The 259,529-nt window shown below is 46.5% G+C and overlaps 1 protein-coding gene across 1 annotated transcript; it reads left to right on the top strand.

The window, feature by feature from the left end:
- Positions 1-15,944: 15,944 nt before the first annotated feature.
- On the top strand, positions 15,945-246,559 carry Abcc4 (ATP binding cassette subfamily C member 4 (PEL blood group)). The gene is made up of 31 exons (XM_006978748.4): positions 15,945-16,191; positions 55,232-55,342; positions 55,813-55,933; positions 66,004-66,228; positions 85,400-85,489; positions 86,537-86,700; positions 88,125-88,250; positions 90,746-90,995; positions 98,773-98,874; positions 103,792-103,881; positions 105,497-105,688; positions 110,030-110,124; positions 110,334-110,420; positions 117,121-117,217; positions 121,997-122,206; positions 123,266-123,406; positions 123,715-123,752; positions 124,493-124,587; positions 126,402-126,548; positions 168,274-168,353; positions 192,253-192,403; positions 198,029-198,148; positions 199,261-199,371; positions 200,269-200,369; positions 201,608-201,799; positions 210,745-210,900; positions 219,931-220,020; positions 226,737-226,909; positions 227,522-227,627; positions 236,934-237,068; positions 244,776-246,559. The coding sequence occupies exons 1-31, from the start codon at positions 16,118-16,120 to the stop codon at positions 244,881-244,883; spliced, it is 3,978 nt and encodes a 1,325-aa protein (XP_006978810.1). The 5' UTR covers positions 15,945-16,117; the 3' UTR covers positions 244,884-246,559.
- Positions 246,560-259,529: the final 12,970 nt, after the last annotated feature.

Genomic DNA, 259,529 nt, shown 5'->3' with positions numbered 1-259,529 from the left:
AACAAGGGTAATAAAAATCATGTTTTGGCAAATGATTATTGTGTATGACATACATAAATAACATTTGGCTTGAAACACGATTCTAACCTGAATTTACTTCTTTGATAACTTGATTTTTTTTTCATGTCTCCTGTGAATACTGGTACTTCACTTTCTATGTATTGCTGGGATAACTAACTTTAGTGATGGTTTAAGCAATTTTGTGTTTTGAAGATAGACTTCCGAGATTCACAGTTTTAAGATACTGTCTCATGAAGCCCAGAACAGCATAGGTCAGCTGAGGATCACTGTAAACTTCTGCCTGTCCTGAGTGATGGGACTACAGTATGTCTACCATGCTGGGTTTATATGGTGCTGAGGATAAATTGTAGGGCTTCATTCATGCTCAGTAAGCACTCTTCCAACCGAGCCATATCCTCAGCCTGCTTCTTGTTCATTTCTATATTACAATAATACAATACTTTCTTTAAAAACTTACTTTTTGGGCTGGGCGGTGGTGGAACACGCCTTTAATCCCAGCACTTGGGAGGCAGAGGCAGGCGGATCTCTGTGAGTTCCAGGCCAGCTTGGTCTCCAAAGCGAGTTCCAGGAAAGGCGCAAAGCTACACAGAGAAACCCTGTCTCGAGAAACAAAACAAAACAAAACAAAAAACAAACAAACAAACAAAAACAAAAACAAAAACAAAAAACCTTACTTTTTGCTGAGCAGAGGTGGTTCATGCCTTTAATTCCAGCACTCAGGAGGCAGAGGCAGGTGGATCTCTGTGGGTTCCAGGACAGCCTGGTCTACAGAACAAGTTCCAGGACAGCCAGGACTACACAGAGAAACCCTGTCTCAAAAAAACAAAAAGCAAATCAAACCAAACCAAGCCAAACCAAGACTTATCTTTTTTCTTGGAAGGTCAGTTTGGAAAACTTGGAAGGATTTACATTAGCTTTGAGTTTTAATTGTCTATAACCTCAGGGTGTTCTATTAAAGTTCTGGAGCATTTGTCCCACTTTAGTTTTATGCACTCTGGGACATAATTGGCTTAATGGCTTCACTTCACTATATGGATATTTTTCTATCTCTATGGTTTAGTACTGGAAACCAAACCTAAAGACAAGACTCTGAATGCTAAGATGGGCATGTGGGCTATACCTGTAGACCCAGCTGCTGGGAGGCTGGGCCAGGAGGGTGGCTTGAGATTGGGAGTTCTAGGTCAGCCTTGGCAGGACAGTGAGGCTCCTGTCACAAAAACAAGCAGGCAGAGCAGCTGTGGACCAGCGGAAAAGCCCAAGGGCCTTGGTTCAGTCCTCAGCACTGGGGTGGGCCTGGGGGGTTGATTATAATTTACCCAGAAGGGGATCCCCGAGACACAGGGAAGAGGAGGTGTGGACCTGGTACGCTTGCTGTCTTTCCATCCTGCTGCACTCTTCTCTGGCTTCCTTTTCCTCCTCGCCCTTTGTGCTGGAAGCCCTCTGCTCCACACTGGCTCCAGTCCCACCTCTGAGCAGCCTTCTCTAGGTGCTCACAAACGGTGATTATCGTGTATGACTTTTCACCTTGATATCATTAAAATTCCTAAAGTGAAAGATTGGCTCAAAGGATGAGGCCTCTAGTAAATTCTACCAAACTGTTTACAGAAAAGACACTTGGGCTAATTTTCTAGTCAGTGTGAAAGTAGTGGGTTTCACGGTGACACTGAAAAGTCTATTTTACTATTTTCTCAAAGACTTATTTTTATTTTGGGGGTGTGTTTTGCTCAAATAGGTAAATGGGTACAATGTGAATTCTTGGTAGAGGCAGAGGTCAGAGGGGGCTGTTGGACCCCCTGGAACTGGAGATTCAGACGGTTGTAAGGCGTGTGGGTGCTGGGAATCGACACTGGAAACTGGAGTTTCAGACGGTTATAGGGCGTGTGGGTGCTGGGAATCAACACTGGAACTGGAGTTTCAGATGGTTGTAAGGCGTGTGGGTGCTGGGAATCAACGCTGTGTCCTCTGGAAGAGCAGCCAGTACTTTAACCACAGAGCCATCGCGTCAGCTCCTGGAAAGCCCATTTGAATTAGTGCGTTTTGGGCAGAGCATTACAGTATTCCTATACTTGGCCTCCACTGGCATCATATACTTAAAAACCAGCTTTGTTGATTGGATAGCTAGGTGCACTTACACATTTGTAATTCCTTTATTACTTATATTATTTCGCTCCGATTTCCTGTTTACTCATTTGCCCCCACCAGACTGAGCCTTCCAAAAGCAGGGACTGCATCTGTTCATGTTTATCCTCGTCCGAGGACACCTTCATTACTTATTAGCAGTAATGTAAATATTATCATTCCAATATTGTCATATTTTAAGGGTAATCAAATAACTGGACCAAATGATGTTTTGGGAGTGCTTCTGTTCCATGCACTAAGCCAGTGTTTCTGAGCAGGATTTAGTAGGCCTGTGTAGCAGCGACTTGATATGGATGACACTGTTTTGAAATCTAAGGATGATTTCACATGAGTTGAAGAGCATTCAAGGGTGTTTGCATTGTCACAGGACCTTCGTTCGCTCTTCTGGAGTGTGAAATGAGTGGTGTCAGAGGTCATCCACGGGTCTATTAAAATATAAAATGAGCCAAGCCTCAGCTGGAGAGATGACTTAGTGGTTAAGAGCATCGGTTGCTCTTCCAAAGGACCAGGGTTCAACTCCCAGCACCCACCTGGTGGTTCACAACCATCTGTAACTCAAGCTCCAGTGGATCTGATGCCTTCTTCTGCCCTCCATGGGCACTGCATGCATGTGGTGCACACATATACTTGCAGATAAAATGATCCAAACCTGTAATTTCAAATTTTGGTAAGATATTAAAAAAAAATAAATGTGTGTAAATATTGTCATTTAAGCCTATAGTCAGTGTAAAAAAATCATTAGTGAGACATTAAAATCATTCTCTACTGGGGCCCTCTGCATATATGTGACAGTTGTGTAGCTTTGTCTGTCTATGAGAGTCCTTGCAAGGGGACCAGGGGCCATCTCTGGTGCTTTGGCTGCTCTTGAGTACCTATTCCTCATGTGGAGTTACCTTGCCAAGCCTGAATAAGGGAGAGGTGCTTGGTCTTAAGGCAGCTTGATAAGCCATGCTTTGCTGATGCCCATGGGAGGCCTGCCCCTTTCTGAGCAGATACAGAGGAGGAGTGGATTTGGGGGGAGAGGAGCTGTGGTTGGGATATAAAATAAATAAAATTTTAGAAAACAAAGATTTGCTTGGCATTATGTATGTTATCTTACATACACTAGAAATTAAAATTGTCTATACAAACTATAGAATCTTTTAAGTAAGTTATGATCTATTTACAGTGAAACTTTTAGATAACACTTAAAATACTTTTGAAAATTAATAGTTTTTTGCAGTTATAATGGTGGGATAAATTGAGCACAGTCTGAACAAAACAGCAAAACATCACATTGAAAAATATATTTATATATGCATAAAATTATTAAAAATAAATTCATCAAAAATTCTTTATTGGTTTAAAATCATCTCATATTTAATACTTACAGTACATCTATGTTGGGACAAGCTATATTTCATGTCTTTAAAATCCTTATGTGGGGTGGGGGAAATAGATGAGCAGGTAAAGGCGGTTGCCTCCAAGTCTGATGATCAGAGTGTAATTCTGGAGACCCACATTGTCTTAGGGTTTCTATTGCTGTGAAGAGACACCATGACCATGGCAACTCTTATAAAGGAAAACATTTAATTTTGTGGCTTACAGTTTCAGAGGCTTAGTCCATTATCATCATGGTGGGACATGGCAGCATGCAGGCAGATATGGTGCTGGAGCTGAGAGTCCTACATCTTTATCAGCAGGCAACAGGAAGTGAACTGAGGTACTAGGCATGGCTTGAGCATATATGAGACCTCAAAGCCTGTCTCTACAGTGACACACTTCCTCCAATAAAACCACACCTCCCAACAGTGCCACTCCCTTTGGGGGCCATTTTGCTTCTAACCACCACGCACACGATGGAAGGAGAAACACAAGCTGTCCTCTGGCCTATATCTGTGCTGTTGATGCATGCATGTACTTGCATTATGAGTACATGTGCACACACACACATGCACAAGAAATTAACTTCATAAAATACTTTAAGTCCTATGTGGATAGTGCTGCCATATTGAACAGCCCAGGGGTTTATGGTATCAGGATTTTAATAGATGTATGTAGAGAATGTATGTTCTAGAAATTAGAAGGATGTTTTCAGCAGTTATCTTAGTTTGACTTTCCATGATAGCAGACCCTGAGACAAAGATTGAAATACAAGTAGTTACTTTGGAGGTGATCCTGTTATTGACAGTGGGCAATAGTCCAACAAAAGTTTCACACTGTAGTCTGTAGCATCCTGTGTTGTTGACTGCATCATGAAAAATAATTTCTGCATGAGTCAGTTTGCAGCAGAGTTGGAATTTATTAAGAAAAGATGGATTTCACCATGGGTCTTATGAAAGAAAAGTGCACAGGGAAAGGTGTATACACCAAGAGCGTGGGTGTGGGCTTCTCACAGAGTCAAGCCTAAGTGTCTTTGTAGAGCAGCCACATCTATGCTTTTGGTGGCTTCTGAAGTTACATCTCAAAGGCTTGCTAGAGGCATTCTGCATACACACGCTTTTTTTTTTTTTTTTTGGAAAAACGAGATCATCAGATGGTTCTTGACATGCATACAATGGATTATAGTTGATAAGGAAAAACTGTAGGTCATGAGGGCCACACAAGGGATTAGGACACTTTTTTAAAAACTGTGAATAAAGTTCAACCTTTTGATATTGTGACACTGCCTTGACAGGATAAAAAATAAATAATAAATGAAAGGGAGAGCGGTCACATGGGTCCCTTTTATTTATTTTATTATCCTGGCATGATCAGACACCAGATGACCTGGGAATTGAACCGGATGGCGCCAGATAATGGGATTAATCCACGGAGTCTATTTAATGATCAAAAGAATTTATTTGGGGGTAAACTCACAACCATGGGAGATTTATCATAGGGTCCGGGAAAGCTGAACGGCTTGGTCCAAGATCTCAGCATCCAAAACCACAAGGTATCTGAGAGAGAGAGAAAAAGAGAGAGAGAGAGAGAGAGAGAGAGAGAGAGAGAGAGAGAGAGAGACAGAGAGAGAGACAGAGAGACAGAGACAGAGAGACAGAGAGATAGAGAGCACATATGTGCATCCCAAGTCTTACGGCCCCTGGTGGCCACGCCCCCGGGGCCAGTACCTCAGGGTCACAGGCAGGTGTAACAGCCACAGCTGCCTCACTAAGGGCGGTACTTCAGGGCGTGGTTCAGACAGCCACCCACTACACAGCCCTGTCATCTACAGAGCTTACTCTTGAGAATCAGTCAAGTTACCAAAAAAACAAACAAACAAAAAACTGGAAGAAAAAGAAAACTTAAGGTGCTTTAAGAAAGTTTACTAATTTGCACTAGGTCGTGTATTAGTTATTTTCTTGTGACTGTGACAACATACCTGTGAAAGCAACTTGAAGAGAGGGAGAGTTGATCTTGGCTCACAGTTCCGTCGTGGCAGGGGAGCCGTGGTGGCAGCAAGCCCAGATGGCCAGCCACTTGGTGTCCACCGTCAGGAAGCAGAGAGCGATGAGGGCACGGAACGGTCCCAACCACAGAGAGGGTGGGCTTTCCCACCTCGGTTAACGCGGTCTAGCACGTCTCTCACCAAATGCGCAGTGTTCATTTCCAGTTGTTCTCAATGCTGTGAAGCTGTAGACAGCTGAGCTTATCCATCACAGGCTGCGCTCACAGGTATCGTCGCACAGATTGGACATGATCGTTACAGTCTTGCTTGATAGACTCCTGGAAAATGGGAACTTTCCAGCTAGAAAGGTGCAAGGTGATTGTCTTCGTCAGTGTTCTCTTGCTGTGAAGAGACATCATGACCACGACAACTCTTTTAAAGAAAGACCATTTAATTGGAGTGACATATTTTCAGAGGTTTAGTCCATTAGCAACGTGGTACAACATGGAAGTGTGCAGGCAGACATGGAGCTGGAGAAGGTCCTTACAGCTTGACCCAAAGGCAACAGGAAGTGGTCTGGGAGACTGTGTGTGGCTTGAGTACATATGAGACCTTAGAGCCCGCCTCCACGGTGACACACTTCCTCCAAGGCCATACCTACTCCAACAAAACCACACCTCCTAATGATGCCACTCCTTATGAGCTTATGGGGGCCAATTACATTCAAACTATCACAGTGACTCTTATAAAGGAAAGTATTTGATTGGGGCTTTCTTACTGTTTCAGAGGCTTATTCCATTATCCTCTTGATGGGGAGCATGGCAGCACACAGGCAGTTATGGCAAGCTGAGAATTCTCCATCTGCTTCCGCAGGCAGCAGGAACAGAAAGACGCTGGGACTGGCTTGCCCACTCCCAGTGACACACTTCCTCTAACAAGGCCACACCTCCTCATCCTTCAAATAGTCCCTGGTGACCAACCATTCAAATCTATGAGCCTTTCGGGGTCATTGTTTTTCAAACCACCACAGCCATATTTGAAGGTATATACATTTAAGTCATAGGCATAGTTCATTGCTATTTTAACATTCTTATTTGCAACATCTCTACACATAAGACATATGCCTTGGGGGCTGGAGAGATGGCTCATCAGTTAAGAACATGGCCACTCTTCCAGAGACCAGAGTTCAATTCCCAGCACCCACATGACAGCTCACAACTGTCTGAAACTCCAGTTCCAGGGCCTCTGACACCCTCACACAGGCATACATGCAGGCAGAACACTGTATACATAATAAATAAATAAATCTTAAAAAAAAAAGTCTTGATACAGGCAACTTCCACAGCAAGCTTTATTAATTGCGGTGTAACACTTGAGTGTCCACTGTTGAGAGGCTCTTTCCCTTTCCATGTCCCTTAACTTTCCCTTTCTTTTTATGTGGCCTTAATCCCATGAAATACCAGGAGGGAGCAGGGAAGTGAGACAGAGAAAGGACAAACCCAGCAAAGGGGTGGGGGCAGTGGTGAGCAGCAGGGTAACAGGAACACTGGCCGACAGAATATTCCAAAGGAGAGGCAGAGAATCTGGGGTATTCACGTAGACCTTTCCAGTCCATACTAGCCACAGGCTGAGGTGTTTTGACTGACATGTGGGCCCACAGCCAGGAAAGGACCTGAAGCAAAGAGGCACGAGTGGGCAATGCCCTGCTTCAGCTGCTGACCAGTGTAGAGACAAAACGGTTTGAAGTGACGCTTTCTGCTACAGCAGGTCACATGACCTGTGAAGAGTGCCCATTACTTTCTAAGACCCCAGAGCCCCGATGTGGCCAAGTCTCCTCCATGCCACTCATCTTACATGTTTATCTGCCCTATCATGACGGGAGTGTTTTAACAGCGGAGTACTATGCCACTGTGTGAATGTGCCATATTTTCACTGTCCACTTATCTGTTGATGGACATCCATGTTTTTTTTTCCCATTTCTGGCTAATATGAATAAAGCAGCAATAATCATGGATGAGCAAGTGTCTGCAGTACGATGTAGAGTCCTTTGGTATATGCCCAAGAGTGGTGTGGTGGTTTGAAAGAAAATGGCCCCCAAAGGGCATGGCACTATCAGGAGGTGTGGCCTTGTTGAAGTAGCTGTTGGAGGAAGTGTGTCACTGTGGGGGCGGGCTTTGAGGTCTCTTTTGCTCAAGCTTCATTCAGTGTAACACTCAGTCTACTTCCTCTTGCCTGCAAGATGTGGAACTCTCAGCTACTTCTCCAGGACCGTGTCTGCCTGCACATTGCTATGTTCCACCATGATGATAATGGACTGAACCCCTGAACTAACTGTAAGACACCCCAATTAAATGTTTTCCTTTGTAAGAGTTTCCACGGTCATGTTGTCTCTTCACAGCAATAGAAACCCTAAATAAGACAAGTGGTATAGCTGGATCTTGAGGTAGATCTATTCTCTGCCTCCTGAGGAACCTCCACACTGATTTCCATAGTCGCTCTACAAGTTTGTACACCCACTAGCAACTGATGAGTGTTCCCCTTGCTCTAGATCCTCGCCAGCATGAGCTGTCGAATGTTTTATTGATATTGGCCTTCTGACTGAAGATGAAATCTCAAAGCAGTTTAAATGTGCATTTCCCTGATCCCTCTGCCTTAATTCTTACATAAGCAAGGTTAACCCTAAGTCATCTGATAGCAGCTTGCCAATGATTTCCCATTGCTCCCATTCCCATAAAGAAAGTAACTGAAAGGGCCATCCATTTTTGCTGCTGTTGTTCCCTTTCTCTTTCTTTCTATCCTTCTCTGTCTATAAAACCAAACTTTCTGCTGAGACCATGGGAACACTGACTCAATTTTGTGGAAAAACAAAGCCACAGATCTCTAAGTTGTGATTTTGGCTTTTAACACTAGTAATTTATAATTTGTCAAGGCACACATTTGCATCAGGAGTCTTAAGTCTGCTTGAAAGTAAGTCATTAGTACAAGATGGAAGCTTTCCCTTCATAGCTCTTTGTATTACAAAGGCCTGATCATTGGTGGGCCACTCACTCCCTATGGTTCAGGTTTCTGAGTGGGACATTTGGCCGAGGGACACTCTTGATTATTCTTCTTTCCTTTCACGCTCCATCCACCTGAGGAGTGTAGAAGGAGAAATCAGGGATCTCTATTCCTCTTTTCTCAATGTCTGCAGAGGCTCACCCTAGGCTATACTCTGCCCATTCTTTCTTTTGGGAGGCCTTTGCTGGTGGCCAGATGGTTGCAGTTTATTTTAGGAATCAAATGCCACTAAGATCCCTGTCCTGAGGACAGATCAGGAGTGAGCTAGCTGAGCTTTATGTCTCCCTCCCAGATGGTTCTGCATTCAGGCAGGAGGAAGAGATGTTTGTTGTTGACATTTCTAAACATCCCGTCAAGGTAAGCTCACTATCAGTGCAGGTCACAGCAAGTAGAGGGCTGTATAACAACGAGAGCTGTTAAACAGGAAGTAGAAATTTGAAGGAGACCTTCATGTTTTCCACTATCATTTATTATGTGGTATGGTGATAACTGTACTTTAGAGCAGTATTCACGACTTTGAATCTCAAACATCTGCATAAATAATCACAAGTGCTAGAGCATGATAGCATCTGTGTTTTGTTTCTAAAATTTTGATTTCCTGAAGCTATCCAGATCTATCAATTAATGTGCCTTGCTAGGTGTTTACTCCTTCTTGGATGACACCATGTATTTCCGGTTACAGAAAGCAGGGGCTTCGGAATCACCATGGATACCTCCTTCTTCTTGCTCTGCTTTTCAAAACACTTGTTTATCAGGTATTTAATGAGCACCTACTAACTGCTAATGACCCAGTCCTGCGATGCCCAGAAGTGACCCTTGTTGACTGTCCTCCTGCTGACCCCAGCCCAGCCTCTTACTGTGCTTTTCCCATCTGTTGCCTCTTTACACCACCATTCTCTTTCTCTTAAATCCGTATTTCACACCTATGTCAATTTTCTCTTTCAAAAGTATGGAAACTTTTCATGGTTACTTTCACTGAAAGAATACAGCGGGAGAATCAGATGTTCAAAGTCATCTTTGGTTACGTATGAAGTTCTGCTCCATAGTGAGGCTGGCCAGGACGATGTGAGACCTATCTCAACACCCCCCCTAAGAAAACAGAAACCCCGAATAAAGGACTTTTCCTTGGGGCTGGGGATGGAGTTCAGTGGGTGGAGTTCCTGTCGACCACGCAGGAAGCTATGAGCTTGATCCCCGCGCTGCCTAAGACCAGACGTGGGAGTGCACACCTGTAGTTCCAGCAACTGGAAGACAGAGACAGGTGCATCAGACGTTCAAAGCCATCTTCAGATACATAACGAGGTCAAGGATGGCCTGGGATATGTGAAACCTTGTCACAAATTAAATTTTTTAAAAAGAGAATGAAGCCAGTCAGAGTTGCCCACGGAGCCCCGTAAGCCAACACCATAACTGGCTTTCAAGCACCCGTCCCTCACAGACAGGGCAGGGGCTCCTGGGACATCTTCAGTCTTGTTTGTCAGGCTTTCTCTGGCCCCTGGCACCATGAGCATCTGGTGACATTCTGACTTTTCAAGCTCTTTACTGATTCTTCCCTACCACTCCCATTCCCATCTTTATTAGTGTTCTCCAGCATTTATCATCATCATCATCATCATCATCATCATCATCATCATCGTTATTATTATTTGGTGCTTGGAATGGAAGCCATGGCCCTCTACCTCCCAGGCAATAGCTCTGCCACCGAGCTGTGCCCAGGCCCGACGTTCCTTCAGTGCACACCTCCTGTGATGACTGTTGGGCACACAGAACTCTTGACCCGTCAACTCTGACTGCATATTAGGGTTGCCTGGAGTACTTACTAAAAAAACTTCCTGGGCTGTCGAGATGCTCAGTGGGTAAATATATCTGTTGCCAAGATTGACACCCCGATTGAGCCCTGGTGGAAGGAGAGAACCGACTCTGTTAAGTAGCTGTCTGGCTCCCACTTATGCACGGTGGTACATGTACAACTAACACACACACACACACACACACACATGCATGTGACAGACACATGCACAATAAATAAAAATGCCAATTAAAAACAAACAAACAAAAATGAATGCACAGAATCTACCCTGAAATGAGTCAGAATTTCTACACCCTGACCAACTCAAAGGCAGAAATGTGTTTGCTAACCTATGTTTTCAGAGGACATGTGTTAAGTGCAAAATATATATGTAACCATAAGTTACTCTGGTCCTGCCTGGCCCTGCAATCCTGCAGCTGCTTATAAAATAACTACACAAAGCCTTAATATTAATTGCAAATTATATAGCCTATGGCTCAGGCTTCTTGCTAGCTAGCTCTTATAACTTAACGCAACCCATTTCTATTAATCGATGTATCGCTACGGGTTCCATGGCTTTACTTGTGTCCCATTACATGTTCCTCCTTGAACAGGTTGGCGTCTCCCCCACTCTCCTTTCTTCTCTCTCTATCTCTCTTGGATTTTCCCACCTGGCTCCATCCTGCCCTGCCATAGGCCAATGCAGCTTTATTTATTAGCCAATGGGAGCAACACATGTTCACAGCATACAGAAAGACACCCCACAGCATATATACCTGTAATTTACTGAACCTTGAACTGTAAGGGATATAATTCATGAATTATATGATCTTCAGTTTACTTTTTGTGGTCTGGGAGGTCAAACTTTGAGCCCTGTACATGCTTGACATGCTTTCCCAATTAGTTTTATTTCCAGTCACTTTCACTTTTATTTTGAGGCAGGGTCTGGCCTAGTTGCCCAGGCTAGACTTGGACTGACTGTGTAGCTCAAGCAGGCCTGAACATGGGACTCTCCTGCCTCAGCTGCTTGGGTAGTTGGGATCACCTTGCCACCAGGCTCTTATTTGGATCTGCACCCCCCCCCAAAGCCCCTCATGTTAATTAGCACCACCCGACTGGGAGAGAAGCTGGTTATTTGCCTTTGAAGGGATACTGGGACACCCCCTTCCCACTTTGCCTCCAGGGGGATGAGTCGATAGTCTTCCATAACCTCTCACTGGGACCATCATGATGTTCTGTGACATCACACTGTGAAGTAACTGGGACAAGTGACCCTGGACTTAAATGTCAGACTTTTCAAGCTGATGTTCTCAGCCCCCCAGCCCCTAAACACACACGGCAATGGGCATCTTATTATGCTTTTCCCCCCCTTTGTTCATGCATTGCACAGTGTTTTGAGCAACTCTGTAAAATTTATATTTTATTGATTGTGTTTCTGTAGTGGGACATGCATGTGTGGCAGTGTGCATGTGTGGCAGTGTGCATGTGTGGCAGTGTGCATGTGTGGAAGTCAGAAGAGAACTTGTGGGGGTCAGTTCTCTCCTTCCACCATGTGGGGCTAGGGATTAAATTCAGGTTGTCAGGCTTGGTGCCAAGTGCCTTTACCCTCTAAGCCATCTTGGTAGCCCAAGCTTGGTGTATGTGTGTGTGACACACACACACACACACACACACACACTAAAAATATATATGTATTTTAAAAATGTATACTTTCTGCATACGACTGTTTTGCCTGTATGTATGTATATTTGTACACCATGTGCAAGCTTGGTGCCAGCAGAGATCGAAAGAGTGTTGGGTTCCCCTGGAACTGGAGTTAAGGATGTTTGTGAGCCAACATGTGGGTTCTGGGATTGAACCCTAGTCCTCTAACTAGCACTGAACCACTGAACCATCTCTCCAGCCCTCCAAGCACGATGCTTCTAACATGTTCACTCATGCCGTTAACACCCATAAATGATCTCTTCTTTGTTTAAGAAGTGCCAAGTAATACTTCCTTCTACGGCTGCGCCACACTGGCTTTGCCCTCCACGGGCATGTGCCTTCTTTCCTCTTTTCTGAATAACGCTGTTCGGCTGCTCCGGAGCAGCTCTCACGTGGACACGCACTTTCTCTGCTCTCGGCTGTGTCCCTGGCAGGGAAGCTGCTGAGTCACACATGATGCTTTGACTTCCAGAAGAACTGCCCGCCCGCCTGCTGCACTCCACCAGGGCGTTCCAATTCCCTGTCAGTGACGCTGGGTGCTCCAGTGTCCTCCTCTCTGACACTTGCTATTGTTTGTCTTTTCAGTCACAATACTGGATTCTTTCAAGCAAGTAAAGAACTGCACACAGAGGCCTTCCACCTTGCACGCCAGCGTTTGGTCTAATTGTAAAGTACAAAGAAAGCATTCACTAAACGAAAACACACACACTCTCTCTACACACCCACCTCCCCCACCCCTGCCCACCCCACACATATTATATACACATACATGTCGTGTGTGTGTGTGTGTGTGTGTGTGTGTGTGTGTGTGTGTGTGTGACTGAGGATTCAAGCCAGGGCCTCCTGCTAAGCAAGCATTGTACCAAGAACTACACCCACCCCCAGTATTTGCAGAACAAACGAAAACAGTTCCTTTAACTTGTGTATTGTCTTCAGAATGCACTGAGGAGGTGAGACTCACAGAAACCTGAGGAAGAAAGAGCGGGGATCCCAGACTCATTAAAGACCTGAGGAGAGTAATCAGGAGCAAAGCTTGCTGTTAAGGAAGAGCTGAAAACCGTGTTCTCCTAAGCCCCCCTCTTTACTCTGTGATACTGGTTCTCAGTATTTCTTCTAAGCGCCACATGAGTGAGTGTTCAGAAAAGAATGTTAAGAAGTTTCGGAATCGCTTAGTTGAGAAAACGAACAGCCAGCAATTGAGTGGAAGCTGACGGGACTACGGGCTTTGGCAGTTTGGAGTCTGCTAGCTGCAGTCGGGAGTCACCAGTCACAGGGGACGGAGCAGGCGCAGGGCGAGTCACTGGGCTTCTAACTTTAGCAAACACACTCTCTGGCTTTGAAGTAGAACTGGCAGATGAACAAACACACCGGGCTAGAAAACGTAGGGCGTTTCAAAGAGCATCAGAAATGAGGCGAGCCCTGTCGACTTTGGCTTAGACACACCGCCTCACCTGAGACACCATGGGACAGGAGGCCGTGGGCCGGGAGGCCAGTGAAGGGTCGGCTCTGCATTCCGACTGAAATACTTCCCTTTTTTGCAATGGGAAGCCGGAAAACACGCATGGAATGCCCAACATACTATATAATAAACTTCACACAGTTAGAAACGATCAACATTTTGCTGCTTTATATATCTGACTTTTATTCTTTTTTTTTTTTTTCAAAGACAGATATAGAACTGATGTTCAGGTTGGTCCTGAAGTCCTTAGTTCAGGATATCCGTCCTTCCCGAGTAGCTGAGACATTATCTATCCATCCATCCATCCATCCATCCATCCATCCGTTTGTGTGCGCACATCTGTGTACAAGCTTGTTGTTACTCAAATGCCATCTTCTTTCTATTTTTTTCTTTGAAACAGGGTCTCTAACTGCACTGGAACTTAGGAAAAGGGTAGGCTGGGTGCCTCAGGGACCCACTTGTCTTTGCCTCGCCTGTGCTAGGAAATGTATGCCACCATGCCTAGCTTTGGGTGAGTGGGAAGAAGTTGGTACTTGTGCTTGTAAGACAAGCATTTTACAAACTGGGATGTCTTCCCAGTCTCAAAAACTCATTTATAACTAGGCACGATGGACATGTCTGTGAGTCGAGCACTTGGAAGGTGAATGAAGGAAGATGAGGAGTTCAAGGTCATCCCGGTTATAAACAGTTAGAAGGCTAACATAGGATACATGTTATGTATCAATTCTTATGTCTCTCAAACAGTCTCTCCACGTATCCAATCAGATCAAGAGCGGCCTCGATATCCCATTGATCTTGAACTTCAACTCCCCTTGCCTCAGACTCCTGAGGGTCGCTGCCTGGCTTATTACTTTTGTCTTTATTTACTTATTTTTGTTTTTTTGAGACAGGGCCTCTCATGTAGGCCAGGCTGGCCAGGAACTCTCTAGTCCGTCAAAGATGACCTTTAGTTGTTTTTCCTTTCTCTGCCTTCAAAGTGATGGATTTAAAGGCGTGGACCACCACAGATGGCTTGACTTCTAAATAAATGCTTATTTATACGAAGACTGCAAAAAACTGTTAATAAGGCCATTTAAATAAGCACATATGGGACATGACCAGAGAAAGTTGAGTTGGTTACTTCTCAACTGGACACAACCTAGAGTCACCAGGAAAGCGGGAAACTTCAGCAGAACTGCCCGGCCACTGTGAGAGACATCTTATTCCGCATGGGAAGGCCCGGCCCACTGCGGGCCTGAGTCAGCACACAGCAGTTCTTCAGGGTTGCCAGGAGCTGGAGCCACGTGGGACTGTTACCTGCCAGTGTGAGCCCGATATAAACCCTTTCCTCCCTAAGCTGTGTCTGGCTAGAGTGTTTTGTCACAGCAAACGGAAGGGTGAAGTCACGAATTCATAACTGCTCATCTTTCTTTATCCCGTGCTGAGGTGAGCGGAATGGTGGAGGCAGTTACCAAGGCCCCGGGCAGAACCCAGGGCTGGCGAACAGGAGTCCAAGGGCTGGGGACCAGGTCTTACTCTCTGCTTACTGATCCTCCCTGAACCAGTCCGCCTTCACAGGGCAATCTGAGTACAGATTAGATTTCATCATCACCAACCTTAAGATCTCAGAGGAGTTGGATCTTTTGAGTCTGGCTTTACTCCGTAAAATAGGAATAACCGTCTCAAAAGGGCACTACACAAATTAAAGGTGGAGTAGGTACACAGAAAGGCACACCAAGGTGTCCTGTGATAGCCGGTCCCTTCGCCTCGGTTCCTCTGCGAGCCTCTCAGGGCTTGGTGACAGACTCGCGGACAGGGGGTGTATTATCTGATCTCTCTTACCCAATCTAAGAGGGTAGCCAACTGCTCAGAGATCCGCCATGCCAAGAAATACAGCAAAGGACAAGAAGCCGGCCCGAAATGGCAACATTGATTCATCTCTTCAGATCCTAGCGTTCTAATCCCGTGTGGCCCGGCTGTCTCCACCGCTTTCAGGTCTGCAAAGGGAATCTGTGAAACCTTGCTGTTGTTCCGGGTCAGACTCTTGGCCTGCAGGTCGGAGAACCTCCCACAGCGCCCTATTCGGTCCTGATGGAGGCAACATGCCAGGGGAGGGCAGCCAAAGCCGGGCAGCTTTCACCAGATCTCCAAAAAGCCCTTCGCCCGGGGGCGTTTCTGAGCGCGGGGGCGGGCACAGCCGGCCCCGCCCCCGCCCCCATCAGGGTGGTGCTCGGGCGCTGATCTCAAAACTTCGGCAAAGTTTGCTGCGGGTCCCGAGCACGTGCGGCTTCCTCGCGTTCCCCCGGCCGCCGCCCGTCACCTGCGCGTACTCTCCGCCGCTCCCGACCCGCCTTCCCCCTGCGCTCGCACGCGACGCGCAGCTCCCGGGCTCCAGGAGGCGGCGGCGGCGGCGGCGAGGCGTAGCGGGCGCCCCGAGGATCCCCGGGAGGCGGGGTCAGGGCGGGCCGGCGCTCGGTTCCCGGAAGCTGCTGCCTGCGAGGCTCCCGCCGAGCGGACCGGCGCGCCGGCCCGAGCTCCAGCATCCTCACCCGGGAGCGCCTCCCGGAGCCGCGCACACCGCCACCACCGCCGTCCCCGCCAGGCCGCGCGTACCCGGGGCAAGATGCTGCCCGTGCACACCGAGGTGAAACCCAACCCGCTGCAGGACGCCAACTTCTGCTCGCGCCTGTTCTTTTGGTGAGTGGTGCCCCGCCTGGGCCCGCCTCGCTGTCCGTGAGATGCTCCGCGCCGGTCCGAGGCGGCCGGAGGATGCGTTCCCTGCACGGCCGCGCACTCCGGGCTCCCCGTCGCGCGTGCGCCGCGCCGCCTGCCGTCCCCGCCGGCTCCCCACGCCTGCGCCGCTCCACGCCCGAGGAGCACGCGGGGGCCCGGTGGCAGGCACAGGTGGCTCCCATCCGCAAGCGCGGGGATCGGTGGGAGGTGCAGAGTCGCCGCCCTGCCTTGGAAGGCAGACCCCGCATGCCTCCCACCTTCCCGGGTCCAGCTGCCAGGCGCGCCCAAACTGCACCTTTTTCTTTCTCTTTAAACTAAGCGGCTGGGAACAGCTGGTCTTATCTAATCGCCACTGAAGCTGGAGTGCTGGAGCAGCGCCACGCTCTAGTGTCCCCACCGCCTTCTGAAGCACCTCCCCAGACATCTTTCTTTCAGCTCCATCAATTGCCACTGTGGGTGCTCGTGTGTGTCGTTTGCAAGGAAGTTCGATAACCGATAGAACCGTATCTCTCTTTCTGGCCCTCAGTGTGTGTCCTGGTACCTAAGTACAGCTGATCTCGTGTGGGTGGAATATCAATTTATTATCATGTCTTCTTTACTTATGAATGGGGACACTGCTCCTGAACAAGGTCTGCAGGACGTTTCCCTCTTGACTGACACGCAGCCATAGTGGAGTATGTGATGCCCTGTTAGAGGGACTTTTCACTTCTGCCTTCCTTAAAAAACTCCTCCAAGAGAGATGATGACTGCATCTCTCTTGGAGGAGTTTTTTAAGCCTGTGTGTGTGTGTGGGGGGGCGGGGCGGGGACGGGGACGGACGGACGGACGGACGGCGTCTTACCAAGATCTCGAGTCTTTAGAGACAGGATCCATTGAGCGATGCCTAAAACCACTGATGGGTTCCCTGATCTGGCCCCAGCCTCTCCCCTCTTATTATAGCGAAAAGGCGTAGGTAAGTGACATTCCTAAGTAGTTTTCCATCTCGCAGCCTGGGCTGGCTAGTACTCACGCTTGGCTAACTAGTGTAGTTTTCGTTTCTTGACCTCTGCCATTTCATCTTTCTCACATTCTAATGTTACCTTTTTAAAATGGGGAAACCTAGGGAATTTCAAATTGCTTACTATTAATTAAATTTCAAGTTTAATTTCAAATTAAATTTTAAAAAATTTACTATTGTTTTAATTTTGTATCTAGTGTGTGCAGGATCTGATATTGGACATTTGGTAGAGAGGAGCAGGCAGGAAGAAGGAATATGGTTGGGGTTAATATAAAAAACAACAACCTCAAAGCAGGTGGACTGTCTTGGTCTCCTGAGCTTTTGTCAGGACACAGAACTCTTTTTGTTTTTGTTTTTCAAGACAGGGTTTCTCCATGTAGCCTTGGCTGTCCTGGAGCTAGCTCTGAAGACCAGGCTGGCCTCATCTCTAGAGCCAGAGATCTGCCTGCCTCTGCCTCCCGAGTGCTGGGATTAAAGGCGTGCGCCACCACCTCCCGGCTAGGACATGGAAGCCTTGATGACCTTTCAGTGTGTGGACTTTCAAAATGTAGGTGAAGGGAGAGCTGGGTGTGAGTGGCACATGCCTGTGGGAGGCTACATGAGCCTGAGGAGTTGACACCAGCTTAGACGATGTGGCCGTCTTTTGTTGTTTGCTTGTTTGAGACAGTCTCTCTCATGGCCCAGGCTGGTCTTGAAGTCTGAACTCACAGCAGCCCTCCTTACTGCCTCAGTCCCCCGAGTGCTGGGAATATAGGTGTGAGCCACGTGTCTGTCAAAAGAATGTAAGTGATAGCTGAGTGTGGTGTCACACACCTTTAAACCTTTAATCCCAGCACTCAGTGGGCAGAGGCAGGTGGAGTTCCAGGACAGGAACGATCTCCCATTGCTGGCTTGGGTGGGCACTCCTCTCCATTTTCTAGTGGGGGAGAAATGAGCTGTCAGCTCTAGTTTACACCCATGAAGACACTCCACTGAGATATTTTAATTAACCTATCCAGGAAGACACAGTGATCAGCAGGACGCAGATTTGGGCAGTCTGGCTCCTGGGAGCTGCTGTCCTGTGCTGCTTTTCCTGGGGGTTGGTTCCCCCTGGCATGGAGGAGGAGGTTTCATTTGCTCCTGTTCTTACAGGTGGGGTTTCTCAAGGGATATTCTCATAGTTCCTGTCGTGGAAGATGATGCATGTGGAGCATCTACCGTCTTGTTATACGGCACCTGCTCTCAAAGTTAGGCAGTCAGAAGGGCAGCATCAACACCACCTGAGAGCTTATTAGAAAGATGCAGGGTCTCCAGTATCCCTACAGACTGGCTCAGAAAAAATCCGCAGCAGTGGGGGTACATGCTACGTTCATGTGTCTTGCACAAGGGGTCCAGGTGGTGCTGATGAAGGCTGCAGATGGCCCCCTGCAAAGGCTCTCCTCCTGCTGGCTTTCCCATCCCATGTGATGCTCTGCAGGAGGGCCATGGCTTGGTGAAGTCTCCCGTGGACAGTGATGGCATCTTGTGTGCCTACTTACCGAGGGCATCCTTTCTCAGTCTCTAGGTTCGTGGTTCCCTTCTGCAGCTGCCTTGCCGCAGGTGGGAAAATCAGGAGGTGGCTCCTGCAGCTGCCCACCTTGTAGAGCAGACCTGGTGTTCCACCCTCGGTGGACTGTCTGCCCTTCCTCCCACACTTCGTCTGCTTCCTAAGCTCCGGAGTGGGTAGCTGCCCAGCCAGATGATAACAGCCACAGCCGGTACAATATGCTTTCCTAGGATGTTGGCGATCTGTAACACAGTTTGGTTTTGTGCCATATACTGTTGTGACTGTTGAAAATTGTTGTGGATTTCAAGAGATGATTGTTTTCTACTGAGGAAACTGAAGACAGTGGAAACACTGGGGTGGAAAAAGGGTGGTAATTTCCATCAGTCTGACACACCTGCTGATATTTTAGTGTGTCTTGCACACATTTGTTTCAAGGCACACATTTGCACGACCACATCCACACTAAGTAAAGCTGTAAACCCTGCTATAGATCCTTTAGTTTTTATGGTGGACTTCAAGGCGTGGTATTTTCTGACTGTAATTTATAGTTTTTCACTGCTGTTGAGCACAGTGTATCCAGTGATTGATTATGCTGCATGTGTCCGTGGCTGTATATTTTGGTGACCCCACTTCCCCTTTCCCAGGCTACTGGTGCTGGGGTTGGGGGCAGGCATTATGCAGGTTAAACACACACTCACCACGGACCACACCTCCAGCCCCATCAGAAGGTCTTTTTGCATCCCAGGCTTACCTGGATTGCCTGTGCATGGTTCTTAGCCGGTGCGTAGTTTCGTTTCTGACAACAAAGGCAGCCAAATTTTCTTCATGCAGTTGATGTAACAGAGGCGCCAGTTTTTTCAAAACAGCGCATTTTCCCATCACCATTTATTGAGTAGTGTGTCCTGCCTGTCATTGGAAATCAGTGGTAGAGCTTATGAAACGCTGTGTCCCTCAGGGTGTGGGATGGTCCAGACTCCGCCAGGATTGCCCTGCCTCCCTGCTGCCCCCTGGTGTTGTCACCGGCATCCAGCAAGGCCCGTGGGTGGACTCTGTATTCCTAGGCCAGGGCTCCTATCCAGGTCTTGGGTTGCAGCCACAGACTCAAGGTGAACAGTGGAGGCGCTTTCCCAGGGTGCCATTGTTGAGGGACTCCAGGGGACAGATGCATTTGGCCCCAGAGAGTAGTTATGTCCTCCTCCTCCTGTGGCTAATTGTGTCTCTGTTGATGAGATGTCGTCTTGCAAAGCCCATGCTGTTGTAGAAAACTGCTGTGGGTGATGGGACAGACTTTCTGGGGACTCGGCTTAGAAAAAGCTCACGACGTGAGAGGGGTAGAAATGCATGTGGCCTAGAGAGGCTGGCTGTGTGCTGCCCCCACCCCGCCATCAGTGGGCAGCAACTCCGAGTATTTATTTATTCATTTCATTTCGAGAGACTGGGTGTCACTTTTTAGCCCAAGCTACTGGTAGGGAATGCTTATACCTTCCTGCCCTGAGTGCTGGGATTATAGGTGTGAACCATGCCCAGCTTAGCAGTGTTTAATTTTAAACTGTGGCATTTGGTATCCTTTTTTGAGTACTTTTAAAATATATAATACATACACACACACATACACATACACACACACACACACACACACACACACACACACACACACACACACGAACACCCCCCCATGAACACATACACACACACATGAACATCCCCCCCACACATACATGAACACCTCCCTACACCCACATGAACTCACACACACAAACACATACACACACCTGCCACAGCAAGTGTGTGCAGGTCAGAAGACAGCTCTTTACCGTGTGGGTCTTGGGGATGAGCCTCACTCAGGTCGTAGGCTTGGTGGCCAGTGCCTGTCCCTGCTGAGCCGTCTCTGGCCTTGCTGGCAGTAGGCAGAGTGCCCGGTTTGTAGTGGGAACCGAGGAGAACTCCTGCCCTCCAGAGCAGGAAGGAAAGTTCCAGGCTTATTTAAAGATTAATCCTTCAAGAAACCTCCCTAAGTTGTAAAATCCGATGAGTGTGGAAAGCAGAAGTCAGCAGGGCCGTGGCTGGACATGCAGATGGTAAAAGTCACATTCACCTGCTCAGTAATGGCCTCCGACATGCCTTTAAAAGTAGAGGTTATGGGTCTCTTACGAGGAACTCTGGCCCTAGTGAGTTGGTAGCCTAGTGCCTGTCCCTGCTGAACCCAAGCCTAGTGGGTGGGCTTTGGGGAACCTGTTTTTTTTTTTTTTTTTTTTTGATTTTTCGAGACAGGGTTTCTCTGTGTTGCTTTGCGCCTTTCCTGGGACTCACTTGGTAGCCCAGGCTGGCCTCGAACTCACAGAGATCCGCCTGGCTCTGCCTCCCGAGTGCTGGGATTAAAGGCGTGCGCCACCACCGCCCGGCTGGGGAACCTGTTTTGAGGGCTGCTAGTTCCAGTATCCTCAGGCCACCCTGAGAGGCGTGGGTCAGAGAGGTCCACTGACCTTTCTCATGAGTGATCACTAACACCTGTACATTGTGTTCCATTTCACATGTTACCTCAAGAAATGCAATCCTCAATCTCTGAGGCAGACAGTATCACAGTTCTCTAGGGGAGACGTTGAGGTCCAAAGGGGTTGGGCAGCTTCTCAGGAGTCTCGTAGCTTGGAAGTCGCTGTGTCGCAGCCGAGATGCTATCTGGATCATCAGAATGTGTTGTGGGTGTGCCCATCAAGCCAGAAGTGCTCGGCATCTGTCTGCCTGCTGACCTTATCATTATTGTTAGTGAGTGGATATGGTTTTTACATGTGTGTGCACCTACGGTATGTTTCCTCCTGTGCTGGCTAGTTTTCTGTTAACTGGACACATGCCGAAGTCATCTGAGAGGAGGGAACCCCCATTAAGAAAATGCCTGTATAAGATCAAGCTGCAGACAAGTCTGTAGGGTGTTTTCTCAATGTGTGATCAATGGGGGAGGGCCCAGCCCATGGTGGGTGGTGCCATCCCTGGGCTGGTGGTCCTGGGTTCTATAAGAAAGCAGGCTGAGCAAGCCATGGGGAGCAAGCCAGTCAGCAGCACCCCTCTGTGGCTTCTGCATCAGCTCCTGCCTGCAGGATCCTGCCCTGCTTGAGTTCTTGTCCTGACTTCCATGATGATGGACAGTGATGTGGAAGTGTAAGCTGAACAAACCCTCTCCTTCCCACGTTGCTTTGGTCGTGGTGTTTCGTCACAGCGATGGTGACCCTAACTGGGACACCTCCCTTCCATTTGCTGGATTGACTTGTCACTTGGTTGTCAACGTCGTTATCTACCCAGTTGTTATGACGTAAACTCTCCACTCATCCTTTCCAAACCTTATACCCTGGCATCAGATTCTAGTGTTTGACTTTAAAATGCCTGTGGAATCATTCATTCATTTGTTCACCCACTCACCAGATGCCCACCGCATGCAGGTGTTTGGGAGCCTCAGGGAAACTGGATGTTTCCTCAAGCCTGGCTGTGGCTTTTTCCTTTTTCCTTCCAGGGGAAGGAAATTTACCCTCAAACAAATCGGGGCCATCCTGCTCTTCTGTCTCCCGTTACTCTCAAGAGCAGACTAGGCTAGAATTCACACCCAGTTCTGTGACTCCAGACGGGGTTGTGACCCAAGTTAAGCTGTGGCTTAGAGCAGGCGCTTCCAGACACTTTCTGAAAGGGGGTAGACGGGTCCTCTTCAGGCGTGGCTGCCACGCAGTCCCCTTTGCAGTGATGGACTCACATCATTTTACAGCTCATGGTCTTATTTGATCATTGAGCCGGGAGGTCTGGGGTCAGATATATTGCAGGACCCGACAGGAAGAGGTTCCAGGGTGTCTCTAAGGGTTTGGCTTAAGCAAAAGACACAATGGAGCCACGATTCAGTGAGGTGGGGAAGCCTGCAGAGGAACCATCAGGGCGGCGTTAGCAGGTAAGTCCGCTGGCCTCTCAGTCTGTGGGGTTTGTCCTCATGTAACCTGTCTCTATTTTCGTTCATGCTATCCATATCAGAGTTGAGCAGGTCTTGGCTGCCATTCAGTTTTTAGTTTGAGCACTAGAAAGGAATAGGTCTTGAGAACATCCTCCATGGTGTGGCTGAGACACTTGCCTACACTGCATGGGAGATTACGTTTTCCACAAGTGTCTGGGAGAGATCACATCACCTGTCCCAGAGGAGTCCGGAGGCATTGGTCTCCTGGGTGGTCATTCCCAGGAGGAGAGCGGCTAGTGTGTTGGCAGGACTTACTTTATACAAGTGAAGGCTGGCTGTTGGTGCTGGATTTCATGAATATGTTCTTAAATTGCCTCCTTCAGTTGCCTACTTATGGAAATTATTTCTTCTTATTTAGGTTTTTGAGACAGGCTGGCCTCAAACTTGCCATGTAGCCAAGGCTTGCCTTGAGCATCTGAGCCTTCTGCCTCTACCTCCCAAGTTCTGGGATTACAGATGTCTACCTCTGTGCCCAGCAGATGGAAGTTATTTCTCCGAAGCTTACCAGCCTGTTTTGATTAAGTTTCCTTTTCTCTTTTGATGGCGATGGGATTAAGTGAAGGGTTTCACACATGCTAAACACACACTTTGTCACAGACCTCCAGCTCCAGTCCTGGTTAACTTCTTTGTAGTTGACACTCCAAAGCAACTTCTCAGGCTTCCTTGTGGCTGAACTACCTGAGTGGCCAGCATCAACAGACAAAAGAAAACTGAATAAAAGCCCAGTGCCGGCCCATCCCTAGGGCAGTTTGAATCCCAGTTTTAGGAAGTATCATCTGGGCATAAATAACTTTAAAAGGTCCTCAAGCGCCACTGATTGCAACTTCCCCAAAGTCTACGCACTTCCCTGGCCCACCCTCATGTGCCTTCCCTTCCAGGTCTCTCTCAAGGTCTTGCTGACCCCAAAGTGTGAGGACTGTGGCTGCCATGGATCTTAGTCAGCTCTGTGGTGCTCAGCAGGTGTCACTGGGGGCAGGGCCCATGTGCCGGGGGATCTTGGGTATAGTGGGTTATTTGATCCTTGTAGGAACAGCTCTGCCCTCACAGTGAGGGAACAGGCTGGAGACACCAGGGAGCACTCTTTTTCAGGTGGGCATGGTGAAGCTGGGGGTTGAGTCAGGTACTCCTGACCCTAGATGCGTTTGATTCTGTGTCCGCGATCATTCCCTCTTCCTGCACAGCTGTTTCTGTAGGATGCCTTCAGTACGTGGAGCCAGAGACTCTGGGAGGACCTCAGTGGAGAGGAAATGTAACATTGTAGGTAAAATGAGTATAACATTGCTCATCTAATACATTGCTTTAGTCTGTAGGTCTTTATTGATGTGTCTTGTTGGTCAGGACATGACCGAGACCCGGCTGACCATTTCTATTAGCGTCGCCTCTTAAAGGCCCCTTGGCCAGCCACGCAGCATGCACCGCCCTCTCAAGAGAGCATACAATGCATTCTTCCTATTTTATATTCATTTTTTAGAGATTTGTTTTTATTACTTTTGATTTTGTGTATTTACATGTTTCTATGAATGGCTGTGTGCATGTGAGTGCTGTGTAGGTGAACTTCTCTGTCCCACCAGCCACTCCCCCAAGTAACCACACAGAGACTTAATATTAATTATAAATGCTCACCCAACAGCTTAGGCTTGTTTTTAGCCAGCTCTTATAACTTAAATTAACCCATTTCTATTATGGTTCTAGCATGGTTCTAGCATGGTTTCTACGTGCTGCCCTGAGGCTCCTTTATGTCATGTATGCACTTCCCATCCTGCTCGATCTGCGTCTCTTGCATCTCCAGACTTCACCCTTCTTTTTCCCAGCATCCTCCTAGTCTTACTCTTCCGCCCAGTCTCTTCCTGCCCAGCTATAGGCCAGTCAGATCTTTACTAACAAATGAGAGTAATGCATATTTACAGTGTACGAAGATTGTTCCACAGCAGGGCTGGTGGCTGGGAGGCCTGAGATGTGGATTCCCCCAGTGCCACTCAGCTGGATGCTTGGACTGCTCGCCTCTGCAGGACGCAGGCCCCTGACTGCTGAGCCGCTTCTCCAGCCCTGTTTATCTTGTTGTTTTTTTTTTCGCTCTTCTAAAATGGGTGTATCAGAATTTATTAAGTGAGATTGATTGATTTTTTTTTTGAGATTGGGTCTCTAAGTGTAGCCCTGGATGTCCTGGAACTCATTGGCTGTGTAGATCAGGCTGACCTTGAATTCGGAGACCTGCCTGCCTTTGCCTGTGGAGTGGTAGAACGAAAGTTGGCACCGCCACGCCCAGTGCTTTGTCTTGTTTTAAATAACAGAAGGGAGATGATTGACAGCTTAAACTGGAAGGCTGGGCCTCAGGGGGTCTCATTGCAGGTCCCAAATGTGGTATTTACAGGAGATCTGTTCCTCATTCAACAATACAGTTCGTTCAACTGTAAAATAGACTCTGTCATTTTAGTAGGTGTTAGCCTGGTAGAGTATATAGGGGTGCCTAGTATGTATGACCCTTAGGAAACGGAGACAGTAAGGATTGCTGCAAAATTAACCTTTTTGTGTTTGTTTTGGGGTGGTGGTGGTGCTGCTGTGAATTGAACACATACTAGACGAGCATTCCACCACTGAGCTATATCCTCAGTCTCCCATGATGTCTTTTCGATTGCCCTAAGTGACTAAATCTTTTGGAAATCTGTGTGACCCAAAGAGAAAATATCTGAATTGTTAGTTTTCTGGCTTTGGAAGCTAGTGTGTCCTCACTGTTTTCTCTCAGTATGTGGTTGAGCCATTTGCACTTCCTGTGTTTTATCATTGATTACACGAGATTATTTTAGTCTTAATCTGGCCTGCTTCCGTTTGGAGTTGCTAATATCTTACCTTAGATAGAAGCAAGTGAGAAGCTGGGTAGCATAGTGTCAAACTTGAACTAGAAATCCCGAGTTCTAGTCCACGATCTTACACTTAATACCTGTGTGATCCCAGACAAGATGGATGACCACGCCAGGCTTTGCTATCCTGTTAGTTGGTAGAATTAAACTGTCTCCTGGCTTAGACTCACTGTGATGGTTAATTTTCATTGTCAAGTTGACTAGATTTAAAATGATCGGAAGATAGGTGAGATATCCATGGTGGTATCTTGGGGGGTATTTCCAGAGGTGTGAAAAAGGTCACCTTGCGTTAGAATTCCTGGCCACTCCCCCAACTACATGACTACAAGAACTGTCCAGTAGCCAGGCAAGGTCATCCCATGTAATCCCTGTGCTGTGTGGTCGCGCAATCTATTCGCACAGGTGGCGTAGCTACGTAAGCCTATATGTGCGCGTGCGCATATGTGTGTGTGTGTGTGTGTGTACCTATTAACACAGTTCCACCTATTCCTCTTCTCTCTTCTTGCACCATCATTCCATAGGCCTGTGTCCACCTCCACTATTCCCTTCCCTTAATCAAACTCTTATAGTGGGCTTTGCCGTGCCTCATGGCTTCTCTCTCATGGTAAACAATGCCGCTTAATAAATAACGTTGTGCTGCTTAATAAGTCACACCTTGCGTATGGGTAGCACCATCCCATGAGCTGAGGGCTTGGGTGTGATAACATGGGGTAAGGGGGAAGCCGGTCAGCCCAGCCCGTCCGTTGTCCCTGCCTGGCCATTCGGTGGACAGGTCTCCACCACCTGACGTCTGCCATCCAGCTTCCTCCTCCTCCCAGCAGCTCTGCACCTGACAGCCATGCCTCCTGGTTGTGTGAATGCAGGGAGGGTCTGGTTTGTGACAGGCGGCTTGATCCATTGCCACTCTGGACTGGAGCTGTCCTGGGACCCGGTGTTCCAGCTCACACTGAACGCCTCAGGCCTTATCTTTAGAGAGTCCGGCAGTGCTGCTACCACCGCCGCTGGCCTTGACACCGTCTTCTTTGACATTTGATGCCCTCTGTGGTGTGAGCCCCACTTAGCGTTCCTCTGTTGATCCCTGTAGTGCCTGGTGTGAGGCTCCCCGACCACACGCATCCTTTCCATCCATTCCCTCAGTGCACATGCTCCTTGTCCAGGGCACCTGCCTCTTCCTCCGCTGCTGAACTCCTGCAGGAAAAATGCCCCGACCAGCCAGCGTTCAGTGTGCCCCTCTGCAGTGTGGACGTGCTGTGTCGGGGGCTGGGTGTTAGGGGAGGCGGTTGTTCTCCTGGTGCGGTGCTTCCTATTGGCAGGAGCTGCTTAATTTACTTTTTAGTTTTAGTCATCCTACTTTGGCCATTTTTTTTGTTGAGTTTCTGTTTCTATTTTTTCGAACCAACGTAGAAAATAACAGGGTTTCATTATGTCACATTTATCCATACATACCTCTCCCAGATTCCCAAGTTCTCTGCCTTGTCTCCTTCTGTTCCTAGCCGTTCCATTTCCACATCATGTCACACGCATTCTGGTACCCTCCCCAGACCGTTATGTGAAGGCTTTCCCCTCCTTAATTCCAAACATGTGCACGTAAATGTAAAGCGGGGATCTGCTTATGAGGGAGACCGTACACCGTAGTTAGCATCAGTTGTCAGCCTGACCCTCCCGGGAAGAGGGAACCTCAGCTGAGGAATTGCCTTCACTGGATCAGCCAGGCGGCCTGTCTGGGAGGCACTTTCTTTACTGTTAGTGGATAGGCAGGACCCAGCCCAGTGTAGGCCCTGCCATCCCTGGGCAGGGGGCCTGGGTTGTAGAAGAAAGGTCCTGAGCAAACCGGAGTGAGAAACCAGGAAAGAGTGTTTGTCATGCTTCTGCCTTGACTTCCCTCCATGGTGGACGGACCGTACTTATAAGCCGAATAAATCTTTCCTCCCCCAAGTTGCTTTTGGTCATGGTGTTTAATCAGAGTAACAGAAGCAAACTAAAACAAGGTGGTATTTTTCTTTCTGGGTAAGGCTACCTCAATAAATACAGCCCAGGCCCACCCATTTTCCTGAAAACTTCACAGTTTATTTCTTCTTCTTATTTTTTCTTTATTCCATTGTGCAGGTGAACCACTCTCAACACTGATGTGTTGTGTAGACTCCCACCACCACCCTTTGGTGCGGTGGGTACTGTTGTTTTCCAAGGCGAAGCAGCCTGTGAGCAGGAGTCAGCTGGGGCCCAGCGCTCTCTGCTGAAGTGCGACATGGCGTCTGCCGGCGTGGAAGATGAGCGTGCAGTGAGCTCAGCCCATGCTAAGGGTGTTTCCCAGGGGGAGACAAAACAGAACACTCTGGAGGAACACACTTGGGTGCAGTATCCTGGGGTGTCTGATGGAGAGGCAGGTGAGCTGGGCGGCTGTTGGTCTCTTAGCTCCGTGGAGACTGTGCTCCTGCCCTGTGCTCACCACTGCTCAGGCCAGGTCATCGTGATTGCACCTTCCTCTGTGCCTCCAGGGGGGGGGGGGGCGGGGGGTGCGCTCAGTGCAAGGACGAAAGAAAACTATGATTGTTGGAAGTTCGGTCCCTGGACAGCAGACATCTTTCTGAAGATCCGGCCTGGGCACGGATGGTAGTAGCTCTCTCCTTCCCTCTCAGGCCAGCACAGACTGGTATTGGGAATGTGGAAGTGGGCTGCTGGCCCTGTGCGAAGGCAGCCTGGGGTGCCTCAGGCTGACATCACTGGGCAGCCATGGCCAACCCCTGTGCAGCCTCCGTGGTGTGCTCCAGGCATGGCAACTAGTTCAGCCCTCTGCCAGGGCTGCCGAGATGGTACCTTAAACCCCGCCCCCAGCACCTGTAACCCCTGGGTCATATCGAGTTGCGGCAGAGTCAGTGTGCCACCTGTGCAGCCAGCCTGGGTCTGACTCGGCTCTTTCCCCCTGGGAAATAAGTGTCCATTACACGGAAGATGAATCGTGGGTTAATGTTTACAACTTTAGAAATGTTAAGACCTTAGTCCAGGGTCACAGTTGAGCTGTAGCAGAGCAAGACCCAAGTTCTCCGGACCCAGAGATCTCGAGGCTTAATCTCGTCTACTACTGGTGTCTACTACTGGTCAGGGGGAGATGCGGGGCAGACACTTGACACTTGCTGGTGTAATGGAGGAAAGCAGGAGGACAGCACTGAAGGGAAAGAGTGGAAAGCTTGCACTTGGTGGGAGACAGCCGAGGAAGGGTGACCGGGAACAGCCGGTGGGTTCTCCTGAGGCCCCGCCTAGAAAGAGCCCCCCCGCCTCTGCAGAGGATGTAGCCTCGTAAGGGGCCTGTGAAGACCTGGCTGGCGCCATTGCTGATGAGACGCCCCTTGTCCACAGGGAGAGGGGGTCAGAGTCTCTTTCAGAGTTGGCGTCCCACGGCCGTCTGTGCTGTGGTCCCATGTCACTAGGGTTGTTGTTGGACTGGGAGGTGTAGGCTCAGGAGCAGTGCTTCTCAGAGGGCTTCAGGCAGGCCCCAGAAGGTCAGCTGTCTGTCGGTTGGTCTAGCAGCCCTGTGGGTGAGCTCTGGGAATGGGCCCCAGTCTCCCTGTGGTCTTCCAGGTGAGTGCTGTGGACCTGGAATTTGAGAAGCCACAGAAGGCTGTTTTTAGAGCTCTAATCCCATTCTAGAAATTTCACAGAAGCAGGTGTGGCACATGCTTGTGATCCCAGCACTCGGAAGGTGCAGTGATCAGGAATTCCAGCTATCCTGGGCTGTGGAAGAGTTTGTCTCAAAACAAAATAATACCCAAACCAAACCAAAACACCAAAACTAAACCAAACCAAACCAAAAAATCCCCAAACCTTCCCAGTACCCACAAGGTGGGGAGAGATAACTGACTCCTGAAGGCTGTCTTCTGACCTCCATCCCCCACCACATAAATGAATACATGTTTAAAAAGCCAGCTTTCCTTCATCCCCTGCCTTTCCCTCAGGGCCTGAGTCTTCAGCCTCCTTCTCTCGCTTCCCCTGCGTGGTGGCGTTGAGGAAGGACATCTCTGCTTTTTGGTCCAGCTGAATCACGACCTGCTGCAACCACCTCACAGACACTCATTAAATAAACGTTTGGTAGACACACACACACACACACACACACACAGTTTTTAAAGTTTTATATAATGAGCCAAACGTCTGCATTCTCTTTCCCCCTCCTGCACAGACCTGTGGACGTGTATGGCAAGGGTTTGGTGTGCACACATGTGCACAGGTGAAGGACAGGATTTCCTTTAACAGTGCCGACACCCCGACACCCCGACACCCTCTCCTCTATTCATTAAGCCACCACAGAACCACCAGTGCTGGTCACACCAGCTGATTTAGGGATGGTGGTAAACCACAGCCCCACTCCTGAGCACACCCAGAAGACCACTCCGCTGTGAGAAGACAGCTGTGAGGACCCCTGCCCTCCCGCCCTCCCTGAGCCTTTCCCAATTCTCAGTCTCAGATCTTGGATCCCTAGAGTCTGTTGTGCCCCTACCCCCACCCCAAAACCTGGCCCTGCCTCTCCTGCTGCTTGTTATTCTATGAAACTGGAGACTTCCAATTCCATATGTTGAAACCTGGTCCCTAGTATTGTAGACTGTGATGGTACTTAGAGCGAAGGTCTCTAAATGGGTACTTAAGAGTGAGTTAGCTGATTGGGATAAACTTTAACTCAGTGAGACTGATGTCCAGCTTCGTCCTTGCATGTGACACTATGTACAAGGTGGGCGTCAAGACACAGGGAGAAAACCAGCATCCAAGGGAAGCAGAGGCCTCAGAAGCAGCCACCTCTGTCCTGCTCTTCCAGCATCTGCATCTGGGAGGGAGTAATGTTTTCTTTGTTTGCAGCCACTCAGGCTGTTGTTCTTGGTAGCCTGGTCAGATGAATGGGACCCACACGCCTGCCTGGAGCCACGGCTAAAAACCTGTTGTTAGATCTGCTGTTCTGTCCTGCCCTGTTAGCCTGAGCTTGCCTGGGATCGTCACCCAGCTGCAGCTCCTCACACAGCTTCCCCTCACTTTTCCTTCGGAGTTAGTGAGAGTTCACTTGAATTCCGAAATGTCTTCAGATGTGGAACCCGTTCCCATAAACCCTTCAGACTGTCTGTTGTGGATTAACGTGAAGCAGGAAAGCATGTTCTGTCCCTGGATGCGCAGTCTTTGTGTTCTGAGTAAATTATAGCTCTTGAAGTCCTGGCACTGTTGTTGGTGGTGTCCCCCAGCACTGGGTGGGGTGTGTCTCTGGCATAAAGCTGTCCCGAGTAAGCCTTTGTGTTCTTCCAGGCTGTGAAACCACACCGGCTCATCCTCTGAACTTTCTCTCTGACTGCAGCTGTCCCAGGCTGTTTTACTTTGGGAAAACTTCAGACCAGTCCTTGGGGTATCTGTATTAGAAGTGATGAAGGAGCTGGTTCCCTTGTTCCCTTCCACAGACTCCGGGGCCTCTCTCCTCCTGCAAATGTAACACAGTACTTGTTTTTCCTTAAAGTGTTTGTAAAAGGAAGGCTCGTCCCTTGGGTTAAGTCAGACCAGGATCCCTCTTCTTCCCTCTTGGGTGGATTTTGAAAGGAAGTTCCGCGAAGCTACCTCCTCCTCAGGGCTCCTTCCGACAGCTTCTCCTTGAGAGGAGGAGGCACATTTTCTAAGAGTCCCTTCCAGGAAGGATAAGGTGCAGCCGGAAGGGATCCCACAGAGCAACCAGCTTAGGGACATTGGAGAGGGAATTAATGGCCTTTGATTTCTGGGAACTGGCTTTTTTTTTTTTTTTAAGGGCAAAACAAAGTGAGTGAGTGGCAATTACTATGGAATGCTATCAGGCCTTGGGAAGGCTGCCTTGAGGGTTTTTGATAGTCCCACTGAACTCTGACCCACAAGCTCCAGACGGCCCTGAAGCCATTTTGATCCCCTGTAGACTGGTGCCCGGGTGTAGCTCCTCTAGGGTGTCACAGAGAAACACTCCTGTGCTCTTTCTTCTTCCATCTCTGGGCTTTAGATCCATTTCTTGGTGAGCATTTCAAGGACAGAGGGGTGAACTTGAACATGCATTTCTAAGGACCCCAGTAGCAAGTATGGTGACCCTCCTAGGGAGTAATGCAGAGACTTGGGGAAGCAGCAGCCTGGTCCCGTGTGTCTGCAGCTTCCCGGTGGCCAGCGGTGGCAGCTGTCAAGTGTAAGCCCGACTTCCTCCCTGGGTTACTTCCCTAGGCCGCCTCTGCCACAGGCTTCCCCTGGCTCTGTTCTCACACTGTTTCCCTCCCCCAGGCTCAGCAAGTTGGCCCCGTTTACCAGTGTCCACAAAAACCCATGTCCAGTGAGAGTGTCTGGACTTTGATTATCGGGGTCATCTTTTCTCTGTAGTCAGAGGCTTGGGACCCCTCCCTTAGTCTGTAACATGAGTTTTTTCTTGGCCTCCAGCTTACCAGTAATGATGTGGAGACTTAGTAATTATGAGAGCTTGGCCTATGGCTTAAGCTTGTTCCTAACTTGCTCTTATAACTTAAATTAACCCACTTATATTCATCTATGTTCTATCACGTGACATTACCTCTCTTCTATTTGCGGCTCCTGTTTCCTCTCAGTGTCTCCTGCCATTTCCTGCTCCTCGATTCCTCCTCCTCTTCCTCTCTCTCCCTGGAAATCCTGCCTCTGCCTCCTGCCCAGCTGTTGGCCGGTGAGCTCCCAATCACAGCAGTATATCTTCACACCGTGTACAAATGTCCCCCATCACTAGTCTCAGCCATTCTGACCGCCCGCCCCCAGGAGTGGCTTCTGAGACCTGGATGGATTCCCAGCCTTGTAGGCAGCCTTCCTAAGACAAGCGAGCATGCATGCCATCCCCAGCTGGTTAGCAGTTTGCCACAAGCAGCCGAATTCTGCCTCCGTCTGAGGACACTGGGGTGCAGAGGGGTTAAGTTCCCAAAAGCATCAGGCAGCGTGAATAAAAGGAAGAGGCGGGGCTGCCTGGTTCCCACCTTCAGAGGCAAGAAGGACATGGTCCAGAGTGGGCTTGGTGCGTGGTCTACACCATCAGGGAGAAGCTTTCTGGGGTGTGTGGTGTTTTGCTGTGTTCAAATGTGATTTCCTGCCCTAAATCCCTGCAAAGTACAGCTCCTGAAGCGTCCATACCACACTGCACCGGGTTTAACAGTCCGCTGTTCAAGTTCAGGCCGAACTCAATTTCTCAGGTGTTGTCTGTTCCTTCTGTTTTGATGGTAGGGAAAAGGGCCAGTGCTTCTGTACTGAGTCTGCTATTGGTCTGTGTTCCCATGTGGTGGTCATGCAACCTCGTGTGTGTGTGTGTGTGTGTGTGTGTGTGTGTGTGTGTGTGTGTGTGTGTGTGTGTGTGTGTGCCCATGTGCACACGTGTGCGGTACTAGGGATTAAACCTACGGCTTTGGCATGCTGGACAAGACGAGTACTCCACCACTGAATCACACCCCAAACCCTTACTCATCCTTTTATTTTAGAAGGAAATGCTCCCTGTGACAGCTTCTCTCTCTGTGCTCCTTGCCCACAAAAGAGGAAGATAATCCTCCCCTGGTGAAGTCAGAGTAACACAGGAATTTCTGGTTATCTGAGATTAGAGCTGACCTCTGCTCCCCGCTCCCTTTGTCTCCCCCTCCTCACTGGGTCTCCCCGGCAGGCCATGAGGATGAGCCTGGCTTTGAACTGATCTTCCTGCCTTCACCTCCAGATGTGGGGTTAAGGGTGTGTACCACCGTGGCCAGCTTTCACTTCACTCTTTTTAAAATGCTGCTTTTCCCTACTCCCGGGTGGCCCGGGTGTGTCAGGGTGTGTCCTTGTCACACTCCTCCCCTTGCCTTTTGGGGCTTTACATACTCACCTGTGGACCGGATCCTGTAAATATTTGACAAGCTTTACCCAGATTAACAGTTAGTGGCACCCTACCACTCTTTACATTTGAGCGGGCGTCCTCAGACATGAACTATAACCTTTGCTTTCTGTGGAGATGATGGCTGCGGCTGCTGCGAAGGAAGGAGCGTGTCCTTTTCCTGCTGTCCTTGAGTCGCCCATAGCTTGTCCTTGGAGTGGGCCAGACTTTCAAACTCCAGCAGCTGACCAGTTCTGGTAGATGTCTAAATTAGTCAGTCCTGAGGGTCAGTGGAGTGGCGGGGTAGGACTGGGCTGTTGACAGGTCCTTCCATCTTGGTCAAGCTCTCATTCGAACTAGTATCTTTTTTGGTTGGTGTTTTTAAGTGTGTATGGGTATTTTGTCTGCATGTATGTCTGTGCGCCACATGTGACATGCGCATTGTCTGTAGAGGCCGGAAGAAGGCATCAGATCCCCTGGAACTGGGGTAGCAGCCCTGTGTGAGCTGCCAAGTGGGTGCTGGGACTTGAACTTGAGCAGCCAGTGCTCTTCACGGCTGAGCTGTCCTCTCTGTCCCTACCCTGAAGTAGTGTCTTTAACTCTCAATTGAATATGCAGCCTGCAGTGTGGACGGAAGAGGAGGGAAGTTGTGTTTGATGTTTTCCTGCAGGGCCCGGTTCCCTCTGCATCTCCCAGCTCCTCACTCTCTTCCTTGCTGCAGGATAATGACCTCTACCCAACCCCGGCGGGCGTGGATTGGTAAAGGACTTCCTGAGAGTGCAGAGTGATGCCCTGCGCTGTCTAAGCCAGCTGGCGCCCCTCCTGTGGCCCCCTGGTGGTTTACTTGTGGCTGTTAACAGTGATTCAGAACCTCTCTTGTGAGCATGGCTGTCTTCGCTGTCCTGGAATGGGAGTCACACAGAGACCTTATCAGTGGTCTAGAACCTTTGGAAAGAGCCTTTTGCACAGTGAATGCCAAAGCTGTCAATTTGAACGACTTGTTGTGATTCCAGCTTCCTGTGGCCCTGTCTTCAGATTCCTGGTAAAGAAACTGAGTTGCGGAGCTGCTTGTTTGTTAATAATGATGTTACCACTTGCTGTGGCTGTGAGACAGCGAGGGCCCTCCCACAGGGGTCAGGAAGTAGAGCCCATCTGACTTTGGCCTGCCTGAAGGGACTCCGAGGAGGTGGGGCTGTGGGGTTAGGGAGGGAGCCGCTTCCATGGTTACTGTCCAGAAGGTTTGCATCTCTGGGGTTTTCCTCTTCCTCATCTTTTCTTCCCAGTGAGACACAGGTGCCCATGGGCCAGAAAACCTGGCTAGAGTTCCCTCTGGATTAGCCTGGAAGATGGCATTCGAAAACCAGGGGTTGGTGATTGGTTGGTGGGGACCAGACAAGCCGGCCTGGGGACGACAGGACGCCCACGAGTCAGGGTTCTCTTCCACCAGGTCATCTCAGTGGGTCACAGACCCTGCTGGTGTCCTTTTCCGTTGCTTTAGCTGTCCACCTCTGTGAGCGGTTGTGGTCCCATGGAACATCGTTCAGTGACAGTGGAGCAGATATCGCCGTTATTATTATCCTAATGAAAGCCATTTCAGAAAGTGCCCCGAATTCATCGTGGAGTTTTCCTTCTCTTCTTTATTTCCCACCAAGCCGGCCCTTGAACAGACTGCTGAGGGAGACTTCTCAAAGGATGGTTTTGTCCTCTGCATCTGCAGCTCTTCCGGCGGCCGAGGGCTGGTATGTTTGTGACTGCCCCAGAGCTTCCGAGCGTGAACTGGTTCAGCTGGAATTTTCCTCCATTCTGCCTCCCTGGCAACAGTGCTGCCCCCCTAGAGAAGCCTGTGGTCGGACAGCTGGAAACATTAGCAGGCTGTAAACGGGTGTCACTGTTTGGGATTGCTCTTGTCACATGGTTCTCTGTGTTGTGCACACAGTCAGGTGTCCTGAGCCCCTATTTTGAGTAGAATGGTGTCTGGATGTCAGAGAACTGCCAGCAGAGTTCACTCCGGGGCTGGAGTCAGCACCACGGTTCTGCACGTGCCTAGGCTGGAGAGGTAGTGTGCACGATTGCAGGAAAGTGCAACTAATTTGCGTGGAAAACTGGTTTCGCGTCCTAAGCTCACATGGGGACTGTGAAAGGTTGGGTCAAAGCCTTCAGACTGTTGCAGAGCTGGAGAGGGTTGGTGAATTCTGCCGGTCGAGCTTAGGCAATCTCAGCTCTCACCGCATAGGTAGTTACCAGAATTCAAACTCAGATCTTCGCTTACTTAAATAGGTAAATAAATAGCCCTTTGTCTTTCCTCTTAAGAGTGCAGGGAGGTAACATTGTAAAAATTAGATGAAAACTTAGGATCACTACATTAACAGCAATTTTTCTTACTTAGAGAAACCACAGCGTACAGAACCAAGTACGTGTCTTCTCTGGGCTTCATACCATTTGCCAAGAAATAATTTTGAATTATATGGTGGCTTAGGTTGGGGGCCAGAGTCTCTGAGTCAAACACACTCTTATGGGCCCTTAAACATCAGAAGGGAAGCCTGCCAGAACTCAGAGAGGGGATGCTTGTCTCGCACATGCACGGCTCTGGGCTGACTTCCCAGCACCGTGCGCAAAGCACATTGCTCTGTGCTCTTTGATGGACTAACACTAAAGTCAGCCCTCTCAGCGGCTTTCCCACGGCTGTGGAAGACCAAAAGCGACCAAAGCATCTTACAGGGGTTTATGTGGGGCTCCTTCAGAGGGCTGGAGCTCAAGACCGCCGTGGTGGGGAGGATGGTGGCAGGCCAGCAGGCAGACAGGTGTGGTACCGTGACCCTAGCTGAGAGCTCACATCTTGATCCACCAGCAGGAGGCAGAGAGAGCGAACTGGGAATGGCGGGATGGCGGGGGCTTTTGAAACCTGGAAGCTCACTCCTAGTGACACACTTTCTCCAAGAAGTCAACACCTCTCATCCTTCTCTAAGAGTTCCATCACCTGAAGACCAAGTATTCAAACACAGGATGGGGGCCATTCTCATTCAGACCACCATGTGAGTCCCTAAGAGGAGACCAAGGAGAGGTCCAGCAGGTGAGGTCACCACTCTCAGGGGTTTAGAGGCACCAGCCAAGCACACAGTGCGGTGCCACCTGGGCAGCACCAGGTTGGTCAGGAGGCAGAGAGGGAGGGGCCATGGGAGTGCCTAGACTTCTGGGGCATGATAGAATGGGAAGGTGAGCCGTTTAGGATTGGCTAGTTGTATTGTTCTTGTAAACTATTGGGAGAGCCCCCATTGGTCTAGTAGCTGGCTCTGGGGTAATAATTCACACAGAGGGATACTGCTTCCTGGGGTGCCGTGTGGAAGTGGTCCGGCTCTGCGTCTTTGGAGGTTGTCCATATCAAAGGCATGCTTCCATTGGACCTCCACTACCTCCAGGAGTTGGCTAGCTCTGCTGCAGTTAGCCTCTCCCCAGCGAAAGGATGTAAGGTATTGGAACATTGTCCTGTACAGAAAACAGAAATAGTAAAAAAAGTCTGTGCAGAGTCACCTTGCTGCACAGTGACTGAGAGGGAGCCTGATGCCCAGGCAGAGGAGAAAGCTGCTTGGGCAGAAGTAGGGAGCTGGAGCTGGTTTCTCGAGATTCACCTGGAACCAGGAGGAAGAGGTAGGAGAGTGCATGGTGTTCAGTGAGTTCTCAGCACTGACTCCCATGCAATTGAAGAAAATGCACCACATGGCTGCCTCGGGGGGTTTGTGCTTTTCATCTCTGTAGGGCTTTGACGGCACAACCTGAGTCTGTTGGGAGAGCCTGAAGTCATAAGCAGATGGAAGCCGGAGTCAGGGATGCCGTTTGGAGCTCTGTCCTGATTCGACCTAACAGCCGCGAACCGGGCAGTTTGGACACGCACCCTTAAGTTCACCCCAGTGCCCTTGTGGGAAGCCTGTGATGCCGCACCAGAAGAAGGTGTCATAGGGAAGGCCCAGATTTATTGTATGGATGGTCAGTTTAGAGACTTTGATAAAGATTCGGCTGGTTTTCATAGAGATTCCAAGTAAACTAGGGACCTGGCTTTGCCTAAGTTACTTTTTGAATTTGGAGGAGAAAAGTCAATTGCCGTAGATAAGTGATAATTTCAGTACTCATATAGGTAAACGTATTTCCCCACTGTGTTTTGGGAGGACATTAATTTAGTGGGATTTCAAGGTGTGTGAGCACTGTGTGTGTGTGTGTGTGTGTGTGTGTGTGTGTGTTGGTTTTTACTTTAAGTACCAAGAAAGTAAGAATTTAGGTTGGCTAGTGTGGTAGTTTGAATGTAACTGGCCCCCATAAGCTCATGGGGAGTGGCACTATTAGGAGGCGTGGCCTTGTTGGAGTGGGTGTGGCTTTGTTGGAGGAAGTGTGTCACTGTGGGGGCGGGCTTTGAGGTTTCCGATGCTCAGGTCCCACCCAGTGTGTCAGTAGACTTCCTGTTGCCTCCAAGATGTAGGACTCTCAGCTACTCCTTCAGCACCACATCTGCATGCACACCCACCGCTGGGCTCCCCATCATGATGATAATGGACCGAACCTCTGAACCTGTAAGCCAGCCACCCCAATTAATAAGAGTTGCCATCACCATGATGCCTCTCTGCAGAAGTAAAAACCCCGAGACAGCTAGACACACGCTTCCTGTATGCTAGAAGCTTTGGAAAAACCAAATCTGTCAAAAACGCCTAGTCTCCTCATGCAGCTTGTCCTCCACAAAAAGTAGAGAGGACTGGGTAAGCTTTTGTGTTGACTTGAAACTTGTGGTCACTTAAACGCAGAGTGTGCTTGAAAGTGCTCTCCCACCTCAGTCCTGCGAAAGCTGTTCTTAAGATGTCCGAGCAGAATAAATAACGTTACCTGGGAATGTTGTGAATGTATTTTACCCTTAACAATCGACTATTGTAAATGCATTGTACCCAATGCAGTTGACTGTTCAGCAAATGGCCTGGAACAGCCAATGGCCTGGAACAGCGTTTCCTCCAAGGACTTATCTCAGGTACTTGAGACGTGCTTGTGTAGATTGGCTAATTTAGATTTTTAATGAATTCGGCCAACTTCTCTTGAAGTTGGTAGGTAGAGGCATTCCAACAGCATTCTGTGGTTTGAGGATCAGCCTGCTCTTCAAACTGGCAGTGGATTGGAGGACAGGCAAACGCACGCAAACCCTGCTTCCAGCTTTGTGCGATGTCATGTCACACAGTGTCCCCTGCTTCTGTTAGGACCAATGCCTGTTACATAAATAGGAACAAGCTGAGTAATCTAGAAGGTTCCAATTCAAAACAGAGCTTCTCAGGGCACCTATTTGAGCTATTACAAGTTCTCATCTGCTTACTGATAAATTTGGACAAACAGGGTAATATTAACAAACACCGACTGTTCATGTGCTGAGGGCTAAAGTGATTCAAATATTTGTTGAGGATTTGTAGACTAATAATCTCTTAATCAGAGCTGTGGCCTGAAGGGATAAACAACCTCTGTATAGATTTCTGCTGTGAAACTGCCTGGCTAGTGTGTGGGAGGTGGCGTGGAGGGGATGCTGTAGATGGGCCAAAGGTCCTCGCGCGCGCGGGTATCATCTTGTCCCCTGCTTCCTAGGTCAGGGTCTGCAGTGCCGTGGCCGTGGTGGCCTTTCGTGATCTGTTTACAGCCCCGTGTCTGACTCAGCCAGTCCTATCAGATTGCATGTTAGCGTGACCTGTCTGCAGCTGTCTCCACATTCATTTGCTTGCTGCTCTTGAAGACGTGAGTCAAGCCCAGACCCAAGTTAAACTCATTGTGGATCAAGAGGGGAAAAAAAAGGCAACTGGCCCTTTCTGGTTGAGTCTCCCCACTGACCGACCGACCCCTTGTATTTTTCTGTTTATTCTCCGAAGAAACAGGCACCGAGAAGCTTTGCTGGTGGATCTGCCTCAAGCAGAGCTCTCTGTGTAAAACGTGGTTCATAGACCACCAGAATGGCTGTTCCTGGGTTTCGTGAGAAATGTGGAGTCTTCAGCTCCATCTACCATGCACCGACCCAGAATCATCAGTGAGGCCTCCTAGGCACCCCAACCAGACCTCCGTTTTGTCTACCTGGCTAAAGGTGGTTGCTGAGGACAGGCGAGGGAAGGGTAGAGATGTGCCATGTTTCTAACCCTTCCTTGCCTTGAGATCTCACCTATCCTAAGGCTCCTCAGAAAAGGTCGGGTTGTGAGGCAGGGAATAAGGGGATGGAAGAGCCAGTTTGAAGGGAGCTTAGCTGAGTGCTGTCAAGGCTGTGGTCTTCTTCACACTTCCGTTTCTGCTCTCCTATTTTTTTGTCTACCTTAGAGCACAATACTAACTAAGAGATGGAAGAAGAATGGCCACTGTGGATGAGGGACATCTAGTCAATAGATTTGTTGTCACAGATGGAACCAGGTTACTGCCCTCATTGACAGCTCAAGGCTTATTGCACACCTAATGTGGAGACCACACAAGCGTGGGTTTTCTCACAATCCTCCTCCCTCCTTCCTTTCTTCTTTTGGTGATGGAAAATGACAAGTCTGTACACAGGTAAAGCGACCCGTGTAACAGAGTCCCAAGTAGCCACCTCTGAGTGTCACACCAGCTCCCAGCCAGTTTTGTCTGCATTCTACCCCACTCTCTTCCGCGCGAGACCTGTGTGTACCTTATTGCAAGTATGGGGAGTGAAAAGCGGTGTCTCACTGCTTCTGACGTGCGAAGGAAGGCTCTGGAATGTTGATGTGTTAGGTCACTGAATATTTGTCATGCAAGTTTCACAAGAATTCTAGAGAATGCTTAATTATGGTATACACGTACTGTCAAATTAACCATTGACACCGCCCTGTCTGTCTTCACACTTTCTGTGTGTCTATATGCGTTTGTGTGTGCACATCTGTGTGTGAGTGCTTGTGCAGGCCAGGGGTTGACATTAGTTGTCTACTACAAATGCTGTACACCTTAGTTGTTGAGATAGGATCTCTCCCAGAACTTGGAACCACCAATTCAGCTAGACAGTAAACTCAGTTTCTTCTGTCTGCCTCCCCAGTGCTGGGCTCTTAGGTACATAATGCTGTGTCTGGATGTTGTGTGTGTGCATGAGTGTGCGTGTTCACACGTGGGTAAGTTGAGCACAGGTATTCATTCTTGGACAGCAAACACTTTACAAACTGATCTACCCTGTCCCTCTCTCACATTTTTATACTTTTATATTGTTCAAGAACAAACATATAACTTTGAGAATTGTTTTCAGGTTACACCGTGAGAACAACCACAGGGGTCAGGAACTAGGGTCCCTGAGTTCCCCATTTCCCTCCCTCTGTCCCCCAAATCACTAAAGATGAACATCAGACTCTTGGTGGTCCATATCCTTACCTGTTCGTCAAAGTCCGTGCAGCACGTTGGTTTCTCATCACCGTGGTCTCTGCCTGCTGATGGGGGTTGGGGTTTTGATAGTTTTCATCACTGGGAGGGTGGAGCCGTCTCCCGACCCTGTACTGCTCCATAGAAATGCTGCCTTCAGCGACGATCGGGGCACCTTTTATGCTGGCCGGGGCAATGGAGACAGCAGGCCAGTCGTGGCTTTTCTGTGGAGTTTAGAGTTTATTTTGTGGAATAATTTTCTAAAAGCTAGACTGGTCTTTGGCAAGAGGACATATACTAGCTTTGGAGATGTTAGTAAGTAGTCTCAATTGTTTCAAAATTAATTGGATTAGTTTGAAATATCACAACCTGGGAGATCAGACTTTATTAACTCACACCTCAGCCAGTATATGTGTGTGTGTGTGTGTGTGTGTGTGTGTGTGTGTGTTTATTTATGAGACAGAGCCTCTCTACAGAGGCCTGGCTGTGCTGGATCTCATCATGTAGGTCAGGCTGGCCTTAAACTTGCAGAGATCCACCTGCCTCTCCCTCCTGAGTGCTGGGATTAAAGGTGTGCACCACTATACCCCACTGCTTAGCCAATATTGGAGTAAAAAAAATATGAATAGTAAAAAATTAACTTAAACTTAATTATGAGTCAAATTTAAGTGTCTGTAAAAATTTGACTCCTGTCAGCATTCTGCCAAATTTATGCTGATTTGATGAGTTTTCTGAGCATATGGACCATGTATGTGCTCTGGCTCTTGACCAGGTCCCGCTGTCTGGGTGTTCTGGACTTGCAAATCCAACCTTCTTATCCACGCGGGTCCACTGGTGCTCGCATGTCTCCGTCATGTCCTCGATGGCCCTTCTTCAGCCTTGTCCCTGCAGGGTCCGTCACTTCCCTCAGTGCCCAGTGGTGGCCCTGGCAGCACCTGAGGGGACATCGGAAGCTGAGGCCCGTGCATCTTCGTTCAGACCCTGGGCTTGTTGAGATAACGTCCTTCCAAACTTCATCTTGGATGCCTACCACAGCTAGGAGGGGAGGTTACCTTTCACTGGTTTTTTCATGTTTCCTTAGCCTGGCCCAGGAGCCTTGAGGCTTGGGTTTTGGTTAAAATTTAGTCATTTAACTGAACATGAGTGAGATCTCTAGGGAAATTTTTCCATGGGGCTCAGGGGCACTTGGCTATGGTTTTTGAAGGTTATCTTTAGCTTAGATTCTATATTTCTATTTATTTATTTGTTTGTTTATTTATTTATTTATTTATTTATTTATTTGTGTGTGTGTGTGTGTGTATGTGTGTGTGTGTGTGTGTGTGTGTGTTTGCTTAGAGGATGGATTGGAGGAGTTGTGTCTCCTTCCACCACATGGTGGGTCCCAGGGATTGAACTCAGGTTGTCAGGCTCGGTGGCAGGTGCCCTCACTTGCCGAGCCCTCTTGCTGGCCCAGGCCGGACGTCTGGGATTAACCCACCACCTCGGTGTGACTTTCTCCTGGACTAGAAGCCCAACAACAGGAGGGATCCGGGTTTATAGCTCATGAGCATCACAGATGTTTTCTTGCAGATTGAGATTTGAGATCCCCATCTGAGTGTAAGGGAGTGTGGCCACAGGGTAGGAGAAGGAAGATTACAAAACATGCCATTTCAGGCAGGTGGTGGCGCACACCTTTAATCCCAGCACTTGGGAGGCAGAGGCAGGCGGATCTCTGTGAGTTCGAGGCCAGCCTGGTCTACAAAGCATTCTAAGACAGCCAGAGGTGTTACATAGAGAAACCCTGTCTTGAAAAACCAAAAAAACAAAAAAAGAAAAACAAGAACAAGAACAACAAACCCCACACCTAGAACGTGCCTTTTCCTCATTGTGCTGGCAGGAGTGCTCACAGGGACAGCGAGGGGCAGCTAGGTACCCTGTTGAGGCCTGCGGTTCACACTTAGCTGAGGCGCATGCAGAGAAGTCATGAGGAGAAGAGGCAGTCAGAACAGAGGAGACTGGAGGTGAGCTGACATTTCGGCCAGCAAAAGCCGAGGGAGGCAATGGGTGTTTTGAGAAGTGACACAGAACTTGATGTGATCATGTGCCTGGAGCCGGTCTTCCCTTCAGAATTCCTTTGTAAGATTGGGGCCCCCAAACCTCCACACTTCTGATTCATAGACTATAAATTCAAGACCTCCTGCGACCCGTTCAGGTTCAACAAGAATGTCTTACAGGACTCAGGGAAGTGCTATACACAGAACTATGATTTTTCTACAGCAAGTGCATACCACTGGAATCAGTCAGCAGGAGAATCCCAGAGGGCAGGGTCTGGGAAGATCCCGGATACAAAGCTTCCTGGTCCTATCCCATGGGGTTGGGACATGCCACTTTCTGGACATGCTAATTACCGGCACATTGGCATGTAATGAGAGTCAGAGTGTTGCCAACCGAGAAAGCTCATAAAAGCTTCACTGTCTTGGGGTTTCACTCTGCAGGCATGATTGATGTGCGTGTGGGTCCCGAGATCCATCTCAGTCTTTAGGCCTTCTCAGACCCAGCGGCCGGGCTGACAGCATTTGGCAAAGCCCATGCCTGTCATTACATGATTGGTCTTTCCGGGACAGTCTCCTGCAGTCACTGTAGTATAAACTTTCCAGGGGACCCACTGTGAGTCACCTTGTTAGCATAAACCACGAGGCCCTATGACCTGGGAAACTCCCAAGCCTTGGAGAAACCAGGGTTAAAGGCCAGCCAAAGTCGTATTACATAACTTCCTCCCCCTGACTGAATCTCTGCTTCAAGCTCCAGCTCCTCCAGGACCCCTGTGACCTCTGACCTTGCTCTTCAGCCAACCCCTCCATCCCTGGATGCATGGGGAACTTGGTAGCAGTCACAAAAATACCAGGCACAGCAAAGATGTCAGCGTGGATGGGGAGGGCCTCAGATGCATCCATACATAGGAGCGAGGGCAGCGTGGACATTTCTCCATTACTTCTCTAGCCCCTTTGATTTGACCTCACAAACCTTCTCCACTCACTCGGAGAATGTCCAAGAGGCAGGCTGGAGAAGCTAGGAGCACAGCTTGGAAAAGCCAGAGTCCAGGAGGCGAATGCTGCCTCAGAGCCCCTGCCCACAGGGTTACTGCTCCATCTGGTGGAGGAGGGGGCCCCCTGGCTGGACCCTCAGGACTTCTAGCTCGACCCCCACTGTTCAGATTAGAATCTGCAGTGCATCGCATGTGAGCTGTCTGGCCCTGGGCAAGCCCCTTCTTCTTCTGTGTGCCACTTTCCACCCTCACGGAATGTAAATAGTGGTGTTCTGTCACGTTTCCTGAGGCTGTCATCTCAAGTGAACACACACTTGACGGTTTAAAACCACAGAGATTCTCCATCCTTCTGGAATTTACCGTGTGGGTATAGGCAGGCCTTGCTCCCTCTACAGACCCCAAGGGAGCATTTTCCTGACGAGTCCTGGCAGCTCCTGGCACTGGTGATCGCTGGCTTGTGGCTGCATCACTTCGGTCTCTGGGCTCCATGTCCACGCTGCCCTCACTCCTATGTATGGATGCATCTGAGCCCCTCCCCATCCACGCTGACATCTTTGCCGTGCCTGGTATTTTTGTGACTGCTACCTAGGTTCCCCATGCATCCAGGGATGGAGGGGTTGGCTGAAGAGCAAGGCCAGAGGTCACAGGGGTCCTGGAGGAGCTGGAGCTTGAAGCCGGGATTCAGGCAGGTGTAAAGGGAGCTGTATATACTCACATTCATTGCTGGTGGACATGCAAAACCACTGCTTTGCAAGATAGTCTGGCACTTTCTTGAAAAAGGGAGTGTATTTTATCTGAATGAGTCTAAAACCTTGCATATAGACATTTATAGCAGTTCTATTCATGAATGCCAAACTCAGAAGCAACCAGGATGCTTAGCCGGTGAATGGATATATAAACTGCTAGATTCAGAGTAGTATCCAATGATAAAGAGAGAAATGCTCAAGACAAAAGACCCAGAGCTACGTGTTTTAAATATGTAGCTTTTCCAAAGCCATTTGGAAAAGGCTACATCTTACAGGAGTCTGACTCTGACATTTTGGGTACAGTAAAAAGGTGAGTGATCGCTTAGGGTAGGGCGTAAAGGAGAGATGGGAAGTCCACACAAAGGACTTTGGGGTTGTGGAAATAATGTGACATTACAGTGGTAGATACACGTGAGTACACATCTGTCCAAGCTTAGAGAATGTACAGCATTCTGAAGTCAGCCATGGAGGCTGCGAGACATGGACCTGCCGATGCTGGTCGTCTGTGGTGACTGCTGTGGAGATGTTGGATGTGGGCTGTGTCTGTATGGGGCCAGGAGTGAGTGTGAGCAGGGCTGTGTCTGTATGGGGCCAGAGGTGAGCGTGGGCAGAACTGTGTCTGTATGGGGCCAGGAGTGAGTGTGAGCAGGGCTGTGTCTGTATGGGGCCAGGAGTGAGGAGTGTGAGCAGGGCTGTGTCTGTATGGGGCCAGGAGTGAGTGTGAGCAAGGCTGTGTCTGTATGGGGCCAGAGGTGAGTGTGAGCAGGGCTGTGTCTGTATGGGGCCAGAGGTGAGTGTGAGCAAGGCTGTGTCTGTATGGGGCCAGAGGTAAGTGTGAGCAAGGCTGTGTCTGTATGGGGCCAGAGGTGAGTGTGAGCAGGGCTGTGTCTGTATGGTGGCTCTAATTTTTCTCAGTTCTGCTGTGAACCACAAAGCACTCTAAAACATAAACTGTCACCAAAATTTTAACCATAGACCAAAGAAAGGGTGGAAGCGTGGTGGGTGGGGATATCAAGAGGCAGGCGTATCAAGGCTTGTTATTGGCACAGGTTGGCACCCAGATTGGCTGTGAGGCCGGGATCTTGCTGTGACTAGAAAAGCCGGTTGGGAATACTGCAAATACACGTTGCCTCAGTTAACCTGAATGTAAAGATGTTTATTTCCCACGGAGTGGTATACTTGGGGTGATGTTGAGCACAGCTGTAGTAGGGATCTTTTTAATTAGACAGATGTGCGGTACATGTTTGCATGCTTGTGATCGACCCCCATAATAAGGCACGTTCCTCTCTGGGCTTCTTGGTGCACAAATCCCAATGAATGGCATCAGATGCTCATGTTGTTGAGCAGATTCCTCCCTCCCTCCCTCCCCCTCCCTCCCTCCCTCCTCCCTCCCTCCCCTCCCCCTCCCTCCCCCTCCCTCTCCTTCCCTCCCCCCTCCCCCTCCCCTCCCCTCCCTCTCTATCCCTCTCAGCTCTTTGAGCTTGGGAGCAGGACCCATGGCACACCTTAGGGGGATCAGGTTTGAACATTTGGAAGAAACTGTTAGCAGGCAGTGCTAGCCAGTGCCTCGGGGGGTGGGATCTCGCGACAGTTCAGCCCTACACTGCCGCATCGGTTGGCCTCAGGTGCGCTAATGAGAGTAGAGCGTCCCCCGCTTCTCCCAAGGTCCTGTCTGGTAGTTTGAAGGTACCTTGCTCTCTTGTCCAGTCCCAGTCATGTGACTCACACAGCCAGACTGGGGTCACGTGATTCTTCATTTTACTTTGTGAAGTGCTTTTTTGAAGAAGATGGGGACATTTGTCTGTTTGTCCCTTCACGGTGCAGGTTCTTGGAGTTGGTTATTTTTGGTGATGATAAGATGGGGGGGCGGCTGTGAAGCCCTGAGCAGCGCGGAATCATTCTTGGGAGGAAGCAGAAGCTAGGAGACTCAGATGAACCAGGAAGGCCCTGAAGCCCCTGGGTAGGACACATGTTTTCACTCCTTTCCTGGCCACCTTGAAGCGAGCATCTTTGGGTACCACATGCTCCTGCTGTGATGTACTGCCCCATCACAGGCCAAAATCAACCGAGACAACCAACCGTGTACTAAAACCTCTGGAGAGCATGTGAGGATCCTGGGAGTGGGGGTGTAGAGGGGTACAGGGCTGGGGACATCAGGTGGGAGGGAAATGGAGCTCATTTATTTCAACACACACCAGGAGGAAGCCTCCTAGAAACGGGAGAATATTGGGATTTGTTTTATTTGTTTGCTTTGAGACAGGGTAGCTCAGGCTGGACTTGAACTAGCTACGTCCAAGATGACCTTGAATTTCAGATCCTTCTGCCACCGTCTCCCGCATGCTGGGACTATCGGCATGCTCTCCCACAACCCTCAACAGCTGAGTTTTGAGAAGGGTTTGGGAAGATGTCAGCTTGGTAGACATCTCATGTGTGTGTTTAATGTGGTTTGGGCATGGACACAGTCCACGGAGGCTGAGCGGTGACCCACTCTGAGATAGCACAGCCACACCCACTGTCCCCTCCACACACTGGAAGATTCCACTGATGTCTGTGCTGAGTGAGGGAGGGCCACGCTACAGTGGGTGCCTGAAGAGTGAGGAGAGCCAGAAGGCATCAGGGGTGCTGGGCTCTCCTGGTCAGGCCACCTGGAACTTGGTGATGAGGGAGGCCCTGGCTAACTTGGGGGATTTTGTTTGGTTAGTGTGTTGCTTACTGGTGGGCAGATGAGGTCAGAGCCAACTAACCGGCGTGCCAGAGGAGAAGCCGGTGTTAGTGGTCTGCCTCAGCTCTTCCCTGACAGCATCTGGTCACTGACCAGCTAGAAAACAAACATCTGCATGTGAGTTCCTCATTTCACACCTCTTCCCGAATGTACCTCCTGCACGTTCCAGGCTGGGAACCACCTTGCGGGGAAAACTACTGTTCAGCCTCCGACACGATTGTTCTACTCCATACCACAGACGGATAAGGGGGTTTGACGTTGAAATCAATAAAAACTAAGGACTTGCGGAGAGTTCATTCACGTGTTGGCAAATCTGTGTCTTCTGTGTGCCCGGAGTGCGCTGCGTGTAGGACGGGACTAAATGCAAGGTCTGACCTTCTGGCACTTACCCGTATTGGAGAAAACCGCTGTTTAAAGTGGTGAACTATGGTGGCCTCTCCAGTGTTTTCCCGGAGTAAGAAGCTTAAGTGTGGGTTACGGGAAGGATGTGCCTCCCAGGGGGTCGGCGTGGCTGTTTTGTGGGTCAAAGTGACAGGTTTGCAGATGACGTGGACATGGGATTTTAGAGACAGCTGGGATGACTCTGAGGGGTTTCCAAAACCTGGGCAACTGGAAACACGTGACATCTGTTTACCAAGAGGGAGGAGCGGAGAAGAGGCCATGTGAAGGGCAGGGTTTCAAAGGAGAGAAAGCGACTGTGTGGGGCATTTTAAAATTCGAGCTCCTTGTCAAATGCACAGGAGTAGGAATGTGGAATAAGCAGTCGGTTGTGTGAGTCAGGTGTCTTTTTTTAAAAAAATAAATTATGTCCATTACAGGAAATTACATGTAAACGTGTTGAACGTTTTTAAGCTGAACTTAAAATAACTTCTCAGCATACTGTGTTTTCCTCAGTAGTTTAGAGGAAGAGGTGGTATGCTGAGAAGTTCTGTTTTCAGTGCATGAGAGGTAAAACATGATTGAGTTCTGTTAACAAAACCTCGTTCCTCCCCAGTGACATGAGTGTGTTGCCCACACTGGAAGGACCTTAGCTGTTCCTTGGTTATGCTTTTGTGAGACTGGAACCCGAACCTCAAATGGCACCTTTTCTTCACTGGAGCCATTTTGGAGAAGAGCTCAAAGGGAATGGCAGGCACATACTAATCCCACTCGTGGGGTGTGGAGAGCAATGGAGGCCTCCTCAGACATTTCCCCAGAAACACAGGAGCCAAGGAATCCAATGAGGAGCAAAAGGCTTCAGGGTTGCGTTAGGATTTAAGGGAGCCAAGGTCGGGAGTTAGGGTTTGGGGCTGTGTAAGTTTCTGTTACTGGAACAAATGACTGGAGGTAACCGGCGTGCAAAGAGAAGGGGCTTAATTCAGATCACAGTTTGGAGGTTTCATTCGGCGGCTGATTGGTGCCCATGCTCTGGGTCTGTGATGGCTCAGTCCATGCTGTTAGCAGAGAAGAGAGAGGAGACCCATTGATTCACGGCTGGAGTGGGAGATGGAGACCAAGGGGTTAGACTTCTGATGACCCCTACAAGAGCACACTACCAGTGATCCAACTTCCTCCCCTCACAGTTTCTGCTCCTCCCCCTGGCTCCTCCCCCCACCCGGGTGCTACACCTGGGGACTGGGTTCTTAAGGTATTTAGATCCAAATGATAGCTGCAGATAGTTTTCAGAGATGTGATGCATGGTTATTCTGAACCTCGCTTCCTTTCTGCTTCGTTGTTTCCAGGTGGATAAGGTTTGGGCTGGGGGTATGAGGTCTCTGTCGTCCATTGTTCAGTGTGTCAGCTGTCTCTCCGCCCATCATAGGGTATGTGTGTGTGTCAGTGTGTGTGAGAGTGTGTGTGTCAGTGTGTGTGAATGTGTCTGTGTGTGTGTGAGAGAGTGTGTCAGTGTGTGTGTGAGAGTGTGTGTGTGAGAATGTGTGTGTGTGTGAGAGAGAGAGTGTCAGTGTGTGTGAGAGAGTGTGTGTATGCACACGCGCACACACATGTGTCACAGCGTGTGTGTCGAGGACAGCTTTGTGACATCAGTTCTTCCCACCTTTTGTGGGTTCTGGGGATGAAATGTAGTTGTTAGACTTCAAGTGCTTTATCCTCTGAGCCATCTCTTTGGCCCAGAAATATCTTTTCATTTTTATTTTTGAGCATGCTTCCCTGTAGCCCAAATTTAGCCTCATATTTATTGAATTCCATACCTCTTGCCTCTCCCTCCCAAGTGCTGGGATTAGAGGCATGTGCCCTCACCATCACCCTTCGCCCCTCTAATCTATGAAACTAATTTTAGGAGACTCAGACATGTGCCTTTAAGTGCGCTGCAGTGCAAGTGTGGTGTCCTAGGTGTCTTCATCCCTCTTTCCTGTGCAAATTCTTACCTAGCTTGTGGCTCCGATCACTCCTCACCTTTACAGGTGTGAACACGGATGCCGCATCGCCAGGTTCAGTAACATAGTCCATCTCCGCTACCAGATCTGCTTTTTCAAATGTTTATTTCCAGGGAGGAGAACCTTTCTTTTTAGTAGATTGTAACTGTTGGGTTTACTAGGCTTAGCTTCTGAAGGAAGTAAGAAGTATCCAGCTGATTCACCAGAGAGAGAACAGTATTGATTCAACAGCTATCAAGTGTCTATAGCCGTCCAATCCTAAAGCAGCGGTCCACGCATCAGTCGCTGTCCGGTAATGAAATAATGTTTTAGTTCCATCACAGTTAGATGCAGGACAGGAAGGGGAAGGAAAGAAATGGAGACGGCCCTCGGGGCATGAAGGAGGAAAAAGAGAGTGGAAAAGAGAGAATTATTTACCAGCTCTCGGAGGTCCGCGTTTGTTTCTTCCGCCTGTATGAACGGTAAATGTGACGTTCGTGGACACTGAGTGCTTGAGTCCAGGTGAGGAGATACAGAAGGCCAAACAACACTAAATAAAGCGTCCACACCCTTCGGTAAACACCTTTATTGCAGAGACCCTCCTGCCCTCTGGAAGCGATGCTGAGGGCTGTGGGGATGGAGGGGAGACTCACCCAGACGGCTCCTATCTATCTCGGAGCTAATGGCTTCCTGTGTTTGGACTTCAGCATGCTGTGTTAGATTGACTTTCCCGTGAGTCACACTTTGGGCCATTGCGTGAGATGATCTGACCATCTGTCTCCTACAAGGTTTCATCCTGTTCAGTAGCTGTTGATTGTGTGCCCCCCGCCCCTCCACCGGCAGTGTGTTATCAGCAGGGGTTGTGAGCACTGAGGAGTTATAGTCCGAGTCAGACAAGGATGAAGGGAGGCTGTGCTAACAGCTGTGGGCACAGGAGGGAGGGACCCTTGGGAGCACAGAAGTCAGGAATGGCTCATTTGACAGTGGCCCGGGATTGCTGACTAGATTCCCGCAGGGATAAATTAGGGAGAAGGCACCAGTTGACCTGGATCTCCATGTCTAATCGTCCATTGCTTAACCACAGAGACGTGTTCTGAGAAGTTGTCACCAAGCGGTTTTGTCACTTGGCTAACCTTGTGTGTGCCTACGCAAGTTAAGATGGCTAGCGATGTCACTTGGCCTAATAGTGTCTTGGGGATTACCATAGTAGAATCGGTTATCGTTTATCAGAATGTCATTGTGTGACATGTGACCATATATAATTTATTACACAGATGACCCAAGATAGTTTCATATCACAGTGTGCTTGCCCGACAGCAAATTTAACCATGTGTCTCAGCCTGGGTTTTTGAGATTTGGGTAGTTCGAGATCCTGGGAGAAACAATTTGTGGCATCTTCTAAACGAAACTTTGAGTCTTTTGAGTTCACGTTTCTTAATTTAACAGTACATCCTGCAAATAGAGGCTTTTCTCTGTCCCTTCCCATCCTGCACCTGTTTCCAAATAATCACTCAGAGGCTTATATTAATTATAAACGTTTGGCTGATAGCTCAGGCTTATTACTAACTAGCTCTTATAACTTAACCCATTTCTGTTAATCTGTGTATTGCCACATGGCCCTAGCATTACCAATCTGCTGGCATCTTGCTCCTTGGGCAGCTGGCTCCCGTCTTCTTGACTCCACCCTTCTTTCTCCCTGTATTCAGTTTGGCTTTCCCACCTAGCTGTATTCTGCCCTGCCATAGGCCAAAGCAGCTTTATTCATCAACCAATAAAAGCAACATGTATTCGCAGTGTACAGAAGGACACCCCACATCGACATCCCTCTTTATAATGTTCCTACTTATGATACAAGTGCAGTTCACTGCTCGGTCTCATCAAACACTTTTTTGTTTGTCTAGTTGTTTTGGTTTTTCGAGACAGGGTTTCTCTGTGTAGCTTTGGTGCCTGTCCTGGAGCTCACTCTGTAGTCCAGGCTGGCCTCGAACTCACAGAGATCCGCCTGGCTCTGCCTCCCGAGTGCTGGGACTAAAGGCGTGTGCCACCACTGCCCGGGTCATCAAACACTGTTGTCAATGCTGCTTTCCTGCTTCCGTCCTTGTTCTCCGAGGGGCTGGTTCTGGGTTTGAACTCGGGGCCTGTACATGCTGAGCAGTTATTTGACCACTTCTCTATACCCCTCCACCCTTCCTTAACTATTCCGTTTCTTCTCCAGTCTTCTTTTACCTGCTGATTCGAAACAAAATAAAACAAAACCCACCACAAACCGTGACGAGTCTTTTTAAGCCTGAAAAAAAAATGCTAATGAATTCCACTTAGAAGTAATAACAGGAAAATACCGGATGTTCTCCTGGAAGGAAGGGGTCAGGCGTGTGGGCGGCATTTCAGACATGTCTAGGAAGCCCACCTACATCGAGCCAGGGCAGGCAAGCTGACAAGTGTTCTGAAAACTAACTGGGGAGGGTGTGAGAAAGAGGTGAGCTGATTGGTTCTCCTTCTCAGTGTGTCATTCAGGATCGCTGGGGTGGACAAGGCAGGGCATTGGAGCTTTCTAGAACCCCAGGTTTATCTCTGGGAGCCCTTGGAGTGTATGCCACAGTCTTGGGGAGCTCCCAGTCAAAGGTCTGTGCCTTTGGAGTGTCCTGAGCCAGTTGTGTGGAAGTTGACTTCACACCTTGCTCCCCGGAGCTGCTGAGGACTTACTCATTACTGCAGAAACCCTGAGCAGCGGCTTCTCAAGGGGAGGGCTTCCCAGAGTACACAGTCCCCTCCAAAACAGGCCCACTCAAGAGGCCATGTGGCCAGAGAGCCAAGATGAAAGATGTTTTCCTGATTCAATAATTCCATTTATCAAAGCTTTCTAGAAGGACCCACATTTAATTGCCCAAGAGGGACAGGTACATATATCCTCCGCCTCCTAATGCTTTCCCACAAAGCTGGCAGATTGTTCCTGTGGGTGGGGGGCCGTGGAGGACTGAAACAGTCGTGATGTGGAAGCTACTGTGCCTAGCTCCCCCAGATGCATGGGTAGATCACAATAGTGGCAGACACTTGTCTTTTGGAACTTTGTATTGTTCATAGCCACCCCACACCCCAGTGGATCCGCTCAGCATCTCCAGGGGTCCTTTCTTTTGTCCAAGACTGAGGGGGAAGGGGAGAAGAGAGAGGAGAGACAGACAGGGGAGAACCCGAGAGCACAGGCTGGTTAGCAGTCATACAGCCAGGAACAGCCATGTCGAGACGCTAAGGCTGGAGGGTTTTCAGCTGAAGCACATTCAGGCTTCTCACTAGAGAGTGCTTCCCAGGGCGCTGCCGCCAGCCAGCTCTAGTGCCAGGAATTGAGTTTAGAATATAAACTATAGAAGTTTTACAGCTATAGAATAAAGGGCCAAGCAGGTTTCCATATCTGTGAGTGGTGAATCTCACTGATTGGTATATATGTTAGGGAAGATGATTGAGACCTAGAGGTATAATAATGATAGGTCATGGAGGAACTGAGCTCCTAGAAGTAGAGGGGCCTGACAGAGGCCAGGGGAGGGGCCTGACAGAGGCCAGGGGAGGGGCCTGACAGAGGCCAGGGGAGGGGCCTGACAGAGGCCAGGGGAGGGGCTGACAGAGGCCAGGGGAGGGGCCTGACAGAGGCCAGGGGAGGGGCCTGACAGAGGCCAGGGGAGGGGCCTGACAGAGGCCAGGGGAGGGGCCTGACAGAGGCCAGGGGAGGGGCCTGACAGAGGCCAGGGGAGGGGCCTGACAGAGGCCAGGGGAGGGGCCTGAGTCCCCAGTACTGGCGCTGGACAAGACTCTTATCTCCTAGCTTCTAGAGTGAGATTCCTTGGAGGAACCAAGCGACCCCAGTTGGCAAAGCTTAGTGCTCAGTCTCTATGATTGCATGCCTGCAGACCTGTAGAGTCAAAAATATTCTTGGAGCGTCGCCTACCCCCCAACTTTTTTGCCTAAACTATTCTAGAGTGATCAATCAATCAATAAGAGGAGCATGCTCTCTCCGTCAGGAGGTTGTTGTCTGGCCTTGGAAATGTCTTTATCCTGCACCATCAAAAGAATCATGTGCACCCTTGAGTTATCTCTGCATGTTATTATTTAAATGATTCTTACTGGGTGGATACTACTTTGATTTTATTAGTAAAAAGAATAAAAATATTTAAATGAGTTTTTGTTGGAGGCGGGGAGTCCTGCTTAGTTACTTCTCCTTAAAAAAAGTTACTTTGTAGAAAGATAATTAGAAGTTATATTAATACCCCGTGTTCTAGTTTTCTTTCTGTGGCTGTGATAAAATGCTCTGGGGAAAAAAAGGAAAGACAACTTAGAGGAGGAAAGGGTTATTTGTCTTACACTTGCAGGTCACCATGGCGCCTCGCTGAGGGGAGTCAGGGCAGGACTCAGGAGGAGTGTGCAGGTGAAACCGTGGAGGAATGCAGCTTGCTCACAGGCTCGCGTTTAGCCAGCTTCTTATACAGCCCTGACCACCCATTCAAGGACGGCACTTCCCACGGTGGGCTGGACCCCCCTACATGAATCATCAGTCAGGATAGTCCGCTCTGCTCACAGACGCGCTCACGGTCCAGTCTGCTTTGGGCCATCCTTCATCTGAGGCTCCCTTCTCAACGTCCCTACAGCGTGACAAGCTGGCAGTTCAAGCTAACTAGGATGCCCCATTTCCCGTTGTGTTTTCATGCATTAGTTCTTAGCGCCTCCTGGTAATTTTCTTCTCCTTTTGTGGGGACCAGGGTGTTCTGAGGATTTCGGGCCCAGTGCATGCTAGGCAAGCGTTCTACTACTGAACTACGCCCCCACCACTGGTGATTTTCCACTGTATTGTATTGTCTGTGCAAGAGCTTCCCTCTTACATCTGAGCAAGGACCCTGGATTCTTCCATTGCTCGGTGGTTATAATTCACTACCAGTCTTACGGATTTGGATTCCCAAGCCCTCCCAGATTTGTCCAGTGGGGCTCCTCTGTCTAGCTTTTCTGTCCTTTGACTTATCTTCATGATTCCTTGAGCGTCTCCTTATTTTGCAGTACAAGAAGATGCTCACAGTCGTCTATTACCTTTTCTGTCCCTTGTAATCAGCTGTTTTTTTTTTAAGGAGCTATTGTTCTTTCTAAGGGAGAATGCTACTAAGAAATAAAGATCTCTGTCTGGATGTCTGAATGCTCTCCTTGACTGGGGTGTCACTGCCTTCAGGGCCTCCCAGTGTGTAGGAGCAGAGGTGCAAGCATGTGTGTGTGTGTGTGTGTGTGTGTGTGTGCATGTCTGTGCTTTGTGTGTGGGCATGTGCATGTGTGTGCATGTGTGTGTGCATGTGTGTGCATGTGTGTGCTTTGTGTGTGGGCATGTGCATGTGTGTGCATGTGTGTGTGCATGTGTGTGCATGTGTGTGCTTTGTGTGTGTGCGTGTGCATGTGTGTGCATGTCTGTGTGTGTGTGTGTGTGTGTGTGTGTGTGTGTGTGTGTTGCAAATAAGTACAGATTTAACTTTTCTCTGCCTTTGTCTATTTAAAATCTGGAGGTTGACAAAATGCACAGAGGTGGGAATCGACTTAAACACAATCGTGCAGTTCTGAGTGTGTCCTCTCTTTCAATCTTCAACAGTTGGCTCAACCCCTTGTTTAAAACTGGTCACAAGCGGAGACTGGAGGAAGATGACATGTTCTCAGTGCTTCCCGAAGATCGCTCAAAGCACCTTGGAGAGGAGCTGCAAGGGTAAGCGGAAGCAGTGAGAGAAGGTGCGGAGAGGGCTTGGCCTCCCTGGGTCCCAGCAGGCCTTGCTGGGGTGCCGTTCTCCCCACATTGCACACTTGCCCTCAGGTTGTCCTGGCCTGGCCTGACTTAGTTATCTGGGGAAAGAAGCCTGCTCCACAGGCCCTCCATGCCTGAGATCTGCCCCTGGGGGAGGTTTCCCCAGCACGGTGCCTGCCTTCTCTGGCTGCCAAGGTTGCCCTAATCCAGCAAAGCGCGGCAGAGCCTGAGATGCTCCCCCACGAGGCCCATTTTTTTCTGGTGCAGCAAAGTCTGCCTCACGCGTCTTCCTGGGTCCCTCGGGACAGTTAGCCAGTGTTTGTGTGCAGAGTCCTCCGAATAACCCTGTCGTAAACATGCATCTGCCCTGCCCCCACCCTGCCTCATGTAACGGCCCTGCATGCTGTTTTGACTCAGCTCTTGTCTCCTTGTAGGTATTGGGATAAAGAAGTTTTGAGAGCCAAGAAGGATGCACGGAAGCCTTCCTTAACCAAGGCGATCATAAAGTGTTACTGGAAATCTTACCTGCTTTTGGGGATTTTTACGTTAATTGAGGTAAATGTTTGTTCTATCCCGGCAACTGTTTGAGTGGGTGGGTGTATGAGGAGGAGACATGCTGACTGTTGATCATTGTTGAGATGAGTGGGAACCAGCAGGGAGAAGAGGCCAGATGAGCTTTGAAAGTGTGTTGAGCTCAGGGAAGAAGCATGGCCAAGTTCATTAGCCATGTGTCTTTGCAGTGGGTGATGCTTAAGTGCTGGAAGCCGATGGACATTGCTGTTTCTTCTAAGTAATTAAAATCCAGTGCTGCGACTCAGCAGTGAAGAGCACTTACTGTTCTTGCAGAGATCTGGGATTCAGTTCCCAGCACTCACATGGTAGCTCACAACCATTTCTAAGTCCAGTTCAAAGGGATCTACGCCGTCTTCTCACTTCCATGGGCTCCAGCATATCTACAGTGCACATACATTATACTTAGGTACACACACATACATACAAAATAAATACATTTTTAAAAATGTCTAAAATCCAGTGTCATAGGAAGCTGGCAATGTTCTCCTATAGCACACTGTGAATGCTGGTACTTAGTCAATGTGGTAAATGCACAGTGATCTTTGATCACTCCTGAGGAGACATGTCCTGTGGTTTGGAGGAAGTGCATTTGGATCAGAGCCCAGAATAACCAGTGCCTAACGAGTAATTGTTAACTTCACCGTGCCAAATCCGATAAATGCTTTCCTGGGAAGGTATTGTCAACTTTCCCCTCCCAGGTAAATAAGACCTGGTGCCATGTGCCTGGGCTAGCTGTGGTGCCCCAGAGGCCAGGACTCACTGGAGCCCAGGAGTTACTCACCCTGTTCCCAGTGGCTGGACACTGAGAGCTATACCCGCTCTGGGCTGTGGTCCAGCTTGAACTCTGGTGACCTCCTGTGCCGCTCACCCTGGGCTTCTCTTCTTGCTGTGGAATAGGTTGCTGGTCTACAGTTGAGTTCTGGTAGCCTGGGATTGCAGAGTGCATACAAGTGGTGTTCACTGACTGACCAAAGATGGAAAGCCGTGAGACCCTTCAGGGTTGTCCAGTAGATCGTCTTCTCCTGGGGACAATGCCTATGCTTGCCAGTGGCTTGCTGCAGGGGATCCTGGAAATTTGACAGTGTGGCTCGTCCCTTTGGTGGTGTGTTTAAGAGAAAAGCATTATTTGTATTTTTATTTATGTATATGTGTGTTTATGCCACAAGTGTTGGGATGTCGGACGAGGCCAGGAGAAGAGGTCTGATCCCTTAGAGCTGGAGTTACAAGGCCCTTATGAGCCTCCTGACCTGGATCCTGGCAGTTCAGTAATAAAAGAAAGTTCTTGAACAATGCTGCCTACCGGGAACCATGTATGAGTCCTTTAGACATGATGTTAATTTTATTCCTTTTAGGACTTTGTTGAAGGGGGAGGTATTCTTATTATCAGCAAGCCCCCCAAGTTCTGAGTTGTCAGTATGTGTGCCCAGGGACACCCCAAAACATAAATGGCAGAGCTGAGTTTCTGTTTCAGGTGCTCTGAGATGAGCCCAGACCCCTAGGCTGGGGCTGGTCAAAGGTCATGAACTTTGTCCTTAGCATCCCATGTGTCTGTTGGTTGACCTCAGCCAGGGCATGATGGTGCCAAGACGGCCTTGGAGCAGGGGTGGCACATGAGTGCGTCAGTTAGGATGCGGTCCAAGTTATAGGATCTCCTGGGGCCAGAAAGTCACATGCAGTACTAGAAAGTGGCTGTCACTGGCTGGTCGGCGTGTCCCAGTGTGTCCAGATGTACCTGCAGTCGTGTGTCTGAGGTTGGGCTGCCTCGCACACCCACGCTCTGGATCCTCTGTTAGGGCACCGCTTTCCCTGTTAGAACTCTTACACTGCACTGTGTTTAGGTCACTGCTTTGGTTTATGGTCTAATACTGGATGTGACTGCTTAATTCCCTTGATGGACACAGTGACCAGTGTTGAAGGCTCACATTGATTTTGTATCTCTGCTATGAAATCTGGGGAGCTATGCGTCATTTGTGTTCGGTTATGAAAACTTTGGGGATTCATTACCCCCCACCCCCCACCCACCACCCCCCACCCCCGGTCAGCCAAAAGAAGCATGCATTCCAATACAAATACTTTTGTTCCACAGATTGGCTCATTGATGCTGATGAAAAAGTCAGAAATAATTTCTTATGGGGAAGCGAGTAAGGATCCCGCTACGCTTCAAAATTCCTGTCCCGGTGGGTGTGGTGCACATGCCTGTGACTCTAATAGGTGGGAGCTTGAGCAATGAGAGAGAGTTGAGGTCAGCCTGGACTAGTGAAACCCGGTCTCAAAAACCAAGAAGAAAGAGCCTTCAAATGATGTTTATGATTTTATTTGCGCTCCTTTACTCATGGCCGCGATCCAGTACCTGACAAGAGGTAGTGCTTGCTGCGGCTTGCAGTTTGAGGGAGCACGCAGCCCATCACGGTGGGAGAGTGTGTGGGCTGGAACGGGGCGGTTGGCCACACTGCATCCACTCAGGAAGCAGAGTGATGTGTGCCAGTGTTCCGCCCTTCTCCTTACTCAGCCCATGGACCCTAGTCCATGGATTGTTGTCACCCACGTTCGGGGCGGGTCTTCCCACCGCAGTTGACCAAGGCTAGGAATCCCTCACAAGCATGCCGAGAAGTTCATGTCCTGGGTAATTCTGTGTCCTGTAGGGCTGACAGTTACTGTTAACCATCGCGGGTTTCCACCCTTGCGGCTAGCTCCCGAGCCAGATGGGGTGAATGTTCATTTAATAGTTGATTTTACGAATGGATTTCTCACTTTGTGATGTCTGCTCTGTGTTGGTCATTGGTCTCTGAGTTTCATACAGTAGAAGGATGAACTCGGTGTGGCATTTTGTACAAAACAGATGTATTTCTTTGGTGACTCAGAAGCACGTGGAACTCCTCTAGGAACACAACACCTGGGTCGACCCCTAACCTGTGCGACCCACCCACACCAGCAGGGCCTCCCCTCACTGTTAATGGGGGCGCCAGCAGGGGAGAGGCAGCACTGATGCTGGTTGCAGGAAGAGCCTCGTGTTATGATTTCTAAGTAGTGCCCCACCTTGTCTTGTGAGGACTGAGGACTGATTGTAAGGTCTGGAGAAACAAGTATGACAGCGACTGTGAAAACACACTCCTGCAGACCAGTGAAAGCCAGCTCAAAGCAGACAATGGGTTCCCAGCATGTCTGCCCCCCGTGTGCACCCCTAGGGAAATGCCATGGGGATAGAAAGGCGTTTCCACCCATCCGGAGCCTTCACAGTGAAGAACATTGTGGGGGGGTCTGCACAGGCCCCCCCCTTGTACCGTTCCAAGCCTGGGTTTTGAGGTATGAGGTTTCTTTCTTGTCTGTGGGAGACTGAAGCTGGGAACATCAAGGGATCCCCAGTGTTCTCTCCTAGTGTGCTGCCTGCCATGGGCAAGGCCTGGCGGGGTCGGCGAAGTCTTGTTCTCTTGACCTTGGGGAGGAAGGGCCACTATGGCATGCTGGCCTCACCTGCTGACTTGGCCTGTGGCCAAGACGTTTTTTTTCTAAGGTTTACTTTTACTTTTTGTGTGAGTATTTGGTGTGTGTGTGTGTGTGTGTGTGTGTGTGTGTGTGTGTGTACATACCCATTTATGTGCACCACATGCATGTAGTGCCCACAGAGGCCAGAAGAGGGCATTGGGTCCTCTGGAGATGGTGATGAGGACTGTTGTGAATGTGGTCAAGGCTTTTGCTTGATTGTCTGTGGTACAGGTGGAGGCTGCCGTCTGAGGTAACCCAAGGCCAGACAGAGGTCAGCAGTCAGTTCCATGGTGACACCTTCTGTGCCTTTACTCAGGGCTGATCCCTGGGAGGTGCCCTGGCCCTTTGCATTTCCCAGCTCTCTCCTAAGTGCTCCTCAGCTTCAGCTCATCCTGGGAGGCCGAGGAGCAGATGGGGAAGATGACCCAGGCAGGGACAGGAAGAGCAAGCCTTGAATAAAGCAGGTGTGGTCGGCTGTGTGTGTCCTGTGGGTTCCTGGGCAGTCTGCATTAGCTTATCTGTGTTGACAGTGATGACCCTCAGTGAGAGACAAGGGAAAATGCTTTTAAATATTTTCTTTAAAAAGTCAGAGGATCAGTTGCTTCTCTGGAAAAGGATTGTATTCGTAACAGTAGGAAACAAAGATCAGCAACTAAAACACTGTCCTCAAATGGGGTTCTTCACGCAACTTCCAGGGAAGCTCGGCTTTCCTAAAGAACTCTGGTCAAGACTCTTACTCCCCAGTGGTCGTCTGGAAGCCGTGGGGTTTCGAAGGCCGTTTGTGAAAGCTGATGTCTTAGCCACTGATCATCGTGTTTGCTCATGCCTTTTAATTTAACTTGAATTTTTAACGTTTTGTGCCGAGGATGGAACCTCAGAGCTTTGAGCGTGCCTGGCTCTTCCTCTAGCACTCAGCCCTGAGAGCTGAGGAAAGCGATCACAACTGACACCTACTGTGGGTGGTCATCTCCAGGACACTCTGAGGTGGATAGGGCAGGCTACCTCAGCTGCAGACGGGGGCTCAGAAGAGGTCGTAATCACGACACACAGGGGACTTGTAAGTGGCAGACCTGGCTTTTAAAGCAAAATGTGTGGTTTTCAGGTGTTGCCCCCCCACATTCCCCTGTGCAGACTCCTTGGAGGGACAAGAGGAGGAAGAAAGTTTGTATGTCCCCGCTCTGTGGTACTTCTTGCTCAGCTGTTTGCCACCAGGGCCAAGTTTGGGGGGGGGACATTTTCTTTCATGGAGTTTTAAGAACATTCTAGAAACACAAAAATAGGCCAGAATCAGAAGCCCCTGTTGGCCTCTAAGCCATACTTCAGTGATTTATCAACTCACGGCGACACTTGGGTCATCCGTAACCCTGCCCTGCTCACTCCATTTTGAAGCTGTTCCCACGTATCACATCATTAATCTGAGAATGCCTCGATTGGTACCTTTGGGAGTTGGGTTTCCTCTGTAGAGTTGTAGTACGGTTGTTCCGAGGACACGTTAATAAAGCTTTAATCTTATCACTGCATCTCGTTTCCCTCTGTTTTTTTGACCTACATTTTATGGGTTGATTTGAGTACTGTATTGCCCATTAGGTCTTTTGGGCTCAAGTGTTCTCCCAGCCTCAGCGTCTTAGGTAGTTGGGATTTTCAGTACAGGTACCAGTGTACCTGGCATGCGTGCATGCATGCATTCACTCATTCATTCAACAGATCATTTCTGGTAATTATGTGCAATGTGTATGTGTGAGTGTGAGTGTGTACACACAAGTACAGTGCCAACAGACATCAGGAGAGGGCATAGGAGTTAGAGGTGGCTGTGAGTCTTCCAGCTTGGGTGCCGGAGCTTGAACTCAGGCCTTCTGCAAAGGCCGTCTATGCTCTTCACGGGCAGCCTGCTTCTGCAGCACTGTTTTTCTTGGTTGTCCACTGAGGTGCGTCTCGTTGATGTCGGTGGCTTTGGATTTTGTCTGTCTGTCTGTCCGTCACTTTGTCGTTGAAAACACCGAGCTGCTTGTCCCAGAGGGTCCCAGTCTGGGTTGGCCCGATGGCATTCCCTGCCTGAGCCACTGAACATGTCTCCAGCACCAGGCGGTAGAGGTGGAAGTGAGCCCGAGTCCTCCCCACTCTGCGTTGCGACTCGACTCCATCCACGTTGCTGTGCCGTCACTGCCAGAGACCTGGGCTTGCTGTTTCCCGGGTGTGATGGTAGGAGATGCTCGTGGCTAAGGGGGTGTCTGCCACATGTGAGGAGATGCTCGTGGCTAAGGGGGTGTCCGCCACATGTTAGGAGATGCTCGTGGCTAAGGAGGTGTCTGCCACATGTGAGGAGATGCTCGTGGCTAAGGGGGTGTCCGCCACATGTGAGGAGATGCTCGTGGCTAAGGGGGTGTCTGCCACATGTGAGGAGATGCTCGTGGCTAAGGGGGTGTCTGCCACATGTGAGGAGATGCTCGTGGCTAAGGGGGTGTCCGCCACATGTTAGGAGATGCTCGTGGCTAAGGGGGTGTCTGCCACATGTGAGGAGATGCTCGTGGCTAAGGGGGTGTCTGCCACATGTTAGGAGATGCTCGTGGCTAAGGAGGTGTCCGCCACATGTGAGGAGATGCTCGTGGCTAAGGGGGTGTCTGCCACATGGTGATGTGGCGGTTACTTGCCCGCTTCAGTTTGCTAGCTGTGATCTTGTTCCACAGTGGCTTCGTCTGCTCTGGGGTAGTATGCATGGAGAAACCAGGACAATTTCGTACTTCTTTTCTTCAAAAATTAGTTTTTAAGCTGTGAGTGCTCCTTTAACATTCCCCACTGGGGCTGATGAGCTTTTCGTTGGCTCGGAAAAGAGATCATCTTTAAAGAAGGCTGCTGCTCTTGTCCTCTCCACTGTTTTCCCACTCTCCTTTAAGAGGTGATTGTATTTTAGTTAAGTCCTTTTAAGTATTTATCAGTGTGTGTGTGCGCATGCGTGCATGAGTGTGTGTGTGCGCGTGTGTGTGTAGGTGTAGGTCAAAGGACAATTCTGGGGAGTCAGTTCTCTCCTTTCACCGTGGGTTCCAGGATCAAACTCAGGTCAGCATGCTTGCGTGGCCAGCACTGTTACCCAGTGAGCCGTCTCCATGGCTGGAGGTCACTTTAAAAGTCAGTTATGAATCATCTTTTCCTTTGGTGAACACACTGACTTTCCCTGCTGTGTTGAGCTGGAGTGCTTTTGTTTTGTGGTCTTGAAACGTCTAGGTTCTGGGTTCTTGTGTTCTCTTGTTCTGATGCACGATGTATGGAAGCATTCCGGATCGAAACCAACTAAGTAAGGGCTGGCAATTTCCACACAGCATCTCCAACATGCCCTACGACTCAGACACAGGGATGGGGCAGGGCAAACAATAGTGATGTTCACGTGGGCCTGGTTTCTGCCTTCAGGAGTCTCTTTGCTAGGGGAGCTCAGGCCCCACACACTTGGTCCGTGCAGTCTGGGTCTGGGCATCAGTGGATTATGCACATCCATAAGTGCTTGCACCTCCCTTGTGGTCTCAGGGTGTAGTCAGGGTGGAAGATCCCAATCCATGCATCTCTGAGATCTGGGTAGTGATGCAGTCCTCAGATCCGCATGTTCCACATCATCTTGGTCTCTCTCCACACAGCGCTTGCCTCCTGTTCCTCCCTTCTCAAGTCCATTGCCCGCTGTTTCCCCGCAGCTCATCCATGGCGGCTTGTGGGTTTCACTCCAGCATGGTTTTCTTTCTCAGCTTTCTATGCCTTGTCTCCATCACTCAGATCAGGGACTGTGAAATCCGACAGGCGGTGTCTCGGGTCCTAAGGGACCATGAAAGAGGCTCCAGGCCCAGTGAGGACAAAGTCCCATCAAGCTCTGTAGTAAGTGACTCTGCAAAACAAAGTGGTGTGCCCAAGTGCCAGAATTGTGGGCCCAGTACCAAATCTCCAGGGAGAAACAGCTGCCTCCGGGCTCAGAGCTCGGGCACAGGGGTGTCCAGCTCTGGGCCTAGTACCACTGCGCCTCAGAGCCACACTTGAGCCCCAACACAGGATTGTAAACTTACTTAAACATTCGATTTTTGTATGTTTTTTTTTCTTTTTTTTACTGGGGGTGGGAGGACTGAGAAACTCTAACTGAACTTTGTAAATGACAGTCTGGATCAAGCCAAAAGGTTGGACGCCATCCGGCAGAACTTGGGGTGTTGGGCCTTGAGGGGCCGTCTTGCACTCTAATAGTCCATGAGATTTGGGTTGAGAATTTTGGAAGGAACAGAGGCAGGGAGCTTCTTTGGTAGGGCACAGGATGGATGGAAGAAGAAGGTAGGACTTTTTTTTTTTTTAGACAGAATCTTCTGTGAAGTTCAGGCCAGCTCTGAACTCCTCTTCTCCTTCCTCCGAATTCTGGGATCATGGGTGCGTTGTCAATACACACCCGGCTACCTTTTCACCTTTCCCTCCCCAGTTCCCAGAAAGCTTAATTCTGTTCAGCTAAAAATTTGGTAAGTATTTTTGTAGTCGTTCCATTGTTTCTTCCTAGGAGAGGGTTGGGCTAAGGAGGCCAGGTTCATGGGAGGAGGGAAGTATTGACCACAGACTGTGTGACTCACTAAGAGCCGCGTACTGAAAGGAACTGCTGGGTGTAAGGCCCAGCTGGAGCACACAGCCGCTCCGCAGTGGAGCCCTGCCTTCCCTTGCATACCCCTTCTGTTGTGTGTGCCAAGTCTTCCATTATTTTCTCTGTCACACTCACTCTCTGTGAGCCACAGCCTGTCAGGAGAACCGCGAGGAGGCGACAGTAACTCCGTGACTTCACTCAGAGCGTCAGGGATGGTGGAATTTCCCCCCTGGGCTCCTGATGTTGACCCAGCTGCCCTGGCTTATCCTAGGCCTGGGTTCCCCATGTGGACAGCATGGCCTCCTCGATTCCCAGGATAAGCCCCTAGGTTTCATCTTAGGAAATGCTGCATAGCCGTTGTGGTCATGGTGTCAGGTGCTCTTGAGTTAATTCTCGGAGCTTCTTGAAAAGATGTGTTTGGGGATGGAAGAGACAGGGAGCCTCGGAGTCCCTGGAGTCTGATGACCTGGATTGTAATGCTTTGGTTGGGTAGCTCATCCTTCTGTGTAACGTACAGAATGTCCGTGACCTTGTGGAAGGCAATATGATTGTGTGTGTGTGTGTGTGTGTGTGTGTGTGTGTGTGTGTCTGTGTGTGTGTGGTGTTCAGAGCCTGAGATTTGGTATCATGGCTCATTTGAGGGACGGAGGCATCTCCTGTTGGTTGGGGAGATGTTTTAGCTTTCTGTTTCTATCACACTCCTTCCCCCCACCCCCACATGTGTATGGGTTAGGGTCCTCACTTCACGTGGGTAGAAAGTCATCATCAAACTGTCAGCTGGCTGTGTGTCTCTGTTGTTTGAAAGGAGAGCTGTTCAAAGTAAGATTTCCACCCTGTCTTTTCGTCCTTGTGGAGGAGGAAACGGCATGGGCCTGTGTGTTTACTTTTGGTGACTTGGATTTGCAGTGAGTGTTTGGTTTTCTTTCCCGGGGGAGCGGTCTGTGAAGATTTGCAGGGAGGAAGTGGGCTCAGGGGAGTGAGTGGCCCACGAGTCAGGAAACTGCCTTGTGTACTGAGGGTTCAAGTTCTTCCACGCTGGACAGAGAATGACTTTCCCCAGAGCCTCTTACCTCGTTGGTACAGAGTTTTGATTTTTGTCTTAGAGCATGGATGGTTATTAGTCTTGGTTTATAATCCATGCTGAGTGCTGTAAGTGGGAGAAAACCACTCATGGTTAGCTTTGAGCCTACCATTTGTGTCCTGTTTAATTTTTGTCTCCAGGCTACCTCAGTGAATGTCGCAGGAACCCTGGGCACACCTCAGCGTCTAGGGGATAGTGACAGATTACACCTGTCTCCCTGGGGACCTTGCAAGCCCTAAACCTTTTCAATAAGCCCAGCAGGAGGTCTGGGATGCACTGACATGCAGAGCCTGAGCTGAGGAAGGTTGGAGCGTTCTTTTTTTTTTTCCCCTTTGTCCTGTGTTTTCACAAATGTCGTAGCTGATAAGGCTGGAACAGGAGGAGGAGGAGGAGGAGGAGGAGGAGGAGGAGGAGGAGGAGGAGGAGGAGGAGGAGGAGGAGGAGGAGGAGGAGGAGGAGGTGGCGTGAGTGTGCCTCTTGTGAATGGACCATACCTTCACTTCCTGTTAGGCTGGGTGGGATGTTGAGAGGTCATGGGAAGCAGGGTGGAGCAAGAGCTGGCATGTCTGTATTTAAGCAAATTACTAGCTCTTTTCCTCTTTGGCCATTCTTTTCTTTTCCTTATTCATTTTCAGCCAGGATTTATGTGGCAGCCTGCCAGATGTTTCTTAAAGCTGATTCTAGCATCCACCTGGACCCGTCACAGTGCACTAACGTGTTACTGTCTTTAGCTTGTGATTTTGAGTTCAGGTTAGCATACGCATTTGCTGTAATAATGGTGAAAGCGTTTTTCTCTCCCTCAGGTCAGGGTGAGGGGCATACAGAAGTAAAGCTTGTGTGGAGAGAAATTGGTGTGGTTTGTACTTCTAATGAATGCTTTTTTTCCTCTTCTTTTAGGAAAGCATCAGAGTAGTTCAGCCCATATTTTTAGGGAAGATTATTGAGTACTTTGAGAAGTACGACCCCGACGACTCCGTGGCTCTGCACACAGCTTATGGCTACGCCGCGGTGCTCTCCGTGTGCACGCTCTTCCTGGCCATACTGCATCACTTGTACTTCTACCACGTGCAGTGTGCCGGGATGAGGCTGAGAGTGGCCATGTGCCACATGATTTACCAGAAGGTAAGTGACGCTGACTTACCGCAAGGAACACGGGCTTCGCCTGAAGCCTCAGAAAGCGTTTTGGGAAAGTTCCCTGCACACTAGAATTCTGTAAATAAACTGGTGATGTGCCACATGCCTGTACTCTCAGTGCCGAGGAAGCCCAAGCGGGACGGTCACAAGTTCAAGGCCCTCTCACACTGTCTGACCAAACCCGGTCATAAAAACAAATGATTTAAGCCGCACTAGAGAAGCTTGCTGTTTGGATTGGGCTATACAAGTTGTTATTATTATTATTATTTATTCTACAAACTTTGCCAATAGAGCATGGAAGTTTCCTCTTGCTCTCAGGTGGTGGCCACTTAGAATACCGGGCAACCTGTTGGATTTATAGTGACTCCAGGTAAAAAATAAATGCAGAATTGATTTTCAGTGTTTTCATAGCTAAATCTCATAGCTATATTTATGAAATCTTTTTTTTTTCCACTAACATCTTCACTGACATCAGAGTTGTCAGGGAATCAGGGTTTTCAGCATTGAATCTAGGAGAAAGTCCCTGAGAAAGGAAGTGATAGACTGTTTAATCACAGTCTAGTTTTGTCAAGGGAAAGGGAAATAGAAGTCAGACCAATACTAAACACAGGGCACATTATAGTTGTGTGTCTTGGTATAACACATTTATTTTAAACTTTAAAGAAGTGATTTTGGAGAAACTTCAGTTCCCATGTTGCTGGTTGTTGTGATTTTTTTAAATGTGTTTTGGATAAGACCGGGTGTGATATGCTAGATGCTTTTGTGTTGAGGAATGCCGCCTCATTCCTGGTCTACCCTGATTATAACAGTTATTAAGGATGTCCTTAGGAAGCAGCGGCCACCAGAAGGGCGGGTGTCAGGGTCTGGAGAACTCTCAACACCACGCGCCATCTACCATGCTCTCTTGCTCTCCTGTTTTTGCTTTTTTAAAAAAAGATTTATTTTATGTGTTTTCCCTGCATGTATACACACACGCACACACACACACACACACACACACACACCATATGCATGGTTCCTGATGCCTAAAGACCCAGACCCTCAGCAGGAGCAGCAAGTGTTCTTATTCGCCGACCCATTTCTCCAGCCACCCTCCTTGTTTGTTTTTTTGGTTGAGTTGCCATTTGGAGATAGCATCAAATGATTGAAATTGCACCGTCATTTACCTTTTTTTTTTTTGGTTTATTAGAGCTTCCATGGATTTTTTTTCCAGTGAATACAAAGTATCCCCCGCATGTCTTCCTTAGAGCAATTTTATTGATCTTGGAGTCATGTGGTTTGTGGAGGCCTGGCCTCTTAGGATCTATTTTAGACTCTAGCAAATACAGTGGTTTCTTTGTCTGTGATGTGGAAATGGTAGTAATATCTGTGGGGTCTGATCAAGGGGTCGTCGTCGTCGTCATCATCATCATCATCATCATGTCCGTGGCATACTCTTCTATTACACAGGAGAATATTGAAATTTCTCTATAAATTGTCTAGATTTTAATCTTCCTAGAGGCTGCTTAGTTCCCTAAGTACTTAGGAATTTTCATTACCACTGTACTGTGGACAACATAATCACACGAGTCAGGTGTGAGGTGCCAGCTCAGGTAATCAGAGCTCTCGCTCAGGTGAGTTCACCTGTTTTTCTTCCTATTTCCTCTGTCAACACTTTGGAGCTGGCCTTTGGGAAATCAGATCCAGCTTGGTAGATCTGCTTACCTGACTGTAAGTAAACATCTCCCAAAGGTGCTAATTTGTTGGTATGGTTATTCCGGAAGTATCTCTATGAAGTCCAGAGTTGCTGGGATCAAACCAAAGACTTAGCCTGAAACTCTAGGAATGTGGGAAAGATGAATTTCCTCTTGCCTGCCTTGTGCAGGGAGCAAGCTGAGGTGAAGCCGTAAGATGCTGTACTCGTGAGGACCGCTTCTGTGGGGCTAAAGCTAGTCTGTGGTGTGGATCTGGAAAGCCATGTCCAGGCCTCACTGCCCAACCCTTGGTCCTAGGAGAAGTCAGTTTGGGTGGTGTAAATGGAGTGGCCATTGTGCTCATCGCTGTAGTGTGGTCCTGAATGACCTCGTGGGGTGGAGCTTACATAAAAATGGCTTGGTGGATAAAGTACTTTATGCAAGCCTGAGGATCAGAATTTAGATCCCAATACCCCAGATCAAGGCCAGGTGGTGTGGCAGCCTGGCCTGTCTGTAACCTTAGCACTAAGGAGATGGAGGCAGGAGACCTCTGGGCAAGTTTCCTAGTTAGACTAATCAAATTGGTAACCTTGGATTTACTGAAAGACCCTGCCTTAGTAAATAAAGTGGAGAACAATTCATGATGAACCTGGAGTCACCTTCTCTGGTCTCCACGTGTGTGTGTACATGCACTGCACACATATACACATGTAATGAGATGACTTGTCATTTATTTACTTTCACGGCTTTGATGAAGTTATACTAGTGTTGGAACACTCCACTCACTCACTCTGGAAAGTTATCCTGAGTTGCTAGCCACATTCCCAGGGGAGTTGCTGTCACCTCTATCAAGAGACCAATGTCCTTTCTTTACGAGTTGGCTGGGGTGCAGAAAAAGGTGACTTACCCAGCTTCAGGTCTCATGGATTTGTTCTTTGGCTTCAGTGTGAGAGAGGGCCGTGTTGGATGAAGATGTCTGCTCTAGTCAAGGTGAGAATCAGCTGAAGACAGCTGGGCCCTCCATCTACCGGGCCTTCTGTTTCTAAGATCTTGGCTCAGGGTCTTTATAGGATTTCCCACTGTGGACACTCAGGTGTCAACACTGAGGAGGGCCTTGCGTTTCTCCCCTCACATTTCTGGCCTCAGCTACAGTGGCTTTCCTGACTTGGTGTCCACTTTAAAGAACCAGGGCCAGTTCCCTCTTGGGGCTGGTTTGCTCTGAATGCCAAGCCTCGCTCAGGCGGTTGTGGAGTGTGTTGATGTTAGCATCTCTTGCTCTAGACTTCTTCGCAGAGTCTGCTCTGGATAGCACTGCCAGTCTGCACTGACTTTAGAGTTCCAGGAAAGGAAAGTTGGTGGGAGGGGACCTGTGACCTGTTCTCTGTTGTAGCTTCTGAGGTGTTAGCTCTGCAGACCTTCAGCGTCCCTTTGTAGATCATCATAGCCCTGTCTAAGGTGTTAGCTCTGTGGACACTAAAGCTTCCAGAATGTAGTTAACGAAGCTTGTGCAGATTGAAAACCTGGTAGTGGGCTTGGTCAGTGGACTGGGGAAAGGCGATTGGCTGAGGTAGTGGGCCTGCTCAGGGGATTGGGGAAAGGCGATTGGCTGAGGTAGTGGGCCGGCTCAGGGGATTGGGGAAAGGTGATTGGCTCAGGGGATTGGAGAAAGGTGATTGGCTGAGGTAGTGGGCCTGCTCAGGGGGTTGGGGAAAGGTGATTGGCTGAGGTAGTGGGCCTGCTCAGGGGATTGGGGAAAGGTGATTGGCTGAGGTAGTGGGCCTGCTCAGGGGATTGGGGAAAGGCGATTGGCTGAGGTAGTGGGCCTGCTCAGGGGATTGGTGAAAGGTGATTGGCTGAGGTAGTGGGCCTGCTCAAGGGATTGGTGAAAGGTGATTGGCTGAGGTAGTGGGCCTGCTCAGGGGACTGGGGAAAGGTGATTGGCTGAGGTAGTGGGCATGCTCAGGGGATTGGGGAAAGGCGATTGGCTGAGGTAGTGGGCCTGCTCAGGGGATTGGTGAAAGGCGATTGGCTGAGGTAGTGGCCGGCTCAGGGGATTGGGGAAAGGCGATTGGCTGAGGTAGTGAGCCGGCTCAGGGGATTGGGGAATGGCAATTGGTTGAATGTTTGGCAGTGTCTGTCTGTTATAGTCATGATTCTCAGATCCAAGTTGATTCTGCTTTTATTCTAAACTGATTGTAGCTCAGTGTGTACTGTGCTGTCTTATATTTAGACGACAATATGGAACCACCAGTCTTCAAGCTCGGAGTGTCATGAGACCCGGCCTGATATTTTGTCTGTTGGTCTGCACTTAGGGCTTCTTTCTGAAGTTGTGTAGGGAGGATCCTGAGGGTACTGTCAAAATGAAACTGGGTGGTTTTTATAGAAAGTGATACTTTGGCAAGACTTTCTGTCCTCATGGTATTATCTTAACATTTGACAGTTAGAACGAACTAGTAGTACTTTGAACACAGTTGTGCTAGTTTCATATTTTTCTTCTAAATCATTTATTATTTTATTTCTAACATGAACTTTCATCTGACCTGGGAGTTTTATGGGATCTTAATCCCATCAAAGGGCAAACTGTCAGTCTTCTCACTTATTAAGAAGGAGCTAATTTCTGTAGTTGGAAATACAAGTTAGCAAGGTGAGGAGTCCTTTTCATCATCCTGGAAGGAGTGTCTCAGATGGGCTGGTTCTCCCGGGGAGGAGAGGAGCGTCTAGGATTGGATCAGGTACCTGGGCACCAATCAGAGACACTGTGGCAGGTCAGATGGGATGGAGATTGTAATCCTGGGGCTTTAAGAGCTATCAGACTGTATTGCAGTCTCAGTTTTGCCCTTTTCCAAGCTGCAAAATTTTAGATAGGGAAGTATGTTAATTTCTCACAGCCTCCATTTCCTGATCTTTAAACTGGCATAAAAGAGACCTGCTTCGTGGGGGTGTCCTGTCCCTAGAATAAAGTAACTCTGGTAAAGCTCTTGGTGTAGAATAACCACATTATCGCCAGGCTCTGTGTGGGACTCGCAGACACACATCGGAGGCTCTGTTTGGAGAGCGGGTATATGAAGCTCAGTTGTCCACTCCCTAGTTGTTTTCCTCAGGCTCTGAGCCTTGGTGTCCCCATTAGCAAAACAAAAGTGGTATTAGTTCCCACCTTCTGTGTCTGTGGTGAGGGTCTGGAGTCTGTCTGTGTAGGGCAGTCAGTATGGAGTGTGACATGCAGGTGGAGTTCCCACGTTCCTGGGAACACCTTTGTACTTGGCACTCAGTCATGGGAGGTTTGAAGATGAATAATTAGGGAGACATTGGCAAAGGTGCAAAGTGGCGTGCAAGCGGGTAGACTATGGCTTATGGAATAATCCTGATGTTGGTGGGAGTGAGTATCAGGATCTGGGTAGAGCATATTCTGAACACTGTTAAGATGGAAGGACAGAGAAGAAATGTAAAGACAGCATCACATCAGGTCCGGTTGATGGAGAACCCTGATAATAAGCTTAAAGCAGGGGTTGGTGGCAAGGGGAGTGGGGTGCATGGGTAGGGGTAGTGTTGGTGAGGTAGGGAGTTCAGGATGTGCGTTTAGTTGACAAATGGCAGCCATTGCCCTGTTGAGTAAGGAACTAAATGATCAGGATACGGCTTCATCTGTTGATAGCTTTCTGCCTATGGTGTTGGGTCCATGTGGAGATAATGATCTTGAGAATTAGAAGAATTCAAATAGGAGTTGCATCCGGAGTCTTGTAAGGGCCCTTCATTGAGTCAGTCACATTCACCATGGTACTCATTTGATGAGGCATCTAGTTCTCAGGAACAGCTCTTGATGTCCTTAGAGAGGAACATTGTGGATTGCCGTGAGAAAACATCTTATTTCATCTAATGCAGGTAGCCTGATGTAGTAGCATGCAGACTAACTGTATAATAAGCTAACAAATGGAGGGCTGGGAGGATGGCCCCCATTGTTTGCATTTTTGCTCCACAATCATGAGCACCCGGATTTGGATTCCTAGGACCATGGTACAATCCAGGCATAGTGGCATGAGGTAGGAAACCCTAGGGCTGTGGGGATCAGAGAGAGGAGGGTCCCTGGAGCTTGTTGAATCAGTGAGCTTCAGGTTCACCGAGAGACTCCGTCTCAAAAAATAAGGTGAAGAGCGGTAGAGGAAGACAGTCAGCGTGGCCTGATTGCTGCCCTCCATGTGCAAGTGCACATATGTGCACAGATGCACACAGGGGCACAGACTCGTGTCGGTCATTGCTGCAACCTTGGACTTCCTCCAGCACTGCTGTCTTCATATTATCGTACTTCCAGAAAGTTGTGAAGAAACGCCCAACTCTGTCATCTTAAAAATAATTATTTGTACAGTTCTCTTCCCGTCTCTGTCCATCCACATACATTTTATACAGTTACTAAATTACTCTCCTTATTGCCCATATATACCTTTGCCACTATATTTACCGTCTCACTGGCTCCATGATAGTCCGTCAGAGGATTACATGCGCATTCTAGACACAGGGTGAAAGACCCCTGTTATCATGGTCTAACTTTCACTGACAGGATGTGTAGGCAGAGTTTTTGTCGGCTGGCCAGCTCCAAAATAAATGCACAGAGACTTAATATTGATTATATAAATGCTCAGCCAATAGCTCAGGCTTGTTACTAGCTAACTTTTTTTTTTTTTTTTGGTTTTTCGAGACAGGGTTTCTCTGTGTAGCTTTGTGCCTTTTCTGGAACTCACTTGGTGGCTCAGGCTGGCCTCGAACTTACAGAGATCCGCCTGGCTCTGCCTCCCAATGCTGAGATTAAAGGCATGCACCACCACTGCCTGGCACTAGCTAACTCTTATAACTTAAATTAACTCATTTATATTAATCTACATTCTGCTATGTGGCGTTACCTCTCTTTCATCTTGCACGTCATGTTTGCTCTCCATGTCTGTCTGGCAACTTCTCTGACTCCACCCTTCTTCTTCCCAGTGTCCTTAGTCTGGTTTCCTACCTAACCTTATCCTGTCCAGCTATTGTCCAGTCAGCTTCTTTATGAAACCAGTCACAGTGACATATATTCACACAGTATAAAAGGAATATTCCAAAAGGGCGTGCCTCCTGTTTTGAGGTATATACACCAAAACTTATCTTCAGCTGGATTTGGGGCTTATCATTTGATGTGTTGACTTTAAATGATCTGTTGACTGTTGACTATAGCAGTGGGCTGAACCACTTCTTGGGTGCTGACCTCATAGTGACAATGGGTTGTAGCACCCCTGAAGGTAGACTATATTAATATTTTACTAATTGTCAGCTTCAAAGGAAATGTTAATGATTTTTTGCCAAAAATTTCCATAAAAAGTATTGTACATTTTCACCAAAATTTGGTATACTCCCCAAAAATGTTCCTAAGTCTTGGAAATATGAAATACCACTTAATATTGAAAGTCTTCTGTTTTCCTATGAATGAAGTTCTTTTTCATTTGACTACTTTAGAGTCAAGTGACGAGTAAGGACTGCTTATATAAGATTGTATGTATCTCAGGTGTCTGAGTTTTGACATTTACATAAATGCTACTTCCTGTCATCCAGGTGTTGATAACTTCTCTTGCTTAGAATGTCCTTTCTGTCTCTTTCCTGTCAGCCTTGCCTTCTCATCCAGCTCAAGATCACCATTGATCAAATTTGATCAGATTTCTGTCATCTTAGATTCATTTGCCTCTGCTGCCGTGGAGTAGATGGATTCATGCTGTGGACCTTTGGACTCTCCGCTCTGCAGAATGCTTTTGAGGTGTTTTTTTTTCCCCCAAGAAGTTGTGTATGTTTATTGTTATTGATTTATTGATTTATTTTGTGAGAAAAGATCTTACTTTGTAGCCCATGATAGCCTCTACCCTAAGGTGACCCTCCTGTCTCTGACTTCTAAGTGCTAAGGTTACAGGCATGAGACACCATACCCAGTTGGTGGATTGTTTTCCCCTGCTGATTGTATGATTCTATCATCTGAAAACACCATAGTTTATTTATGCAGATGCTGCTGGACTTCCTGCCTCCTTCCAGGCTTTGGCTGTTAGAAATAAAGCTGCTTCTCAGTGGTGGTGGTGGTGTATGACTTTAATCCCAGTACTCAGGAGGCAGAGGCAGGCAAATCTCTGAGTTCGAGGCCAGCCTGGTCTGCAGACTGTGAGTTCCAGGACAGCCAGGGTTACACAGAGAAACCTTGTTTTGAAAAAACAAGAACAAAAAGCAAAACAATACAAAGAAGTAAAGCTGCCATCAATGGTCTGGTAGATATCATTTCTTTTAGACTGACACCTCAGAGTGGAATAGTAGTGTGCTTTGCTTTAGAAGAAATTACCAAATGATTTTGTGGTATTTAGTCTATATTCAGCGGTAAAACTAAGGTAGAATCTCAGGTGTAAATTTTTATTTTAGCAATGACTGGCAGTATTGAAGATTTCTTGGAGCTTCTTGGGTGTTCGCATCTCCGCTGAGTGAATGAACAAATAAAAAAGCCCACAGTTTTTCACTTACCCACTTAAAAGCAGTTTTCAGCATTCCTGTTCCTGCTTGTAGCATCAAGCCTTCATTAGTGTACTCCATTTCCCGCAGGAAGGCTTCCTTCCATGGCTCCTGCTATGGAAGTCCGCCAGTGATCTCTTCTCAGTCTTTGGGCGGGGTGGGCTGTCTGTGTGTTGGGCAGTCTGTGGTCCCACCTCTGTGCTTAGGGAATGCTCTTTTCGCCGGCCGGACCCCTGGCTTCTGATGGCCATTGTGACCGGTCATTGTATGTGTCTCTATAGCCAGTGTTCCTGGTTGCTCTGGCTGGGATTGTAACAAGCCTTTTCCGGCTGATTTTCTTTCAGAGACTGGTAACAATTCTCTCTCTCTCTCTCTCTCTCTCTCTCTCTCTCTCTGTGTGTGTGTGTGTGTGTGTGTGATAACCTTCTTGGATCTTTCACTTATAGAAATCAGAAAATATTTGACTGGTGGTTAGTTGTTTTAATATTCTAGGTTCTTGAAAAATCAATTTTTGCTTAGTATATGAAGTAGTGGATTTCATGATGATATTTTCATGTGTGTATATCATTGTACTGTACCTCCCTTTGTCCCTGACGACTGTTTCTTTAAATTGTTCTTTTTTGACTCATTCGTAACGCTCTTCTTCCTCAGACTCCTAGTTGACAGTTGGACCACATGACATTGTGTCCTTCATATCCCATCCATCTTACTGTTTCTTTTACTTCAAAATTTCTGCCAAGAACACCCAGAAATTTTCAAAAATCACCTTGACATTCTTTTCTAGAGTGCCCACGGGGCTGTTTCTTTCCTTTGTACTTTGTTGAAAATTTCTGTCTACAGTTATACTTCCCTTTAAAACTCTTTGGACATGTTTTTCTTCAATCCTTACAACACATGTATACTGATTTCTTTAAATACTTTAAGATTCAGTGTTTGACCAACTTGGATTTGCTTAATTGGGGGGTGGCACTGATTTTTGTTATAGAGACCACTCTCTTGCTATTAATTTCCTCTTCTTATTTCCCGTGTGTTTGAGACTTTGAAATCAACTGTGTCATACACCGTGGCCCTGCATCTCTACCCTCCCTTCTGAAGAGCATTGCACCCTCGCCCTGGTGTGTGTGTGGGGGGCGCCTTCCTTGCAGGCGGAGCGCTTTGAACTCAGTCTCCGTTCTGGGCTCCCCTGTGGCAGAGCTTTGGAAATCCCATGGTGAGCTATCAGCATCTTTAACTCGAGAGGACTCTGCTCTCCAGTCCTGTGTCCTCAAGGGTCTTGATAGGCTTGACTTTGTTTTCCTGGGACAAGGTTGGTTTGTTTCAGGGAGAGTTCCTTTACCTCAGCACCGTCTGCTTGAGCTTTGCCGCTGTTCTGTCGGATGACTGACTGGCAGGAGCAGGTTGAAGCAGGGACAGTAGTGGTGGAGTTGTGTGATAGAGCAGAGCTGTGCACGGAATGATAGGTAGGAAGTAGATAGAGGGGAGGAGGGCCCTGGGGACAAGATGACCCCCTAACCCCCCCTGCCCCGTTACCTCTCCTGCTGACCTTCTTCCTTGAGCTAGGCAACTTCTGCAGTTTGCAGAACCCCCAGAGAAGTGCCACTTGCTGGAGTCCACACACTCAACACGTCAGTCTCTAATCTTAGTTCATGTTCTTTGCTGGGGCGGCGCGGCTGTCCTGTGCATTGTGGGATACTGAACACGAGTCCTTTATCTCAGGGATCGGCCCTGCACACTGCCTGTTTTCTGTTATCTGAAAATATTGGCCTCATAACTGTCCTGCTTTGTTGCTGTTTATGGCGGAGCCGGAGCGGTGGCTGGCACAGTATGTGTTTGATAGCCTGGATGTTTATAAGCTGCTGGGCTGGAAGTGCTGTGTGCACAGTGCAGGGTGTGGCGGCCTGACCTGTCAGGCATGTTCTTACCTTCCTGGTGAGCAGGCAGAGGGTGACGGCGTGTTAGGAGAGGGCCCACAGGTTGTGTCTTGAGTCACATGTATGCTTAGTAAAACAGCTCCTGGGGCCATCTCTGTCCTCCTAATAGTCCAAGGAGAAGTCTCATAAATCTGTATAGTGAACTCGTGTCCCAGGGAACATTCGGGGCATCTTGTCATAGAGGATGATGGCTGCCACAATAGTTGAGGGTGGTGTGGGGACAGGTGTGGCCTTTTTAAAGGGGACAGCACAACTCTGCATTTTTTTATCTGTGCACATGCTGAAGTCACAGTGAATGATGTTAGAAATCTCTTGATAGTAAAATTGCCTCACTGATCTGAAATGAATTTCCACTTCTCTCTCAGGTTTTTGAGATCCCTTTCTAGGTTTAGGGTTGATGGTGAGTGGTGGTTTCCTCTTAGGGCTTCATAGGTAATTGGTTTGTTTGCAGAGCATTTGAACTACAGAATTTAAAAGTCAGGGTACAGTACACGAAGCGTGAAATGTATCATTTTAAACACAGTCGCCTGTACCACTTACACTCACTCCCCTTACTCCGTAGCCATCACTGCCACAGTCTGGCATCTCGTTCGTCCTGCAAAACCAAATCTCTGTAGCCATTAAATACCAACCGTCCGTCATTTCCATTCCCTCCCCACAGCAACCACCGTCCTATCATTTCCATTCCCTCCCAGTCACCGTCCTATCATTTCCATTCCCTCCTGGTCCCCACCAACCACCGTCCTATCATTTCCATTCCTTCCTGGTCACCGTCCTATCATTTCCATTCCCTCCCGGTCACCGTCCTATCATTTCCATTCCCTCCTGGTCTACAGCAACCACCGTCCTATCATTTCCATTCCCTCCCGGTCCCCACCAACCACCGTCCTATCATTTCCATTCCCTCCTGGTCCCTAGCAACCACCACCCTATCATTTCCATTCCCTTGGGGTCCCTAGCAACCACCATCCTATCATTTCCATTCCCTTGGGGTCCCTAGCAACCACCATCCTATCATTTCCGTTCCCTCCTGGTCCCCACCAACCACCGTCCTAATTTCTAGCTCTATGAACTAGACCACTGTGAACACCTCATTTAAGTGGACTCCTGCAGTGTTTGTTTGGCCTTTTACAGTTGGTTTGCATCACTTCAGACGACAAGGTCGCGACTCTAGCTCTCGGTTCCAGTGAAGGAAACGGCAGTGTAGCCGGATCATCACTGTGATAATGTCGCTTCAGCTCTTTTCAGAGCAGAGGGAAGGGTTTCAGAGATTCTCTGTCTGTGCCCAGCTCTGAGCAAGCGCCGTCTTGGCTGTTTTTACGGCCTCATCTCCTGTGCACTCCCTCAGGGACCCATTAGTAATGAACAGAGCCATTTGCTGTGACCCATCTCCTGGAGGGTGCAGATGGTGACCTACAGCTGTTCCTGGGTACGCTTATCTCTCCACCCAAATGAGTAGGGAGATACAGGGCTTGGGAGTAGGAACTTGACAATGACCATGTCCCCCGCAGTGGAGAACTGCTGCTGCCCCCTTCTCCTCACGCCCTTGTTCTTTCTCATGGAAAAGTTAAGAATTGTGCTTCTGGGATGTTTGGTACATGGTACAATGCCCATCACTTCAACTACATGACCTTAAGTACATTTCCCCCTTTCGTGGCAGGAGGGCTACCTAAGGATTTATTACTCGCGGGTCTCTTCAGAGCTTCAAAAGCAGCATTTGGAGGAAAGGAATGCGTGAGGAACTAATTTTACAATATTAAAACGTTTGTAGTGTTGTTATGGTTGGTGACCATCCACCTGCTTAGGGGCGATACTTTGGTAAACATGTAAGTGTAGAACAAACAGTAAAATTGCATTTGTAAAATACACACACACACACACACACACACACACACACACACACACACACGTCACACAGACACGCGCGCGCACGCACACACATGTCACACACATCACACACGTGCCACACATGTCACACACATGCCACACATGTCACACACGTCACACACACACACATACACACACACACACACACACACACACACACACACTCACACACACGTCATGTTTGGAGGTTAGAGGACAAGATTTGGGAGCCCATGCTCTTCCTCTGTCTTTGGATTCCAGGGATTGAACTCAGGTTGTCAGGCTTGGAAACATCCACTCTTCCCACAAACCATCTCTCAGGCCCAGTATTTTCCTTTTGATTAATTTTCAATAAAATTATATGCCATGGTACGTCTGGAGATGTTATAGTGCTCTTCCGTTTGCTCTTCTGGTCTGAAAGAAGGCACACGATGAAAAAAGTAATGGAGAACTTTGTAGTCAAAAGTGACTGTACATAAATACAGTTATTATAAAGGATGTTGGCTTTGGGTTCACATGTAAATTTTTATTATTAAACACAGCATTTTCCAGAAGAGAAGCTATAAACACATTGTTTTTTGGAGTTTTGTATTTTAGTGACAAATCCGGGAAATATAAAAGGAGTTTTAAGAAGATTTGAGAAGTTTGTCTTTTTGTCCCTCCCCTGAGGGATGCTGCATTTATGTTCTGTTTGGGTTTTTCACACTGTTTTCTATGGCCCAGTTTCACTCCCCTGCTGTGGTCCTTCCTCCTCTCTTCCCATGCAGTGGGGCTTCTCTTCAAACCAAGGAGTTGGTGGCAGACAGAGGCGAGTGTCACATCAGCTCCTGAGGGGGAGGGGATGTGGAGGCTTCTGATGAATTTGACTAGCTTGGATTTTTGTGGGGGCCTGACTTGAAGCGTGACCTCAGAACAGGGTCCTCCTGCTTGGATATGCCATGCTTGGATAGTAACATATCCACAGGCCAGACCCGGCTAGTCGGCCCTGTGCATGTCTGATAATATATGAGAGATAAAGGGGAGCGAAAGGAAAGCTGCTAGTGCCTGGAGCGGGCGAACATTGTGCCCTTCAGAGGCAGGTTTGTTAGCAATGGACATGTTTTATTTTTATCCAAAAAGAAACAAGACAGAAGAGAGACCCTCAAGGCAGCTGGGCTGTCAGGTTACGGAGAGTGGCAGGCTGTTGGCTTTGTTTGTGTTTTTCATTTCCTTGAATCAGTTTCCCTCTCCAGAATGAGAGGGAGCAAGACTGACGTGTGCATCAGTTCCCCTGTTATGTCCATACTGCGGGAGGATATTGGGCAGTTCCCAGATCCCCCCTTTGAAAACCAGCATGGCCGTCTTTAGAAAGTGCAGTCATGAGGAGGGCATGACGACATTACTAAGCATCTCGGCCAGTGGTATTGGAAAAGTACTGGTAGCGGTGTGCTTGAGTGAGATAAGCATGTCCATCGCAGTTGCCGATCGCGGTAATGCCCCATTTGCCAGAAAGCCACATTATCTGGCCAACTCGGGTAGGGTCACTGAACGGTGACAGTCCCTTAGGTGTTTACACCGAGTACTCCACTCTGCCTTGACCTGCTGTCTCAAAAGAGTAGTCAGCAGCGGGAGACGAGTGTGATGACCATCTGATAACAAGGGGCCAGAGAGAAGAATGGACTGTGCCCTTTGGGAGGAGCCTCACTGAGGGCCACCGACACTGGCAAGAGAGCATCGGTGAGGGCTCTGCAGCGTGACCACGAGCTGTTCACACACCTGTTTCAGCAGGACTACTAGACAAGGGTTTCCAGGAGGTTTCTGTGGAGGCCGTTCTTCGTTACTTACTTGCCTTGGGCTGCGGCAAAACTCCTGACTGGACAGCGTAGGAAGGAAAGTTTATGGCAGCTCACAGTTAGAGTCCACGGTGACAGGAAGGCAGGGCGACAGGAGCATGAGGCGTGTGGTCCCAAACACCTCGTGCAGTCAGGACCACAGACCATGGGATGGAGCCACTCACATGGAGAGTGGCCCACATCAGTTACCCTAAAATAGAAAATCTAGCACACACAAGCTCAGTTGTCTGTTTCCACAAATAATCCTATCAATCAGGGTGAGTCCTCCCAGATTCCCAAAGGGAGAGCTCATTCCTCTAGTCCAGTCACTTCTGTGGACATATTGATGGGTGGTGGTCCCCATTCTACCCATATTGATAGGTGGTGGTCCCCATTCTACCCATATTGATAGGTGGTGGTGTTTATAGATGCATGCTTAGGTTTTATGTTTCCTACTTACTGATGAAAGTGATCCTGTTAAGAAAAGCAGTTCATCAAATGAATGGGAGATACTGTTCACTTTGTAATTTTTAAAAAATTTATTTTTATTTATGCGTATGGCTGTGTGCCTACTTGTCTGTGTGGTACCTCATGCACACAAGTGCCCTCAGGGCCTAAAGAGGGCATTGCCTCTCCTGGAACTGGCACCCCAGGACCAGAACCTTGGTGCTCTGCAAGAGCAGCTCTGTGGAGCAGATTGCTGCGATTGTGTAACGAAAGCCACTGAGCCACTTTTTATCAGGATGGCCATGGAGTGTCTGAGCTTAGTCTGTCCACTTTTGTTCTTGATTTTCCCTAAGATTCTTGCATATGCAGAGTAACATCTCCTCACAAATTGGGGATTCTAGTCCTTCTTTTCCCTTCCTCTCTCCCTCCCTCCATCCTCCCTTCCTTCCCAGTGCTGAGATCAAATCCAAGACCCGACCGTGACAGGAAAGTGCTGCTTCATGGAGCCACGGCCTGGCTCCTCCCTGTTATTCTTCCTGCAGATGGAGGCTTTATTTTCTTTTAAACCTGTTCTTCAGGATTCTGACTAGACTGCATGGTCGTCTCCCACAGCCCTCTACAGGTTGTCTTACCTTTCACTCTCGTTCCCCTCGCCCGGCTCCTTGTTTGTTATTCGTATTGTACATCACAGAAATAAGAACACAGTCTTATAATATCAGGTACTTGGGAAGCCAAAGCGGTGGTCATAAGTTCAAGGCCCGACTGGGCAACTAAGTGAGCTCTTGTCTCAAAATAAAGAGGGAAATGAAGGTTTAGGAATACAGGTCAACAACAGAGAGCTTGCCCAGCATGTGGAGGCTCTAGATTGGAGCCCCAGTGGCTCCCCCACATGAGTTACTCTGGAAATGGACCAGTTGAAACAATCTACTGTTAATGGTAATTAGTCATTTTTTTTAAAAAAAATAATTTCAGATGTTGCACATTTTCAGGCCTAGAATTCTGCTTTTTCTTTTTGATGGTATCCATTTCTCTCCTAAAATTATCTATTTATTGTTCTTTATTGTTTTGCTAATTCCATGAGCTGGATGTGTGTCTCTTTCTGTGGACATGCCCCTTCTGTGACTATGGGTCACTTTTTTTGGCCTGTGTAGTAATTGATCTACCATGTTGAGTTGGGAGTGACGTAGTGTAAGAAGTCTGGATTACACAGTGTTGGTTTCTGTTTCTGAGGCTGGTCCTACCAGCGTGACTTTGTCTGCCTCTGTATATCTCGGCTGTAGGGCAGCGGTTTCCATACTGAACTCAGTCCAAGGGCCTGGCTGACTCTCTAGACAGATCTTTATCACCAGTGCATGGCCTTCCTGGCATCGTTATTGAATGGCTGTGGCAGTCAGGAAGAGCCTTTGCTGTGTCTGGGCAGAACTCTGGCGTCGCCTTGCCATGCTGACCTCAGACTCCACTCTGGCACTCAGCCTGCCCCAGGACAGCGAAGGCTTTGGCAAAGTCCCTTGCTAAATCCCCACAGAAAATCCTGGGCCTGTCCTCTGTGGCTGTGACCATAAATTCCAGTGCCTCTCCCGTTCAGAGTGGACATCTTTTTCCCTTGGGTGGGGGAGATGTCCTTCTACTCGGGCAGAAATGGCTCCGGGCAGAAATAAGCCTGGTGAGTCCTGAGCGGCTGCTGAGTTTCCTCCCCTCAGGGCTCACAGTCCCGCAGCGCCTGCGGTCAGCATGGAGGGGAGTGGGGGTCAGGGGGGGGGGTGGGAAGCTGCTTCCTGTGCCGTCCATCTGACGGCCGTACAGTGGAGGGCAAGGCCAGTGGGCCGGCACCCGTTAATTACTCTTTCAGGACAGAGGCCAGGAGTCTGTCAGTTGTGTTTGTGAACTGCCTTCCTCTCTGATAATGTTAAAGGCATATCACTGTTTTTTTCTTTTTCTGATCCAGCCATAGTATGACAGAGTTTCAAAAACAAAACACCAATTTTAGGATTGATGGCACAGTTATGGTTGACTCCTGGTAACTTCTGCTATAGCGCACGTGTGTGAACTTCCACGGCTCAGGCTTTTGTTCCCTGGGTTACAGATATGGTTGGTGACAGGTAACCCTGCACACTGGCGGGTCTTGTGTTTTACACAGATGGACGCTGGTGTCTCCAGCTGTCGGTGCTCTTGCGACAGTGAGTCAAGTTGCATGCAGCTGTTCTGACTCTTGTTTTCTCTTTGTTGTTTATGATCAGTTTAGGATTAGAGTATGGCATATGTCTTCTCATTTTATCCATCCATCCATCCATCCATCCATCCATCCATCCATCCATCCATCCATCCATCCATTCACTCAGGGTGTGTGTGTGTGTGTGTGTGTGTGTGTATATGTGTGTGTGTGTGTATTTGTGTGTGTGTCTGTGTGTGTGTTTGTGTGTCTGTGTGTGTGTGTATGTGTGTGTGTATGTGTGTATGTGTGTGTGTGTATGTGTGTATGTGTGTGTGTGTGTGTGTGTGTGTCTGTGTGTGTGTGTGTGTGTGTGTCTTTCTTTCAGAAATGGGAAGGAAGAAGGGGCTTGGAGGCCGTGTTTTAGCCTCAGGGTGGGAGAGAGCATTCAGCAGAAAATGGTACAATATGTTTTTTTTTTTTTAAATTAAATTTTCTTTTCTTGAAAATAGATTTTTCCCTCATATAACATATCCTCATTACGGTTTCCTCCCTCCGCACCTCCCAGTCCCGCCCGCTTGTGTCTGCCCGCTTTCTGTCCCTCCTGAGAAGACAAACAGGCTCATAAGGGGAAATAATCAACTAATAGCAAAAACGAACACATTGGAATAGGTCAGTATAAATCAACAGAAAGAGCTCAAGAAAAGGCATGAGGAACAGACAGAGACACAGAGACCCTGGGCGTGCGCCTGCTCCCAAGAGCGGTTTGCTGCCCGGTGAGACGCCCTTGGAGAAAAGTAACTTTCATTTGCCAGTGGTTATCAGTGGGAGATGGCTTCTGGGTTAGGGGTGGGGCATGTGTCCACGTCTCCTTTCAGTTCTGGGACTCCGTCTGCTGCAGACCCATGCAGGTCCTGGACTCCCATGTATTTTAAATGTAACATTTTTATTGCTTTTTTGAGAGTGTCATGCATGCACACAACATATTTCCATCATATGGACCCCCTTTCCCACTACCTCCTCCCAGGTCCTCCATTCTCTTTGTTCTTGTTTTCATGGCCCACTGGTGCCAACTTGTGTTGACCATGTTCTCATGGGTATGGTGCCACGCCTGGGGTATATTTTTTCTCTTTTCTTGCCTTGGTGGTCTGTACCTTGTTCTGTAGCCCAGGCTGGCCCTGAACTTTCTATGATCATCCTGTCTCTGTCTCCCAACTGTTGGAATTACAGCAGGTGTCACTCTGCTGGGCTCTTTTATGACTGGAAACGTGTATTTGCATGGAGTTCCTTGTGTTCTCGTGGGCTTCCTTGTGCCTGGCTCTCTTTTGCATAACCACTGGCCAGTTACCCGGAGCTTCGACTGCCACCCCGTCTCTTCATTTTCTCCTCGTCTGGGAATGAGATAACTTAAAACAAAGACAAGACAGACAAACCGCCTCCACCGTCCCAGGTTCCTTTTCGGACGTTAGCGCCATCCGTCTACCCTCCAAGTCTTTTCCACGTAGCTGCCCCACCTTTCCCTTCTCTGACTGCCCACGAGCTGCCCACTGGCCCGTGGCAGCCTTCCTCTGCCCCTCAGAGCTGCTCCTTGCCCTCCGTGGTCTCTCCTGCCCGCCATGCTGGAGAAGGAGGCCTCCCGCCCTGTCTGTCTGCTACACTGCGGCGTGCTCCCGCGTGCTGAACCACACCTGCTTCTGCACAAGCTCGGCATTGCCTCTGGAGACAAAGAGCTGTGTCTCACACTCGTGGATCTTCCTGGGCCTCGGGGTCCTCTCACTGGCAGACACTCAGTCAAGGGGGGGCGTTTCTCTTTCGTTTGTGACTCTCTGAGATGAGTGAGGGCCCGTTTCCGTATAATGAGGAGAAAGCCAAGGCTGTGTGTATTTAAGTGATGTCTCGCAGAGAATTAATTGTGGATTCGGTATTAATAATCCAAATCGTGTCATTTGCCTCTCCTTTCACCATCTCCCTAATGAACTGGTGCAAAATTACTTTGGTAGGCTCTGAAGTGCATGTGGTCATTCATTTAAACAATGAGCTGGGAACTGAGGGAAACAGATGCAGACCCACAGCCAAGCATTAGGCCAAGCTCAGGGAATCCTGCTAAAGAGAGGGGGGAAGGATTGTAGGAGTCAGAGGGGTCAAGGGCATGACAAGAAAACCCACAGAATCAACTATCCTGGGCTCATAGGGGTCACAGAGACTGAACCAACAACCAAGGAGCCTGCAAGGGACTGACCTAGGCCCTCTGAATATGTATGGACAGTTGTGTAGCTTGGTCTTCTTGTGGGACCCCAACAGTGGGAGCAGGGACTGCTTCTGACTTTTACTGCCTTTGGGAACCCTGTTCCTCCATACAGGGTCACCTTGCCCGGTCTTACTACAAGGGGAGGTGCTTAGTCTTCCTGCAACTTGATATGCGGTGTTTTGTTGATACTCACAGGAGACCTGCCCTTTTCTGAAGAGAAATGGAGGAGGAGTGGATGGGGGAAGGGGCAGAGCAGAGGTGGGGGAGGGAAGAAAGGAGGATCGAGATGTAAAATAAATATTTAAATAAAGAATGTAAAGATTAAAAAACTGAGCTGGGCCTTGGCGCCTTCACCTCTGTGTGGCTGTCCTCGGAGGACGCAGCTGCCAGCGCCTGCCATTGGGACTCCCACCGTGCATCACCTTGGCCTTCACATCAGATGAGACCCCCGAAAACACATCTCTCTGTTTTCTGTGCTGAAGAGAGGATCATTCTGGGATGCAACTCTTCACTTTGTTCCTTTATTCCAGGCCCTTCGTTTAAGTAACACGGCCATGGGGAAGACAACCACGGGCCAGATAGTCAACCTGCTGTCCAACGACGTCAACAAATTCGATCAAGTAGGTTCCAGCTCTGTCTGTTCCTGCCCTGCTTCCCCCCTTTAACCTTCTGGAATATGAAGGATTTGGTGTAGACCAGGATTCTGTGGAAGAGGTCACAGGAACTTTTAATCCCCCCTCACTTCTGTGTGCAGCATAGATGTAGTCAGATGTGTTTATATTGTGGAGTCCTGTTTTGTTTTTGTGATGTCGTCTGCCCGCGACACCCCGATAATCAGAGGGCAGCATTCCTCCCCAGCTTGGTTGATTTGATAATAGTCCTGAGTGGCCGCCCTCCCCTGCCCCACCCCGTAACCTTTAGCAGATGGCAGTGGAGCAGCCAGCTAATTGTCTTTCTCCTTCTAGAGGACCAAGTCTTGGGGGGCTGGGGTGTCCAGTACGGCCCTCTCCATGTGGTACTTGGTACATAGGAACACTTTGATAAGTCATGCCACATGGGTGATTCCTAACTAGACATTGCAACCCTCTCGCCCCACACCAATTTTTCTATACCCAGCTTGTAGATTGATCACAAGGTCTAGAACATTCTTGTGTGATCTGTATTGAACTACAATCATTCCCTTTTCAGATTTTCATTAATCAAACATAAACTTCACTTAGAGTTGGGGATAAACAAGATACTGTCCTAAGAACTCAGTCCTCCTGTTCAGAGGTTCACCACATAAGCAATGGCTGCAGAATGTGGTAGGCACCATAGCACAGGCTTTTCTGCGGTGTCGGGGAGATCCAGAGGAGATGGAGTTCAATTATGTGGCAGAGAGCATTCTGGGGATTGCTGCTCTCACACATGAAGGGGAAAAATGGGGTCATCCCTGGGATGGTGCAGTCCAAGCCATCCTATATCAGGGCCCAGAGTCTACTGTTTATTGCACCAGCATGGTTTCTTCTGCAGAAGATACTTGTAATTCTGCCTCAGCAGATTTAAACCCACTGTGACTGCTTCTGTTTGGATTCTCATTTTTTTTGGAGCATAAAGTTTCTGGCATGCATTCTTACTCATCTTGTTTTAGTTACAGTCCTAAGAATGTGTTGGCTTTGTACCCTCAGGTGACAATCTTCTTGCACTTTCTGTGGGCGGGGCCGCTGCAGGCCATTGCAGTGACCATCCTTCTCTGGATGGAAATAGGCATCTCCTGCCTAGCTGGCATGGCTGTTCTGGTTATTCTTCTACCTCTGCAAAGCTGTATTGGAAAGCTGTTCTCGTCACTGCGGTAAGAGGAATGCCAGACCAAAAATATGTCCTGTTTGGTAATGCATCTGCCTGAGACTGCTACCCAGATACAAAATAAACACTTCTTAGCTTTTCTGCTCTGCATATACTGCGAGCCCTTCAGGCTTAGCTGGGGAGTACTCAAGCCATAAGCCAAAGGCTGGTCTTGAAAGGGGAAAGGGGAAGGTATGGGCTGGCTGCTACCAACTGGCTTTTCAGTGTAGCCTTTAAAGAGCTTCTTACTATAAGTTACGTGTGTGATGTTAGTTAAATGTTAAGTAATAGTAAATCTAATCTTATTTTTGTATATCTTGTTACATCTATCTATCTATCTATCTATCATCTGTTATCATCTATCTTTCTAACTATCATCCATCCATCCATCCTCCACCCACCCACCTGTCCACCCACCCAACCACCCATCCATCCATCCACCCACCCATCCATCCATCCATCCATCCATCCATCCATCCATCCACCCATCCAGTCTATTGTGTGTCTCTGGGGAGGGTATACATGTGCAGATGAGAAGGTCAGAGGACAATTTGCAGAAGAGTTTCTTTTCTTCTACTATGTCAGTCCCAGGAGTGGAACTCAGATCCTCATGCTTGGCATCAAGGGATTTTACCGGCTGAGCCGTCTCACAGTCCCAATCCAGATGTTACAGAGCTCTTCTCACATATGCGTATATGTGCACTGTTGTACTTCAGCATTTCCACTGACTTACAAGCTCTCATGGAGCGGGGCCAATTTCACTGGGGCCCTTCCGAAGCCCCGCTGTCCTGGCAGTGTGTGTGCGCGTGTCAGACACATGGCTGCTCACAAAAGCCCAAACGATGATACAGTGACCTTGACCTGAAGCAGGCACCGAGAATCGGAGCAAGTCTCCGTCAAGGTCTCGGGATTTGGGACTGGACGGGGTGGGGGTGGGGTGCCGTGTTGTCTGACGGTGTTGGGCTCTTTTCTTCTGAGTCTGTGTAGTTTCCTCTGCAGTGAACGTTCTCTCCCTTCCTGGCTATGGAGAAGGGGACCCAGCTCTGTGCTCCTGCCGCTCTGAAGCCTTTCTTTCGCTCACTCTTTTCCTGATGGACAGACAAGCGCCTGTGTCCCTGCCCTGCAGCCTTTGTTCCTGTCTCATTCCCCCTGTGTCCGTGTCAGACCTGACGCTTCGTAGCCCTCGCCTCCCGGCGGGGCCCCTCCAGGAGGTGAAGTGGTTGTCTCAGACTGGCTTTTGGTTTTCCTCAGCAAACATTGAAAATGCTCCATAATACTCACAGAGCTGGCAGAAACGGGACCCACCTGTTCTGTGGGAACACAGGGGTTTCGGGACCGCCTCTGACCCTGGGTCCCTCTCTGTGCCTGTGATTGATATGCAGAGGTTGGCTGCCTCCCCTGTGGCTCATCTGTCCCATCTGTCCCCCTCAGGGGTAAGACTGCGGCGTTGACGGATGCCAGGATCAGGACCATGAATGAAGTCATCACAGGCATGAGGATAATCAAGATGTACGCGTGGGAGAAGTCGTTTGCTGACCTCATTGCCAGTCTGAGGAAGTAAGTCTTGGTGTAGATTGTAGCATAAATCTTAAATCTTATTAATAAAAACAAACCTGGAGCCAGGTATTGGGGTGAATGCTGGAAGATCAGAGAAGCAGAACAAGCCACAGCTGCCTCACCTTGCCAATTCCTCAGCTGATCCTGTTTCCTCAGACTGGAAGCCTCTGAGTCCTCATCCGAATGGATCTCAGCTGAACTGCTGCTCAAAAGCCTAAAAACTTAACCCGCCTAGTTCCTGGTCCTCATGCCTTATATACCTTTCTGCTTTCTGCCCTCACTTCCTGGGATTAAAAACGTGAGTCACCAAGCCGGGCGGTGGTGGCGCACGCCTTTAATCACAGGACTCGGGAGGCAGAGCCAGGCGGATCTCTGTGAGTTCGAGGCCAGCCTGGTCTACCAAGTGAGTTCCAGGAGAGGCGCAAAGCTACACAAGAGAAACCGTCTCGAAAAACAAAAAACGTGAGTCACCATGCCTGGCTGTTTCCAGTGTGGCTTTGAATTCACAGAGATCTGGATGGATCTCTGCCTCCAGATTAAAGATTAAAGGTGTGAATGCCACCATTTTCTGGCCTCTATGTCTGTCTAGTGGCTGTTCTGTTCTCTGACCCCAGATAAGTTTATTAGGGTGCACAATATTTTGGGGAACACAATATCACCACAGTAGATTGTACTGTATTGTGCACTTTTCTATTTCCTAATTTTACTGAATGAATTAGAGCTCTCGGTTTGTTCCCTTGGTAACTCAACCCAGACATGATATGTGCCATCTTGCATGTGGCAGTAATGTAAAGTATGGCGATCCGGACATCATTTTAACCTGGGCTTCCATGGACCATTATTTTCAGGCATAAGTTACCTCTCTCTCTCTCTCTCTCTCTCTCTCTCTCTGTCTCTCTCTCTCTCTCTGTCTCTGTCTCTCTCTCTCTGTCTCTCTCTCTCTCTCTCTCCCCGTGTCTTTCTTGGTCTTTCTCTCCCATTTTGTTTTTGATGGTGCTGGGGATCAAATCCAGGGCTTTGCATGTTCTAGGCAAGCATTATACCATATACTACTAAGCTGTGTGGCCAGCCTTCAAATGCACATCTTCTGTGCTTCTTACTGATAATAAAATGTAATTCCAAGTGTTTCTGAATGCTTCAAATTCTCTGAAAAATAATGATTCCAAGACACAAGAACTGAGAAATTTCTATTTAAAATAAAGCTCTACTTGGTATCAGTGCAGTGGGAGGGCGCTGGAGACCGAGTACCCTGTGCCAAGCCAGACTCGAAGAAGGGGCATCATTCCTTCCAGTGAGTGTTATGGAAATACCACTCCTTTCGTTTTGTTTCAAACGTTTGTTTATTTTTGCGCTCTGGCACAGGGACTTCCTAATCTCTTGTAGCTCTGGACACCTGAGATTTTCATATCTGAAATACCCCCCTGTGTAGAGAATCTTTTGTCGCTTGTCTGTGGGTTCTGCCAAGCCTGCCTCGCCCTACCACACTCCTCTCCTCCGTGCCCCGTGAGCCTCTGTGCCAGCTATTTTTGTCTATAGTTTGGGACAAAGTCTTAGTTTTAGGGGTACAGTTCTCTCCTGAGCTCATGGAGGGAAGGGCTGTGTCTCATCCATCCTGTGGTCACCTGTAAGGAACCTGACCCGGGACTTAACCTTGAGGTCTGCTAGTTGAATGCGTCTGTTTGAGTCCTTGATAAAATCAACTCAGGGGCCCCAGACTGTTATCCTGCCCCTCGAGCAGTGCTGGTTGGATGTGTAAAGTGGGTTAGTGTCCTGTGTGGTTTACCTGAAGCTTCCCCAGAGAATGTGCTCACCACTGTTTCTGTACTGTCTCAGGCCATATAAAAATTAATATTACATGTGTGCATGTTTTCATGTGTGTAGGTTTACATGTGTGCACATGTGTTTACATGCACGTGCAGGCCAGAGGTCCCCTCAGGTACTGTTCCTGAGGAGCCCACCACCTTATTTTTTTGAGATAGGGTTTCTCACTGGGAACTGGGGTCCAGTGACTCAGCGAGGCTGGTCACCAGTGAGCGGCAAGGACCAGTCTTTGTCTCCCCAGTGCTAGAGATGCAGAATGACATTCGGGTCACTTGGAGTAGATTTTATAAAACACTCAACTTCATTCCTACTCATATACCTGAAGGTAATTCCTGGACTAGGCACCTTACGGGTGACCGACGAGTGAGTGAGATACAGCCTGTCCCCTCTGAGCTCAGCAATTCGCTAGAGGAGAGAATAGCTCCCCTAAAACTATTGATTGCCCCTTAGGCAGAAATAGCTGGCCCAGAGCTTCATGGGGCACAGGGCGGCATAGACTCATGTATGTGGATGCTGTGCTCAGGCTTGGGTTCTCATGCTAGCATGGGTTTGAGACATCTCTCCTGCCTCCACGGTTTATCTTAACATGTGTGCACTGCCTAACAAGGGGCCTCGTGTGTGTGGCATCAGTGTTGGCATTTCTATGTGAAAATCTGTATATGTCTCTCTTCTAGGAAGGAAATTTCCAAGATTCTGGGCAGCTCCTACCTCAGAGGGATGAACATGGCCTCCTTCTTCATCGCCAACAAACTCATCCTGTTTGTGACCTTCACCACCTACGTGTTGCTTGGCAATAAGATTACAGCCAGCCACGTGTTTGTGGCGATGGCTCTGTATGGCGCGGTGCGGTTGACGGTCACGCTCTTCTTCCCCTCAGCCATTGAGAAAGTGTCGGAGGCAGTGATCAGCATCCGGAGGATCAAGGTTCGTGCAAAGTGCAGGTTGTTGGTTTGTTTGTTGGTTGGTTGGTTTTTTTGTTTTTTGTTTTTCGAGACAGGGTTTCTCTGTGTAGTTTTGGTGCCTGTCCTGGATCTTCCTCTGTAGCCCAGGCTGGCCTCGAACTCACAGAGATCTGCCTGGCTCTGCCTCCCGAGGGCTGGGATTAAAAGCGTGCGCCACCGCCGCCGCCAGCGGCATAAAGTACAGTTTTAACATTGGAGGAATCTCCTGCATCACATGGTTTCTTTTGCTTAGTGTCACTTTGTCTCCGGTGAAATTTAGCCCTGCGAATGCCAAACTGTTAGTCGATCCAAAATGATGTATAATGGCCTGTTTGTAGGGCCAGTGTAAAAGTCAGAGGAATTCCTGGTCGTTCATGGGCACAGTATAAATAGCAACAGCACAGGGCTCTTGATGGATGAGTGGTGGCTGCAGGAACAAGGGAAGTGTGTCCAAGTAGGAAAAACATGCAGATTTCATCTTCTAGACCAGTGGTTCCCAACCTTCCCAACGCTGCCACCCCTTAATACAGTTCCTGATATTGTGGTGACCCCCAACCATCAAATAACTTTGTTGCTACTTCATAGCTGTAATTTTGCTACCGTTATGAATTGCAGTGTAATAATTTGATATGCAGATGGTCTTAGGTGACCCCTGTGAAAGGGTCATAGGACTCCAGAGGGGTCATGACCCACAGGTTGAGAACTGCCATTTTAGACTCACTGGACAACTTAGGTGGGGCCCGAGTCCAGGCCCGAGTAGAGGCAATGCTTTTTCAGGCTGGAAAGCCTTTGCTCCTTAGAGAGGCAGAGGCCTGAAGCAAACAAGCCCCTGGTGAAGAATGGTTCTCTTCTTCTTAGCTGTTTGGCTTGTTCCTCTCTGACTCTGCCTTTCCCCTGCGGTCTGCTTTTCACTCTCGCTTCCTGTTTGAAGTGCCCTCCTCTGGCTGGCATTTCCCTCGCCCAGTCTGCCGATTTCCACCACACTTACCTCTGCTTTTCCTAAGTAGCTACTCCTAAACTGCTCGGGACAGATCGTGTAACCTTGATACTCGTCTGGAACGTAGGCGCTAAGTGTTGGTGTGATGGTGAACGTGTCTGGGATGACGGAGAGGCTCTGTGAGAAGCCTGGGGGGACTTTGTTTGGTTTCAGGTTCTCAGTGGCAATGCTTCTCCAGCAGCAGATCAACTTAGTCATCTTGGGGCCGTAGGGAAGGGGGGCAGGCTTGCCATAAAAGCCAGGATTTTTTTTTCTTTGCTCTGAAGTTTTTGATTTATTTCCCAAAGTATTGCCTGGAGTCCTTGGGCCTGAATTGTGCAACCCTGTCACTCCCCCAGAGTTCAAGGGATGCTGAGAGGAGAAGGGGGCAGATAGAATGTAAGAACCAGTGAATGGGGAGATTGTGTCTGGAGTTTTCCTGTGTCCACCCAGCTCCTGCAGCCACTCAGACCCAAATAACCACACAGAGACTTATATTTCTTATAAACTGTATGGCTGTGGCAGGCTCCTTGCTATCTAGTTCTTACATCTTAAATTAACTCATTTCTATTCATCTATACCTTGCCACGTGGCTTGTGGCTTACCGGTACTTTTACATCTTGCTTCTCATGGTGGCGGCTGGCAGCGTCTCCTGACCCAGCCGTCCACTTCCCATCATTTTCCTCTCTGCTTATCCTGCTTATACTATACTTCCTGCCGGGCTCCTGGCCAATCAGCACTTTATTTATCCATCAATCAGAGCAACCCATTCACAGCACACAGAAAGACACCCCCAGCAGGAGATGTGTAACAAAAAGTTGCCTTCTGGACTCGACACAGCTGTTGTGCTCAAACTCACTGCGGATACGTGTATCTGCGCAAGACCGAGCCTGTCAATAACATTTCATCCTGGACGGGAGAGCGACCCGGGAAGCCCAGCCTTCCCTGAAGAACTGCTGATGGTTAACAGTGGTTGGTGGAAGATGTGTCGTTTTCCTCAGCAATGTGGCCAGCGACATTTTGCCCTTGTTCCAGCGAATAATTTCTCACCCACATTCGGCCAAGAAACTCCAAGTGGGTCGCACAAAAGGAAGCCATGGAACTAGCAGGGGCTCATGGAGAACATGGGTTCCAGCGGGGGCGGGGCGGGGGTAAGATGACCACGCTTTATTATGTACGTGTGAAACTGTCAAACATGACATACAGTTACTGCCCATGGAAGGGCCCAGTTACGCAGGGTTAGTTCTGTGCAAACAAGTGTTTCATTCCTCCTGACAGGGGCCAAGCAGCGTTGTTGAGGTGGTCCATGCCACTCGATTGCAGTTTTCTTTTCTTTTTTTAAACTTGCAAATCTGGGGAGAAAATATGTGGGGGTGCATTTTGGCCCTAGCTCATTCTAAGTGTATAATGGCGAACTTTGGCTGCTGTGGCTTCACACTGTGTTCATCTGTTGTAATTCTGCTGTGGCTATACTTGCTTCCCCAAAACTTCAGAGCTGTTGTATGGGTAGCACAAGCCAGGTCGTCTCTTCATCCTTTGCACACAACAGCAGTCCCTGAGTGTCGGCATCCACTGTCCCTGCTGTACCGAGACAGTACCTCTCGGAGGGTGGCTGGTGCCCGGCACACAGCTTGTATGTGACAGAACCTGGGTCCCCCTGAGACCTCTGGCCCCTTAGCCACTGTTGTATTGGCTACGCTGCTTAGGACTTTTGAGGATGCAGAATATTTTAGTCATCTAGCCTGGTAAGAGATCTCTCTGCTTCCTGTAGATGTGATATTTGAACTCTGGGTTTGTGGCTCTCCTGCCCACACTTGGTTTCTCACACATGGCCCTGCTCTCTTTTACATCCCACATCCATCTCCAGCATTGGGCCTTTGCCCCATGAATGCCTTCTGCCCGGAATTCTGCCGTTCCTGATGGATGGACTCTCTGGTCAGCTTTTACAGTTCTCTCAGTGCTTAGTTTCCCGCTGTGTATGACTGGTGCACACAGCCCTCATAGTAGATGCTGGGTCAACACCATTGGTAGAGATGGCAGTTACAGGATGTGCCAGTTGTTACTGTGATGATAATATACCTGGGGTCCTTGTGTGAAAGAGGGGGGGGGGCTGGAGGGTCACTAGGAGGTTAAGTGTGGCGTGTGTTGGGAGAGGTGTCTGAAGAAGGTGCTTAGTGGTGTCATGATGGTTGTGGTGTTGAGGAGGACTGTCGGAGGGGACAGACACCACGGAAGGTGGCGTTCTAGAAGTCAAGGGTTTTTTAAGTTTTAGAATGGAAAATGACATGGGTGTTGTTTCCTCTAGAGTTCTGTTGGGTTGCCTGCTTTGGTTCCCTCCTTGTTAGTGACATTTGCCTGTGGCTTCAGAGCACCGCAGTATACAGCCCTTTCACAGAGAGTTTATTGTTCTCATGCAAAGCTACTTGGGAGGTTTCCTGTGGAAGCAAAAGATCCCTGCTTGTCAGTGTGAACTCCAGGTCTCAACAGAGCCACGCTGGTTCAGAAGCCAGAGGGGACAGTCTTCCTCTCCTGACTCAGCAGCCAAGGTCTGCTGGGTGCCATTCCAGTCTCTGCCCCCAAGGCCACATCACATGGCTGTTTTGTACCCGTGTGTCTGTATGTCTCATCTCATCAAAGAAGCCGGCTGCGTTGGCTTTAGGGCCCACACATGGCCTTGTCTTTGTTATATCTGAAAAGATCCTATTTCCAAATAAAGACAAATTCCAAGGTTCTGGGTGTAGTAAGGACCCCAAGACATGTTTCTAGAGGGGTGTCTCAATCTGTTTGTATTCCCATAACTAAACTCCAGAATTGATGAAGAACAGAAATTTGTTCTTCATGGTTCTGGGAGGTGTAAGGTCACGGTTCAGGCAGGTTTGGCTCTCTGTTTTCTGTTTCCGGGGTGATACCTCACTGCCTTGCTCTGGAGGGCCGGGGCATTGTGTCCTCTTCCGGTAGAAGACCTGGATGCTGTGTGAAGCCTCTCTCATAAGAGCCCTCATCCCATCCACAAAAGCTGAGGCTGTATTGTGGTTTAGTCACCTCTTTAAAAGACTGCCTCTTAAAAATTGGTTTTTGCCTGTGGATTAGGATGTGAAGCTCTCAGCTTCTCTGTTCTGCACGCCGCCATGCTCCCCACCATGATGACAATGGACACACCCCCTGAAGCCGTAAGCAAGCCCCCAATTAAATCCTTTCTTTTATAAGAGTTGCCTTGGTCATGGTGTCTCTTCACAACAATAGGACAGTAATCTAAGACAAGGTACATTTAAATATAAAAATAAAACCTGCTGAGTCCATATAGTGTTGCTCATGTGTGTATGTTTTTAGGGCTGAGCACTTCGTATTAGATAACCAATTAGTGGCCTCATTCTAGGGGGAAAACCGATTGGCCCTCTCTCAGCAGTCATGAACTCAATGTTATCATGTTGGCCATTAAGTTTCGAAACACTAGAACCATAATGGGGAGGACACAGTTCACTTTATTATGAATTCCAAGCTAGTGGGATGTTCTGTAGTATTAGGAACCCGGAATCTTCCTCATCTCTCTGGCATGTGTGGCCTTATGGGAAATGGGTAGAACTGGAGATGACCCTCCTAAGTAAAGTATCATCTTCTGAGCTGTAGGTGGGCTTGAAGGAGGTAACCATTATAGTCGTCATCTCCAGGCCTCAGCTTGGGTCACATCGCGGCGCCTGGACACCTAGAGGTTGTTCTGGACTGCCAGGTACCAGCCAGATACTGGGGGTTTTGTTCTCACAGGTGACCGAGGTCAGGTTTTGAGGACAACTAGCAGGATGTGCCACCTAGTCACTGCTGCAGGGAGGCTTGCTCTAGGCTGTTTAGTTTCTGTGGCACCTTGGTTGTTCATTTTTGCATTTAAGCTTCATTTATTCTATGATACATTGTGGTGTGAGCCTATTCTCTTATTAATATCGTTTGCTTTTTTCTTTTGTTAATCTTTTATTTGCTCCCTTGGAATAAGATTTTCACATTGCATTCTCTCTCTCTCTCTCTCTCTGTCTCTCTCTCTGTCTCTCTCTCTGTCTCTCTCTCTGTCTCTCTCTGTCTCTCTCTCTCTCTCTCTCTCTCTCTCTCTCTGTGTGTCTCTGTGTGTGTGTATGTGTGTGTAAAATCTAGGTTCCCTATATGAATGAAGACGTGATATTTGTCTTATTTTTCTGAGTTTATTTTGCTTTGTAGGATCATGTCTAGTTCCATCGATTTTTCTGAAAATGACATAGTTTAGTTCTTTTTTATAGCCAAACAAAGCTCCATTATGTCTGTACGCCACATTTTCTTTTGCCATTCATCTGCTGATGGGTCCCACGTGGCGGAAGATGTTGATGGGTCACTTGGCTGTTGTGACTTGTGATAAAGGGTGCATGTGAAGGTTCCGGTATGGCTTAGACACTTTCAGATATGTTCCAGCAGTGACAAGCGTAGATCCCATGGCTGTTTTATTTTTAGGTTTTCCTTTCTGAGGAGCCTCCTTATTGCCAACTAATCTATATTCCCACTAGCAGTGTTTAAGGGTCACACCTGCCCCCCATCCTTGCTAACATTTATTGTCGTGTGTTTTCTCAGTGATAGAGATTTTGACTGAGTTGGGATTTCCCTGATGGTTAAGAATGTTGAATGGTGTTCAGTGTTTGTTGCTCATTTGTATTTTGTCTTTTTTTTTTTCTTTAAATTCTTTTAATATTGCATGCCTCGGTGTTTTGCCTGTGTGTCTGTGTACCATGACCATGCCTGGTACTCACAGCTTCGAGAAGAGGGCATTGTGTCCTCTGGAACTGAAGTTCCTGATGGTTCCAGGTAGCCACTGTGTGGATGCTCGGAATCAAGTCCAGCTCCTCTGGAGAGAAGTCAGTGCTCTTAACCACTGGGCTGGTTAATGTTTTTGTCCATTTGACACAAGCTAGGGTCATCTAGGAAGAGGGAGCCTCGACTGAGAAAACGCCTCCATCAGATCCTGCTGTAAGACATTTTAATGAGTGGCTGATGGAATAGAGCCCAGTCCAGTGTGGGTGGTGCCGTCCCTGGACTGGTGGTCCTGGGTTCTGTAAGAAAGCAGGCTGAGCAAGCTATGGAGAGCAAGCCAGTCAGCAGCTCCGCTCTACGGTCTCTGCATCAGCTCCTGCCTCCGGGATCTTGCTTTTGGTCATGGTGTTTATCACAGCAACCGGAAGCTGTGGTAGACAGCCACTGGTGCCTTTTCTTCAGCCTCCTCTATGTCGTCTTCTGAGAACTGCCTGCTGCCCACATATTGATGGGATTACTTGAGGCTTTCGGTACTTAATTTTTTTAGTCCTTTAGATATTCTGGATATTAATCCCCTGTCAGATGACTGGCTGGGAAAATTTTTCTCCCAATCTTCAATTATCTTTTAACTGTTGTTTTCTTTGCCATGTAGAAGCTTTTCCAACCCATTTGCCATTTCACATCATTAATTTTCATAAAGTCCTTTTCAGAACGTCTTTGCCTGTGCTTGTAATTTCAAGTGTTTTCTGTTTTCTCTAGCACAATGGTTCTCAACCTGTTCTCAAATTTATAATTCATAACAGTTGCAAAATTAGAGTTATTAAGTAGCAACGGAAGTAATTTCGCGTTGGGGGTCACCACAGCATGAGGAACTATATTAAAGGGTCACAGCATTAAGAAGGTTGAGAATCGCCGAGTCTAGCAGTTTCAGAGTTACAGGTCTGGCCTTGGGGGTCTTGGATCCTTTTGAGTAGATTTTGCTGCAGTTATTCTGACTGAGGAGCATGAGGGCCTTTTGTTACCATTAGATATGACAGTCGGCGGGGATCTGTCCCTTCAGTCACATCGTAATGAGCAGCTGCTGACTGGTGGAACGCAGTGGGGAGGGGGGAGGGGCCGTTCCTGCTGTCCGGGTGGCTGTGAGAAGATGCTTTCAAGATGTAGTTCAGGAAGTGGAAATGACTTGGGAGAGTGGTGACTCTGAGGCCACTCAGCGGCAAGCTGTCTGTCATTCCTTGATGTGACTTTCCTAAGGGGTGGCGGGCATCGGGAAGATGGGTAGAGGGCCCTTTCTCCAGTCTCTGCCACGGGCTCCATCTTCTGCCTGCAGTTCCAGCCTGACTAGATTCTTGAAGACCCGGGAACAGCCTTGTCTTTCTTCTTCTGGCTTTGGCATCATGTTTGGCACGTGATGAGCATCTAGTAAATAGTTATCAAGTCATGTCCTGTCATCTCTTGTGTTTACTGTTAAAAAATCAAACCAAACCAAAATGATAGCAATGTCCAGTTCTATATGTGTTCCATTTCTTTTCAATATTTTCATTTTAGGAAGGACCTGGTGTACTTGTTCAGAATACTGGAAAGACTTTGCTCATGTATCTGAAATTTATGTGTATGAAAACACATGGATGTGTGTGTGTGTGTGTGTGTGTGTGTATGTGTGTGTGTGATATAATCTGTTAGTGCATGGCATGTTCTGATGTGACTTGACACTATGTTTTAAAGTATTTTTACTATATATTCATTTATTATGTGTGAGGTGACACGTATGTCAAGGCGTGTATGTGGAGGTCAGAGGACAGCTTGTCTCTCCTTGTGAGTCCTAGGATTGAATTCAGATTGGCGGACACTCTCACCTGCTAAGACATCTCCCTGGCCTCATGACTTGACACTTTAAATACAGTTGGTAGAATAATCTTTAGGCTGTAAGAAGTTTTATTTTGCACTTCCATGGAAACACTGTTGTGCTTATATTTTTATTTCTGTGGTTAAAATAGTCCGTGTTTTTCCTCTTCTCTAGAACTTTCTGTTACTTGATGAACTACCACAGCGCAAAGCCCAGGAACCATGTGATGGGAAAGCCCTAGTGCATGTGCAGGACTTCACTGCTTTCTGGGACAAGGTAACAGATCCTGCGATTTCCTGGACATAGTGGGTGACGCTGATGAAACAGAATTTTGACAATTTTACAAAGTCTATGAAAGGCTACCGCTCATACTGAAAATTTTATAAAAATTCTCAAAATCCAAAAAAAAAAAAAAACAAAACTGTGATCCTAAAGAATTTGAAAGTTGTTCTTTAAAAAAATTATTATTTTATTTTATGTGTGCATGTGGGTCTGAGTCCATGCTTATGTGCAGTTACCCACAGAGGTCAGAAGACAGCATCAGATCCTCTGGGACTGGAGGTACAGATGGTTGCCAGCCACCCTGTGGGTTCTGGGAACGAAACCTAAATTTTCTGGCAGAGCAGCCAGTGCTTGTAATTGCTGAGCCATTTCTCCAGATCTTCAAAGTTGTCGTTTATCTCGTTTTCACAAAAATGGTCATCATTGCCTTGTTCTGAACTGAATATCCCTAAGTTTTGACATTGGCAATGTACAGGACTGGGTAGATCAGGGGTCCATATGGGATGAATTAACTGTGTACATTCTACTTTGTCGTAGATTTTTACCTTGTTTTCATATCGTCTTAGAGCATATTCTGTGATTTGTACTTTTTCTGGGGGTTAGAGTGGGGACCCCAGTACTCTCTGCCTCTGGTTACCTGAGTGGCAACCTGCAGGGAGGAGGCAGCAGGCCAGCACAGTAAGCTGCCTGGGGGTCTAGGTGTAGGGTTTCACACATGCTGAGTAAAACAGGCGAGGCCAGGAGGATTTCCCACATTGGATTCCATGGGACATACAGGCAAATAGGAAGAATAGCAGGGACCACCGTGAGGAAGTGCCCAGTCTTGTAGACTTAGTGCGCCCCTCTGCCCAGTGCTTTAGGGCCTGCAACGTGCCAACATTGGCTCTGCTGTACAGAACTCCTCTCAGCCTGAGAAACAGAGTTCACTGCATGGAGCATGTGTGTCTTTCCGTAGATAGATGATGGCAACGAGGAGGCCATGGCGCTGCCTGGAGACTGGCAAGGAATGTGCTCCACCTCAGAGTGAAAGGAAACGCCACTCACAGGGAGTACAGCTGCCACCAGAAGCTGGGATTGCAGGGTGTGAGAGGTGGCGCAGATCCAACCAGCCTCAGATCAGTCTTTTCCTTAGCTGAGGTTGGATTGGCCGGAGGGCCTAGGAAGTGTCGTTTACTTGAGTTAAGAATTGAGCTGAAAGCCAGCTGGAAGCTGAGCAGTACTCCTGCCCAGCTCTGCTTTGCCGCCCCTGCCTTGTGGTACGCATGTCCAACCACAGACTCCTGCTCTCTTTGTATGGCTGCCCATGTTTAAGTACCGTGTGGCCTGCATCACATCTCCCTAACTCTGCTGTAATGCTGGCAGCTCTCCCCACAAACCAACAGTGTGTTTCCAGATATGGAAAACCACATCCCTGCATTCTTTACACATGGGAATGCCTGCAAGGTGCTTTATCTGGCCTGCAAATTTGTCTTTAGTTTCTTGGCATATCCCAGCACAGTACATTTAAAGGGTTGCTAGGAACCGAGGCCAAAATGCCACTGTAAGCACCCTAGGTGAACACAGCTGGATGAGACACAGCACTGTAGCACCCTAGGTAAACACAGCTGGATGAGACACAGCACTGTAGCACCCTAGGTGAACACAGCTGGATGAGACACAGCACTGTAAGCACCCTAGGTGAACACAGCTGGATGAGACACAGCTCTGTAAGCACCCTGGGTGAACACAGCTGGATGAGACACAGCACTGTAGCACCCTAGGTGAACACAGCTGGATGAGACACAGCACTGTAGCACCCTGGGTGAACACAGCTGGATGAGACACAGCACTGTAGCACCCTGGGTGAACACAGCTGGATGAGACACAGCACTGTAGCACCCTGGGTGAACACAGCTGGAGACACAGCACTGTAAGCACCCTGGGTGAACACAGCTGGATGAGACACAGCACTGTAGCACCCTGGGTGAACACAGCTGGATGAGACACAGCTCTGTAAACACCCTAGGTGAACACAGCTGGATGAGACACAGCACTGTAGCATCCTGGGTGAACACAGCTGGATGAGACACAGCACTGTAAGCACCCTGGGTGAACACAGCTGGATGAGACACAGCACTGTAAGCACCTTAGGTGAACACAGCTGGATGAGACACAGCACTGTAAGCACCCTGGGTGAACACAGCTGGATTAGACACAGCACTCTAGCACACTGGGTGAACACAGCTGGATGAGACACAGCACTGTAGCACCCTAGGTGAACACAGCTGGATGAGACACAGCACTGTAGCACCCTGGGTGAACACAGCTGGATGAGACACAGCTCTGTAAGCACCTTAGGTGAACACAGCTGGATGAGACACAGCTCTGTAAGCACCCTGGGTGAACACAGCTGGATGAGACACAGCACTGTAGCACCCTGGGTGAACACAGCTGGATGAGACACAGCACTGTAAGCACCCTGGGTGAACACAGCTGGATGAGACACAGCACTGTAGCACCCTGGGTGAACACAGCTGGATGAGACACAGCACTTCAGATCTTTCCGCAAGTCTTTTTTCTCTCCTACTCTGCAGCACTGAGAAGTGGGCTGTTTTATTCTTCCAGATGTTCTCAGCTTGCACTTCCATACAGAATTGACCATCTGTCCCCTCGGCTCTGTCTGTAGGGATGATTATGACCTTCAGTCAGGTCCAGATAGGCCACTAGGTGGGGGAGGGGTTTTCCGGGAGAAGCCGAGGTAGAATGAAGAGCACGCTAGGCTGGGCTTTAAGACTGTGGCTTCTGTCACAGCCTTCTGGAAGGTCCGGTGAGTACTACAGAAAGCTCTTCTCATTAACCCAGTTCCCATTTACAAACTCAGTCTCTAAGCTCACAGTTTTTGGTCCCGAGGGCCTGGGTACCAGGGCTTTCTGCTTTGTTCTGTGCGGCGTCCCCCGGGGTGTGGCTCATGCAGCTCATCAACACTGGCATCCCTCTGGGAGGGGTCTGCACCCTGAGAGTGAAGGGTCAAAGCCTCTTGAGCTGTGGTGCTGTCCTCTGCTGCTCACAACATAGCGGTACTCAGGCCTGAGCCTGGGCAGGAGCCTCTTTGTCCTAACAGGGAACCCGTGACAGGTGGATTTTGTCCTCCCTTGTGCAAGGCGGTTCTGCCCTTCAGAAATTCACTTTCTGGAGTCCAGATGACTGTGCAGCCTTTGGTTTATTCTTGTTTTTCTGGGATACAGAGGACCATTTCCCTCAGTGTGTTGTACAGAACACCGGTCCTTCAAGAGAGCATCTTACAAAAGGCTTGGGGTTCAGATCAGTTTTTTGTGGTACACACTGATGTACCCCGTGGGCAATGCAGATGGATCACATCTGGGACTAGACCCCCTCCGACCAACCCAGAGACAGCAGCGTTTCCAACTGCACTCTTCAGTTACCATCAGTTGAGTGTATTATGCTGTCGGAATGCCCTGATGTTGGATTTAGACAAAAGTTCCTCTGGTGATCAATACTGTGAAGGTCTGTACTCACAATGTAGACCCTTTTTCTCCTTTCCATACACACCGCTGAAGACTGGTCAGTCCAACGTGCTGACGGTCGTAGGCCCAGGAAAGGAAGCCTTGTTCTGGTCCAAGGTCCTCTATTAAGATCCTGTAGAACACACTTCTTTCAACTGAATTTGCAGCATATGGAAGTTGTATATAGATGTGGATTTGATTTGGCTCCTTGAAGAAATTTAACCAAGAAACTATAAAACAACTTAAAAATTGTCGATGATCTCTTTTCTTGAAATTTAGTACAGGTTGAGTACTTTATATCTGAAATGTTTGAATAGGGTGTTCCCGATTTTTGGATATTTTGAGATTTTTGATATTCCCATGTACATAGTGGGAAACTTTGAAGATGAGACCCCAGTATAAACATGTGACTCATTTGAGCTTCATATCTACCTTATCCACATAGCTTTACTGGGATTTTAGCCAATGAATCTACACACGGAGTTTCACACTACTGCTGTCAACAAATTTCAATTCAAAGAACTTACAATGTTAAGTTTTTGAATTTGGAATACTAATATAAACCATACGCAGAGTCCTATACTTCTTTATGTTAAAATGTATAGGTTGCCCAGGAACGTGATTTTTCATAGTGTCACGTGCTTTATCCTCCTCCCCGACCCCACTGTGAGTAGCCAGTCTCTCCATGGTTTCCATGGTAGCAGGGTTGTGCTGACTCTGTTCAGTAAGACAGGCCGTGGATATCACAGGTGTAAGGAGACCGCAGCCCCGACCCACTAGCCTACGCTGAGCTTAATTTCTTGATTTTTGTTGTTAAACTCTCTCTCTTGTTACAGTACTGATGGTATTTGTAGGACTTTTTTTCTGTGATGGATTTTATGCTATCAAATGTCGTCCTGAGTCCTGAGTCTTCTGTTGAAATTCATTGTCAGGACACAGTTAAGGATGGTGTCAAATTGCTCATTAGGCGCCAGGCATGCTGTATTCTATGCTGCCACCTTGTGGGAGCTAATGACATAGATGATTAAAACCTAAGGTCCCCGTGAACATTGAGGAATGATTAAAATCCTCCTACGTGGGATATTCTATTAGAAAACTTGTGTTAGTGCCTTAGTATGAGCCAAGAATCTCTCATCAAGAGAAGACAGTATTGTCCTTTCTACTGCTTAAATTCTGAATTCATATGGAAATCTGGACTCAAGTTTATTTATATAAACAGCATTTATTTGTTTAAATAAGCTTATTTAAATAAACAGCATGAAAAGGCTGTGAAGACATAACATCTTAAGTGAGGAAGAAATGTGGGCTGCGTCTGTGTGGCAGCGGCTGAAGGTTTATTCCTTCTACTTTTCAAAGTGCATTATGTTACTTCCTTAAACTAAGGCATTTTGTAAACTTTACCTCATAGGCATTAGACACTCCAACCCTGCAAGGCCTTTCCTTCACTGCCAGACCTGGTGAATTGTTAGCTGTGGTCGGCCCAGTGGGAGCAGGCAAGGTAAGTTTTTTATTTTGTTCTGTCTTCAGGTGGGCTTCTTGGGAATTACTATGTGACTACCACTCAGGACAGAAGGACTGAGAAAGAGGGAGACTTCTTTCCTCCAGTGTGGCCCCTAAATGCTGCATGGCCTTGGGTGGCTGTCCAGCTGAAACAGTTCCTCTTAGAACTACCCAAGTCATGTCAGTGCATATTTAGCTCAAGCACAGCTATGGTTCCTGCTGTGCCTGGACCAAAAGATGCACAGAGAAGCCCAGACCCAGGTCCCTCTGCCTTTCAGGAAGATTGAGATCCGGTCAGGTAGACAATCTTAAGATCTCTGATTGCAGTCGGCACCCACATGATACACTGGAGGGGCATTCCTTCTGTGTGTGATGAAGGTTTGCTCCTCAGAGCACCACACCTTACATACGATCTTCCTGGTACATTGGATGCGTCATTGGTGCATGGCCTTTCTGGAACAAGCATGTAAGTGAAGGCAGCTTGGATGGTCTGGATGCAGCCACAGCTTCATTCAGTATTGGAAATGTAAAACTTCTGTTATGCTAGGCCCCCGTGCCGCTACCAACATTCTTTTCTGTTAATTTTCATCTATCATCTATCTATCTTCCATCTATTTATTTATCTGTCATCTATCATCTATCAATCATCTATCTATCATGTATTTATCTGTCATCTATCATCTATTATCTGTCTATCATCTGTCTGTCTATCATCTATTTATCATCCATCTATCTGTTTATCTGTCATCTATCTATCGTCTGTCTATCATCTATCTATCTATCTATCTATCTATCTATCTATCTATCTATCTATCTATCTATCTATCTATCTATCTAACTATATCTACCTACCTACCTACCTACCTACCTACCTACCTACCTACCTATCTACTGTCTATCAAGACTGGGTCTCAAAATGCCCACAATGGCCTCAGACTTGGTATGCAGCCAAGTATGAATTTGATCCTCCAGTCTCTGTCTCCCCAGTGCTGAGATTATAGGCCTGCACCACAATCCAGCAAAGATTGTTAATTACGCGTAGTATTTCATATAGCATTCTTAATTGCATATAGCCAGCCATTCTGTATACCATTGCATTTGGAGGAAGGTCATTTGGGAGGGTCAGTTGTCACAATCTATTTTGTGTGCCTTTTTGTTGTTGTTGTTTGTATTTCTATAAAATACAGTGGTGTTATTTCTGTTTTGTTTTTTTTTGCTTTTAGCTGCAACTTCTCTTTCTTTCTCTCTCTCTCTCTCTCTCTCTCTCTCTCTCTCTCTCTCTCTCTCTCTCTCTCTCTCTCTCTCTCTCTCTCTCTCTCTCTGGGATTCTCTGTGTAGCTTTGCACCTTTCCTGGATCTCACTCTGTAGCCCAGGCTGGGCTTGAACTCACAGAGATTTGCCTGCCTCTGCCTCCCGAGTGCTGGGATTAAAGGCGTGTGCCACCACCGCCCGGCTTTTAGATGCAACTTCTAATGTCGTTGTTTTTTTTTTTTTTTCATTTTGTTTTGTTTTTAAGCTGGTGCTTGGCAAACTGGCAGGGCTGGGCAGTGCCTGGAACACAGTTTATTCTGTGCTGACATTAACAGCATGTGTGTTTTGTAAACTCTTTCAGTCATCACTGTTGAGCGCAGTGCTGGGTGAACTGCCTCCGACCAGTGGGCTTGTCAGCGTGCATGGGAGAATCGCCTACGTTTCTCAGCAGCCCTGGGTCTTCTCGGGAACTGTGAGGAGCAATATTTTATTTGGGAAGAAATACGAGAAGGAACGATATGAGAAAGTGATCAAGGCCTGTGCTTTGAAAAAGGTGATGATTTTTGAGTTTCTTACACTCTGTTTCTAGTGATGTGATTGTTACTTTAAACTCCTGGCTTTGGAAGTTTTATAAGTTATTACAATTCTTAAGCTAAGCTTTTGGAAGCCTGCCTATCTCCACTCATTACTGTTTGGTTTTGTTTACTAAGTCCTGTTCACTTTTTAACTGTTTTTGTGACCTTATGTGCTGATCATCACATCACGTCCATGGCCTTGCTCACACGAGTGGAGTATCCCCACGTTCCAAACCTGTTTAAGTAATCTTTAACTTAAAAACATGTTTATTTTTATCTTATGTGGATGGGTGTTTTGCCTCATGTATGCCTGTATATTGTATGCACATCTGGTGCTTGCAGAGGTCAGAAGAGGGTGTCGGATCCCTTGGAACCGAAGTTACAGCTGGTTGTGAGCCACCATGTGGGTACTGGGGATCGAACCTGGCTCCTGGAAGAGCAGTCAGTGCCTCTAAATGGTGAGCCATCTTTCCAGCACCTGGTTTCTTAACTTTATAAAACATTGAACAATGCAGAAGTGGGGAGGTTAGTGTGCTGAGCCCTCCTGTTCCCATCACATGACTTTAACCACAGTCGCCTGGTGGCCAGTCTTCAGTCATTTCTTTCTGAACTTTTGCAGCCACACCCCCACCCCATGTTGTTTTCTAGGGAATCCTGGACCTTTGTGTTTCGTCTGGAAAATTTTTCAGTATTTGTGCTTAAAAGAAGTCCCTTTTGGGCGGGTAACATTAAAGAAATAACACAATTGCTTGGATAACCCACATTCTGGTCAGTGTGTGGGTGCCAAGTTCTAATCGTCAGCCTGCACAACCGAGAATAAGCTGGGAAGAGAGTGTACAGCCCCAGCCTGGCTTGTGTTTATTTATTTTAAAGGAGACAAAATGTTTCAGCAACTTATAAAAAATAAAAAAAATACTGCAACGCTTCTCCAGGAGAGAGAAGGTTTTCAGAAATGACACTGGGCTTGCCAGAAAGTAACAAGATGAAATTTTTTGTTACACATGGTGATTTTAATAAAACTGGTAGATGATCAACAGAAAACCAAACCTACCTGACGGGAGAATAGAAGTTAGCAGGTGGACAAACAGCAGATGCCTACAGACACTGCTTTGGCTGTAAAAACTGGTCAATAGGAGCTTGAAAGGGCTCACCACAGGATCTGTTTGGAGCATCCTGGACACCCGACTGCTCTTTTATGTGTGGAAAAGGCCAGACAGTCTCTCAGAGCTGTGGTGTTGAAGGCTTAGTCAGCTCTCTGAGGAAAGTGTAATTTCATTTGAACTATAGCTGGAATGTCATAGATTGTCTTGGTCAGTGGTGTTTTATAATGATGTGGAAAGAAAATAATTTCATGTTTTCGTGAGACTTCCTGCCTTCTAGGTTACAGTTAGTGGGAGAGCATGTGTTTTTATAAATGACATCAAGTCACAGTGACAAACTAGACTTGTTTTAAGTGGTATACATATATATATATATATATATATATATATATATATGTATGTATGTATATATATATATATATTATAAATATTACTGCATAAGAAAGGAAGGAGAGCTAACTGCAGAATAATAGATCGCTTGTATTCAAAGTCTTATGTGTCCATCTCTCTCATTCACTGTCTACATACCTGTTTTATCTGTTTTTCTCTCTCTCTGTCTACCTGTGGTTCTCTCACTGACTCTTGCATACACACACACACACACACACACACACACACACACACACACATACACATACACACACGCAGGCACACATACACACACATGTGCGTGAAAAGGTACATGAATCTGGAATCTTTTACCATTAATTCCCTAGTGTCTCTGACGTTACTCTTCCCACTTAGTCAAACGGGGTCTGGAGAGAGAAAACAAGTCACTGAACACTCCTAGATCAGCTGTAACCTTTCAGGTGACTCCCGACTCCATTTTCCTGTGCCCAGCTACCTTTTCATTGAGGCTTTGTAAATAGGGTGTATTTGAACTTTGGGGTGATAGATGGAGGTGAATGTGGCAGAGACAGATGTGAAGCTTTCCTCCTTTACTAAAACCACATTCAGCTCCTGATGCCCACCAGCCCCTGTGTTCCCGGGGTAGCCCAGCCTGGGGTGGTTGGATTGACTGTAAAGACAATGGGATATCCATGTGAAACGTGGCAGGATTTTATAACGCTTTTTTCCTAAAACAATGAAACCAGTAGCTCAGACCAGTCAAATAAAGGCTTTTTTTCTGTAGGCTCTTATGACACCTATCCCCTAAAAGTAGTATAGTGAAAAATAAAAAACAAAACAAAACAGATTTCTCATATTAGATACGTTGATAGCAACTAGATTTAATATATTAGAAGTAATTGAAATAAGTTTATAATTTAAAATCATGTCTGGGATGAAATCATGTTAAATAATAGTGAACATTTATCAACATCCCTCCCATTTGGTGACCTGTCCACATTGACATTGGTGAGTTACAGAAGAGTCTCAGCAGACATCCTAGGAATCGAGTCCCTTGGGGCAGTGAGTGAAATCCAAGGCCCTGGGTCAGGAGCTCTGAGTTCAAGTCTTTGTTCCTCCTTGCTGAGTGTTTCTGGCTGATCGTTAGGACCTTATATGATGTTTTCCAGAAAAAGCCTATGATTGCTCTGCCTCATATACTCTATATGACTTTTTAAAAAAGCTTAAAAGCAAAGCATAGTGAATAGTATACATTACAGAAAACAATGTCAGTGAGACAGAGACCCTCAAGTGTTTCCTCCTCTCCCCCCTCTCCCCTCCCCTCTCCCCCTCCACTCCTCCCCTTGCTCTGTGCGTACATGCCCACGATTGCTGGACATGTCTTAAAATGGCTCATAGTTTTCCATTAAACCAGGGCTCTTGTCATAAAGTTATTACATGTGCAGCATGTCTATGCTAGGCCCTGCCAGTGATAATTGCAAGCAAGTCATCAGGAAATATTTCTCATATGTGGGGTATTTTAGACATGATCCTTATCCTGTTATATGCCATTTCTCTCCAAGATTCTGTGCTTTGTCAGTTTAATTTTTAACATAAAAATACAGATTTGTAGATTTGGGTACATTCCTAGATCCTCAAATGAAAGTTCAGTTTCCTCCCTCCGCTCCCTCCCTCCCTCCCTCCCCCCTCTTCCTCCCTTCAAGTTGCATGTCATGAAATCCACTTGGTCCACCAGATCTGTACCTCATGTAGATTTTGTTCATCTCCCTGCCATGTTTGTGAAGCATGGCTGAAGTGGAGAGCTGAGGCAGGGGTGAGTGGAACAGTTGGCGAGGGCCCACTTTGATGACGTGAACCTGTGGCCTATGTTCCCATTGGTCTTCTGTCTATTCTTTAGTGAAGGCATTCAGGTCTACCTGCCTGGGAGCAGTGGGCATCTCCGTTTGTCTGTCCCTGGCCTCCTGACTTGCCCTCCAAGTCCGTATCCACCACCTCCTCCAGCTTGGTCATTTATGACCCGTTCCTCTGTGCCCAAAGCATCATGGTCCTCCCTAAGGAAGCCCTAAGTGCCGTAGCTGGGGACTTTGTCTGGTATGTGCCGCTTCTGTGCCTGTCCCCTGTACCACGGGGAACTTCACTCAGAGTCCTCGCTTAGCATGCTACAGCAGCTCCTTCTGTGGACCCGCTTGCCCCTGTGAGTGATTCCTCCCCCTGCATGAGGAGGCAGATCATGCCATCCCTGGATTTCCTAGGAGTGAAGCTGCGGCCCCTCCCTCCTCACCAGCATCATCTCCTAACACTGCCCCAGCTCCATTGCCTCAAGGTTGCTGTCCTCGGAACACACCACCGTACATCAGCTCACAGGAGCTGCACATACATCAGCTCACAGGAGCTGCACGTTATTCCTTTTTGTATTTGATGCAGTCTTTTTGGCCCAGATTTGGTGGGTCCACTCCACCTAAACTCTATCTGAGTCCTGGCTGGTCTTCCAATGGGAAACAGCTCTTCCCTCTCCAGTCCCTCCAACAACTAGCTTTCTTATGTCTTGGCACTTGTTTTATATATACATCCTTATTAACTATGTTTCATAATGTCAGTCTCCATTATGGATGCTGTGGGGACTTTGTTTCCTTCACTGCCAAAGTCGCTGTGTCCAAAACAGTGCCGAATCTCTGGTCATTGCTTGGTACCTCCATTTTAAAATAGTTAAGTACCCCGGAAATAGTTAAATCTTCAGAAATGGTATAACATGGAAATTCCCTGAGTCCTTTGTTTCAGCTAAATGCACCTGGGTGTTCTCCCCACCCCGCCCCTAAGATGAGACTGTGGAAGAGCAGCTGTGAGTCTTTCCTCCTCTGTCTCTCCCTGCAGGACTTACAGCTTTTGGAGGATGGGGATCTGACCGTGATAGGAGACCGGGGAGCCACGCTGAGCGGAGGGCAGAAAGCGCGGGTCAACCTGGCACGGTAACTTGTCTCCCGGCAGCCACTGGGACTGGCTGAAGCTTCAGGCGGTGGGGTGCGTGGTGTCTGCTCACCATGCCCGTGCCGTGGGAAGCACCGTTTTGAGCAATTCCACAGACACTTTGAAGGACCATCCAGTTGCCGAGTGCTGAGATCCCTGAGACAGTGGCCAGGAAGGTCTCTTCAGCTGGATTTCCCTCTTTGCCTTTCAGGGCAGTCTACCAAGATGCTGACATCTACCTCCTTGACGATCCCCTCAGCGCTGTGGACGCGGAAGTGGGGAAACACCTGTTCCAGCTGTGAGTTTGTTCTGTCTTGTGTCAGCTCCGTGTTCAGGAACCCTTTCAATTGGGCCCCATGAAGGGGATCTGTAATTTCTACAGCGTCATCTCGGCTCACATTTATGTCCCTCTTCTCCTCTGTTGCCCTCCATATGATGCATTTTACAGGTATAAGATCAAGGCAGGAAACAGGGAAGGTGCTGTCAGTGTGGCGAAGCGCACAGAGCCCGCGCTTTAGAGTTTCAAAACCGAAGGCACATTCTATATGTCTTTCCTCTCGTTCCTTGAACTTCATAGCCAAGAGACAGGCAGACCCGGCCCCCAGGAAGAAGAAAATATGCACCTTAAAACTGAAGGAAAGGGCTTGGCAGCTTGGTAGTGTGGAGTCGACTCCTTTCCTCCATAATTTAAAAAATAAGATTTATTTTATTTCGATGTGTGTGTATCTATATGTGTCTGGTCAGTGAATGCCACGTGTGTGTCACTGACAGAGGAGGCCAGGGAGGGGACCAGATTCCTTTGGAGCTGGAGTTCGAGGTGGCTATGGGCCACCTGACCTGAGTGCTGGGTGCCCAACTCTAGTCCCCTGCATGCGCTTTTAACAACACGCCATCTCTCCAGCCCCTCCACAGGTTTACTTTGTATGAGCAATGAGGTTTCGTTGGTAGCGTAGGCCTCCGTGGAAAGGCCTCGTTGGTTTATGGTGAACTGTAAGCTGGGAGGTTTGGGGACGCTGAGAATGGGATTTCATTCCTTCTGATAAAACGAACGGCAGACACAGGTGTAAAGGTGTGAACGAGCAGGGCACCAGTGGAGGGCAGCAGGTGGAGCATCCTCCTCAAGGGGCAGTGGGGGTTTACAGCGGATCCAGAGCCCCAGAAACACTAACGTGCGGTTCCTGTCTTCTTTAGCTATGGGTACCAAAACAAAATGCCGCAGATTGTGTGACTTGTACAGCAGAACTTGTGTCTTTCTGAGCCGTGGAGGGGGGAAGTCTGAGGTTAGGGTATGTTGTCGGCTCGGCGACCACCTTTCGCCTTTTCCTCCTTAGGCATCTTTCCCCAGGTTTCCTCTTCTCCAAAAGACACCAGTCAGGTCGCTTGAGAACCAGAGCCACTCTTAACTTCCTCTCTGGAGGCTCTGTCTTTAAATCGTTAGGTGCTGAGTTTCAGTACATGAATTTGGGGGAGTGGGGTTCAGTTTCTAACAGATACTCACGCAGAGTGGAAAGGACACGTCCGGGCTCTGGATTCTAGGACTGGAACACAAGACCATCTACTGAGCCATGGCCTTCCGGGCTTGGCAGATGGTGGGGGTGACTCCTCCCACGCCAGCGTCGCATACAAATGTGTCTTGTGTTGTGGTTATGAAAGTGTGCTGGCTGTGGACGGTAGCGGTGGTGGTTGGACAGCAGTGTGAATGCACTTTATGCTCTGAATATAAGTCACTTAAAGCGGCTAAAGTCGCGACTTCTGTGGCGTGTGCATTTTACCACAGCAAAAGTCAAAATGCATGCGTGGTAGTTAATGTTGAGTGTTTGTGAATGCAGAAGGCAAGAGCAGCCGGCACTTGGCTGTGGCCCAGCTCTTTGATCTGACTCCTGTGGGCTCTTGATGGTGACTTGATGGATTTTGCTCTGGGCAGAACCGGCCCTTTGCCACTTGGGTGAGCCTTGAGTGGATCCACTCAAGTTCCCCATCACTCAGAGACTAGTTTTTGGTGGGTTGCTGTAGTGGAGTCTCTTGGGAGGAGAGCGGGAGGCATGTTAATTGCTAGGTATCAGTATGCAGATCACAAGGGTGTCCCCAAGTTCCCCTTTGAGCATGGATGTTTATAAAGTCTTCCTGCACCCTTAATGTTTAATGGCTTTGGATAGACACTCGATAGAAGCAAACTTGTTAAAATTGTTGCTTGCTAATCAGAACCACGTTCTTTGGGGAAACTTGGAGCAGGGAGCACGAATGCAATTTAGGAAATCACTCAGCAGCAGCTGGAGAATGCTCTCAACGAGTTAGAAAATTGGATCGAACAATATGCTATGAAAGATGGCGGCCGTGTTGAAGCTTAGAAATGCGAAGTGTTTTGTATTAAACGTGAATGAATTATTCTTCTGTTTGCCATTAACAGTTCCATTTCAATCATGAATATACATCCAAGGTTATTAAGGTTTGTGAGTTTTACAACTATATGGTGCAAACATAGAAAATGGAAGGCTCGGGACTCCAGACTGATGCCAATCTGAGTTAGCTGTGGATTCTGCATTTTAGAGAGTCTCAACCTTACAGATGCCTGTCCCTTTCGTGATCTGTTCGGGGCTGTTCTAATTAGATCTCCCACGCTGCTGCCCACCTCAATGTCTTAGTGTATGTGGGCTGCTGTGACAAAATGCCACAGCTGGGTGGCTTGTAAACAGCAGAAATGTATCTCTCATAGCTCTGGAGGCTGGAAGCCTGAGACGAAGTGCTAGCAGATTTGATCTCTCACGAGGACTTGCTGATTCACAGAACCATGTCTTCTTGCTTTGCCTTAACTGACGGAGGTGGTACCGTCCACCCATCGGTTCTCTTTTATGAGGAACAACCCCAATCCTGCCCATGGTGGCAGAGTCCCACGAAAAAGCCCCACCTCTTCCTACCATCACCCTGGTGATTAAGTTTCGGCGGATGAACGTGTGGAGGGACCAAGGCCCTTAGCATCCTGCAGTGACTCACCATCTCGGCTTCAGTTGTTCACACATTCTCACCACTGGGATGCAGTTCCAGGTGCTGGAGCAGAGGACGTTGTTCTCTGCCCTCTGCCCCACTGCCGTTCTCCACGTAAACTAGAGTTCCAGCGATCTAACCCGCCAGCCTACCCCACATGTTGGGGGATGTGCGCCTTTTGTATACCTGCCTACGTTAGTGCCATCCTTCCCAGCCTGGCGACTGTCCGTCAGGAAGGAGGAAGGAGACAGGCCACCATGCCTGCCTTTCTCTCTTGCACCTCCGGGAAGCGCTGTGGGTTTTTCTAATTGTGTCTGGTAGCTAAATGCTCATAGTCCGTGACCCATAGCACTTAATGTGGGGTTCTGTGTTAATTGTTCCTGAAGTCCACACTGGACCGAGTACATGGAAGTACCCCAGAGCCACGGCACCCTGCCGAAGCCATGGCACCCTGCTGTGTCACCACTGTCACCTCCTGGCAGAGAGGCCTTCTCCTCCCACACCGTCTAAAATAGCAACTTTCCCCTTGCTTTTTCCTGTAGCTCACATCATGACCCCCACGGTGCATTTTCCATATTTATGGTGTCTCCTCTGCATAAGCCAGGGTGTTGATGCTTTACTTGGCCAGTGGGTATCTTCTCAGCACCCAGTGCCTGGCACTCTGCATATCAACTGAGTGAACCCAAGTTCTTACTGGCTCTGTCCCTGAAGCCTCCACTGTGGTGTGTGGGGCTGCCGTGGTTTGGTGAGCTCTTTGTGGCTCTTGTATGAGACCAGAATTAAACGGTGAATCCGTCAACATCAATGTGACACAGGAAGGCCTAGAGGTGTGTGTGTGTCTGCATAGTTTTAATAGCTCGAGAGGTGGAGGCAGGAGAATTGAGTTTAGTATTTTGGGGCCTATCTGGGCAATATGCCAAAGGCCATGTCTCTCATTATTCATATATATACTGACTTAGAAAGTTTTACTTTTTAAAAATTTAATGACTATTTCCCTAGACATTTTGGGGAAAAAAAAACTACCTAATTTAGGGAAAACATAACACCATCAATTAGAAAATTATTCTTATATTTTTGGTTGTGAGCCTAGCCTTTAACGGCTGAGCCATCTCTCCAGCTCTAGAAAATTATTCTAAGTTTTTAGTTATCTTGTTTGTGATGGAAGTTGTTGGGAAGGAAGCAGTTGAGGCCTCTGGCTCGGGCCCTGTGGGTGTAATAGCCCCAGGACTGGATGTAGACCTCTCCCGGAAGCGGTCGTATAAAGGGGTAAAGGCTCTGACTGAAGGAACAGTTCAGCCGAAGGCTTGAGCGCTGCGCCCGAGGAAGGGTTTGGCACGTTGAAAGATGTAGGTAAGAACCAAGCCACATTAAGACATGCCCAAGGGGGAAATGAACCTTCGTTGAAAACATGAAGGGATAGTTTCTACATGTAGAGTTGGGGGTCTTGGTTCTGATAAATAGGCCAGTTCTAAAAGCACCCTTAGTTTTTGGTCCCAAGTGGAAGCGAATGGCTAGGGAAGGGTGGAGGGTGGAGCTGACGTTTTCTGAGCATCTGTGGCTCTGTTCTGGACCTTTCCCCATCTCTGTCTCTGTCTTTCAGATAAATAGCTTGAACCTCTTCATTATGTATAATTTTTGATGTTTTAAAAATTAAAATATAATGTCTTTTCTCCCTTCCCTTTCTTCCCTCCAACTCCCTTGTGTCCCTGTCCCTCTTCAAATCATGGCTTTTTTCTTTCATTGTCGTTGTAACACCACACACACACACACACACACACTCACACGCCTAAGTATATAAACACAACCTGCTCACTCTGTATAATGTTGCACAAGTGATTGTGAGGTACCCATAAGCCTTAGTTGAAACATTTACACCACAACTTCTGCATCTACAAGTTCAGGGAACATCACTGAAAAGTGGGAGGAAAAACTGTCAGAACCAGAGGAGCTGAAGTTTGCTGTGAGATCACATCTAGAAAGGTCAGAAGCTACACCCGCTAATTCTCACTCACATTGTACAAGGATGACAGCAGTAGACGTTCTACTGTGCACGTCTACTACGTGGACGTCGTACTTCGGAATGCTGAGAGCTTCAGCAGTCGTCCTCCCCAGGGAAGAGCACAGCAGTTGGTGATCCAGTTCCAAAGGGGCAGCCCTGAAAGCACACGTACAAGTGACATTAAACAGACTGAGCAGGTCATGTTTATATATTTAGGTATCTGTGTGTGTATCCAAGATTTCTGACTTCACTACCCCTGGGTAGCTAGTTGACTAGGGTTCCAGTACTAAGCTCCTTCAGTTCAATTAGAGAGCTGTTGGTTACTGCTATAGTAGTTTAGTGCTTCTGTTACACCCTTAGGTTGTCATTCCACGCTGGTCATGGTTGTGTTGTTGGGGTAGTAGCTGGTAAGGACCACTGCTCCCCTTCTTTGGAAGTTTGCGTAGCACCTTCTGATACTACGAAAGCTAGTCCTCGGGGAGAAGTAGCCTTATTTTTGAGATCAGGAAACTAAGGCTCCATGAGGTTTAGTAAGTAGCTAAGTAAGGGTAGACAGGGATTTGAAGAGCTTGAGTCCATGTCTTCCCATGACAACCTCATTCTGACAGCCTGGCTCTGCCAGCTTGTGACCTACAGTCCTGCCAGTTGCTCTGTGTGAGGACTTGGGAACCCAGAGTGTATGCAGAGCTCCATGTGTGACGGCCCCTAGCCAGCCCCCCCTTATCTAAGTATACACTAAGGCTGAGTTCTCCTGGGTCTGCTATGAGAATGTGGGTGTACCGGGAAGGGAGCCGTCTAAACCTCAAAGGTTGTATGAGGTCATTGACTTCTTCCCTTTTAAGTTTTGGAAATGTTTAGTTCTAAAAGAACAATATTTCCTGGAATCACAGGGGTGTAGGATTGCTGTGGGGACCGGTTGTGGCCTCCTAATTCACTTTTCTACCCATTGTTATTTAGGAGAAGAGATTGGGAAGTGTATGTTGGTAAAGGTGACTGAGGTTCTAAGGCTGTTCATTTACTTGGTTTTTATTCTTATTATTCAGTTTTGTTGTTGTTTTGAGACAGGGTCTCCTATAGCCCAGGCTGGACTCAAACTTGCTATATAGTCGAGGATATCCTTGAACTAAGCCTCCTGTCCCCCCCTCCTTAGGACAAGGATTATAGGCAAACACCATCTCTGGTTCAGGGCTTTGAACACGCTCTGCCCTGCTCCACCAACTGAGTTCTAGCCCCTCAGAGTTTTATTAATGAATGCATATATCAGAAGTCATCACCTAAGCAGACGTCTAAGAAAAAGACCCACCTTCTTATGTCATATAAGTCTGTTTCCTTAGGACTTCTATATCACAATAAGGTAATTAGAATTTTAATCAAGTCATGCTTTGGAATATTAGTACAGTTCAGCTGCTTTTATTACGTATCACACACGTTTCATTTTTTTGTCATATAATATGTAAGTATGCATAATTGTTAAACTAAGTTTTAGAAGAAAAATTAGCAGCCACAGCCTTTTTACTGGTGACTTTTCAAAGTTCGCTATAGCAAGGCTCAGGTGCTGCTAGTGGATTTGAATGCTTGGTCCGTATTATTAATTTATATTTGTATTTAATTTTTAAGATTCATTTTTATTATTTCCAGTTATGTCTGTGTGCGTGCATGCGTGCGTGCGTGCGTGCGTGCGTGCGTGCGTGCGTGTGTGTGTGTGTGTGTGTGTGTGTGTGTGTGTGCGCGCGCGCACATAAGTCCAGAAGAGGACCTTGGATCCCCTGGAGTTGGAGTTACCAGCTGTCGTGAGCTCCACAAAGCGAGCACTGAGAACCAAACTTGGTTTCTCTGCGAGGGCAGTGCCCACCCTTACCTGCTGACCCTCCTGTCCAGCTGTATTTAATTTGTATTTCTGCCTCTTTTACAGACCATCATCACTGTGTTGTCCTTGTCTTGTCATGGCTAGGACTCTCATTTTGCAGCCGGAGAACCCGCTAACGGGGTTCTCTCCTCTGGTGTTTTCCATCTGCAGGTGCATCTGTCAGACCCTGCACGAGAAGGTCACCATTTTAGTGACTCACCAGCTGCAGTACCTGAAAGCTGCAAGCCACATCCTGATACTAAAAGATGTAAGTTGTTTCCCTTTTAAAAGCAGAGTTGGAGTTTTTAGAGATTTTAATACAGATTTTAGGTGGCGGCGGTGGGGTTCAGAGAAAGAAGATGCTTGAGAAGAAAGTGAGGTGCACTCAAGAGCAAGGTTATGGGCTTCTCGGGCAGGTTGAGAGTGTGAGCAGCTTAAGTGTCCACTGAACCAGCTAGAACCTCAGGTTGAAAGTGGGGGTTCCCATCAGGCTGCTCTCCGTGGACTTCTTGGGGAGCTGCCTTCCCTCCGCTGGTTTCACAACCATTTCCTAGAGTTGAGATTCACATCTTAGGGGACATCCCAAGGAATTTTAGAAGTATCACTGCTAGGGCGGGGATGTGGCTCCATTGGTCCAGCATATGCCTGGCATGCACAGAGCCTGTGTCCTGTCCCACAGCACTCCATAGACTGGATGCGCTGGTGCACACCTGTAGTCTTGAGAGACAGAGGCAGGAGGATCAGAAGTTCAAGGTCATCTTACTGAGAGAGCTCAGGGCCAGATTGGAATACATGAGACCCGCAAGCAAGCGATAGCATCAGAAAACCCACCGGAACACAGAAATGTCACTTACGTTCTAAGCCATAGTCCTCGTACAGAATATAAAATTGCTCCCTCACATTTACAAGCTGCTCTAGTGAGATTAATCATGAAAACGATGCTATTTTCTTAGACATTTTTGTTTCATCTTTTTCATGACCTATGGCACAGTAGATAGTTTGGAAATTACAGATATTAAGACCTCCTTCTGCCTATCCTTGGATTGTTATCTTTTTGCCTAGAGAGCGTCTTTCATTAACAAAAACAGTGAACGGCTGAGCATCCTCTGCTCAGAGCTGCCGGCCACTGAGACCACTTGATGGTACCCCTGCACAAGTGCTTTGGAGTGAGGCTTCACAACACAGTGACACGCAAGGTGGTCCTTACCATTGTACGGCCTCTGTTCTACCCAGAGTAGGTGTGACGGGGCCCGTGGGACAGTGACATGATGGCCATGGTTTACCTGGAGGAGCGACATCTGAGGCATGTCCTAGAGAAAGAAATCCATTGTTTTCCATTAATTACAGTGGCTGCCTCTTAAGCAACCTAATCAGCAACCTCAAATCCGCTGCTGGAAAGGCTGCAGCTGGCAGGAATTCTGTTCCCTCAGGCACTGGCTCTCTCAAGGCCTGTAAGGCAAACTTTATCTAGATCTCTACCCCTCAATGGAATTCAAGATTCAAAGGTTGAGGTGGAAGAGAGGCTGAATAGCAAGTAGCTAACTTCCTGTCCTTGCTCCTGTTTCCCAAGAGACCAGCACCCTTCTGCTCAGCCCCCACTTCAGAACCCTTGCTACGCATGGTTCCTCCCTACCACTTCCTGTCAGCTAGTTGCTGACTCAGCCTCCTGACTGCAGGTTAATTTTATTTAGTCAAACAAATGTAACACGTCTTTGCGTCATTAAACAAATATTTCACAGCATAAACTCATGTAGCACATCTTAAAATAATACTCTACAACAGAAATCACCTGTGTGTGATGTGTGGAGGAACAGCATGGAGTCTACCTGGTTGTGCTGAGTGAGCTGGGGACTCGGAGGGAGATGGCATCAGAACACAGGACACTGGCCTTGGACTGAGAGGGCCACTGTTGTTCATGGAAGGGAGGGAATAGTCTCATCTGTGAATTTTATACCCCCGCCCCCATGCCGCCACCATTGGGATAATCTGGGGCTGTAGCAGAGGCAATTAGAACTCAGTCGTCTAGTTCAGCAGGCAGAGGGATGTGTTTGGGTCAGTGAGCCGGTTTTCTAGGGCTCAGTACTGGGAGCTAGGATATGCTAGGAAGTTGCTGTGTGTTTGGGCCGGGGGCCGCTGCTCTGTTACGCCCCGGGGGGACTGAGCTGTCTCGGGAAGCTCTGGGTGTCAACCCTTGCTTGACTCTTTTGGGCTCTGGCCTCCGGCAGCCCTTGGCCGTCCTTGGCTCGAAGCTGCAGTGTTCCGGAGTCTGTCTGTGCTGACAGGTGTGGCCAGCGTTTGTCTGGCTTTTTTCTCTTGGCTCCATCCTGCTCTGGTGTGACCTCGTTTGATGATGTCTGCAAAGATCCTGTTTCTCAATAAAGTCCCGTTCATTACCAAATTTCGGAACTAGAGCGTCTTGAGACACCGCTTAACCTGTGACAAGCTGTGACAGACCTTATCATCTTATTGAGGTCAAACCTTATTAACCTTATTGAGATCGAAATTAGCAAGCGATTTTCAGGGCTCCTGGTGGATCCCCCTTGGTGTGTTTGCAGAGGTCACTTGGTGCTGATCTTTTGCAGTGGGGAGCTCTGAGTCAAATTCTTCGTCATAGACAGAAAACAACCCCTGAGCACCTCCGTGTGTTCTTCACTTCCATCTGCTTTATTCAGAGTTGAGTTGACCACAGTGAAACCCCTAAGACGGGTTACTTGATTTTTTTTCTGTTTTATAAAAAATAGATTTTTTTCCTTGTACAGTATATCCTTATTACAGTTTCTCCTCCTTTTGTGCCTCCCAGTTCCTCATTACCTCCTCTCCCATCTGGATCCACTCCCTTTTTGTCTCTCCTTAGAAAACAACAGGCTTCTAAGAGATACCATCCAAACATAACACAATACAATATAATAAGATGAGACAAAACCCATCATATCCAAGTTGGACAAGGCAAATCAAGAGGAGGAAAAGAGCTTAAGAGTAGACACAGGATCAGAGGCCCACTCGGTCTCATACTCAGGAGTCCCATGAAAACACCAAACTGCAAGCTGTAATCTGTGCGCGGAGGACCTGGTGCAGACCCGTGCAGGCCTGTGCCCGCTGCTTCGTCTCTGAGCTCATCTGCGCCCTGCCTAGTTGATTCAGAGCTTGTCCCCCTTGGTGTCCCCTCCCTCCCCTCTGGCTCCTGCACCCTTCCCATCTCCTCTTCTGCAGGGTTCCCTGGGCTCTAAGGGGAGGGATCTGATGGAGAAGACAGGGCACTTTGTAAGGAGAGAGGGTCCAGGACAGTGTCTGCACAGGCTCCCTCCTGAAAGGCCCTTCCGGCTGCAGCTCTCGGGGAAGGGCACAAGGAGGAGCTCACGCACTGAGAAACACAGCACCAGAGAGGCTGTGGCCGCACAGGCCCTTCTGGGCTTAGGGCTTCCTACCAGGCCCCACCTCCCAGAGGTTCCAGAACCTCCCAGTAGTACCACCCCAAGGACCAAGCCTTTCGTCACAGAGTGGGAAACACAAATAATAAAGCCGTGTCCAAATCGTAGGATCCTTCTGCAATCTCTTGGCCAACGATGGAAATGGCAAATGAATGTTAGCTAGAGTTCTTAATATTTATGTGCAATTATTCTCAGAGAGATAGATTACATATTATTATGATGATAGTAGAGTGCCTGCAAACATCCTCTAGTGCCTCCTTGATACTTACTGTGGCTACCAAAGAGAGGCGAGGGAGCTGTCAATCAAAGTTCCATGGAATAAATTCTCACCACAAAGAAGATTATACTAGGCAGGGTGACTATTCCCTTAGCAACAACTTCGTGTGTCAGCTCTCTCCTGTGCCCCTGGGAATAGGAGCTCAGATCCCTCAAGCTGGAAAACAATTAATTTCCTGTGCAGGGAGCTGAATGTTCTGCCTGCAGAGTCAGTAGGTATAGAATAGTTTTGCCACCTGTCTCCACGTGGCGACTGCTTTTGCGAGCCTGCCTCCTGCATATTGTGAGTTTTATTTTTAGTACAGAGTTCATTCGCCCACTGGCGGGGACCCTGGAGAAACTGAGACCTGCTCTTAGTATTAGTCTGACATTCTCTGAGAGCAGAGAGGGTGGCTGCCCCTGTGGGCCCCTCTCTGAATTCTTAAAGCTTGTCTTCTTAGGAAACGCCCCCTGTCGGCAGAGGAAGGGTGTGATTGCATTTAGCAAGTGTGGAAATCAAATCTTAGCTCCTAAGTGCAACAAGACACAGTGTTTCTGGAATAACTTTCTAATCCTTACGTTACCGGGCTATGAAAAGCCCAAAGGTACTGAGATTTTCCTCAGTGGACCATCTTGATTGGGGTACGGGGTGGGGAGGACAGGGGTAGGTGGGGTCCAGGCCATTTCCTCTAACCTGACCGGTCCTCACTTAAGAGCTACTTCCCTTGGATTCAGTGCCCCAGGACTTTGCCCAATATAATTGTGGTTTTAGATAAATAATTTGGTGTCACTTCATAGGGTAAAAACATTGTGAAGATATTTGTACATCATTTCCTTTAACTTTGGGCGGCAAGAAAACATATGATTATAGATGTCTTGTGGAATGTTGAGTCTTCAGTAAGGATCTTAAGTTTGAGGGGAAGTTTTAGTCTAAGACTCTGAAGTTCACACATGTCTTGCCCCAGAGCGGGCAGGTAGCCAGTTAAGGCTGGTGAGTGTGTCCTATCTTGGTGGAAATGGTCATATCTCCCTGTCAATCAAATTTCCCACTGCGTGAGTCACCTCTGTTTCTATGTTCTCATGAAAGACCCTTTGGACTCTCCCATCATCTACGCTTTTTGCTTCCTTCAATGCCCATGGATTTGGGTCGTAAGGCACAATGACATGTTGGATTTATATTGCCAAGCACCTAGAAACTGGCAGAAAACAGGATTCTCACTTAGGAGGCAAGCTGAGTTACTTCATATTTGTCAACCAGGATTCCAGACCCACGAGCAACTGTAACTCAAGGCCAGTTGACTGCGGTTTAGTTAGATTTAGTTATTAACTGTAAATGTCTCTCTCTGAAATTCCTTTTGTTTTAGGGTCAAATGGTGCAGAAGGGGACGTACACCGAGTTTCTGAAATCTGGCGTAGATTTTGGTTCCCTTTTAAAGAAGGAGAATGAGGAGGCAGAACATTCCTCAGCGGCAGGAACTCCAACACTCAGGAAACGAACCTTCTCCGAGTCCTCAATTTGGTCCCAGCAATCGTCCAGACCCTCTTTGAAAGATGGGGCTCCAGAGGGCCAAGACGTGAGTTGTCTTGTATTGTGTGTTCTTTTGCTCTTACAGACATTGTGACTCTTTGAGTCACTCTGTTGGTGGCAGTTCCATTTGTCTTAACGTTGAGCCTGTTCTAAGGTGTAATGCGATGCTGTTGGCAGGGTTAAAATAGAGTTAAGCAGAGAACCCTGGCTGTGGCTCTCTCCTGGGTGTGGCTGGAGAACCTCACAGACATCCCTAGTGGCTCTGCTCCTAGAAGTTCCAAAGGTCTGTGTGTCTCACGGATGCCTGAAGTCTAGAATGTACCATATGTGCAAATAGCCTATGTACTTCTGTATATTTTAAGCCATCTCTAGATTACTTGTAATTCCCAGTACAATATAAATGCTGTATAAACACTTGATATATGGTATTACTAGGGAATAGTGAGGGGGAAAAAGTGTCCATACATGTTCAGTACAGATGACGATTTTCCCCTCTGAATGTTTCCAGTTTGCAATTGTGGGACTCGAGCATGCTAGGGCTGACTATAGTCTTTGCTGTCCAAACCCTCACTCCCCAAATCTAGGAGCCTGGACAATTCTGATGTAAATGGAGATGCTCTCCTCCCTCCCGTGTGGAGGTATCTGCTCAGTTACTGTCTCTGGCTAGCAGCAGCGTGAGCCATCTGGTTATTCTTCTTGGTCTTTTTTGTGCTGCAGTTGAATTCGGAGCCTTGCATGTGCTAAGCATGCCCCCTTCACAGACCTGCGCTTCCACCTCTGCTGTGTCCTTTCCCATTGATGAGTGATACTTTAGTTCTCATCATTCTGTGATTGCTTTGCATTTGGGTGTTAGGCATGTGCTGGACATCATGCCGCTGTGTTCCATGCAAAGCCCCACCACCATGAGCAAATGTTCCCAGAAGTGAGGGGACTGGGTCCAGGGTAGATACGCTGATGGACTGGATAGATATTTGCAAGGAAGAATTACCATTTCTGATTCCTACCAGCAACCAATCATTTACCTGTTTTCCTGGAGTTTTGTCAACCATCAGTTTCTGAACTTCTTGTGTCACTGTTTTGCTTACCAACACCTTCCCCTCCACAGACAGAAAATGCCCAGGCAGCGCAGCCAGAGGAGAGCCGTTCCGAAGGGAAGGTGGGCTTCAAGGCCTACAAGAACTACTTCACTGCTGGTGCCTCTTGGTTTTTCATCATATTCCTTATTCTGCTCAACATGGCAGCTCAGGTACATGATGACGTCTGTGCCCTCCATGTGACCTTTACACACATACACTTTTGCATGATTGATGCATTGTGCCATTCACTCAGGATTGGCACTGAGGTGTGCCGTCTGGTGGGGAGCAACGTAAGTGACGACTGGGGTTGAAAATGTAGAGCGGGGTTACCTTAACCATGACATCTTGTCTGGGAAGCGGGGTTTGGCATAGACGCAAGCCGGCCGGGACCACGTAGTGCTCTAAGTATTACATCTTAGTAATTTTGAGTTTCAGACTCAGAAGTCAAGCCAACGTTGCATTTCACTTCCCTCTGCAGGTGTTCTATGTTCTTCAGGACTGGTGGCTTTCCTACTGGTGAGTTGTTCTGGTCTGAATTAAAGGCCATAAGATCCATAGGTGGCTTCGTTTTCCTATAGGTTTTAGAGAGAGGTGGGTTTCTTGGGTCTTCCATTCCAACCTTAGTCGCCTGAAGAGAAAGAGTGCAGTCTTGCTGGTGAAGTGTGACCTATAGTGGTCTTTACCCACCTCTGGTCATCAGCTGTATGGTGAGAACTCAATATCAAGATTCAAACTGGTTTGTTTTTGTTTTTTTTGTTTTTTGGCTTTTCAAGACAGGGTTTTTCTATGTTGTCCTGGCTATCCTGGAACTCACTCTGTAGATCAGGCTGACCTCAAACTCACAGAGATCTGCCTGCCTCGGCCTCTTGAGTGCGGGGATTAAAGGCGTGCACCACCACTGCCTGGCATTGAATTTTATTTTATGTATATGAGTGTTTTGCTTGCATATATATCCATGTACCATGTGTGAGCCTGGTGGCTACAGAGGCCAGAAGAGGGCATAAGGTCCCTGGAACCAGAATTATGAACAATTGTGATCTGCCATATGGGTGCTGAGAATTGAATCCAGATCCTCTGGCAGAACAACCAGTGCTCTTAACCACTGACCAATCTCTCCAGCCCAGTTCAAACTGAATTTTAAAAGGCAGATACACAAAGGATTGTGTGAGCTGAGAATCATTTTCTAGCACAAGGCATTTCTCTCAAACTGAGGTTCCTTTTGTTTTATGTTTACCTAATACTTTTTCCTTCCATAGGGCCAACAAGCAAGGTGCTCTGAACAACACGAAAAATGGGGATGGAAATGTCACCGAGACCCTAGATCTTAACTGGTACTTAGGAATTTACGCAGGTAAAGTTTACTCATTGGGTCTATTATGTGAGAGCCTGAGGTGCTTACAATGAGCCTGTGTGAGCTACCAGAGCTCCTAGGAGTAATTCAGTAGCGTCTTAACAGATTAGGAGACTGAGTCGCATTTACTCTGTGAATTAATTAGAATAATTATTTTTTTTAATCTACTAGAAGAAAGAGGTTGAATGAAGACTCTTAATTTGCTCTATACTGGATTTTGAAAGTTAAACTAGGATTGAGCATTCAGAAAACCAGCCAGTGGAACTAGGTGGCTATTGTCTCTTCTAATAGGTTGCTTTAGTTAACTCTTATATCATTATATGGATGGGCAGGGGATTAGAAACGGATCCCCACCCTGTGCTTTGAATTGTTCCAATTCTCTATGAATAAGCCCAGGCCTTTATTGAGCTTGGATGGAATTCTCTGGCAGCAAGGTCCCCACATAGAAGCATTATCCCCTCACAGGTATGCAGAGTTCTCTTCAGCACACTGCTCATCTCCTGGGCTTCACTGATCACTGAAGAGGGAGGCTAAGCGGGAGAAACCCAGTGTCTAGGAATTAGGACTCCTTCTCTTTCCTACCTTGAGATCAACAATGTTATCATGTCTCCAACTGTGTGATTAATTTAACATTTGGTTTGCCAGACTAATAGTAACACCACACTCTGTTTTCACAAGACTGCCTGGAATATGTGTAGAATTACATACTTTAAAAAAGAAAATCCTCATCTAAAATTTCAAGTATTCCCACAGGAAATACTCATGCTTTCCTTGGATAGAATGCATTATCTGTTAGAACCCACTCACCAAGATTTGGTACTTATTTTGTTGATCTCTTGCTAAGAAACCTTAGTCCATTGACTGGTGGTCTTTGCAAGACCCAGAGGGAAACAGGTCCATTATCTATTCAGGTAGGCTGGGAGACTAAGAAATAATAATACCTGTGTCTAGAGTTTTAGAATTTAAGCCGCTTTCAGAGGTTAGATAATAACACTGTGTTGTTACAAGGCAAAATGTTTACCATATCAGTTCTTCCTGGTCTGGGTAGCAGTGTGAGCTAAAAGCTACTAGAAACAAGGGGAACAGTGGTTAGGGATGTAGCTCAGTGGGAGAATGCTTGCCTCATGTATGTAGAGATGTTCCATCCCCACAACACACCGCACACCCTCGCCACACACATACCTGTGCAGAGCGGTTAGCCAAGCAGGCCTTAGTCAAACATACAGTTTAAATGGTGCTCATTTAAAATCATTATGCTTATAAAAGACACATGGTGATTAGTTGCCTATTTAACTATCTTATGTTAAAACGTGATTTATATTTTCTCACAATTCAACCACTTAAGTTTTTCCATGTACAACTTAATGTGGTATTTTCAAATTCTGTAAAGCTACTTGGGCATTGACTACAAGGAAAAGGTAAATCTTTTCCCTGTTAGAGTCACATGTTGTTATCAAAACCCACTGCAGTGTCAGGTTATGGGACTTATAAGTAATCGTTGGGATATGGAGACAGAAAGGACACCTTTCCTATGATTGTCTTTCTTCAGAGTTCTTACTAGAACATGCAATTTATTTATGAAAGCCTGCTGTTTATACTTTATCCACCCTCTGCCCACATGTATATTTTCCATTCAGTGAGAAAAAAATTTTAATTTTTGTCAGTCTATCTTATAAATACATCCTACTTATGTAGGACCTAGATGTTTATGTAATAAAATAAATAATATCTTTATAGACTCTCTAACCTACTGTGGCATTATTGAAGAAAATGTAAAGATACTGTTTTCTCTGGATGATTTTTCTTTATTTCAGGTTTAACTGCCATTACAGTCCTTTTTGGCATAGCAAGATCCCTATTGGTTTTCTATGTTCTTGTGAATGCTTCCCAAACTTTGCACAACAGGATGTTTGAATCAATCCTGAAAGCTCCAGTATTGTTCTTCGATAGAAATCCAATCGGTGAGTCAGATGCGGAGTTCCCCAGTACGTGTGTCCTGTTAATGCATTGAAGAGCTGATGACATCTCTTTCTTTGAAAGGGGAGGTGATACTGAGAGAAAATCACTCTGCAAATGTTTGTTTTCTACAGTAAGCTTCCCCGATATTTCCCTCCCACAGTAGGAAATCTAAAATATCAGTTACATAGAGTTATCTCAGTGTGTATAGGTGTGTAATGACACATCTACACTCAGTTACATAGTGATCTCAGTGTGTATAGGATAGGTGTGTAACAACACATCTACACTCAGTTACATAGTGATCTCAGTGTGTATAGGTGTGTAACATCACATCTACACTCAGTTACATAGTGATCTCAGTGTGTATAGGTGTGTAACAACACATCTACACTCAGATGGCAGAGATTGTTGTCACGTGGCTCCCAGAGTTCCCTGCACACCTTGCAGGCAGGTAGAATGTAGTTGCGCAGTTGGTCAGACACCTCCTTGTTCACAGTGCTGGCCCGTACCACCTTCTGAAGGGTCTCATTAGGAGGAACCCTCTCTGAGCAGGAAATGAGGGGTTGTGCAATTGCTTCTTTTCTTGGGAGGATCATTCATTTCTTGAAGTCTGAGGACTTGACTGTGAGGTTGACCTGACTGGTATCAAAGATGTATCTAAAGCCCCCCAAATGTGATCACCCACAGTATTCTATCTCACTTATTATAATATAATATAAATATATTATTTATTTAGTATTTTGAGATAGTGTCTTGCTACTGTAGCCCAGGCTGGACTGGAAGTCACTGTGTAGAGTAGGCTAACCCTGAACTGGTGATGATAGCTCTCTTGCCTCTTCTCACAAGTGCTGAGATTCTGCACCATTACATCCCATTTAACTCTGTTTTTAAAACAAACAAAAACAACCACAAAAACCCCAGTTTCCTTCTTTGTCATTTGTTGTGACCCTCTTAACTCTGTGGACTTTGGTTGTATGACAGTCTTTGTGCTGAAGAGAGAGATCCCTGTACTCAGTGCCTTTGCGTGAATGGATGGAGGCCCCACACAGTGGTGCTCTGACCCACTTTGCTTCTGCTGGTACCTCCTTGGGCTGAATTCCTAGGAAGTGTTAGTCATCACCACAGACTGGTCATCTGGGGGTCAGTGGTGAGGCCTGGGGCACCTTTGTTTATGTAGGTGATAATTAATGGGACCTATTGTGGAGGAATGTGACCTGGGGGGAGCACAGAGGACCGGCTGGCCATTAAATACCTGGTGGACCTAGAGCAAAGCATTTAGATAGTATCAGATGAACAATTTTTAAAGTAGGATGTGTTGGTTAAAAGTGTGGACCCTGGCACCAGTGGCCATCTCGACACTAGCTCCGTGTGAGAATCCTGGTTATAGCTGTGATGATGTTCGTACGCCAGTTACTTAATCTCTCTGTGCCTTGACATTCATATGTGTGAAATGGGGACAATATCCATACCCATCTTATTAGAAACTGAGATTTAAGCAGGTGAATGATTTTCAGTGCTCGGAGTGGTACCTTAGCCTCCCATCAGTTCCCAAAAAGAAGACGAGTGACAGGGACAGGAGCCCTGGAGTTCAGTTCAGTCCTGCAGGATGGAAATACCAATTCTGAACTTCTCTGTTCCACATGATTGGCGTGAGGGTTAAACAATACCGTTCTGGAAGGCGTCGCATATGCATTAACCCCACAGATGCTCTCTAGTCTGGGCAGGAGGTGGAGCCCAAAGAACGATGAGCCACACATGCCCATGCGGTCAGGCTGGAGCTGCGCTCAGAAGGGAGCTGGCGGATTTGGCGCTCTGAGCATCGTAGCTGCTCAGCTGGTCAAGTGCATGGACACCTGGGACATTTGCAGGCTGTGTTCCGCTCCCAGGCTCTGCTCCCTGTCCTGCTCACCAGGCTCTTCATGTTCCAGACCATAGGCTGTTCCTGGTATTGTCTATTGAGGGACTTAGGGCCCGGTTGGTCTGAATCTTGGGTAACCACTTCCATCAAGCCAGAGACATCGCTTTCTTCTCCCTGCCTCATCTATTAGCAGGACTTCCTCCCTCCAGGGAAAACAGAGCCCAAATAAACCCCCAGAGATAGACCTCACTGCCATAAATGTAAACACGAGTTATTGACCTTTTTAGTGGAGTACTTAAAACAGAGAAAATTCAAAAACTTTTTAAGATTTCAGTTCTCATTTGAACAATATTTTGCGCATTTTTCAGTGGTGAAGAGATACATCCAAGTTATGAATTATGCTGTATATAGCCTATAGCATTAGTTATTTATGTCCTGAAGTGGTTATTTTGCACATAATGTGTACGGAAGCAGCCCTGTTATGTCACGCCTCCTCAGTTACACAGCATGTTTGCTGAGCAATGTAAAGACACAAGAAAAATCTCTTTAAATAATGTTTCCTCAGAGAGCCTTCAGGAGCCCCTGGAGGTCAGCAGGAGTTTCCTGCCATCTCTGCGTCCCGGTACCCTCCCGGATTTTATAAAGCTTCAGGGACTGGAAGGATTTCTGCCAGCATATGGTAGTATCCAGTAAGCTAGACACAGGAGCAGAGTGGTGCAGAGACTTGAGCTGGAGCCCCACAGCTCTGCCGCCCCCTGTGGAGTCCCCTCACCATTGTCCGATGTGTCTCGAGCCCAGCTTGGACCTGAGATCTGACCCCTCCATCCCTTCTCTGGTCGCCGCTTGTGTCAGAATCCCAGAGAACACATCCAATCCTGGAAGTTAAAAGTGTCTTGTTCCTTCTGCATGGGTTTGCCTTGCCCTCCACCCAGGAGTGGTACTTCCTGGCCTCTCCCTGGTACTGATCAGTGGGTGACCTTGGCACTTGTCCAGAAACCCAGGCCTCCCATGGAGGCTGCAACACTGGCCACAGAGCCTTCGTCCCGAGTTTCTGAGTGGCATCTAAAGGAGAGAGTGGGACAGACCTCCACAATGCTGTCGTCTCATATGGCCGGTGACCAGAGTCACACCCAGGACTTAAGATGTGAAGCTACTCTCCTTGTAGAACCCGTGCGCGAGGATGCAGAGTTAGTCACCGCGTGTTTATATAATACGGCCCCGGACTGTTTCCTCATGTTTCATAACCTGATAAATCTTAAGCTCATAGTTAGGATCGATTTCAAACCAAAACAGTCTATGACCTTAGATTGCCAGAACCAGCTTTCCTTCTTCCTCTTCATATCCCCCCTCCCTCTTCTCACCCTTCTTTGTTTTCTGTCCCTGTCTCTCCCGAGGTGGCCTGGTGATGGCAAGTCCATCTGTCACAGGGCCTCACGTCTGAGCTGTGTCCTTCTGCTTTCCGATATTTGAGTTGACACTCCAGGTGAACGGTGTTTCTGGTCATCTTCTGGTTGGCACTCCAGGTGAACGGTGTTTCTGGTCACCTTCTGGTTGGCACTCCAGGTGAATGGTGTTTCTAGTCATCTTCTGGTTGGCACTCCAGGTGAATGGTGTTTCTAGTCATCTTCTGGTTGGCACTCCAGGTGAACGGTGTTTCTAGTCATCTTCTGGTTGGCACTCCAGGTGAACAGTGTTTCTAGTCATCTTCTGGTTGGCACTCCAGGTGAACGGTGTTTCTAGTCATCTTCTGGTTGGCACTCCAAGTGAACGGTGTTTCTAGTCATCTTCTTGTCTCCTTTTCATCTCCCTCTTCCTCATCAGTTTATCTCCCAGCTTAGCACTTTGGTTCAAGAAGATCTTAATACACAGGGCCACACAAACTCTGGGTCGAGCGTGTTAACAGACGTAAACATAGGATTTCTCCTGTGATCACAAGCAGGTTCTCCTTGCAAGGAGCCAGGCTACTCTGGACATTGGTCACAAGAGGGCAGCATGAGCTGCAGAATTGCAGGGACAGAGCCCCAGAGCGCTTGCATGGCAAAACCTGGATCTGCTGTTAAAGCTTTCTTGGAAAAATTCTCCTTTTCTAGTTTGTGTCTGTGTACCTCATGAGACTCAATAAAAAAACATTAAAAGGCATTTCCCCCCATTTATGACCAAAACATCAAGCTGCATTATAGAAATCTTTACGTGCTACTGGAGAACGCCTAGAATTTCAAGGAGGATATTTTGATCCCCATTCAACACTCTCTGAACTAGACTCTGGAATAGGCGGGGACTGTCCCCCTGGCTAGATGGATATTATTTCCTAAAGGGTTAGTTCTGACTGACTGCTGTTTTCCTTCCGGGAGAAGGATGATCACTATGTCTTTACTTCAGTATCATCTGAATCCACAAAGACCGTTTATCCGATCCAGTCACCCAGCTTTTCCTTTCTCTCTTGGAGACCAGAAGAGTGGCTGGCTAGTGGCCCTGTCTTCTTGTGTCTAGTTTCAGTCACATTGCGAGTGGCCGACTGCATTAACTTTCAGACTCCATAGAAATATTTATTTAGCTTTAATTTGACTATTTGCCTGGAAGAAATGGAGCCACTGGTACAGGTAGACACGTTTGTTTCTTTTCTGTAGGAGGTACAGAGTTAGTCTTGGGTGATGGCCAATGAGTTCATTCACATGACAGATTTTTCCCTGCTATGTTCTGTGTGTGCTGGTGTGTGCATTCCACAGTGTAAAAAGGAGTATCAGTTTATGTCACCATTTTAGAATTAAGTGTGTGAGAAATAAAATACCGAGAAAGAAGGAAAAGAAGCACACGGACTTCTATTGATTTAAAATATATATTAAATAATACACCACACACACACACACACACACACACACACACACACACACACACACACACACAGGTTCTTTTGATGGAAGTGGCCACTATCACTAATAGCCCTAGACTTTAAGGTAGGCACTCTCGTATCCATCCTAATAAAAAATCTAGAGATTGTATAATGATTAGGACTCACAGCTCAATTGAGTGGGAAATTGGGCTCGTCAATGACTTCACAAGTATAAACTATTCTAGACCAGGCTGTGGGAGGAGGGCTGTCATTGGTTTACAGTATTGTTCTTTTTCTCCAGTCCGGAGAGGGAGTCCTCAGAATCCAGGGTAAGTTGCTAACGAACTCAGGCAGACGTGGAAAGAGAGTTTAAAGAAGCACAGTTTCGTACCATCAGAGAGGCTGTCTGGCTGGAGCATTCATCACATCAATTGTCAACATACCTGGCTTTGCCAGAAGAGCAGAAGAAGAAAGTCCTCAATAGAGAAGAAATCTAATTGCAGGATACCTGTCTGTTTATTCAGCTCCAGTGACCACTGGAGTTAGTGCTAAATGCATATTTTAGCAAGTATAATACGGCACTGTCAAAATTACCCTGACAATAATAGGCCTGTTAAATTATAGCTCCATGAGTTCGGAGGTAAAACGGCCCTGCTTGGCAGCGCACATTAATCTGTGCCTGTTCACACAAGTGCTTCTGCTGAGCAGGTAGCATGTTTAAACAAGAAATACTGGTCTTAAAAACCTCTGATTTATGGTAGGTGTTGTTTTGACACAGCATCATTCAGACGATTTACAAGGCAAGGCTTGGTGTTAAAATATCTCACCGGTGTTGCCCTTCGTCACCAACATAAATATTCAGCAATGGCGCTGGAAATTGGTGAGGTGCCCATTCAGGCCAGATCACTCGCTCAGTTTCCTTTCAACTGAGATCTGTTGTGGATATGGCTAAAAAGAAACAAGGATTTCTCTTCCTTGAGTTCAGACTGGAATGGAGAATAAGAATAGCTGCCGTTCTGACAGCTTTCATGGACTCATCCTGCCTAGATTGGTTTTAATTCTGGCATAAGGCCTACGGGCTTTTCTTCTCTTTCTTTTTTTAAAACCTTTTCCTTGCTTTGTGCATGTTGTAAAGAATATATTTATATGTACATTAGTTAGTTCAAGAGGCTTTTTCTGTTCAAAGGAAGAAGTTAGTCATCGTCAGAAAAGCTTTGTTGCAAAACAAAAACACACATTACCCCTTTCATTTTTTCCTTGTTTTTAATAACAAACGTGAGTGAGTACAAAAGGAATTACACAAAAGATTGCATTAATCATAGTGATCCTCAATAGCCACATAAATATTATTTTTTTTTGGTTTGAATGAAATAGCTAATGGTTTGAAGTAGGTGTGGCAATTAAATCCTGTCAAGTTGTCACATATTAAAAATAATGTTTTTTCACATAACAATGGGCATATGTACTTAAACTCTTATCGGGGTGATATTAAGTGATATTTTATGGGAGTTGCCCATTTACGGCTAATAGCATAATAAAAGCCTTTGTTATGAGTTTAAATAGTTACATAGTTACATATATTTGATTGCTGTTGTTATTTCATCCGTAATCTCTCTAAATGAGATTATTATGGTGCTTTTCTAACAGCTGGCAAATATTACACTGTTTTAATGCACACTTTAAATCTGTTAGAATGTTCCAATTGCTCTTTAGTCATTTTTTTTCTCCATAATAAATTGTACATGGAAATACTGGCAGCTTAGTAACATGCATGTGCATGTATACACACACACACACACACACACACACACACAGAGTGAGAGTTGTTCAATAGAATGTTTAAAAGATAAAAATTGTTAACTTGTTCAAAATGATGATCATGTATTTCAGAAGATAAAAAGGATGGCATTTCTCTTAATTATTTCAAATTATTTTCCACAAAGGCTTATATTAAATATTGCATGCATATTTTTATTTCATCTTTGTACCCTCTATTATAAATATTATTCTTCATTTTGAAATGAACAGACTGGGAAAAAAATCTAAATATTTGCATCACTGAGTCACATTTTATCTCACATAAAGTATAATTTTTTTTTGTCTGCTTCTGTCTGGTTTACCATGGTACTTGTCAAGATGATAGTTACCCTTAATGGCAAATGTGTATTTAGTATCTGAGTATCGTGCTATCCTTGTGAGTCTGTCTTCTCTGAAGGTAGCGAAGTTCTATGACTATAATGTTAATGTCCTCCACTGTGAGGCATCCAGTGGTTCAGGATCCATGCTGTTTAAATCCAGCTAACTTAGAGCTAGGTATACGCAGCATCCGTGGCTCCTGCCACCCGAGATGTGTAAATGGGTTCCCCATCCAAGGCTTCTCCCCAGTGTCAGATCCACAGTCAGAAAGGCCTGGAGGAACAAGTGCATCACAGAACCCTCCCCAACCTCTTCTTTTGTGCAACATTTCAAGAGAAAATGGAGTGAGTTCTGTACCAACTCCATCACAAATAGATATGGATGTTATGGAGAGTCTAGTGGGGGTAAAGCATGGTTTGGGGGTACTAGGTGGAAATCAGCAGGGACTTATTAAGTTAGGATTCTGTTTGTCTGTTGTTGTGTTGTTTTGTGGTTAGTTATGTATGCACTACCTGTGTCTTGTGTTGGCTTTGTGCTCCTGCCGTCTTCAAACTTATCTGTTATTTTATTACCACATGTCCCAGACTCAAGATCGGGGACTTTGTAGTTGATGAGTAAATACATGTTGATTTCTTAGAACAAGGGGAAGCTTCGTAGGGGCATTTACATCTCCCCAAGCTACGCCCAGCAAGAACAATGGAGTGCAGGGGTAATTAGAATAAAATTGCACCCTTTTGTTTTATAGTTGGCAGATATATGGAACTGAGTTCTGCTTTCAAAAGAGCAGCTGCCAATAGGCCATAGTGGGCCTAGTCTACAGAGTGGGAGGGCCTAGACAGAAAAGCCAGAATCGATTCTCCGTGATTCGTGAACCTGGCCTATGGTTCTAGGTTCTCTAGTTGTTTGCCAGCTGAGGAAATAAAAACTGTCAAACACCTAATACATTTCTTTGAGGCTTCAGTGTCCCTTGAAGAGGACTTCTGGCCTTTCCATAGCCTGGGGTTTTTCTACTTTCATAGTTGTGTTTTATAAACTGGTGGCCCCAAGAAATAGGAGAAAATGCATGGTGTTTTAAGACATGTTAATGACAGACAGGCTACAGCCGCAGTGAAGGGGAGCCTGAGAAGGCTTGGGGAGCTGACATGTCCCTCTGTGGTGGTGACATGGCCTTGCCACTGCTAAACCATTTGCTTCAGTTCCCTCGCCCTTGGCCTCCAATAAGTGAAAAAAGGAGTTCCTTTTCTCCTCAGATATTCATTGGTCAGCTTCTAGGTGTCTGTCCATCTTCACAGGACTTTGCATACTTAACTAGCCACAGACAATAGATGGCTTTAAGAAAACATAAAAATAAATAATAACAAAAAAACCCATTGCGTTCTCTGATTCTGTGTAGGAGTGTTACAGATTGTAAATTTAGGAGTTGTGGATGAATACACAGACCCTAACTTACTCCCCAAATGGCCCGATAGTGTATATCTTCACCATCAGTGGCTGGCTTTGATTTCATTAAGTTTGCTCTTCACCTGATACTTGAGAGTAAATTGTTTCATACTGAAACCACGCTAGTGGGAGGATGCAAGAGTCTGGGGAACTGAAGTCCACGATTCTGTGTTTAAGATCACAGTTGCTGAGTTACAGCAGACTCCAAGTCTCCACTACCATCCAAACACATTCCTGACCCATGAGGGAAGTCACCATGCTATGGCCTAACCTAGGAAATGGACAGGGATCTTCAGAGTTACAGAGTCCTACATACACTCTGGGCGCTCTAGACGTCTCAGTAGAATATGAGCAATGACATTTTCTCTGTGAGTAATGTTATCTTGCAATCAGCCATCATCCATTGAGTATCCTCATTCTTGGAAACCAGGATTAGTCTTTGAGGGGAAAAAAAAGTCCCCCTCTTTAAGTTGTATTAATATCCAGAAGAAAAACTTGACAAGCTTTCAAGTGCATTTTGAGTGGAAGTTTATTAGAATGTGTGCTTGTGCAGAAAGCCATCGCACAATCAGGTTCTCCATTCTGGGAAGTGTCTGCTTTCACGTCTGTCTTTCTTTTTACATTTGCACTTTAATAGATTGTATCACATGGGCAAATGTTTCAACCTCCTGAACACCTGCAAAGTCTACTTGAGACTTGTTCTGGGCTCTTGGAAACCTTTAGCCAGACATTATTTCACATGTAATCACTCTCATCGTTTTGGGAAAGTCCTGCCTGCAGGTCTGCCTTGCTGGAAGGTGGTGCTCGGTGCAGCTTCCTGTCAGACCTTAGAGACCAGCGGCCCCATCCCTGACTCTGGGGGTTAGTTCAGGATTTCCCTCTGAACTTGAAGCGGAAGTTTGAAGGTTTTTGGATTCCATGGCTGGGCCCTTTTTGCACTCGGCGAAGCCTGTAACCTGATCTAGAGATTTGAGAGCTGGTGAAGAGCATTAGCACACCAGCGCCTCTAGTTAGGTACCTCAGTGTCAGGTGACTCGCAAGTCTAATTCCGCACACCTGGATCATCTGTGCTTTGCGGCATAGACAGAAGCACAGTTTGGTTTTTGTCGTTACTTTGAAGTGCGTAGGTGTAAAAGATCAAGGAAGCATCACTTTCTTGTGCGTCGCCATTAAAACTAAAAAGAAAGAGCCTAGAGCAGTGGCCTGCAGGGGGCGCACCGGTGGCTGCTGCGCCGAGGACCTGGGCTCGGTTCCCAGCACCCACATGGTGACTCACAGCCATCTGTAGCACCAGTTCTGGAATACTCAGTGCTCACTTCTGACTTCTGCAGGTACCACACTCATGTGGTACACTTACATGCATGCCAACAGGACACCCATGCATTTTTAAATAAAAGAAAACAATTCTTCTGTTACAGTCAGAATGGCTTAGAATCATGAAATTAATTTTTTTGGGTGGTGGTGGTGGTTGTGTATGGACTGTAAATTATTTATTTCTTCTTTCCTTTTTGGAGAACAAGATCATACTGACATCTGAAAAACTGTATCTCATGCTGATATACATCTTCTCTCTAATCTCCTTTTTGCTTATCATAAAAATGAAAGTCAAAAATGGGTTTAGTATGACCCACCCATGTATTATACTGTAGACAGAAGTTCTCATTGGTACCAACTTTTCACAGCTGGTCTTGATGTGGCCATGTTGGTGGGAGGAAAAGTAATCCCTTCCTTGCGGTGCATGTTGGGGTACTGGAAAGGCTTTCTCCCTTGACGTTAGGCATAGGTAAGCGAGTGTTGGCAAACTATCCTGAGCTGACCAGAGGGACTCCTATGTAACCCAGGCCTCAGCTTGTTGTCACAGTCAGACAAACTTCAGTTTCTTCAGGACTCATCCCGTCTTTAGTCCAGGCAGGTACACTCAGCGCCTCTTCTACGTTTGAGAGTTCAAAACCCCGCGTGAAAAGTTTCAGTTCCCCTCCCATGCTACACTTTCTAACCACTCTTCTTCTGTACTCCAGAAGCTGTGGGAGTTTAAAGCTCCTTAACTGACTTAACTTTCAGGGATGTCTCATTCTAGGGTTTTCTTTATTAAAAATTACTCAATGTTGAGATTAGGTCAGAGTGTGAGCTTTTGTGTGGCAGAATGGGAGTACCTCATAGTTTTAGATAGAATCATCTTTTCTCCCCTTAATTCTCATGGTGGCTTTTGGTTTGGCATCAGATTTGAGAGCGCCCTGGCTGTCGACTAGGGTCCTCTGGAGTGAAGCAGCTGTCTTCAGCAGATTCATGTTTCTGTGTGCGTGTGAGATTTAGTTTTTCACGATGCTGTATGCTTTATATCATCATCTTCAATTAAAGGGGTATAAGACAGAACGTTTGGAAATAACCAGACAAGTAGAAATAACCAGACAAGAACTGCTCTGTGGTGGTTTTGAACCATGGTAGACTGTGGTAGAGAACCTGGCTTTAGAGCCTGCCTACCTGTCTACCAATGGCTACCCTCAGCCATGCTAGGAGGTATATATAGCCTTGCCAAAGTGCTTCCAACATTATATGTGGTATGGACATGATAGAACCAACCGTGTGTGTGTGTGTGTGTGTGTGTGTGTGTGTGTGTGTGTGTGTGTGTGTGATGTATGACAGTGCTAATTAACATTGACTAATTGAATTTTTCTTTTTTGGCTGTCTAAATGACATGATAATTTTAGGGACTTTATTTTCATAATTTAAAAATTCTAAATAAATATGCTATCTAGCTTAGCTTAGTACTTTTCTGTTACTGTGACACAACACCATAAGCATCAGCAACTATGGTAAGAGTGAGTTCATCTTGGCTTAGGGGTCCAGAGGTATAAGAGTTCGTCATGGAGTGGGTAGAGAGAGGTATGGCCGCCTGCGGCAGAGCAGGCACGGTCGTGGAAACAGGAAGCGGCAGCGCACAGCCTCAAATGCCAGCAGGAAGAAGCAGAGAAAGTGAACCAGAAGTGGTCTGTGATTTAAATTCTCAGAGCCCACCCCCGGTGACATACTTCCTCCAGGAAGGCTGTACCTCCATCCTCCTGGAACAGCGCCGCCCACTGGGGACTGTGTGTTCCAGTGTCTGTGCCTGTGGAGACAGTTCTCATCCAAACCATCACGCTCGTCTTGATAATAATGAGAATGTGGTGTGCGTGTTTTCTTGGCTTTGTGGAAAAGCAGATAAATCACCGAAGACTAACAAGCCACAAACAAAACCAGTATTGTAGGTTTTTGTTTCTTTGCGTGTTTTGTTTTTGCTTTTGTTTTCAATGGGGCTTAGCTTCATTCCAGAGTTCATTTTAAATTTAATTTGGTTTTACAATGAGAGCTCAATTTTGCATGTAAGTACCAAACATCTGGTTTACTTTTTGTTTGAAAATGATATGACTGAAGTTCAGTACAGAAGTCTATTTGTAATTAAGGAAAGACAGTTTGAAATTTTATAAATTAAGTTCTATTTAAATGGCACTTTGGAATTATTCCAGGTAAGTGGGTGGATATACTTCCTTGGAGTGAGAGAAACTTATTTTTTTTTTTAATGCTATTACAGGTCAAAATGTAGAAATTCCATGTATTCACCTTTTGCAAAAAGCGTGAAAAATGACAAATTTCACAAGTGAAATTTAAAGTTGACCTGAGGCAGTTTTAGATTGTTGGGCCTTCAAATTTTATTCATGGGATGTTTTTAGAGACACTCTGTGGTTTGTTCACTCCAGTTAATTCTGGGCAATCCTTCTGCGTGTCTGTCAGATGAACATCTTGATACTTCAACTTCCTCTTGCGCAAAATACAGCTACAGCAGCCTGCGAAGAAAATGAGATTTCTGGTTGGTTCTTCGAAGCCATGAGTTATCTTTTTAGGACATTGAAGGGTGCAATAAATCAAACACAACAAATATAACTTTCTACTACGTCGACTGCCCCATTAGCATTAATAAACCAACAATTTAAATGCCATATTAGAATGGACTGGCTCTAATAGCCTTGAGAAATAAATATTACAATGCATAGCCTGGGTGGAGAGAGGCCCAATGGAAGAGTCCTTGCTGGTTAACAGCGGTAGAGGTGTGTCTGCAGGTGGGAAGCCCCTCGCTAGACCCTGGACTCCGGGAGTCAGCATCAGTCACGCCGGGGTCTCCTCTGTGCCCTGTTCTGTGCTGACATTCAGTGGCCCTGTCACACTATAGGATTTGTTTAGGAACAATTGGATAAAAGTTTCTTAACTTAAAAAAGCTAAGAAACCCTCAAAGCAGGCGGTCTGTGAAAAGACACCAGAGGGTTTTACAGCATCGCCTTCCCTGCCCCTTTGATGTCTCGGAGATCAGTCGTATGACAGGTTGTGTCTGTTGGCATTAAAACCTTAGCGTCTTATCAAACTGCATCAGCCGAGAGTGGGACAGATCTGGACTCCTTCCTTGTGTTCTGTCATTTCATAGCACCATCATTCGTTTGCTTTGGCAAATTAAACGTATCCAATTTTGTCACTTTCATTATCGTGCTTCCCCTGCAGTCCTAAAATGACAACAAACCAAAGCCTCCTCACTCGGGTCTCTGCCTCGGAGTGCCGGGCCTGTGGGTCTGCAGCGCCCTTTGGCCCGTGCAGGTCTCTTGGTACCTTCCCTCTCCATTTAGGTGACGTGCAGAACTTGAAACAAAAACTCAACGGGATTCCCATGAATCTTTGGTCAGCGTGAGGCTTTTAACTCAACATTTACTAACCTCTCAGTATGCCTGTGTGCTGGGGACTTGGCGTAGGCTGCCCGGATAGTGTACCCTGTGTTTTCCAGACAGTTTCTTTTCATTTATTTATTGGGGCATGTGTACGTGTGGTGTAAGGATGTGTAGTGGTCTGAGATTGACATCAGGAGTCTTTCCGAATCACCCTCAGTCTTATTTTTTGAGACAATCTTACACCAAACCTGGACCTCACCAATTGGGCAACATTGGCTACCTTGTCTGGTCAGTGAGTCCCAGGGATCCACCTACCTCTGTTTCCCACCCACCCACTGGTGCCCGAGTTCCTGGCTACAGCCACGTGCTTGACTTTTATGTGGGTGCTGGGGATCTTTACTCGGGTCCTTAGGCCTGACTGGCAAGCACTCACTGCCTGGCTCTTTCCCAGGCCTTCTGCGTTCACTTTCTAAAGATGTGTTCCTAAGACCTGTGGATTATCCTATTCAAACTAGAGTAACCTTTCACCTCTTTAGGTAAAGATTAAATTATGCTTAGTACAGTATTTCTTCTCAAGTGATGGTGGGCACCGTAGTAATAAGAAGCATTAACATTTCACAAAGCTTGTGTGACCCGGGCAGCCCCGCGTGCCCACTAGGACCCCTGCAGGATGCACGTCAGAATGTGATGTGCTTGTTGACATGCAAAGCCTAGCTTGAGGCACGCAAGCGTGAAAGTGACCGACTAAAAGATACTTGAACTTCTTTAGTTCTTCTGTTCTTTGTTCTGTTTAGTCGACTCTTACTTTTGCCTTCTTGTTTTTCACGAGTGTTCAGAAGGGTTTACATTTGAAAAGGAAGTATTCCCGAAAAAATGGGAAAAGGCAAAAATACATTCTGGAGGACGGGCTACCGGTCCTGAACGACAGTGACAGCTTCTGTGTTATGCCGCTCCATTTTCTGGGGGTCGTTCCCCAGTATGTTATCCTACCTGTGTGTGTGTGTGTGTGTGTGTGTGTGTGTGTGTGTGTGTGTGTAGAGAGAGAGGGAGAGTGAGTGTGTGTGTGTGTGTGTAGAGTGTGTGTGTGTGTGTGTGTGTGTGTGTGTGTGTGTAGAGAGAGAGGGAGTGTGTGTGTGTGTGTGTGTGTAGAGAGAGAGGGAGAGTGTGTGTGTGTGTGTGTGTGTGTGTGTGTGTGTGTAGAGTGTGTGTGTGTGTGTGTGTGTGTGTGTAGAGAGAGAGGGAGAGTGTGTGTGTGTGTGTGTGTGTGTGTGTGTAGAGAGAGAGGGAGAGTGAGTGTGTGTGTGTGTGTGTGTGTGTGTGTGTGTAGAGTGTGTGTGTGTGTATGTTTATGTGTGTGTGTGGAGAGAGAGAGAGAGAGAGAGAGAGAGAGAGAGAGTGTGTGTGTGTGTGTGTGTGTGTGTAGAGAGAGAGAGAGAGAGATCTGGGGGAAAGAAACAGAAAAAAAGAATTCTAAAATTTTACTAAAAGTAGTATTCTTAATTATTCTAAAACATTCTTGAATATTCCTCTAAGGATAAATTAAGCACAATTACATATTCATCTAGAGCTCTTTAAATCGCTATTAGAAATGCAGTATAATGTTTAGTAGGATTAATTTTTCACAGGGTGTTATTATCACACCTATTTGTTTATTTTGCATGTATGAGGCAGGGGCATGTGGAGCTCAGGAGACAACTTTCAGCCATTGATTTTCCCAATCCACCACATGGGTGGGTCCTGGGGGCTGAACTAAAGTGGTCAGGGTTTGTGGCAAGCGGCCTTGCCCACTGAGCCACCTTGCCAGTGAGCATAGATGTCTGAACGAGAGAATGAGATGGTCAGAGAACTTAGCCGTTCAAGTGGCCAGAGTGGAGAGCTCAGAAGGTCCTCACTGGAAGAACTGAGGTCAAGCACTCTTGGTCATTGTAGGATTTCCATCTCTCTCTAGGTCTGCAGACATGGGAGAAAGACGGCGGATTCACTTGTTGGTCTGGTCAGGGTAAACCTTCTTATTTGTGTGGATATTTTGACGTCAGACTTGGCGGCACCAGAGCTCATTTTGATGGCAAGCTAGAGCCAACTGTGTGCAGCTCCAGAGGGAGCCCACTGACAGACCCACTCCTTTGTTAGGCTTTGGGGCAGAGTTCAGTGTGCAGCTTTTTGTCTTTTACTCAAAAAGAACAAATTATCTCATTATCCATTTCACTGACCTTCCCCTTTTTACATTTACAGTAAAGTTTAATTCATGGATTATGTGCCAAGAGAGATGAGCAACAATAGCTAATAATGAAATAGAACAGTGATACTATACTATAATTAAAGGCATTAAAAAGTTTTGAATTATTTGCTTCTGGAATGATCCACTTAATGTTTCCAGATGATGACTTGCTAACAGATGAGGGTCAGGGCTTTGTTCTTACTGCTCTGCTCTGGAGAGGTCACCATGTTTGGACAGCTACTAGACAGCATTGTCCAAGAAGCCTTAGCCCTCAGAAAGCCTATGCTCATAGTAAGATCATTTGATCTCTTTTTTTCCTCCCACAATATACAGTATAAAATATTGGCATATACACCTGATTGTAGCTATTTTTCAATTTCTTATTTAGTAAACTTAGGTATATGCCTTAATTATATTCTTCATCTTTGTGCTTTTAGAAAACCCATTTCCAGTTCCTTTATGTTTTTTTGATGGTGTATTAGTTACCTTTCTGTGGCTGTGATAAAATCCCACGACTGTCATGGGGTAGAAAGCATGGCATGGTGGCAGGAACAGGAAGCAGAAGGATTCCATTTCATCAGCACACAGGAAATAGGAACTGGGACTCCTAAAGCCCGCCCCTGGTGATGTACTTCCTCCACCAAGCCTGTCCCCCCTAAATGCCCCATGACCTCCCAAACAGCACCACCAACAGGGACCAAGTGTTTAAGTCCGTGAGCCTGTGGGGGACACTTCTCGTTTAAACCACCACACAGGGTTAGTGCTAACTGTCAACCTGACAGAATCAAGAATCACCTAGAAGACAGACGCCTGGTTTGTGGGGTTTATCATGATTACATCCATTGAAATGGAAAGACCCTCCCTCTGCAGGTGGGTGGCTCTGTTCCCCAACTGGGACCTGGACCGTGGCTATTCCTGATTGTGGATGCCATGTGACCCACTGCTTTGAGCCCCTGCCTCCTGGTTTCCTCGCCCTGGTGGACTAAACCCTTGAACTGTGAGCACATCTACACTCTTACTCCTATAATAAGTTGCCATTGCTGGGGTGTTTTAATCACAATAACAGAAAAAGAAAATAGTCTTTTTTAAGAGTTATAGACTTTTAAGTTTTCAGCAGGTGACCAGCCAGTTTGTTCGTGGGATGCCTTTGCAAGGTTTCTGCTTCTCCCCGCCAGCCTCCTTTTCCATAGTGAGTACGTACGTTAGTAGAAGGCTGTCATGGACAGCACTCTTCTCCTGCAATTCAGACAGAGAGCTTGGATGTGGAGCTTGTTCATCCTGAATGTGTGTCTCTCTCCTAACAGAATCCTGAGAGATCTTCAGGTCTTTGAACTTTTTTGTTTTCTTTCATAAGTTTGAGGGCACACACCGGGTCTGGACAGAATCAGGGTGACTGTCCTGATTAGATTTTATTGTCGCTTGACCCAACCTAGAGCCACCTGGAAAGGGGAGCCTCAGTTGACGTATTGCCTCAGTCAGACTGGCCTTTGGCCAGGTCTGTGAGAAGTTGCCTTGATAGATGGTCAATGTGGGAGGGCCTAGCCCACTGTGGGTGGCACCATCCCCAGGCAGGCGGATCTAGGCTGTATAAAAAAGCTAGCAGGGAGCAAGTGGGGAACCAGTAAACCAGAAAGAAGCTCTCTTCCATGGTTCTTGCTTGGAGTTTCTGACCTGACTTCCCTCAATGGTGGATTGTGACCTGGAAGTCTGAGGTAAAATAAACCCTTTTTCTTCAAGTTGCTTTTGGTTAGAATGTTCTATCACAACAGAAAGCAAATAAAAGTGGCCGTGCATCTGAATGAGATCATAGAAAGGCGAGGCTTAGCTGGAAAGTGCTTTGCCCTGAAAAGTCCAAGAAATACAGAATTATGTGTTCTGACCTGAACAGGGAAACATGATGTTAGACTGCTTTTCCTGCTGCAGTCTTGATTCCATTCCTTAGAATGTGTTTTGTTTGTCTTGCTCATTTTGTTTGTCGACATCAAACTATGCAGCCAAAGGATGGCTTTGAACCCTTGATTCGTGTGTCCATCTGTAACTAGAGTTTTCCTGCCTTGCCCACAGTCAGGACAAATCTTTGTCACCTCCAGTCCCACAGCCGCTCAGACCCAACCTAGTAAACACAGAGACTTATATTGCTTACAAACTGTATGGCCATGACAGGCTTCTTGCTAACTGTTCTTATATCTTAAATTAACCCATTTCCATACATCTATACCTTGCCACGTGGCTGGTGGCTTACCGGCATCTTCACATCACTGCTTGTCATGGCGGCGGCTGGCAGTGTCTCCTTCCGCCTTCCTGTTCTTTCTTTTCTCCTCTCTGTTAGTCCCGCCTATACTTCCTGCCTAGCCACTGGCCAATCAGTGTTTTATTTATTGACCAATCAGAGCCATTTGACATACAGACCATTCCACAGCATCCATCTCCTTAGTGTTGGCATGACAGTCATGTGCTTCCTCACTTGGTTTGTGTGGTGCTGGTACGAATCATATCCTGCATGCTCAGCCCTGCTGACCAAGCTACATTGCTAGCCTCTCCTTAGAGCATTGGGTGGATCAACCCGACAGCCTGAGCTAGCTGTCTTGCCGCCTTTGCCTCCTGGTTATAATGTCTTGGTGAATTAAAACTCTCTTACCCCTTTCTGATGAAAATATTAACAGTTTCCAATTGTGACTAGTAGGTCCATTCAGCTTTAAGGGAACCTTTCAGAGATGAGCCACGGGACTTTCATCTGAGGGAGTGGAGTCCATGACAGCCCGAGAGATTGGATCCTGTCATGATTTTATTTCATTCTGAGCCTACACTGGTATTATTTAATGCAACCAAGTTTTGAATGCCAGTGGAGAACACAGCTAAGGTCATGGTCTGAAAGGACTTTGATGTCCTGCAGAAGCCTGATTTTCTCCTAATATGCATGAAAAGCTTGTGCGGTATGGCTCTTAGGGATGAATATTTGTTCCTGTGGGTTACAATAGCATACATAACCTGTGAGTGATGGGAAATGTCGGGCAGAATATGGATTTGGAGGAAAAGGGGTAAGAACGAGTATGAAAAAAATTAGCCATGGAAATCTACAAATATGAGGCCGAGAATATTCTTGCAGACATGTCAGCAGGGTTTTACCAGTAACAGCAGGCACATTTCCACATTCTGCAAGTAGAGAATTTCTGATTTAAAAAAATTTCAACCAAACAACTTCACAGTCAAACCCTTTTTTCCTTACGTAGGAATTTCTCCTCTCTCCTTAGCTCACAGATTCTGTGGGGAGAAAATGCACCAAGGACGATTATGGTCTGGATGACTTTTAACTATCCATGAACACATGCATATTGATTCTTAGGACCATTGCTCGGGAACAGTCTTTGGTGACCCGAATTAATGAAATAGTGTGGAAGTCATTTTGTTTATTTGTGCGAGAAGAAAGCTGGTGTGGCTGACGGGTGGTTGGTAAGGTGCGTGTGCACATGTGTGCATGAATGTATGGAGGTCAATGGAGGTCAACACTGGCTGACTCTCCAGCTGCTTTCTACTTTAGTTTTTGAGACAGTCTCATGAACCTGGATTTCACCCATCCAGCCAGGCTGGCTGAGCAGCGAGACCCAGGGGTCCTATCGCAGGGATCCCCAGCACTGAGATTACAGGCATGCTGGCACACCGAGCTCTTTACAGGCGTGCGGGATCCGACTCAGGAGCACTTCCCTGCGAAGCCATCTCCGCAGCCCCCGAGAGAAAACCGAATCCCTCGGAGTCCTTTCCTCATCACAGTGGTGTGAGCAGTGTACGGAGTGCGCAGAATGGTGGGTGCGCATCGGAGTAGGGGTGCGGAGACAGATTTTCCGTGGCTGACATCAGTGATGAGGAGAGGCTCAGAGTAGAAGCAAAGGCTGAGGAAGTGGAGTTGTCTAGAGAATAGGGATTCCGGCATGGGAATAGCCGAGGATCCCCCTTTGGTGTGCACAGCAGAGCAGATCAGGGTGAGAGCAGGAGACGGGGAGGTCAGCACATAATCCGTGAGTTTCCCTTTGTGCCGTTGCCAGCTCTGTGCCAAAGGACGTCACGGCAGTTATGGAGGCACTTATTGGTGTAGATGTGATTAACCACCAAAGACTCAGCTCTACGTTTTTTTTTTTTTTTTTTGTAGAGCACCTTAGGGTGTTGTTCTGAGGGAGTGGTTTGAGGGAGGCAGAGCGATTGGATATGACACGGGGTGGTTAAATATCTCAAAGCTGCAAAGAGGGAACGCAGAAGGAAGAGCAAGACGAAATTCTTCCATTTGTTGCATTTTACCCTGGCTTCCTTGAGGTAGAGGCAAACCAGAACCATATAAATGTGCGTGTCTTTTCTGAGCACTCGCAGCCCCACTGGGCATGGGCTGTGGAGGTGCCGAGGCGGGGGTGGGGGGAGTGTGCTGGGGCTGGGGTATTTCTTTTCACTGCCCCCCACACAGCTTACCCTCATGCTTTTGTATCAGGGCCAAGTTTCTGGGTTGCAGCTGCCACGGGAACAAGCTGGAACATTCCTCTTGTTTTGAACCTGACCACTGGTGATTTATTTGTTTTCCCACCTTTATTGACATCCAGATTTGGTGACCTCTTCATCCTTCCTCTGGGTGGTCAGGTGCCAGCCAGACGCAGCGTCGGTCTCAGTTCTCATGATGGCGTCCCACAGCGTCTCTTTTCTAAGTGGGTAAATACTGAAAGTGCTGCTTTCTGTGTACATTCACTTAACCTTCATCCAGCTGGGATGAAATGCTTTTGGGGTCTGGTATTGAATCAAATCAGGCACCATGCATCCAGCTAGGCCCAGAAGTCTTCAAAGACTTTGTGTCTTTTGTTTTCATGTACCTTGATGCCTGGTGGGGAAAACAGAGGTAGGACCACTGTGTGGAAGGCCGAGAATCCAGAAGGGACATAAGGAGCTAAAACAGAAGCGAGGAGCGTGGCCGTCTGCGGTAAAGCTGAGGTGTGAGCGGGTGCTTGGCCTGAGGATGAGCCTGGACTAGGGAAGGATGCTGCTGAGCTGGTGTAGAGCGGTTGGCGGGAATGGAGGGTGGCACCACCCAGGCGGGGGAGGGGAGTCGGCCATTGCAGGAGCCACTCTGGCTCTGTCCCTGGAGAAGCAGGACATCTGTGTGTAGATGCCCACTGACGTGACCTTTCTGCACCTGTCTCTTCTCCATTTTACTGGGGATCCGTAAGGAACTAGAAGGGCCTCATCCACAGTCTTATTTTTATTTATCCTGAACAGGACGGAATCTGAGCAGGCCACAGTTTTGTAACTGTGTGACAACCGGTTTAACATTTAACCACGTTGTCTGTCCCTCTTGATCTGTCTAATTTAACGGGACTGGGTGACACTCAGCACACCTTCCTCCTCCTCTTCCTGTCCTGAGTACCTCACTGCCGGATCTTCAGCCCACAGGATGATTTCATAGCCAGTGAAATAAGACCTATACACATGAATAGTTCATTGGAAGCTGATACAGATGACTACGTCACCTGCGTTTACCTTTGTCATGGTGGCTGACACTTCATAACTGTCCTTCTGCTTTGGTTGTGTAGAGGTGAATCTGGGTAAAGTCCTTCGAAGTTTGAGCTGTGGAAAGCATATGCCGAGTGCTGGCGTTCTGCTTCCTGTAGGGCTGCATCTCTACAGCCTTTTCCTATCGCGAAGGCTTTATCGTGCGGAAAGCACGGGGCATTTTTCTTAAAAATAAAAATGCTGCTTAGTGCCCCCCCCACGCCTCCTCCTTCACAAGTAATAAAACTTTGGTGCTTAATCAGGGTTCCAGATGTTTGTATGTATTTATTTATTTGGATATTTATAGTGTCTTTGTCAAGCAGTTTGCCTCCCTGGGTGCATTCCAGAAATTTTAAAAACATACATGGTGAAGCCACAAAGATCAAAGGCCCATGTCTTGTGAACTCTTTGCAGCACGTCGGGTTGGGACAGTCCCTGAAATGATTCGCATTAAGAGAACAGAATGAAAGCTCTCTCTGTCCACGCCGGGTTTTGTGGAATGTTCTGGGTGGAAGCTGACGGACTTTGCAGGACTTTGCCAGAAGGACCCATTCATGTTGAAGTCTCTCCCCTCTGCTGAGTGAGGGCACTGCTTGGAAACACGACAACAGAGTAGGGCCTGTAACTTCCTCAGCATCCACAGACTCTCACTGTATAGTCCAGAGTGGCTGGAACGCTCTGTGTAGCCTGGGCTGGACTCTAACTTGAGATCCTCCTGCCTCAGACTCCTAAATACTAGATATAAGCATGCACCGTCATACTTGGTTTTCTGTGTTTTGTTATTTGTGTCTTTGCTATTTCCTCCTTAAAAATATAGAAATTAACTATTTCTTTAAATTCTTGAATATTGATTCTGCTATGCAGAACTCTAAACTGCTCACTGTGCGTAAGTATTTTATTCTCTTTATTATTTTAAGAATGTGTAATATCTGCATGAACATGGGAAACAGTAAGATTTCTTCCTGTGATTGGTTAATGGTACTGACCAGTCTCTGGAAAGGAGAGAGACCCTCCAGAAAGAAGCATCAGTCGAGCCTGATGGAGCCAGCCTGTGTCAGGGAAACCCATGTTCTGAGTGACAGTCTCCAGTGCAGACCACCTGCTTGGGTGGAGTCCTGCATGAGCAGGTCTTGGCAATAACAACACGCTGCCTGTGGCCGTGAGGTGGGCACACGCAGGCATGTTCTCGGCTTCTCCCTGGCGCTCCTGGCATTTTGAGTGTTTGACTTAATGCTTCTATTTCTTCTGCCGAGGGCAATTCCCACCCTTAGGTGACAGGGCAAGAAGTAACTTCACCCGAGCTAGTGTGTTCAGCCTTCAGGACTGTGGGACGCTATCTACTCCAACACTGCACGTTTGACAGAAGTGTCTATGTCAGTACGAGACAGGCTCACCCCCGAGGATCCTGGGAGGGTTGCTCATCAGCAACCTGAGAGATGTAACTTTACCTGGATTCCTTTCTCAACCAGTGATGCTGAGAATACCTTTCAGCAAGGCTACTGGTGGCCCAGCCATAATATTCTCTTTTAAATTGGTGACATCCTTTAAGTATCAATAAAATCAATTTTCACTTAAAAATTGTTATATTAAATTATATCTGAAAAATCACATATGGCTGATGTTTAAAACAGGCCCATTCTCATGTTCTGATTTCGTCCTGTTAGAACACAGACTGGAATTTAGCTAGAGACAGATATTGCTGATAGAACGTTCGGAATTTCTCAGGCCCAAAGACTAGCTGATGTTTTTAAAAAATATGATTTCTATTTTTTGTATCTTTAAGTAATGCTTTTTGGGCTCCTAGTTATAGCCTATTTTCCTATAATCATTTATGGTTAGTGTTTGTGAGCTTTATAATTGAAGTTGATCAAGTGAAAAGCCAGTCAAATATTTTCTCTTTCTAACATCAGCAGAGGGTTTTCTTTCACTTTTATTTTTGTAGGTGTCAGGGATGGAGCCAGGGTCCCATGCACGCTGGGCAAGCAGTCTGTCACTGAGCTCCATCCCCAGACTGCCCCATTGGTGAGAACGTTCATTAGAATGTGAATGGGGTCTTAATTTTTATATGAGAATTGCTACGTTTTTATTGGATCCTGAAGTAACAGGGTTCAAGGAAAGAAACTTGAATCTGAGAATTACATATTTTATGATTTTCTTTATCATTTTTTTCTTCCTCCTTGAGACAGGGTCTCCTGTAGCCCAAGCTGGGACTTGCAGTACAGCCTAGGATAACCTTGAATTCCTGATCCTTCTGCCTCTGCCCACAGCTGATTAGGGGCATGTACACCCAACTTAGGCAGGTGCTGGCCCAAACCAGGGTCTTGTGCATGACAGGCGAGAAACTACCACCCGAGCCACGTCCCCAACCGCTCTGTTTAACTTTTAAATTTTCGTATCACTGCTCCCTTTGGTTGTGTGTCTTTAGGAAAATTTCTAGATTAAGTATGAACGAGAACATTTTGCCAGCATAGCCTGGACAGCTATGTACTGTGCTGGCACACACCTCCTGGGACCCGAACCTCAAACGGGTCCTGTTTGGGGCCTCACGTTCAGACGTAATAGAGCAGTTGCAGGCACACTGAGAATGCAGCCCTGCCTTCCTGGGCGTTGGATGTTTGGCAATCCTTTGAGCTCAGTTCTGCCTTCCCTGCCCATCTGGCCCCCGGGCCCCCTGCTTTCCTGGAGCACCTGCTCACCCGGCGTCGAGGACCTTATTGAAACCATATCCTCGCATCACACTTCTCCTGGTGCGTGTTCTTAGATGCCATTTTCTAGCATAATGTGTGTGTGTAGTGCTTCCCTTCTCTAAATTCAAGAGCAGTCCCCCACCCCTGCCCTGTGGTCCCCTTGAATATCTGTCTTTGCTTTTCATCACAGGAAACCCATTCCCTAGACAGATGTGTGGTGGAAGCCCCCAGCTCCCCCTCACTCCCCCTTTGTGTCTCCAGCAGCTGCTGGGCTTTCTGTTCTTAGGTCACCCCAGTCGGAGGGACAGGGCAGGTGACGCCTCCTAAAGGCTGTTAATCGTGCCTTTGGTTACGGAGACCCACTAATGACCGGCTTCGGACAGGGCTCCTTGACTCAAGACTGAGTTGGAGAGTAGGAGTCCTTAATGACCCCATGATTGTCAGTTTTACCCACGTCACTCCCGGGGTGCGATTCTGTTTGTGTTGACACTTTGCATCTTAACTTGGACATGTTTACAAGGCACAGGAAAGCGGGCATGAAGCAGGTTGTGTAACGTGCTGTTGAGACGGGAAAATTGCTGGGGTTGGCTGAAGGGCCGCGGCTGCTCCGCAGAGCAGGACAGGGAACACCTGCCTCCTCATCCCCCGTCTGCAGGTCCTTCTGGTCCCTCTGCCCTCAGCGGGCAGGCCCTTCCTCCCTGTTCTGCATAGTGATTCCTCTTGGCCACGGTCTCCAGTCCCCTTCAGAGAGCAAGATTTACTTGACCAGGCTGCTGGCTGGGACAGCACTTGTACAGATGTTGGCATGGGCTGCTGTAACGGGAGCTTCTCTTTGGTCCTGGTGTGGTGGGGTTCAGTGTCTTTGTTGCGCTGAATATGCTAACTAAGCTCGTTTATTTTCTGTTGCTGTGATAAAGACTGTGGCCTACAGTAACTTGGGGAGGAGGAAAATGGTTTGTTTGCCTTACGCTTCCAGGTCACAGTCCATCATGCAAAGGAAGTCAGGCCAGGAACTCAAGCGGGAACTGAAGCAGAAACCATGGAGGAATGCTGTTTACCTGCTCCGTCACCGGCTTGTACTCACAGAGCTTTTTACCACAGCCCACACTCGCCTGCCTAGGGCTGGGGCCGCCCACAGTGGGCTGAGTCCTCTCATACCAATCATCAGTAAAGACGATCTCTCACAGACATAGCCACAGATCCATCTGATTGAGGCACTTCCTCAGCCGAGACCCTTCTTCCTGGGTGACTACGTTGTGTGAAGTTGACAATAAAAACGAACCAGGATACTAACTGTGAAACTAATCATCTGGCTTAGAATGGATGGGTGTGACGACCCGAATGGATTCTAGGGAAGGGAGGGACAGAAAGTTTGAATTCTTTTCTCTGTCACCCGGCTTTCACCACAGTTCAGTGACATTAAGTACGTGAGCATTGCTGTACGGCCTTGGCCCACCTACATCTTCCCCAACTGATTCTGTCTCATGAAACCCTGACTCCTGTTTGTCCCCTGCCCCGGGCCGCTGGCACTCACCTGGGAGTCCTGCCTGTAAATGGAATCTAAAATAGTTTTCCTTTTGTGATTAACATCTTCTGGCATCGTGTATGCCATAGCCAAGGTCAAAATTCCCCTCCTTGTTGAGGCTGAAGACTGTGCTGTTGTGTCTCTACCACACTTCGCTTTATCCCCCCATCTCTGTCAGACTGGTGGGTCTCTTGGCCTTGTGTGGGTAACACAGCAGCTGTGGTTGTGGCTGTACTGACACCCGAGTCTCTGCTTCTTTTTCTTTGGGGTGTCTATCCAGAAACAGAACTGCTGGACCGTACAGTCGTGGTATGCTTCCTGTTTGGCGATCCCGCCGTACTGTTTTCTATAGTGATCGGAGCGTTTTACCCACTCAGTCTGCCAAGGCTCCAGTCACTCCACAGGGCCACCAGCCCTTACGGTTTCCTGGCTTTTGATGGTAGCCCTCCTCCTGGCTGTGGAGCACAGAATCCTTTCTTCAGTCAGTAGATGATAGCGATGCATCTTTGTGTCCCCAGTGACGGGGAGAGCTAGGTCCCCCAAGGCAGCAGGGCTGCAGACAGTAGGCACTGGGGATCCTGGGATCCGGGATCCCGGGATCCGGGGATCCTGTTTTGGGCGTGTGGGTGGGTGTTTTCCTGCTGCTCTCATGTCACCTGACCTTCTACTTTATTGCCTTACACTTGAAATTTAGATCAAATGCAAACGGTATTTAGATTTATTCAGTTTCTCAACACATTTCCTGCCTTTCTTTCGACAGGATTGGCATAAGAAGTCTTTTTCAAGTAGTAAATTAATTTAAGTGGCGCGTACCCCACCTGAATTTTGTTACACGTTAGCGGTTTAGATAAATGGATATTATAATCGCTGAGCATTCTGGCCCAACAGTCCCGGGCCGACGTGGGAGACGCTACAATAGTGATAATATTCTGTCAGTCTGGGCCAAAGAAGGAGAAGGGAGAAGAAAAACCCAGGGCGTATTTTCTTATTTGTATTTATAAGATGCCTGTGGGGAAGCTGGAAATGCTGTGTGGCAGTTTACATGGCTAAAAGCACGCGGAGAGAGATAAGGTCCAAAGGATGCTGCCTCGCAGGTCCGTGGAGGAGAGACAGGGCAGGCCAGGTAATCGACAGCTGCGTCAGACAATACTCCTCCATCGCCAGCAAAGATGCTCTCCCCCTTAAACTCACCATTTCCTTGAAGAATGCAGTTTATTTTTAATGACTTTATTGATTTGACGATTGGGTTACAACGAACTGTATTTATTGCTGCAATGTTCCCTTCCCGTCAGCACTTTAATACGCATAAATCTACTCCTGGCACCACTTTGATAGACTGTAAAACTGCTTATATTTGCAGGAAAATTTGTTTTGCCACGGTATGTTTATGTTAGATGCGGTGTGACTTTTTCCCTCCTTGAAATCACTTTATGCCATAGCTTCGCTAAGAAATAGACACACTCAGGGCCACTAAAGATCAGGTGTTGTTGCGGTAACAGAAAACAAAATGAAAGGCTCACGGTGGAGATCACAAACACCATTTTCAATTTCATATAGTCACTTCTCTATGCTTTGTTTTTTTACTGTTGTGTGAAGACATCGCAGTGTTTGCCTCGCAGTTTATAGATGTATACTGGATATAGTAAATATCTAGTATATCCTACATTTACTGTTATAATCTGCATATGATTTTAATAGTTTGTGTGCAAGAGCCAGTAAAAGGGAACTTTATTTCCCCTTGCTCAGTGTTATGAGTGGAGTTAAAATACATTTTCTATGAGATTTCTTAACTCTTTCATTTAAATAATGTTTTGATGTATGTTCATGAATGTAGTTTTAAGATATGAGCTGATATATATATTTCAAAAATATTTCTTCCTTTTCCATAAAATTTCTTAGTACATACTTTCTTCTTCAATGAAGAGGAGTATACTTTTCATGTAGTTAAGTTTTTGGAATCTTAATTTGATTGATGCATTTATTCCCATGTTAGGGGTGGAACCCAGAGCCTCCTGCATGTCCAAACACTATCACCAAACTCCACTTCCAAGTAAAACTTTATTTTTACCTGCATGATAAAACCAATAATAACCCAGTGATTAATTATGCTGGGGTTAGGACTCTCCTTCTCTAAGGCAACTAAATGTCAAGATAAATCCATTGCCTAGTGCATCACTATTACAGCCTAGAATGCATTTCCAGCTACCTCTGAGATCTCTAATTCAGATTCAAAGATGTGACAAAGTGCAAAGGCCCTGTTAGGAATGAACAGCAGCCTTTGCGGGGCCCCGGGAGTGCTTTCGGCCCCGGGACAGGCCAACCCCAGCAAATGCAGAGCTGTGTGCCTCTGCTGCACATTCTCTCCACAGGAAGAAATGAACTTGCCGGGCACTTACAGAGTCCAGCGCTGTGCTCAAGGCCTTTGGGAATTATCAGCTGGACTTGAAGTGGGTCTGTGGGATTTCACAGGGAACTGCGTTATAATGGGATGTTTAATTTAAGAGAGCCTTGTCGATAAGGGAGGCACAGGGAACCAAAATTGTCCAACGGGTTTCTGCTGGCTTGGCAAGTTGTGTGGGTTTGCGTTGCATAGCGGTAATCACTTCCTCCTAGGGCAGTGGCCGCATCTCCTTTCGAGGGAAGAAGGTGGGTCTGAGTCTGGGCTTCTTTGCTGTGTGAGCAGAGCTTTTAGGGTAATGCGGTCCAATCCTGTACTCGTACAGAGGGGGAGTCGCCCTGCTCTAGTGATCCAGACCCAGGAGGACTAACAGATGCCCCTGGGCATAGGAGCAGCTGAACACATCATGAATCATGCAATTGAGCAGCCTGCTAAGTGAGGGAGAAAAGAATATCACGCACAGAGGTTTGATGTCTTTTTATGGGAAAACAAAGGAGTTTCGATCCTTTCACATTGAGTTTAGCTTAGCCATTGTGTGGCAAAGGAGGTTTAATGAATCATTGTTTAACTAAGAGCTTGCCAAGTATTTGACCATTAAATAGTCTCCAGTGTGTATAGAGTTCTCCTCTGACAGACTCTTATTTGACTGTGATTAATTGGCATCGAATTGTTATTTAATTACCTCTGCAGAAATCTAAATACAGTTTGTGTTCTGATTAAGTTATTTGATGTAATAACATGCAGCAGAGCTGGGAAGGTCAGCTCAGAAGACATCTTGCCACCAGGAAAGCCAACTTCTGCTGCTTGAAACTCACAAAAGGTCCCCAAAGTATTCAAAACTCAGAATCACAAATGTAGCTTTTTCTTAAAATACAGAAATGTTTGACAGTGAGAACTTACATTGTAAGTTCTGTAAGGCTTATGTTGAAATTTGTATGAAGTTATTAATTGGCCCATGTTAAACAACTTAGGCAAGAAGCCCTTGAGCCTGTCTGTAGTTCAAACACTTCACACAGTTACAATCGTTAGAGACATCAGCAGGGAGAATCCAGCAGCTGAACGCACCCGAGATGTAAGAGAAAGCGCTAAGAGGAGCCGTGGCGCTTGGGTGCCGTTCTAGTCTGGGAATGGTTGACCTAGTGAGAGGGGATGAAGACAACCCTTATGAGGGGAGAGTTTGGAGGCATGAGGCCCACCCCATATAAAGGAGACACTTGAACTTGGAGAGGAGGCAAGGAGGAGGAATGGAAAGAGGCAGATATTAAAAGAACAAATAATGGTGTCCTGAAGCATGCATGGCATTTTCAAAGGAGAGCACTGAACAGTGTCTAATGCTGCTGGAGAAGTCAGGAAGCATGGGGTTTGGAGAGCAGTGGCTGCTGGTTTTAGAAACCTGGGAAGTAAACTCAGCTGGGAATGCTGAGGTGAGGGAAGGCTATGATGCGTCTGGAAAAGACTCGGGGGTGGGGAGCGGCATTTTAAGGTCTTGGAATTCTCTGTAAGAACAAGGTGATGGTTTGACTACGAGATAACCTGTTCAGAGCTTTCCCGAAGTGACAAGATAAGTCCATTAAAGCAGTTACAGTACTGTGCCCTGTGTTACAGAGCTTATCTGGACTTCAAAAAGAAGTAATGCAGTAGTTGAGAAGGATGTATTTTATAAACATCTTTTTAAAAATCCCAACAAAGGTCTACACATTTACATTTAGCATAGCCTAGCCAGCTTGGTGTAACATCTGCTGGCAGTTCCCAGGTATTAAAATGATTGCTGGAGATAGAAGTGAAGATCAGATCTGGGTGTTGGTTGATCTGTCTCCAGCACACCTTCAGTTGTTTTACATAGGGTGGGGAGTGGGAGGGCCCATTGTCTTCAAGTTCCGTCACGTCCTCACACCAAGTGTTTGCCTGTCCTATTTCTGAGCATTGCACACACTCGTGGAAGCGTCGGAGACAGAGAGAGCTGATTTTGCATATCAGATGGCAGTTGCCGTTCAGAGGAAGCTCATCACTGAGCTGGACGCTGGCCTTTTGTGGAAGTAGAATTCTTTGTTTCCACGAATGCTTTCTGTAGCTGCTGCCATCTTTGTGGGATCACATTCTTGAGGCTGCTGGGTGTTTTCAGGCCTTTGTTTTTGTCCTGTTAATACTCATTTTTTTTTCTGTACTAATTCACGAGCATTTGGCCATGAATGTCAGTCAAGGGTTGCTGGATAAGGGGGGGAAATCCCACTCATGCGAGTTGTACATTCCTATAGCAGGAGAGGTCAAATGGTCGTCAGCTTCCTGTTGCCTTAGCAGCAGCAGTTCCTAGGGTCCTGTGTGGTTCACAGAGGCTCTGCAGCTTTTCCTCAGACCTGCCCTATTCCAGAGTTCAAGTCTGGTAGAGTCTTCTAGAGATCTCTTCTTCCCACATCATACGTGGGGCCTGTACCAGACACTCTTGGAGGTATATCTTTGAAATTCATGGGTAAAGAAGCACCCTGGCTTGCTTTCCTGATTTTTTTCCCCTCCTTAATGCTTAGAAAAGCATTTAATGGTTGCTTCAACACCAAGACTCCCCAGGTAACTTGTGAGGTGTTTGCCATCCCTCCGGGTAACTCTCCACCAAACTTCTAGCCACGAACAGTTGGATTTGCTGTAGGTCACCTAGCATGGCAAGGGCTGAGATGAGGTGGAACACAAGTCCCTGGACTTAACTAATCAGTTATGAATTCATTAAACCTCTGTCTGCATCCATTCATCTGTTCCTTGTTAATCGAGTCTCCTTACACACAGTAACTTAGGTCATTTAATTCTGAGGTGGAGTTATTTTAAATGGTTTACTTCAATTATAGTTACCCAAGAGAGGGTTCCTGAAACTCTTCTGATCATGAGTGATAGTCAAAAGACTTAGCATCCGACGTGGCCGCCATTAGTCCATCAGAAGGGCAGGGCCGCCCGCAGCAGGTCTGTTCATAACCATTCACGCCAGTGCCGTGCCTGCCCAGGCTGACACCGTGCTGGCTCATTCTTCACAGCAGGTATTTGACAGAGCTTTGCGGAAGTGACCTCCAAAGCAGCAGCGTGTCCTGGATGTGTTGACAAGAACACACCTTCTCAATACTGGGTGTGAGTCCAGCTTGGCAACTTCACAACTTGAAGTTAATTGAGTTAAATTCTTCATCTCAAAGTCGCAGCTGCCTCGTCTTAAAATGGGGACAGTATCTTTGTCATAGTTCAGAGATGGTGTGGTTGTCCTGCGTAACCGTCTCTGACGTTCAGTGTCGGGTATTGGATGGTGTTTTAGAAACTAAGTAGGAGTGACCCCCAATGACCATAACAACGCCTTGCGTCGGTTCTGCATGGCGAGGCTGCTGTGTGAATTGGCATGGGCTCCATCACACAGCGTCAAAGGTGGGATTGATGTCTTGGGCCATTTTCTGTAGAACCTACCTGACTGTCCCCAGACAGCCAAGGTTGAGATTGTCCTCTCATTCCAATCCCCCCTCCCGGCCCCCCAGCCATTGCCATACTTCCTCCGTACAGACATGGCTCTGAAGAGCCATGAACGGAAGACACAAATGAGACCTCTTCCCTACTAGGGGAAGTGTTTGGCGGAGACCCCTCAGTACTTCATCTTTTTGCATTCTGTTCTGTGCTCGTCCGTCTCTGTCTTGACATACCGCACGTCACACATTTTCTGTCATCCAGGCAAAGATTTGTTTGCCTTTGCCCTTCTTGATATCTTAGCCCTGAAGGATGTCTTTGCCCAGCCCAGATCCGTCTCTTGCTGCCAACCTGTATCATCACAATGTCTGGTGTGTTGTCCAGGCTTTCTTTTTCTGTCTTCTCCGTGTGTGTGCTGCTGTCAAGAATGTCTTCATGCACACACTTCTCTCTCCTTGTCTTCCGTCTTGTTTTCCAAAGTTTTCAGTTAAAGGGGTCAATCACAGTCTCAAAGTGCCGTTTGTGTTGGCTTTTGCAAGTGTGAGGGAGAACACATTCGTACAGCATCTACTATAGGATCTTGTAATAATTTTCAATTTTTATTGCTTATTGGTAGTCTCTTACTGTGCCTAATTTGTAAGCTAAGTGGTAGCATAGATCACTGTGGGGCCGTGGGGGGGGGCAACATATGGAGGGTTTGGTGCTGTCTGTGGTTTCAGGCATCCGCCCAGTACCTTGAAATGCACCTGCCCCTGCCGATGGCCTGCTGCAAGGTGCTAGTGTCTCTTCTTGGTTCTGTCCTTCTCCCTTATGTACACTCCTGGCCCTCACATGGTCTGCATCCACTGGAGCCCGACTCCCACTGCCTCTTTTCTGGCAGCCACACCCAGAGCCTCTTCCTCCATCTCTTCTGCTCTTAGGGGTGCTGTCTAGATTTTTTTTAGAGTTTTAATGCCATTGTATCCATATCTGTAGGTTGCTGTACCCAAAGTCAGCCAGTGGTCAGAAATATGAAATGCACTTTGTGGGAACACAGACAGATCCGTTTGGTAGCAATGCAAAGAAAACGATAGGGATGATCAGCCTGGCACTGTGTGGCAACAGACGTCCCCAGCCAAAAACAACTGCCAACAATGACGGCAGGAAACATCCACTGTTGGAAACAGAGACTTGAGATGTGAAGAACAAACCATTTGCTATCTGTAGCAACGGGACTTTCTTTTTTTTTTTTCTGTCTTTCTTTCTTTCTTTTCTTTTTTTTTAAAGACAGAGTTTCTGTGGGTAGCCTTGGCTGTCCTGGAACTTCTTCTGTAGACCAGGCTGGGCTTGGACTCACAGAGACCTGCCACAGCAGGGCTTTCTGTATGACTCTGTGTGTTTGTGCACTTCCTACATGCCAGCCATTGGTCTGGGCAGCAGGAGAGTTGCATAGTACAAACCATTCCATCCTAAAAGCCCCTCACCAGGTGGTGGTGGCACACTCCTGTAATCCCAGCACTCAGGAGGCAGAGGTAGGTGGATCTCTGTGAGTTCAAGGCCAGCCTGGTCTATAAAGCAAGTTCCAGGACAGCCAGAGCTGTTACACAGAGAAACCCTGTCTCAAAAAAACAAAACTAAACAACCAAAACACCCCTCCCCACAAAAAAACAAAAACAAAAAACAAAAGTCCCCTTCTTTGATTTATGTGAATAAAACAAGAATCAAAGAATTGAATGGCCTTTAGCGTCCAGAAGCTCAGAGGGAATTGTAAAGAACGGTCATTGCATGAAGGTGATTCGAGACAGAATAAATATTTTTGGAGATGTCCAGATTCTCCCTTGTTATTTGGAGTGAGGTGAAAGTACAACATTTCAGGTCAGCGCTGTGCATTTTTGTAAGATCCTGGGCTTTCAGGTGTAGATGAGAGAGAACCAGTGTCCTAGTGAATGTGAGTTACTGCGGATTCGTGAGTTACTGTGAGTCCGTGGTCTTCAATATCTGGTGAGTTCCCTAATGTTTCTGTAGACTGAAGACAGCCAGGGAGTGTCGTTCGCATCCTAGCAACTGGGATTAAACGTGTAGTTTTGTCCCACTGGACGTCGTGTAGAAGGTGATCATGGCACAGATTCCATGCCTCATGTCTCTTCAGTCAGAACTCTTGTCTTACATTTATTTTATAGGTTTGGTGTATGTTTTTTTGTTTTATAAGATTGTTGATACTCAGATTTCTCATCATTTAAAACAAATGGAAAAGCACTGGGTTTTTTGATACTTACTAAGCCAGTCCATATTGAACTCCTCACCCCATTCCAGGTGGTAGTCCACACACAGCCCTTTGTCCGTGCAGTATGCACATGAATGCGAATTTAAAGTTAAGCTACTAAACAGGTTAAGGCCCAACAGATTAGGCTGTAGTATGTTCTGAAAATATATCCAGACCGTTGGGGACACCAGAAAGGAAAACAAATTCCCACCAAACAGTGTAAGAAATCTATCTTCATACATGTACATTAGGTGTATCTTTTTTCTTTGCTTTGCTTTGCTTTGCTTTTTAAGGCAATGTCTCATGTAGTTCAGATTGGCTTTGAACTTGATATTAGCCAAAGATAACTTTAAGTTTATGATCTGTCTGCCCCTCCAGCCTGGTGCCAGGATTGCAGGCATGCACTACCAGAACCAGTGTATGTGATACTGGGGGTCTAACCCAGGGTTCTGTGCATGCCAGGCCAACTGAGCCACATCCCCAGCCAGGCATTGAGTATGCCTTTGCCAGAGCATATGGAGGCTCAGTTTTGGTGCAATTTTAAATACTTAAAGGTTTTCTCTCTCCACATCTTTAACATAAAATGGAGGTAACAGCAGCTTGAGACAAGGAAAGTATACCACTCAGTTCTACAAAGCCAAAGTCCTTAGGGGTACGGCCTGTACCCAAGTAAGCTAGTTGCTTCCAAAGACATAGCAGCAATTAAAAACAATTTTGAATTGTTTGGTTCCCAAAATACTAGTTGTGGGTCAAGAAAAGATGCATTTTACAAAATCAGAAGCTTGTAATCCAGTTGAAATAGTTTCTGCCAAAGAATCGTAATTTTTTTCAGAGCTTTGTTACTTAAAGGGTTAGTTAGTGATTTAGTATTTACAAAACTCATCATTTACTGGTTTTAGTAAGCCTATGCCTTGCAGATATATGATACTACGTTGATCAAGGCTTCCAGTGCCTGGGGGTTTAGTCTCTGCTGAGCTGGTCCTGGTGAGGGGAAGTGGGCTGAATGGTTGGTGGGGCAGCTGACTGCCCTGGGATGTGGACTGAGCATGTGCTGGTCCTTGCAGAAGCTGGAGGACACCTTCACAAGGCATATATGTGCCATGCCTTTCCGTCTTCCCTGTGCCTGGGATACCTGCCTCCTTTTCAGATTGCAGTTCCTCATAGTGTCTACTTGAAGTCACTTTTGGTAAATTAACTGTGGCCAGTGCTATGTGTCCTCAAGAAGTTATCCAAAGCCTGCCCCATAGATAAAGAAGTTCAAGTTGGTAGCAAGTTTCCCAGAACTGTGTTTGTTAGCAAGGAGAAAAGACTAACACCATGGTAGATGGAGCTGAAAAGATGGGAAAGCAGAGGTGTGATCAGAGTGAGGATACACAGCCAGAAAGAAGGCCTGCCATCTCTGTCTCCCTTCCCCAATGTTCCTAAAAACCTGATAGGATTGATATGACAATTAAGATGCAAATTAGGTTATTTTAAATAAAAAAAACTTTGACGTGCTGGTAATTATGAATGATCAAGATAAGACAAAATTGCCTTTCATAGTTCATACTGGGAGTTTTCACACAGGTCTAGGACATGGCTCAAGAAGTTGGGTAGGGGTAGTTGTAGATCAGTTTCAAAGGATTGTGTTTGGTCTTGCCTTGTTGACTTTAAAATGCTTTGTAAAATAATCATGTGTCTTGAGTAAACCCAGGAAGAGCTATGCAGGTAAGACTTGGGATACTAATGGAACAGGAAATGAAAGCAAAGGAAGTTCAGAGAGAACCAGAAAAATAAACACAACCATTGAGTAGCTCTATCCTTTGATAAAGGGCCAACAGGAATGATGTTCCTCATGCTTCTCTCCACTGTGGTGGGGAAGTCCCCAGAAGGCTGGTCAGATGGCACCCACCCCATCAGGAAACATTGCAGCTCCTTGGGCATGTGACATTGGCCTTTGTCGGCTGCATCATGAACAGTATGGTCCATGACCTGTGAAGCCTCCTTCAGAATCTGTTTCTATGTGAAAATCTGGTGGCTAGGAGAGCCCCGACCAGGTAGAAGACAGGCAGTTTTGGGGGAGAAGGCCAAAAGGTCTGAAGTTGAATGTGCCTGATCTCTACTTGCTCCTCTGGGTCATGAAGAGTCTTCAAAGCAGAATGTCAGAATTTTAGTTCTACCATTCGGAGGTTACTAGCCATGAGGGTCTTTCACACCCCCATCAGCATTGAGCTCCCATAATAAAGTAACACCCCACAAATACACACTACCCCTGAACTTATCAGAAGACTCTGGCCATGATCTCGTTCATCCTCCTGATGCATGGTCCTGACCTATGCGTGAAAGACGCATTCACCCATTGATGGTTTCCATTTTACAGATAAGGGATTTGAGTTTAGACTGAGTTTGACTAGGTCCTCTGACGTCCTGTTGCTTCCTGTTGTCAGAGGAGGATGAGGACCTGTGTGACCTCATTCTCACGGCCTTTTGTTTCGCATCTTTGAACCTCACCGTGTTGGTGGCCTGTTCTGACAGAAAGCTAGCCTGGTTAGAGGACCTCCACAGCTCTTGTCTGTCCTCACACTGGGATGACTGATTTTTTTTGTGTAGAGTATTAAAGAAAGTCTAGGCTGACCCACTCTTAAAATGGCTTCTTCACCTCACCTGACCACAGTCATCCTGGTTAGCCTGATGACTCAGCTGGGCTCTCATAGTGCTGTCTTGGACCGTCCTTTGTCCAGCTGCACTGTGCCCAGAGCACACAGGTTTGTTCGAGCTGTTGGACAGTGCGCTCTCTCTTAAGGGTAGGCTGCTTGGATTTAGACGCCACACCTCACCAAGAAGGTGGCTCATTCACTTGTTCCCTCTTTCTCTGGTCTGCCTACCATTGGCAGCAGTCCCGTGAGAGACCACTCTCACTCAGTGTGGTGACCAGCCCGAACCTGGCACTTCTGCCTTCCAGCTCTTTCTGCTCTCTGTAGGTTAGCAATCAAAGGTAAATGCTCTAACTCAAACAGTCCATTTTCATGTGCCAGCAATGGGACTCGGCCTCACACATGCCAGGTAAGATGTAGATATGGATCAGTTCTTAATATCAAAGGGCTCACCAAACATATCTGTTCTCACCCTCAAGGTCAAGCATGGCATGTACCTGCTTGCTGGTACCTAAAACTGTTTCTGTGTTAAAGAATGGAGCTCAGAGGGGGAAATACTTAATAAAGTCTATGCCATGAATGAATCTCAGAGGTGTCAGATTAAGTGGGGGAAAATGGATACAGTAGACAACGTATTGAATTATCCTATTTATTTGAAAGGTACTGTAAAAAAGACATAGAGACATAAAGTAAATTCATGGTTATCTGAGGGCTGGAAATAGTTGTGAATGGCAGGAGACATTGGGGAGGGGTGGCGATGAGGGAATAGAATGTCTTAAACTTACTTTGAGTGATAATTACACTATTTAGTAAAGTTACTAAGATATATTGAGTTATGAAAAATATACCTCAGTTTTAAAAAGCTCAGTGTTTTTATATGTAAAAATAATACCTTTAGAAACTGAAACTGAAGCAGGGAGGGTGGCTTGGACAGGAGAGCACTTCTTGTGGAAGCATCAGAACCTGTGTTTGGATCCCCAACACCTACATAACAAGCCTGATGTAGCATTGGGCCCCTGCGAGCCTGGGAGGAAGGAGGCTGTAGGACTTGCTGTCCGTCTAGTCTAGCTGAATTGACAAGTTCTAGATCTAGTGGGAGAACCTAACAAGAAATAAGGCGAAGGGTGAAAGTTAGACATGGGTACTTCATGTAACTCTACGGAAATTTGACTATGGGAGAGGGGTCAGAATTCTAGTTCTGACACCGGTTCCAGATTACATTCTACAGTCAGTTTCTAAGATATAACCCTTCGTAAATTTGTATTTTGAAAAGAAGTTTGATCACATCTTCTATGAAATTTTGTCTGTGGACAAGACAGAAAAGCAGAGTCATATGGGGGCACTCTGTATGACAAGGTGGACTTCAGAGCAGCCAGCCCATCCCCATTTTCCTTTACTCTGTACTTCCTGTACAAATCATGCGTACTGGCCATCCCCGCCCTGTGGGGCTGGGGTACTTGCTGGAGACTGGATTTGCGGGTCGAAAGGGTTACTCTCTCAGTTGTTTATTCATGTTTCCTTCCGCTCATCTGCCTGTGCAGTACAGTGTTAGAGTAATGTGGAATTCTCTTTTCCTTCTCTACTGGCGGTTAGGGGTTGTACATGGCGATAGGTCTCACGAGAACGATTTCTCCCAAGGGCAGCATGTTCTTTGAGTGCACTCACCACCCAGCATCCCCTTCTCCTCGCCTGCCGCTCTCCTCTCGGACTAGTCACCATCTTTCCCCCAGTCCATCTTCTGTTGCCGTGTCTCGTACGTACGGCTTTTTAAAATGTGTGTGTACAGTCTAGGAGTCACAGATGAGAGAAAACATGCGACATTCGTCTGATTCCAGCTTAGTTCACGAAATGTGATCATTTCCAGTTGCTTCCATTTTCAAGCAAACTGTAATTTCATCCTTTTTATGTGCAAGTATAACTCGACTTTGTGTAATATACCTGGTTTTCTTTAATCACTCGTGTGGTGATGGACACCTGGGCTGGTTTTGTATTTTATACTTTGTGAATAGTGAGGTCATAAACATGGATATGCAGATATCTGGTGCGTTGAGTAAGAGTCCTTTGGGTATATTACTTAGGAATGGCTATATTGGGTCAAATGGTAATTCTGGATTTGATTTTGTGAGGCACCTCCATATTGATTTTCATAGTAGCTAAATCAGTTATGTTCCCGCCAGCAATGTATAAAGGTTCTTATCTTCCCAGCATCCTTTGCCAGTGTTTTCTCCTAATGATAACCATCTGACCAGATGTTATTCTAATTATCATTTCTTCTGCAGCTAAAGAGCTAGGAGTTTTGTTTTGTTTTTCATGTTTTCTGGCCATTTGTACTTAGTCTATTATATTATTATATTGGCCCATTATTATGGCTCCTTTTGTGTGTGTACATGTTCATGTATGTGTACACATGTGCGTAGGCATGTGTAAGTGTTGCATAGCTGTGTGTGGAGGTCAGAGGTCAGTGTTGTTTTTCTTCATCATCGTCGTCATCATCATCATCATCATCATTATTACTATCTTTCTTTGAACGTGAAGCTAGCCTGGCTGGGGAGGGAGCCCCGTAGATCCTCTTGTCTCTGCTCCCCAGTGCTGATGAGCACAGGCTGTTGAGCCTGTATTTTTATGAGTACTGGGGGCCTGGGGTCCAAGCTCACCCCCTCATGCTTGCGTGGAAAAGCCCTTCACTGCAAGAACAACCATCTCCTCCCTTCCAAGCCCAGCTGTCGATGGGCATCTTTGCTTCTTTGGGGATTTAGTTTTTTTGAGTTACTTATATATTCTAGGTACTAATCTTCTGTCCAAACGTACTTTGGAGCAGTGGTTCTCAACCTTCCTAATGCCATGACCCTTTAATATAGTTCCTCGTGTTGGGGTGACCTCCCCCCCCACACACACCATGAAATTATTCATTGCTGCTTCATAATTATAATTTTTTACTGTTAGGAATCATACTGTAAATACCTGATGTGTGACCCCCCAAAGGGGTTGTGACCCACAGGTTGAGAACAGCTGCTTTAGGGGAAGGTGGTGCTGGGAAAACTGGATATCTAGAAAGAGTGTAGAGTCCTTCCTGTGAGACCCAAAACTGATGGAGGAGAGTAGGCCAGATACAGACTCCCTGATACAACTGCAGTGGCTGAAGAAGTAACACAGAACTGACAGTCGGGGTGCCTGGAGCTGTTTGCACAGCAAAGGAGATACCAGGATGAAGAGACGCCTCCACAGAGGAAGAAAAGTGCTGAGGCAGGGGGTTTGTCTGATTTTGTTCTGTTTTTTAATGTATATCAAGCATGCTATCTGGCCTCTGTAATGGTGACTGGGCAGAACGGGGGTGGGGGTTGGGGGGTGGGGTTCCACTCCACACAGAGGCATGCAAGCAACCCCGGGGGGGTGGGTTTGAATCCTGCACGCTGGCCTCAGGTGAGGCCGTCAGAGGCAGTGGCCAAGGGAGGACCTGGTCAGTGAGGGAACCTGTGGTGTCAACAGGTTTCTTTGAGAAGTCTGGAAAGGCTGTGATTGAGTGGATGGAGGGCCGCCATGTCAAGAGAGATCAGCGGCGCTGAGGGCAGAGTGTGCGGCAGTAGCATTTGGGTGTTCTGGAAGGCAAGGCTCGGTGTAATGTGAGCAAGCAAGCTGTCTCTAACAGAATAGTGTAAAAAGGACTGTGTGCTCCTGGGAAACCCTCTCCCCACTGCTCCCTTCCCCTGACACATTCCAGTGGGGACCACATGTCATTGGGATGAAGAGGCGAGGCAGAGTGTGGCGGGAACTCATCATAAGAGTTTGATTTGGAGACCTCTGAACACATGACTGGGAGGCCTTGAACTCGGCATCGCAGCCCTGATTTCAAAAGGCAGAAAAATCTGCAGACACTGTTCTTGCGTGCTTTCTGCAGGGAGGGTGCTGTGAAACCCTCCTGTCCTGCGGTACTTGTTCTCATTGGTGGATGAGAGTGAGGCGGTTGGGCTGGCTGTGTGGAGAGGCCTTTCCTCAGCGGTTTGCATCCCCTCTGTGTTTTCTGTTGATAGCTCAGCCCTGAAGATTCTTGAACCGGGTAAAATGTAAAGGGGTGGTTTTCACGTAGTAGTCACCTCTAGTGAGCCATTTTGTCCTTTTTAAAAGATAGTTTCAATATTGCTTTTGACATTCTTTTAAAAGCTGAATCATACATCTGGTGTGTCTGACTCTTGCCTGTGTTTTCAAAGTCTAACTTTCCCCTTTTAATCGTGTATTTAATGATTTTCGTTTAGTTTGGTTTGCATGTCTTTGTGTGTGGTACATGTTGTGAGTGTGGGGATGCAGCCGGAACAAGACCTCTGGTGTCTTCCTCTATCGCTCTCTGCATTAGTGTCATGAGAGGGTCTCCCGTTGAACCAGAACATTGCGGTTTACCCTCAGCTGGCTGGCCAGCGAGCTTCTGTCTTCCACCTGGCTCCCCTCTCAGGACACATGCAGCTATGCCTGGCTTTCTACCTGGGTGCCAGGGATTCCAGTTCAGGTCCTTACAGTTGCTGAGCAAATGCTCTTACCCATGGAGCTGTATTTTTCTTCTTTCAGTCTCGTTTCTTTGCGAAGTTAAAAACTAGTCCACAAAACCCATAGACTATATAGGGGAATGTGTCTATCTAACTGTAGAGTTTTCTCAGATGTGTCTGATTGGGATGGGTCAGTCTCTTCCCTCTCCAAGCCTGCTGTAGGAAATGGTGGACAAGGCATCCTTGGGATCCTCAGACTCCCAGACTCCACTGCAGCTATTGGACCAGAATCCACATTTTAACAGTTGAACTTTGTCTCCGGGCGACATGCTTCAGAATCCAGCTAAAAGTCACCATTCTACCTTTTTGTTTGTTTGCTTTCCGGCACTTGTTAAAAAGTGCCTGGCATCGTGACAGGATTCTCTCACACTCATGGGGCCATCTAATCCTCAGGACAAGTTGCTAAAGGAGGTGTTATTGAAGCTCAGAAGAGTTGTCACTGAGTCTGCCAAAGATGTCATGAGATGACACTTTCTGGACTCAGTCGGAGACAGGGAAGCTGAGGCCTGCTTGCCTTTGATGTGCACACCCTGTGCTTCCGAGTAGAGCCAGGTGCTCTGGAAGGGTTGCAGAAAGGATGCTCCATCCCAGTGCTGACTAGAGTACCCCCGGGGGCCTCATGTCACATCTGTACCATGGCCTCCCTGAGCACCAGCCAGAAATAGCTCAGGGAGTTGCCTGCCTCAAAATAGACTCTCTCTATACCTGTCCATCCATCCATCCGTCCGTCCGTCCATCCATCCATCCATCTCTGTGTATTTCAGTTTTTAAAACTATATCATTCAAAATAAGAATTGCTTGCTAGAAACCAGCTTTGACTGGTGCCCTCCGAAGCCTTCGCCGCATACCATTATCTTGGGTTCTTCTTCACGGGAAATGCAGGGGATGGTAGGAACTGATCTTCAATCGTGGGGTATTGTTTCTGTTTCCTGCCTACCTTTCCTTTCGTCTCCTTGGATGCTCAGGCCTGCAGCTGTCTGAATGAATGACATTGGCTCTGTACCCACAATGCTGCTTCTCACTTAGAAGCCTTCTGAGTTTTCCTGGCATGTGAGATCCAATGAACCATCCTTGGGGAATAAAACACTGATCTTACAATTTATATTTAGAGAAATTAATTCTCATGATTAAAGAAAACTAATATAGCAATTGGAATTCATTAATTTCTGTGTTTGGCATTTTTTTAACTACCTACTTTGTACTTGGATTGATCTAAAAATGAAGGAACATTCTAAAACCCTATCATCCCAACACTGGCACAAGTTTTTCCCATTTCCCGTGTGTGTGTGTGTGTGTGTGTGTGTGTGTGTGTGTGTGTGTGTGTGTGTATACATATATATGTATTTTTTTTTTAAATCGGGGCCACATTGTAATTCTCTGTCCAGCACCATTTGGTGGTATTTTTATTTCTCTTTAGATATCATCCCATATTCTTTTTCTTTGCCACTGACATCAGCTTATTTCATATGAATGCCTAACATATTAAATACATATGCATTTAAAATATTGTTTTGATTTGTTTACAAGTTGTTTCTCTTAAAGGGTCTATCTGGGGAGATGTGTAATTTCTCATATCCTGTGTTTGCAGGAAGAATTTTAAATCGTTTCTCCAAAGACATCGGACATATGGATGACTTGCTTCCCCTGACGTTTTTAGACTTCATCCAGGTATGTAGAGTGATGATCACGCTCTCAGATGCAGAACTGAAGTACCTGTCTTTTTCTATCTCTTTTCCAGGGCCTTTCCATGAGGGAAAGGGGGTGGCTGTGGGGCTGTGGGGCCGGAGGTGTGTAATGTTACCTTATAAAAGGCCGTGTTTGCAGAAGGAAGGTGTGGTTAAGATTCGGAGGCTAACTTAGCGTGAGTGATAGTGTGTGTAGGAGTGGCTGTGCGTTCGTGTCAGGGTTGGTTCATGGCAGCTACATGCTGGTAAGTGGCTTTCCATCTGCCTCCCAGGTATCTGGCTTGGATCCGATTTACTGTGAACACATTTCATAATATAGAAACAATCACCTCTCACGGAAAGATAGCCCAGATTAACTAAATTATGCATTGTATTGCCACAAAGGGCAAATATTTACTGCACCTTTTTTTTTTTTTTGGAGGGGGTGGGGTAAAACCAGGTGTGGTTACTGACAAAGAACAGATTAGCAATAATAAGGTGAAAATAATACTTTGTTAGCAAGGACAATAGAAGAGCGGTTATTGCAGATTCAAAGCTTTAAATGCGGGCATGTTTAAGCCAATAATAGAGTGCAGGATCAAAGTCTTCTCAGAAAATGTCTTCTTTGTTTTCCTGGGCAACTTTTCTTTTCACACATTGATTACTCTGTCTTAAGGTGTCTTTAAAGAAGAATCCCACAGAAATGCCTTCTTTTTGCGTGTTGTTTTGTCTGTGAACTTGAGGTCCAAAAGACTCATGTCAGGTCACCTCATCGCTCATCTCCTCATTCAGTGTTGTTGCGCCTGCGGTTTATCTGTTTTGCTTTGCTTTCTCCTGTCCTTTAATTCTGTCTGCTTTGCAGTGACTCAGGCAGGGGAGCTTTTTGTTTTCCCCCCGAGCGTTTATTTTGGAGAAGAAATGCATCCATCAAAAGCCGTGCACACGTTAAGATCCCAGCTGCTTGCAGCTCCCTTGCCATGAGATCGGCCCCTTTTCACTCTCCTAACCGCCCGTTCACAGCTGTTCTCACCAGCAGCCGAGCTGCAGGCCGGGGGTGGAGACGCCACAGTGGGGTCTTCAGCTATGCCCAGGTCTGGCTGGACCTTTCCTCTTTTCTTCTGTGCTCAGCCCTCTTCAGGTCCAAGCCCAGGTTCTCTTCTGTAGTCACTGGTCTCAGGAACTGAAGGATTACTTAATTTGGGAAACTGGCTGTGTCAAAAAAAAACCAAACAACCCAACAGCAGGCCACAGTGATTGCTGGAATCTCTGTTAGTCACCCGGAAAGAGAGCCCTGGCTATCAACTGCAAACAGCATGGCCCGAAGGTGGAGCCATCTCTTCCCGCCCACCGGGGCTCACAGGTGGGGTCTTTGTACTGCAGATAACCATGCCAGACTCTTGGCTTCCGTGAACTCCTTTTTAAAATGTATCCTTCTGGATTTAGCTGTGTTCCTTGTCCCCTGGAAGCAGCCCTTCACTACAGAGTTGTCTCCCCCACCCCTTAGAATACAGAGAACTTTAAGCACATGTCTTGACAGAGATTACTAATTGCTTCTAGAAGAATTTGCTGCTGGGCGGTGGTGGCGCACGCCTTTAATCCCAGCACTCGGGAGGCAGAGCCAGGCGGATCTCTGTGAGTTCGAGGCCAGCCTGGACTACCAAGTGAGTTCCAGAAAAGGCACAAAGCTACACAGAGAAACCCTGTCTCGAAAAACCAAAAAAAAAAAAAAAAAAAAAAAAAAAAAGAAAGAAAGAAGAAAAAAAGAATTTCCCAGGGGTTCTGTTTCTCCACAACCGTGGCTGGCCCCACTGTGTGTTTAGCAGAGTGAGCCTTGCTAATAAGAATCCCTGGTGTGTTTTTGTGTGGCTTGTGGCTTGTGGCTGGATATTCTTGACGTTTGTATAAAACATTCTCAGCATTGTGAGGAGAGAAAATTCTCCTCCTGTTGTACTTCAGTTTAACCAGATAGAGCAGGATCTTTATCCATCAGCCGCTCACAGGCTTGCTGCGCTTCACCACCGTTTCCTACTTTGGGTGCTGATTAGCCAGTTTCTAGACTCTGCCCCGAAAGTGAGTCTTGATGCTGTTGTCCTTCCCAAAGGAGTTTCACATAAAGGACAACTCAGTTATCAATTATCATACAGATCTGTTGTCACTCACTCTGTCTGCAGGTGTCTCCAATAAACCTTCCTGTAATCCTTTCAGGAAGAAATATTTTCTCCTTTTAAAAATAGTATTAGCTAAATATAAAAGCACTGATCCCTGCCGCTGTTTTGGGTCTTTGAGGGACATTTCCCAACATCCATTGTTTAAATGGTTGTCAGGAGGAATCAAGTGAAACCTAGTGACAGGGCTGGAGCTGCCCCTTGGCACTGTGCGGGCACAGCCTTCCTGGGGAGGGTCTGCATCTGATGACGGCCCGGGCTTCTCGTGAAGAATCGCTGTGATCTTTTTGAAGTATTTGGTGCCTGTTGCTATATGATCGAGCAAAGATTTTTATGAAAGCCACAAAAAAATAAATAAATAAATTTAACCTACCCTCAAAGAAAGGCCAACAAAAATCCAAATGTAAATTGATTTTTTTCCCCTTTTTAAGCCAGATAGGACTCTGTCCGTACGAAAACTGCCCAGTGGTGTTCTGGGACTCTTAATGGAATCATGTAAACTTAAAATAAACACTATTATGGTAAGCACATAGAATGAAAACTAATTTTCCAAATCAAATACATTATATTCAATTCATTTTCCCCAATCAACCAAATGTTGAAAACCTGTTAGTTATAACAGCAATCTCCTGGAAATTAATTAGAAGCCTATTAGCTCTGCTAGCTGAGGCGGATGGCCGGGGCTGCTCCTTACATTTCTAAATAGTCTCTGGAATTAAAGGCAGCAAGGTCAGAATGACAGCCAGCCTCGCTCACCTTGTGGCTGGCCTCACACTGGAGCTTCTGGGGTGTGGGTGGACATGTGGGGGCTGCTTTTCAGAACATTTTGTCTACTCTGTCTCAGTCCTTTAATACATTTTTAAACATTTGGACTAAGAGTATAGCCCTCCTGACCATGCGTTCCTGAGACCCTGAGTTCTATTTCCTGTCCCACCAAAACAAACAAAAAGAGGGGGGGGGGCACTTAACAATAACAACAGAAATTTGAGAATTAGCCGTCAGATAAACCATTCAGGTCAGAGATTATTCATGTCAGAGACTATTGCCCTTCAACAGTAGCATCCACTGCCTTGCATGGACCTCTGAGGTGGTTGCAATTTTCCTTAGGTCTTGTTTACCTGCTCATCTCCTGAGCCAGTTTACTGGGTCCCCTGAAGGGTTTCCTTAGCTTCTTTCAAAATTGACCTTAGTGGCAAACTTCCTGTGTGCCTTTGTTCTTAATGTCCTTAGCAAACCCTGCTGCTGACATCAGGAGGCTCTGGGTCTTGATGTCTTTCATCAGATCCTGGAGGTAATTAGAGCTCCTCCTATGTACAGGTAATTTCCCAGGATACTCCTGTGCTCAGTTTAGCTAAAACAGTTGAGATCAGATGCAGCTGGAGATGAGGCAGTACCTACAGATGTTCAAGGAAGTGAGCATCACCCAGCACTCTGTAGCTCGAGCGAATGTGGCAGCGTGTGTGCCCACACGTAGAGTGAAAACCCAAGTCCACGGTTGAAGTGCTAGACAGCTGAGCAAGATTCCAATAGAGACTGCCTGGCTCATAGTTCTTCCTTATAAAGGATGTGCATCTGCACACACTCTTCTGGATAATAAGATCGGATGGCTGCAGACGTAAATAATGTAATTAGAGTCATTCCTGTGAGCTGTGTAACCCAGGGTGCCTCACCACCTTTTCTGAAAGGTGATGACAGCTGAGCTGGTTTTGTAGGTCAGCTCAGAACTTGAGTTTCCAACTGAGTGTGATCCTGAGGAGTCCAGGGGACGGGTCTGAGGACGGGACCCTCCGTTTGTGTCGGGGTGCCTAGAGTCCCTGTGCTCTGAAGAAACCAGTCAGAAGTCTGGGCAGAGATCTGCCATGCCACCGATGGGATGACCAAGTGAAGGAAATTCTACGTAAACTGTGACCAAAGTTCCTGGTCACACAGAAGTCTAATTTTGTCCCTCAGGCTTCAACAAAAGATTGGGTTTATGTGGACATGGGCAGGGTTTTGTTTTAAAGTATTGACTATTGGTGTTTATAGTGATGAGACACAATGTGATGGCACAGCCAGTTTTCAAAGTTTGCGTCTTTGCTACCATTCATCATTGTGGGAAGTATAAATGGAACAGGGTGAGAAGAGGTGTCTGGGACACTGGGCTCTTGGGGCACACATGTGGATTATTAGTGACTAGACAGACACACTTTTAGCTGACAAGCTGTTGCAAGGGTTAGAACAGAACTGAAGGGTGTTTTGAATAAAGTATAAATACATAATTGGAAATAACAGCTACTTATTGGAAATTAAGTTATGTTGGAATTGCCTGACTGGCAGCATCTCTCTGGCGTAAAAAGTGTTGTTCAAATGTGTTTCGTTTCTTTTCTTTTTCAAGAAATTGCAAACACTTTGAGTATAAACAGGATTTCTTAAGCCAAGTCCTTCATCAAGACAGAATAGTTTACTGTAAGTTAAAGCTAGATGGTGTTGCAGAAATAGGAGTTAAAATATCAGTGCCACCTGATCCTCTGCCCCTCGGATATGAGGATATGAGAAATCAGGAGAGACAACAGTCTTGGAGCAGGAATTGGCCTTTGGAAGATGATTGTATTGGTGAGGTAGCCGTGTGTGTGTGTGTGTGTGTGTGTGTGTGTGTGTGTGTGTGTGTGTGTGTGTGTGTGTGTGTGTACTTAGAGAGATAGATGATAGATAAATAGATAGATAGATAGATAGATAGATAGACAGATAGACAGACAGATAGACAACAAGGTCATTGACTTGTAGTTTTAAGTCTGATTTTTTATTATTAGCACAAATTTCAGTAGCATTAATTTTGTTTGCTTTCTTTTTTAATACACATTTTATCTTCCTGTGTGTTTGCTCTCTCAAGCATCCCATGTACAAGTCAGAGGACAGCCTGTGGGCGTCATTTCTCTTCTTCTACAGTGCAGTCCCTGGGGACCAAATCCAGGTCGCCACGCTTGGTGACAAGTGCCTTTACCCTCAGAGTCCTCTCTCCACCAGCCCACCACCCTACGTTTTCTCAATGTCGTTACTAAATTATTAATAGATGCCAATAGATGCCATTAATGGAATTTTAGTACCATTTTAATTAAAATAGTTAGAACTCATTATTTTTAGTAATAACTTTAATAAAAGAAATAATTTTTAATATTTGATAGGAGAATGCTGTGTGACTTTATTTGTAACTACTTCACAATATATCTTGGCTTTTTCCCAGAAGGAAAACTTTTTTAACATAAGCCTATGACTTGGGGATGGACTATTTCCCATTCCTGTAGGCCGACCACGCCCCACCCCAAACCCCCCAGCCCTAACACTGAGTTTCAGAGAGGGACAGGGATGCGTGCGATGGTGGTGTGTGAGTGTGGGTGGAGGTGTGTGTGTGTGCGCGCACGCGCATGTTCTTCATTTAGCAGGTAGTAGCTGTTTCTGGGAAGTTGGGTAAGATGGCCCGTCTCACCCAGAGTCAGGGAAACAGTTTGGGTGAGGTGACGCTCCCATGTTTAGAGAGAAAACCAAACAAAGTCGACAGGGGAGAACATTGATGCTGTGGGAGCCACAGGAAGGCAGGCGTGTTAAATGCCAAGGTGTGGAGCCCTCATGCATGGATCCCTGGTGACGGTAGAGCACAGCACGTGAGCAGTTGATACGGTTAGGAGAGGGTCCTGTTTGGAGTGCAGGCCTGGGCCCTTGAGCGTTTTAGTCTTGGTGGAGGGATGGCCGGAAGAGTAAGAGGTGTGTTACAGGGAAAGGTCATGTGGCCTGTGAAAGTCAGGTGTGTGGGGTGGGGGTGGCCGGCTGCCTCCTTCCTCCCAAAAATGGCATCAGAGAGGGTGGCCTGCATCCAGCAGGGGGCAAAGCTTGAAGCCCCTGGGAGCCCCCTCCCCTCGTGAACCCAAATCATTTAAAAGCTGGTACACAAGTTTGAGGACCCATTTCCCTGAAAGGCCTGAAGACAAGGCGGGGGCCATCCCAGCAAAGGAGGTAGACTTGTGAGTGGCCTGGAGGGAGGGTGCGCTGCCCAGAGCCCCTCATGACCACTTCCCCTTCACCGAGGAAGATGCAGGAGACTGGCAGGGAGTCTTCTGGCTTTTTTTTTTAAAGGATGCACTGAGTGCCAAGTGTGTTGTAACTAAATTTTTGATGATTCTGCTTGGGCCTGACATGGGATGAACTTCAGTCGTTTTAATTTTTACACTCCTTATTAATTTGTTCAGATTCTTCTTCTCGTTTACTACCTTCTCATGCCCTCAAATGAAATCTCAGTTATTGCATGGAGCATGTCGTGATCACAGGAAACCTCCCTGTCACTGGTCCTCTGTTCTGTCTGCCTCGCTGTCAGAGCCCTGTGGGGTGTGGCGCAAACTACCCCTGCCTTCTGAACCCAGCAGACATCTCAGCTGATTCCAGCACTTGACTAAGATTTCTCCCCGAACCCAAGAATGTAATAGGTTGCAGTAGATGAATCTTCTCGGTGGATAACAAATTACAGCCTCCTGAGGCCAGCCTCGTAATACCCAGCTCTAGAGCAAGGGCTTAAACCCTTTGCTCACAGTATAGTGCCCTGCCCTCTGAGACTCTGTATCCAAATGGATTTCTTTTCCTCTGCTTGCCTGGGATTCATGTTATCAAGGGCATTCTGGTTACCCACCCCCTCGATCTAACTCTTCGAAAGAAACTACCCACCAAATAGTCGTGTGTGTGTGTGTGTGTGTGTGTGTGTGTGTGTGTGTGTGTGTGTGTGTATTCTGTTTGTACACAATTATCATTTTCTGTGTATTCATCCTTTAAAAGACCAGCAAATGTCTCTTTCCTGTTAGTGATTATAGTATTTCCTCTCTGTGTAGCTGTGACAAGAAGTGACATTGTAGAAGGCAGACTTAGGACTAGGATGCTCACACAGTAGGTCTTTCCACCTCAATTGACCCAGTGTATAAACTCCCTTACAGACAGGTCCAGCTGACTCTGCATCCTGCTAATTGATGATCAACTTTAACCACCATAGTGACCCATATATTTTTTTTGTTTTAAATGTTTTTTTTAGATTTTTAAAAACTTTTTTATGCATCTAAGTGTTTTGCCTATGTGTATGTATGTGTACCTTGTGTGTGGCTGGTGTCTACAGAGGTCAGAGTGTGTCAGACCCCCTGGGATTTGAGTGACATATGGTTGTAAAGCACCATGTAGGTTCTGGGAACCAAACCTCAGTGCCCCGCAAGATGAAGAAGTAAGTACTCTTAGCCACTGAGCCTTTTCTCCAGCCCCTTGACCAGTGTGTTTGGCAATGAACTCATCACTATGCCCGACTAAAGGGGAGAGACCGTGCCACACAGCCTAGCACTGTGTTGAGCATATCCCACGGGCCCCATTTCATCTAAACCTTGATTTTATTTCATAGTGACAGTGTTCCTTTTTGTGAAGAAAGGTTTGATGTGTTTAGTTTCAGAGAATGGGATTCCACTGCTTTGTGGTATGGGTGTGCGTGCATGTGTGTGCCCATACACACCCCCTAGGAGCAGTTAAACTCTCTGTATGTGGCCTTTGCACACAACCGTTGCGCAGTGAACCGTGTGCAGACGAATGCTCGTGTTGGGGCTGGGGAGACGCCTCAGGTGGGCAAGCGCTCGCCACACAAACGCGAGGACCTGCGTTCCTATGAGAACGTCAGGCTTGCGATCCCAGGAGTGGGTGGGTGTAACGTGGAGGCTCCTCGGGGTGTAACGGCCAACCAGCTTGGCCCCGTCAAATCGGTGTCCCGTAGGTTCAGTGAGAAACTCTTTCTTGAAGTAAGGCAGAAAAGGAATTAAGGAAGATGCCCAACATGAACCTTTCACCTTCACACACAGGCATACGTACATATGTACGTGCACACCTGCACACATGTTCACACAGACTCCACACACAAATGTCTGTGCTTAGACTGTGTTGGCCTCTCATTGAAAAGGGACCTACACTGCAGCCAGGTCTGTACATTTTCCCAGAAGACTTTATAGTTTTTGGCCCATTGTAGCTCATGAAGCGCAGCCTGGAAGGGACCGTGACGTCGTGTGTCCATCTCTGTCCTCTGAAGGTGTCCTCATTCTCAGCTGATGGGCTTTTCTGTCCCTAACGAGCACGGCCACTGTCTGCCTTGCATGTTCAATGCGCTTGCGCTTGCGTCCAGGTTATCGCCATGCTTGCTTTCTCAGAGGGTTTCGCCTGTAGGTTTTTCTCTCCTGCTTCTGCTCACCTGAGGAAATCGTAGCAGGTAGGAGACCCCTCCTGCTTCCCCCCTGCTCTCCTCAGGACCATGTCAGCACCTCCAGGATGGGCAGCAGGCCGTGCTGCCGTGAGGAATCCCCTGCTGTATGCCGTTCTCTTACTCCATTTCCATTAGTGTTCAGCAGTGCTGGGGCATCGCTGTGCACAGAGGAAACCTCAGAGTGTTGGACACTGTTTGTTTTGTTTTTTCCTAAGAGACTCTACTTTCCATGTTCTGGGGGAAGTGAGGAAGAGCAGTGGCATTGCTAACAAGGCCTCTGCCTGTCTGAGTGGAACCGCAAGTTGAGATATCACCTGCAAAATCACCGTTGAACAGCTGAGTGCCAGCCTTTGCCTCTGGTTGTTTCTGTACCTTTGCTAATAAGCGGTCTAGCTGGGGCTTCTGTTTGGGTCACTCAGTGCGCTCTCCTCCTGTCTCATGGCTCTCTGTTCCTCTTGCAGAGCTGGTCAGTGCTCTGCCTTCCACGGCTGACGCCCTGTCCCACAGTCACCCCAGAAGTCTTACTAAATGTGTTCACGATGCTCGCCATTGTAACTTAATAATGACATACTTACCATCCAAACTGGTAAGATGTAAGGAGTAAGTTGACAGGTTGGAAGTTTTGGAAAGACGCAGTAACGGCTTCACTAAGTCTAGGTGTGTTGGTGCACACCCGAAACCCCAGCCCTTGGGGGGCCAAGGAGGTAGCTCTCCAAGTTCAAGGCTCTCTTGACTACCTTTGACCACAAACCCCCAAAATGCTCAAGTAGATATTCTTTTTTTTCCTCTGCTTGTAAATTAGGTTTGAATGGTGTCTTAGTTACTGTGCTGTTGCAGTGGTGAAACTCTGACCAGGGCAACGTGTAGAAGGAAGCATTTAACTGGGGCCTGGCTTACAGTTTGAGAGGGTGAGTCCGTGATCATCATGGCGGGAAGCATGGCGGGAAGCATGGCGGCAGGCAAGCAGGCATGGTGCTGGAGCAGTAGCTGAGAGCTCCCAACTGATCTGAAAGTTGAGGTGGAGAGAGAAAGACTGGGCCTGGCATGGGATTTTGAAACCTCAAAGCCCAACCTCCCAGTGACACACCTCCTCCAACAAGATCACATCTCCTAGTCTGTCCTAAATAGTCACCAGCTGGGTACCACACATTCAAATATATGAGCCTGTGGGGGCCATCCTCTCTTAAAACACAGATGGGAATAATGAATAGGGTTATAGTGGAGGAATACATGAAGACCCTGTACAAAGAGCTTGCTGGGGTCTTATAAGTTGTAGAAGACCCATTATATACAAGGCTACTCAGAAGGCAGAAGCAGGCACATCTCTGTGAGTTCAAGGCCACCCTGGTGTAGATAGCAAGTTCTAGGCCTGTACATGTTTTAAAATAAAGCAAAGCTTCAAGGTTTTGTTACTTCTGAGTTGACCTACATTCTTTGGTCATAGTTTCTGGGTTTCTTCTGTAGCCCTGCCTGGAGGAATTGGACAAAGCTTTGTCCCTGAACCCCAGAAAGTGGAGAAGGCACATGTGACAGGAAGCTCTGGGCATGGGATATTTGCAATGAGACCATGGGATGGAATAATGGCACAGAGTATTGAGATTAAAACATCAGAGGAGATGAAGATGGTGGGTACAGAGGGGCCAGATCTCGGAGAGACTTGTGTCTCAAGTGCGAGACCTTAGCTTTGTAGTGGTGGGTAGGATGCAGGGAGCACTCAGAGGATCGGATTATGTCAGCACAGGCAGGCTGGAGAGGTCGCTGATTTGGACATGCCCTCACATGTGCATCTACGTAAGAATGCCATGGTTAAAACAAACCCTGTTCCCGACTGGAAAGTCTGCCCTGCAGGGCAGTCCATCCCACAGGTATATGTCAATCACAAGACTTTTTAAAATAGGTTCTCATGTACCCCAGGATGGCCTTGAAATCTCTGTGTAGCCAAGGATGACCTTGTACTTCTGATCCTCTTGTCTTCAGGTCCTAAGTGCTGGGACTAGGTGGTTCACAGATTACACAATGCTGGGATTCAAACCTAGGGCTTTGTGCATGCTAGGTAGGCAGCTCTACTAACTGAGCTGAATCTTTACCCCACAGGTCATCCCTGAGGCCACCAAATAGTGTCTTGTTTAGTCACATCATAGTTGCTGGATACACTGGAGCTGTTCTCAATTCTAGGTAATGAAGATAGACTGTTTAAAAAGCGAATGCATGCAGCCGGGCGGTGGTAGTGCACACCTTTTATCCCAGCACTCAGGAGGCAGAGGCAGGCGGATCTCTGTGAGTTTGAGGCCAGCCTGGGCTACAGAGTGAGTTCCAGGAAAAGGCGCAAAGCTACACAGAGAAACCCTGTCTTGAAAAACAAAACAAAAGTGAATGCATGTATTCTTTTTTGTGTCTTCCTACTTGTGGCCACAGAGCCCTGAAGACCACTTCAGGCAGTGTGTTTGGCTCTTCAGGAAAAGTTTCAAGTTTCAATGGTGTGAAGGTTGAGTGTGCTACTGTGTGACTCTGTAGGTAGCAGGGTGGCACTTAGATAAGTATAAGATTCAGGTATCATGAATGGTAGAGTTGGGAGCTGAGAAACCTCCTTTTCTAATTCACATACTGAGCTCTACCGCTTACCACCTCTGTCCTCAAAAAGCCACATACTATACATCCTCACAAAAGGTGAAAGAAAAAACCTACTTCATAATGATTGCAGTAAAGATAAATGGCCATCATTTCAATATAATTGTCTTCCTTTAGTTTAGTTGTGTTTTAGAGGTAAGGTTCCAATATATTGTACAGGGTGGCTCAGAATGACCTTCCTGTCTCAGTCTCATGTCGATAGAGTGACAGGCAGGCCTTTCCCATCATGTTCGGCTAAACTCCCCCTCCCACACCCCAGGTTCTGGAGATCTAACCCAGAGCTGGGGAACTACTCCACCACTGAGCTGCATCTCAGTGACATTTCAACAAAATTTGTCAAATTGTGAAGAATATGCTTTTTAAAATCCAGCATTATTTCCAAGTGAGAGAAATAGTTTGATAATGGTAACCATCTTATTTTCCGTGTGTTCCATTAAGATAACTATCCGACACATACCAAACCCATGAGTACCACCATGTGAGCTTGTATCCCAGATGTTGGGTTTGTTGGCCCTGATGATTTTAATGGCTATTTTTCCATTCAGTACCACACTACCGGGATCCATTGTTTTCAGAATAGACCATTGAGCAGTAAATATTTCCTATTAATCTAATTTCCATACTATTTCTGAAGCCTCTGTGGTTCCCAGGAGCACCGAGTAATGCGTCTCACTTATCTGGAATTCTAGCAGCTAACTAACATCCTCACTTCCAGGGGTCTTCCTACTAACAAGACAACTGAAAATGAAGTTACGAGGCAGGAATCGCAGTGGGCATGTTAGTGGGCTTTGGGAGGGGTGGGGGATTTCTCTGAGGGTGCAGACTTGCATGCAGCTGCCTTCTGCAAAACGCTGTCGCCAATTTGGGAGAACTGCCTTGCAAGACCTTTCTTCTTCTTCCCCACCTCACACCCCTCATCCAAAAAGAAAAAAAAGGCCAGCAGCTTGACTGAGCCTAAATAACTGACTTTTCATATCCTTTCACGGCACACAAAGGGCTAATCCTAGGCTACTTGAGCCACCAATGCAGGCAGCAGTGGGACCACCACTGAACATGCCATCGCCTCCTCCCTGCACACAAAACACATTGACTGCCGCTTTATGAAGTGGAAACGCCAAGCCAAAGGAGATGTGAAGGAGGCATCCTCAGTCACTTCTTCCTGGAGGGGGAGAGGAGGGAGGGGGAGAAAAGCTGCTGCATCTGGATACGGGGAACAAAGCCAGCCTAAGACCTGGGGATAATGGGTTGGGTCACCGTCCTTTATAGAAGCACAAGGGTGGAACTGCCCGGACTTGTCTCGGTCCCACTGACCCTTGCATGGCTTTGTGTGGGGATGTCAGGGAAAGTGTGTACGAAGCACACCGAACAATGACTTTGTCATTTGGAGATTTCTACGGTTTGTTCACCCCTGCCCCCCACTCCCACCTTCAAATCCCCTCAGACAAAGGACAGTGTTAGTTAGGTTGCTTTGCCCTCATTTTCAAAGCTCTCTGTCTTTAAGAGTAAACTCATCCATTTTAACCGAATCAACGGTGTTTTTCATGCTTTCAGAAACCAACAAAAGAGTTTTTACTCGGTGCGTTGGCAAGGAGGGAATCATCTGGGAAAGTGCCAGCCTCAGAGATAATGCTGGTACCAGCTGCCTGGTTGAAGTGGGTCCCCTGGTTGTAGAGAGCTGAGTTGACCGTAGAGGCTTCTGGAAATATTGACCGACACTTGACCCGGGGGTGGTAGGATTCACACAGCCCCAGGCCTGCTATTCCTGGACCTTTCTTTTCTGAACGTAAGAGGAGATGGTTGGGTTTTGCCAGTCAGGTGGTTAGCACACTTGGTCGTGTGATGACAATCCCTAGGGATCCTCACAGGCCTGTAGGTTGGCAATTGATGTTCCAATTTGTCCCAGCATGTGAGCTCTAGTGATAACAGTCATAGTTTAACAAAAAGGTGATTAAGAACAAAAATTCTGGTGGTATTCTACAAGAGCACAGAACTTCGCACCCCAATGTTGCTGGATGGTGTGTGTGGTCATTCACTGTGCCCTCTCCTCTTGGGGTCTTATACCCTCAGCCATCCTAGACAGTCGTGAAGTGTGGAGAGGAAAATGGCTACATATTTACCTATGTAAATGGGGGCCTTACAGGTCTCCATATACTGCTGTTCTTGCTTGTATTCGTATTTGTCTATTTTTCTGGTGAATTCTCACCATGAGATGAATAAGAAAAGGCTAGCTAGTGAACATGCTTCCGTTTTATTAAAACCATACTTTCTGTTTTACAGTCTTTTATCCTTCCTTATTGAATGTGTGTCCGTGCTCCAGTGCGTTGACCAGAGGACTCCCGGGAGTCGGCTCTCCCCTCTACCACATATGTCCCAAGGTTTAACTCAGGTTGGCGGGGTTGGTGGTGTACACCTCACCACGTGAGCTGCCTCACTGGCCCCAGCTCTTTCCATTGAATGTATGACGTGTCTTTTTAATTCCATCTGGAACATAGTTCACCATCATGAATACTGTCTTCTAGCTCATCCTGATTCAGAATTTCATAACTTGCTTCATAACTCAGTCCTCTCTCTGGCTTCTGATGGGTGTTTGCTGGGTGTCTGAAATCAGTCTTGAAGCAGATGGTACAGCTTCTGCCTGAGGTGCAAGATTCAGACTCAGAGAATTATCTCCCAGGGCTCAGGAGCTAAGTTTGTTTGGAGACACACATTGATTTTTTTTTTTTTTTTTTTAGTCTTCAAGCTGGATCCCCTTCCTCACTCTCGATGCAACCAAAATAAATCATTCTTGGCCCTGTGACTGTGCATTTCCCAGCACATTCCCACGCATACTTGGGAATGGAATTCTGGTGGTGTCCGTTTCTTTCTGACCCTGTCAGTATTCTTACCTAGATGTAGTTTGCCTACAATAAAATAAGCATTCCCCTTTAGCTCACAGGTTTTAATAGTCATGTATGTCTCTATAACCCCACCTCCTAGGAGAGTAGAGAGTTCCCAGCACCCCGATCAGTTTTGTTCACCCCTCTGTAACCGGCATCTGTCCCACACCACCCTCGGGTTTCAGAAAGCACACATTAGTTTCCTGTTCTTGTGCTAAAGACATGGAATCAGTGCAGTGGGTAGATTTCTGTGGCTGAATTACTTTGCTATCAAGTTCTTCGTTCCTTGAGTGTTTCAGTGATTAATTTAGTTCATTCATTCATTCTCTCTATCCCATCTGTCTTCTTCCCACCCTCTCCCCCTGAATGTATCCCTAAGTTGGAAGATAACACATCTTATTCATCTGTTGATTGATGGACGTTTGGGTTGTTGTCAAGTTTTAAGAGCAACTCAACTCTTCTTGTATCAGTATTTATGGGCACATATATTCTCATTCCTTTGAGATAAAATACCTTGAGTGGAATTTCTGTGTTATCAGGTAGGTATATGTCCCCCGCCCCCCCAAAAAAGAAAAAACTAACAAGTTTTCAAAATGGGTGCCATTTTGCTCACCCACGGGTAACACACGGGGACTTCGGCTGCTCTGCCTTTGGTGCTCATAGTGTTTAGTGTTGCCAGGTGTTTTGATTTTAGCCTTTATGGTAGGCATGGCTGATCTCACTGTAATTTTACCTCATGATGATTAACGATACTGAGCTCTTTTGGTACACATTTATCGGCCACTTAGAACTTTTTGTATGTGAGATTTTGGGGCTCAAATCTCTTGCTTATTTTTCATAAACTTATTCTTAAAATCTTGTTATGGTTAATTTATTGGAATATTGTATGTATTTAATTCTAATAATTTCTTACTGTTTTCCAATTTGTGATTTTATTTTTTATTTTTTTAACAATATCTTTGGGGCAGTGGGCTTTAATTTTGATGAAGTCTAATAATAACCTCTTTTCTTTTTAGTGTATTTTGGTTCTTTTTTTGTGTGTCCTAGGACATCTTTGCATGTGGTAAGGAGTATGAAGAGCCTTTATTTTTATGTGTATGTTTATGTCTGTGCTCACATTCATGTGGGTGTGCATTCATGTGTGTAAGCATGAATATGGAGGCCAGAGTAGATGTTGAGTGTGTTTCTCAGTCACTACCACCCCTCTTTGGCATAAGTGTTCATATGTAATGTGCATGTGTGTGTATTCAGATGTGTGTACATGTGTGCATATATGTGCACACATGCATATGAAGGCCAGAGGCTGATGTCAGCTGCCTCCTTTGATTGCTCTGTTTTATACATTGAGAAAGGGTCTGTTAACTGAACCCAGAATGCACCTCCTCAGCTGGTCTAGCTAGCCAACTTCTCCTGGGGATTTCCTGTATCAAACCCCCAACATGCTAGAATTACAATCTGACTGCCACACACACACACCTAGCATTTACTTGGAGATCCAAACTGCAGCCCTCACCCTGCATAGCACATTCGTGCACCCTGAGCCTAGAGCTCCGCACTTCAGCTAGACTGACTGGCCAGAATGTCCCTCAACCAATCCTCCTGTCCCGCTCTCCCGGGCACTGTGGTTAGATGCACACACCACTATGGCCAGCTTTTTATGTGGGTTCTGGGGATTGAACTCGCCCTTACGCCAGCGTGGCAGACACCTTACTGCCCTAGCTACCTCTTTGCCTTTGTTTGCTTGTGTGTTTGTTCACAGAGGGCCTCACTGTGTGGCGCTGATTGTCCTGGAACTTGCTGTCCAGACTAAGCTGGCCTCGCCACATGTCTCTGTCTTTCGAGTGCTGGGATTGCAGCCGTGCCCGCCACATCAGCAGGACCTTTTAATCTCTCTCCTTCGTTCTCAAGAGCTTCGTGTGACTTGAGGTGGTTTGGGTGTCTTGTTGGCTGAGGTTCACTTCTTCTCTGCCATTCACCCCTGTGTGCTGAGACGCGTGTGCATCCAGTTGTCGCGACGTCTGGGCGACTGCGTTTGAGCCTGTCCTGTCCGCACTCCCCCACACCGATCCTTTCACGGCTGCCACAGTGGCCTGGATTCCGATCTTTCGGAGAGACCAAACCTGTCGAGGTTGGTCCTCTCACTCCGCTCTTCTGTGTCAAGATTGTCTTGCGCATCTTCAGTCTTTATATTTTTAAATTTACCTTTTCAGTTTCTTTTTATAAAGTCTCACTTATTTTGGTTAATATTGTCCTTAAGTAATAAATAGATCCAGTCTTTCTGCTGTCAGCGTGGACCTGATATGGCGTGTCTGTCCCCTGGTTTAGGTCTCCTTTAACTTTCTCAGACGTGTTTTATAATTTTCAGTAGAGACCACTTGTATTCCTTTGGTCACATGTGTTCCTGTGTGTGATGTTTCCTGTTTCTGTTCATGAGGTGGTTTTAAGTAGTTTTCAGTTGTTTATTGCTAGCACCTAGAGATAGCAGATTTATGTATATTGCTAACATATCATTGATCCTAACTTCACTTTGCATTTTCTGCAATTAAAAAAAATAATCTTTTGATGAATGTGGTGATAGATGATACTCACCTTAATCCCAGCACTCAAGAGGCAGAGGCAGGTGGATCTCTGTGAGTTCAAGGTCAGCCTGCTCTATATAGAGAATTATAGTCTAAACCTTGTCTCCAAAATGTGTGTGTGTGTGTGTGTGTGTGTGTGTCTAATGAGTTTTATTTTTACCCTTTTTGATACTTATAACTTTTCTTTACTTATTGCCGTGGCTAGAGCTTCTAACATAGTGCTGAGCAGAATCAATTAGACCCCTGGTTCTCAACCTTCCTAATGCCGAGACCCTTTAATACAGCTCATACTGTAGTGTCCCCAATACCATAAAATTATTTTGTTGCTACTTCACAACTGAAATTTTGCTACTGTTACAAATTGTAATGTAAATATCTGATATGCAGGATATCTGATATGTGACCTCTGTGAAAGGATCATTTAACCCCCGAACAGGATTAGACCTTTTTACACTCTTAGAAGGATTTTTTTCAGTGTTTTTTAATTGATAGGGATGTTAGTTATATGTTGTGGTGGGGGTTGTTTTGTGTTGAAATAGATACCTGTTGTCAGACTGTGAAAGACTCATTTCTTAATTTGATAAAAGTATAAAATATTTTAAATCAAGAATAGATGTTGAATTTTGAGTTTCTTCCGATAGTCATGGCAGTTCTCCTTACTCTAGAAGCCACCCAGGTACATCATGGCTTAACTTAACCTTGTATCTGTTGTTCAGCAAAGACTTGGGTTTATACTTTGCATCTCTTGTAATATTTTATAACCAAGTGGTGTTAGAATCATACTGACCTCATAAAAAGAAAAGAGTTAGCAAGGGACTTCTGCTTTGTGATATGTGTCATCTTGGCTGGATCAAGGTTCCCAGTCCAAATCATTTACTCAAACAGAAACCAAGGTGTTGGTTGAAAGGTATTTTGAAAATATGATTACTGCTTATAATTGGTTGGCTTCTCGTAAAGGAGATCATATCAGGTCGTCTTAGCCAACTTGATTCTAGGGATTAAAAGCCTTAAGAGCATAGGCAGAAGAGCCCTGGCTGTGGATAACAAGTTCTCTCACCTTCCAGACAGCCTGCTGTACAGATTCCAAGCTTGCCTCACAAGCCCCAGTCACAGAGGCCAGTGGCTAGAAATGAATCTTCTCAACGTGTTTGTCTTGAACAAGTTGTATTTCTCTACACCCCTCTTTGCTTTTTTTCCTTTCTTCTCTCTTTTTCTTGTGAGGGGCAAGGGGTTTAGGCAGGGTCTCACTATGTAGATCTGGCTGTCCTGAACTCACTCTGTAGACCTGGCTGGCCTGGAACTCACAGAGGTCCCCCTGCCTCAGCCTTCTGAGTATTGGGATTAAAAGACTGTACCACTATGCCCAGCTGCCAAACCTCTTTTCTAAAAGAAAACCAAGAATTTAGGAACAATGGCATTTTTTCCTTTCTGACTTGTTTCGTAGAATTCACCAGTGAAGCAATCTAAGCCCAGGACTTAGAGTCTGTCACAAAATTCCTTTCAAACTATGAATTCTGATTCTCAAATTGGAACAGAATTACTTAGATTGCTATTTCTTTCAGCATGACCTTTAGCCACTGTTTCTCAAGGCATTAGGCCTTTACATCAAACATGCTAACCCTGTGCATCTGACCACCCCCTTTTTAATGCCTGTGATGCCTTTTGCAATACATGATCATGGCAGTTTCCTTCTGTCTTGATCAGCCTTGAAGCTGACTAATTTCGTTAGTGTCTTGAAAGACCCAAGTTTTGTTTTGTTCCCTTTTTTCTATCTCATTAAAATTTTACCATTCTCTCCTGCCGTTATTTTCTGTCTTTTTGTTATTGTTTTTATAGCCTCTCATTGCAGCCTCAATCGGCCTGTCCGGTGTTTTGTTTTCTTTTTCCTGTTTCTGTTGTTGCTGCTGCTTATTTCTTTTCATATCTTCTTTTAAAATACCTGTATTTGTCTTTATCTTACGTGTATGAATGTCTTGCCTACATGTATGTATGCACACCAGTTGTGTTCTCGACCCATGAAGAGGTCAGAAGTAGGTGTCACATGCCCTGGAACTGGAGTTAGGCATGGTGGTGAGCCACCCTGTGGGTGTTGGGAATTGGACCATGGTCCTCTGAAAGCAGTAAGGTGCTCTTAACCACTGGACCATCACCCCACCCTCTTTTCTATCTTAAGATCTAGTTTTTGGTATTTAGAGTTCCTTTTTATTTAAAAAAAAGGTTAAAGCTATGCGTTTACCTCCAATCATAGCATTGTTGCAACTTTCAGGTCTTGGTAGTGCCTGATTTTCATCATCTTTTCAGAGAACTCTCATGTTACCATGTTTTCGTAAAGCTGGTGTTATTGAGAGGTGTGCAGTGGGATTTCCTGATGGCTGCCCTGTTTTTGTGTTATTGTGAGTCTGTTGAAGTCAGTCCGGGTTCCAGCGGCTCTTCCTCATCAGCTGGTGGCCTGATAGCCTTCCTTCTCCCCGTGGCTCTGCTTCCTCCCCCTGCTCTGAAGCAGATGCTCTGGCTTCTTACATAATGCACACTGCCAGTTTCATGGCGTTTTCTCGCTGCTTTTGCCTATAACTCTCAACTTTCCAAGGCCCAGTTGTAAGACACCATGTGAGATGGATCTAAGGAGAGGGTGTGGAGGGTGATTGGGGAGGGTGAGGACAGAAACTGTAGACGATGAGAAACAAGGCTGAATTTATTTTCAAGGCAAAAGGAATGTTATTTTTTTCTATGTCATGGTCATGACATACTTCAGCATCAACTGGTTAACAGGAACACTTTCTCTCAGGTGTGGGAAGGATATTTCCCAGTACAGAATCTTTTTAAGGGATGAAATTTGAGGTGCTCTAATGAAAATTTTTTGGTCTGAGTTTATCAGATGTTACTGGACTGGACATTGTTAATATATATAATGGAGTTTTTTGTCTGGATCTGTCAAATGTTAATGGACTAGACATTGTTAATGTAATCTTGACTGTATATTGCATATACTTATTGAAGATAGTTTTTCTTGTATTAGTTATAAGCTTTTTTAATTTTAGACAAAAAGAGAGGAAATGTGGTATTGTGTTCCCCAAAATATTGTGTACTCTAATAAATTTATCTGGGGTCAGAGAACAGACAGCCACTAGATACAAAGGCTAGAAAATGGTGGCACTCACGCCTTTAATCCTAGCATTCCAGAGGTAGAAATCCATCTGGATCTCTGTGAGTTCAAGGCCACATTGGAAATAGCCAAGCATGGTGACACACGCCTTTAATCCCAGGGAGTGGTGGTAGAAAGCAGAAAGATATATAAGGCTTGAGGACCAGAAACTAGAAGATTTTGGCTGGTTAAGCATTCAGGCTTTTGAGCAGTAATTCAGCTGAGACCCATTCCGGATGAGGACTCAGAGGCCTCCAGTCTGAGGAGACAAGACCAGCTGAGGATTTGGCGAGGTGAGATAGCCGTGGCTTGTTCTGTCTCTCTGATCTACCAGCATGGACCCCAATAACTCGCCTCAGGTTTGACTTTATTAATAAGAACTTTTAAGATTCCTGCTACAGTGCTCTAAATAACAAAAAACTAGATCTTAAGATAGAAAGTCAAGTTCTGCGCTTTGGTCATTGAGGTCTGTGAATACGTACGTGCTTCATGGCTTGGCAGATTTGTACTTGAAAAGAATTGGCCATGGCATCATAGCCATTGGTCATCATTTGATTTTTGCTCATCGCAAACTCTTATATTACTGTTGATTTTTGTTGTTGTTAGTTTATTTTATCAATTGTTGAAGTAATTTGTCTAATTTTGTACTGTGGGACTGGGTTTGTCTGTTTCTTCTAAAGACTGTCAAATTTTGCTTTTACCTTCTGAAGCTGCTTTTAGGTTTGTATAAATTGATTTGTGTTTATCCCCTGGATAATTTGACCAAGCTTTTCTTTTTTTGAAGACTTTCTCTTTTTGTTTTTGTGTATATGTGTTTCTGTGGGTGTCTGAGCGCATGTGAGTGCATGTGTGTGTGGAGGCCAGAAGGGGGCGTCGGATCCCCTGGAGCTGGAGTTGCAGGCGGCTCATTCAGGGTTCTGGAAACCAAACTCCAGTCCTCTTTGAGAGCAGGAAGTGCTTTAACCCTGAGCTACCTCTCCAGCCCTCTGACCCTTTTTATTCATTTTTTATTTTTGGATAAAATATTTTTCTTTAGAATCTTTGAATTAAAAGCTTCAGTGTTCACAGTGGCAGTGACAGTCTTTTTGTCCAGCATGTTTACCATTGTATAACTTTATTTTTAACTTGAATTTAAAATGTAATCCACAAGTTGAAGGCTTGAGTTTTATAATAAGCATCAATGCTGGAAAAGGTCAAAAGGAAACTCATCCGCAAACGGACTGTAGCCCACCGGCCATTCTGACAGAGCTGACAGACCTGTAACCCAGGGCCCAGAGCAGCTATGGGTGTGAAATGGTCACATCAGCCAGATGGCGAATGGACGGAGCGATGACTGTCTGCAAATTTAAAAGCTTCATCTTAGAGAGGTCGGACATGCCAGTGTGCCCTAAAGCTCTGCCTTCACAGAGATGGCTGTCAGCAGAGGTCAGAAGATACGTGTTCAAGAGGCCACAAAGTGGGTTCTGTAATGGTAGACATTAGTCCTGGGAACGAGAGCTAACCTCTGGACTCTGAGGCACACAGAGGTGTGTTTTGTGTGTGAGTTGTACCTATTGATGAAATGCAAGCCCAGTGTTTACAGCGTAGGGGCTTACATGTAAAGCTCTTAATGTTTTCCCTTTGCTTGGACACATCCTGTAACTGGAGGATGATGAATCTAATCTGATAGGAATTACATGTTGATTTCTTAATACTTTTCAAAGTCTATGTGCTGTTCAAACTTTTAATACCCCTCTAAGAATCCTGTGTTACCCAGCAGCACAATTTGTTGTGGTATTTTTTCCACTCGGAGATCAATTTCTTTTATCTCACATGTTCCCAAAATAGTAGATAAAAGAGTCCCTTTTATGCATACATCAGTAAACAGCTTACTGATCAAAACCCAGCCATCATTTTTTTTCCCTTGCTAAATCAGAGGGAAATCTTGCCAAAAAGTGAATCCTGGTTTGCTCACTGCACTTGAGACTTATCTCCCACCAAATCAGTAAGAGTGGAAGGCAATCCAGGCAATGTACATTCATGGCAACTTGGAACGGACTCTGCAGTCTCGCTGACAGCAGAATTCAAAGCTTTCCAGTTGCACTGAGGTGTGAGCAATTTGAGCCTGGTTTTATTTGTAATACTGTAAACAGGTAGTAAAAAGTACCGTATACTGATTAAGTGGTGGTGTGAGCAAACATGTATTTTTACTCTGTACTTGGGACAGGTGTGAGACAGAGTTCAAATAAGGAATGGAGTGAGCCAAAAGTGCAGATGGCATGGTGGCTCCCATAAAATTAGACTACATTTTTACTGCTGTTTATAGGAAACATACTCTTTGGCACACGCATCCTATAGACCAGCGGCAACAGAACCCCATGGTTTAAAGTAGACTGTATGTAGATGCCTAGGAACATCCCCCAAACTCAAAGCAGATGGGAAGATAAGTACCAAGAACCTAAACAGGTCCTTGTATTAAAAGTGTTGAAGGGCCGGGCGGTGGTGGCGCACGCCTTTAATCCCAGCACTCGGGAGGCAGAGCCAGGCGGATCTCTGTGAGTTCGAGGCCAGCCTGGGCTACCAAGTGAGTTCCAGGAAAGGCGCAAAGCTACACAGAGAAACCCTGTCTCGAAAAACCAAAAAAAAAAAAAAAAAAGTGTTGAAGAAAGTGGTTTTATAATCTGTGTTATTAAAATATGATATTCCAAAGGAAACTCTTGCATGTTTTGTTCTAGTTTTATTCACTCGCTTTTAGAAGCAAGGTCTTTATAGCCCAGGCTAGCCTGGAAATAACTTTGTAGCCCAGGCTGGCCTTAGACTCATGGAGTTCCTCCTGTCTTAGCCTCCCAAGGGTTGAGGTTACTATTGAGTGCTACCACACACAGCCTTATAGTAAATCCTTCTGGGGAGATTTTGTGGGGTTTACCACTGTGACGTACAGGTACACAAAATGTAAAAAAAAAAAAAAAAAATCTTTCATTTTGTGTTCTAAGAGTTTACATATTTGGTAAAATTAAGTTTACTCCTTTTTCCTTAAGTTATTTTGCTTTGGAGGATTAAAGGTAATTTTTCCTACAAAATTTATTTGCCCAATTAGCAAGAGTTGGTATACTATGTTGGCAAGCACCTTTGAACTTTTTAGGCTTTCACTCTGTTTCATGAGCTGGTCAGGGTTACTCTCCATCAGCTGGGTGTAGGTTTAACCGTCTTGTTAAATAAGAAGCACAGAGCCCATGCAGAGATGAAAGCCCAAGAGGTCAGAGCAGTAGCTAAGAGCTAAAAACCTTACCCTTCACTGCCGCTCCTGTCCTTCCCTCCACCAGAGACCTACTTCCTATGTCTTTGTCTTCTTATAGACTTTCTATTCTGCCTTCTCATTGGTTGTAAACCCAACCACATGACCTCCTCATCACTGCCTGTCTATACATACCTCCAGGTCTCTATGGTTGGTATTGAGATTAAAGGCGTGTGTCTCCATGCTGGTGGTGTCCTTGAACACACAGAGATCTGCCTGTCTTGTGGTCAGGATTAAGGGCGTGTGCTACCACTGCCAGACTTCTGCTATGGCTTGCTGTCAGCTCTGACCTCTTGGGCTTTCATCTCTGCATTGGCTCTGTGTTTCTTATTTAACAAGACGGTCACATCCACAGCTGGGCTGAGGACCAGTCACCATGGAGGAGGCTGTAGAACCATAAAAACCCAATGAAGTCCAAGAATGCTGAGAAAGGGGAAACATTAATAAAAAAAAAAAAGCAGTGTTTACATATATTTTCAAGTATAAATCTTTGTGTCATCTCCCCCACCCGTGTGTGTGTGTGTGTGTGTGTGTGTGTGTGTGTGTGTGTGTGTGTGTGTGTATGTGTGTGTATACAGACGAGAAATCCAATCAGGCGTTTTTCTCAGTCACTTTCCACCTCTTTTTGAGAGACAGAGTGTCTCACTGAACCTGAAACTCTCACACAGATTAAACAAACCCCAGGAATCCACCATCTCCACCTGGGCAGCACTGGGATTACAGACTTGCACCACCACACTAAGCTTTTAGCATAGTTGTTGGGGAATCTGAACCCACTTGATTGGCTGTGTCAAAAGGAGATCTAAAGCATCCCATGCCTGGGGTAGGCATCGTAGTAGCAGCATCAGTACCATGCTGCTGTTACTTCCTGGGATGAAGGATTCTCTACAGTTCCAATGAAGCTTTGTGAAGAAGGGAGTGGAACAGTCTGGTTTTGAGAAGCAGAAATTCTTGCTAAGGAGGCCCTGTCTCTCTCTCTCTGTTTGCTGTTCTAGACGCTGCTCCTTGTAGTAAGTGTGATAGCTGTGGCGGCCGCAGTGATTCCTTGGATTATAATTCCCTTGGTCCCACTCGCCATCATCTTCTTGTTTCTTCGGAGATATTTCTTAGAAACATCAAGGGATGTCAAGCGCCTGGAGTCCACAAGTGAGTACTGAGGGTCTTGGGTGGGTATGGTAAATGCACCAAGCTTCCATAATTAAGAAGAACTGTTAATTACAGTTAGTTAATTAATTAATTACTGTTAATTACAGTTCTTCTCAATTAGAAGATCCATGAAATTCTGCAGACTGATGGTGCTCCAACAGTTCTCACCTGGTTAGCATTCGTTCAGCGATTGAACGTGGTTATTACAACCAACAGGGATCATTGTTACATCATGTAGAGCAGGTGACTTCCCAAGTGTGACTTGGCAGCTTACCCTGAGAAAGAGGCAGGTGCCCTATGTAGACTAATACTCCCCGAGGAAGGGACTCTCCTCTGTTGCTCATGACATACCTCCTCACATACACAGAGGAGGCACACAAGAAGTGTTTTCTGATAAAGTATTTCAGCATGGGTCAGAACTAACTTAGAAGGGAGGTAACCAGGGAAGTTTTCTTTCCTTGAAAGTTCTGGAAGTGACAAAGGAAGGAACAGATGAAAGGAGAGCGGGGAGGGGGAGGGCCAAACTCCTTGTGTGCCGGAAGCCGTGGTCTTGAAAAGCACGGTTTGTGCTCGTCATTGATGATGGGTTGTGGGTGTCGCCCCTTTGGAGCTGTAAGCATGGACACTTCTTTTAGTGTCTGTGCTGATGGTGGGCAGCACTTGGTGGAAGGCTGCACGGACTCACACTTTGGAGAGCAGCAGCAGGAAGAGCAGCCAAAAGCACGTTTAGTCTATTGCTCCCTTTAACCTCCTCGTTTGGGGGTAAGAAGGAAATGTTTTATGATTAATCACTATTCTGTAGGTAACCACAGAAGATGAACTGATCAGGCGCCTGTCTCGTTATGAATGCATGAGCATATTTCATTAGTATTAAAATTAAAAGCCATATACACAGAATTCTTCTAAAAATATATAAGGACAATAGCCAAAACATAAAGAAAGAAGGAAGATACTTGTAACCTTTTAAAAATTATTTATTTATATAGATGTGTGCATGTCTATACGTGTGTGTTCTTGGAGGTCAGAAGAGGGTGTTGGGTCCCTTGAAACTATAGTTACAGACAGTTGTGAGCTGCAAGATGTAGGTGCTGGGAGCCAAACTTGTGTCCTGGATGAGGAGCAGGCAGTCTTAACCACTGAGCCATCAGCCCCCAAAAGGAAGATATTGGTCCCGGAAAGTGTCCATGATGAATAATTGCTATGAGAATTTAAAGCCAGCTCAACTTTCTGAAGGCCGAGCCAGGAAGTGTTGAATACTGTGGTTATAAGTTCATCGGGACAAAGGACGACTTTCTTTTCTCATGACCTAACGTGTGTGTTTAAATAAACTCTAGAGAGACATTAATCATAACTTTGTAAAGCGGGTGGCACTTCATAAAAGCCGTGGAAAACTGGCCAGCCGTCAGAGCCAGGAAAGCCGCTGTGAGCCCCACGTTGCGATGTGCCCCAGTGGGTGTGGTGTTCCGCGTGCTGCCGTGTCCTGCCACAGTGACAGGGCTCAGGGGAGTCAGAGCAAAGGCGTTGCCGAGCGACCCTCCTTTGCGCATTTCCCTGTCTCTCACTCACAAGCCTTGCTGCAAAGGAAGCTGTGAACATATTCGGAGAAAGGCTGGCCATCCCAAAAGCATCACCTTGACCTAGACCTCTGTTGGTGGCAAGAGTCACTGAGCCTTTTTCTTCCAGTTCCATACAGGACTTCCCGTCTTGGTGCCCAGGACATACCTCAAGATGGTTTTGGCCTAGAAATTCTCATACCTTTGTCTGGGCCCCTGCTGGACTCTCAGGGTTTGCGGCACCCTAGCTGGCTGCAACAGGAAGCTTAAAGATAACCAGATGAACCATTTCTTGTTAGCCATTTGAGTGAGGGTCGATGTTACAGTTCCACCGTTCTATCAAGCACCGGTTGATGGTGTCCGTGTGGCCAATGCCACCGTCAAAAGAAAGCTACCTGTTTGCCGTGACAAGAAGGCATGAACCTGTCTCATCCTTGAGCTTCAAGAGGTTTTTAGAGCCCTAGATTTTATTTTTAGATTATGCTCGCTAACTGCCTCTGGAACTATCCATGGGTTTAGTGAGGGTTTATCATACTGTTTTTATTTTTTTTATTTATTTAATTCTTTGCAAAAGCAAACATTGCGATGGCCACTGGTAGAGAATCGCATAAAACCACAACAGTACTTGGATGCCTGTCTCAAGTTGACACTGTCATTTAGTAATGCCTAGATTGTGAGGGCATATGCCGTTTCTATCAGGGTGCTGTGGTCCATTAGCGATGTCTGCCATGGGCACCAGCTAGCCAGGTGTTAACCTATGATATATATTTTCAAAACATAGAGTCTGCTCTTTTAATGAGTCGCATGTCAGATCCTCATTGTTCAACTTGAGATGCTTAGTAAGAAGCCCAGTAAAGGAGATTCCCATTAGACATTAGCCGAGTAAGATTTGAGAGTTTTCTGTGTGACGGAGTCTAGAGAAAAATGCATCCAGTGATACATGGACTACTTAATTCAGATTGTCTTTCTTTTGGGACACTGGCTCAGATTAAAGGTACATTGAAAGTAAGACAGTTATGTGTAGTGCTCTGAGTACCTCCAATGTGTTCTTCCCTTTGTGAAGGCTGTTAATACCTGCCCTGTAGGGTTCTTATTGCCTGAGGTAATGCTTGGAAGTCCTTGCTGGCCACTACCAAAGGCAATAATAGAATTTTGTACACAAGGAAATTTAAAACAGTGGTGACATGTCTTCCATAGCACTTAATGACATCCTGAAGGTGTCGTGGCAGGGCAGGAATGTGGCCTGCAGCTGTCTTCCGTGAGTCTTCCCCGAGAAGAAACATAATCCCTTAGGTTGTGTCCCAGAGAGCCCTCGGGGTCTTGGAACATGCCACAGTATTATGAAATGTGGGGTTCTATCTGCCTGAAATGGCTGAGGAATGCCACCAGTGTCATAGTCTATTTCAGAATATTCTTGCACTGATGTGGAGAAAGACCTCCATAATGTTGCATGCTAGTTAGTTGTCTTTGCAATGCCCTTGGTTTACCCAGCTGACACCTGCATGGCCCTGAGCGGATAAGCAGGGCACTGAAGAAACAGGACCGCTGTTTGATGGTACAGGTTCCTGCCCTGCTCACGGGCTCTTGGGGTAGGATGTTGAGGTGGCTGGGTGGGTGAGGGTGCTTGCCTGATCTGTGTTTGATTGCCCTCCTCTCCCATCCTGGAACCCACGTAAAGGTGGAAGCAGACCAGCCCCATGAAATCGGCCTCTGACCTCCACGGGCATGCCATGGGACATACATGCCATCTCCACTCCAACAATTTCTTTTTTAAAAAGACCTCCTGGGCTGCATTTAAGTACAGAAGTTTCTTGGGGCACATTTAAATTGACCTTGAGTTTTCTGGTGCTCAAGGCTGAAGTGATACCTACGTTCTAAAGTAGATCTGTCCTTAACCTCAGCTATTGAGACCCAGTGGTGACGTTGATCTAACAGGAAACAGTGAGGATGGGCAGGCTGACACATTACTTTAGTGACCTTCCCTGGTAACCACCACCTCTTACAGCATCAGCTGTGATTGAAGGTTTTCCATGTCATGGTATCACTTATCCCAGACATGAGTGCGCAGTGTCTCTAGACTCTCCATAGCTAGACTCTGGCCTTCTCCCGGTACCGTAATAAGCCTGGGATTTGCAGGGTGGTCATCTGTGCAGATACTCTGTTTGCAGAACAATTCCATGGCAGGTGGGATGTTCTCTGAGGCCGACAGAAAAGGCTGCTGTGAGCCTGGGCTCCATCCACGTAGGTTCCCTTATCCATCTTTAAGGAGTAGACATGCAGTCAGTACACTGAAGAGGGGGAAGAGCACGGGTGTGAGAGCGAGAACGTGAAAGTGCAGGCACCTTCAGACCCGTTCGCCCCCAGTTACCTAGGTTCTTCAGACAGTGCAGTCCTGGTTGGCAGGGGTCTGTGCAGGGAATGTTTCCTTTCGGAAAGGAATATTGCACAGGAAGACTTCTTTTTGGGTAGTGTCCACAGTCAGGTAGCCCGGTCAGGAAAGAGCCTCAGGGAGAAACAGGGGGCCCCACGCTCAGTGAAGAGGCTGCCCATCTCCCCTGGCCCCAGTGTCTTGTCTTTGGAAATGTATTCCTTCCTTGACTACCCGCCAGTGAACTCTGACGTACAGGAAGATTCTGTGTCCCGGTGCATGTGTATCCCAGCACACACCTCACCACCAATCCATGCAGCGCTTGTGTGCACAGTACACATGCCCCCTGGGAGACAGTGCGGTCACACAGACAGGCACACATTTTCTCTTGATTGTTTCCCCTCATTTTATAAGCTCCATGCAGCAAGCTATAAAATGAGTTTCATGTCCCCCAAACCCTCCATGCTTTATCAACAGACACAATGGCGATGGTTCATCAGTATCCTCACTTGAAAAGCATAAACAAGGGCTTGAGGTGGACCTCAGCCGATAGAGTCCTTATCTGGCACTCAGTAAGCCATAGGCTCAGTACCCAACACCATAGAACTGAGCGTGGTGGAGCACACCTGTAATCGCTGTCCCCTGGAGGTTAAGGCAGGAGGGCCCTGAGTTCAGGGTCACGTCCAGCTATCTAGTGTGTTTGCTGTCAGCCCTCTGAAGACAGTTTGCTGGGCCATGGGCTCCTGGTCTACTGTAGCCCTCAGTGCAGTCTTATCCACGGTGTAGAACGAGCCTGCCAGGGAACCATCCTTGCCTAACAGTGGGCAGCCCACGTGCCGTGACCGCCCTGGTGGTCATGATGCAGGATTCTGGAAACACAAAACCCCATGCAGGACATTATTCCCCATAGTCGAAGACGGACCAAGGAGAATTTGTCCTTTAAATTCTGGTACTTAGACTGCAATGAGAGTCTGGGAAAGTAAGGACAGTGACACATGCCACACCTCTGCCTTGAGAATAACCTTCCAAGTGGGCAGTCATAAAGACTGACGCTGAAGTCCAGGCCAGCCCAGAGAGATCCCATCTGGGTCAGTGGTATGGACACAAGTGCCGTGTGGCACCCAGACACGTGTGACCATACAGGACTCTTCTCACACTGGTGGGAAGAGGAAGCTTCTCTTGGGTGCACAGAGGAGACCCTGCCCATTTGGCTTACTTGTTGGCTGTCTGTCAGTCTGTCTGTGTCGGGTACCCTTTTAGTAATTTGGAAATGATAGTCATATGCCAGCCCTTAAGATAACAGTCTAAGATGGGGAAAGATGCATACATAGCTTGCTTGAATGTTCTGTGATAAGTCCTCTGATGAAATTATTTTTTAGAATACTACTGGCCAAAATTAAAATAATCAGTGAAAAGTAATTTCTTCCCAAAGACACAGCTGGGAAGTGTAGGAAAGAAAAGACCTGGAAGGACGGGCTAGTGAAGGGAACTAGATTTGACTTTGGCCAAGGGTGTGCTGAACAGAAGCACTCATTCCCATCTTTAAAATGAGGCTCCGTTGACCAGGGTTTGAGGGTGGGTGGGCAGGGTCCTGCTTGGCGATGGCGTCTGCACCGTGGAGCGTGGGAGGCCGGGTGGGGGGTGGGGAGGCCGTGCGTCCAGCCCCACTGAGCTTCCTGTTCTCTGTCCATCCCGTTCCCACAGTGCGGAGTCCCGTCTTCTCCCACTTGTCCTCCTCCCTCCAGGGACTCTGGACCATCCGGTCACACAGAGCTGAGGAGAGGTTCCAGGAGCTGTTTGATGCGCACCAGGACTTACATTCAGGTCTGTATGTTTCTGGAAGTGATTTCAAAAGCTGGCAGCTGCCGTTCCCTCGGGCTGGAGGCCTGTAGGCGATTGGCTCTGCTGGCCCGCACCCCTGCTTGCTCCTGGACTCAGGCCTTCTCCATCTGCTCTTAGGCTCTGAACCCTCTCAGAATCTCTGCTGTGTCTGGCTTTCTTCTGATTGGCTTGCTCAATGCTTCCACCTCGGTGCCCTGTGGCTCCCTGTCTGTCTAGGGCCTCGGTCAGCAGACCTGTTTTCCACAAGGCCCCCTGGCAAATGCTTCCTTCAGTGAGCTCTGTCTTGTCCTTGCTGCAGTTTCTTCCTTCGTTGCTGTAAGCAGGAGGCAAGTGCCAGCAGCACATCATCATGGGCTGTGGCTGGGCTCCAGGAAAGCTTGATTCCACAGACACGTGATGGACCGACCCTTCTTGGGCCACGGGCCATAGATGGCTAACCATTTAGTTGATGGACACAGGGCAATAGATATGACTGACGGCTGCTGCCCACTTACTATTCTTTATGTTCGTGTGAGTTCTTTCCTCCCAGAAGTTTCGAACTCCCTTCAAGTCTGTAAAATCTGCCCCGCCTTCATTGTGTTCTGATGACTCAAGGGCACTTTAAAAACTACATGAGGTTCTTTTTAGCGCACTAGACATTTAGATACAGCCCCTAAGCCGTGTCCCATCCCCAACCCCGGTGTATGCAGAACGCTCAAGTAAGAAAAGTATTGGAGGCAAATTGGGAGCTGTGTCCTTTGCTGTAGAACTGGTAGCAGTCAACCTATAAGCTGGTGGGCTTCATATTATAGCCTAGTACTTCCAGAAATAGAAGACCATTTTTCCATATTTATTATGAGCATATATATACCTGCTTGTTACCTCTTAGTCGTATCTTTCAGTTCCTTGTTTTTTTCTTTTCTCTTTTGCAGACGCTCTGTACTGTTTGGGGGTATGTGTTGTACATTGCTTTGCATTTCCTGACTTTCTAGAAATGTTGAGTGTGCGGCCTTGCTGCCCTACTCTGTCTCAGCGACTCAGTGCCCATCACGCTCTCTGCAGTTAATAGGGCTTTTGTACTCACTCACTGTGCTTGTTCTGGCTCTCAAATCCAGAGGCTTGGTTCTTGTTTTTGACGACATCGAGATGGTTTGCCGTGCGTCTGGATGCCATCTGTGCCATTTTTGTCATCGTTGTTGCCTTTGGGTCCCTGATTCTGGTAAAAAGTAAGTGCAGATGTGGATAACTATTTATGGTATGATTACAATTTATAGCTGTGTTTACAGTTATTAAATTAAACTCTTGCCACCTTGTCTAATGGCACATTCTGTGTGGTTCTAATAAAGTGTGTTAAAGCTTTTACAACATGTCAGAGTGGGTAGGATCATGCAGTATGATCCGATGAGAGAGTCTGGGTGAGTTCTTTTTATCTTTGTTAGGATGAGCTGAGGTCTATACAGTGACATTCTGAAAATCTCTGATCTGGTAGCCAGGAGATGAGAACCAAGTTTACTGTTAACATTTTGTCCAGGCTAGGGCTTTATATTTGAGCCTTGGGACTTCTTGGTTTGTTGATGTCCCTATGCACATGGGTGTGAGAGATGCCCAGCATGCTCACTGCCAGGTGGGTACCAGAGGAGCAGGTGTTGGCATCTGCAGCACAAATTCACCGTGCCTAACCCCTCTACGGTGACACCAGTGAGTTACAGTGTTTCTTAATAGAACAGTGGGAGTCATATTTTACTTTCAAAAGCATTGGCTCCTATAACACATCATCTTGTTTGCAGTGGTTTCCAGCTGTGGTTACATGGGACATAGACAGTGGGATTATGTAACAGGCTTTAAACCATAATGAGTCTGAATAATAACATTACACTTCACACATACAATGCCCTTTCTCAAATGTGTGTCAATACTACTGAGATTAATAAACTCATCTAAATAGTCTTTCAGCATTCATAATGGGCTTTTAAGATTGCATCATGATCTCAGTCAATACATAGAAATGTAAAGATGACTTTCGTTGTATACAACTCATTGGATCCTCTTGGTAAAATAGCAGAAGGTAACAGGCTCGGATTACCACTGAGACTGACTGTCCTCTCTCCTTCCTCCTCAAAAAGCTTTGGATGCTGGGCAAGTTGGCTTGGCCTTATCCTACGCCCTCACACTCATGGGAATGTTCCAGTGGTCTGTGCGACAAAGTGCCGAAGTGGAGAATATGGTAATGTTTATCCGAGAGTTTTCAGCCTTTTAAAGTTCCCTTTGCCATTCAATGACATAAAAGCAATTCTTATGTAAAATATTAAAACTGTTATTTTTGCATCGTAGCTAACGGAGTTTTGGTTTTTTTTAAGGTCCCGCTTCCATCTGCTTAATGTTAATGTAAAATAAAATGTATACATCTTTTTCTCTGTCTTGTGTATGCTATGTCAGCAGGTTTTAGATTCATCACAAGCTGTCTTCAAATGTAATAAATGCCTCTGTAGGAGGGAAGTTCTGAAATCCAAGAGAGGATATAGGCTAATTTCTCAGAGGCCTGTTTATTTTTGTTTCTTAATGGATAACTCCTCGTTCTTGGTAAAAGAAGAATTCAGTATTTTGAGACTGTTTGTTTAATTAATAGCTCTCCCCACTCCCCCATGCCTACGCGCTCATCACCAGCCTTGGCATCTCCCAGGGGCGGAGTAGAAGGCGGGAGGCCCCAGGATTACCTCTGTTTGTTCCTGGTGGCCGAGCTCCCATCTCTAGGGTGCTTCTCAAAGGTGGCAGGTCATGGCAGTAGCAGAAGGTTTAGTCAGCACGAGAACTGCTTTCTCTTCAAAATATTTATTCCTGTCAATGAGCTAAACAGTGAACATGGGATACCTCCATTTCCCTTCTCTCATACAATGGAAATCGTTACTGTGAGACTTGAAGATGTATGAGGTAACTGGTCTAGAATGAGTGGCCATTCTGTAGCAAGAGGTTATTGAGTGGTGGTTATAAACTCTTGGTGTTAAATTTCTTTTTCATTTTTTTTGTGTTTGTGGAAGGTGCATGTGTGTGTGTATTGTGCGTGTTGCATGTGCAACTGGCTAGCTAGCCAATGAGCCCTGCCGTCCGTCGCCACGCCACTAACACTTGGGTGACAGACCCATGCTGCCGTGCTTAGGTTTTTGTTGACAGAGGTGCTGGGATCCGAACCCAGGTCTTCGTGTTAGCATAGCAGTTGGTTCACCCGCCCGGCCGTCTCTTCAGCCCCTCCTCTTGCTTTTCCCTTAGTGTTATAAGGTCGAAGGGATTGGCTATAATAAGTGAAGGTGTCAGATGGTGGTGAGCAAAGTTGTAAGTCGTCAGGGTCCTCAATAGTCTTGGTAGATGTAAAGACCCACGTGGGCCTTGCCCAGCTGTGTGTAGGTGAGATATCTCCACGAGCGAGCCCCTGGTTCCTGACTCATGTGGATGCCTTTTCTCTTCCAGATGATCTCTGTGGAGAGGGTGATTGAATACACAGACCTAGAAAAGGAGGCGCCTTGGGAGTACCAGAGACGCCCACCCCCAGGCTGGCCCCACGAAGGGGTGATCGTATTTGACAACATGAACTTCACCTACAGCTTAGATGGGCCTCTGGTACTCAAGCACCTGACCGCCCTCATCAGATCCAGAGAAAAGGTTGGTTTAAACCGGCTTGTTCCTCTAGAGCCTCCGCTGACCAGTAAGGCCACATCTGCATGCTCACTTCCTGCAGTCTGCCAGCAATCAGTCCAGCAGTGAGGAGATAAGTCTTTGGAGATGGAACATATGATGGGAAACTATTTCTCTTTTAAAAATAATCCCCACTTATTAACTTTTTCAATTATTCTGAAATATTATATGATAGCTTTGATTTTTTTTTTATCAAAAACATTCTCATTGTTTGAAGAAGAACCTAGTCTTTCCTGGCATTTAACCTGTCTAGAGTTAAATGTACTTGAGAGATAATGTATCTAATCTAACGAGTCACAATAATTATCTAATCTGATGCCATCCCTGGGTCCTTGTCACTGAGACATCCCCGTCTACTTCCTTCTGTTGCTTTTATTCCTCTGTTGAGTCCATTGCTCTTCCTCATCCCGTCTTCCTCTCCAGCCCTCCTCTCCTTACCCGGTACCCTAGGCCCTTTCCTTGGTCTTCCTTGCTTTCTTCCCAGATGTGTCCAACCCCTGCATGAGGTCCAGGTTAGCTGTGAACATAGACCATCAGGAAATTATACATTCACTGAAAGCTTGGATGTGTTTCTGTTTTGCACTTTTTCTTTTTTAACTCAGTTGTGCCTTGTAGATGACCTTGTCCTGTCTCGGTGTCAGCAGGTTGGACACCCCGCTTCTCTTTTCTCCATTACCTCCCACAGCTGACAGATTTGTGCTCCCCTGTTGCCTCCTGTCCTGGGCAAGCTGTTGCTGTTGTGATACAGGCCCAGACATACTCTGGTAGAACTGTAAGAGGCCAGTTCTCAGCCACCGTGGCGCCCAACCAGGCCTTGGTGGCCAGAGCTCAGGCTGAAGAGACTCAGGCAGAGTAGATTAAAGAGACTCAGAACCTGCTGGGGAGTGTGGGGGGTCTGGACTGATCTGCCAGCAAGTGCACCTATTTCAGTGGCTCTTGCAACTCATGGTCTGGTGCCCTGGGCCAGGACCAGAGCAGACCAGAGCAAACCAGGCAATAAGAAGCACTGTGCCCACATGCCGCTCCAGCCTTGGCTCCCAGCACAGAGAGGCACCCCCTATACATGGTGTCCTTGGCTGTCCTCTCGGCTCTCGGTGGGCACCTGCAGTCCCAGCCTTGGCTGTCCTTTCCTGCCGCTGGCCGACGCTTGCGTCTTGACTTCCTTAGTACAGAGCCTGTAACTGCTCTTTCTTTCTCCTAGAAATCAGCCCATGACCCTGTAGCCCCTCCCTCCCCAGATTCTCAGTTGATAACAAACTGCTGCGGCCTCACAGCTCCTTCCCCACCCTTGAAGATGAAAGATAAGCTTGGGGGTCCTACCTAGTGCCTGGCTCTGTCCCCCTTGGCAGGCAGGCAGGCCAGGTCAAGTGTCATGAGACTTATTCAACCTCTCCACCATGGGAAGGTGTAAGTGTTAGCAGCTCCTTTGTTCCTATGGACCTGAAGAGTCTGTCCTTTCCCTTCAGGACCAGCATTATGCTTTATATAGCCGCTATCCCTTCTAATGCTCTTATTTCAGAGCCTCCCCAAGGCTGAAGTCTGTGACTTCTGAGTCTATATCTCTCCCCTTAAGTTCTTCTAAGGTTAACTTATAACCCTTTTCATTCATGTAAACTGCCTCAGTGGAAGTCTCTTCTCTCAGACCCTCTTTTAGATGCTCTAAGGTAGTGTTTTTGTTGTCCTTATGTTCATTGCAGAATCACTCACAGTGACCAAAAGGTGGGAGCAGCCTGAGTATCCATCGAGGGTAGGTGAAGTGTGCTGCAGACGGTGTTCAGTCTTAAAAGGGAAGGGAGGAAATTCCAACACATTCTGTAACACAGATGTACCCTGAGGGCATTACGCTGAGCGAAAGAAGCCACAGAACACACATACGTGGTTCATACACGAATCCGCTGTACCACCTGGAGTTGTCCAGCTCATAGAAACATGAAGGAGGGTGTCTCCAGAGCCTGGGACAGAGGGAGCATGAAATGCCGAGGGCTGTGATGGGCACAGGAGTTCTTGTATTGCAGACGAAGAAGAGCTCTGGATGTGGGTAACAGTGACATTGCACACCAGTGTAAATATAGTTAACACTACTGACCTGTGTGCTTAAAGTAGTTATGATGGAGAATTTTATGTTTTTTCCCACAATTTAGAAAGTGTATAAAATAGTTAAGAATGATAGTTTTATAGTCACCTGGGAGACAGGCCTTTAGGCATGTCTGTGGTGGGGGGCTATCTTACCTAGTTTACTCAGGTAAGGAGACTGGTCCACTGCGGCTGGCACCATTCCCAGAGCTGGGATCATGAGAAATGGAGCATGATAAGCACCCATTGCTCTTGTTTCATGACTGTGGAGGTCATGTGGCCAGCGACCTCATGTTCCTGCTGCTCGGAGTTCCCCGTCATGGTGGATTGGAACCTTGACTGCCAAAACAAACCCTGTCTCTCTGTTTCTGTCAGGGTATTTTTGGCAAAGTAACTAAGACAAATACATCTGTGTGTTTTGCCACAGGTTTGTCTGTGTGTGTGTGTGTGTGTGTGTGTGTGTGTGTGTGTGTGTGTGTGTTTGGTATGATTTTCAACTCTGTATCTATCTCTCGGTGTCCTGGGGCTTCCGGAGGTTAGGGAACCTACCATACCCTTCCTTATTCCCCAGTAAATGGCATTCTGCAGGGTACATGCTAGATACTGAGGACAGCTGGCTGTGAGCGCAAGTGACCGAGAAGCAATATGCAGGCAGGAAGAAGCCTATAACAGCACACTTCGTAAGACAACTCTGTCACCAGCCCTTCTCCTGAAAGGACGTGGGAAATTCCCCCTCCCCACTCCCTTTATTTTTATTTTTACGCTTCTGTGGATTGAATCCAGAGACTTACATGTGACAGGCAAACACCACCGTGCGCTATAACCCAGCCCCTGGAGTGTTAAATCCTTAGCAAGCTGCTCCTTTTAAACTCTCCGTACCACCAACCCATTGAATGGCCTCATCACAGCTGTGATTTAATGAGTGATACCCTTGTGACATGAAAGAATGAATGTACAACGTGGTGCCCAAAGGGTATGCAGTGAGCAGCTTTAGTAAGCCGCTTGGCAAAAGCCCGCTCCTAATTATTTCCATGGCTTCCTTGTAGGTCTGAAGATGGGGTGGCTGACTGTGTGGGTAAAACATGAGCTGCAGCGCTGATGAAAGCCAAGCCTCTCCGGTGGTGTCCTGACAGCTGTGTAGGATGTTTGCTTGCTTGCAGACAGCATGCTTATCAGATCTGACGTTGCAGGCGCAATTCCCTTAATTTGCACGTGTCTTCAATTTCCCTGGGAGCCACAAAAGATGAACTATATAAGGAACTCTGTTGAGCGACTTAGAAAACAATGTATAGCCCCAGACCTGTAGTCTGAGATCCTAAAAATACCCCAAATCGTAGGGTCACCTGAGATGCTAAAAGGTTGGAGAGGAGACTGAATTTGAAGGCTGAATTGTATCTGCAATCACTTGAGCTTTGACTTGTGTCTTGCCCACCCCACCTCGGGAGCCTGTTGCCTTAGCTTATGTACATTTAGAGGCCGCCTGTGTCTAGGCAACTGCATCCCGGAATGTTCTCTGTTGCCTGTGCGCATGGGGTCCCCCTCCTGACACCCCTTTCCAGACCCCCGGTTGCTGGCTGCCGCTTGGTCTGTATTGGATTCAGGCTCAGACGTAGGGATGTGCCAACACAGCAGAAATGACACTTTGTTCCCTTACGGTGACGTCCTCTGGGATCCCGGAAGTTACAGTAGAGAAACGGTGATCACTACTAGCCGGGTTTGTAATTTCTGGAAAGAAGGAACAGGAGATCAGGAGCACCCTAGGTCTCCGGATTGTGGCTGAATGCTGGCTGTGTTTTTCATTTAGGTGATTTTGTGGTTGATTTGATCATCAGAGAGAGTACTGGGCCATTTGAAAGCATTTTCCAGTTCTAGAAGTAGATAGATTTGGTCGTGTTACTTTTTTTTTCTTGCTCAAAGCTATTACTTTGATAATACATTTTTACAGATGTGTGCTAGACCTTGCTATAATATGCAAAAATATTAGTTTCTTTCCTTTTCTTCCTTTTTAATAATGTTTTCTCCGAGAGCCCTCCTCCCTCTCCTGTACAGGACTCCCATTTCCCCAGCCTGCCCCTTATTCCCAGCTAAGCCCGAAACATCACATCTGGGAACTCGGTAGAGCAGAGACGCTCTGGCCCAGACCTAGCATTTCATTGAGCCCTCCAGCTAAGCATTCTATCTCATGAGTAAGTTTCCTTGACTTCTATGAAACTTTCTTTTATACCCTGAAATTGACGCCATGGGTTACCTCACCCCCTTCTGGAACAGCATATGAGAGTCTGGACTAGAGCCTTAGTCCGTGTGTGTGTGTGTGTGTGTGTGTGTGTGTGTGTGTGTGTGTGTGTGTGTGTGTGTGTGTGTGATGTGTGTTTGTTTGTTTGTTTTCAAGACAGAGTGTCTCTGTGTGGCTTTGGCTGCCCTGGAACTCGCTGTAGACCAGGAGTAATTTTTTACTTTTAAATTCTGTCCATCATGAGGTAATAATACTTTGAGTCTTCCTGGTCACATGTTCATGCATGAGTTTGCGTCTTTCTGGTGACCTCTGTCACAGACTATTTTTACATGCAATCCAACCATCCCTGAGAAGCAGTCTCTGTTACATACTAGGCCATGAACTGCCAGATTTGAGTTCTTTTCATCCCCTTCTGGCATATAAGAGTAAACTGAGGGCCAGTGAGATAATTCAGAAGATAAAGGTGTTTGCTAGCCTGATGATCTGAGCTCACGCTCATCCCACCTGAACTCGGGCTTAGAAGGCTAGGACAGCCTCCTACAAGCTGTGATCTGACCACACACATGCTGTGGCACATGTTGTCGCCCCCCCCACCCCCCAGCCCCAGCCCCAGCCCCAGCACACACGTTTTTAAGTCATTTCACCGCCCTAGACTGGACACCAGTTCTATTCTGTCTTCCAGGTTATCTGTCAGCCTCGGGCTTCTCCCTTAGCCTGTGCCGTGGTGCCAGTTTGCCCTGTGAATAACTATATTTTTGCTTAGCAAGTACCCTAACCTGGTCCCGCCTTCCCACTAGTGAGCTCTCCACACAGTGGGTAAGACACAGATCGATCCAGGCTTTAGTCCCACTCCTACAATTACAGGCTCAGGTATCCCTGATGGAGTCACAGGTTCTTAACAACCTTCCATTTTCTGCTTTGCAAAATCAAGAGTCATAGGATCTCACCATGCAGTCTCACCTCCAACACAGAGATCAACGCGGTAAATGTGTGATCAGATTTGGCTGTCAGGAGTAAGGTGACTTAGCCATTTACAGTACAGAACCTGTCTGCCCCATGAAAGTGAGAGGCTGTCCCGCTTACCATCTTAGTCATGATTATGGGACTTACCTGCCAGGTCAGTCCTCAGCCACCTGCATGTTGTGTACATGAATATCGTGGGGCTAATTTCAGAAACCGCTCAAGCTGAGATGAACTCTTAACCCTCTGTGGAATCCTTCCTCTTCGTGGAATGTGACAGAAAATGCAGCTGTATACAGGAGATTCAGTGTAGTCCTGGACAGATGGTCCTGGAGCCACTTGAAGATAGTAGGTCGTGGGGTTTGTGTTTAAAGAGAAGGCGCTGAGGAATCCATTGGGAGTGGAGGTAGCCGCATGAGGGACAGATGGGGTGTTTGGTGCCATTAGGCTTTTGAAAAACACATGACATCAGCAGAGAGAAATGAGTGTGAAAGGCATCTGCATAGGAGGGATCACACTCATTTCTACCTGCGAGGCAGGCGTGCCAAGTGTGTAACACACAGGTTCTTGTGCAGGAACCCTTCAGAAGTACCCGTGGAGCTAAGTAAGGGTGGACAAGGTGGTCAGGAGTGTCGTATGGAGGTTCCTTGGCTAGAACATCAGGAACAGAGCTATGCTTCAGATCAGAGGCTGGAGCTGACAGGGGTGTACCCAGAGAGCTGAGGAAAGGCAGGAGGCAGGTTGCCAACGCGGTCATCTGCTCCTGGTGAGACACAAATGGAGAGTGTGGTTCTCCTTTTGGGAATCAAATTAATGCTGATTAGAACAAAGTTATAGCCCAGGGTGGAGATGCACAGGTAGTGGGTGCCAGTGGAGATCAAGAATCTGCTTCTGCAGGGCGGCTTGGCAGGATTCAGCATCTTCTTTTGAAGTGCTTATACCTGTTGCTCAGTAGTTCCATGCCTAGGGATTTATTTTAGGGAAATAATTAAGGTTGTTTGCAAAGGTGTAGCCTCAAGGATACTTAACATGATGCTGTTTATAAGAGCAAAATATTTTGTAAGCAGCTGAGACATCCACAAGTAAGAGATTTATTAAATAAATAATCATGTACACTATATTACATGTGCTTTAAATATTTATAGGAAATAGTAAATGACCACAGCGTTGTTTAAATATATGAGCCTATGTCTTAGGAACACATACCACACGAATACACACGTATACACATGCATCCACATATAAAAAAATCATTCCATCAGAGTGCTGAACTTAGGGTTGGTATTTATTAACTTTCCAAATTGATTGTGCTGATTTTAATCGGGATGAGTTTATTTTATTTGTTTTTAATGTGGCCTTGCATTCAGTAGTTGGCTGTGGGGTTTAAAAACAGAGGGATCAGGTTAGGAAACAGAAGATCTTCAGAGCTTGGTGCTAGGCTGCTTGAGGAAGCCAGAAGTAAGATGGGCAATGGGAGCCTGGGATCTTGCTGAGGAAGAAGTTTGGAAATTGAGGGGAAGCTCAAAGCAGGAGCTCTGTTGAGTGGAGCATTGGATATTGGTCCCACTGAACATGGAATATAAGATTGATCCACATAAAAAGTCTAACATGTTAGGGCTGGAGAGATGGCTCAGCCGTTAGGTGCACATATTGCTGTTCTGGAGGACCCAAGTTCAATTCCTAGCATCCACAATGGGCAGCTCACAACTGCCCATAACTCCAGCTTCTAGGGCTCTCCCTCCTAGGCACCCACATTCTCATGCACATACCCTCACTCATGGACACACACTCCAGCATCCAGGGCTCTCCCTCTTAGGTACTCACTCTCACACACACATACCCTCACTCATGGACACACACACATGCACATAATCTTTTTCTGAAGTCTAACATGTTGCTGTGATTGTTAGAGATCAATCTTATATGAGTTGGGGAAACTGAGGCAATTGAAAGCAACTAAGATTAGACCATCTCTGTGTGTCACTTTGTGATACTTCCATAAAGTTGTTGATAGCCTTCTCCATCAGCATCTGTGAAAATCCATCAATTTCCCATGAAAGTCTTTCAGATGATAGTTTTTTCACTTTGATGGGGAGAAACTTCCCATCAGTGTTTTGTTTTTAACCATCCTCCCTTACATTCGGAGTTCACTGTCTCAGGCTGCTCTCAGCGTTCCCTGTCTCTTGTGGGCACATCCAGCTGTTCCCTCGTAGACTGCAGTGGTTTGGGTTTTCACCAACGGATCACTTTTCCACATTCACAAACATGAATTGCCTCTGTCTTCATATGTGGCAGTTTGTATGAGCAAATATCCAGAGATGAACAAATCACACACAGCTATGTACACAACCCAGCCCTCTGCGAGGTGTAAGCTAGCGCTGCCCATATAGTGGATAACATCTGCAGAGATTTCAAGAACTTAGATAAAGCCACCTTTCTTACAGTTATTCTCTATAAGTTTTTGAAGGGCTATTGCTGAGTGTATTTGAGAGTATTGAAATGACCTAACATGTAAGATTCCCAGCATGTAATCAGTATTTGGTTCAGTTTGGTTCCTTCCAGTTTAAATGGTGAAGTTTTTTGTTTTGTTTTGTAATTTACTGAATTAATTTACAGGTGATAGAAAGCATGTCTATGCCCTTCATTGACTCCAGATTTTTAATAAGGATGATGTCATCTCTTTGGACACTCTTCACCAGTTGAGCAAGCTCACTGGAGAAAAGGCTCATGGATTTAAACATACACCCCTAAAAGCCAGTTTTTACAGTTCAGTTTTTTCCTAACCAGCGTTCACCTTCGTTACATTGATTCTTTGATCTTATTGTCAGTGTGCTTCATTTCTCTGTGCTCTGACTTTAATAAGGAATGATTCTTCACACGAATCTTTCCCAAGGGGCAATTGTGAGTATTAATTGGTTTGTAAAGTGCCTTTTGAACTGCTCAGATGAAAGGCCCCATGTAAATAGCAAAGGCTATTTGTGGTGCTGCTGTTGTTGATTTCAGTATGCCTGTTTGGGCTACTGGTTACCGTCTTTTAATACGTGGAGACCTGCATCTGCAAATTTGAAGGTATTTCCTCTCAGGTTACAATATAACCAGATGGTTAGTAACCACAAGCGATTTAGTTTCGCTATCAAAGATGAATCCATTGTAAATGATAGGACGCTGGTTGAAATGATACTTCTTTATGTATAACACTTCTGGAATGAGCTGTTAATACCTCTATGGAATTATCCAAGCAGTTCTCAAAGTTCTGCACACCCACACCTCGGAAGTGATGCATGGAATACCACCTTCTCGTCACATCCTGAGGAAGCTACTGGTTAATCCCTAACATTCATACGACTCTTCTATGCCCAGTGGGTCTTACCCAGGGGCATTTTTGCCAAGACTTGACATTTCAGGTTGCCGCAGTTTGGAGGCTACTATGGACATGTAGAAAGAACCCCCCAGGGATGCTATTCAGCATGCAGGTCAGCGCCTGCCATGAAGAATTGCCGTCTCACAGGTCAACAGAGCTGAGGCTGAGGAACTTTTAGGCAACACACAATAGAAAGTTTCCTAATTCACCTTCGAAAATGAACATGCTCGCCTAGGTCGGTTACATATGGTTAATTTTTAATCCCTCCTCTGGATTTCTTTATAGGTTGGAATTGTGGGAAGAACAGGAGCTGGAAAAAGTTCCCTCATCTCAGCCCTTTTTAGATTGTCAGAACCTGAAGGAAAAATTTGGATCGATAAGATCTTGACAACAGAAATTGGACTGCATGATTTAAGGAAGAAAATGTCAATCATACCTCAGGTATGCCTCGTAGAGCGTCCACACAGTTCCTTTTACAAGGGTACTGAAGTTTAATTGCTTTTAATTTTATTGCTAGCTTTTTAATTGAATGAAAGGATTGATCCTTTAACCAATAGCCAATAGGGCCATAATTCAGCAGATCTTTTCAACAGCTATTTCCATAGATACCTCGTGTGTGTGTGTGTGTGTGTGTGTGTGTGTGTGTGTGTGTGTGCGCGCGCGTGCGCGCACGCATGCACGGGCAGTGGGGGTGGTCAGAGACAGATAGACTACGGGAAGATTCAGTTCTATTTACCTAGATTCATTCTGGATTCAGCTTCCCCAGGTATTACACTTTTATTCATTGATAATCACATAAGATTTAGTGGTCAGGAGATCCTAAGTGTGACGAGGGACTTTTGCTGTAGACCGTGAGTCTCTGTGGAAGGTCTTGTGTGGGGCAGAGACAGGCTGTGAGAGTCACAGGGCCCATAAAAGCTGGGCAGACATTGAGAATCTGGGCATTTGGGAAGTGACTTTAACCAGGGAGGGAGCATTCCTGGGGGAGACTAGGAACGGTTTGCATCTCCACAGACCCCACAGGGCGGCTGTGGTGTCCCAGCTGAGAACTGTGCTGAAGTCTAAATTCCTCCATGCAGCCTGAGTGCCTCACACAGGCCCAGTACCTGGCAGCCGCGGTGGTGGAGGTCTGAGTTGCCATTTCCTCCCGGGCTGACCATGTCTTCTTTTTGGCTATTTCACAGCAGAAGACTTGTAAGCAGTCTAGAGACTGGATTACGTACACACGAGAAGCTTGTAGTTAGTTTAGTTTCTTGTTGAGTTGCTTTTAGTTCCACCCATCGTAATTCAGAAAGTCTTTATTGAGTAATTACCGTCTCCTAGGTAGACAGCCACAGGCAGCGCCGGGCCTGACCCCACAGGCCTGCAGCCCTGGAGCCTGATGGCTTCATCCTGCACTCGGCTTTGACGCCTGTGTGGATTCAGCTCAGGCTTGCTGTTTGGGGATTCTATTTTGGCATGTTCTCACACTCCATAATCATCTGGCCATCGAGGGGAGCTGAGGAACCCCACACACATGCACACTCATTCCTGAGAGATACAGAGAAGAGACCCCAGAGGAAGGGCAAGCAGCCATGCTTTCTGAGCGCGTGCCAACCACGGGCCTTGAAGTGTCTATTATAAAGTACAGAGAACCTAACACCCTGTGAGAAGGAGAATGTGGGCTCTGAGCCTGTGGCCTCTGTCATCTGTCACTTCCTACCCTGACCTGTAAGATAATAGAACTGCCCCCCCACTGTGAAGAGGGTGTGGAGAAATTAGAACTCTGTGTTTTGCTGGTGGGAATGTAAAATGATACAGCCACTGTAGAACACAGTATGGGGACTCCTCACAAGACTGTAACAGGTCTACCTCATTATCCAGCAATTGTGTGTGTGTGTGTGTGTGTGTGTGTGTGTGTGTGTGTGTGCGCGCGCGCGCGCGCGCGCGCGCGCGCATGCATGGATCATGCACACATATGGATCAAAAGCAGGGTATGTATGGCAGAGACATTCATTCATTTGTGTTCATAGCAGTGGTTTTCACAGTAACCAGGAGGTGGAAGCCATCCAAGTGTCCATCAACAGATGAATAGCTAAAGACAAAATGGTTTATACAAACGGTGGGAAGCCACTCAGCATTAAGAAGGGAGGAAATTCAGATGTGTGCTGCAACATGGGTAAACTGTAAAAGCATGATGGTGTTTCAAACCAGCCAGTCACAGAAGAGCAGATAGTGAATGGTTCTGCTCATATGAGGAGGGTCAAATTCATGGAGACACAGATTAGAGTAGTGTCCATCGTGACTGGAGAAGGCAGGGATGGGCAGTGGTTTTGTTTAATGGATATAGGGATTAAGTATTTAAGAAAAATGAAAGCTCTGTGATTGGTGATGACCACTATAAAAGAGCGTAAAAGGTTAGTACCATTGACCTGTGAGCTTTGAAACCAGAGGGGAGGGGTCAGCGAGGCAGTTCTATGAGTAAAGACACTGGCTGCTAAGCCTGATGGCCTGAACTCAGTTCTCATTTTACCTACATGGTGGAAGGAGAACACTGACTCCCAAAAATTGTTTTCTCACCTCCACAAATACACCCTGGCACATGTGCATCCTCATCTAAGTAAATGTAATGATGGTAATAATAATAATAAAAACTAAATGATTTTGTATTTAGATAGATTTCATTTTGTGAGTATATTCTGACAGGATCTTTTAAAAGATCAAAAAACAACCCTTTTAAGAAGAAAAAAAATGGAAGAAATCTTCCATCCCATAAGGCTCTCTGAGCACCAGAAGCATGGTTACAGTAGAACTAAGAGTTCAGATCCCAAGTGCTGTCTGTGGAGATGTGTTTACCTGATCACAGGCGTGCCTGCAAAGTACTTGCATATCCTGGGATGAAAGGATCTAGAAACGTGCCCCGTGCCACTTTTAATGCTTCTTAATAAGAAATGGTGGTGTGCTTGTGTACATAAAAGAATTCTAAATAAAGAAGCAGCGTTAGATGATTCTTGGCTCTGCCAGGAATGTTTGGAAACACATCTGAGCAAAGACTGAATACACCTTGACATCACCAGGCTTTGGTTCTGTTCCATGGGTTCCCACCCTCCCTTTGTGCAAGTGCTCTGTGGATCTGCTCCCGAGAATGCACTCATAAAACAGTGCTAACCACGCTTTGTGTCCATGTAGACCGCGGTCACCAAGCATGGTAAGCGCAGAACCTTTCTACGCCTGTCTCCCAGATGCAAGTTGGTTGATATAAAGAAACAACTTAGAGAACCCATGCAGCGTATAAAGAGCCCAGAATAGACCGGTTCAGGGCGTGTGCTTAATGTCAACACGTCCCGTATTTTCATCCTTCTCCAACCGCCTGGAGTGAGTGGCCTAGATGAAGTCACCTCACCTAGCTTCTGAGGCTTAGCTCCTGTCTTAAACCAGGTCTAGTAGTTGTCACCTCACAGATTGCTCATGGAGGATCGACTGCACAAGACAATGGAGGTGGCCCAATGCATGGTTCTTAAGAATGCCCAGTCAATAGTAACTATTAATTAAGGATTATAATATTGGCCTTTAGGTATGTAACACATTCTAGAAAGACTTGGCTCATTAATTTCAATTTATGCTGTTGTAATTCCTGGTGATTTTCTTTAAAGCAAATTATTTATGTAAATTAAATTAGTTAGACAGGGAAAAAAAAATCATCAGACTCCCAGACCTCACAGATATACTCAGAGACATTCAAAAATGCATGCACGTGCATGCACACAGGGTGGGGGAGTTTATGGTAAAACCTGACAAATCTAGTGTTTTTCTCACAAGAACAAAGCTTTTCCCAGTGACTGGTCTGTACCCATTAGTACTGGTCAGCCAACGGAAAGCCCCTGTGTACTGGTTCCCTGCCCTGCCCACATTCTTTATATTTCTCTAGCCCTCGGGACTCTGCTCTAAATGCCTGGCTACTGCCAAGACAGGACATCATTCCTCACATCTGTGGGGTCCTTCATGTTTACCATCTTCGTAACCTGTCAACCCTCCCAAAAATTCTGTTGTTACCCTCATTTGTCAGAGCTAGAAGTTAAGGCACAGAAGCTGTGGATCCAGGGTTCAAAAGGAATTTAGGGACATTCTCCATCTCCCGATGCTCTGGATCTCACTGGTTTGAACTGTATTCTGTGGCCAGCAGGATGATCTCCACACTGTATCCTGATGCCTGGTGGGTCACGTGCTCAGAAACAGACGTCTCATAATGCATTGTTACTCCACTGTGCACCGTGATATTTTCTATTCTATTTATTCTAGTCTGGTTCATATAAAAGACAAAATGATGATCACGAGCCACAAAATTGATTTCATGAGCCACTGGTCACGCCCGCCCTTTGAAAATGCTGTGCCCGCTGCCTAGTAACACCGTGGGAAAGGGGACCTTTGTCACAGCAGACTTAAAAGGCAGGAAGGGCCAGGAAGGAAACTGAGGCTAGAGGAACACGTTACACTTCATCGTTGTCTTACATGGTAGAAGCATCAGAATTCAGCACCGGCAGGCGGCTCTACATTCTTTCTCTTCACGAATGTTTATGACCAAATGATGTCCGATATTTTAGTCTATTCCCCCCACCTAAAAAGGGCTTCCAAAACTATAGCCAAAGAAAAGACATAAAGCCAGAAGTAAACTCAAGCCAGCAGGCATCTTCTCCCAAGGATCTTGGCACGGCCAGGAAACACTGAAAGACTGGTTTGGGAAGGTTGTTTTGCCAGAAAAATTCAAGCGACACTCAGCACAAAAAGAAAATCATCGTGGAAACCAGGACTCACTGGGTGTCACGGGCTAACGGCATGCCAAGGTACTCAACCAGTCCTTGCACGTACAGGGCCTCGGTGGAGATGCAGAAAGCCAGTCACCGTCAGAGGAGTGACCTGTGACAAGCGTCCCACTCCCCTCAATGAGCAGGAGCCACAGTTGATTGTGTTTCAGATGAAGCAAAAGAGAAGCTGAGTTGTGGGTCCAGACGAGCCAGGCCAGCCTCCTCTGGGGAGCAGCAGCATCCTGCTCTCCCCTAAGCTCCTCCCTTGGTTCACGGGCCCATCTCTCTTGAACTTCCCAGGGGCCTTTCAGAAATAGGGAGGGCTTAAGGACCAGGTGGGTTCCCAAGGGCAGTGCCAGGTCTAGGCGGGGCTCCTGCAGCCACTTTAAGGAACAAACACCTGGCCTTTGAGGAATCAGTGAACCAAGACAGGTCGCCTGAGAAGCTACCTGTGTAACTTCCTCAAGCAGAACAAATGGCTGACACCTGTACTTCCTTTGTACCACCCCCTCCCCGACCACTTTGCAGAAGAAAGTCCAGAGATGAGCCCGGCTTCCGGAAACAGCGTATCAGAAGGCATCTGCAGATGTGAATTTCAATTTTTTTCTGGATAGAATTTCTTTACACCCGAGTTCTATATTTTTGGCACTAAGGAAATGTTTTCAACCAGAGAGCAGTTCGCAGCAAATTTTCCATTTACAACAGCACCTAGGGGTTGATATGCACTAACAGCTATAATCTTTATCATGATCAAACAGGTTCTTTTTGTGTGTTTAATAGGTCCCTTTTGTTTGTACCAAAACAAAAAGCCAGGTGCTTCTTAAACACCCCACTCTATTTTTTTTTTTATTCCCCTGAGCTTTTAATGAGTTTAAAAGGTTAACCAGAGCTGCTGTGTGTCTCTTTAAGGCCCCTTTCTGGTGTGTGTGTGTGTGTGTGTGTGTGTGTGTGTGTGTGTGTGTGTGTGTGTGTGTGTGTGTGTGTAGAAGAGAGGGAAGGTATGCTGTTACTAGTAAATAAATACAGTTGGATGGCAGCCTATGCAGTTCGCCTTTGTTCCCGCACACTGAAGTCTTCATTAAAACCCATGGCACTGTTCCCTGGAGCTGGTGACCTTTTGTATTTAAAGATGACTTTACAGGACTTAAATTCTTCTTCCTTTGTGGGCGAACAATGTTCTTTTCTTCTGAAAATGCATGATGATCGGTTCATTCAGAGGCTACAGGATTAAAAGAAGAAGAAAAGAGAACCGGAGATTGAGTGACTTCAGGTGGCTCCTCCTTTGAGACCAGGGGAGATGCTTCCTGTGTAAGAAGGGAGTGTGGAGGACATCCCAGCAGCAGCTCAGCTCCTGCTGGGCACGTAGTTTAGGACAGGGCTATTTCCTACTTTGTGCCCCAAAAAGATTAGAGTGAGTGTTGAACTTCATGTTGTTCATTTTCAAGTTTTGGTCCTGGTCCCTGGTTGGCTTACGTGTCTGAAGTCTAAAGGGTTGAGTTTCTCCTTCACATAATGGAGGCCTGGCTGGCAGTCAGTGCATTCCAAAGGCCTCGTCCGTCTCTGGTTTTCAGGACTGAAGACTATCAGCTTACTCCCCCAGATGCTTCCATTTAGACTGGCCACTTCGGGGTGACCTAAGAATGTGTGCTGTGTTAGTTAGTAACATCCGAACGTTTACTACTGAATATGGCGCAAAGGATTCAAACTTGTACCGATGATGAAAAACAAATTTGATCCTCGTCTTCTGGTTCTGTTGCTGTGTTGAACACGAGCATTTCTCTTCCTAATTTCACCATGCTAGCTAACTGTGAAGGTTAAAATAAAACTCGGATTAAAACCTGTACCATCAGAGAAAATACGCTGAGGCTAATAAATTGGGGCGTCTTTTCCTCCCATTGATCCCCACATGAAATCTTCTGCCTGCAAACATTTTTACAACACTTATTTATAAGACTAGTTTGGAACTTCATTGCATTGAGGTGGGTACTTTAAATAATAATATCTATCGGAAATGATAATTAACTTGACCCTTATCTCCTCTCTCAGTGTGTGTCTGCTCTTAGCACTTTTATTGCCTTTTGAAGATAATATTAGGGCTTTTTATTTGGAAAGTGGATAAAGGAAGTGAACACCAAGCATGATACACACTGGCCCAGTAAAACAATCATTGGGAACAAATTGCCTGCTAGTTTTAAAGAAAATATAGCTTCCACCAGTTAATATTTTATTAAATCATTCTCCTTGTTCAACAAGTCTTGATGAAATTTTACTTATGAAATACATATCCAGCATGTCGTAACAAAGCAAATTGCTCTTATTTACTTAATTATTTTCTTCTAATATTGCTGAATAAACATGAGTGATTGCCCAATATTCCCTTTAAATTGACAGCATAGATTTCATAGAGACCCTTATTTTAGTGAACAGTGGTCTAGGGACAGTTGGTCAGGCCTCCCAAGGACCTCCCACTGAGGCTGGCATTTAGAACACAAGGTAAAGCAGGTGTTTATGTTCTGCAGCTTGATGACTCACTGTCCTGTAAGGAGTCTCACATCCTCCTCAGATATATCCATAGGAAGGAGTTTCCTCAGGGAGAAGGTGTGGAAAGACAGGTGGGAGGGTCTGATCGTGAGATGTGCATTGGGCCAGAACTATGCGTTGCCATGGCTGTCTATTCTCTAGAGCCGCCAAACCACCCTTCTGCCTGTGCTAATTATGACCGTTTCATCATGAACAAGGTTGTCAGTGCCATGCTTGAGTGCTCAGGATGGGGCATCGTGAGTCGGGGAGATCTGTCCCAAGTGTAGACCTGACATATGGGATGGGATTTTGCTGTCTGAGAGGACCCTGAAGGGGGAACAGGTTGAGGTAATATCAGCTATCTAGGACAAGGACAATGACCTGTCTTTAGTACAGACAAAGAGGACATCTCTCACTTCTCACATGGGCTCGAAGCTGATCCTGACCATGTTTACGTCAGACACCTGTGGTAACTCATCTTAGAGCCTCTCATTTGGGGTCCCTGAGTGCCATATCAGCCATGGGGTTGAGCCTTTGGGGAAGTCAGAAGAGCATCAAAGAGAGGAAGGACAGCTGGTGTGGGTAATCAGGAAGGATGGTAGACAGCAGCATGTCTTCTGTGAACCTCATGTAAGCAGGGGAAGAAAGAAAGTCTCCTGTTCTCCTGGAAGCTCTGAGTTGATCATGACTTGTGTGGGGGTGGGGTGGGGTGTTCTGGGTCTGGGTTTGTGTGTACGCTTGCACCTGTGTGGGGTGGGTGGGTGGGTCTGGGTGTGTGTGTGTCTGTCGGTCTGTCGGTCTGTCTCTCTGTGTGTGCTTTAAATCTGAAGTCAGTGGAATGACATTTATTCCCGATAAGAAATTCCCACCATATGTAGATAGCTAGTTAGTCTTTCTTAAACCCTGTAATTTTAAGCATAACCTTAGATAAGTGTTTTGTGTTCCTTCAGTTCAATTTAGTAGCCCTTTCCAAATTTCTTATGGCAGCTCAATCAACTTTGCACAAATAAAGTCCAACACTGGTGTCATTTAGTTTGGAGGTTTTGCTGACAAGAACATATTTGGGAGTGATACTCCACTGTCCTACACTTCTACATCCATATTTTTTTGCCACATGTATAAAATTAAGAGGCAAATGACAGTATCAGTCTTTGGAGAAAAGTCCTCCTCAGTCTTATGTGTTAAAGCCCCTGCTTCAAGGCTAGGTGACATCCCACACATGTAGCCCAGGAGCAGTTTTCCAGAACCATGGAAGAGCCATGGCTTCTCAAGTTCCATATCTATGCCCCCCTCTTGATTCTTCCCTTTCACTGAAAATAGCCAGATGGGCTCTTCTCCTCTGCTCATGTCTAGGTTGTTAGATTGTTAGAATCTTCTAGAAGAAAATCTGCACAGCCTTCCAAAGCCCACATATAAGATGCTCCCTTAACAATCTAGAAGGCAGCATATGATTCAAGAGCAGCTTCCTTGTGAGCTCCTTCTGAAACAGAAGATTGGAAGACATATTACCATACTTGCTTCACAGTGGGTTTCAGGTGACCTTGCCCTTGTAGTTAATAATGAGACAGGCATCCCTGACACACAGACAAGGTAATGTGCGGACTGGCTGATGCAGCATCCGAGGCCATTTCCATGATAGAGGTGCCACTGGCCCCATTAGTTGATATCCTCTTTGAACAAAGAAGAGAACGCATCCTAGCCGGGGAGTCAGAGAGATTCCAATCCCAGAAGACTCTTCATCAAAGGAGAAAATACTGAACAATTTTTACCTGAAGCACAAACTTCACCTAATCATGCTGTTTCTTGTTTTCCAGAATCCTTTCAGGACTGGCAAGTAACTTGTATAGTTCGGTTGACGTCATGTTACTCAAATAGATATATCTGTGTTTATCACCAGGGAAGTGATTTTAACAACAAGAACTCCCCTTTCTCTCATCTCCTTAAGATGGCACACTGCCATGGTTTCTTTTGCTAGTGTTCAGTGCTCTAGGAAGATATTTTAGATTCATCACATTTTGTATGAGAAATTATAATAGACGTGACATCATGTAAACAAATGTGTGAATCCTTAGAGTTAATGACTGTAGTGAATTTTGGTGCATTTGTTTGCCTGTCTAGTCTATTCTGAAAGTCAGAGACAGCGATGCCATTCACTCTTTTGCGCTCTTAGGAACCCGTTCTGTTCACTGGAACGATGAGGAAAAACCTGGACCCCTTTAATGAGCACACTGATGAGGAGCTGTGGAACGCCTTAGAAGAGGTAACTTCTGTAATGCAACTTTCTTTCATCATTAGCATCTGTGTCTGTGCTTATGTTCAGAGCATTTCAGGGGATCTGGGGGAGGGAGTGTATTGCTTGAACTACCTTTATTTGACACCTTGGGAGCATTGATGATGTGGATGGGTGTAAAATGTATGTGATCGTGATGGTGATCCAAAATAATATACCTCTTGTTGCTTTTTAATTTTCCAAAACCTGCCTCAGCCAATACATTATCTCACTTGTCCTTTGCAGCGCTCAAATTCTCCTAGTGACTAAATGTCCTGAGTCACTGTTGTGAGAATTCCCCCCTGGGGCAGACACGTAAACAGTGTCTACCCACTCACCACCTCATAAGGTCCCAAGACCAAAACAAAGTTCAGTTCCACCAAAGATCCCCCTGGGGAACCAGTGGGTTGATTAGGTTTACGTACAGCGCATGGGTGAGGAGGGTACTATAGGCAGATGTTCCTGAAGCAGCCGCTCTGGAACATCTGCCGCTAATGTAGATGATGGGTTCCCTCTGGCTTTAAAGAGTGAGCCTCTCCTTCCATTAACCTTCTCCAGCCTGTATACTCTAGCTCCTCCCTGAGACCCCCAAGGCATGTGCAGTCAGGGCAGGATTGCATACAGGTGAGCAGAAGAAGTGACTGGAAATTTATGTCCCATGGTCCCATGCCCCCTGCCCTGTCCCCTCCTTCTATGGGGGAGTGTCAACAGCTGTCATGACTGACAGAGACACAGCTGGGATGATGGAGACAGGCTGTTCAGCTCAGAAGGTAGCGCCCTGCAACAGCCAGTTACGTTCCTGCTCTGTTTTGGGGGAGCATCTAGGAAAATGAGGCCTTTGTTTTCATTATGAGCTGAAAGAAAAATGAGATCATGCTTACACAATGCTCCGGAGTCTCCTAAGAAAGTGTGTCTAAGGGCAGATGGCGCGGACTATGAGAGCGACGCTCATTCACAAACCTGTCATTGGGACACCACAGAGTGAGCTCAGCTGACAGACTCCTGGAGCCTTGGCTAAGTCTCTGTATTGATACCTTTAATCTTGGAGGATTTTCTTATTATTTGTGTAGTGCGTCCCTGCAGACCGCATCTTGGGGATTCCTTTCCCCACACAGGCAAGGATTTTGACCATTAAGGTCCTTCTGGTTTATATGTTTAGAGATAATTATTTTGCAAGTTCACTCTAGTTCTGCAAATTAATTGTAAGCTGCTTAATAATAGAAATCATATCTTCGACCATAATCCCTCCTAGGACCTAGTTCAGTCTTTTCCTTTTAAAAAGTAAGCATTTAATAAATATGGAGTGACTGGCTGATCTCTTTGTTTTGGAGAGGCATGGTTTATTTCTTAAAAACAAAAACTAAAAAGCACAAGCCCTCAGGGATCAGTCCCCCACCGTCGTTATCACGGTTGCTGTGGTGAGGTAGCACATTTGTCCCTGACGCCCAGAAGCTCTGAAATCTTCAAGATGGGTTCTGACTGTGAGCACGCCAGTTAGGAGGCCTGACAGCTTCCGGCCAGTAATTCTCGCTTCTGAAGGCATGTGGGCGCCCAGTCCTTACACGCCCACCCTCCTTTCCAGCAGCTTCGGGGATTTTGTTTTCCTAACTTGGGCTGGCTACTTCCCCAGCTCCGACTTGCATGGTGGCTGGCCTCTGGTTTCACTAGCGTCTGTGAGGTTTTTCTGTAGGAACGTTCTAAGAGAGAAGCTCTAGGGAGTGGACAGTTACATCAAAGATCCCAGAGGATGGGGAGTCGGGACACAGCAGCAGCAAGGCTGTGACACACCCTGAGAAAACCAGAATTACTAGTAAATCATTTTTCTCTTCGCTTCAGAGATCCTCGGATAGTAAAATCACTTCAGAAATACATTGTTCTGTGAACAGTGAAGAAACGTTAAGTGGGAACCAGTTGGCTGCCGTGTAGTTATTTTCGTCTGTGATAGACAAAATGAAGTTTTAGTAGGTTCTCACAGTTGAAAACCGAGGTGGCAGAGTGTTGGGCAGTCCTGAGGGTTACCTTGCTCACACTCCACCCGAAGGAAGTCCCAGACAGACCTGCGGTCAGGCGTCGTGGGGTGTCTGCACACTGCTTCTGGGTTGACCTCATACTTTAGAGAAGTATGGCATCACCCTGCCATGGTTCTTCTCTAGCAATGCTTTGCCTTGGTGAGATTTTTAAAAACAGTTGGATATTTTCTAAAAAATTAGAATCAATATTGTATTTGTAATGTCATTCCAACGGCCTCCTCATCTGTGTGTGTGTGTGTGTGTGTGTGTGTGTGTGTGTGTGTGTGTGTGTGTGTGTGTGTGTTCGTTCCTCTGTGTACATGGTTATGGGAGAATGCCAGTGCACGTGTGTGTACATTGTTGTGGAGGACAGAGGTTGGTATAAGGATGACTTCCTCAGTCACTAACAGCCCTGTTTTTTGCAATGGTCTCTCCCTGAATCTGGGGCTCACCAATTAGGCTGACTGACTGACCAGCAGGGCCCAGGGATCCTCCTATCTCCTTCCCCAGAGCTATGGTTGCAGGCCAACACCAGCATGTCCCTCTCTTTTGTATGTGGGGTTGGGCCCGATGACAGGTCCTCATTTTGCAGCAGGCCCTTAACTGACTAAGCCATCTCCCTCGACATACATGTATTCTGAATCACGTGACCTAGGAGATCTGGTCACCAACCTGCTCTCATTGCTTGGGTGGGCTCATCAAACAACAAGTGGGTCTTTGGGGTTTCTTGTTTTGTTTTGTTTTTTTATCCCCCCCCCTTCTCTCCTTTTTAGTTACTTTTATTTTCTGAAAATTTCAACTTCTAATGCGTTTAGATTTTTGTCTTCTGGATGGTGAGAAGGCCAAGAGTTCTTGGAAGATGAAGTGCTGTGAGGTTTTTCTGGCAGTAATTAGAGTGGTGTGAAGTATGATCCTTCCGATCGGTCAGGAAATCCTGGTCTGGGGTCCTTGGAATCTCGGGCCTTTCTGTCAGTGGACACCACTCTTCACTCGGAATCGGAAGCTGCATGTGGTGTGTTTATCTGGGGAGGTGCGTGGGAAGCGATTTGGCCATGCTCCGATGCCATGCACGTTCCCTGGATCTCTGTATTGCATTCTCTCTGTTGTCTCTATGGCTTTTTCTTTACATTATGGCGTCTAAACCAGAGCAAATTCTGCCTTCATGAAGGTGGGAAACCTAATGGCCTTGGCTGTTCTTTTTAAAGTAAACTAAAACTTGACTGAGAGGCTATGGGCTTGATAACCTGTGTAAGCAAAGGGAGGGAGGGAAGGAGGGCCAACCCGAACTCCTGATCCTTTTATAAGTGATGTTAATGCAGATGGGAACCTAAGCCCATGGGGTTCACTTGAGGGTCCTTCAGAGAGCACTGCCATTTCTGTCTTTTTAACAACTTCAAGTAGAAAGAAAAGGTGGTGTTTTTTTGTTTGTTTGTTTGTTTTGTTTTGTTTTTAAGTCTTCCTATTTCTTACTGCTACCAGAGTCAAAAAACAGGTTTGCTTTCAGAAGAAACACTGTGCTGTGAATATTGTTCATTTTGTTTTTGTAACTTTCTGGATATACTGAAAGTTGCTTCCAAATAGTGAGCTCATAACAGAAGAAATACTGCTTCCATTAGTACCTACTGGAGCATCCAGGAAGCAGTGGCAGCTTTATAAGAAGGCAGAAGTGGTAACTAAAGATGGAACCTGTCAACTGATCAGAGCAGTTAAAATAGACAATGAATCAGCCAAGTGTTACTTCTGCTGTAAATCAACATGGACACCTGGAGCGAACCGTGAAGAATAGGGTGTGTCTGCAGTATGAGACTTTAGGTTCCTCATGGATGGTATGTGTTAGGATGCGGTGCATCTCCTTGCACAGGAGACCACGGCAAAGGCATCTGAGCACCAGTGAGCACCCATCCGGAAGTGCGTCACTCAGCACTCTGTCCACACAGGGCCCATCTCCCCTTGTCTGTGGATTTCCTAGAATGGGCGCCGTTTACTTGTGGCTCTACTCAATGATGGCATTGCTGGCTTTCCTTTTTGATGTAAAGTCAGTGAGTCTGTCCATTACTTTTCTGTGGCTGTGATTATAATACCCTGTTGAGAAGCATCTTGGGGAGGAGAGGGCTCCTTTTGTTTATGGTCCCAGAGGGATAGAACCTATCAGCAGGGGAGCATGGACAGGCAGCAGGCAGAGCAGGAAGCTGGCCGATCACATTTTCATCCACACACAGGAAGGCAGCAGAGAGAGAGATAACAGCAAGTGGGATGAGGCTAGAAGCCCTCGAAGGCCACCCTTGGTGACCTCCTCCACCAAGACCACGCCTCCTAAAGGTTCCATAACCTCCCTAAACAGCATCACTTGACCAAATGTTCAGATACAGGAGCCTATGAGGGACATTTCTCGTTCAAATTACCACAGTAAGTTTCAAAGAAAGTGGAAACAGAGTCTAACACTCCTGTCCATCTGCAAAGGACTCTGGCATGTCTTCCACACAGTGCACATAATAGGGAAATACCTGTGATGATAACATCAGGGAATTTATAAGCGTTGTATCAATTTTGTTGTGTTCTACTCTTTTTCCATACTTAAAATATAATCTGAACTATTCTGTACCATACTGAAATAAATGGTTTAGAATACTATAATTGGATCGATTTTCCTGAAATTATCATTTTTAAATGCTTTTTGTATTTTAAGTATGACTATTATGATATCCTGGTGCCAATTACTTTTTGTAAGCTATATGTTTCATTGCCATTTAATATGACTTTATTCAATATAAAGTATATATACTCATATGAATTTATTTTCTAACTTGTAGAAACAGATATTGATGAGACATTCTTGTGGCTTTCCTCATGTGTTCAAATGGTTATTTATTGAGAGCTTATTATGTAGGCATTGCAGATTCTTAAGCTATTACAGTAATCATCAGGATAGACAAACACTCCCATTTGAAGCTGAAATTCCTATAGAGAAGTTAGGACATCAGCAAATGATTATGCATACAAAATTAAGACTAATAAATGCAATAAAAAAGCAGTACATGAAGAGAGCTGGATGACGGCATTATTAGTAATAGGTAATGCCGATTGATCTCTTTGTAGCAAGCACTGCTCTAAATGCTTACATGTACTGACTCATTTTATATCCCTGCAAACGGTGTGTGGAGATAGACATCTTGATTATGATAGCATTGTGTTTCATTTGCAGGTGAGAAAGCTAAGACAGGGAAAGTCAGGAATCTGTCACGGGCAGAGCCAGATGGCACTTAAGCCCAGGCTTCAAAGGGTTACGTTTTTCATCTTACAGATTTAAAATCTGGGCTTGCCTTACAAGCGTGAGGTCCTGAGTTAGAGCCCCAGAGCCTGCTCATCCAGCTGTTGCTGTCTTGGTGAAGTATACTGACCCTTTGTTCTGAATCTCAGGTAGACCAAGTTTGGTCTTTGTTCTGTCAGTTTCTCCAGAACAGATATTCATAGGACTGAACCACAGCCCAGGGATGTAGTCTCTGACGTCTTATTGTTCAAGTTTTTTCGAAGATAGATTACTAGAAGTCTGTGTCATAGATGGGGCAGTAAGATGTTATGTTGTCTTCTCCTTTCCATGGTTTGTCCTTCACTGCCGAACTTTGATGTGGTAGAAGTAAATGCATTTGATAGCTTTAGTGATCTGAGGCTGAACTCGGGAAGGAGCACGCTCCAGGGTTCCTGACATTGAAGACGTAGTTCCCCATTGTTTGGGTTTCTTAAAACCTTTCTGGTTAATTAGAATCTTCCAAAATGGCAGGCTACCTGCAGTATTATTTCTTCAGAGGGCTGGGCTTCCTACAGTTATCCTATGCAGAATGTTTCTTAAGCAACTTGACCACAGTGATCCCCTTTTGCATTTTCTATAGTACATCTTGTATGTGGAAAGAGCTTCATTTCTGAGACTTCTGTGATTTCTGGAGAAAGAAGTTAGGGTGATAGGATGGGTGACTCTGAAATACACCATTTTCATTGAGGCATGATTTATAGAACAGGAAGTGGTCCCTGTAGGGTCATCACAGTGATGAGGGTTTTAGAATGTTCTGTTGACCCATTGTAGTTAACCCTCCACAGCTGTGCAATCACTACTCTGTCCTGATTTTTCCCTGTAAACTCCTGCATCTTTCTCTTAACTAACCAGAAGGGACATTCTCAGGCTTGTGGAGATGGCTTATCAGTTAAGAGCACTTGTTGCTGTTGCAGAGAACCCACATTCTTTTCCACAACGGGAGGCTCAAAATCACGTGTAACTATAGCTCCAGGGATCTGAAGCCCTCTTTAGGTCTCCAGAGGGACCTGCATTTACATGCCCACAACTATACACAGGCACATAGACACACACAGATACACACAGACACATGACACACATACACACACACATACACACACACACACACACACACACACACACACACTTGCATACACACAGACACACAACTTAAAAATAAAATTCAATTTTTGTACAGGTGTATTCTCTGTCTTGCTGTGCTTTACCTAGGGAGTAGTTTTATATGCATAACCAGTGCTAACTCATGACCCAGAACCAACAGACAGTGCTCATCAGTGGTGACTGTCATCATCATGAGGCCTCTGGGAAGAAGTACTTCAAACTTCTAGAGTTGAAGCGATTTGTTTAATAGTGTATTTATGAAAGTACCATTCTTCTGTCTGCATCTGTAGGTACAACTTAAAGAGGCCATTGAAGACCTCCCTGGTAAAATGGATACTGAATTAGCAGAATCTGGATCCAATTTTAGTGTTGGACAGAGACAGTTGGTGTGCCTTGCGAGGGCGATTCTAAAGAAAAATCGGATATTGATCATTGATGAAGCAACAGCAAATGTGGATCCAAGGTACTGAGCTAAAGTGGATGTGTGTCTAACCTGAATTCTCAGTATGGCCCCGGGAAGGACTGAATGATCCCCAGGGAATGTCTCTGGGTGTGTCGGCCCTTCAGATGTGTGGTGCACTGAGGTTTCACATATGAGTTACTTACACACTTCCAAAGCCGTCTTCTGCCTGTCCGTATCTCATTATGTCCATGTGCATATCAAATATGCCACAGTACAGAATCCAAAACCCTTTTGATTCCAAGCATTTCAGAAAGGGATGCTCAGCTTGTATTCTAGGTCTCCTGAGTAAATTAGATGCCTGAATTCCAGTTCTGTTTCAAACAATTTGGAGAGAAAATCATTTGCATTGTTTCTAAGTTGACTTTAGATTTTAGTGTTTTAAGAGGGGATGGTGTATAGGTATGGCTGTGCATGCCTGTAATCCTAGCATGTGGAAGCTTCTTGTAGGCTCTGGGTTTCAAAGTCACCTGAATGACATAGTGAGTTCAAAGCCAGCCTGAGCTGTCCAATAGTAATAATAATAATAAAAGTTTAAAAACATTGTTAAGGGCCATGTGATCGTTTAAGTCTTTTCCCATCTTTGCTGAATTAAATGTGACTTTGTGATTCCAGAACTGATGAGTTAATACAACAGAAAATCCGGGAGAAGTTTGCGCAGTGTACGGTGCTTACCATTGCTCACAGACTGAACACCATCATCGACAGCGACAAGATAATGGTGAGTCCCCCCTGCCCCCACCCAGTGGCAGCCATAGATACTCTGACTTTCCACTTATCCTTCCTTGAACAAGCTGATGGGTACCCCAATAAGTTAATCCTTAGTTAATTTTTCTCTGATTTCTAGTAGTACCTCCAGTATGTAAGTCTACATTCAGTGCTACTAGACAGTCTACCAGTGTGGACTCCTTTATGGACTTCTTTGCTGAGGTGTGTCTGCAGGACCATTTCAAGATGAATTATGCCCCAGTGAAAATGTCCCAAACCTCAGCAATGAGTGATGACATTGTGTCCTACTCCACAGTAGTAGGACAGTGTCATTTTGAGCATGTCACCTTGTTTTGGCTTCCCTTGATCAAACACGAATCTTTCTGGGGCTGGAGAAATGGCTCAGTACTTCTGAGCACTGTGCTGGGTAGTTTTTGTCGAATAGTACTCGTGCAGAGTACTCTAATCTCAGTTCCTAGCGCCCATGTGTAGAGAAATAGGAAGGCTGAGAGTGTGACACAATCACTTGTGTGGTTATTTGGGGGCCTTTGCTAGTTAGCTTCCTATTCCTCTAATAAACACCATGACCAAAAGCAATGTGGGAATGAAGGGTTTGTTTCATCTTACACGTTACAGTCCACCGTCGGGGAAAACCAGGGCAGAAACCTGAGGCAGAAACTTGCAGGGGCGTCCTCTTTCTCTCTTGGCCTATTGGCCACCAGGTCAAGAGGGCAAGAGGCATCAACAGAAAGCTTTGTATGCGGCCCATGAGCAGGAACAGAGGGAGGCCTCTGGGAGACAGACTTCAGTGAATCAGTTCAACTTTATTCCCGAGTATAAGGAATATATAGGATTGGGGAGCCTGGGGACAAACCCTGATTTGCATTAAGTGGCACACTCCTATCATACAGCTTAGTATGTGGCAGTAGGGTCCTGTAGCAAGGCTCTTAACACAAGTCTTCTTAACAGGGATCTGTGCCAAGGGTCAAGCTAAAGATGAATCAGGCAAATGGTTTAGAGACAGCTTTTAGATAAAAGTCAGTCCTCCAGGCCCAGGGACTTTCTCCAGGTAAGGGCAGGTAGAGAGCAGGAAGCCTTGCTGGGGAGGGAGGGAGTTTCCATATTGCCAGGCTTAGAGAAGGCTGCCAGGCTATGGCAGACTGTGACCTCTCACCAGCCAGCAATGTATTCCAACAGAAACTGAAGCAGAGGCCACGGAGGAATGGTACTTACTAACTTGTACTTACCCTGGCTTCCTCAGCCTGCTTTCTTACACAACCCAGGACCACCTGCTTGACCAGCAGAAATGTCATCCAGTCACTTCTGAGTCTTGTCCATCACGATTTGGCCCACAGGTGTGAACATCTAGTTTATGAGTGTGCCCCTCACCAATCACCTCTGCTGTCATTGCCAACACTGTTCAGGTTTTGCTTGCTCGTGTCCCTGGTAAACCTTCAGAGCCTGTTTTTCTCTCATTATCTATGTCTAAACCCTTAGCGTGGTTTGACGCAGCAGGTTATAGTCTGGCCCTCCCCTCCTCTCCTAACCTCACCCTGTAGCTTCAGAGTTTTCTCTCCGGGTCCCGCCAAGCCCCGGCAGTCCCTTAGCCCACTTATAAAATAAACATGCAGATGCTTACATTATTCATACTGCTTGGCCATTAGCTCAGGCCTATCACTGTCTAGCTCTTACTCTTATATTTAGCCCATTTCTATTAATCTTTACTTTGCCACGTGGCTGGTGGCTTACTGGTACCTTACATCTTCCTTGTCCTGGCGGCGGCTCCAGTCTCTTCCTCTCCGCCTTCCTGTTCTCCGAATTTTCCTCTCTGCTAGTCCCGCTTATGCTTCCTGCCTGGCTGCTGGCCAATCGGTGCTTTATTTATACAGAGTGATATCCACAGCATCACCCCATTGCACTATCCCTCTCCCTGCTGTGGATGAAGCCGCAGTGGTGTTCTCTTTGTCTTTCGGTTTGTGTCTGCTGTCCTTCTAACAGTTGCGTGGTTTCCTCCTCCTGAATGTTGGCACCTTAGACTGAGAGAGAGAAGGGAATGGGTTTGGGAGAAACTGCAAGTGGTGTATCTAGATTATGACAGACTAAGTATGGCTTGAGAAGAGAGTGGAGTCTGTGTTGGTTTTCACGGTGAGCACTGAGGTGCATGGATGAGACCCAGGGAGAAGTAGACTTGGAAGAGGGTTCTCTTTTAGCATGTGACCTTACATTTCCCTATGGCACTGCCCCTCCTACTCAAAACTCCAATGTGGGGAAATCTTCCGTGTAGAGTTCACTGGCTATGGGCTCAAAAGCAGCATCAGCGGAGATCCACCAGGGGATGGAAGTGTGGTCACTTGAGCAGCTTTCTGTTGTAAGAGTGACACAGGATCCCAACTCAGGGGACCTGAAAGACATACAGTCTCTACTTTGAAAGATGGGGTCTTGGATTCCGATGTATTCACCCAGGTTGAAACTTCTGTTGTGTTCTAGAACTTCTGACCATGCCCAGACTTTCAGTTCAGTAGAACACCAATGAATCTGCCAGCTTTGTCTTTACTGTAACAAAATCCTGAAGATAATCAGCTTTTTAAGATGAAAGATTTGATTTGGCTCTAGACTTGGAAGTTTTGTTCTGATTATCTGGTTCTGTGGTAAAGTAGTGCATCACAGGGGAGACATGTAGCAAAACAGAGCTCTCTACCCATGGCCAGGGTACAGAAGAGCAAGGGATGAGCCAAGAACCCACAGTTCCCTTCAAGGACACACCCACAGTGTCCTGAAAAAATCCCAGTAGGGCCCACCTCGTAAAGGTTTGACTGACTCCAAATTAACACCACCCTGGTCAAAGTTTGAAGCAGTTTTTGCTCTAGAATTACCTGCTCCTTTTCTAGAAGACACACTTTCTGTTCTGTTATTCTAAAGCATTAAAGACGTACATGTGTGTCTTAATTACTGTTCTTTTGCTATGAATATACACTATGACCAAGACAGTTTTAGAGGGCTAGTCCATGCTCATCATGGTGGGAAGCAGACAGGCACGGTGCTGGAGCAGTAGCTGAGAGCTTTACATCCTGATCTGCAGGCAGGAGGAGCAGGGGAGAGCCTACCCCCTAACCCCAGTAACACACCCCTTCCAACAAGGCCACACCTCCTATTCCTTCCCAAATAGGTCCACTAACAAGGGACCCAGCATTCAAACACACGAGTCTATGGGGGCCATTCTCATTCAAACTACCACAACACAGCAATCAACTGCAGAGCCTGATGCACCACAGGGCAGAGGCCAGACTAAGGGAGTGACCAGGGAAGTAATGTTCACGAAGGCCATGAGCAACATCATGTCACCATAAAGTTGTGTGATTACAAGTGCTTAGCATGTAGTAATTACATTTCATTGCTTCGGTGAATACTCCACAGAGGCGGATGGGTATGGTTGTGTTTACTGTAAGTAAATCAAACAAAAGGCTTGTTAGGAAACAACTGTGACCTAATTAATGACTTTGTTTGTGTCTTGGCTCTCCAAAGGGATTTTTAACCAGTTTTGGTTCATTAAGCACTGTTAATGTGTTAGGTTTAGAATTCTATTTTATGAAGATGTTCTTTCAATTTTAACTTTATTAAACATGCTGTCGTCTTTGTGACAGCTAATTTAATCACACTCGTTTGCTCAGTTGCCATGAAACAATGGAGCAAGCAGACACATTAGGAAGCCTCTTTCTCCTGATACTCAGCACTGTCTCCACATTCAGTGTGGTTTCTTTCCTCTCGTTTTTTTTAGGATTAACTGGGTATCTGACATCTGCTTTCCCTTCGGCCAACAGCGCTGTTCCTTTTCAGTCCCTGCATACCTCTGTCCTCACAGCTCTGCAGGTTCTCCTGATAGCAAGAGTGAGAGATGCTTGGAAGGGCCCCCAGCTCTCCCCACCGCCTGTGTTGGACCCCGTCTGTAGCACCGTCAGGGAATTCTTGGGGAATTAAATTACAGAGAACCACAGGCTCAGGGACTGGGGTTGTGGCTCCTTGTTGACAGGCCACACTGCGGTCTTATAATCTTTACCTTTCTTCTTAGTTGTTTTCCCATACAAAATAAAACTAGTAACACACCCAGCTGGAAAAGCAGACAACTCAAGACTGACAGGACTGTTATTCAGTTCTGGTTTTTTTTTTTTTTAAACCTTTGTGGAACTTTTCTTTGATAAGCCTACTTGGTCAAAACTAGGGCATTGAAAAAGGAAAGAAAGAAAACAAAAAGACAAAAAACATTCCTTCAAAAATATGCTTACAGTGTGAAGTCAGATGTTCAGGGTACAAATGGCTAACATGGAAGCTCACATCCCAGAAGAAGAAATATAAGAACATCGGGAGGCGAGGTCTGAAGACCAAGGTTTACTTACTGCTTTTGCACAATGGAAAAGTCATCATTTTGTAAAGCAGTTTGTTTTACTACCTTAGTCTTGGGCATGGGAGAGGCCTGTATTTTACAACTGCAATATCTTTTTCCTTTCTTTAATGTTGGGAGGAGTGGTGATGCCCTGTGGATAAAATGGATTAAATTATTTTGAAATGGGTTCATGTAGTTTTTACATCTGGGACGACTACCCGGACTCTGCAGAGATGTAGGTCTGATAACCCGTCTCTGGTGAGCTTACGTAACTGGCTGACTCATCCAATAGAATGTGTCTGTCCTTATCCTGATGTACAGCAGTGAGCAATTTGAGGTCATTCCTGGAGAGATCTAGGGTTGAGGCACCACCGTCCCATAAGCATTAATGTGTGATTTGGTTTACAGTTTACTTGGGTCCAGGAAGGGAGGGGGCCTAAGCAGAACATGTCAGGAGACTATTCTTAGAAAACATAGTAAGAGGAAAATGGAAATTTCACTTTTTTTTTTTCTGTTTGAAGAGAACATATAGAGTGGCTTTATGTTGGTTTATTCTGAAAAATCTAGAGCACTTGGTGACATTGTGAACATAATACCTGAGTATATAAAGTATAAAAAGTTCTGTTCCTGGCTTCTCCGCCCCATGTGCGTCCCAGCTGGACCTACAGCACCTGCCTGCCGCTTGTTCCTGCCCCCTCCCAGTATTTCAGAGTCGGGGCCTGAGCCTTCGTTTCTTCATTTTAAACGCTGTCTTTCCCACAGCTGTCCAGCTGCAGCATGTGGGCCCCCGAGTCCGTCTCTCCCAGCCTCTGAGCCCTCCGTCCTCCCGCGCTTCCCACCACGGGAGGGGCCCGGGTGTGCCCTGAGATTCGTCTCCTTTGACGTCACTTCTCAGCCCCTGTGCATGGAGAACCGGGTACTCGTGGGTCGTGCCAGCCGCTGGCGACACAGCCGTGAACGAGAGAACCCCGGCAAGCCTGCCTAGGCGTGGGTGGCGGCGCATCTCGGCAGGGCTCGTGGTGTGGGTCCAGATGTGTTGACGCGTCCAGTCCACTCCTCCGCCCTCTCCTCCATGAGACTCTTCCTCGGAGCCTTGGGCTGCCGGCTCCGACTCTCTCGTTTCATTGGTTTTTTGTTTTGTTTTGTTTTTGCCTTTGTGATTGTTGCTTGGATATTTTTTTGCCTGTTTTTGAGATAGTCTCTGTAAATGTGGGGAGGAGACCCGTCTTTTCCTCTTCCACAGTAACTAGCTTTAATAACATGGATGTGGTAAGTGTGTGATAAAAACGTGCTGAGTAAATACAGATTTAAGGTCACCTGAATTGTCTTCCATTATGTTTTGGCTGTACGTTACTCATTTCTTATTAATCCTGAACATTTATTTGGAATAAAACGTGGTTGTCTTCATTGGGGACTATATGCCAGGCACAGAGGATATGATCTGAAGCCCTCAATATGATAAAATTGCCATGCGGAGTGGACAGGCGACATGTTTGTGCTGATAGGTGTATTTTGTGAGTCAGGTAAAGTTATATTATCCACATGAAAAGGTGTCCTAGGAAATGTAGTGGTTTTACTTTCTCTTTGCTGTTTTTTCTTTACATTTCTGATAATAAATATTTTATGCTGGAAACTCAAGAGAGTGTGAGTCCCAGTGCCACTTGGCCCCAGCCAGGGCCGGGTCGCTTAACTTCTCCATACTTCAGTGTTCTTCTCAGGGTGAGAACACCATGAGGAGCCATCTAGTTCGTCTCCAAGTCCCCGTTCCTCAGCTGGTGCTGTTGTGGGACGGATGGGTAAAGGGGAGACGCTAACGTATCTGTCTCGTTTGTTTGGGGAGTTACCGTGGCAGTGTTGGAAGCAGCGAAGAGTCGAGCCATGCCATTCTTATTTTACTTTTCAAGTACAAAGATGGAGACTGGAATGTAGCTCGATTGCGGAGTTCTTACCTAGCATCCACCCAGCTCTGGGTTTGAGCCCTGGGCCATGCAAACCAGCTGTGGTGGCTCACACCTGCAATCCAGCCCAGGAGGGAGAAAGGCAGAAGGACATAGCAACTACAAGCCCGGGGGCCGATGCCACCTTGGGCTACAGGAGACCCGGTTTTTGTTTGATTTTAATTTATTTGTTTACTAATTTTGTGTGTATGGGTATTTTGCCTGCATGAATGTCTGTGTACCACATGGTTTCCTGGTGCCTTCGGAGGCCAGAAGAGTCAGTGGGTCCACTACGGCTGGAGTTATAGACAGTGGTGAGCTGCCATGTGGATGCTGGGAATTAAACTAGAGTCCAAAGCAGCTTGTGCTCTTAACTACCAAACCATCTCTCCAGGCCTGACTCTGTCTTTTAAAAGCACAACAAAAACGTCCTGTTGTTTTGTTGTTGGTCTTACTGACCACATTTCGGCTACATGATGTCTGTCAGGGAATGCTACCCCCAACTCTTAGATCCTTCTCCTATTTGGGGTTATAATATCACGGTTCCTTTTTAAATAGTGTGTGTGTGTGTGTGTGTGTGTATGTGTGTTTTACTAGAAACTGAACCCAGGCTGACCTACACTCTAGCCCTATGATAATGTATATCAAAACCTTATTTAAGAACTCTGTTGTAGTTTACATTTTCAAAGTTACCTTGAAAATGTTCATAATTTCTAGAGCTAGGGATGTGTCTCTCCATAGTAGAGAGTGTGCTTTGCATGAAAGAGGCCCTGAGCTCAATCTCTACCAGCAAAGTAAGTAATTCCCACAATTCCGTCCTAAACCTCCAATTAAAAACTGTCTGACTGGGACTGAAGGCATGGCTCAGTGGTTAGGAGGTACACAACCTTTGCAGAGGACCCAGGTTTGGTTTCCATCACCAACATGGGATCTCTCACAACCACTGGTAACTCCAGTTCTCAAGAGATCCTACATCTCTGACCTCCATGGGTACCTCCCTGCCAGTACACACACACACACACACACACACACACACACACACACACGGACACGGACACGGACACGGACACGGACACGGATACGGACACACACACGGGCATACATGGACACACACGGGCACACATGCAGGGACACATACATACACATAATTAAAAATAATAATTTTAAATCATTAAACTTCTCAACACACTAAGATAAACGGTATTAAGTTGTTAATACTAAGAAGACACCAAATATTTTTTATCAATGGTCTTTCTGTCACTTCTGTTACAAACCCTCCTGCCTTCTCAGAGTGTTTTCTGGCTGGACCTTCATGAATTATGGTCAGTTTTGAGATCTGCTGGTCTGAGTGGCCTCCGTGTGTTTCAGACACTGTGTGGTATGTGGAAAGACTCCCTGTCTTACATTTGAATGCAGACAGTAGGAAGTCGGGCAGGGACAAAAGAGCAGTCGTTATAAATTACAGGCAATTTTTAAAGTCAGAGAACTCAGTGTCTACCTCTGAAGTGTGATTGTAAGTTTGCTTTTTCCTTTTGCAGAACAGAGAGTTCATCATTTTGTAAAGTAATTTGACTCATTTACTTAGTCTTTAGCAGAGGAGAGACCTGTATTTCAAAAGTGTGATCTCCCCCGCCTTCGTTAACGTCAGGAGGAGTGGCCATGCACTGTAATGCAATGCTTAAGCAAAATTACACATTCAGGGCATCTAAATTGGCACGCCAAATTATAGGACATTTTAATTATTGTGTGGATGTGACAGATTCAATTATTCTTGAACTCTTTTGAGAAAGCTGCCCTTAGCATCAATTCACAGTAGTAAACAAAAGATTAATGGGAAAATGCCCTTTAGGAGAGTCAGTAAATATTTCCGATTAAATACCATGGGCCCAATTAACTGCAATATCTAGATGTGGAAAAACAACCCATGCCCTGCTTAGGGTTCCAGCGTATGCTCTTAAGACGGATTTATTCTAAACACAACCTAAATGGAGAACTAAGTACCACTTAGCATCAGAACTGTTTGCCTAGGTGCGTCATTTGGGCCAGTTGTCTCCAACTCTCTCTTCTGTCTGAAACCCTTAACCAAAGCCACTAATAAGTAGAAATGCAAGGTGAAGAGCGCCTCCCTCCACCTTTCCCTTTCCAGTGTAGGTTAATGAGCAGTCAGGAGGCTGCAAGGCAGGCAGCTAAGGGAGGGAGCCAGGAGAGGGAACCTCAGCAGCAGATCCTCGGGCCGTGCGGACTGGAGGACACCAGAATTCTGAGCTCAGTCCCTTGATTGCTTCTTTGGTCATATCCAGAGAGAAGTGGGATTTCTAGAGATTTCTTCTGTGCACAGCGATGGTGCTGAGGCTGCTTGTGTATTGACGCCCCTGGCTCACCATTCACAATGGTGATAACAAACCACAGCCGGCGGGTGGTGACTTTAGGCAACTTAACCTTGCCTGGGATCGCGTTTAGTGCACAGGCCCACCTTGCCTGTGCCCTGAATAAACTCTAGAAGCACGTGCTTCTCCAGCGACAGGCCCAGATTCTCAAACCAGCGTGGCGACTTGCTCCCAGGCCACTTGTCGGCTTTTTTCACATTACCCACATTCTAAACTGAGGTCCATTTTCTTCAGTCCCTAGATTTCCCAGCTCTGCCTATATGTGTATGTTCCCCCAAACTCAGAGTCTGAGGCTTTTAAAGCACTAACTAAAACAGCACCCCTCAGTAGCCTTGGCAGGATATAAAGAGCAACAGACGGCTGAGAGCCTTTAATAATAGTCTAGAACTTTGGCTTTTCTAACTTTCCTATAACATTATAATAATCAAAGGTCAGGTTAGGCCTTTGTTTGCTTCATAGCTCAGGGTAATCAAACCTTTCAAGTGCCTTCCAGGCCTACCACCCAAATAGATAGTCTGTATTCTCCCTGGCCCAACCCCTTCCGAAGTATTGTCTGCCTTATAATATGTTACTGCAAGACATTGTGTCTCAGTGGGTTTCTTTCTGCTGATCCCCAGGTTTTGGATTCAGGAAGACTGAGAGAATATGATGAGCCATATGTTTTGCTACAGAATCCAGAGAGCCTCTTTTACAAGATGGTTCAGCAGCTGGGCAAGGGCGAAGCCGCTGCCCTTACCGAAACAGCAAAACAGGTGAGTTCTCCCAGGAGCCTTAATTACGGTTTGTCTCACCAGCTCCCTCCTCACCATTTGGCACCAGGGGTCTGGTAAAAAGCACTGTGTGCCCTTTTCAATTACAAGCCTTGGGAGACAAAGCTTCAACACGTCCAGGGTTGAAGTCAGGTCTACCAGGACTTGGCAGGAGCACCCGGGGAGGGGAGAATGTGCGCACACACACACACATGTGCAAGCAGGCGTGCCCAAGAGGGAGTAAACCTGCTTGCGGACTCATTACATTTCTTTTGCGTTGATGCTTAGCACATTGGCAATGCAGGTGTTGTTGGGGTATATCCAGAAAGATGAGGATCCTCAACATGAAAATGGAATATTGTTTGTTCTAGAAAGATGTTCCAGAGAAACACCTAGGTTGCTTCTTCTGTTCTTGGTTTTATAATTTGTAAGGAATACTATTATTGCTTACTGCTCCCATCTCCATTTATAGTTTATATATATGAAAAATAAATATTTATATAAATAAATTACAGCCTAGTGTGTGGAAGTGGAAAAAGCTTTCAAGACATCGAGGTTGCATGGGAGCTATCCAGCACAGACATGCGATGCTACCTCAGGTGACTTTGCTTTGGCTTAAGGGACTGGATGTCGTACAGCCTGTTGTCAACGCTCGTCTCTAGGCGCCACATCGCAGGGGCGTCTTTCTGCCTTCATTCTTTTCTGTATTTCTTGGGTTTTCAACACCATAGCAGAACAAAATTGCTTGGGTGTGTGTAACATTTTCAGTGTCTATTGAAGACAGTAGAACACGAAATCATGTTCCAGTATCCCGCCAGTCCTGTGACCGTTCTGTCTACAGCCATCTCATCCCTCTTTAGGGATGAGGAGAGTTGGGGGTGTAGTTGGGGGCTGCAGCACCTGCCTAGAATGCACAAGGTCCGGTTTTGTCCCCAGCACCTCAGAACAGGGAACGGGGAGGGTCTGTGTCTTCTAATATTTTACTAAATGATAATTCCATTTTTTAAAACCAGTAAGTAGGACTTGAAGAGTTAGCTCAGTAGTTAAGAACATTGGCTGCAAAATCATGAGGACTAGAGTCTGGGTCCCTGAGCTCACATAACAAGCCAGGCATCCATCCCACTTACACATTGCATGTACATCCCCACGGGTCTACAGACTCACCTAAACACACACTGACACATACATAAAGAAAATACGTTTTTAAAACTGCTAAATGTGTTTGTGTGTATTTAAAAGCATTATATTGGATACGACGTGCTAAGAATGTGTTAGCATGCCTTTAGTCACTGGTGATGTTAGCAGAACAGAGAACCAGCAAGTGTCTTTTCCTGTAGTGAGCCATGACGATGGTGATGAGGCTTTAACACTCATTAGATGTGGTGGTCTGGGCTATGATTCAGGGTCTCTGAACATTATGTCTGCTTAAGAGGTTACAGCTTAGGAGAACAGAAGGAGGTACCCAGAATCACAGAGCTAGTAAGTGAGTAGAGGCCGTGCATTTTAAACCCGGTCTTGGGCCCAGAGTGTGGGTGCTCGGAACTTCTCACAAGGACTGACACCATGTGACTGAGGTGGGAGGCTGCCTTGGGAGTTGCTGTCCCTTGTGGGGGTTGGGGGGAAGGGGAGCTTGGTTATTTAGAACACTTCATTTCTAGAGTGTTCCCCAGCCCATGTTCCCTTTCGTGAGACCCAGTCAATCATTTGAGAATCACTGAATAGGAACTTCAGACCTTTAAGCATTCCATATCTGAGACACGTTCCCCCACCTACGTGTCAGACCGCCCCCCCCCCACCTTTGCTGTGTTGGGAATCGAACCCAGAGCCTGGGACCTGTTAGACAAATGCCTCTCCCTGAGCCGCTCCCTCAGCCCTCAAAGCCCCCACAGCTGTTGTGGGCTGAGCTGTGGGTGTAGCCCAGTGGCAAAGTCCTTGCCCAGCATGCCTGCGGCCTTGAGTTTAATCTCTAGCATGAAGGAGGGAGGGGGTTAGATGGGAAGAAAGAGACATCACGTAATGAGTGATCATCAAATTTAGTTAGATCTTCATCATATAAAATAACACAATTCAACAGTCTCCTTCCTTCCTTCCTTCTTTTTCTTTCCTGTGGAGTGTACGTGCATGTACAGGAGCACACACCCGTGCGTGCGTGCGTGCGTGCGTGCGTGTGTGCGTGCGTGAAAGCCAGAGGTTGGCATTGGGTCTCTTCCTACCTCACTTTTTGAGATGGGATTTCTCACTGCTCCCGGCACCTGCTGATGTAGTTAGCCTCACCCCAGCTCCTCCTGTCTCTGGCCCTCAGCACTGGGGTCACAGGTGCACACCGGACTCTCCATGGGTTCTGGGGGTCCAAGCCCATGTGTCAGGCTTGCACAGCAGGGGCTTGACCTACCGAGCCGTCCCCTCGGCCCTTCAACATGTGTATTTTAAAGATGAGGAAAGTGAGGCCCCATGAAGTAAGGCAGCCCACAGTCATCCTGGCTCTTGGCAGAAAATCTAACGCTTCCCTTTCAGTCCACATTTTAATTCAGGGGGAGCATTCACGCAGAGAAGTGTGCGGTCACGGTGTGGTAATACCTCTACTCTCTTCTGTCCAGTTCTGTGCTCCCAGGATCCCTTACTGTTCCAGTTTGCTTTCGATGGTCCTTCGTACAGACCATGACCAGAAGCAGCTTGGGGAGGAAAATGTTTCATTGGGCTTACATGTCCCAGCCACAGTCCATCATTGAGGGGAGCCAAGGCAGGTGCCTAGAAAGAGGAGTTGATGCAGACCCCAAGGGGAATGCTGCTCATGGGCTCGCTCTCCTGCCCTGGTCAGCTCTCTTTTTGGACAACTCAGAACACCCATACTGCCCATGGTGGTCGTGGCCCTTCCACATCAATTAATTATAAATCAAGAAAGTGTCCCCACAGATTTGCCTACAGGCCAGTCTGATAGAAGCCATTCTTCAGAATCGGCACACATAGCTTTCTGTCATTCTTTAGAATTTATTTCAGAGTGTGTTTTCAGTTCCTGACTGTGATTTTTTTTTGTTTGTTTGTTTGTTTTTGTTTTTCGAGACAGGGTTTCTCTGTGTAGCTTTGCACCTTTCCTGGGACTCACTTTGTAGCCCAGGCTGGCCTCGAACTCACAGAGATCCACCTGCCTCTGCCTCCCGAGTGCTGGGATTAAAGGAATGCGCCACCACCGCCCGGCCTGACTGTGATTTTAGTTGATCTTCATGGCAGGTTTTCCCCGACTAGGATGATGCAGTGGTTAGGGTAAGGGTTTGATTTTCCCGCTAGGTTGATGCGGTGGTGAGGGTAAGGGTTTGATTTTCCCACTAGGTTGATGCGGTGGTGAGGGTAAGGGTTTGATTTTTTTCCCGCTAGGTTGATGAGGTGGTTAGATTAAGGGTTTGAGAGCACACACTGAGGCAGCAGGGAGCAGCGGGTTCATTGCCAGGCGAGTCTGATTTTGTGGCAAACAAAATTTCTGTACTATGTCTGCTTACTTGAAATTACCCATTCTTTCTTGTGCCCCAGTACGTGGGAAATCTTTGTAAGTGGCTTTTGGATACCCCCTTTTAAAATGTATAGCCTAGTCATTTACCTTAGATGTGATTTATTAATACATGACATAAATCTTTATTCCTACATTAATTCTTCTCATGTGATTCACGTAGAAATGAATGTCCCTGTACAGAGAGTGCAAGCCTCTCTTTATAGTTCCTGTTGCTTTCACTTTGAATATTTTTATTATTCTCAACTTGCAGGTGTTTATGATTTGAGTTTCTACTATGAGTTATTGTTACAATTCAAACAGCTTCTCTGTGTTCATCTAAGGCCTTTGGCTTTTAATTTAGCTGTCTGAAAACTAAGACCTTTGTCCCTTTCATCCTGTCTTCATTTGCTCTGTGTGGCTTTGTCACCAACGTCCAGACTGTGTCTTCTGTACATGCGTGGAGTTGGGTTCTGCTCTGAGATGTGATCCTAGCCTTTTTATAAATGGATGGCTTAACCCATTTACATTTATTGAAATCATAGGCATGTTTTATCTATAATAGTTCTGATAGTTGCTTTCAGTGCTTTCCATGTGTGTATGATGTTACCTTTGTCAACTTTATACAGCTATTTCTCCTTAATCTTCAAATGTTAATTCCCACTTACTTTGCTTACTCACTCAATCCTATCTCTGTGTCTCACTCTGTTTTCTGTTGTTTTTCTGCAGTAATAATCTTCGTGCTGCCTTTGGTAAAACAGTCATTTCTTTGATCTTTTCCTTTTTCTCTTTGAGGCTGGCCTCTGTTACTAAGCAGCTCTTGCTTTGCCATGTTTCCAGGGGCTCTCACGCTGTGCATAGTTGGTGGTTCTGCTGCATCTTCTTTGACTGGATTGCAGATGTTTTCCCGTAACGCTCTTCTGCTCACTGAGTCCTCCTCATCATCAATTTTCTTGTTCCTTTCTGTGTTTTGTTTGCCGATTTTACAGACGCATGACACTCTTTGGATTGTCATTACCACTTTTCACTTTTGGATAAAAAAAAATTTCCAAATCCTATAGCTCCAGGATGGCTGTGGATAGAACATTGTTTCAGACCAGAGAGTCTATAAACTTTTTATTTCTCTGTATATGTGACCTTTAAGGTAGTTTCTAAAAGTGTAAGAATTGGGTAATCTATTGTTCAATTATCTGAAAAGCAGGACTAAGCCTCCAGTATTCTTTAATGTGACAGTAATAATGGAGCCTAACATGAGACCTGCCTTAAAGCTGAAGAATGCGAAGCCTTGAGGACTGCTGTGAATGAACCAGACTCCTGTGGTTACTGAGAATGAACTAAGTCTTGAGTCCGAATTCAACACACTGAATGGTGTCTTATAGGGGAATGTAAATAGAAACCCCTGTTCTTCTCTGTCTGTGAAAGGAAGTTTTGTTGCTCTGTGCTTTAGAAGGCTCTATTCCCATATGGTAGCTTAACAGACAAGTTAATGATGAACTTAGTTTCCGCCCACATTAGAGAAACTCTGTGAACACAATCCAGGAGGAAGGAGGGAGAGGAACAAGAGAGTCGCCTCAGACTTGAGCTTTATGGCAATGTGTTTTGGTTTGGTTTATTTGTTTGTTTGTTTTGTTTTGTTTTTTGTCTCTGCACATATTCTCATGGGCCATTGTTAGCATTTGCCACATGAAGAAACTGAGGCAGAAGAGCCCAGCTAAGCTTTCAGAGTTACCAGCCAGCGGGTGCTGGTTTAGAAAGCTTCAGTCATCTCCCAGCACTGCTGTCTTGCCTCCCAGGTTACCATAGTAACTCAGTTAACATTGTCTCAACAATGGCTCTGGGATTCTGCAAAGATCCTAGCCGATCACAAAAGGGAATCTTCAAGCCTGTAAGGCTACTTTCTGTGCACTAAGGGGCTACTTCTCTGAGCAGCCTTCATTAACACACCCAGCACTTAGCTCGGAAAGGTTTTTGGCCTGCAGTTTGCAGCCATTAATTAGTCCCTCTGAGGTAAGTTTTTGTTATCTCATTTTACAGAGGAGGCAGCCAGTGTGGAGGGAAGCTGTGCAGATGTTACAGTCTCAGCTGGGTGTTCAGGAAAAAGACAGAGGCTGGCCCACAGTTTGAGGGACCAATAGAGAATCCAACCATCTTTTGGCTTCCTCGCCTGTACTATGAATTAGATGCTGTGAAGCTGGGAATCCAGAGGTGGAGTGCCTTGCGTAGCATGTGTGCATCCCTGGGTTCAATCCCCAGCACCACACTATTTTTTTTGGTTTTGTTTTTTGTTTTTATCAAGTATGATGATGGTGGCACATGCTATAATCCCAGTGTTTGGAGGTGGAAGCAGGGATTTAGAGTTCAAGGTCATCTTCATCTCTATGATAAGTTCAAGGCCAGCCTGAGGTACTTGAAACCCCATCTCCCCCAAAAAAAATAAAAATTAAAAAATTAAATTTAAAAAGAAATGCTTGCTCTCAACCATACTGTTTTCCAGAATGTGTTATAAATATGGTAGCAACCAGGTGGTGGTGACAGCCGGCGGTGGCACACGCATTTAGTCTCAGCACTCAGGAGGCAGAGGCAGGAGGATCTCTTGAGTTCAAGGCCAACCTGGTCTACAGAGTGAGTTCCAGGACAGCCAGGGCTACACAGAGAATCCCTGTCTCATAGTAAATAAATAGACAAACAGACATAGTAGAAAAAGTCAAACCAGGGATTTATACTCCTGAAATGGTTCTCAGCAGAGCATTCCTGACTGGAAACCCAAGACCGTTTTAGTTAATACGTATGGCTGTTTTGCCTGCATGTATGTGTGCGCCATTTGCATGCAGTCCCTACAGGGTCCAGAAGAGGGTGTCAGATTCCCTGGAACTAGAGTGACAGGCAGTTGTGAGAAGTCATGTGGGTGCTGGGAAATTTAAAGAGTAGGTAGATGGGTCTGATGAGAGATTTAGATACCCAGACACACCTAAGAGACCAAGTCCTATTCTTGAAAGCATGCGTTATGGAAATAGTCTTGAGTTCATTCTAGTGGGGTCTTTCTTCTTAAGTGACATGCCTTTTGTGAATTGAATCTTCCATGTTGTGGTATTTTGGGAGACGTTTGCAAGCAACCCAAGGGAGCTATACTTAGTGTGGTAGTAGGTGTGGCAGTGACCTTGTTGCAGCTGAAGTCCATTCTCCCACTGATAACTCTGTTGCCAGCACCCACGAATACATTTACAGCTGGGGTTTATAGAGTGGGGCCAGCATCATAAGACCCAGCCCATGACACTTGTCAGCTCACAAACACAGTACATTTCCTGTTTTAAAGACTCAAACAAAACTTTTCACATTCTTCTTTGAAGAAGAAAAAATTGCATTTGAAGTCCCTTTCACCCAAACACATCTGGAGATAAGCGCTCACAAGCCTTGACATTATTTCATTTTGTAATGCGCGTCTGTCAAGGAACCCAGATATGATACAGCCGCTAAAAACTGATGATCGCGGAACAGTGAGACCTGACAGCATTTCATTTCCTTTATGTCCTGATTACACATTTATCAGAGAACCTGTATCTCTTCCTTGGAATTGGCAGAATTCAGGAATTCAAAGGCTTGGCAAAGAACTGGCCTATTATTCGGTATCATCTTCCGTTTTAGAGAAGTCGCCTGGTGAGGTCATTGTTACAGCATTTGCCTCTCTTTTCATGACTGTGGCCTCCTGTCCACAGATCGCGTTTCTATAGGCCCGTGGCTGCCTTGCTGCACAAATTAAGTGCCGGGATATTTCATACATAGACGCCAGAGTTTCAATGCTTGTCAATCAGAGTTTGTAATATATAGGGATTACAACCTGATATTAACATCCAAATCTATTGTGCTCACTTTGTACTCGAAAATGAGAAACTTCAGTGCAGATGCTCGAGTCCCTGGTCCCTTTGTCCCCCTGTTTTTAATTTATCTCTGGGTTCTGAGCCAGTAAAATGATTTTGCTTATCAATTTAATAGTGTGATAAAGTGTATCTGAATCAAAGCGATCAGAGCTAAAGTGGATCTACAAGTTGTTCAGCATTCAGCCCTGCCGGAGGTTTGAACGGGGCTGAGACCGCACAGAATGTGGACTTGCCATGGCTTCTAATTGCACCTCATTGGGTGCTGTGATTTCCCAGGCAGAGAAAAGCATTGCCTCCAAGAGGAGGATTTGAAAATCTTACTCATGTTCCTTTTCGTGTGCCTCTTTTCCACAGGTGTACTTCAGAAGGAATTATCCAGATATCACTTTCACCAGCCCTGTGGTTATGAACACCTCCAATGGACAGCCCTCAGCCTTAACCATTTTTGAAACAGCTTTGTGACGGTCAAGCCACGGAGCCTGTTCCGGAGGCGTTCCCCCTGCGGGGTTTGCACTTTGTAGACTACAGCAAGCACACTTGGTTTTCACTCTGCAACAAATCCTTCACATACAAGATACTGGTGTCTTTGGATTTCTCCCTCCATCTTTATTCAGTGATTTCAGGTTCTAACAAACTGGCCTATTGTTTTATTTAAAAGTTCCAGCTGTGCTTTACAAATCGATTCTGAGGTGCCGGCCACCGACAGCAGCCGTCTACCAGGTTTTGTGCCTTAACAGACTCCAGGGCCAAAGCCCATTTGTTTCACACGCTGCCTCGGCAGTTTGTTCCTCCCGTTGCCTTCGGAAGTACACTTTGCAGTTCTGTCAGGGATTCTGTTTACTTGAAGACTGTGTGAAGTTGCCAGTTTGCTCCCCTTTCTCTGTCTGACATAGCTCGGACCCGTTACCTTCCCCCAGCGGCCTCTGACTAAAGTAGGACAGGTGACATGAACAAGAACACGAAAGGATACATGATTTGAGTGACATTGCAGTCGAGAGAGACCATCCTGACACTCTGCACACACAGAGATGCATGGCTAAAGAACAAGAGGGCATTTCTCTTGGAAAATAAAACTGTGCTTTCTGGGAGGGAGCCCTGATAGGTTTTTTGATGAAGAGTGTGCAAATGTCCCTTCCCATTTAAATTGGTGTGAGTCAAAATGAACTGCTCCTGGGCTGATGGACTCGGCATTGTGGTACTTTCCCTGGAACAGTGACTCTCAGATGGGTAGTATTAATCTCATTCAGCTTCTGGTTTACAGAAGGTAGACATCCTATTGGCTGTAAGCTTTTTGTGAAATCCTTTCAAGTTGACATGCAGAGGTTCTCCTCACTTAGTGAGAGAGAAACCCTGAAAGTCGTTGCAGACATCGGCTGCAATTACGTATTACATTCTCAGGATACATCGAGAAGCTTCACTTTCAAGAACCCATCCAAATTAGTTTACTTCTGGCCACTAATGGCAGGTCTTGGGGACCTTCTGGTTAGTCAATCAACAACCACAACACTTCCTAGGACCTGCTGTACTTCACGTAACTACAGGTCTTAAATTTTTCTGGATGGTGGTATCCATGGTATATGTTGAGTTCAAGTTACTATAGGTTTTACTGTCATGATTTAAAGTGGACCCTTCATGATCTGTCACAATAAGCCACCCTCAAGTTACATATGTTAATATATAGACACATGTAGGATTGTGTTGTGTATGTCAGTATATATAAATACATATATATGTATGTATCAGGTTTTTAGACTAGTTAACAGAACGAAGCCTGTTTTATAAAATGAAACCTCAAGAAGCACACACACAGCAAAACACCAAAACCATACAGCGTGCAGTGGTTGTTCAACTCGGGGTATTCAGAAGTCTGTAACTAATGTAATAATGTTCAGTCCCATAAATGATGTCCATCCGTTCCTTAGCAATCATGGTTAGTGTTTAAAGAGACTGAGATGCATCAATGACAATAAGAAGGTCTGTTTAAATATTTAGAGATGTTTTAGATGTGTATATATATGTTCATTTGGTCTTTAGAAATTAAAGGCAGTCATAGAAACGTGTTTCTACTTCATTTCTGTTTTTACACCATCACAGGACAAACCAAACTCAACTGAAATAAATGACAGTTTTCATCTCCATTCAAAGATCTGTTCATTCTTTGAGGGATTATGAGCTGACTTGTGCCTGCTGGTGACAGCCAGTGAACTTTTGTGAGATCAGAAACCACCTTCCCCCACCACCTGTTTCTCTTGGCCACATGGGTACCAGACAGTCCGAGTGGAGGTGTGCGCTGCAGACAGGCTGAAACAGTTGCTCCTGAAGCTGGATCCAGTAACTTCTTTCTAGAAGAGAGTATTAGCTTACATCCTCAGGCTTGAGCAAGCACCAAATGGTTATGGTTTTAGGTTTTTTTTAAGGTGATTTTCCCCTCAAACTAACAGGAAGAATCTATGGCCATTCTGCTCTGGGATAGCTGTACACTGCGAATGTGTGTTGCCTGATTGGTTAATAAATAAAACGCTGATTGGCCAGTAGCCAGACAGGAAGTATAGGCGGGGCGAGCAGACGAGAATTCTGGGAAGAGGAAGGGTGGAGTCAGGAGTCGCCAGCCAGACACAGAGGACACAAGATGATAAGGCAGAGCTGAGAAAAGGTACCAAGCCACCTGGCTAAACATAATTAAGAATTATGGGTTAATTTAAGTGTAAGAGCCAGTCAGTATTAAGCCTGAGCTAATGGCCAAGCAGTTATAATTAATGTAAGCTTCTGAGTGATTATTTTATAACCGGGCCATGGGACTGCAGGGTCTGGCGGGACCCGAGAAACTCCCCGGCTACACCGTTCCATTTAAAGCATTGTTGAATGTTGGTTCTCAGGGAGCGTAACCTCGTGCAGCAACTTCACCTAGGAACTTGTGAAAGCAACATCAGATCTACTAGAACCAGACCCGTGCTGTGGAGATCAGGGTGTGGGAAGGAGCAGTAATCTGACTTATGAGGCCTTAACATTATTACATTTCAGAAGACTAAAGGTCTCAGAACTGGTGCCCTAGAGCCTTAAGCTCCTGAGGCTCCTTAGGAAAAGCTCGGGGTCCAGTTAGAGTTGAGGAAGAGGCATAAACCAGTGCTTCACTGAAGAGAATGTCCAAATGGCCAGGGACTGGAAAAGGGCTCGCTCTTGCTGAGAAAAGACAGCTTAACACCACAGTCGGGTGGGGTGGGGCAAAACCCCGAGACGATCAGCAGTTAAATGTCAGTGAATCAACAGCAAATGCTGTAAGGCCACGTGAACCTATTTGTTAAAAACAAACACACTTCGGGCCAGTGAGACGGCTCAGAGGGTGGTGGCACTTGCCACCAGGCTGGACAACCCGAGTTTGGTTCCTGGAACCCACATGATGAAAGGGGAGAATCAATTCCCAGAAGTTGACCCTTGACCTCCATATTGCGTGCACACATAGACACACACGTAACACGCACACAAGTGAGTGAACAGTTTAGAAAGAGATCTTAAAGACATTTGCTGACGTCATAGGTCCTGTAGTTTGTTCCCTCTCCAGTGTGTGCTCATGTGCCCCAAGAAGTGCCCTAAGAAGTGTGCACGATATCATCGGGAACATAACTCCAAGTATTTCAACCTGGAAATGACGGAACGTCCCATCATCGGCCAAAGGAGCAGGTGCTAGAATACAGCAAGGAAAACAAAGTACAGACACAACACATGAATTTTACATACATCATCTCATTTCAAAGATGTCTGACCCGAAAGACTTAGGATTCCATTTATACAGAATTCAGAAACGGTTGTAACTAAACTGTAGTGTACAGAGTCTTAGTGGCACTTAGGAAGCCGAAGCTGTTGGCAATTAGGTGAGATACAATGGAAGCCTCAGGGGCTGGAGAGATGGCTCAGTGGTTAAGAGCACTAGCACTGGCTGCACTTCCAGGGAACCTGGGTTCAACTCCCAGGGGATTCAACACATAATAATAAATAAAAGGGCCTTTTCAAGTACTTAAGCCTCCCACCCACCGTGGGGGGGGGGGCAGTTGGTCTGAGTAGTATTTTGAATAGTACTCAGAAGGCTTTTCGTGTTCTCTGTGCCTTTAATATGCAATACCCCACAACTGAGTGAGCAAAGTTGTGCTTGCTGTTATCTTTTAGAATCTCAACTTCAGCACTGGAGTCTTCTGACAAAGACATGCCTGAGTTCAGTAAAAGTGAATCATCCGCAGCTGGGAAGTTATTTCTCCTGAGTTCTTAAGATGCATGGCTGTTCTAGGCTTATCTTCTAGCCTGGAGCAAGCAAAGCACTTGCAGCTTTTGGTGCTTGAGAAGCCAAGGTCTGCGTTTGCCTTAACTGATGCGGTGTATGCATTTGAAAGGTCACACTAACCCCATTAGCCTAAGATTTTTAACCCAGTAGCTGATCACACCTACATGCAGAATTCCTGTTTCCACCTTTTCGTCTTCTGGGATGTGTGGAAATCAGGATTTGGGGTATGCATATAATTTACTAATAAAAATCCTCCCTGAATACCAGTTCTTTGGGTCCAGGTTGCAGGTTGGCTTGTAGAATAAAGACTAAGATGGATCTTTAGTATTCCAGATGCTTATTGGTGTAGGCAGACATGCCCTTAGGATCCATAAGTAGTGTCAAGAGAGAAGACGCATGATTGGCCAGAGGGTGAAACTGAGCTAGAGGCTTATCCGGATGACCTTCTTCCCAAAACACACACACACACACACACACACACACACACACACACACACACACACACACACACACCATGAGACATGGCAAAGCTAAAACGGTATACAAGGATGGTCTTGATGTGTGAAATAGCTGGACCTTTATGCCTTCATCAGTCATTGCATGTGGTTGTGCCCCAGAACCACAGGTCGACAACTGTTTGCTGAATGGATAGCAGTGGCTGGCTCCTGATCTTTATGATTCTGAGTTTTAAGGGGTAGCCTGTGGTCACAGACTCCTGTTTTGGAGGTGAGTAACACAGATCTGGGTACCAATTCTACCTATGTCACTCTACTAACAGAAGAATTTACTGCTCAGAGTGGGAGGCTTCCAAAACTGAATGAGGGAAGTGCTCCTTATTCCAGCCAAGGTACCAGGGCCAAGGACTGGGACTGTCCTTGAAAAGATGAGGTATGGTCACCTGGTGGCCATATACCTTAGCCACCTGTTTATGTCTCTGAATATTTTCAGCTTCTTCACCTTTAGAATGGACCTAATTCCTGCCCTTAAATATGTGTCTTTGGTTGAGATGACTGATGGACTGAGTACCCAGGGAAACACACAAGATAGAATTCAGAGGTAATTGTGTTACCCTTGGGTAAGAAGACGCTTCTCTCTTCCTCCAAGATAGGTGTGGATGAAGGTAGCCTGGGAAACTGAAGAGGGAGGTCCTGATCTCATGTTTCTGACTGAACTTACTCCACATGGTGAAAATGAAGCAAGTACATGAGGAACATGAGCTAGAAAGTCAGGCTTCCTGGTTCTAAATCCAACACCCCTGTGTGTTGGAGGCCTGAGTTTGAATCTGAGTTCTACCTGCTAACTGTGTACTCTTGAACTTGGGAAACCATGCATGCTTTCCATTTCTAAAATTGGAACAAGGATAGTGTTTTTCTCAGAGGACAATTATAAAGATGGAATGTAAATTATTCAGCAGTAGTGACACTCAAAACTTCTTCTGTAGACAGTCTACATAGTATAGACAGTCCGCAATAGATGTGTAGAAACTTTTCAGCCTTGAAACATTGCCAGGGCATCCAAACTCATGATCAACAGATCCCTTGTTGTATATTAGTAAGGGTTCTCTAGAGGAACAGAAGCAATGGAATGAGTATATATTGGGGGGGGGGGGTATTAGGTTGGCCTCCATTGTAGAGGTTGGGTCAGCCAGCAGTGTCCACATGCTCAGTCTGCAAAGTGGGATGCTCTACGATCTCACTCTGGAGCTAATGGCCTGAGGGTTCCTGAAGGGGCACTGTTCTTCAGTCCATAGTGGAGCCTGAAGTCATGAGTCTAATATCAGCAAGGGTGGCAGCAGCAACCAAGACAGAAGCAGTCACTCCCAGGCAGCAAAGGCAGGCAGGCATGTGGCAAGGCTTCCCCTGCAGACTCTGAATCTGGGCTGCTGCAGAGGGTGCTGCCTACTCTGGAGAAGGCTCTTCTCCCCTCCATTATCTTTTCTGGGTATGCCCCCTAGACCTGCCCAGAAGTGTGCCTATCCATTGATTACAGCTCTGATCAAATTGAAAATCAAGATTAACCATGGGGTCAAGGTCATGATGGGGAACCCACAGAGACAGCTGACCTGAGCTTATGGGAGCATGTAGACTCAGGACCAACACTTAGGGAGCCTGCATGAGACCAACCTATGCCCTCTGCATGTGTGTGACAGTTTGTAGCTTGGTCTCTTTGTAAGGCTCCTAGCAGTGAGATCAGGACCTGTCCCTGGTGCTTAACTGGCTTTTGGGAACCTGTTCCCCATCCTGGATGATCTTGTCCAGCCTTTATGCAGGGGGAGGAGCTTGGTCCTATCTCAACTTGATGTGCCATGCTTTGTTCAAGCTCATGAGAGGCCTGTCCCTTTCTGAATGGAGATAGAGGAGGAGTGGATGGGACGCGGGTGTGTGTGGGGGGGAGTGGTAAATGGGACAGAGAGGAAACTGGTTGGATGTAAAATAAATGAAAAAATGTTAATAAAATTTAAAAATTGAATGCCAAGATGGAAAAAGAAAGTTAACCATTACAGGGCTGGAGAGAAGGCTCAGTGCCTAAGAACAACTGTGGCCCTTGCAGAGGACCCGCTTTGGTTCCCAGCACCCACATCAGGTGGCTCATAGCCATCTCTAACTCTAGGCCCAGGGCATCCATTGCTGCCTTCTGAGCTCCACAGCTACCAGGCATGCAAGTGGCACATAAATATATGTAGGCAAAACCTTCACATACACACACATAAACCTTTAAAATGATTAATTATGGTGAGGGATCTAGAGACAAATTTGAGTGATGAACTTGCATGATGAGGTTCCTATGTTATAAGCTACATCCTAGCCATGCCTGATAGACCACCTGTGAGTTTACAATGGATCCAAAATTTTTCAAGTAGCTGGGCAGTGGTGGTGCATATCTTTTATCACAGCCCTTGGGAGACAGAGGCAGGGGGATCTCTGAGTTTGAGGTCAGCCTGATCTACAGAGCAAGTTCCAGGACAGCCAGGGCTACACAGAGAGATCCTGACTTGTAGTGGGTAGCCATTCCAGCTTGGATCTGGAAGTTCCAACCCCCATTGAGACTCTGGCAACTGTCACACCTACAAGGTGGGACCAGGGGAGGCGCCTGGAGATCTGAGACCTGGATAGGCGAGCGCTCTCTCTGTGCCGGGACCCTGAACAGTGGAGGTGGACCGAGCAGAGCTCCAAAGAACACCGCTGGATTGCGATACACCTTCCCCAGACCCTGCGACCTACCTTTCCCTTTTTGTAAGTTACCCACTAAATAAATCTTCCTTTTAACTAAGTGGAGTGGCCTTAATAATTTCACCAACACTGACTCAAATAATACTAATACTAACATTAATACTACGGCACTACTACTAATAATAATAATATAAGTAAAATATATTATTGGTCCCAGATCACTGAAAAGCACAGCTTTAGGCTAAGGTGCCAAGTTAACTCTCCATGAACCCTTGATCTTTACTAGCCTGGAAATGGTTCCACCACAATGGTCACACTTATAATTAGATCCCAGGCTTTGAAAATGTTCCACTGTCCACTGGTGATGGTTCCAAATGGAAAAGAAAACTTGAAATGCTTCTCAGTGTTGGTTAAGGATTTTAACATTGAAATAATTGTATAATCCTACGCATCTGTTTACATTAATTATATTCTTGAGTCAACAGCATGGTTTTGGCTGAAGACATAGCTGAGACCTCAGCAGACATCATGAGAGCATCAGGGTTTATGTACAAGGTCGTTTGTATTCCTTTAAAACCAGAAAGATTTTTAGGTTAAGTGGGTTTTCATCTTTTAGACAATATTCTAAGAAAAGTAATCTCCTTCAAAAACTAAAACAGTAGGTGTGTTAAAAGCCATGAGTATGCTGATCTGAATTTAGAACTCAAAAGCAGCTAATAGGAGCTGGAGAGATGGCTCAGTGGTTCAGAACACTGGCTGCTCTTGCAGAGGACCTGGGTTCAGTTCCCAGCACATTGGACAGCTTACAACCACCTTTAACTAGAGCTCTAAAGTTCTGATACTCTCTTCTGGCCTCTTTGGGATCCAGGTACCCACACGGTACACATACGTATATGTGAACACTCACACACATATAACAAAATCAAATTAAAAACAAAAAACTACCACCTCTGTTCTGCAGGCCTAGTTCACTGTATGAGTCAACACTGGAATATAGTTCTTTAAGAAGAGCCAGGATCAAGACACATCACTGGGTTCCAGCGCCTCTTTGAGGTCCTGATTAAACTCAGTGTTCCGCCTAGCAGCCAGCATCTTCATGGCGCCATCAGGATAAATCACAATGATCCATCACACAAGGTAAAAGGGAATCGATTATTGCAAAAACAGCGTTTGATTCAGAAGTTAATCACAGTTATTTGGGGAGAGAGTCGCAAGAAAAACACTTTTTAAATTAAATTTTGCAGATTGCTTTGACAACACTAAAATGAATCCATGTAAGTTGGTGGTGTTTGGATCACGTTGGGAGTGTTTTAAGTAAGGTGCAGGGAAGCCACAGAAGGTTAAGGATGTGAAACCTTTTCATTTATAATAATGAATCAATCATGTATCCACACTAATTCCAGTTAGATGGGAGAGGAGATAGGTAAGTGGGTAGCTGAACAGACGGATGGGAGCAAAAGCTCTGTAACAGAATAACGACTAATAAGTACAGAAGGATTGATAGAAAAGTATCTATGGAGCCACCATTGTCACCAGTAATTCAGACAATTCCAACACTGGTTTTGCTAAGTGAACCTAGAATGGATATTTGGGTAGAAACAATAAATATGCATGCATGGAATGTGTCTTCCCATAGTAGGAAGGGATTTTAGGTTCACCATAGCAAAATCTGGCAGACACCTCCTAAGCGGGCACCATGTCTGGCCTAAGGAAGCAGGCAATGTCAACAGAGTAGGACCAGCTAGTCTCTTGATGTGTGGAGCTGTGATTATGACCATCTCACTTTGGTGACACACCTGCCAGAAAGCATGACCTGAGGTCATCAGCTGCCCAACAAGCCAGAACTGAGAACATTCTACAAGTCACCTGGTCTGTGCTCCTAAAAACCGTCGGTAGCCGTTAGTGGCTGCAGACCTGTTCCAGTGGAAGAAGTAGCTTGAGGGACATGGCAATCACAGTGACCCTGGATTAAAAACAGCAACAGCAAAGACAGCAGTGACACTGGAGTAAAAGATGTACAGTTGCTAATAGTTTTACCAATGTTAAAGCTCGTGAATTTACTTTTTATTACATGCTGTGTAAAAAAATAGCTCTAGGAAATGCACACTGGTGTGTTTAGCAGTGAAGGCCTATGATGTCTGTGACTTATCCTCTAACGGTTAAGCAAACATACTTATGTATATATGTGCATATACATAGTATACACTTCATACATGCATAGTATATACATATACAGAACATATGTGATTGTGGATAAGAATATTAACAGGACAGAAGGCAAATGTAGGAGAAAAATGTGAAGTGAGAATCCAGATGAAGGATACAGAAGCTGTGTCACTGAACTGTCTTGTGTTCTTTGTTCAAAACACCAAGTTAGAAGCAAACATGAATGCTGTCTACAGCTCAGCCACAGAGTGAAGAAGAGCCCACACCTACAGAAGCAAGAGCTGACTATATGAGTTCCGGAAAGATCAGGCAACTTTTAATTGGGTTGAGTTGGGTTTGAACTGCTCCCTCATCTGTAGCTTAAGGCGACAGTCTATCGCTCAATCTGCATACCTGTGTGAAGCATGCGTGTATGCACACATGTGGTGTCAAGTGCAGAACCTTACCCAGAATGCAAGCCAAAAACCACTCATGGCCACTCCTGGAAATCTGGCTCAGCAAGTGATTTGGAGTTTGGAGTTTTTAATACCTTGAAAGCTCATGTAGTCCTGTAACTTACTAGTAAGTAACAATTCCATCCGCAGAAGGCCCCTGAATGATAGTCTGGTGATAACCGCTGCAGGAAGGATAACCAGTGCTGCTCTCCAGATGCAACTGCAGATAGCCCGAGGCGCTGTGACTCAGTTGAAATTCACTTTATCACCAAGTTCTATGCTTTCCACAGTACAAAGATATTTTTACCTGCCGCTGTGCCGATCAAGTTTACTTCAGTGTGCACTTTCAACCTTTGCCTTTTTAAATTAGCTCTCGGAGAGTTTCATACAATGTGTTTTGAATATATCTATCCCTCCCCCACTGCCTGTCCACCCAATTTTGTGTCCTTTTATTTTTTATACTTCTCAAGACCAGTTTGTGCTCTCCAAATAGACTTGGCTGTGTGGCCTTGCACTGGAGCATGGCCAGCTTATAAGGAGCTTCCCTTAGCGACCACTGTCTGCCCCACACTCAGCAGCTAACAATTTCCAGCAGCTCCATGGCTTGGGGTGGGATTGGCTGGGATTTGGTCTGGCTTGGTTTTGTTCAGGTTTTGTCCATGCTGTCACAACTGCTGCGACTTCATGTGTGCAGATGATGACGTTTCCTTGTAGTCCTCTACCACCTCAGCTCTTACGCCTCTCCCAGTGATCTCTGAGCCTGGGGGTGAGCGGTGCAGTATAAATGTTCCCTTTAGAACTGAGCATTGTGCAGTCGCTGCATCTTGTCCAATTGTGGGCCACTGTGCTAATCACCATTTACTGCAAATAGAAACTTCTCAGATGTGGGTTGAGATTTGCATTGATCTTTGGGTATAATGATAAGTCATTAGGAGTGAGTTTAATGTTATGTCTATTTAGCAGCATAATAGTAGTAGGTTCTCCCCTAGGGCCTATGACCTGTCTAGCTACAGGTTCTTAGCTCAACAAAGGTGCTTTCTGCATATGAAAAGTAACTGGCTCTTTTCATCACCTGTCTTAGACACCTGGCTAACTTGTCAGACTCTCCTGGCAGTGGGCTGTATAAGGCAGACACATCACTGCTTTGTTGTTACTTTTATATGTTATAACAAAGCCAGTATGTAAGCACAGTGGAGAGAGGCTGAGTCCAGGCTTCCACGATTCCAAACAGAAACAATTTCTAAGACAGATCACCTTGGTGATTTGAAATCATATTGAAAAAATACTGAGATGTCGGATTTAACAAACGGAGGTTAACATCTCTGCTTACTTTAAAGACCTAGTGAAATCTGAAGGATGTTGGTTGTTACTTTTCTTAATAGTATTTTCTTCCTTATTGTTTTGTTAGCAAATATGATTAGCATGAGGGAACTATATTGTCTAATTTGCAAGGATTAAAACAGAAAATAGTATCTGTGGTGGTTTGAAAGATAAGGGCCCCCCAAAGGGAGTGGCACTTTCAGGAGATATGGCCTTGTTGGAGGAAGTGTGTCACTGTGGAGGCGGGCTTTGAGGTTTCCTTTGCTCAAGCTTCCCTGAGTGTGATGGTCAGTTGACTTTCTGTTGCCTGAAAGATGTAGGACTCTCAGCTGTTCCTTCAACACCACATCTGCCTGCACGCACCATGCTCCCCGTCATGATGACGATGGACTGAACCTCTGAAACTGTAAAGGAACCACTCAATTAAATGTTTTCTTTATAAAAGTTGCTGTGATCATGATGTCTCTTCACAACAATAAAAATACAGACTAAGACCGTCTATTGACAGCAATACAGGAAAATCAGCACTGTAGAATTGAGCTGATGTGATGGCACATGCTTCTAATCACAGCACCTAGAAAGTAGAGGGAGGGAGATGTCTATGAGATTGGGTGCAGCATAATGAGTTCTAGGCCAGCCGAGGGTACATAGTGAGACCCTACCTCAAAAACCAACTAAACAACAAACAAATGTACAAACAAAAAACAACAACATGCCGGCAAAGTTGCAGAAGGTAGAATGAGAGAAATGATTCCCTCCGAGTTGTTCTGTGACCTCCACATACTGGCCTTAGTATGTGAGCGCCCACATATGCTTATACATAAATAAATAAATGTAATAAAGATAGATCTATCTGGGCTGGAGAGACGGCTCAGCAGTTAAAAGTATGTACTGCTCTTGCAGAGGACCTGAGTTCAGTTCCCAGCACAGATGTCCAGCCAGTTACAGCTGCGCCAGGATCCAATTCACTCTTCTGGCCTCTGCAGGCACTGCACTCTCATGTACACACACACATACACATAGATATGTGCACAAGCACTAATTAGAAATAAATCTTTTCCAAAAAGCATTGCTGAAGAGTTACCATGGGGTGAACACAACCTGTTTGTGTTAGTGCAGCACCTAAGTAGCCACAACAATGGTCTACTTCTTACCAGCCATCGATGACACAATGGCTTCTAACGTGCACAATGTATCTGGACTTGTTGGCACATGTCTCCCGGGGAGGTGCCTAAAATCAGTTATCAGGCAAAGGGAAATGGTTAGGCAAATTTTCCTGGGAAACATGGTGTTTCCCCAGATCCAAATAACGCTGAGCTCCTTATTTACATGTGTGGGGGCAGACAAGCAAGTGAAACAATAAACTCATGTTGGTGGAATTTGGACTTTCAAGTCTCAAGCTACTCGGCTGCAGAGTGAGGACAGGCCACCCCAGCCTCAAGGCAACCACGGCAGGAAGACAGGACAGCCGTCCACAGACTTAGCCCTTTAAAATAGTTAGTGTTGTCACTGGCATATACTGAATTATGCATAATAATGGCTTTCAATATGACATTTTCTTTCTTTCTTTCTTTCTTCCTTCCTTCCTTTCTTTCTTTCTTTCTTTTTTTTATGTTTTGTTTTTTTGTTTTTTTGTTTTTTCGAGACAGGGTTTCTCTGTAGTTTTTGGTGCCTGTCCTGGATCTTGCTCTGTAGACTAGGCTGGCCTTGAACTCACAGATAATCACCTGACTCTGCCTTCTGAGTGCTGGGATTAAAGGCATGTGCCACCGCCACCAGGCCAATATAACATTTTTTTTTATTTTATTTTACAATACCATTCAGTTCTACATAACAGCCACAGATTCCCTTGTTCTCTCCCCTCCAACCCCCCTCCACTTCCCCCCAGCACACCTCCAATTCCCACCTCCTCCAGATCAAGGTCTCCTCCGAGGACTGAGATAGACCTGATAGACTCAGTCCAGGCAGGTCCAGTCCCCTCCTCCCAGATTGAGCCAAGCGTCCCTGCATAAGTCCCAGGTTTCAAACAGCCAACTCATGCAACGAGCCCAGGACCTGGTACTACTGCCTAGATGCCTCCCAAACAGATCAAGCCAATCGACTGACTCACCTATTCACAATATAACATTTTTATACATACATTATGTATTTTTTATTACATTTGCCCTCAGTTACCCTCTGTCTTTTGAAAAAAATGATCACGTGGATCTGTTGCTTTCTCATTTATTTGTTTTTTATTTATATATTTACAATGCTAGGAATCAAACTTAGGGCCTTTGTGCTAGATAAGGACCCCAGCACTGTGACTTTTAAAATGAATATATTTACGGGGTAGGCTATGGTGAGTTGATACATATAGACCATGTATAATGATGAAATTGGAGTAGTGAGTATTTCTCTATCTAGCTTTGGTCCCCTCCCCTTTATGGTGAAAATTTACATGTATATTTAGCTAGCAAGACTCCATTTAGGAGGTGCCAATTTTGTTAGCATCACCCAACGCACCACAACAGGAGCTGGAGGGGGAACCCATGCTTCTGCTCTCCATCAGTGGGGCATTGACCTTGCCTTCATCGATGTATCTGATTGATCTGTAATGTTGGAATTGACCCTATGGAGTGCATTGTCTTTTGCCTTCTTCATGGTAGACTTGGAGGTCAGGAGAACTTGACAATGGAACAGTAAACGAGCTTGTGTCTTTTGGGGACAGGTTTCCAACAATACCTTGACTATTCCCAGAGCCGTGGCAGCTTTGTAAGCAGCTGACACGCAGGTACTCTTTTCTGTAGAATCCTGTCAGCACCAGCTCCTGGACCATCTTGCCTTTGCTTCATCTCTGGGAGGGGTGGGAGCTTTCTTCACTTTGGGCACCATCGTCACATAAAGGTTAGCTCTCTTTTTGGCTTTTATTCCCACCTCTCCTAATTAGAATATCAGGACCCAACTTTAATGGATTTCCTGACGGCTGGCCTTTGGAATGAAAATAGCACTTCTGAGAGGATCCTTATGGCAGTCAACCATTCCCAGTAAAGACATTCATTCCCTCATTTCATCGCTGCCAGGAGCCTTTTCTTAGGGGCTAAGTTTTGGGTTGGCAAACCATGAAACTGCCCGTGTACTGTGTTTTAAGAGGTCTCGGGGAACTCAATATAAAATATATCCCATGCTGATGCTAGAGGAGTCATTACTGGCCATTCATGTCGATGCCTTGTACTCTTGAGTTCCTTTAAAATTCTTTATTATTTTGTGTATATAAGAGCATTTTACTGGCATGCATGCTCCATGTATGCAGTGCCCATGGAGGCCAGAAGAGGGCATCATCCCCTAGGACTGGGGCTACAGATGGTTGTGAGACACCGTGTGGGTGCTAGGGATCACATTCGTTCTCTGGAAAGAGCAGCAAGTGCTCTTCATGGCCAAGCCATCTCTCCAGCGCCTGAGTTCCTTTTCGAAATAAGAGACAATTATTATGAATATCAAAAACATAAAGTTGCCAACACCTAAATGTGAGAGGGTTTATCAAGTGCTTTCTTCCTGGTAGAAGTGATGATAGGTGCCATCCTTGGGAGACCTGACATAACACATCACCAATGTAGCTATTCAACAACAAGATTTCATAATATCAAATCACAATAAGGAAATTGGCAGTGCCGTAAACGAGATTGATAGGGCATAAGCAGTTGAATTGGCCTGGACCTTATGCTTCCAGATACACAAATGTAAACACTCTCCACCTGCCCGTCTT

The sequence above is a fragment of the Peromyscus maniculatus genome, chromosome 9 (assembly GCF_049852395.1).
Source record: "Peromyscus maniculatus bairdii isolate BWxNUB_F1_BW_parent chromosome 9, HU_Pman_BW_mat_3.1, whole genome shotgun sequence".
Taxonomy (NCBI): Eukaryota; Metazoa; Chordata; class Mammalia; order Rodentia; family Cricetidae; genus Peromyscus; species Peromyscus maniculatus.
The sequence above is the reverse complement of the archived record's forward strand: the minus strand, read 5'-3'. Positions and strand labels throughout refer to the sequence as shown.

What these genes read in the sequence shown, in the direction of transcription:
- Abcc4 (XM_006978748.4), top strand. Translation starts at nt 16,118, where the DNA reads ATGCTGCCCGTGCACACCGAGGTGAAACCCAACCCGCTGCAGGACGCC. An exon ending in AAGCTGTTCTCGTCACTGCG is followed by an intron (nt 86,701 to 88,124) that starts GTAAGAGGAATG and finishes TGTCCCCCTCAG; the next exon opens with GGGTAAGACTGCGGCGTTGA. An exon ending in GGGAAACACCTGTTCCAGCT is followed by an intron (nt 110,421 to 117,120) that starts GTGAGTTTGTTC and finishes TTCCATCTGCAG; the next exon opens with GTGCATCTGTCAGACCCTGC.